General features: G+C 46.4%; 2 protein-coding genes across 3 annotated transcripts; both read right to left on the reverse strand.

Annotated features, from left to right (window-relative positions):
* Window positions 1–11,838: 11,838 nt before the first annotated feature.
* PANX1 (pannexin 1) lies at window positions 11,839–40,545 on the reverse strand. Of its 2 annotated transcripts, none has more exons than XM_073582982.1 (5): window positions 40,229–40,542; window positions 18,212–18,351; window positions 16,226–16,443; window positions 13,996–14,657; window positions 11,839–12,328 (listed from the first exon to the last, which is right to left on the reverse strand). In XM_073582982.1, exons 1-5 carry the CDS (start codon window positions 40,407–40,409, stop codon window positions 12,249–12,251), a joined length of 1,281 nt encoding a protein of 426 aa, XP_073439083.1. In that variant the 5' UTR covers window positions 40,410–40,542; the 3' UTR covers window positions 11,839–12,248. The 2 variants fall into 2 exon arrangements, with proteins under 2 accessions (XP_073439083.1, XP_073439084.1); XM_073582983.1 differs by lacking the exon at window positions 11,839–12,328 and adding an exon at window positions 13,310–13,910 and having other exon boundaries at window positions 40,229–40,545.
* A 22,968-nt stretch (window positions 40,546–63,513) lies between these two features.
* Window positions 63,514–208,079, reverse strand: HEPHL1 (hephaestin like 1). The gene is made up of 20 exons (XM_073582984.1): window positions 207,848–208,079; window positions 164,560–164,804; window positions 163,548–163,760; window positions 160,173–160,349; window positions 156,747–157,001; window positions 136,481–136,646; window positions 135,955–136,094; window positions 134,582–134,713; window positions 133,630–133,844; window positions 126,544–126,694; window positions 120,561–120,773; window positions 117,986–118,202; window positions 116,636–116,775; window positions 96,379–96,519; window positions 94,700–94,806; window positions 94,100–94,322; window positions 92,121–92,260; window positions 73,932–74,094; window positions 71,252–71,281; window positions 63,514–71,170 (listed from the first exon to the last, which is right to left on the reverse strand). The coding sequence occupies exons 1-20, from the start codon at window positions 208,015–208,017 to the stop codon at window positions 70,968–70,970; spliced, it is 3,441 nt and encodes a 1,146-aa protein (XP_073439085.1). The 5' UTR covers window positions 208,018–208,079; the 3' UTR covers window positions 63,514–70,967.
* Between the last annotated feature and the right edge of the window lie 70,642 nt (window positions 208,080–278,721).

Consider the following 278,721-nt stretch of genomic DNA (forward strand, 5'->3'; position numbering starts at 1 on the left):
GAGAGAAACATGACCATATAAACAGTTCAGGGGAATGGATCGTTCTGAAAATTACCTTTAAGAGGGGAGTATAGAGATCAATAAAACAAATTACATAAATATGAAAACTGTAACACTTAATATATGTTCCTGACAATTTTTTTCTTTTTACATTGTAGTCCAATTAGTAAAAAAAATAAGCTAATGTGAGTCCTAGGACGCATCAGTTTTATGTCCTTCCATACTCCTCTCTGGCTGGGAGGTAATTTGCAGGAACGGTAATCCTCCCCACTTACTCTGTCTGAAATGAGCGCCCGAAAAATAAACATTTCGCTCAGCCATGCCCTCTTAGATTGTAATTACTGAATGAGATGGAGAAAAGGAAGATCAGAGGTGATGCTGACGTAGAAGGCACAAGAGGATGAGCCCAGTGATTGGCTGCAGCGGTCACATGCGTCGTTGTTGCGACATCCCGACTGCAGCCTGTAAACATTGGGAGCAGCAATAGAGAGCAGGCTCTGCAGTAGAGTAAGGCGAGTAAAGCTAATTTTACATTGGCCAAGACATGAGGGACGCCCTGTTATACAGGTATCATTTTTAGCATCCAGTCCCATCTGAATGACATGGAGTTTTCATGGCAGATGGGCTCACACACGGAGGGAGTTTTCATGGCAGATGGGCTCACACACGGAGGGAGTTTACATGGCAGATAGGCTCACACACGGAGGGAGTTTACATGGCAGATGGGCTCACACACGGAGGGAGTTTTCATGGCAGATGGGCTCACACACGGAGGGAGTTTACATGGCAGATGGGCTCACACACGGAGGGAGTTTACATGGCAGATGGGCTCACACACGGAAGGAGTTTTCATGGCAGATGGGCTCACACACGGAGGGAGTTTTCATCGCAGATGGGCCCACACACGGAGGGAGTTTTCATGGCAGATGGGCTCACACACGGAGGGAGTTTTCATGGCAGATGGGCTCACACACGGAGGGAGTTTTCATGGCAGATGAGCTCACACAGTGTGATTGAATGTGCAGTAACAAGCTTACATGTAAAGCATAGGAAACATGGCAGGAATGCAATTTAAACATTGGGAGCAGCAATAGAGAGCTGGCTCTGCAGTAGAGTAAGGCGAGTAAAGCTAATTTTACATTGGCCAAGACATGAGGGACGCCCTCTGTTATACAGGTATCATTTTTAGCATCCAGTTCCATCTGAATGACATGGAGTTTTCATGGCAGATGGGCTCACACACGGAGGGAGTTTTCATGGCAGATGGGCTCACACACGGAGGGAGTTTTCATGGCAGATGGGCTCACACACGGAAGGAGTTTTCATGGCAGATGGGCTCACACACGGAGGGAGTTTTCATGGCAGAAGGGCTCACACACGGAGGGAGTTTACATGGCAGATGGGCTCACACACGGAGGGAGTTTACATGACAGATGGGCTCACACACGGAGGGAGTTTTCATGGCAGATGGGCTCACACACGGAGGGAGTTTTCATGGCAGATGGGCTCACACACGGAGGGAGTTTTCATGGCAGATGAGCTCACACAGTGTGATTGAATGTGCAGTAACAAGCTTACATGTAAAGCATAGGAAACATGGCAGGAATGCAATTTAAATGTACTGAAATATGCAAGTTTTGCATAGATATTAGCCCCCTGCAGGGTACAGCTGATGTGGTCTGGGATATCCGGTGTCATCCGCCCCTTCTAAGCCCATCATAGTCTAGGTAATAAGAGAACGGCTCGCCACATTCTTCCTCTGCACACGAGCTGTGCTCAGTCCTAGAAAGTGACGGACTAATATCGCCTACAGACAAGTCCCCGGTTTTACTGATCGGCCCATAAAGTTGGCGCATTACGTATTTATCAGAGAGAGTTATATCTCCAACCTGCCTTCATTATAGAAGCATCGTATAAAGCGGTGCCACACAAACAGCTCGCGAAATAAAAAAACCCGCCAGGGATAAGACACAGCTAAAGGCGTAATATAGGAGATAGAATGAGGGATGAGCATGCATGTTAAAGGGATCGGGACGGACGGCGGCTCGGTCATTGCCTGCCTGGAGCACAGAATATAGAAGTTGTCGTTGTGCGCTGGGTGTCAGGGTCAACGAGCAAAGCGAAGGAGACAGGAATACAAAGTGGGAGATGTGAATATCAAGCATACAGGAAAACTAATTCAAGGGGCATATGGATTGTGTCACGATCCATGTTGGATTGTGACAGATTTAGCGCAGATAACCTTTTTTTTCTTTAAGCCTATGGCTTAAGGTTAGTTTTGCCCCCCGGTGGCCGCTAGCGTTATTACACTGTAGTTGCTTTAGTTCTAGTTTTGCCCCCGGTGGCTGCTAGCATTATTACACTGTAGTTGCTTTAGTTCTAGTTTTGCCCCCGGTGGCCGCTAGCGTTATTACACGTAAATTATTAAGCAGGTGTGATACCCTGGCTCCTACCTATAAAGGAGTGGCAGGTGTTCTCAATCACTGTTGGTGATATTGTTCATTTCCAACCAGTGTTGGTGAAGGAAGTAGCTATAGCAAGGAGTTCCTTGCAGCTCAGTCAGATCTTTGTTGTAACAGCTTCAGGTGGATGTTGCATTCAGGTGCCATACTCTGTTGCTGGGAGCAATAGCAACAGAGCAAAGCTAAGTGGTGTTTTCCCTGTTTTGTTATATTTTTCCTTGTGTGTGTATTAGTACAGCGGTGGGATTAGTCTCTGCACCATCCAGTTCACTAGTCAGGGATAGGTGCAGGGTGAGCTAGGGATTGAGGTATCCAGTTCGGCGACAGGTGAAGAGCCTGTATAGGGAACCTAGTCACATACAAGAATAGGGTAGGGGAAATCATAGGCCTATTTTGCCCCTAGAAGGCCCTTTTCTTCCCCCTGCCTAACAGCGGAGGTTGGCACCCTCTTGAAGCGCAAATGGCGCCCCCGCTCCACGAAGGCTATCCCTATTCACCCTATTAAGTGCTACTCTTCAAGGCAACAACATCAGGGTATAACAATTAAAATACACAAGGATATGGTCGTCAAACAGTCACAGTTTTTTTTACAGAAAATTCCAACAGTCCTAAATCATCAAAGACCAATAAATACTACAAGGCCCAGGGTGAGGGGTATACAGCCAGTAACCAATAAGCAGACTTACTTAAATTTATGGGAAACGGAACTTGGAATTTTGCCTAAATTCCCTATTTACATCATTCCCTGCCTACCAGCGGAGCTTTTTCACTCTACTTTAAATTGGTGCCCCCGCACCACGTCGACTATCCCTCACTGACCCTGTATATCCAATACAATACCAATTAGATCACAGGGACAAGGAGACCAAATGCTAATGGACTGTTTGACCAATCAAATGCATATCATAATACCTGATAAAGGGTCACAACAAAAAATAGGGCTAGAAATGTCTCAATTCAAGAAGACATTCCTTTTTGTGCATAGGGGTTATTAATCTTAAAAGCACCAATAATAAGTCACATAGGGGTTGATAGTTGCAGAGGCATCAAAAAGCACCAAAAATCAAAAATAATAATAAATTCACCACCACTCCCCTATAGTCTTAAAGGCACCAATAATGAGTACACATAGGAGTTATTAGTTGTAGAGGCACCAAAAATAAAAAATAAGTTCACCATCACTCCCCTATAACCATACACATACTCAATTGGTGCTATTACTAGTATAGTAGTAGTTTTGATGCTCATGCAGAGCATAAGATATGGCATCAAAACTACTATATGCCTCCTGAGGAACTCCCTGGATGGGAGAGAAACGCATCGAGTCGGGGCGAGATGAAATAGAAATCAGCAATAAGCTAAGTGTATCTGATGAATATACAGTGGCATTTAAAAGTTTGGGCACCCCTGGTCAAAATTACTGTTATTGTGACCAGTTAAGCAAGTTGAAGATGGGATGATCTCTAAAAGGGCTAAAGTTAAAGATGACACATTTTCTCTCTATTTTAGGCCAAAAAAATTATATAGTCATTTTTTCATTTTAAAAATTACAATAAGGAAAATAGGCCAATGCAAAAGTTTGGGCACCCTGCATAGTTAGTACCTAGTAGCACTCCCTTTTAAAATATCACAGCTTGTAAACGCTTTTAGTAGCCAGCCAAGAGTCTTTCAATTCTTGTTTGATGGATTTTCATCCATTCTTCCTTGGAAAATTCTTCCATTTCTGTGAGATTCCTGGGTCGTCTTGCATGCACTGCTATTTTGAGGGCTAGCCACAGATTTTCAATGCTGATGGAATCGGGGGACTGTGAGGGCCATTGAAAAACCTCTAGCTATCGCCTTTTGAGGTAGTCTATTGTGGATTTTGATGTGTGTGATCATTATCCATTTGTAGAAGCCATCCTGTTTTCAAATTCAGCTTTTTTACACATGGTGTTATGTTTGCATCAAGAATTTGTTGAAATTTCATTGACTCCATTCTGCCCTCTACCTGTGAAATGTTCCCTGTGCCATTGTCTGCAACACAACTCCAAAGCATGATTGATCCATCCCCATGCTTAATGGTTGGAGAGATGTTCTTTTCCTGAAATTCTATGCAATTTTTTCTCTGCACATACCTTTGATCATTGCGACCAAAGAGTTTTATTTTAACTTCAACGATTCACAGGACTTGTTTCTAAAATGCATTGGGCTTGTTTAGATGTTCTTTTGCATACCTCTGATGCTAAATTTTATGGTGAGAGTGCAGGAGAGGTTTTCTTCTGATGACTCTTCCATGAAGGCCATATTTGATAAGGTGTCTCTGAACAGTAGAACAATTACCACAACTCCAGAATCTGCTAAATCTTTCTGAAGGTCTTTTGCAGTCAAGGGGGGGGGTTCTGATATGCCTTTCTAGCAATCCTACAAGCAGCTCTCTCTGAAATTTTTCTTGGCCTTCCAGACCTTATCTTGACCTCCACTGTTCCTGTAAACTGCTATTTCTGAATTACATATTGAACTGAGGAAAGGACAACTTGAAAACTCTTTGCTATCTTCTTATAGCCTTCTCCTGCTTTGTGGGCCTCCACCATTTTCATTTTCAGAGTGCTAGGCAGCTGCTTAAAAGAATCCATGGTGGCTGTTTTTTCGCACAAGGTTAGAGGAGGCTATGTGTTTCTAAACCTGTGGAATCTGCATCAGCTGGCCTTTCCTAACATTGAGGGTGAACAAGCCATATCCCTTACAGGCTAATTAAGGTCTGAAACCTTGGTCAAAGTTATCTGAGCACACAAATCTCCAAAGGTGCCCAAACTTTAGCAATGGACCTTTTTTCTTTTTGTAATTTTCAAAATGTGAAAAAATTACAATGTGTATTACTTTTTAGCCTAAAATACAAAACAAATGTGTCATCTTTAACTTTAGGCCTTTTAGAGATCATTTTATTTTCAACTTGCTTAACTGTTCACAATAACAGTAATTTTGACCAGGGGTGCCTACACTTTTGCATGCCACTGTATTGACTGATCTGTAGTTTTTGGGCAGTGTGCAATATGAGGATGTGTGGCAATAATAGCACCAATTGAGTATGTGTATGGTTATAGGGGAGTGATGGTGAATTTTTTATTTTTGGTGCTTTTTGGTGCCTCTACAAATAATAACTCCTATGTGTACTCATTATTGGTGCCTTTAAGATTATAGGGGAGTGGTGGTGAGTTTATTATTTTTGGTGCCTCTACAACTATCAACCCCTATGTGTACTTATTATTGGTGCTTTTAAGATTAATAACCCCTATGCACAAAAAGGAATGTCTTCTTGAATTGAGACATTTCTAGCCCTATTTTTTGTTGTGACCCTTTATCAGGTATTATGATATGCATTTGATTGGTCAAACAGTCCATTAGCATTTGGTCTCCTTGTCCCTGTGATCTAATTGGTATTGTATTGGATATACAGGGTCAGTGAGGGATAGTCGATGTGGTGCGGGGGCACCAATTTAAAGTAGAGTGAAAAAGCTCCGCTGGTAGGCAGGGAATGATGTAAATAGGGAATTTAGGCAAAATTCCAAGTTCCGTTTCCCATAAATTTAAGTAAGTCTGCTTATCGGTTACTGGCTGTATACCCCTCACCCTGGGCCTTGTATTTATTGGTCTTTGATGATTTAGGACTGTTGGAATTATCTGTAAAAAAAAACTGTGACTGTTTGACGACCATATCCTTGTGTATTTTAATTGTTATACCCTGATGTTGTTGCCCTGAAGAGTAGCACTTAATAGGGTGAATAGGGATAGCCTTCGTGGAGCGGGGGCGCCATTTGCGCTTCAAGAGGGTGCCAACCTCCGCTGTTAGGCAGGGGGAAGAAAAGGGCCTTCTAGGGGCAAAATCGGCCTGTGATTTCCCCTATCCTATTCTTGTATGTGACTAGGGTCACAACTTTGATCAGCAATTAAATTTGCGCGGTGTTCATGTATGTCTATGGTTTTAATGTATTTCAATAAAGCAATTGTAATTTTAGAATTAGTTTTTGTTTATGAGCTGGTTTATGACTAATTCACTTTTTGATTCAAGTCTTTTGAGCCTGTATAGGGAACGTTAGGAGTGCAGGGACATTGCCTCAGGGGAGTGCAGGAGGTCTCCACGTCCCCGTTTCCTAGTGCAGGGCCCACCGTTGTAACTGTTTTCCCCGGTGTTGCCCTTGTTTGTCCTAGTGTTAGTGCCGTCCTGTGGGTCGCGGCATAGAGGACAGGTCACACCGTGACAGATTGATCATTTACCCCTATAATTAAAAATATGGGGGTCCTGCAAGGGATGCACTAAGAGTCTGGGACTCACTTGCTCCTGGATAAGGGAAGCGTCCACATATTGAGTTTGATGAGTGATCGCCACCTAGTGGTAACTCAAATTGAACTGCAGCGTTCATTTCGCGCATGTGCTAGGAAAGCGCTGTACGTCAGCAGCGTTATCTGCCGCACACATTCGTACAGAGGCATCCCGTTTTATTAACATGGAAGCCTACAGGACACATATGCCAGTACAACAGAAAAGGAGGCATTCGTTGGAGTTATACCTATATGTTAGGAAATCCTACTAATGAATACTGTAGTGCAACCAGATCAAAACCAGGACATTTCTGTTTTACTTACATTTTTGGCTTAAAGTAATTTTTGACATTGAGTTTCATTAAAAAAAAAAAATTGCACCTCTTATCTCCTATAGCCTCTGAATTGCATAGTCTATTGCTAGCTGCAGGATGAGTTATCAGAGAATCAGTTAGTGAGCTTGTGCTGACATGAGATTTTGTAACCCTTTCGTGTCTTTTTCTGAGCTTTTCTCTTAACTAAATCAGGACCATGTGAAAGTTCAGTTCCACTTTAATGTGGTCTGTGATAATCCATCAACTGAAAGGAGCCTGTAAAAGGTAGATTGAGTGGCAAATTCTTCCATCAGAATTAGCTCACCGACAGGATTTCAGTTAACTCATGCTGCAGCCAGCAGTAAACAAAAGTTATACCAGGCAAACAGGGCATCCAATGAAAAAAAAAAGTTCCTAAAAGGTGTCCATATCCTATAAATATTAACCTATGACCACTCCAGAATCATCTTAAACCACAGCTGACTGGAGATAATCCCCTAAACTTCACTTAATAAGTTAAACACATACTACAATATCTAACCACTAGATAAACTAAGTAGAAAAGTACAATGGAGTACAAGTAAAAAGTGCTATGGCCTCACCTACTGAAGTGAATTCTCTAAGCTTCAGGTCAGGTAGCAGCACAGATCAGAGGCAATGATGCAGCTGCGCCAGATGTGACAGACAGCTCATACATCAGCAAGGACCGGTAAAGCACGGCAACAAATGGAAGCATTACATGAAGTCGATCCAGATGTGAGGATAGAACAGGAATAGAAGAGATGAGTAGGTAACTGGTATCTTGCTGTGGGAGTGCAGTTCTACACAAGAAATCCAGATATATAAGCAAACTGGAAACTTGCTTGCAGAGATGAGGTTATTTACAGGTACAGCAAAGATGTATAGGAAAACTGGTTAATTGCTTGCAGAGATGAGCAAGTGTCCTATCAGAATAGCAGAAATGAGCTTGTTAACATAACTTGACACAGCGGGGCTCAGAGTACACCAAGAAGCTGGACTGAATTTGAAAGTAGAAGCTGTGGTTGCTGTACAGAAGCTGTGGAGATAATTAGGTACTTGGCTGCAATAAAGTTAAAAGGAAAATGAGGATAACTCCAGGAAAATCACGTGGTAGCAGTGTGCTATACTTCCTAAATAGTCAGCCTTAAAAAGGCCTATGATGACAACAACAGTGGTGCTCATCCAGCTTGGACAAGCAAAGCCATAGTGAAAGGAAGCAAAATCCAGTACTGGTGCAGGAACAGGCACGTAACAGAAAGTAGGCACAGTAATCAAGATTTTCAGGATGTCACCCTGTCAAGAAAATTGGCAATCCCCATTTCAAAACCCAGACTGTGCCCTCTCCTGTGTCCCTGCTGTACACATGTAGTGAGCCACCGAAAGGAGAGAAGCGTTCACTGTTCTAGACAATGATGCAATGTCTCTACACCTGTCGCCAACTCTCCTGCCCTTCTGACTGTGTATAATAGCAGATCTGCTCTCTAGCAAGTTATAAAACACCCCCCACACTTCTCAAGCCAAGGTGGAGGCCAATCCTTTAACCATAGTAAGGCCGAGATCACACATGCGAGAAACTTGTACGAGTCTCGCATGTTAATACCCTGCACTGCCACCGGCACTCGGATCGGAGCGTGTGGCCGCATAGCAATACATGGAGCTGCACGCTCCGCTCCCGAGTGGCGGTTCAGTTGTAAAATTCTTTAATGGCCTCTATGCAGAGTCCACCTTTATTTTGTGCTTCAGAATGCCAGGCAATCGTGGGGTTTCCTGTCTGGGTGACCATTATTACATTACATATCACTAGAGGTATTTATTGGAAAGTTCTACATACTATAGAAGAGACTGCCTGTTGATGCTGCACAGGCTTGTTTTACATCATTCTCATTCAGACCACAATAAGTTCAAGATGGAAAAATATGGTAAGCCATTTACCTGTAAGATATGAAGAACCAAAAAAAGAAAAACACAGGAAAGCTCAAGAAGTGCAGTGTACGAGGAAAAGGCTCAGAGGAGACAGCTTTCCTGTAAGACTCCTCGTCAAGTGCACATGGCATTTGCCACTTATACCTCGTATTGCTCAAAGCAAAGCCTCTACATTGAAATTGGGGTATCAAGAATGGTATATGTACATGGCTTTTTATTTTCTTTTTAGATTTAGCAAAGTAGTTTGTCATTTGGCATAATGGAATTGTTCTGAAAATGATGTATTTCTCCCGGAAAATTATTGCAATTACACGTTTTCTTATACATGTTTTATTCCCTTTGTATGTATTAGAACACCACAAGAAAAAAAACAGAACTAAAAAGGCAAATAAAATAAAATTTTACACAAAACCACAAAAATGGGCAAGACAAAATTGTTGTTACCTTGCCAAAATTGTGGGTAAACAAGCATGTGATGCTTGTTCAAACTCACCTGTGGCAAGTAACAGGTGTGGGCAATATGAAAATCACACCTGAAACCAGATAAAAAGGGGAGAAGTTGGCTCAATCTTTGCATTGTGTGTCTGTGTATGCCACACTAAGCATGGAGAACAGAAAGAGGAGAGAACTGTCTGAGGACTTGAGAACCAAAATTGTTGAACAATATCAACAATTTCAAGGTTACAAGTCCATCTCCAGAGATCTTGATGTTCCTTTGTCTATGGTGTGCAACATAATTAAGAAGTTTACAACCCATGGCACTGCAGCTAATCTCCCTGGATGTGGACACTCATCAGCAGCCCCACTCAAGTTCCAAACAAATTCAAGCTGTCCTGCAGGCTCAGGGTGCATCAGGGTCAGCAAGAATCATCTGTTGACATTTGAATGAAATGAAGTACTATGGTGGGAGGCCCAGGAGGACCCCACTGCTGACAAACATAAAAAAGCTAGACTGCAGTTTACCAAAATGTACACGAGTAAGCCAAAATCCTTCTGGTAAAGCGTCTTGTAGACAAAAGACCAAGCTAGAGCTTTTTGATAAAGCACATCATTCTAATGTTTACTGAAAATGAAATGAGGCCTACGAAGAAAATAACAGTACCTACAGTCAAATATGGTGGAGGTTCAAAGATGTTTTGGGGTTGTTTGGCTGCCTCTTGCACTGGGTGCCTTGACAGTGTGCAAGGCTTCATGAAATCTGAAGATTACCAAAGTATTTTGGGTTGCAATATAGTGCCCAGTGTCAGCAAGCAGGGTTTGCCTCCTGGGTCATGGGACTTTCAGCAGACCAATGACCGTAAACACACTTCAAGAAACACCCATAAATGGATGGAAACAAAGCGCTGGAGCATTCTGAAGTGGCCATCGAGCCCAAATGTAAATCCCATTGAACACCTGTGGAGAGATCTTAAAACTGTTGTTGGGAGAAGACACCCTTTATCTATGAGTGACCTGGATCAGTCTGCTGCAGAAAATGGGTCCAAAATTCAAGTTGAAAAGTGCAAGAAGCTTGTTGATGGTTATAGGAAGCGATTGATTGCAGTTACTTATTCCCAACAGGCATGCAACCAAATATTAAGTTAAGAGCGCCAACAATTTTGTCCAGTTCCTTTTTTGGGGTTTTGTGTAAAATGATGACCAGTTTGTCTTCTGTTTGCTTGTTTTTTTGTGTGTTCCAATACACACAAAGGAAGTAAACATGTGTATAACAAAGCATGTGTGACTGCAATCATTTTCTGGAACAATGTCAAGGTTGTCAACACTTTCAGCCATACTGTATCTATGTTATGTATGGCTTTACATAGGACTGCAGGCAATCGCCCTGCACAAAAGATGCTGCTGCCCACTGGAGAGGGTTAGCAGGTTTTCTAAAAAAAAATTTGACCAGAGTAAAAGGTGACAAGCTAGGTAAGAAAAAAAATATAATTCTATACATACACATAATGTGTGTATGTATATCTATGTATATATAGTTTTAAGGAAAAAGATGATGTATACACGGACAGAATAGGCAGGCGGCACGCAGCGTTTTTGAAAGATACTTGTATATATACCGTATATACTGTATATATACATATGAGCAAGTAATGGCTTAGGTGCATGTGTGTATGTATATATCACACATTTTATCATTAAGAGGTACACTCGCCTCGCTCTTAAATCCCTCATCAATCGCTTACTCCCTGCAGTGATCGCGCGCTGTACATCAATCACGTGACCACTGCAGCCAATCAGCGGCCTCAGCAGTGACGATACTTGCTGCAGGAAGTAAGCAGAGATTGGAGGTGATCACCAGAGAGTCAGGGATTGAGTAGAGACGTGGATTTTTTTTTTTTTTTTTTTTTAAGTTTAACCCATTCCCTGCTCTTTGTTTCATTTTTTTTTATACATTCTAAAAACCCCAAATGACAAATTCGACTCTGTGTTATCCATTCTAGTGCAACAAAAATGGTCTCGTATTATGGAAGTGCCAGGGCTCTTTCAGCCTAATGCCCAGTGTCGGGAAGGGGCCTAGACAGGCAGACAAGACCCCTATGGTTTAAATACCTGACATTCATTAAATGGAGAAAAAACACACATGAGTGAGGGGCATTTATATGTGCCCCCATAACATCCAAGTAGGAGACATTCATCTTCCTTGTGGTGATCCAGCTACAAGGGATTCTTCATAGCAAAGACACCTGGGGAAAAGTCTGTAAAAGGAAGCCGTGTACACAGCGCCACCTAGAGGCAGCACACGTCATCTCGCACCGCAAACCATAGCACCATACTTGCATATACAACAAGCCAAAAGAAAAATCCCATTTCAACAGGACAGGTCAGTGCATTTTTTTTTTTTTAAAAAACAAGTCAATAAACGTAAGCTTAATAAAATCCTAAAAACACTTATTATACAGTTTTACCAGTTTTTGCCCAGTTTTGTGACATCCAGTGTCGACAGTACCATTTTTTTTTCTTTTTTTTACACTATGAGGCATTATATACCTAAAGGCAGAACTGGTCAGTCTGTGATCGCTTGATTGACAGCTCATATTATTATTGCATACAGTCGTCAGACATAAGGGTCGCGTCCTTGATGACTTCTTAAAGGTACAGCTTCACATTAAGCCTTTAGTAAGTGCTGAGTAGTGATCGCTCGGCGGCGGCGGCGTCACTCCGGCTGTCTGCTCGTGCAGTGAATATTCGCAGCGGTCGCTGTAAACAATGGCGGGAAGGATGCGGATATTGATCAGCATGATGAATCGAGAAGTCTCTGTCTGACTTTCTTATCATCCGTAGACGTCTTTACACCGTCATTCGTTTTCAGATCTGGGGACACAATGTGGTGCGGATCAGAAATTCTAGCTTCATAATAGAAATGTCCTCCCTGCCCCGAGAAGCAGGGGGAAAGTATTACTGTGTCAGGAAATCATAATCACAGCGATCACCTTTATCATCCTGTGGAGGATCATTTCTGAATATATCCACATAGCAGCTACAATAGGAAGACAAATCCCAGCCAGTCCTTGTCATTTCTCCCCCTGTACAGCCTACAGATACAGCAACTTTTTCTCATGTTATCACCCCCATTACCAATCATTCATGTACAGTCTCCAGTAAGCCCAAAGGATTTAGAAACTTTTCCTCATGTTACCACCCTTCTTACCAATCACTCCCATACAGCCTCCAGTGATTCCAAGTGATATAGGAACTTTTCCTCATGTTGTCACCCCTCTTACCAATAACTCCAGTAAAGCAGCCTCCAGTGATCCCAAAGGATATGATATAGGAACTTTTGTTATCATCCCTTTTACCTGCTATAATAATTTCACCCTCATCTTTTCTACAGTCCCCAGGGACCCCATGGCAGAAAATGAAGGAAATGTTCTTTATGTTATCACCCCTCTTACCAGTTTCTGGTATGGTCATCACTACGTTCTGTGCAAGCTTCAGTAATCTCTATGTTATACAGGATCTTTGCTTTATACCATCAGCCCTCTTACCGATCATTATCCATGGTCATGTCCTCTCTGAGTCCTCGAGTGACACAAGAGGAGTCCGCATACAAGAACTTTTCTTTATGTTATCAGACCACTTACTAATCCATGGTACTGTTATCTCTTTCCCATCAGCTATCTCTATGGAACCCGGGGATGGGCAGGGGAACATAGGAACTTTACCACGTTATCACTCTTTCTACCAATCAGTCTCTGGTACAGTCTTCTGTCCACGGGAGGGGGTGTGCATGAAATTTCCTACGTTATCACCACGCTTACCAATCACTACCTTTACAGCTTCGAGTGATTGCAGAAGTATATAGGAACTTTTCTTCATGTGACCAGCCCTCTTACGAAGCACTAGCTATTGTAATGTCATTTTTTTCCCCTGTGCAGCCTCCATGATAAAGGAACTTTTTCTCACATTATCATCCCAATAACTGCCTGCAGTACAGTCATATCTCCTGTTCAGCCTCCAGTGACCCCAGGAGGATACAGGATCTTTTCCTCATATTATGACCCGTCTTAGCATCTCTGGTAACTTCGCCCAATACAGGAACTTTTCTTTATGTCATCAGTCCTCTTACAAATCAATTGAGATATTGTGATCTCTGTTCCCTGGGAATCCTCAAATGAAACGACAGGGGCGGGATATGAAAAACTTTTTATCATGTTATCACTCCTCTACCTAATCAGCACCTCTGGTACCATCATCTGTCTCCTGGGGTTGGGAGGTGGGATACAGAAACCTTTTCTCATGTTATCACCCCTGCTGGCATAGTCATCTATCCTGTATAGCCTTCAGTGCTGTAGGAGGATATAAGAACTTTTCTTCAAGTTGCCAGCCCTTTCACAAGTCAGTCAGTCACTCACTCATCTCACACCTATCCTCCTCTGTGCAGTCTCCAGGGGCACTAGAGAAAAGGGAGAGAGTAATTTTCCCCCATGTCAACCAAAAAAATATTATAAAAATGAAAAAAAAAAAAACTATACATTTACCCTTAAGCTCAGTTGAATTTTGCCCTGGAGGTGGCAGAGCTGCGCTCTTAAATGCCGTCTGCTTTCCATCGACTGCGTCCGTCTTCACGGTTCCCAACGTTCGCAGAAGCTGCATGGGGTCAAAATCTTCTCCAGTGTCCTTCAAGTTCTCCAGCACTTTCAGGAATTTATAAGATTTTAGCTCGCTTACGTTTTCTTCCAAGAACAGAAGAAAGATGCTGAGGTCGTCGTAGCTCTTGGAGTAACACTGCTGGATGCTGAAGTTCGGCAGGACACTTTCGTACGCTTTCAGAACGTCGGACCGTTTCCTGCATGGTACCAGCATTGTGTAGATGACGACAGGCATGACAAAACAGTAGACAATCAGGTTAATATAACTGAGCAGCTGGAAGACCCCAACCGCGATCAGCTTACACTGGATCAAGGCCGGGAGCGTAGTGTCGTTCTTCAGGATGCCAGTGCGGATGTTACAGCTGAACTCGTCCGTCAGGGAGAAAAGGCTGATGTAGCAGCCGAGGTAGATACAGGCCAAGAGCATAATCGCCAGCGTCCAGGATCGGCAGATGAGGTACTTGATGATTAGGTTGTGAGAGATCTTCTTGGTCTTCAGATACTGCTCCACAAATGGATACTTGAAGGTTCCTTCTGATATCTCCAACAAGCTGCAGAAGAACGGACATAAGAAAAGTAACTAAACCAATGAGTAGTCAATGGCTTCAGTTATCACGTGCATGACAGATGTAACCCTTCAAGGACAGTCCAAGTAGGGTCCCTTAGAGGTGTGAGATCCCAGGAAACAGCTAAGGAGCCCCCCGGATTTTAGAGATGAGCAATGTGATGGATGTGTGCTGTCCTGGTCAGGAGTCCCATCTGGTCCTCCATAGCAACTGGTCTTTTCTTCTTCTCACGGTGTCCTCAACCTGGCCTGTCGGGAGCCTCCCAATATCATGGGGCATAATGAGCATGAGTGGTGTACAGGATGGTGGAAGTGCAGTCTACCATGGAGGATCAAACCGGACGCCTGACCGGGGCAGCACATATAGAATTGCTCATCACTAGTAGACATTACAAGATGGAGGTCCTCTATTTGAGACCCAACTATTGGGCAAAACTAAAATCCCCCAAATATGGATACCTAGTACAAAGCTGGAGATATGATGTCAGTGCTATAGTTATATTATATTACAAAACATCGTTTTTACCTTTTTACTTTATCTTTTTGGAAAGGGGGCTTTTATTAATTAAATAGTAATGATCAGAATTCAAAAAGTTGTCCAGGAGTAAAAACAAAAAAAACAAAAAAAAAAAAACATTGCTCTGAAATCAGCGCCTCATCTATCCACCGCATGGGGCGGTATTGCAGATTAGCAGCCAGACTTCTAGTGTTATCCAATACCTTTAATGTATACGGACATTATTGGGGACAATTTTATTGTTATGTAAATGCATGGATTTTGGGTTAAACAACAAAAAAAAAAAAAAAATACATACATATTTTTTGCAATTGGGCCTCGTTATATTTGTTTTTAACAGGATATTTGTTGACCCCTGCACCTTGCTGGCTGCAGAATAAGTTACCCAAGAATACGTCCGGAGATGGAAACTCTTCTCTGCACTTCTGTGATCTGACTTATGATCATATTAAAAAAAAGTTCAAATCTCCCTTGATGAGGTCAGCGGTCATAAATCAGCTGAAAGCTCAGAAAAAAGACAAACTCCATCCAGAACGAGCTCACTGATGGATTATCGGTTTACTCATTCTACAGCCAGCAATACAGTCAATAAGGTCACGTTCACACGCTCAGTAGTTTATATCAGTATCTGTAAGCCAAAACCAGGAGTAGTAGAACAGAGGAAAAGTATAATAGAAGCACGTCACCACTTCTCGATTTATCACCGCTCCTGGTTTTCTCTTACAAATACTTAGGTAAAATACTGAGCGTGTGAACACCACCCTAGTATACCATAAAAACGCATCAATGTGAGGAGCCGATGGGCTGACTGAGTGACGGATGGTTCCTTTCCTTTTTCTAACTCTTTACATGCCTGGTCACAGTTGACGATGGCATGTAAGGAAGTAAACTGCCGGGATGAGAGCCAACTCTGATCCTGGCCATGGCGGCGAGATATCGGTTGTCTATTACAGTTGATGCAACCACTAATGAAAAGGATGGAAGTTACAAGCCCCATGGTTAGTTGTTAGGGCTGACAGCCTCCATGGCGGCGTTACCTCTGTGATACGCTGTCAGTCGCCGTCGGTGAACTGGCGCCTTCTTTCTTGCTGCTCGCTTTGCCGTCTACAGCTTTGATGGCTCTGTTGTAGGACTTGTCCAGCTCCTCCATGATGAATTTCAGGTCGGAGCAGAGATGAGGGGCTGCAGTAAACCTCCAGAACAAGGACGGCAGGTAGAGCAGGACGGCCCCCAGGAGCAGGATGTACGGGAAGAACTGTAAGCAAGGAACCAGGATTACAGCCGACACTATGACTCTGATGTGCTGTGTCCCAGAGACCAGCAGAACCGCATCGCTGGGGGGCCCCAATTTTCAGGACCGCAGCACCGTACATACAGTACTGAAGCCCCATTAGGTCACTTGGCCTTTCGTTCTGTTGATCTCTCTGACACTTGGTGCCTTTCAATCATCAGGCCATGTCCACATAATAGTTTTTGAAAAACTCTTCCTATTCGTTTCTAAGTGCACTCCACTTTGCTGTACATAGGAGGACATTTTTGGAGGTTTTTCTCTGTAAAGGTTTGAAAAATGACAGTCTCTGAAGCGACACAAGCCCCCCCCCCCCCTCCAAAAACGAGCGTTGTTTCCTAAAGTTGTCTCTTCTTGAAAACAACATTTTGGACCTCAAAAAGCTCCGTCCGCGCATACCCGGGCACCGTTACAGGGAACCTGTCAGCAGGATTGTGCACGGTAACCTACAGACAGGGTCAGGTCGGCACCGTTATACTGATTACAATGATACCTGGGGATGAAATCCGTCTTGTGGTTGTTGTGTAATCTTATATTTGCTAGAGGAAAAAATAAATAAATTGTCTCCAAGATGGCGCTGGCGGCATGTGTGCAGTAGCCTCTCTCAGATTGCCGATAGATGCTACTGCGCAGGCACGGCCGGCGCCATTTTGAGAGAGAATTCTTTTTTTCTCTGAATTTACATCACCAAATAAAGTAATTAAATGGACAATATAGATCGTATCGTGCTACAGCGCAGGCGTCTGCGTGATGAGGAATGTGAATTTTTTTTCTCCAAAACATTATATGCAGTATGTAAAATAGGGGGCAGTGACCTGTCAGAAGCCATGCACATGAATAGGTAAGCAGAGCACCACATGAAGACCCCCACAGACTCCCCACGGGCTGCCCCGGAGCACCACCATATCATTAACTCAGAACTGAGAATAAAGATTAAATAACAACCACAAGACAGATTTCATCCCCAGGTATCATTGTAATCAGTATAACGGCACCAACCGGACACTGTTTGTAGGTCACTGTGCACAATCCTGCTGACAGCTGCACCTTAAAGGGTCGACATTAACTTGTAGGATCGCTTCCTTTAGGTGGCACTAGAGATCTAGTCCCCTTCCTCTCTGACGAGACAATTTGCACCGATCCTGGAAAACTCCTAAGCAAGTCATCATCGATGTGCTGCCACCTAGTGTCATAACCAGAGAATTACATCCAACACCTACATAACTTCTGCACTCGGACTCTCCGATAACAAATGTACAATGTCTAACCCCATTAAGATGCAGTCATTTTTATAGTTATTTTTTCACCTTGGATTTAATTTTCTCTCCTTTGTCTTCTAAGAGATATAGCTATTATATTTCTCCAATCACGTGGCCGTTGAAAAGCAAGATGAGATGTAGTGTTCTAAAAAGGTCATTTAATTCACAATTCAGTGTATTGAAGAATGGGAAAATAAAGTTAGGAGAAGTGGAATTGATAATATATAAAAATTCTGAACTTTGTAAAAAAAAAAAAAAAAAAAAAAAATTATAAAGATAAAGATATATATAATTTTTTTTTTTTTTTTCCACAAAGTTCAGAATTTTTGAAGGTATTGACATAAAAAGCTTTAATCCTCACATGGACAAAAAATAAAAAAAAGTTATGGCTCTTGGAAGAAGAGAGGAGGAAAAAATAAAAGCACAAAATTGAAAATTGGCTGGGATGGTAAGGGGGATAGGTGTTTAGGTCTCACCTTGTGAAGCCACAGAGGGATGTTCCCGGAGTCGCTGTGCGACAGGTGCTTCTGCTGGACGGCTGCCCAACAGAAAGAGTCCACGTAGGCGGCCTGTCTCCAGGAGAAGCTGCTGGGGGCAAAGCAGGAGATCTGGGCACCTGTCACCGAAATACAGAGCAAAGCAGTCATTAACGGCAGGCGGAGAGGGAGGGGAGCAAAGCAGGACCGTACACAAGTGCCATTACAGGGACTCAATGTGGAGGTAATCATCTTACAAACACTGCACATGTGAAATGATGGTAGAAGACTAGGAAAGTGCTACAGGGGGTGTAGCGAAACGTGACCCAACACTTTACTGCATTTCCTGCAGCTGCCACTAGGAGGAGCTCACTGCACAATAGAAGAGATAACAGCATGAAAACATGAGCTCCCCCTAGTGGTGTCAATGCGCTGTACAATGTATGAAAACTGGAGGCTCCACTTGCAGACTTTTTTTTTTACTTTCATACAGGAGTAAAAATACTTTTTTTTCCAAGTGATAGTCATTACAAATGTTGCACCGTTTGCCTTCTATAGCCTGTGTATTGCACTGCCCAATGCTGGATGTAGAATGAGTTTACTGAGAAACAGTCAGTGAGCTCATTCTCATGGTCTGACGGGAGAGCCTGTAACTCAGCTGACTTTCTCTGAGCTCACATCAGCGGATTTATGACCACATCAAAGTTAACTATGCAATAAAAAAAAAAAAAAAAAAAAAAAAAGAGAACCTGTGTACGCAAAATGGTGCAACATGTTTTGGTGGACAACCCACATTACTTTGTAGGAGATATTGGAGGAGGATGAGGGTACATTTACGCTTTACTGGTGTGTGTAGGCTCATTTGGGGCTGCAATATGGGAGCTGAAAGGCCATGTCCATTTTTGATATCAAATATAATAACAGTAGTGGGCTTCTGTGCCCCTCCTAGGCTTTATGATGACTCCAGCCCATACAGAGCACATGTAAAGTTAGAAGCCAGCGACAACCACATGCAGCCGCTGCCACATTCTCCTACATCCGCGTTCCCTTATACAACAGCGCCATCTAGTGCTCACTTCTTATTACTACAGTACTAATATGCTCTGCAAAGTCCTAGTGTGCTTTCTGGTATAGAGGTTACGATTGCAGCTGCCCTCGCGGGGTAACGGTCAGCATAAAGAAAGCTTTCATCTTGGAAATCTACCCGGTAGATGCCACAATCTGCAATGATTACAGCACTTACAGGAAAGACAATGGAGATGGGATCATAGGGAGACCTATTCGATGTGGTGTGATGTAGAAGACATTATACAATAACAAGGATCTTACAGAAAGGACTCCAGGGCTTCAAATATCCATAACATTCTTAAGAAAAAAAACCATAAAACACAAGTAGCATCCCCCACAGTCAGTGTCATAGATATTCAAGTAAGTATGTTAATAAAAGGAGAAATAGCCAAATAGTACACTGCAATGTCCCGCTATCCTAACGTTATCTGTGTGTCAAGCTGCAAGCACGATATACACAGCTTCTCGTGTCCCCACAATAAAACTGCCTATCCATACTCTGGAATAATTAGTGGGACATGGCATCTTTTAACATACATTACTGATCCCGAGTTACATCCCATATTATACTCCAGAGCTGCACTCACTATTCTGCTGGTGCAGTCACTGTGTACATACATTACATTACTGATCCTGAGTTACATCCTGTATTATACTCCAGAGCTGCACTCACTATTCTGCTGGTGCAGTCATTGTGTACATACATTACATTACTGATCCTGAATTACATCCTGTATTATACCCCAGAGCTGCACTCACTATTCTGCTGGTGCAGTCACTGTGTACATATATTACATTACTGATCCTGAGTTACATCCTGTATTATACTCCAGAGCTGCACTCACTATTCTGCTGGTGCAGTCACTGTGTACATATATTACATATCCTGTACTGACCCCGAATACATTCTTTTTTTAAATTTTTCAAAACAAATGACACGTCCGTCTTGTGCCTGTTCCGCTTGATCACATCTTTGGAGCAATGAGATTAGTGCACTGTGACCAGCAGCCGAGAATAATAATTATTACTGATGAGGGCTGCGGACAGCACGGCTTTGTATTCTACACACTGGTACCAGGCGGCGGACATGCACACATTGGGCAGTCCACACAAAGGAGGATTGTTCAGATCATATGATTGGGGCATAAATCATGGATTACCACATTATACGGACAGCCTCCACGTGCGGATCAACATCCCATCAATAAGTCCTGAGCAGGAGACCCACAGCTAACAATCCGGCTATGAGAGGTCTCCAATGATTCTGGGGATCTGGTATCACAGGCAATCAACTTCAGCAAATAGAGTTTTATGTAAATCAGATATTCCAAAGTCAGAGACCAGGTTGGACCCGCCAGACCCGGAGGCGAGCGGCCGCTCCGCCGGGGGCTAGAGCGCTGGACTTTTGGTGATCATTTGAAGTTTCGTGCAGCCAGACTTGGGGCTACCAGCTGGACCCAGCCAAAAACGGATTTACAAAACCCTAGAAATTTGTGGTAAAGAGTGCGTCCGGCCATTAATATGCCGGGCTATGCTCTCTATTTATATGGGCAGTTACTTAACTAGTAATCGCTCAAAACTCTCTGTAACGGGGTCTACCCAAGCTGGGGTACCTCTTTCAGTACCACCCCATGTTTTCGGAGGTCCGCTCTGCGTTGCTGGAGTCTGAATGAATGACGCTGGCTGGAATTCCTTGGTTACATGGGCGCATATAAAAGATCACTGCTTCTCCATGTATTTCCAGTCTGACAACACTTTATTCACAGGACACAAAATATATCACACAGATACAGAGGGCCGGCCAATAGACAAGCGTCAGGCCAGACATACATTACAAAAGCCGCAGGTGGCCGGAGCCTGCCGATGTTTACTGTGGGAATTACAAAGGTGGGGGGAGGGTGGACAAAAGGAGAATATCGTGTCCCCTCTGCCCAGGGGCGCAGCCTGTGGGCTGATGCATTAGGGACATGCATCTCACATGGAACCTATTATACATACATATATCTGCACAACATATTCTGGGTGCTGAGTGGTTCTGTAACAAGTAACACTCTCCTCGTGTGATGAGGCTTTGACAAAGTCCTGGATACCAGATTCCTGCTCGCAGGCTCTTCCCCTAGGGGGGGGGAATTCAATTATAATGCAAAAACACGATCCTGAGGGACAAATTCTGTGGCGATTTACCCTCCCTGTCAAGTATGAGCCGCCTGATAATGGTTTGGGTCAGAGCCCTGCGCTTGGTGCGGACATTGCAGTCTGGACTCGGAACCTTAAACCTTCCTAGGGGAGAATATTTCCTGACATAAAGGCAAGATGGAGCCTGTGTGAATAATGGACGCATGGGACAGGGGTGGTCACGACGAGATTACCACCTTCATGGGAGAATTCGGTCAAAACAATGACCTTATAATGTCAAACGCAGATGAGGCGAACTCTGATTTTGGATCACAGATTTCTAGAACGATAAAGACTCTATAGAGATTAATCCCCTTTTTGTCGCTGCTCAAAGGCTTCTGTAACTTTAGCCTCCATAGGCCTCAATTACCAAAATGGTCTTTGATGTCCGTAGCGACCAATCAGAGCCCAGCTTTCATCTCTAAACCTGCTGTGGAGCGATGAAAGCTGTACTCTGATTGGTTGCTATGGACAACATGGACAGGCTTTTCTCTCAGTTTTCATAAACTAGGCCCAATGTGTGCGGGACGCTGAGCTGTAGGGCCAGACATTAAAGTCTACACTATTATATAATCTTCTGGGCGATCACCAGCCCAAGCGAATTTCCTCAGACTTACATCTATAAATATTCCATGAGGTTATGAGTCAGAGACGACGATCAAATATTCCTGACAGATGGCCATCCTTGCCTTGTGGAACACAATGTGACCAACGTCCCGGCACGACATCTTCTTTATGAATATCCATTCTGTTCGCTGCTTTCACAATTACATTTATATTTAATAATGCTGCCGCCAATCACGAGTAATGAATTAGCTTAATGCACAGCGTGGAACATTTGATTTTCTAATATGGAGCAGATCGTTTCTAACGAGGAGCGTCCTGTCCGAGGCACAAAGAGACAGTCTGATGCCGGGATGAAGCAATTACGTCCAATACAGCGAAACGCATCCATAAATGAGACGCCGAGAGAGATGTGATGTACAGTCTGGTAGAGATGGTCCACGAGCTGCCGCCATCCTTAAAAGGAGACCTGCTGCCATAACGATCATATCTAATCCGTGACCGTACCAAAGCCGGGAATGAATGGCTTCAGCTCCACTGCTACCGGCTATTTTATGCAGGGATACATTTAAAGTTAATGAAGCTGGAACCAAATCGTGACCCAATCCAAGTCTAGAAGCAGCTCGTAATAATAATAAATTATTTCTATAGCGCCAACATACTCCGCAACACTTTACATTATAGAGGGGACTTCTACAGACAATAGACATTACAGCATAACAATAAACACATAGATCAAAACAGATACCAAGAGGAATGAGGGCCCTGCTCGCAAGCTTACAATCTATAAGAAAAAAGGGGAGACACGAAAGGTGGATGGTAACAATTGCTTTTATTGTTTGGACCAGCCATAGTGTAAGAATCGGGTGTTCCTGTAACGCTGCATGAACCAGTTAACAGCCAAAGTATGTAACAGTACAGACACAGAGGGCTATTAAATGCATAAAGCATTGAGAACATTATGTGAGGAACCTTGTTATGGTAAAATTTTGACTGTGCCACACAGGGATATTTAGGTTAATGCGTTGAGGCGGTAGGCCAGTCTGAACAAATGCGTTTTTAGGGCGCGCTTAAAACTGTGAGGATTAATCGTATTAACCTGGGTAGTGCATTCCAAAGAATTGGCGCAGCACGTGAAACGTCTTGGAGACGGGAGCGGGAGGTTCTGATTATTGAGGATGTTAACCTCAGGTCATTAGCAGAACGGAGGGCACGGGTAGGGTGGTAGGCTGAAACGAGGGAGGAGATGTAGGGTGGTGCTGAGCCATGGAGTGCTTTCTGGGTGAGGGTAATAAGTTTATACTGAATTCTGGAGTGGATGGGTAACCAGTGTAATGACTGTCACAAGGTAGAGGCACCGGTGTAACGACTGGCAAAAAATATGATCCTGGATGCAGCATTCAGGACAGATTTGAGAGGGGAGATTTTGGTAAGAGGGAGACTGATTAGAAGAGAGTTACAATAGTCCAAACGAGAATGAATAAAAGAAACAGTAAGAGTTTTTGCAGAGTCGAAAGTAAGAAAAGGTCCAATTCTAGAAATGTTTTTGAGGTGCAGATAACAAGAGTGAGCCAGTGATCGGATGAGGGTGGTGAATGAAAGCTCGGAATCAAGTATGACCCCAAGACAGCGGGCATGTTGCTGGGGAGCAATGGTGGAACCACACACGGAAATGGCAATGTCGGGTATAGGTAGGTTAGTAGAGGGAGGAAACACAAGGAGTTCAGTTTTTGACAGGTTCAGTTCAGATAGCGGGAGGACATGATGTTAGAGACAGCGGTATGACAATCACTGGTGTTTGCCAAAAAGGCAGGCATGATATCAGGAGAAGTGTATAATTGGGTGTCATCAGCATAGAGATGGTACTGGAACCCAAATCTACTAATTGCTTGACCAATAGGGGTAATATACAAAGAAGATGAGGGGGCCTAGGATTGATCCTTGAGGAACCCCAACAGTAAGGGGAAGATGAGAGGAGGAGGAGCCAGCAAAAGATACAGTAAAGAAGCGGTCAGAGAGATATTAGGAGAACCAGGAGAAAATGGTGTCCTTGAGGCCGATGGCGCATAGTGAGGAGGAGCTGATGATCCACAGTGTCGAATGCTGCGGAGAGATCCAAGAGAATTAGCATGGAGTAATGACCATTAGATTTAGCTTTTAGTAGATCATTAGAGACTTTAGTGAGGGCAGTTTCAGTAGAGTGCAAAGAGCGGAAACCGGATTGTAGAGGGTCAAGAAGAGAGTTATCAGAGAGATGGCAGATAAGTCGGACGTGGACCAGGCGTTCCAGGAGTTGAAGGGAAGATTAGAGACAGGACTATAGTTAGCGACACAGTTTTGGTCGTGGGATGGTTTTTTAAGTATTGACTGTATGATGGCATGCTTAAATGAGGAAGGAAAGATACCGGAAGAGAGAGGTTAAATATTTTTGTTAGGCGAGTGGTGACAGCAGGGGAAAGGGACTGGAGGAGATGTGATGGAATGGGGTCACTGGTGCAAGTAGTAGGGTGAGAAGATGCAAGGAGTCTGATTACTTCTCCTGTTACTGGTTCAAAATCAGAGAGTGAGCTAGATGCAGTGGGGGAGGGAGGACAGTGCACGGTATGAGGCGATTGGGAGATAATTTTCTGTCAGATATGGTCAATTTTTTCTTTGAAATAATTGGCCTGATAGTCAGATTGGAGATCCATGGTTGGGGCGTGTAGTCTTGGGTTGAGTAGGGAATAAAAAGTGTCAAAGAGACGTTTCGGGTTATTGGATAGCGAGGTGATGAGGGTGCTGAAATAGATTTGCACTGAGAGGTGAAGGGCAGTGTTGTATGTTTTAAGCACAAACTTATAATGGATGAAATCTTCGGGTAGATTGGATTTTCTCCACAGACATTCGATGCACCTGGAGCACCGCTGTAGGAAGCGTGTTTGCAGCGTGTGCCAGGGTGGTCGCAGTCTGTGCCTAGTTGTTCTATGTATAGGAGGTGCAAATTCATCCAGGGCACTTTGAAGTGTTTCATTGTAATGCTTCAGTGCAGAATCAGGACATGAGAGGGAGGAGATATGGAGAACTAGCAGTCATCATTTTCCCCTAAGTGTCTGGGTGTTAATGGCCTGTATGTTTCTAAAAGCGTGCAAAGTGGGGATGACCTGGGCAGGATGGCAGTTTTTGATAGAGAATGATAGAAGGTTGTGGTCAGACAGCAGGAGAGGAGAGTTTGTGAAATCATCCACTGAGCAAAGCCGGGAGAAGACCAAGTCGAGGGAGTTTCCGTCTTCATGCGTGTGGGAGTTAGTAAGCTGCGAGAGGCCGAAAGAGGATAAATGCTTCCCAGACCAAGTCTGATTATATAGGAGGCAAGTACTAAGATATTACATTTTTTTCCCCTCTCATTAGCAATCAAACTAAGTTAAGGCAACAGGACACAATAAATGTAGTGTGCAGATAAACAAGTGTCCAGGCCTACATGGATCATAAACCACTTTGAAAAGCTATTTGACCCCATAGCATAAGGGGACAAGCAGAGTAAGCTGAAATAACTATATACCATTATATATGCTGCTAAGAGGAATAATATTGGTAGGACACATGCAGGATTCAGTGCAGTAGCTTGAATTAGTTAAATACCATTATATATGCTGCACGTACCAACAGGAGGACCCCCAAACATTAATGCTGTGTGCATAGATCTCGTACTGCGCCACTTATAGGCACATAGCGCTGTACAGTGCTGCACTGAATAACTGATCTCATGTACAGCACCATGGAATCAATGGTGCTATATAAATAAATAATAATATACCCCAGGCAATGTAATTTGCCGTATAAGGAAAAAAAAAAAAATACCACCATAAAATGCAAAAATTATACTGCAACATCATGCCATGTAATACCGGTACAAAATGTTAACAGTGTCAGCACTGCCATAAAATACAGTCATTGTTCATCTTGCCATACAACGCATAAATAAGTCATAAAATTATACCGCCATAAAAGGGCTAAATACCACAAAATGCCAGATACCGCCATAAAAAGTCAAATAGAACCGTAGAATGTCTATCGAAAAAGTATACGGTATATTTGCACACAAAATACTGCCATATCGTGCCACAATATTACCCCGACATACAATCCACATGATACCGCCATACACTTCCCAAATAAGCAGCATCTGAATAATGAAATAAGCCCATGTAATACCACCACATAGAGCACACAGAATAAGGTAACTGAATTCACAAATAATGAAGACCTACACCACAAAAAAAAAAAAAAAAAAAAAAAGCTCTCCTCAGGGTGTGATGTCCAATTTTTGAGCACCTTCTTGTATCAGCGACACAGAAAGAGCCGGACAGACATTTAGGCTGTGTTCACACACAGCGTTTTTTTAGCGGTTTTTACAGCGGTTTTCACTATAAAACCGCTAAAAATAAGCTTCCCAGTCACTTTTTGTGCACATTGATACGTTTTTTACCGTGAAAAAAACGCATCGCGGTAAAAACCGCAGCATGCTAATTAATTTTGGTTTTGGCTTCTTCCATGCGGTTTGAAACCACTGCGGAAAAAAACGCATCAAAACCGCGCAAAAATCACAAACTGGGGGAGATACCAAGCACAACAGGGTATTATCTGTTGTGGAGACATATCTCTCGCCTCGACTAATAGGAATTGCTCACTTTTTGGGATTGTTCAACCCACAACTGAGGAATCAAGGTGTGATCTCTGCGGCAGCACCCTCAGGTCAGGAGACCCCGCCGTGTATAACAAGTGGCAGGAGGATGGGAGTAGTAGTCTGCGCTGCTGTGCTAGAGTCAAGAAAACCGGAGGACGTGGTGAGGGATCAGATCAGGCGGTTTAATCTCAACGCATTTTGAAGTTGAACCAACTTCTTCATCAGGAGACCACAAGTCTACTGTTCTGTCTCCATGCCTCCACCAGGGCTTGTTTTTTGAAAGACGGGTTGTATATCTGACTTACACTATGTTACCATATAAAAAAAATATGATTTTTCTATATAAAAAAAAAAACATTGGTCCGTATCACCATTTTCGGAGACCCACAACTTTCTTATTTTACAGTCGATGGAGCCGTGCTTTCATTGGTACATGTGACGTTTTGGTCACTTCTTCCTCCATTCTTCGTGGGAAGTACGGTTACTGAGACAGAGCAACGATAAAATACACTGCAATACTGACGTACTTCAGCTAATTACGACATTGACAATCTTCTATAAAAAGAATGGGAGTCTTCTCTAAATATCGATGGCACAAGGTCCAAGTAAATGTGCGGCAACCGTCGCCAAGTGGTTAAGGTCCATATAGCGATGGCAAACTGCCCCAGTTCTCGGATGGCTGCAGTTGCCAAGGGGTCAAAGTCCAAAAATTTGTGCTGATTAATTTACTAATTAAGAAAAAAAAAAAAAAAAAAAACACATTCGTAAGGCAAAGCTAAAAATCCCCGCCGCATAGACATACATTTAGAACACACTTTTCTGACATACCACTAGAGGGCGCTCACATGTAGGACACTATCAATGTAATAGTATGCAGTGAGCTCCCTCTAGTGGTGGCAGAAGGCGGACAATATTTTATGTTAAACGAGTTGTCCACTACTAGCCTTCTTGAACTAAATGTTAGGTCCTCATAAAATAATAAAGCCTAACCACCTCCCGTGCCGTTCCCGCAATCAGTTGCAGCCCTGGATTCAAATTCAAGTTCAGTTTGCCCGAAGGCGGGGACAGGGACGCCGGCGCCGATTGGGCACCAGCATCACAAGACCTCATCACAGCCCCGGGGAGAGCGAGTGCAGATAACACGGGAACCTCGCTGGCATGGGAGGCAAGTATATAGGTTTTATTATTAGTTCAATTAAATCCATGCCTATACTGAGGATTTGTAGCGGTGTCAGAAATAAGCCTCTATCAATATAAGTTGCAAACTATATAGGCCAGTTTTTTGTTTTTTTAACCTTAGTTTTTTCATCTTGGAGAAAACCCATTAAAAAAAAAAACATAAAAAACACAAGTATGGAAAAAGCTACTTGAGAAATCGGGGCAGACAATCCTCAGATGTCTTGCCAGATTATAGAGAACAGAAACTCAAACCTCAAAGTATGGTCTATTGGCACAATCACCCTGCGGTGGCCGCGTCACAAACCAGCGTCTCTCGCCTCTCTGAAACTGCGCATCTACAGTGGGATAAAAAGGAGTCGTCAGTCAATTTTGGAACTTTTTGGGGCTCATGCACGACACTGTATTATGGATCCATAATATAGGGCACACAGATTGCTATGGATCGATACCGTACATCAAGTCTGATGGGTAGCGCTGTCTTGGTCCGGTCCCTCCCTTCTTCTTTCGACGCCATCCTATGTCATCCACACAGTCTCCCCTGCACCGCGCTCCTAGGCAGGCGTACATCTCTACCTTGTTGAGGGCAGAGCAAAGTACAGCAGCGCACAGGCGCTGAGAAAGGTCAGAGAGCGCCATGCACAGGCGTACAGCAGCACTTTACCCTGCACTCAGAGAAGTACGACTGTGCAGGAGCGCGATGCAGAGGAACACTGTGGGTGACGTAGGGCACGTCATCCATATGAAGCACAGAAGGAGGACGGCATTGAAAGAAGAACGGAGGCACCGGACCAAGAAACCGATGCCCATAGGACCCAACCCCGAATGTAGGGGCATATAAGGCGTTTTCTTTTGTTACTAGGCGGGTTCGGTCATCAGAACACAAACGTCATTCATTTGAATGAGGGGTCCAAACATCCAATGCTTGCTACGCTGTCAAGTGCACGACAGTGGAGAAAACAACAGCGTGAGTCCGCAGCTGTGATCAGAGGTAAAAAAAAGTTTACCTCCGGTCACTGGTACCGCACTGTGGGATTACGCTGTCATTTTACAGCGTGAGAACTGTGGCTGTCTGACTGACGGTAATGTTTTACAGCGCTGTCATGAACATGACAGAGCGACAAACACCCGGTGTTCAGGGAGCCGAAACCGAACAGTAACACGGACTTCCTGGTGAAGACTGGTGTCCATGCACAAACAGTAGGTGTTCGGTACGGACGCCTAACTTTACTGCTTGGGTTTGCCCAGCTGTATTTGTTACAGGCCGGATCGGAGGCAGATATACAGCATATCAGAAAGCTGTATATCAGAGATGAAACGTGGTGATCTTATCTCATATGGGACGACAAATATGACAGGTTCCCTTTAAATCCCATCTCAGCAGCGGCACCGCAATGCGTTACGAAGCAACGCAGAGGCAAAAATGCAACTAAAACTAAGGGGAGGGCAGATATTACACACAGGAGCCGGAATGGCCACCTGGCTGTCAGGATCAGTGACTGCAGGGAATGTACTGATCACCCACAAGGGGCGCGGCTGCAAACCTACACCCACCGTGACAGAAGCAGCGACACGTGGCCTCGGGAAATAACGCCAGGCACAACAGATTCTACTCGGAAATCTGAGACGTGCTGATCTAGTTGTGGTTCCAACTTGCCCATTCAGGAGGACAGGTCCACGAAAAGCAACATACTGCAGAAAGAGGACGTCCGGGGCCTGTTTTTCGCTGACTAATGTTAGTAGAAGCTGTGGAAAGCTCTTCGGGGGGTTTTTTTTTTCTTCCATATGAGAAAAACAGATTACACACGGATGATAAAAACAGACGGTCCAAAAACAGAAGGAAATTGGACCCTGAGAACTGAGAGGACATTTTTTCTTATTTCATATACAACAAACAGAAAACAGACGTGTAAGGCTATGTGCCCACGTAGCGTTTTATTCCGGACACTAAAAACTGGACTCCTCCCCAGAAATCGCACGGTTTTTTCCCCGCGATTCTGGTCGTGATTTTGCCGCGATTTTCTCAAGCACTTTCCAAGCAATTTGAAGCATCGCTTGGAAAGTGATTGACAGGTTGGTCACACTCGTCAAACATAGTGTTTGACAAGTGTGAGCAGCTTTTTACTATTGAGGCCGCCTATGTGGCATCAATAGTAAAAGATAAAATGTTAAAAATGATTAAAAAAAAATTTACAAAAAAAAATCCCGGGCCTCAGCGTTCCCAGCGATACCTTGCGAGACCTGTGATGACGTTGGTCTCGCGTTGCTATAGCGATCTCGCGAGACCGCTAGAGTCACGCGAGACTACGTCATCACAGGACCTTGCCGCAAGGCATTACTGGGAACGCTGAGGCCCGGGAATGCAGCGCGGGACGTCGGAAGGTAAATATACCCTTATTTTTTTTTTTTTTTTTACATGGGTATGGTACCCAGGGCCTGGAGGACAGTCTCCTCTCCTCCACACCGTGGGTACCAACCGCACGAGACGCTTAACTTCCCGCATGGTGGGCATAGCCACATGCAGGAAGTAAGCGATTCTCATGCATTCCTATGGGTGCGGAATCACGACAATTCTTTGCGATTCCGCACAAAAGAATGACCATGCTGCGATTTTTTCCGCGATGCGATTCCGCCGCGGAAAAAAGCGCAGCATTAGCACAACATGTGCGGAATACCATAGGAATGCATGGGGGGCGTTCTGTACACGATTTTTAAACGTTTTCGCAGCGTTTTCACGCCGAAAAGCGCGGCAAAAACACTTAAAAATCGCTACGTGGGCACACAGCCTAAAGTTACGGCTGATGGATGGAGGTCCCGACACGGAGACACTTTATGATGGCCTTTTGAAAAGTAGAGATATTGTCCAATAAGAACCCCTCTTAGGACACTGAAGATGACCCCTTGAAAAGGTGGGGGGGGTGGTTTGCTGCATTTTTGGAGCTGAAACTCTAATCAAAACTCGGGGCCTTTGGAAATTTTTGGCTCCTAAAACTCAAAAAAAAAAAAAACCCCATGTTAACACACCGTAAAAGATCCAGCGTCTCCTGCTCTGGAGAACAACCATAGACAGATTGAAGGCAACGCCGACTCTCCCGGCATTGTCAGCTAATTGTGGGAGATCCAACATCGGTACTATTGTTTAGCGTCTTCTAATGATGCCACCAGTAAGGTGCTGTCGACATCGGGCATGTTATACACTCACCCGGGGTCAGCTGATTATAGGTTTGGCTCTTGCAGGAGTCAAGACTTTCCATAGACATCAATAGAATAAAACATATCTCGATGTGTCTTCTGCTTACAGTAAAGATTAATACAGACAAGTCACGTGGCCACGTGCCAACAATCGCGTAAACATCTGTAGGCCCAACAGCGGGTCTCGCAGCCTAAACGCTCAGCATCATACACTATATGGTCCCTCTGCAGATAGAACAGCTTCCACTCTTCTGAAAAGGTTTTCTACAAAATTTTGGAGGTGTCAGTGGGAATTTTGGCCACTTCATCCAGAAGAGCATGTGTGAGGCCAGACCCTGATGTTGGGGAGAGGCCGAGGGTCACAATTCTCTGGTCTGCCACCAAACTCTTCTAGCTGCACTTTTATGGACCTTGTGCATTGGGCACAGCCATGGGTCAGTGTTTGTGCTGATGTTGATACCACAGGAGGTCTGGACTCTGCAGTTATGGGGTCAGCAGAGCGGTGGTGACTTTTCTTCCCTCTGGTCCTCAGCACTCGTTGACCCCACTCTGTACTATTACGGGGTCTCCACTTCGTGGCTGAGTTGCTACGTTTCCTTCTACTTCTCAATAATATTACTCACAGGTGATGGGTGAAGATTTAGGAGGAAGAAGTGTCATGACCTGCCTTGCTACACTGGAGGCTCCTACTATACAGGACAGCACCGGTATTAAGCTCTGCACCAGCGACCATTCTGTCAGGAGGGGCCGCATGTTACACACCTGTGGGCCAACGGAGCTGGGGGGGAACCTGAATTCAATGACTATGTGTGTCCCAATACATTTGACCATACTCTACGATTGGGCCAGGAATGTAGAAATATAAATACAGCCACATCATGAAGACCTAGGACTGGTCCACAATGTAACCACATCACCCGGACCCCCTGTGGTTCTACTACATCAAAGCTCAGCCCCTATATGACAACACAGTGGTCTCAGTCTGGATCTGCAGAACCCACACCAGGTCCGAGTGAGGGAGCTGTAACCTAAATGTAAAAATGTTGACACTTTGCACCCTGAATCAGCACAAAATAGGTAATTGGTGCTGCAAGAAAACAAACCTCTTCCACGTGATGTCTCAGTGGACGCCCCAGTCATTCTATGCCAGGACATTATTATGTTAGATGCACACACCTGAGTAACCCATTTATTGCCTCCATTATTACAGCTGCCACAAGCTGCAGACACATCCTAGGTGCGGATGTGTATAATTATATACCACATGTCACAATGTGGCGGATTAACTCCCTCGATGTCTAATTTTAGAAGTGGGTGAGAAATTGATTAGCGATTCCACCCTCTGGTTATGTGGGTACTAATTATACAAGAACATACCACATCCGATTAGGTAACCACAGAACAAAACCAAAACAAGATGCAGGAATCCAGGAACGGCGGCGAGGTGACTCGTGAGTGGAGAATTAGAATGCAACGTTCCGTAACTTTCTAATACGCGTTTTACTTCTCCACTATTTAAAGATCTGTTTGCTGTCAATGACCAGAAACCGTCCTCTACTCCCAGAAGCGGAAAAGCATTATAGACCCAATACTTTTCACAGCTGACACTTTGCTACAATTGCATGCAGCCTGGAGTATAGGACCTGATGATCGCAGCGCTTTCGATAGAGCCACCAGTGTTTCCAGGGTTCCTCCAGGCTGTCAGATTTCTAGATTTAACTTTCACTTTCCTTTTTTTTTGCCTCTGTGTATAAATGGGAAATATACATAAAGGGATATTCCCAACACTGCACGTTACAGCTTTGGAAGGTGCCGATTAGTGGGAGCCTCATTCATCAGTCGCACCCCCGCCACTCGCAGCACGTTCTGTCCTGTGGATGGCGGATAACATGCAGTGTTGGGAGTGTTGCTGAGTTGCTGACTGTTGGGGGGTTCTCCTTTGGTGCCATCAGCAAGTTATCACCTAACTTGCAAGAAGTAGACCACCGCACACATTAGATAAAGGTCGGGTGTACCCCCCAATCCCGGTGGGAACAGCTGACCGCTAAATGTGTATGGAGACCTCCTGACTGTGCACAGACTAATTGTGTCACAACCAACCAGTCCTTTCCTTCAGTCTGGAGATCAGGCGCTGCCGGGGGAGTCTGAAGGAGGAAAGGAGGGAGCCAAGGGGGTTGAGACTGAGGGAGCCAAGGGGGGAGGGTGGGAGAGGACACAATGGGAGCCAAGGGGAGCCTAGGAGGGGGACAAGGGCACGCAGATTATGGTGGGTGTCACAGTCTCCTTACCTTCAAAAATCGGTGGGAGATGGACATAGCCTATCGGGGGGGCTACTCCCTGGTGCTCTATGCACGCTGTAGTGAGATCACCCTGAAGACTTTATGTGAGGACCCCCTTGACACATCGCAGATTGGGGACAGAGGCTTCCATTACAGGGGGGCTCTGGTTATCACTTATACACATGATAGATGATAACTTATTGATCTTTGGGGGTCAGACTGCTGGGATCCGCCAGAAGAATCAGAGAATGACTGTGGCAGCGGTCGGGTCTCAGACCTGCAAGTCTTTCTTGTAAAAGGGATAAAAGATCGATGCGGGTGATGACTTGTAGTAGTATGCAACATCATCTACGGAAAGCGTGAGCTCACCAGAAATCCACAGATCAGGCTGCTGGTCTGTATTTTCCCTCACGCTTTACACTGCAGCTCTGCTTGCTAGCATTTAATGCAGATTTAGTCAGCAGATTTATTAACAATAAGCAACTAAGACACCGCTGAGGATATTCTGGAAATGTGACTAATCCGGCAGCAGAGGACGGTGATCGGAGCCTCCATCTATTATCACAGAGACTGGTGGCTGGACCTGTGCTGCCTGACAACTGCATATAAAAGGCTGGAGTTGTCAGACAGGGAATCTGTAGGAATCAGGAAGGTAAAGATGTCACAGAGTAGCGAGAACAGACGGCAGCAGTGACCGCAGGGACGGGGCGGACAAGGCAACGACAGAGCTCTGCAGCTACATGACATAAGCAGATTGCTTCAGAAGCCTGAAAAGAAGCCCCAGCAGCCCCCCCCCCCCCCCCGAGAACAGAGACCACCGAGCTGTCAGAGAAGAGCTTACACCGCCATATACCCATACATAACACAGGAACAAAACTCCAGAGCAACAGAGCGGTGCACAGCCGGGGACGATTCTCATCAAAGATAAGCGCCATACAAGAAGAGCGCCCCCCGCCACACAAGAGCGCCATACAAGAGCGCCCCCCGCCACACAAGAGCGCCATACAAGAGCGCCCCCCGCCACACAAGAGCGCCATACAAGAGCGCCCCCCGCCACACAAGAGCGCCATACAAGAGCGCCCCCCGCCACACAAGAGCGCCATACAAGAGCGCCCCCCGCCACACAAGAGCGCCATACAAGAGCGCCCCCCGCCACACAAGAGCGCCATACAAGAGCGCCCCCCGCCACACAAGAGCGCCATACAAGAGCGCCCCCCGCCACACAAGAGCGCCATACAAGAGCGCCCCCCGCCACACAAGAGCGCCATACAAGAGCGCCCCCCGCCACACAAGAGCGCCATACAAGAGCGCCCCCCGCCACACAAGAGCGCCATACAAGAGCGCCCCCCGCCACACAAGAGCGCCATACAAGAGCGCCCCCCGCCACACAAGAGCGCCATACAAGAGCGCCCCCCGCCACACAAGAGCGCCATACAAGAGCGCCCCCCGCCACACAAGAGCGCCATACAAGAGCGCCCCCCGCCACACAAGAGCGCCATACAAGAGCGCCCCCCGCCACACAAGAGCGCCATACAAGAGCGCCCCCCAGCCACACAAGAGCGCCCCCCGCCACACAGCGCCACACAAGATCGCGCCCCGCCACACAAGATCGCGCCCCACCACACAGCGCCATACAAGACTGCCCCCCGCCACACAGCGCCATACAAGACTGCCCCCCCGCCACACAAGACTGCCCCCCGCCACACAGCGCCATACAAGAGCGCCCCGCCACACAAGAAAGACCCCCCACCACACAAGAGCGCCATACAAGAGCACCATACAAGAGCGCCCCCCGCCACACAAGATCGCCCCCCCACCCCACAAGAAGAGCGCCATACAAGAGCGCCCCCCCGCCCCACAAGAAGAGCGCGCCATACAAGAGCGCCCCCCCGCCCCACAAGAAGAGCGCCATACAAGAGCGCCCCCCCGCCCCACAAGAAGAGCGCCATACAAGAGCGCCCCCCGCCACACAAGATCGCCCCCCGGCCCCACAAGAAGAGCGCCATACAAGAGCTCCCCCCGCCACACAAGATCGCCCCCCGCTACACAGCGCCACACAAGAGCGCCATACAAGATCGTGCCCCGCCACACAACATCACACAGCGCCATGCAAGACTGCCCCCCGCCACACAAGAGCGCCCCCGCCACACAGCACCATAAGAGAAAAACACCCCGCCACACAGCGCCATACAAGAGCAGCGCCCCCCTGCCACACAACGCCATACAAGTGCCCCCTGCCACACAAGATCGTGCCCCCTGCCACACAAGAAGAGCGCCCCCCCGCCACACAAGAAGAGCACCCCCCGCCACACAAGAGCACCACACAAGAAGAGCGCCCCCGCCACACAGCGCCATAAGAGAAAAGCACCCCCCCGCCACACAGCGCCATACAAGTGCCCCCCGCCACACAAGATCGGGCCCCGCCACACAAGAGCACCCCCCCGTCACACAGCGCCATAAGAGAAAAGCACCCCCCGCCACACAGCGCCATACAAGAGCAGCGCCCCCCCGCCACACAACGCCATACAAGCGCCCCCCGCCACACAAGAGCGCCCCCTGCCACACAAGATCATGTCCCGCCTCACAGCGCCCCACAAGAGCGCCATACAACAGCACCCCCCGCCACACAAGAGCGCCCCCCCCACAAGAGCGCCCCCCCGCCACACAAGAGCGCCCCCGCGCCCCACAAGAGCGCCCCCCCACAAGAGCGCCATACAAGAGCGCCCCCCGCCACACAAGATCGCGCCCCGCCACAGCGCGCCATACAAGACTGCCCCCCGCCACACAAGAGCGCCCCCGCCACACAGCGCCATACAAGAGCGGCCCCTGCCACACAAGAAAAGCGCCCCCCGCCCCACAAGAGCGCCCCCCGCCACACAGCGCCACACGAGAAGAGCGCCCCCCCGCCACACAAGAAGAGCGCCCCCCGCCACACAAGAAGAGCGCCCCCCGCCACACAGCGCCATAAGAGAAAAGCACCCCCCGCCACACAAGAGCAGCGCCCCCCGCCACACAACGCCATACAAGAAAAGTGCCCCCTGCCACACAAGATTGTGCCCCGCCACACAAGAGCGCCCCCCGTCACACAAGAAGAGCACCCCCCGTCACACAAGAAGAGCACACCCCGTCACACAGCGCCATAAGAGAAAAGCACCCCCCGCCACACAACGCCATACAAGAAAAGTGCCCCCCGCCACACAAGATCGTGCCCCGCCACACAGCGCCACACAAAAGCGCGCCCCCCCGCCACACAAGAGCACCCCCCATCACACAGCGCCATAAGAGAAAAGCACCCCCGGCCACACAGCGCCATACAAGAGCAGCGCCCCCACCACCACACAAGTGCCCCCCGCCACACAAGATCGTGCCCCGCCACACAGCGCCACACAAGAAGAGCGCCCCGCCACACAAGAGCACCCCCCGTCACACAGCGCCATAAGAGAAAAGCACCCCCTGCCACACAGCGCCATACAAGAGCAGCGCCCCCGCCACACAATGCCATACAAGAAAAGTGCCCCTGCCACACAAGATCGTGCCCCGCCACACAGCGCCACACAAGAAGAGCGCCCCCCGCCACACAAGAAGAGCGCCCCCCCCACACAAGACCATGTCCCGCCACACAGCGCCCCACAAGAAGAGGGCCCCCCGCCACACAGCGCCATTCAAGAAGGGTGTGTACACACTTTGCGGATTCTGCTGCGGAATTTTCAGCGTGGATTTTGCAAAATCTGCAGGTCAAAAGACCTGTGGTTTATCTGCGGATTAGCCTGCGGTTTGACACCTCTACAATGGAGCAGGTGTGAAACCGCTGCGGATTCTGCACAAAGAAGTGACATGCTGCGGATTTGAAACCGCGGAAAAATCCACAGCGTGTGCACTGTAGTTTTTGTTTTCCATTGAAAATAAAGGTACTGTACACCGCAGCAAAAACTGCTTCGGATCCGCAGGGCCAAATCCGCTGTGGATCCGCAGCAGAATCCGCAACGTTTGCACACACCCGAAGAGAGCCACCCAGCGCCATACAAGAAGAGCGCCACCCACCTCAGCGCAGTACAAGACCCCCTGTGACTGTATAACACTGGCTTTCACTATACAAACACCCATCACTGTACAGTATCCACTGTAAAAAAAAAAAAAAAAAAAAAATCCAACAACATTCCGTGGTCAGTGTATTTTTCTATCACTGCACAGCACTGAAACCCCATCATTGTGTATCCCCCTGTCAGCAAACCCCCCTCACGGTCACCGCGCATCCCCCTGCCACCGCAAAGCACCCCGCCGTCACCGCGCATCCCCCTGCCACCGCAAAGCACCCCGCCGTCACCGCACATCCCCCTGCCACCGCAAAGCACCCCGCCGTCACCGCGCATCCCCCTGACACCGCAAAGCACCCCGCCGTCACCGCAAAGCACCCCGCCGTCACCGCGCATCCCCCTGCCACCGCGCAGCACCCCGCCGTCACCACGCATCCCGCTGCCACCGCACAGCACCCCGCCGTCACCGCGCATCCCCCTGCCACCGCACAGCACCCCGCATCCCCCTGCCACCACACAGCACCCCGCCGTCACCGCGCATCCCCCTGCCACCGCACAGCACCCCGCCGTCACCGCGCATCCCCCTGCCACCGCACAGCACCCCGCCGTCACCGCGCATCCCCCTGCCACCGCACAGCACCCCGCCGTCACCGCGCATCCCCCTGCCACCGCACAGCACCCCGCCGTCACCGCGCATCCCCCTGCCACCGCACAGCACCCCGCCGTCACCGCGCATCCCCCTGCCACCGCACAGCACCCCGCCGTCACCATGTATCCTCCCGTCACCGCACCCCGCTGTCACCGTGTATCCTCCCGTCACCGCACAGCACCCCGCTGTCACCGTGCATCCTCCCGTCACCACACAGCACCCCGCTGTCACCGTGCATCCTCCCGTCACCACACAGCACCCCACTGTCACCGTGTATCCTCCCGTCACCGCACAGCACCCCACTGTCACCGTGCATCCTCCCGTCACCGCACAGCATCCCACTGTCACCATGTATCCTGTCACCGCACAGCACCCCGCTGTCACCGTGTACCCTCCTGTCACCCGACAGCACCCCGCTGTCACCGTGTACCCTCCTGTCACCCGACAGCACCCCGCTGTCACCGTGTATCCTCCCGTCACCGCACAGCACCCCACTGTCACCGTGCATCCTCCCGTCACCGCACAGCATCCCACTGTCACCATGTATCCTGTCACCGCACAGCACCCCGCTGTCACCGTGTACCCTCCTGTCACCCGACAGCACCCCGCTGTCACCGTGTACCCTCCTGTCACCCGACAGCACCCCGCTGTCACCGTGTACCCTCCTGTCACCCGACAGCACCCCGCTGTCACCGTGTACCCTCCTGTCACCCGACAGCACCCCGCTGTCACCGTGTACCCTCCTGTCACCCGACAGCACCCCGCTGTCACCGTGTACCCTCCTGTCACCGCACAGCACCCCGCTGTCACCGTGTACCCTCCTGTCACCGCACAGCACCCCGCTGTCACCGTGTACCCTCCTGTCACCGCACAGCACCCCGCTGTCACCGTGTACCCTCCTGTCACCGCACAGCACCCCGCTGTCACCGTGTACCCTCCTGTCACCGCACAGCACCCCGCTGTCACCGTGTACCCTCCTGTCACCGCACAGCACCCCGCTGTCACCGTGTACCCTCCTGTCACCGTCTACTCTCCTGTCACCGCACAGCACCCCGCTGTCACCGCACAGCACCCCACAGCACCCCCACTGTCACCGTGCATCCTCCCGTCACCGCACAGCACCCCACTGTCACCATGTATCCTGTCACCGCACAGCACCCCACTGTCACCGTGTACCCTCCTGTCACCGCACAGCACCCCGCTGTCACCGTGTACCCTCCTGTCACCCGACAGCACCCCGCTGTCACCGTGTACCCTCCTGTCACCCGACAGCACCCCGCTGTCACCGTGTACCCTCCTGTCACCGCACAGCACCCCGCTGTCACCGTGCATCCTCCTGTCACCGCACAGCACCCCACTGTCACCGTGCATCCTCCTGTCACCGCACAGCACCCCGCTGTCACCGCACAGCACCCCGCTGTCACCGTGCATCCTCCTGTCACCGCACAGCACCCCACTGTCACCGTGCATCCTCCTGTCACCGCACAGCACCCCACTGTCACCGTGCATCCTCCCGTCACCACACAGCACCCCACTGTCACCGCACACCCCACTGTCACCGTGTATCCTCCCGTCACCGCACAGCACCCCGCTGTCACCGTGCATCCTCCCGTCACCGCACAGCACCCCACTGTCACCGTGTATCCTGTCACCACACAGCACCCCACTGTCACCGTGTACCCTCCTGTCACCGCACAGCACCCCGCTGTCACCGTGTACCCTCCTGTCACCGCACAGCACCCCGCTGTCACCGTGTACCCTCCTGTCACCCGACAGCACCCCGCTGTCACCGTGTACCCTCCTGTCACCGCACAGCACCCCGCTGTCACCGTGCATCCTCCTGTCACCGCACAGCACCCCACTGTCACCGTGCATCCTCCTGTCACCGCACAGCACCCCACTGTCACCGCACAGCACCCCGCTGTCACCGCACAGCACCCCGCTGTCACCGCACAGCACCCCGCTGTCACCGCACAGCACCCCACTGTCACCGTGCATCCTCCTGTCACCGCACAGCACCCCACTGTCACCGCACAGCACCCCGCTGTCACCGCACAGCACCCCACTGTCACCGTGTATCCTCCTGTCACCGCACAGCACGTGCCCGCTGACTCCATACACAATGCCGGTGCTCGCAGTGCTGGGCGCCCGGTTCCCCGGCAGAGGGGCGGGTCTCCACCTGTCTTTGTGTCTGGCTCTGCCGGTAGCAGCACTCACCCATGGTGATCTCCTGGGCGAAGGCCAGAGAGATGAGCAGCAGCGGCAGCCCCACGGCGATGCACGCCACGATCTTATCCGCCGCCAGCTCCAGCCGCAGCCCCTTGTACTTGGACTCGGGCGCATCCTTCAGCAGGAAGTCCGAGAACACGTACTCGGTGGCGATGTGCGCGATGGCCATGTCTGCTGCGGGCAGGAGGGCGCCGGGTCACCTGCAATCACACCCGGCTCACCCGCATAACACTGCGCCCTCGTGTGGGGCGGGGCCGGGGCGGAGCATGCAGGGGCGGGGAGAGGGCGTGATGTCAAGGGGCGGGGCCTGCGGCTGTGCTCACCACGTGACTCACCGTCGCTGTCACACAAGGCTCGGCATTCTTAAAGGGGCTTTCCACCTGTCAGTGCGCAGACGCCCAGCACTGCACAGACATGCCTCTGCCCTGTCTGCCGCCATGTGTCACCTCCTGGATCTCCTCCTATACGGTCATCTGCTTCTGGATTATATTTGTATGCTTAGCTCCAATTTTTACAGAATTTATGTCTACATTTCCCAGGTTGTTGTATCCATTGGCTCTCAGGCCATTGGCTGCAGATGAAAGAAAAAAACCCTAAAAATCCCCGGTTTAACCCCTTCATGCCCCCTGCCTCAGGGTCAATCTCTGAACGTGGCATTAAACAGCATGATGGGCGCCCACCGCCCTCCTCACGATGCGATCGCAGGGGACCAATGGGCTACTATGGCAGTCAGAGACCTGCTGAAGGCCCCCGTCACCGCCATCTTGGTGCTCCTCCCAAACTCTAATCACTGCTTCCATAACTCCGGTCTATGAAGTATGAAATGATCCAAAGAATACATGGAATACTGAAAAAAAAGCAAGCAGCATATTTGCACGTTTTCTTTTCATTCACCACAGCTCCCTGAAGGCTATGTGCACACATTGCATATTCTGCTGCGTTGTACAGTACCATATTCATCAATGGAAACTGAAAACCGCAGTGCACATGGATCACCCCCAGGGCTGTGGGATACTCGGTACCGGGCTGGTGTCTCAAAGGGATGTGTCACGGTGGCGGTGGCCCGGTCCGTGGCCCTGGGTGTCCAATGTAAAATGGGTTGAATGTAGCTGAATAAAGTTTATAGGCAGATGATTCATGACGCCACCTGTGGTGCTCGGCAATGAAGGTGTTAAGCCGACGCTGCGGTGCAGATCCTCTGGGACAGATGGTGGGGCGCAGCAAAGATGTAATAGCTCTCCACAGGTAGAGCTGTGGTCGCAGGGTAGCGGTGATAGGTGTTGTTGAGGTAGATGGTGTAGTGTTAGGCACAGAGATGTAGTAGTGCTGAGTGGGTTGGCGTAGGAGAAAGGCAATGACACAGCTGAGTGCAGTTCCAATTCTTTTACTCACATTTCTGGCACAGACAGGTGCCCGCTTCAGTGCCGCAGCCTCCAGGTCAGAGACTCAGCCAACTCCCAGGCAGATGGAGTACACCCTTCCAGTACACTCCCTTCCGTGTGCCTGTTCTGAACGTCTCCTTTCTAGCGCTAATCTGAAGTAATTGCAGTTCTGAATTACACTCAAGTGCCTCCTTCTTGATGTTACTTATACCTCCACTCGTATGACAGGTGTATAAAACAAAACCATATAGAACAAAAACGTATAGACCCCAAAAAAAGTCATACGCTTAGTAGTTCTGACTTGAAAGGGATCTTGAGTGGACACTCCTGTCCTAATTGAGCACCTGCAAACGGGGTATTTAACCATGGCCCACCATACAGCGCATCACTGCACCTTGAAAAAGAGGCGAAACGCGCGTCGCTGGCGGTGCTGCACTTGTCCTGAACTGGCTTGCGACCTCCTCTATTTACTGCGTCCCCAACATTGGCCCATCGTTATAAAAGCACTTAGCACTTTATAGATTGTTTTCTCAGGACAATAGCAGCAGCTATAATTACCTGATCCCTCTTATATGTATTTTATATGTAATTGTTATGTCAGTACTATTTTGTATCAACTATGTGGTAAATAAAATGACACATTTATTTATAATATTGGATGTGTACTCCTTTTTTCTCGTATGACAGGTGGCTGTCGCCTGCTTCGGGGACTCCATCAATCATGTCCCGGCTCACACATAGGTTGCCTCTGTGTCTTCGAGTCTTTGGTGGGAATAGAGCGATCACAACTTCTATTCCTCCGGTTTCTGCTGTAGGATCATTAGTATCACACACAGCCTCGGATACTGGCGCCCGGCCTTGGCGCAGTGAACTTAGGGAATGGCTCTACACTAGCCCTGATCCCCAGTCTCTCTCCTCCTCATGTTCTGTGCTTTTCTATCTTCCTTCTGAACAACTGATTCTTTTTTCTCTTCCCTTGCTAACAGCTCCAACTCCCAGGAGTCTGCTGCATCTACGTCCTCCTCTCAGTCCACCCTCCGGGGATTATCACAGTGGAGAGTTCTCCTCTCCGCTCCCCCTTACGGGGAACTTCTGCCTTCCTCCCCACTTGGGGATTCTGTTCCCAACTTCCTATCAACTTTCCCTTCTTAGTGTCTCTAAGCTCCACCCACCACCCAGCACCCTTCATGAACCAAAGCAGCTGCCATAAAGGGTGCTCTGCTGTTCTAAGGTGTCTGTGCTGGATGTAGGTGTTGGCGTCTGGTCAGGTGTTACCATCTTACCTGGGGAGTGGGATACTACACCTCAGGAGGAGGTGCAGTACCTCTGTGGCCACTGAACCCTCAGGGGCGCCACACACACGGTGCAGAATTTTCCTTGCGGATTTGCTGCGGTTTCAAAACCGCAGCATGTCAATTTTTTGTGCGGATTCCGCAGCCGTTTAGAACCTGATCAATGACAGGCGTCAAACTGCAGGGGAAAACCACAGGCTAAACCGCAGAAAATCTGCAGATAAACCGCAGGTATTTTGACCTGTGGATTTTCCCAAATCCGCAGCACCTAAAACTACGTGTGCACATAGCCTAACAGGTGCAAAAAAAAGCAATTAATATTTCGCCTGTGCCCCAAAATATTATACTTGAAAACGATAGCTCGACATGAAAAATAAAGAAGCCGTCACACATCTCCATCTGCTGAAAATTGAAAAGAAGTTGCATGTATTTTCTGGGCAAGAAAAATGAAAATGGCATCTACAGAATGGGAGGAATAGAACTAAGCAACAGCACATGTATAAAAGACGGGTATACTAATAGATCCCAGGCTGCACGGAGTCAACAGTGTGATGCAGCAGTAAAAAAAAGGGGCAAACACAGTTTTAGGATGTATTAACCCCTTCACAACATGCGCCGTACTAATACAGCGCGTGTCGTGCCTCCCCCTTTTTACGTGGGCTCCGGTGCTGACTCCACATCTTTTCCGGCACATGTCAGCTGTTTTGAACAGCTGACATGTGCACAGAACAACCGGGGGTGGAATCGCGATCCACCTGCGGCTATTAACCGGTTAAATGCCGCTGTCAAACTCTGACAGCGGCATTTAACATGTGCATCCAGCAATCGCGCCAGATATCCCACCCATCATCACTTGATTGCGGGCCACTGATGGGTCGGCATAGCCACCAGAGGTCTCCTGCAGTCCTCTGTCATTGTCACTGCCGGCTTGCTGTGAGCGCCGCCCAGTGGTTGGCGCTCATAGCGAGTGAGGTATTCTGCTACAGTCAGGTGATCTGATCATCGCCTGTATGTAGCAGAGACGATCGAGCTATGACAGCTTCTACTCTCCCATGGAGGCTATTGAAGCATGCCAAAAGTAAAAAAAATGTTTTTAAAAATATAAAAAAATAAATAAAATATAAAGTGTAAATCACCCCCCTTTTCGCCCCATGCAAATAAAACAATAAAAAAAGTCAAACAGACATATTTGCTATCGTTGCGTTCAGAATCGCCCGATCTATCAATATAAAATTTTTTTTACCTGATCGCTAAACTGCGTAACGAGAAAAAAAGTTAAAATTATTTTTTGGTCGCCGCAACATTGCATTAAAATGCAATAACAGGCGATCAACAGATTGTATCTGCAGTAAAATGGTATAAAAACGTCAGCTCGGCTGACAAAAAATAAGCCCCCACCTAACCCGAGATCACGGAAAATGGAGATGCTACGGGTCTCAGAAAATGGCACCATTTATTTTTTTTAACAAACTTTGGAATTTTTTTCACCACTTAGATAAAAAGAACTTAGACATGTTTGGTGTCTATGAATTCGTAATGACCTGGAGAATCATAATGGCGGGTCAGTTTTAGCATTTAGTGAACATAGTAAAAAAACAATTTTAAAAAAACATTGTGGGATTGCACTTTTTTTGCAATTTCACCGCACTTGGAATTATTTCCCCATTTTTGAGTACACGCTATGGTAAAATGAATGGTGTTGTTCAAAAAAATAAATAAGTTATGGCTCTTGGAAGAAGGGGAGCGAAAAACAAAAATGAAAAAGGGCTCCATCTCAAAGGGTTAATACAGGGATGTGCTCCATACAGTATAATGGCCCCACATAGTGCTCCATATAGTATAATGGCTCCACATAGTGCTCCATGCAGTATAATGGCCCCACATAGTGCTCTATACAGTATAATGGCTCCACGTAGTGCTCCATACAGTGTAATGGCCCCACATAGTGCTCTATACAGTATAATGGCCCCATAGAGTGCTCCATACAGTATAATGGCCCACATAGTGCTCTATACAGTATAATGGCCCCACATAGTGCTCCATGCAGTATAATGGCCCCACATAGTGCTCTATACAGTATAATGGCCCCACATAGTGCCCCATACAGTATAATGGCCCCACATAGTGCGTCATACAGTATAATGGGCCCATACAGTGAGTAGTCCTACTCATATGAGTCCAGTGGGTGGTCCTATTCATATGAGTCCAGTGGGTGGGCCTATTCATATGAGTCCAGTGGGTGGTCCTATTCATATGAGTCCAGTGGGTGGTCTTATTCATATGAGTCCAGTGGGTGGGCCTATTCATATGAGTCCAGTGGGTGGGCCTATTCATATGAGTCCAGTGGGTTGTCCTATTCATATTGTGGTTGTAGCCTTAGGATGAAGTTGGTTAACATTGAAACGCATAGATATTAAAAAAACAAATATTCTCTCATCCTGCGTGTCTTGGTTCATCCGTGGAACTTCAACATCAGTGCAGATAACCACCTTTTAATCCCAATTGAATATTATCCTGGTTTTATCCCGTGGCTTGCAGCAGCTGCTTTTATTGCTCAGAAAGGGTTGTGTGATCGCTACCTTACCAGGTGAGCCAGGTTTCTATACCCTTTCTGTGTGCACCACCACCAGTGCATCGGATTGACCACTATTGCACTCTTTTGTTCCCCAGTTTTCTCCTGAAGGAGTAGTTTTCACAAAACCAAAACTTTTAATAAGAAAATCCAGTTATCCCGGGAGGCGATCCCCTGCCCCTGTGCTACGTGATGCGGCCGTCAGATACGTCTTACTGCACCGATTTATTTTTAATCGCTCGATCGATGGAGGTCAAGCGACAGGGAAATGGTAACGCAGCTGCTTCCACGTTATCCGCGCCTGGCGGCTTTTATCCACATGCTCGGAAGCAGATTATGTCGCACGATGCAAGCAGTAAACAAGACGTGGCAAATGTTTTGAAGACCCCAAGGCGGCATTCACACGTTGCGGCAATGGTGTGGGTTTTTTTTTGCTTTTTTGCTTAGTAATTCTGAAACATGAAAAAAAAAACGTAAGCCTCTTGGAATATGACTGCCAAAGAAAAGGATTTTTTTTCGAAGTCATTTATTTTTGTTAATATGTACAATTATACAAAATGGGTATTATCGTAGTTGTATCAACCCCCAGAATAAAGTCAGTGATACTGCAAGACGAACAATAAAAATTATGGAAATAAAATTATGGAGTAAAGAAAAAATGATCAAAAAGTCATAAGTATCCAAATGATTAAATCTGAAAACTACAGCTTGTTCCACAAAATAACAAGACCTCATAGAGGTCATTGTACGAAAAAAAAAAATTGAGGGTCTTAGAATATGGCAACACTGCACCCTCCCCCCCCAAAAAAAAAAATTTAAGGGCAAAATAGCAGAACATAAAAAAAACTATAAATTTGCGCCTCCCGTTTTGGCAGAGCTGGCCGTGACTGTCGTGAAAACGCCAAAGGTGGCAAAATGATTGCGCAACTTCACGTTGCCCCAAAAGAAAAGTGTGAGACTTTTCAAAGTGTTTTTGCACATGACGAAGACGCTTTTGACAAATCGGCCCTGATGTGTCAATTACATCGAATAGTGAACGGGATTTGAAAAAAAAAAGTTTATATCATCAAGAATTTCTGTTTTCCATTGTTCATTCCACCTCCCAAAAAAAAAGTGTAATAAAATATTCGTAAATAGCACCAAATGAGTCCAATTTAAAAAACACATCTTGTCGCCCTGCAAAAGAATCCTTCACTTGAGACCGAAAAACGTAAAACTTATTACATCTGACTGCACAGTGCTACGTTAAAAATGAAAAATACAAAACTTATGGATCTTGGAATGCAATGATGGAAAAAAAATAAAAAGTTTTGGCTTGAAAGCCTAAAATAGGCCGGTCCTGATGGAGTTTATCTAATACATATCACATATCAGACCCCTAAATAAATGTAGACCACGTACCAGAGACACAACCTAGAGAATATAGAGCTTTGACTTCTTAGAATTTACAAAACCACAGCAGAACCCATGAGAACTCAAAATATATACAGTATAGAGGGGATGGAGTGGAACAAAAAACAGTGACAGTCCTATTTGAGGCTGGATTACCATAGCGTTCAGCTGTAGTTTGATGGCCTCTATCTGAACTCCTAAAAACAGGATTTGATGTGCTCCTGCCCCTGAGTGCAAATGGACTCCGTTTGTTCTGCTTTGCGGTGGTGTCTGTCTTTTCAGATGGGCACAGGAACGTACAAACTGCGCTCTTGTTGTGTGTTTATTGTGCTAGTCTTGCTTATTATGTTAGTTTTCTAAGGGGGCTTTCCAGTCCTGAAAATAGTGAATTTGGATAATGATGTACAACTTTGTCAATATTTCTAAGTATCAGATTGTGTTACTAACTGTTTCATTAACTCCTTTTGTCCTTTTTTTTTTTCATTTTTGCTGTCCTGCATTTCATTAGACCTGAGTCATTTTGTTGGTGATTCATTAAGGTGTTCACTTGCTAGCCCAATTTCCCATTACCTCCAAAAATACCCAGTCAAACTTCCGAATAAAAACAACTGCTCATAACGGATGGCAAAAATCAAAGCAATTGATAACCTTCCAGCGAATGGGGAGACTGACCCAATCATCCCTAGTCCCTCTCCTGTCCTTCGCCAGTCACAGAATTTGTCCAAACTGAATAGCGCATCCCCATTGTTATGTATTGTCTGACTTGTCCCCAACCATTATCGAACCTCCTCTTTCCTTAGCAATCAACCATTTACCTCTACCCACCTTTGGTTTGATTTTTGCAATGTATCCTTCTAACTTTAGATCATAATCAATACTCAATATTAATCCCACACAGTTTCCGCCTCCATATTATTATACTGCTGGTATCGCTGGATAAAGATTGAACGCGCAAGTGGAGACTTTGTACTCAGCATGCAGATGCACACTAATGTACCGGTATCCAAACACAAAGCATTAATCAATTGATTGCTGCCCCGTCCCCACCAGGAGTGTGATGTACTCATCCTGTTTTGTCCATTTCCCAAGCCGGGAAGAGGCACGGATCAGACAAATGTGCATCTGCGCTGATAGAAGAAGTGCAGGTAATGAAGTTTGCTATAAAGTTGTGTGATCACAAGAGATAGGACAAATGAAGTATGGTTATAAAGTAGTGGAAAATTCCTTTAAATATTTCCGGACTGCTTTCCAAACCCTGAAATATATATTGACCTTAACTATCAATGCACCTGCATCAAATCTTCTGTTTTCCAAAATGTCTGATAAAGTACCTCTACCATGTCTCTCCCTATGGCATCCTTAACAGATTTAGAATCGTTCCCCATTAGAATTGTTCTATACTCACCTAGCTCTTTTTTTGGACCACAGGCCACATAGGTAAAGAAACCAATTCCACTAGTGGGCAAACATGAAGTTGCACTTCGATTTATCATGATTCCACCACTCACAGAGTCAAGGACGCTGTGAGTGACAACTCAGCCACCCTTGTTATGAATGGGTCACCGAGGAGGATGGCAGGAACAGGCTAAGCCTCCAGGAAACCAGAGAGGTTGGCAATTCAGCGGATTGCAGACCCCTGATGCTAACAGCACAACTAGCAGTAGCCGTGGAGCATTTCTACGATGCCCTAGATGCCTCAGCACAGCCGGAAAATTAACTAAGCCTAAAGCCAGAAAGGTGAAATCTAAACTGCCCCGGAGCAGATCCCCAAAGGAATAGACAGCCCCCAAACATATATTGTCGGTGAGACAAGAGGAGACACAAACACAGGCAGAAAATAGACTGAGCAAATGATTGGGCACAAACTGTCTAGATAGAACAGGACAGAAAAGCTACTGTCTGCAATCACGCAAAAACCCTAAAAAATCCAACACTTCTGATATACAAAAAACCTGAGGCCACACAACCTCACCCCCCACTAGATCAGCACTCTGGTGTGAACTGGAAGCAAAGCAAAAGATACTAATATAACAGGGGACTGAACTAACTGACACAAGCTGTAACATATGGAGCGGGGCCCAGCGCTGCCCCCAGCAGGGAGTACGCTGAACCCTCGCAACAAAGCAGAAAGCAAAAAAAAGGCACAACAAGATTAGATGCAAAGGATTAGCAAAAGAATCACTTAACTGAACCATGCAGATCAGGCAGGAGACTGAAGAGCTCAAAATGCACAAGGAGGAAATCACCAACAACCACTAAGGGAAGCCTGCTCACTTATATGCTCCCAGCCAGTAATCCCAGATTCCCAATCATCGTCGTCAGGTGGTAAACTTCCATCACACTGGCCAGCTCCACTACTCCCAGTAACCACCAGAGGGAGCTCCAGCTCAGAAGTCCGAGCAAGGGAATTCACAACACGCCCTATACGATTAAGGGCATGCTGGCTCGTCAGTATTGTGAGTGACAGCCCAGTCATCCAATCTGAGGCAGGGCATGCTGGGCTGACAGTATTGTGATTGACAGACAGCTCAGCTGTCCAATCTAGCCGGCCTGTGGGGTTTCCTCCAGGTGTCACCCGTTCAGGGTGATTACCTGGCTATTTAGCTGGATGGCAATGATCAGAACATTTCCAGCTGTAGTCTTGGTCTGTGATGTGTTTGCTCTGTGTTCTGATTTTCCGATCTTTGTTGGCAGACCTTGCATTTTCCTTTTGACTATTCGTTTGTATTACCCCGTTTGCCTTTAATGCACTCTGACCTTAGTTACCTGACCCCAGACTTCTCCTTTGTCTATCCATCTGTCTTATCCCTTTGCCTTTGATGTACCTTCCAGGCTTTTGAACTCTGACTCCTTGACTTCCCTGCCTCATAGCTTGTTCGTGAGAAGTGACTTAGCGTCACACCATCCTTCCTAATTTAGCCTCTAATACTTCTGGAAACTCCTTTGTTGATTTCAAGTTCTTAAAATTCCTTGTCCTCAGCACCTACCTTTCCACTGGCAATGTGAAATCCTATAGAAAATAATTATCCCCCAAAAATAATTGTCCTCTTATCTATTTATACTGGCTTGGTACTCCACCTTTTGTAACAACACGAAAAAAAAATTCTCAAGTTTTTCCCCTCCATATTCCACTTCTGTGACTTACCCCACACTTCAGACATGTGTCTTCAAATTTACAAGTAAAGTCCCAATTATAAGTCCTCGCCTTACGCGTCCAACACACCATCTTGTTGTTTACCATACATTATCCTGAACTTTCTTCCTCTCAGTCTCAACCACAGGTCCAAATCACAAGTCAAAAGCTCAGAACTCTTCTAGTCATCGTCTACTTCCTGATATCATATTCCTACCACTTTATACCCCCATATAACGCCTGGGCATTTATCACCAAATTAATGTAGTTCACTAGCGGTCGATGGTGTGCATGGTGCAGCTAGAGGGCCGGATGGATTTGGCCTGAGGGCTGCAGTTTGCCCACCCCTTATCCATTCCACACTTGTTCTTCTTAGATTTCTTTCTGGCTGATTCTAACCATTTTTCTTTGCTTCCACAATCTGCCTGGACAAGTCAATCTTACCCAGAAACTAGTCCACACAGATCTTTTTCCACTTTTTCAAAAATCTTTTTCGACTGTTGGGCATACATTGATGACATTAAACATGCATTTGTGACCCAACACCTGATCTCAAGAATCTTCTCCACCAACTCGCTGTTCTGCGTTCTTCCTCCCACCGGTAATCAATCTGTAGCCGTCCCCTTAACCTTAATTAACTCCAAGGATTTTTTTAACATATGAAACATTCTCCCCTCCTTTGTAGGTTTATATCTACCTTTGACCCAGAATCTCCATCCAATGAGGATGAATCGGACTCATACTCACCTAAGTGTTGTTATGATCGCTGGATCTCTTTCCCACATCTGCTCAGTACTGGGGTGCTGATCGATGGTCCTGCTGTCTTTGGGATCTGGTTACTCTGTATTATGCCACCCCACACCGTAATTCCGGGAGTAGGACCATTGTGATGTTCCCTCATGAAGGCCTTTTCATGGCGTTGCCTAATTGTGCTTTTTTGGGTATCAGTAGAAGGTTGTATGTGAAATTATTAAAATATTTGAGTTATTAAATATATTACCGTACAAATTTTCAGAAAGCTTGATCCATCTAGCAAAACTCCATTTGCAGAAACTAAATTGCCTGAAGGAATTCTATTACGGTACTACGAGTGTTCCCCTTTGCACACCGCATGTCCACAATAATCATCATTTCCATTTTTCTGCTGGAAATACGAATGAGATTGGATTTTCATGCTCTTTGACATTAACATGGGTCCAATCAAATGACTCTGAAAAGAGAATACTTGAAAGCAATACATTTTTGCTTGTTTCCGGGTTGGATTTTTCCAAAACAAAATATTCAAATATCTCTTTTGGATTCATGTCATTATAGTTGTCATTAGAGTTGAGCAAAACTGGTCGAAAAATTTAAAAAGTCGCCGACTTTTGGCAAAGTCGGGTTTCATGAAACGAAACCCGACCCTAGGATGGGGTCGGCCACGAGGTCGGCGACTTACGCGCCAAAGTCGCGTTTCAAAAGTTTGTTTAGCGCTCTTTTTCAGCCAATCAGGATCCACGGACACTGTGGGCAACGTGATGACATAGGCAGGGGTCACCACCATCTTTCAGAAGGGCATGCAAGTGATTGGCTTGCTTTGGTGGGCGTCACAGGGGTTATAAAAGGGCGTGCACGCCGACCGCCATCTTACTTCTGCCGATCTTAGCATAGGGAGAGGTTGCTGCTGCTGATTCTGTAGGGAGAGCGTTAGGCAGGGAAGAAGAAAAAAAAACTGCTTCTGCTGCTAGCGATTTTGCCTGTACAACACACCAGTCACTGTGTGTGCAGTGCAAGGGGAGGCTATATTGTGGTGTATCAGTGGTGTTGGTTGTTAGGCTGCCTTCTAAGGCTTCCTGACAGGCTGGCATTGCTGTTTACCCACTGCTCCGCAAACTGCTTTTTTAAAAGCAATCCCAATTTTTTTTTTTGTCCTGCTGAGGTACTGAGCGTGCATTTTTTCATACCATACAGCGGTGTACGCTCCTCACACAGTACCGTGTAACGGCTGTTATCACAGCCACAGTGAAGCTATCTGTGTGTCACTCTGTGAGAATAAGTCGAGGACATGTTCCGTTCTTACAGACCTACACCTTCTAGTTTTGTCTAGCTTTCAAACAGTTAAATATATTTGCTGTTTGATCACATTCAAAACTATAGAGAGACAGCGTGTGTCAGTCCGTATACTTAAAAAACACGGAGCTTGACAATTTTACGTACACCGGACAGCCGTGTACATGCACGCTCCTCTCAGTACCGTGTAACGGCTGTTATCACGGCCACAGTGAAGCTATCTGTGTGTCACTGTGGAAGGATAAGTGGAGGACTTGTTCCGTTCTTACAGACCTACACTCTAGGGAGATTCCTATTCTGCCCAATTCTACATACACCTTGTAGTTTGTGATACACTAGCCAATTTCTGCCTGTGACATAGCGCTCTGATATTCAGTGGGCCTCACTCAATCCAAAAGTGTCCAGTGTCCACTAGTGTGTGCAGAAATTCAAAATCTCCCTTATCCTGTAGTCACTTTTTTCACACCTGTACCATCGAGCCTGTGACATAGCGCTGTGATATTCAGTGGGCCTCACACAATCCATAAGTGTCCAGTGTCCACAAGTGTGTGCAGAAATTCAAAATCTCTGTGATCCTGTAGTCACTTTTTTCACACCTGTGCCATCGAGCCTGTGACATAGCGCTCTGATATTCAGTGGGCCTCACAGAATCCAAAAGTGTCCAGTGTCCACTAGTGTGTGCAGAAATTCAAAATCTCCCTTATCCTGTAGTCACTTTTTTCACACCTGTGCCATCGAGCCTGTGACATAGCGCTGTGATATTCAGTGGGCCTCACACAGTCCAAAAGTGTCCAGTGTCCACTAGTGTGTGCAGAAATTCAAAATCTCCCTTATCCTGTAGTCACTTTTTTCACACCTGTGCCATCGAGCCTGTGACATAGCGCTGTGATATTCAGTGGGCCTCACACAATCCATAAGTGTCCAGTGTCCACAAGTGTGTGCAGAAATTCAAAATCTCCCCTGTCCTATAGACACCTTGTACCTTGTTTTACATTACTATATAGTTTGTTGGATTTTGTCTACATTTCTACAAAAAATGAGGAAGGCTGGTGGAAGAGGCCGTGGAATTGGGCGGGGGTTGGCAGCTGGTAATGATGGTGTTGGTGGTGGATCTGATGGTAGTGGCAAGAGCAAAATAGGACCGAATGCAGGAGGTGTTGAGCCTGCGTCATCGTCTGGCTCCATAAGGCTTCGAAGGCTTAGTTTTCTAGGAGTTGGCAAACTGCTTTTAAAGCCAGAGCATCAGGAAAAAGTTTTGTCTTACATTGCTGACTCAGCCTCCAGCTCTATCGCCTCCTCTTCTGAAGTTGTAAAAAGTAAAAGCACTGAGTCGTCATTGGAGGCTCATGTTCATGAACCACACCTTTCCTTGTGTCCTTCACCCCAACCAAGATTGAAGGATGACGCAGGCCATACTACTGATTACTCCATGGAACTGTTTTCACATACCATGCCTGGATTATCAAGTGAAATGGTGAATTACCCAGGCCAAGATGAATCTGACATGGAGTGCACTGATGCACAGCCGCTGATGGATGATTCTGCTGGTACATTCACTCAGAGCACTACATTGTCCTCGCAGTGTACAGAGCCAGATTCTGACCCTGATGAGACTCAGGTACCCCTTCCCGCACACTATACCACCATACACGGTGACACAGGGGAAGGTGCACATGACATTGAAGAGGAGGTGATGGATGACCCAGTTGTTGACCCAGATTGGCATCCATTGGGGGAAGAGGGTGCTGCTTCCAATAGCTCAGATGAGGAGCATCCACAGCAGACATCGACATCGCAACAGCTGTTATCTGGCAGGCCCGGAGCACTCCAAAGACAGGTTCCAAAAATCAAAAGAGTTGCTGGACAGCTTCTCCAGAGGGTCAAAAGATCACAGCGTGCTAGGCTGCAAAATGTCTGCCAAAGTAGGAAGAGTGCAGTGTGGCACTTTTTTGAACAAAATCCTCATGATCAGGCCAAAGTTATCTGTAAGAAGTGCGCAAAGACCTTTAGCCGAGGGAAAAATCTGAAAAATTTGAATACCAGTTGCATGCTTAGACATTTAACCACCATGCACTTGCAAGCGTGGACACAACACCAAACCTCAAGTGCCACATGTGCAACTGATCACAAAGAAGGTAGTCAGCAACGCTACATTGTTTCCCCCACTGTAAGCCCACCGGTTAGCACAGCAGCAAATGTTGAGGTGTCGTTGCAAGGCCACAGCAGTCAGGGAATCCCACTGTTATATCAACGAAATACTGAATCTAGGCCATCAGAAAGAACACCAACTCCATCACCATCATCAACCCTCTCTCAGTCCGCCCTGTCCACCGCTACTTCCACCATATGCAGCTCTCAAGTCCAGCTCACCCTCCCAGACACTATGAGTAGGTCAAGAAAGTACTCAGTCTCTCATCCGCGTACACTGGGTTTGAACGCCCACATTGCCAAACTAATCTCGTTTGAGATGATGCCCTATCGGTTGGTGGAAAGCGCAGCTTTCCGCGAACTCATGGCCTATGCAGTACCACGCTATGACCTACCCAGTCGCCACTTCTTCTCTCGCAAAGCCATCCCAGCCCTCCACCATCATGTAAAAGACCGCATTGTCCATGCACTCAAGCAGTCAGTGAGTGGAAAGGTGCACCTCACAACTGACGCATGGTCCAGTTGGCATGGCCAGGGCCGTTACGTGTCCATCACTGCGCACTGGGTTAATGTGGTGGATGCAGAGTCCACAGGGGACAGCGGTGGTGGGACAGTGCTGCCTAGCCCACGGTATAGGAAACAGTTGGCTGTAGGCGTTCGACCCTCCTCCTCCTGCTCCTCCTCCAGAAGCGGAAGCTCGTCCACAGAGCGCAGTCGTACGAGCACTCCATCTGCAGCTGCCACTGTTGCACACGAGGTGTCCCCCTATCGAGTAGCTAGTGGAAAGCATCAGCAGGCTGTGTTGCAGATGATATGTTTGGGCGACAGACACACCGCCGAGGTGCTGGCCGAGTACTTGAAGCGACAAACTGAGTCATGGCTGGGCAGTGTACATCTTGAGGCAGGCAAGGTAGTTAGTGATAACGGCCGTAATTTTGTGGCAGCCATAGCCCTTTCAAAACTCAGCCACATACCTTGCTTGGCTCACACCTTGAACCTGGTGGTGTAGTGCTTCCTCAAAAATTATCCGGAGTTAACAGCCCTGCTCCAGAAGGTGCGAAGACTGTGCGCGCACATCCGCCGGTCGCCTGTACACTCCGTTCGTATGCAGAAGCTGCAGCGATTGCTCCACCTTCCCAACCACCGCCTCATTATCGACATTGCAACAAGGTGGAACTCCACCCTGCACATGGTGGAGCGGCTGTGCGAGCAGAGGCAGGCCATAATGCATTTGTGGGAGGATACACGGCCAGGCACTTTGAGAGCAGACATGGAGTTGACAGGTGTGCAGTGGTCGAAGCTGAAAGACCTCTGTAAAGTCCTTCAGTGTTTTGAGGAATGCACACGGCTGGTAAGCGCAGACGACGCCATCCTAAGCATGAGCATCCCACTTATGCGTCTGCTCATGCAAACTTTGACGCACCTTAAGGAGCAGGCGTCTGCAGCCAATGTTGATGAGGAGGAAGAGGAGGAGGGAATCCTTGATGACATTCAGCCATTGTCTGCTCAGGGACCTCTCCTGGACGAGGTGGAGGAAGAAGAGGAGGAGGAGGATGATGATGGGGATGATTACTTAGGGGAGGAGGATGCATCTCGTGGGGCAAGTGAAAATGTTGGCGTGGCAAGGTCTGGTACAGGGTTTGTGCATGACTGGAGGGATGTGGATTTGCCAGAAAGTGCTCCTCCAACCAGCACTCGCAGTGCATCATTGACACCGGGAACATTGGCCCACATGTCAGATTATGCCTTTCAGATCCTAAAAAGGGACCCCCACATTGCCAAAATGATGAACAATGACGACTACTGGTTGGCCAGCATCCTGGATCCACGCCATAAAGGCAAATTACAAAACAACATGCCACAGGAGAACCTTGACCTAATATTGGCTAATAAACAAGCAACTCTGGTAAATCGGTTGCTTGAGGCATTCCCAGCACACAGCAGCGTTGATGGTTCTCACACGTGCCGTAAGGGCCAGGGGCAGCTTGGCAGAGGTGTTCATGGTGCACACAGCAGAAGTGGCGTTGGAGACAGGGGTTTCATGACAATGTTGTGGACTGATTTTTCAAGTACCGCTCACACAACTGGTAATACTGCATCGATAGAAAGTGACAGGAGACAGCAGTTGTCAACTATGGTTACAAACTACTTTTCCTCCCATATCGATGTTCTCCCACACAGGTCATTCCCCTTTGACTATTGGGCCGCTAAACTGGACACCTGGCCTGAATTGGCACAATATGCCTTACAGGAGCTCGCTTGCCCAGCTGCAAGTGTGCTATCGGAAAGAGTCTTCAGTGCAGCTGGATCAATCCTGACAGAAAAAAGGACCCGTCTGTCAACCCAAAATGTGGATGATCTAACCTTCATTAAAATGAACCACGCATGGGTTTCCAAGGATTTTGTCCCACCTTCCCCTGATGACACATAGGGTGACAGAAAAATGGCTTGCTTTGGTCCACCTCTTCCTGGGACTTGACCTATTTCGCCTTTTGCATCAGCTGAATGTCCAACATCAACATATGCCACTTTCTAAAACTCCCTAACTGTGCTGCCTCCCCCCCCCCATGGCCGGGGTCACCACCTAGCGCACGACACCGTGCGAGTGCCGTTGCCCTGGACAGGTGGGTAGGCTGACTCTTGGGCGCGGGCACTGGCACAGGGTCCCTCATAGTGCAATCAAGTGTCTCTGACGGTGGTGGTGCACACCCGCCGTCAGACACACCGCCGTACTATGAGGGGCCCAGTGCCAGTAGCGACGCCCATGAGTGGGCCCCCCTTGCTTGGGCAGGGCCCCAGCATTTGCAATCTTTACCTCTCCCTGCTCCTCCGCTGTGTAGTCTGGGCCGTCAAATCCATACTGTGCCTGACACCGTCTGAGCCTGCCTCCTGATGTATAGACATATATTTTGAATGTGTACGCTATCCATACATGTTATCCGGGGATACGGTACCCTTTCTCACCTTTGTGCAATCACGTGCAATCCATACTGGGCCTAACACCGTCTGAGCCTGCCTCCTGATGTATAGACATATATTTTGAATGTGTACGCTATCCATACATGTTATCCTGGGATACGGTACCCTATCTCACCTTTGTGCAATCACGTGCAAGCCATACTGGGCCTAACACCGTCTGAGCCTGCCTCCTGATGTATAGACATATATTTTGAATGTGTACGCTATCCATACATGTTATCCGTGGATACGGTACCCTTTCTCACCTTTGTACAATCACGTGCAAGCCATACTGGGCCTAACACCGTCTGAGCCTGCCTCCTGATGTATAGACATATCTTTTGAATGTGTACGCTATCCATACATGTTATCCTGGGATACGGTACCCTTTCTCGGTACGGTACCCTTTAAGAGGAGACTTAATAGCTGTCTACAAATATCTAAAGGGCTGTCACATTGTAGAAGGATCAACTTTATTCTCATTAGCACAAGGAAAGACTAGAAGCAATGGGATGAAAATGAATGGGAGGAGACACAGATTAGATATTAGAAAAAACTTTTTGACAGTTAGAGTGATCAATGAGTGGAACAAGCTGCCACGAGAAGTGGTGAGTTCTCCTTCAATGGAAGTCTTCAAACAGAGGCTGGACAGACATCTGACTGGGATGATTTAGCGAATCCTGCTTTGAGCAGGGGGTTGGACCAGATGGCCCAGGAGGTCACCTTCCAACTCTACGATTCTATGATTCTATGATTCTATGATTCTCACCTTTGTGCAATCACGTGCAAGCCATACTGGGCCTAACACCGTCTGAGCCTGCCTCCTGATGTATAGACATATATTTTGAATGTGTACGCTATCCATACATGTTATCCGGGGATACGGTACCCTTTCTCACCTTTGTGCAATCACGTGCAAGCCATACTGGGCCTAACACCGTCTGAGCCTGCCTCCTGATGTATAGACATATATTTTGAATGTGTACGATATCCATACATGTTATCCGGGGGATACGGTACCCTTTCTCACCTTTGTGCAATCATGTGCAAGCCATACTGGGCCTAACACCGTCTGAGCCTGCCTCCTGATGTATAGACATATCTTTTGAATGTGTACGCTATCCATACATGTTATCCGGGGATACGAAACCCTTTCTCACCTTTGTGCAATCACGTGTAATCCATACTGGGCGTGAGAACGGCTGGCGAGCTGTTAAGCAAGCTACAGCACCTGTGGTTTGCACATGTAAGTTTTTCATTTTTTCAGGAATGACGGTTAGGCCTAATTCTGGAACTGCGGTTGACCTGCACTTACTGGGAAATCATCGTTCGCGGGTAATAATTGTAATCAGTGATCCCCATCACTAACGTTGTTCAGCGGGTTATCTGCACCTGTAAGCGACAAACGCTGGCCTTTTCAGTGTAGCGCACATACAGCCACGGACATGTAAGGTCATGACACACCAGTTATTGGCCAATCTCATGTGCCAGAGCCTCACGTGTCCCTCTAGTAAGCCGGACTCGGACCGCGGGGCATGACGGAGTCTCGTTCGTTAACGGAATTAAGCTTGCAATGTGTGCATCTTTTCTGTAGCTGGCATGGTTGAGGTTTCCCAGGTGGAGTCGAATTTAACCGTAGGCTCCACTCCTGGTGGTGCCCTTCTGGACATTCCTTTAAGGTTCAGCTTTGCAACCATACTGCCCACGTAAAACAAACACTTTGCCTTCATGAACGCTGTTTGGAGGGTCATGACTCGTGGGAATAACGCCGCCCAATCAGTTAACCTGCTAGAGAGATCCTTCGTTGCTCCCAAGCATGACATCACACTCCCTAGGAGGAAGGTAATGCCACTGTGGCGACCGTACTCCGGGGGGCGACACAAGTGCACTGATGCCCAGCCACTGCTCGATGAATCTGCTGGTACATTGACCCAGACCACTACATTCCCCTCGCACGCTACACAGCCTGAATCTGACCCTGATGAAACTCGGGTTACCCTTCCCATATACAGTTCCATCTTACACGGTGACAAAGAGGAAGCTGCAGATGAAAGTGCAGGGTCAGCCCACCCGCCATCAGACACACCACCGTACTATCAGGGGCCCTGTGCCAGTGCCGTCGCCAACGAGTGGGCCCCCCCTGCTTGCTCAGGATCACAGCACTTGCAAGGTTGAAATACTGTGCAGTGAGATGGAAGATGGGGACGACGAGGAGTCCAGACTAGTACAGGGATTCCCTAGCGAGGAGACTTATTTCATTGTTTTCAATGTTGGGACAGCAATTTTTGGGGAGCATTATACTCTGGAGAATGATAGATGGGGCCCACCATACACTGGAACATTCCAAAGGTGGACATCAGACACTGGAGCAGCATTTACAGGGCCCATTATACACTAGAGCATTAGAAATGGGGCCCATTATGTTTGGAGCAATATTTGGGCCCATAAGACAGTAGAGCTTCATCCATGGGGACCAACATATACTGTAGCATTATGTGGAGCTCATCATATACTGTTTCAAACATTATATGGGACCAATGATTCTGTATGGAGAAATAGATGGGCCTCGTCATGAGATGTAAAAAGTGAAGTATTTTTCATTGTACTATACCGCTATTTCTCTGCCGTATCGGAGCATGATGAGTTGTGGTATGTGATAAAGGGGCACTCTTTCGCCCAGGGCACATGAAAACCTGGAGCCAGCCCTACCCCCCCCACAACTTTAGCCAAATAACCCCTGTTGTGAGTTCATTTTCCCCTCCGTCACTGAGGCCTGGTGAACTCCCTATTCTAGTGAAGGAAGGTAGTGAGCCTGATTATCAGGCACCTGGGACTAATGAAGACGATTGGCTGAGTGGAGTCACTGACTGGATTTAAGGCAGCCTACGCCCTTTCTGCCCTGCGGGTGATTTCTCTGTGGACTCTTGGACACCAGTCTGATTCCTGCTCTCCTAAAGCTAAGTTTTCTGTTTTGCCTTTTTGCATCTAAGATTTGTTTTTGTTTTTCTTGCTTTTTGGATTCTGCCACTCCCTGCTGGAGTGTGCAGTGTTCCTTGAGCTCTGTCTTCTGAAAGTACCCGAGTGCTGATTTAGTTTTTGAAGCTTAGTTGCTTCAGGGCCATTTTTATATCAGGTTGTTGGCTTTTGTCTCTGATAGGGTTTTGGCAGATTGCAGACAGCAGCCTTCCTATCCGTTCCTATCTAGGTAGTTTTTGGGCCCCGTCTTTGTTCAGCCTGTCTTTCTGTGTAAGTGTTTTCATCTTGCTTCACCGTCATTATATGTGGGGGGCTGCCTATTGCTTTGGGGTCTGCTCTGGGGCAGTTAGATTTCCCCTTTCCTTCTTTAGGCCTATGTATCTCTCCGGCTGTGATCGAGGGGTCTAGGTCATCGTAGGAACCCCCCACGGCTACTGCTAGTTGTGTTGATAGGTTCAGGGGTCTGCAATCTGATAGTTGCCAACTTCTCTGGTTTTCAGGATTTAGCTAGCATTTCTGTTTTTGCCTCCTACGGTGACTCAATCATAACAAACCCCCATTTTTCAGTGCGTAACTTGTATTATGAAGTTAATTAAGGTTGACCAGCTTAAGTAAGAAGAATTGATGCTTTTGGCATTCAAATGGGCACTGTAGATGTGTTTCCTGTCCTCCTCTCACTGCCGACTTTTATTCCCCATTGACTTACATTGGGTTTCATGTTTCGGGACGACCCCGACTTTTCCCTATAATCGGCCGATCTTGCTCGACCCGACTTTTGGAAAAGTCGGGTTTCACGAAACGAAACTCGACCCTAAAAAAACAAAAGTCGCTCATCTCTAGTTGTCATCACTTTCAATATAGAAAGAATCATCTTCTTCCTCTTCAGATTGACTTTTGGCCCAATAAATCATCCTCACTTTCTGAAAAGACACTGTAGTCATCATTATACAAACTCGAAATCTGAAATAAGTCTTCAGAGATTTTGGGAGATTCCATTTTTGATATTTGAAAATAGGAACGTAAACTCTTAACCCTTCCATATCTTTCTATTGGCAAATCCAATTCTAATTTATTTAGAATTTTGGAAAACAACTGAAGAAATTCATAACGTAATTGGTTTTCTGCTCATTATAATCATTTAGATTTATTATCTCATTCAAACATGACTCCGTTGTAGTCTGTACAATGATTTTGCTTTTAATTTTTTTTCCTGTACATGAATATTTTTTCCTAAATTTTCCTTAACACTTTTTTGTTCTTTTGATTTTCATTTTGCTTGAACCAAGGTTTTCGCGGCCGTTTACTGGTCTGTGCTGTTGCTTTCTTTAAAGTTCGATATGGTTCGGTTGCCTTGGCTCTCGATTGTTATGTTGGAAAAAAATCTGTGTAAGTAATTTACATTTTTCTTTCAACTTGTTTTCCTTTTTTTTTCATTGATAAGTGTAAAAAAAAGTTATTTCCTTTGATAGGATTTGTGAGGTAGTAGTCGTGAACTTTATTATAATTCTTTCTTGGTAAAAAAAAAAAAAGATGAAGATGTCATCTTCCATACCATTGGAGCAGCACCTGATCATGCTACTGATGTCACTCCTGTGTCGCAGAGGAGGTGGACGGCAAAAATGTAAAGCGTTCCAATGGAGCTAAAGAAATAGAAGAGTTTTATTGGGAGGGATGAGTGTGAGGTGACAGTATGGGTGGAAAGTGTGAGGTGACCGTATAGTAGATTAAAGTGTGAGGGGACAGTATGGGGTCACAGTATTTGGAGGAAAGTGTGAAGTGACAATATTTGGGGGAAGGTGTGAGAAGACAGTTTGAGGAGAAAAAGTGTGAGCGGACAGTATAGTTGACAAAAGTGTGAGGGGACAGGATGGGGTGACAGTATTATTATTTATTATTATAGCGCCATTTATTCCATGGCGCTTTACACGTGAGGAGTATACATCATAAATACAAGTACAGTAATATTAAACAATGAAAGTCACGACTGGTACAGGATGAGAGAGGACCCTGCCCGCGAGGGCTCACAATCTACAAGGGATGGGTGAGGATACAGTAGGTGACGGTAGAGCTGGTCGTGCAGCGGTCTGGTGGATCGGTAGTTACTGCAGGTTGTAGGCTTGTTGGAAGAGGTAGGTCTTCCGGTTCTTTTTGAAGGTTTCCATGGTAGGCGAGAGTCTGATATGTTGTGGTAGAGAGTTCCAGAGTAGGGGGGATGCGTGGGAGAAATCTTGTATGCTATTGTGGGAAGAGGAGATAAGAGGGGAGTAGAGAAGGAGATCTTGTGAGAATCGGAGGTTGCGTGCAGGTAAGTACTGGGAGACGGGTTACGGGAAAGTGTAAAGTAACAGTATGGGGAAAGTGTGAAGTGACAGTATTTGGGGGAAGGTGTGAGAAGACAATATTGGGGGCAAAAGTGTGAGTGTCACGAGCGCTTCGGAGGTGACAGGCTATCATCCTGCGTCAGGTCTCTGAAGGTCTGAACTCCTGTCCATACAGCCTGCTCCCTGAACCATCTGCCTCTTCGACCCAGTGTCGACCTCCTCCTGCCCTGAGAAGTTTGGATCTATTTAGTTAGTGGCTCAGCTGTGACCCAGTGCGGGTAATAGCTTCATTTCCACTTCTGCTTGCTAGAGTGTTGGACCTTCTCAGAGTGCTCCAGTTTGGTGTCTGGAATCCCTCTTCTGGTATCCGTATCTGGCGATTCAGCTAAGTGTTCCCCTTTTTGTCTCACCTTACCATCTTTAGTTTAGCGGAGACTGCCTAGCACGCATCTCCCTCCCGTTCCCTCTTCAGGACTAGGCCCTAGGGAGATTCAGGGCCTCAGGTCCGGCTCGGTGATTGGTGAGGAACCAATATAGGGACTCGGTAGGAGTTCTAAGGAGAGATTAGATCTAGCCTAGGGGTCTCCAAATCCCTTCCTTAGTGTCTGGGCCCCCTTCCCCATTTCCCTTTATGCCACACTTGGTTTTCCCTCACTGTGCGTGACAGTGAGGGGACAGTATGAGGGTGGGAAGTCTGAGGGGACAATATATGGAGGGAAAGTATGAGGCAACAGTATTTGGGGGAAAGTCTGAGGGGACAGTATGCAGGACAGAGTGAGGGGACAGTATGGGGGTGAAGAGTGTTAGGGGACAATATGGAGGGCAAAAGTGTGAGGGGACAGATTTATACTGTATATAGTTATGTAATAACTTGCTCATTTTGAGTTTGAGTCCAGCGGACGGTCCTATTCAGTGATTGACATTAATCTCTGCAAAGAGACTCATACAGAAAAGGCTGTCCATCATTGAATAACTCCTCCCACTGGACTCATAACACCACAGTGAGTTGGGATTGCTTTTTCCAATATTTAAATATCAATCTGCTTATCAGTTTGTAGGATTTATTATAAAACTTTACCCCATTCATTATAACCCACTTACAGTATAATACATTTTCTTCATAATAACACATTTGCTACCCAATTTAATGCATGAAAACATTTTGTATCATCACACTTTTTTATTATCAGTCAACTGTAATACATAATATATGATATATACATGGTGCACAATATAAAAACATCCTATGTGTGCAAAAATGATAGCACATCATACAAATATCATGACATTCACCCCAATATATAATTGAAATTTCACATTTCCTTAGCGTACCAACATAACATGCAGCACTGGGAATATAGTTCACTTAGCAATTTACAAGTTGTGGCATACTGTACATAATGCAGAGAGAACCCCAGAGATTGCTATGCTGCTAATGGAGGTAGAGGGTCCCGAAGATGCAACCATACCAGGTGAGCAGGGCTGCCCCTCTTCATGGGTTTTGCTATTTACGGTAAGTAAACATTCAATAAAAGGGGGACTGGCTCAGGACGAGAAAGAAGTCATACCGTATGCAGCATCTTACAGTAGCTAAGGTCTGTGCTTTTACCATAGGGTATCCTTCCACCAGACTCCACCCTAGTCCTGCCTCATGCAGAATCCCTACACCTAAATCTACCCTAGTCCTGCCTCATGCACCATCCCACAACCCAATTTCACCCTAGTCCTTCCTCAATCAGCATCCCACCACATGACTCCACCTTTGTCCCTCCTCATGCAGCAGTGCTTCACCTGACTCTACACTAGTTCTTCCTCATACATCATCCCACCAGACTCCACCCTAATTCTGCCTCATGCACCATTCCCCCACGTTACCCCACACTAATCCTGCCTCATGCAGGTTTCCTCCACCTGACACCACCCTAATCCTGCATCATGCAGAATCCCTCCACTTCACTCTACTCTAGTCCTCCCCCTGACTCTACCGTAATCCTTGCACATTCAGCATCCCTTCATCTAACTCTACCCTAGTCCTTCCTCATGCAGTAGCCCTCCACCTCACTCCATCATAGTCTTGCTTCATGTAGCATCCCTCCACCTCATACTACCTAAGTCCTCCTCCATGCAGCAGCCCTCCTCCTGACTTTTCCCTAGTCCTTCCTCATGCAGCGTCCTTCCACCTGATACTACCTTGGTCATGCCTCATGCAGTGTCCATCCACCTGACATTACTTTGGTCCTGCCTCGTGCAGCGTCCCTCCTCCTGACACTACCCTGGTCCGGCCTCATGCAGTATCCCTCCATCTGAAACTACCTTGGTCCTGCCTCATGCAGCGTCCCTCCACCTGACACTGCCCTGGTCCTGCCTCATGCAGCGTCCCTCCACCTGACCCTTCCTTGGTCGTGCCTCATGAAGCGTCCCTCTGCCTGACACTTGGTCCTGCCTCATGCAGCGTCCCTCCATCTGACACTACCTTGGTCATGAAAAAGAGAATGGACAGGGCCTCCAAAAACCATACATTTATCTAATGCCGCTAGGCAAAGTTATATATAACTGAACATGAGGTTCTTCTGAAGCCCACTACCACGTCACAGCAAACCTCTTAGTGGTTCCCTGTCGCCCTAACAGAGCGGAGTTGTGTATTGACCACCACCACAGTGACAATGCATCAACAAGGCGGACGTCCTGGTGCTCCACAGTGCCCATGCTGCAAGACTGAGTCCCCATGACTCCAGACCGCACTGCCCCTCCAGCACAGAACCACAGCAACAATGGCCATCACACAGCACCAACTCCAAAAGAAAGGAGCATTGAAACTCACCTTCCTCAAGCTTGCCAGTGAGCAAAAATGGCTATAATAGAATGGACTAGGTTTGCCGTGACGTGTCAGTGGGCTTCATACAATCTGATCAGAATGTTAAACTAAGAACCTCATGTTCAGTAATATACAATATATTTTTTTCTAGCGGCATTAGATCATTGTATGTTTTTTGGGGGTGCTGTCCATTCTCTTTTTCAGCATATTGCACTACCTTGGTCCTGACTCATGCAGCGTTCCTTCTCTGGACACTACTCTGGTCCTGCGTCATGCAATGTCCCTCCACCAGATACTACCATGGACCTGCCTCATGCAGCGTCCCACCTCCTGACACTACCCTGGTCCTCCCTCATGCAGCGTCCCTCAACCTTACACTACCTTGGTCCTGACCCATGCAGTGTCCCTCCTCCTGACACTACCTTGGTCCTGCCAGATGCAGCTTCCCTCCACCTGACACCACCTTAGTCCTGACCCATGCAGCATCCCTCGTCCGGACACTACCTTGGTCCTGCCACATGCAGCGTCCCTCCACCTGACACTACCTTGGTCCTGCCTCATGCAGCATCCCTCCACCTGACACTACCTTGGTCCTGACCCATGCAGCGTCCCTTGTCCTGACACTACCTTGGTCCTGCCACATGCAGCTTCCTTCCTCCTGACACTACATTGTTCCTGCCTCATGTAGCATCCCTCCACCTGACACTACCTTGGTCCTGCCTCATTCAGCGTCCCTCCACCTGACACTACCTTGGTCCTGACCCATGCAGCGTCCCTCGTCCTGACACTACCTTGATCCTGCCACATGCAGCTTCCCTCCACCTGACACCACCTTGGTCCTGACCCATGCAGCATCCCTCGTCCTGACACTACCTTGGTCCTGCCAGATGCAGCATCCCAGCACCTGACACTACCTTGGTCCTGCCACATGCAGCTTCCCTCCTCCTGACACTACATTGGTCCTGCCTCATGTAGCATCCCTCCACCTGACACTACCCTGGTCCTGCCTCATGCAGCGTCCCTCAACCTGACACTACCTTGGTCCTGACCCATGGAGCTTCCTTCGTCCTAACACTACCTTGGTCCAGCCTCTTGCAGCTTCCCTCCTCCTGACACTACCCTGGTCCTGCCTCATGCAGCGTACCTCAACCTGACACTACCTTGGTCCTGCCTCATGCAGCGTCCCTCCACCTGACACTACCTTGGCCCTGACCCATGCAGCATCCCTCCACCTGACACTACCTTGGTCTTGCCTCATGCAGCGTCCCTCAAACTGACACTACCTTGGCCCTGCCTCATGCAGCATCCCTCAACCTGACACTACCTTGGTCCTGCTTCATGTAGCATCCCTCCACCTGACACTACTTTGGTCCTGACCCATGCAGCGTCCCTTGTACTGACACTACCTTGGACCTGCCACATGCAGCCTCCCTCCTCCTGACACTACATTGGTCCTGCCTCATGTAGCGTCCCTCCACCTGACGCTACCTTGGTCCTGCCTCATGCAGTGTCCCTCCACCAGACACTACCTTGCTCCTAACCCATGCAGCATCCCTCGTCCTGACACTACCTTGGTCCTGCTACATGCAGCTTCCCTCCTCCTGACTCATGCAGCATTCCTTTTCCGGACAGTACCCAGGTCCTGCGTCATGCAATATTCCTCCACTTGATACTACCATGGTCCTGGCTCATGCAGCGTCCCTCCTCCTGACACTACCCTGGTCCTGCCTTTTGCAGCATCGCTAACCCTGACACTACCTTGGTCCTGCCTCATACAGTTTCCCTCCACCTGACACTACATTGGTCCTGACCCATGGAGCTTCCTTCGTCCTGACACTACCTTGGTCCAGCCTCATGCAGCATCCCTCCTCCTGACACTACCCTGGTCCTGCCTCATGCAGCGTACCTCAACCTGACACTACCTTGGTCCTGCCTCAAGCAATGTCCCTCCACCTGACACTACCTTGGTCCTGACCCATGCAGCGTCCCTCCACCTGACACTACCTTGGTCTTGCCTCATGCAGCATCCCTCCTCCTGACACTACCTTGGTCCAGCCTCATGCAGCATCCCTCCTCCTGACAATACCCTGGTCCTGCCTCATGCAGTATCCCTAAACCTGACACTACCTTGGTCCTGCCTCATACAACTTCCCTCCACCTGACACTACATTGGTCCTGACCCCTGGAGCTTCCTTCGTCCTGACACTACCTTGGTCCAGCCTCATGCAGCTTCCCTCCTCCTGACACTACCCTGGTCCTGCCTCATGCAGCGTCCCTCAACCTGACACTACCTTGGTCCTGCCTCATACAGCTTCCCTCTACCTGACACTACCTTGGTCCTGACCCATGGAGCTTCCTTCATCGTGACACTACCTTGATCCAGCCTCATGCAGCATCCCTCCTGACACTACCCTGGTCCTGCCTTATGCAGCGTCCCTCCTCCTGACACTACCTTGGTCCTGCCTCATGCAGCGTCCCTACACCTGACACTACCTTGGTCCAGCCTCATCTGCATTCTGTCATCTGACTCCGCTATTGTCCTGTCCCTTGTGGCATCCTGTGATCCTGCCAATAAGGTCCTGCCATTTACCTCTACTTTAGCCATGCCATATCCAGCACCTTGGCTTTTTTCCCCCTTTCCATCACTAAATCTTATAGTTTATAGCAAGTAATTAATGATCCCCTAGCTATATAAAACATGTACAGTATATACTTAAAAATCTATGTTCATCTATTTGTGCGTCACTGCAAGCTGGTCGGTCAGAATCATAATTAATAAACTATAGAAACTAAACAATTCTGTTAGATTTCTGTGAGAATATATGTTTATTCAGTCATAGGAGTAGTATGCTCATGGTGATAAAATGGTATGAACACAATATTGCTGGTAAAGCTTGACTAAAATTAGAAAACCACAGCTGCCTTCTTCCAAAAACAGCGCCACCCCTGTCTACAAGTTGTGTGTGGTATGGCAGTTCTTCACCATTCACTTCAATGGACCTGAACTGCAATACCAGTCACAACCTGTATAGAGTGGTGGCGCAGTTTTTACAATTTGTTCTTCTAATCCTGAACAACCCCTTTAAATATTACGCACTGTTTATTGCTAGTAACATACCAAACTATAGGCATTATCTTATATTTAGTAGGTTATGTTCATTGCTGTATTGCAGGCTTCGTTGCAGATCTGTGCTATTTATGGTGAGGTTCAGTTGGTGCAACTAGTGTCCACTTTACAATTCCATTGTTTTTGTATATCTGCTCCTATAATGAATCAGAACAGAGCCTAAAATAATCTGATATAAATGTAAATGGGAGTAGTATACTCTTTATAATAGATGAGTAGGGCGTTGTTTGAGTATATGAACCTGGGTTCTGGTTTAAGATTCTGTTTAAAAGTAGACCTGTCACTTGCCATAAATATATAATTTTTTACCCTATGTAAATGCCGCTGTTCTCCTGAATCCGGCGTTGTCTTTCTTTAGTTCCAGCTCCTCTCCATTCCTGAGATATGGCCCCTTCTTCCCTGTATATAACCCTATAATTTTTACCAAGTAGGCGTAGCCCCAACTGGTCTTTGTGGGCGTAATCCTGAGGACCACACCTAGTTGACTAAGACTATAACATAAAGAAAGAAGGGGCCATATCTCTGGAAGGGAGAAGTGCAGGAACAAAGGAAAAACAACACCGGATTCAGGAGAAAAATGGCATTACCTCAGGTAAAAAATAAATTGCATATTTATGGCAAGTGACAAAAAAAAGTAAGGCAGTGTTTGATATTTAAGAGAAAATTCAAGAAAAAATGAGAAGCACAGGAGAAGTTTTGCAGGCAACAGTGATGAAAAGCAAGAAGAGAGAAGCATATAGAAGTACGTAGTGACGCTATTGCATAGGGTTTGTGATTCCTAGTTAGTTGAGAATTAATAGAAGGGTGGAAAATGGAGAGAAAGATTGTTTTATATAAATGGGACCCTGGATAGGAAGACAAAAAAAAGGTCCCACCACTTAGCCAGTTTTTATGGTCCTTTTAACCCACATAACACAGGTAAAAAAAAGTCGATATTGACTTTTAGAATTGCTACTTCCAATCGAAGATGCTAGAGTTCAAGTCTTCTTCCTCTCTGAAGAGGCAATTTGAATAGCTACAAATGAGTTTTAAAACCATAAGAATTAATCGCTCCCCAAGACCACAAGTGGAGACAGAGACAAGTAGAGGTCCAGAGATACTGATCTAGTGAGGTGCATGTGCACCTACAAAGAGTAGACAAGAGATGGAGATGGTACAAGAAGGACAAACTAAACGTTCAGCTACACAGATACAATAACTGTGAGGACCAGGGGAAAAGAAAGTCTGTAAAGTAGGTGGTCTACATGGCCCAGTGCTGAGGACACATTTGATAAGAGAAGTATAGAGCAGTGTGAGATCATCAATGGCTCTGGTGAGGGAAGCTTCAGAAGAGTGGTGGGGCCAAAAGCCAGGCTATAAGTGGTCAGAATGGAAATTAGAAAAAAAATCCTTAGTTCAAGGTTGTTTAGGAGACAATTAGAGAAGAAAGTTGATGCGTAAATTGAAGAGAGCCATAGATGGTTTCTTGGGTTTAGTGGTATGGTGACATATTGGAATGAAAAGGGGACTGTCCAATATCCACTTTCCATATCTCCTCTGTTTCTCTAATCCTGTAGAACCCCTTTCAGGGGGTCCTCCTTAGAGGACACGTATTGTCTATTTTAGAGAAGGAAGGATGGGCATAACATGGAGTGTAATTAAGTGTGTCAATGGTGAAGTGAACCTTAAATGATTTTTACAACTATAATTTTTGTTAACTAAGATTTGACAAAAAGGGGTCTATAAGATTTAAGGAGAAAGTACAACTCAAAAACGGCTACATATACAAATTTGAGTCTCATAACCATGCTCCAAGGCGCTGCTAGGTTTTACATTGACTCAGGGTATCTACCTACAGTATATGGCGCATTTGAGATGGTTTTTGCATATAACGTTTAAGTAATGTTTCACACGTTCAAGTAAGAACCACAATGTCCAGACTAGCCTCGGGTCTTCTGACCTAAACCCAACAGTCTCATAGGTATATATGGGACTGTTGTTTGACTCTGTAGACCGACGTTTGAGGCTGTTGAGTTCAGGTCATGGTACCTGTTGCCACTTCGGACATTGCAATCCGCACTCGGACCATGAATGTCCGATATGGGATAACGGCATTAGTTACAGGCTAATAGTTCTTTAGAATGAGCTACACAAATGCGAGTGCTGGTTGCAGATGAAAGTTCTTAACGAGAGGCTAAAAACAACAGAGCCACCTGCAGGTGCCGTACAAACATACATCATCGTCGTAAGAAATCAGTTTTCAGACTAGTGCAGTTACATTCAAATACTTGTAAAATCAAGATGTCCCTTTTACATGTGTCATCCCTTAAAGCTCAGATGCTAATGGTAAAATACAGTATGTTGAAGCTCTTAGTCCTTCTTGTATTTGTCAAGCAGTGACCCCCCATCAAGGCTCTCCCCATTTCTTCTCATCCTCAGCAACGTCCTTAATCCAAGGGGGTCCGAACCTCTCCAGTGTAAAAGATGTTGTGCTTGTAAACAAATAACCATAAAGTGCAAATGCAAACTCTATCCCAAGGCACTTCCTGAGGTCCTAGAGATGCCGTGTCCCCAGTCACCTTCTCATATACTGTTCATTGGGATGGAACCATTGTTGATTGTGCTATAATACATTTTGTTCTGTCGGCAGCTGAGGATGATCAGGACGACCACAAGGACTAAGAGAAGAACCACGCCAATGGCCAACAGTGAGAGAAGGGCAGTTTGGGCCTGGCCGACTGTGAGGACTCTTCCTAGGAACGGTACTCCTCCCTGCTCATCAGAACCTACAATAAAGATAGGTCATCAACAAAACTATGAAGAATGGAGGAAAAAATATATATTTTTTTGTCTTGAAGGACTCATACCTGGTGTAAATGGGCCACTTTCTTCTTGGACTGAAAATAAAAAAAATAACATATAACATAAGAAGAGCTATGGAACCAACTCAAACCTTCTCTATATAAAAGGGGTAACGAGATACAAGGGATGAGCCATATTGGAGTTTGTTTGTTTTTTTTTAACCTTTTTTACTCGCCATAGTAAATTTGAAAACTTTGAGGCTTCGATTGCTTGTATTATATGCTGCATATACAACAATATTGCAGTATAGTTTATAGCGTACACACGTGGTCAAAATTGTTGGTACCCCTCATTTAATGACAGAAAAACCCACAATGGTCACAGAAATAACTTGAATCTCATAAAAGTAATAATAAATCAAAAATCTATGAAAATGAACAAATGAGAGTCAGACACTGCTTTTCAACCATGTTTCCACAGAATTTTAAAAGAAAATAAAACTCATGAATAGTCCTGGACAGAAATGATAGTACTCCTGAAAATAATGTGACAAAAGGGACATGTTAAATAGTGGTGTGTCAACTAATTAGCATCACAGGTGTCTACAATCTTGGAATCAGTGAGAGGCCATTATAGAAGGCTACAGATACTCACTGTGCTGTTTGGTGACATGGTGCGTATCACACTCAACATGGACCAGAGGAAGCAAAGGAAGGAGTTGTCTCGGGAGATGAGAGAGAAAATTATAGACAAACATGTTAAAGGTAAAAGTTATAAGACCATCTCCAAGCAGCTTGATGTTCCTATGACTACAGTTGCACATATTAATCAGAAATTTAAGTTCCATGGGACTGTAGCCAACCTCCCTGGATGTGGCCGCAGGAGGAAAATTGATGACAAATCAAAGAGACGGATAATACGAATGGTAACAAAAGAGTCCAGAAAAACTTCTAAACAGATTAAAGGTGAACTTCAAGCTCAAGGAACATCAGTGTCAGATCGAACCATCCGTCGTTGTATGAGCCAAAGTGGACTTCATGGAAGACGACCAAGGAGGACAGCATTGTTGAAAAAAAATCATAAAAATGCCAGACTGGAATTTGCCAAACTACATGTTGACAAGCCACAAAGCTTCTGGGAGAATGTCTTATAGACAGATGAGACTAAAATTGGACTTTTTGGCAAGGCACATCAGCTCTATGTTCACAGATGGAAAAATGGAGCATATCAAGAAAAGAACACTGTCCCTATTGTGAAACATGGAGGAGGCTCTGTTATGTTCTGGGGCTGCTTTGCTCATCTGGCAGAGGGTGTCTAGAATCTGTGCAGAGTACAATGAAATCTCAAGACTATCAAGGGATTCTAGAGAGAAATGTGCTGCCCAGAGTCAGAAAACTTGGTCTCAGTCACAGGTAATGGGTCTTTCAACAGGATAGAGACAAAACACACAGCTAAAATACCCAAGAATGGCTAAGAGGAAAACATTGGACTATTCCGAAGTGGTCTTCTATAAGCCCGGACCTAAATCCTATGGAGCATCTTTGGAAAAAGCTGAAACATGCTGTCTGGAAAAGGCAACCTTCAAACATGAGACAACTGGAGCAGTTTGCTCTTGAAGAGTGAGACAAAATACCTGTCGAGAGGAGCAGAAGTCTCATTGACAGTTACAGGAATCGTTTGATTGCAGTAATTGCCTCAAAAGGTTGTGCAACAAAATACTAAGTTCAGGGTACCATCATTTCTGTCCAGGCCTATTTCATGAGTTTCATTTTTTTTTTTTTTTTTTTTTAATTCTGTGGAAGCATGGTTGAAAAGCAATGTCTGACGTTCATTTGTTCATTTTCATAGATTTATTATTTATTATTACTTTTGTCAGATTCAAGTTATTTCTGTGACCATTGTGGGTTTTTCTGTCATTAAACGAGGGGCACCAACAATTTTGACCATGTGTGTAAATGCCTGGAGTACCAAGATGGCAGTTATGGGGCCTTCAGCAGGCCTCGGCCGGCATGGTATCTCACTGGTATCCTGCGATCACACAGCGGGAGGAGCGATGGTAGCCAGTGTGTGCGTGTGTACCAGCAAGTAAATCATTTAAATGCCTGTCAGTGATTGTCAGCGGCATTTGAGTGGTTAAACAGCAACGATCGGATCAAGCTCTGATGTCTAAAGTCACAAGCAGAGGCTGCTGTTAGTGACTGCATCACAGCCACTTCGTTATATGCGGAACCAGGCGTTGATGTATAGTGACATCCACAAGCGCCCAGGGATTGAAAAAAAATAAAATTCAAACACTCTAACACAAAACTCTGAATCCTTCTTTAAGTTCCTCATTCACTATGATACCAGAGCAAAAAACAGCTATAAAGAGCGCCTCTCACTCTGGAGGACCCAGAATGCCTGTGCAGTACAGAGACAGCACATTGATTTCAATAAAAAGCATGTAATACCTTATTTCTCCTGCGGAGGTGCTGCAGAATAATTGAACTTAAGCTGTCAGTGTTCCCACAGATTACAGCTGAATACTACCAGCACCTTATGTGCTGTAACTAAAATATTGCACATCAGTGGGGTAAACTTAAGGGCTGCAGAGGTTGGTACCTTTACCATCATCAAACTATAGGCCATGGTACCAGAGAGGTCTGAAAGACCCTTCTATCATATATTAAGAATCTCTTCAGTCTGGTCTGTGTAGATTTTATACAGGATCATGGGTCTCTACAAATATATTTATATAGATCTTGCCTGATTTCTTCTTCACAGTGAAAGTGGTTTCCATTCCAGCATGGATGTGATCTGTGACGTGGCAGTGAAGTAGCCAGGTCCCAGGGTTACCAGCCACCAACTCTAAAGTCTGAAAAGTCCCAGGAAAGAGGTCAAACACGTCCGCCCGGTGGGTCTTGTCTTTCTAAAAGTCAAAGTCAAAACATATAATTAATTTACCATTCCATACAAAGAAAATATTCAAGTATAGGAGTTACAGTCTGTAATACTCCAAAGCTGCATTCACAGTTCTGTAGCCTCAGAGCTGAAATCCCCCAGCATTCCTTAGTTTCCCTACAGCTTTGGGCAAGAGCTGTCCTACCAACGCCGATCACAGCTGAGACAGTTCTGCCCATGTTCTTATGGACGGAGGAGCTTTACGACAGGTGATAGTCCTAAGGCCTCTTTCACACATCAGGTTTTCGCCGTCAGGCGTGATCCGGCGCTTTTGACAGAAACCGGATCCGGCGAAATGCAATGCCGGATCTGGTTTCCCCCCCATTGAATTGCATTTGCGCCGGATCGCGCCGGATGGCCATGCGTTTCATCCGGTTTTCGCCGGATCCGGCAATGTGTTGCGATCCGGCGTCTGGAAAAAACGGCTACTGTAACGTTTTTTGTCTCCGGCGAAAAAGCCGGACACGCCGGATCCGGCGCGTCCGGCTTTTTCACACAATGAAAGCCTATGAGCGCCGCAATGCGCCTGATCCGGCGAAAGCCGGATCCGGTGGCCGGATCCGGTTTTTTTGGTCTGAGCATGCTCAGTAGCTCTGCCCACAAGACATATATAAAAGCAAGACAGTGGGACCCACAGCCACACCCAACATGCCACCCAAGAAAGCAACCAAGCGCAGCAGGAGAAGGCAGGAGACCACTGCAGCACCATCAGCACCACCACCACCCCAAATGGAGCAGCAAATGGAACATGCTGAGGAGGGGAGGCCAGCAGCAGATGAGAGACGGTAATTATCAAATCCCCCATTCCTCCAAACTAGGGCCATGGAATATCAAGATATTCATTGGCCCTTTGTTTCTCTTTATTCAACAGCCGCCCAAGAGATGCAGCAGCAGCAGCAGAAATGGCATCACTGGCAGCAGCAACAGCAGCAGCAATACCCACAGCCATGGAGTCTGGCCATCAACAGGACAGCACATCTTCTTCTGGGAGCCCTCCCTCGCATCGTCAGCGTTTGACGGTAAGTTTTTATTTCCAAAATCCATCATCTCTGTAATATATGTCTATTCATTGCCTTTTATTTCAAAACAGGAATCACAAGATGAAGAGGAGCTCCCAGAAGAAGAAGGAAGGGGTGGACAGACACCTGGAGTGGGCTCACAATTGGTAAGTTTTTTGCATCAAACGCAGAAACACAACATCACACTACACACAACACATAGAAAACAATGTTCTGCAGACCACACACAGCAAACAAATGCCTACATCCAAAGACATAACATTTTTTGTTTTCTTCTCTAGTCTTCCCAATCTGGTGCTCGGCCAAGAGGTCCTCGCAGTGCCTCCCAGGGTCGTCGGCGACAGCAACGCGGCGGTCACCAGCGTGTAAGTATAAATATTTTTGCTTTGTTTTTTTGCACTTTTTATTTCATTTCTTTTGTGGAGGCTAATTATGTTATTTTTGTCTTTTTCTTTAACAGCCTTCACAGCGTGCTCCCGACTCTGACGGTGAGGATGGAGGACTCGATGTGGACCACCTCATCGATCTCGTCAGAGAAAGGGAGCCGCTCTGGAATATGGCTGACCGCCGCCACGCTGACCTTATCGTTACCCGACGACTCTGGGAGGAAATCTGTTCGCTCCTTGTGGGCCGCTGGGAGGACCTCGATGTTCGGGCCCAGATTAAAGAGCGTAAGTATATACAGTACCGGTTGCTTGATGTAAACCAGTGTTTCCCGAACTCCAGTCCTCGTGGTCCCCACGGATCATGTGTTCAGGATTTCTATTTACTATGGAAATCCTGAAAACATGACCCCTGGGGACCATGAGGACTGGAGTTTGTGAAACACTGATGTTGTATACTAACCACTCCTTTCTCGTTTCAGGGAACAGAATTGTGAATCGGTGGCGGTCTGTGAGGGATCGTTTCAAGAAGGAGTTCAATAAAGAGATGCGGGCCCCGAGTGGATCTGGAGGACGCAGGAGCAAGTACAAGTACGCACAAGCCCTGTCGTTCCTCCGGGAAACAATGCTCACCAGAAGGTAAATATTACACACATGTGAAAAAAAATGTTAGATGTAACTTTTTTTTTTCAGCCAGGGCCATACCATGTCAGTATTTTAATTGTTTTTTTTTCTCTTTATTCCACAGCACGGTGAGCAGCACTCGGGAGCCTGCACGATTGGACCCTTCTGAGGCGATCCCTGAGGAGACCGGCACCGAGGGACACTTCGACCGCCCCGGTACATCTGCACCTTCCCAGCCTTCCCACACATTCGACCCATCTGTCCCATCCACCAGCACAGGAGCATCGTGGCCGCCTACATTACATGAAGCTGCTGGTGAGGAGATCGATTTCCCTTTACCCCACCCTTCTGCCCCTGCCACCTCTAGTACACCTGCGGGTACTGGGCGGCAGCGGCAGAGGGGTCAGGAAAAGAGTTATGCGCAAGAGTTCTTGCATCTGAATGCATCTTTCCAGAACTGTCTAAAAGTCTTGTCAGAGCAAATCTCCGCAGGCTTTCAGCAGATCAACTCCAGCATTCTGGAGGTGAAGACACTTCTGCAAACCATGCATTCAGAAGCAAGATCTTCGCCAAACCACACCTTTTTCAGGTCTGTTGTGGAGCGCATGGCAACACTATCTCCTACCCAGCAGATGCATGTAATGCATTCGTGCCACGGTGCTCTACAGCAGGTTACCTCCAAACCTCCACCTCCCACCACTGTAGTTCCTCCACCTGCACCCCCTCCAGCCACTTTCCATCCTCCCCCTCCTATTACATCTGCACCCCCTCCAGCCACTTTCCATCCTCCCCCTCCTATTACATCTGCACCCCCTCCAGCCACTTTCCATCCTCCCCCTCCTATTACATACCAGCAACCTCACCAGTACCAGCAACCTCCCCAGTACCAGACATCTCCCCAGTTCCAGCAACCTGCCCCGTACCAAACTCCTTCCCCGTACCAAACTCCTTCCCCATACAACTTTCCATCAACATCATCTGCTCCTACAGTCCCTGCCCAACCCTCCACTCCACCGCCCACCACCTCTTCTGCCTCCCACATGTCCACCCATTCTGTATCTTTTTCCACACCTTCACCTCTAACTGTTCCTTCCCCACCACGATCCCAGTCCTCTCTCCACACTCCCAGTGTCGAAGTGTCCCGCAGCCCCTCCAGCAGTATTTCCACCCCACACTACACAGATTTGTAATGTGTGTTTTTTAATAAAAATGCCCATTGGGTTTAAAACCTTTATTAAAAAAGTTTTTTTCACTTTAAAAACATTTTACAAAAAAAAAAAATTTAAATAAAAGTTAAATTATCGTTTCACAATGGTTGTCTGTCATTTCTTTCTGCGGCGAACTATGTTTTAAAAAAAGGTTAAATACAGGGTATTTAAAAGGTAAAAAGGTATTCAAAACCAGGTATATAACTGTGGGTAAATTTTAGCTTTTTGCCACAGTTGTGTTCCTGGTTGTGTTTGAAGCAAAGTATTTCACCTAAAAAGTTGTGTTTATTGTTGGTGATTTCCTACCAATGTACACAACTTTTGTTACAAGGTGAAATACTTTGCATAAAACACAACCAGGTACACACCTGTGGCCTAAAGCTAAAAATAGTAAGACCATGACAAGATAGCCAACTTTGGTTGGCAAAGGTATATACTGTTGGTCCAGAAGGTACACAAGTTTGGTTAGGGCACAAATCTTTCACACTCTGTCATCCTGCCAGTGTACTCTGCCTTGAGGTGACATAAAGTATAGTGCAAAATTGTCCCTGAAACCGTCACAGAACTTCTAGTGGTAATATTTCCAATGACAACATCCATCTTCGCCAGTAACTTGCTCTTCTCTCCAACCTGCACTTTCTTCTCTACAACCTGTCAAAGAAGGGCTGTAGGAACATGCTATATATAGTTTTCCAGTAGCCAATCCCGTTCGGAAGGCCACAAGGGTCAATTTTAAAAACCGGATCCGGCGTAATCCGTCGAAAAACGGATAGAAAAACGGATGAACCGGATGAGACGGATCCGGTTTTGTCTGTCAAGAACAAGACGGATCCGGCAGAAAACCGGATCCGGCACATCAGGTTTTACAAAACATTTGCCGGATCCGGCATTCCGGCACGACGCCGGATCGCGCCTGACGCCGAAAACCTGATGTGTGAAAGTAGCCTAAGAGTCACAGCAGTAGATCAGCACTATCATATTGTGGCGTTTAGAAAGGATTTCAACTAATGTTGCCCCCAATTCCTTTCCTAATTTAAATATCCCTATGCCAGGTATGAACCACAAAATAACCTGGAGGACCCGGTGTCAGATCCTCCTCACTGCAATTCACCCCCAGAGGCTACAAAATCTTCGAGGTGTCAGACATTCCTCGCATGTCAGTACAAACAATGCACAAACTGGTGGAACAGGTTAAAACGAGAAAGATGCAACCTTGGCTTACTCATAAATATAAACCAAGGAGGATAAAACACTGTATATATGCAAAAAAAATAATAGATAGATATTAGATAAATAGATAATACATTAAATAGATATTAGATTAATAGATAGATTAATAGATATATATGAGATAGGTAGATGGATAGATATTAGATATATAGATCTGTCACCACGTGAGAATTGGACAGTTTTTGCTCTTATTTTATTCCCACCGCCCCCTGGATTTTGTTTTCTTGTCTGCTATATTTTTTATTTTTAATCTGCCATACAGTTCCAGAGATATGGGTTTTTTTATTTAGTGCTAATTTTTATGGTCTTTACAAAAGGGCAGTGCTCACAAGGTAATTATGCAGGGCAGCCTAAAGACACGCCCAAGAGGATCCTTTGAACCACGCCTACTTGAAAACAGAACACAAATCACTAAACAAAAAAAAAGCCCACATCTCTGGAACCAAATGGCGGTCAGTATCACACAGGATAGGATTAGATACATGGCTCAGCAGTCAGTATCACACAGGATAGGATTAGATACATGGCTCAGCAGTCAGTATCACACAGGAGAGGATTAGATACACGGCACAGCAGTCAGTATCACACAGGATAGGATTACAGTAGATACATGGCTCAGCAGTCAGTAACACATGATAGGATTAGGTACACAGCTCAGCAGACATTATCACACAGGATAGGATTAGATACACAGCTCAGAAACAGGATGTGCCAAAGGAGAGGACATTTTCATTCCAAGAATTCCACTCATTCCATCTGATTTGTTTTTTGATTTTAAACGCCTCCAGTTTCCAGTTCAACTGCTATTTGCAATGTCCATTAACAATGCTCAGGGACAGTCCTTGAAAGTAGTAGGGATCGATTTGCAATCTCCATGCTTTTCTCATGGTCAACTTTACGTGATCTGTTCAAGAGTTGGAACTGCCAAAATTCTGTTCATCTTTGCACCGAAAGGAAAAACCAAAAATGTTGTTTATCAAAAGGCTGTTGAATGAGTTGAAAATAAAATACTATCAATACTTGTGTAATCGTTTAGGTAATTTGTGTTGCAAATCTGTAGTGTTGAATATATGATGTGAAATGTTTATGTGCAATATAATCATTATAATTTGTTATAACTAACCACAGTTGGTTACTATGCCCAGGCAACGCCGGGCTCTTCAGCTTGTAAAGAAATAAATCAGTAGTCGGGGAAGCAGTAGGAATAAAAAAATAGTAAAAATGGCCACTTATGACCTGGTGACAGGTTCTCTTTAATAAATATGTTTGTCCTGTACAATAAGTGATTTTCATCAGCTCATTAGTACGGAGCGTGGAGTTATCAGATGTCCGCACTATCCACACGCGATTCTTGCTCCGTTCCCACCACATCTGAGTCTTCCGTCAACCTTAGGTGTATTCCCTGCTCTATACTTTTTATGGAAGGCTCAACAATATGCTAATGTATAAGCGTACATCGCCCATAGGCTTATTATTGAAAAAAGGTATCCTGCACGTTGTGCATCTTGGCGGGATGTCTCTGCATAGGAAAATGCAGTCATCTACACTTTTCTATACAGGCAAAAAAAAAAGGGATGCCAAGATAAACCGATCCGTTGGAGGACAAAAATATATAGGTTTGGTTTATACGTCAGCAGAGCTCCGGAAAATGCTAAATTGTAGAGCAGGATATTTCCCAACTCCTGGCAAATTATGAAAGAGGAGAAATAGGGCACATAGGTCTCTAGAAACACCACTTTGAGGACCACCAAAATGTGTAGATAGTGTCCACCAGGACTGCATGTGTGGCACCCCAGAGTCTGGTTGCCATGATGACATTGCCTCCCTCTTAGGCGTGATGTCATGCCTGGAGGCAGGGGGGTCTCTATGCCAGGTAATACACAGTATGCATCGCAATTCCTGCTCCAGGACAGAGGGGGGAGCTCTAAACCTGACTTCAGGGGAGCTGTTCTCTCTGGTCGGGAGGAGGAGTCAGTTAAGTCGAGTTGGCAGTTGGTCAGTGGAGAGGGAAGGGACAGGAGCAGAGTCAAGGGCTCAGGGGAAATTAAGTTGCGTGGAGCTGACCTAGGAGCGGAGAGCTAACAAAAGGATGCCAGAGTCCTTGGCTGGGTGGGTGCTATACACTCTGACAGCCGAATCTGGAGGGCAGGGTACTGCAAGCTCCTTGGCCACACCGAGCACCCGGAGGCACCGCAGCAGACCAAGAGCCCGGCGCTGACAGTGAAAAGGCAGTGCCAATGATAGGCTCATGCTGTCTGCCATACAGGTTAAAACCAACACACAGGAGAGGGCCGCAGCTTAGCTACAGGCAGCAGGGACGCGAAAAGAGCGCAGCAGGAAGATCCCCAACCCCACCTGGCAGGGTGGACCCCCTGAATGCCTCCAGGCTAGCTGGACTCCTTCTGTCATCTGTAACTGGTGCCCCGGATTGCATTTTCATCTATCAAGAAGTAAAAGGTAAAGAAAACTGCACTTCTCTGTGTCCCTTACTTATTCTCTGCACCCCAACGTTCACCACCACCCGAACAGCCAACAATATTTGCCCTGGGGTCCCGCTCTACCCGTGAGGAGCTGTACCATCTCTGCTGCATCACCATCGGCCCCAGTGGACCTGAACCGCAGCGTCGGCCACCTATTACCAAACACCACAGGTGACTCAGTACCATATAACTATCCCCCATTTTATGACACGGCCAGGGCCACGGAAACGCATCCCCAAAGAACTGTCCGCCCCGATTCCGACTACCCCCCGGCCCTGGAGGGTGTGTCAAATTGGCGTCACGAACAGGATTTCGCAGCCCGGAACCACCGGGTCCTGTGTGCTATAAACTTTATTGAATTGTTTAGTATCCGTCATTATCACACCGCGCGGTCTGCGGAAAGCAGGAGGCCCCGACCCGGAACCCCTGTGCGCTCGATTCATCCCGCCTACAGAGCATCAGACTGATAAGCCAGCAGAAACACAGAACCCAGCTAAGGTTCACTAGGGGGGAAAAAAATGTCCATCCCAGGTGGAGATCCAGCGGCGGCCGCAGCCCCCATAGTACCGCTAACGATGCCGTATATATATGAAGCGGCCTGGTTACCGCAATACTTGATTTCAAGGAGAGACTATGTAGTTTGTTTGAAGTTTACCCCCTGTCTGAGAGTCAAAAAGTCAGCATCCTCACTGGTCAGTTAAAGGGAATCTGTCACCCTTTTTTTGACTATCAGATGCCAGCATTGACATCAGGGGCTTATCTACAGCATTCTGTAATGATGTAGATAAGCCCCCGATGTAACCTGAAAGATAAGAAAAACACATTAGACTGTACTCACTGGAGGGGGCGGTCCGGTCCGATGGGTGTCACGGTCCGGTCCGGAGCCTCCCATATTCATACAATGCCGTCCTCTTCTTCCCTTCCTGTAGTGGCTCCGGCGCAGGCGCACTGCTCTGTTCTGTTGAGGGCAGAGCAGAGTCCTGCAGTGCGCAGGCGTCGGGAGAGGTCTGGCGCCTGTGCACTGCAGTATTCTGCTCTGCCCTCAAAAGGGCAGGGCAGTGCAACTGCGCTGGAGCCACTTCAGGAAGAGAAGAAGAGGATGGCATCGTATGAAGATGGGAGGCATCAGACAGGACCGCGACACCCATCGGACTGGACCGCCCCCTCCAGTGAGTATAATCTAACGTGTTTTTCTTATCTTTCAGGTTACATCGGGGGCTTATCTACAGCATTACAAAATGCTGTAGCTAAGCCCCAGATGTCAATTGCTGGCAGCTGATAGTCAAAAAAAAGGGTGACAGATTCCCTTTAACTGGTGCAGCCCAGAGGGAGGTAAAGTCCTGGCCGGACACTGATAAAAAGAACTGTCAAGCAAATCTTGGCCAGGCTGAAGGACACCTTTGACACACGAAATGCAGTAGAGATAAAAATGAGATTCTTTGGGTGCAAACAAAGGGTGCAGGACAGTATACGGGACTATGCCCTAAATCTTCAGGAGGTACTGTTGGCCATAAAGAAGGCTGACCCCGACAGCGTGCAAGACAAGGATAGATTGCTAACCGAACAGTTTATTGAGGGGCTCCTGTCCAATACCCAAAGGACACAGCTGCACATCTTGGCCCTACAAAACCCTGACCTGGACTTTGCACACTTTAAAGATAGGGCCATCCGGGTGCTGTGTGAACCAGCGGGCCGGAGTTTCCCCACCCCTGCTCTAGACTTTGGGCAGGTAAAAGGGGTCCAACACCATAACCCCACCAGAGATCATCCGCCCATTAAAGAGAGGTACCGGCCTGTACCTCCAGCACACTATCAATATGCCAAGGGTATGTTACGGGAGATGAAGGAGGCTGAGTTGATCAGAGACAGATGTAGCCTCTGGGCAGCTGCATTAGTTCTCGTTAAGAAAAAATATGGCACCATAAGGATGTGTGTTGATTACAGGCAGATAAACCACATAACACATAAAGTTGCTTACCCTTTACCATGAATTGACGAGTCATTAGCTGCCCTGAAATCTGCTAACTATTTCTCCACCTTGGATCTCACCAGCGGGTACTGGCAGATTCCCGTGGCAGAGGTGGATAGAGCGAAGACCGCCTTTATGACACCCATAGACTTATGCGAGTTCAATTGCATGCCTTTCGGGCTTTGCAATGCATCGGGAACGTTCCAGAGGTTGATGGAGTGTTGCCTCTTGCAGAACAACTTCGAGACGGTTCTGTTGTACCTGGATGAAGTCATCGTCTTATCCAAAACCTATAAAGACCACTTGAAGCACCTGGCCGAGGTGTTCGAAGCCCTGTCCAACTTTGGCCTGAAAGTGAAGCCAAATGCACCTTTTGAAGCCCAAGGTGAAGTACCTAGGCCATGTAGTAAGCGCAAAAGGCGTGGCACCAGACCCTGACAAAGTCACAGTTATCAGGGACTGGCAAAGACCCAACACCATTCATGAAGTACGGCAGTTTCTTGGGTTGGTAGGCTACTACCGGAGATTCATCAAGGGTTTCACCAAGATAGCCGCACCCCAGCAATAGCTCCTAGTGGGCCAACCCAAGAAGGCCAAGTACAAGAGTCCTCCTTTCAAGTGGAACAACAGGATAGAAGAATCCTTCACCCGATTGAAGTTGGCTCTCATGAGAGATGAAGTCCTGACCTACCCTAACTATGACAAACCATTTATAATTTACACTGACGCCAGCAACGTGGGATTGGGAGCAGTGCTGTCACAAGTGCAGAAAGGCAGAGAGAGAGATTGCCTATGCCAGCAGGAAGCTTTGTCCCACTGAAAGGAACCCTGACAACTATAGTTCCTTCAAGTTGGAGTTTCTCACCATAGTATGGGCTGTGACTGTGCGATTCAAACACTACCTGGCTTCAGGGAAGTTTACCGTCTTCAGGGACAATAATCACTTGGAAACCGCAAAGCTAGGTGCATTGGAACAGCGATGGATGGCCCGGCTGTCTAACTACGAGTTTACAAACAAGTACCGAGCGAGGCATAAGAACGCTAATGCTGATGTGCTGTCCAGGATGCCCAATTTACCAGACGGGAGTAAGACCCGGAAGAGCTAGAAGAAATCGATTTACCAGCCTTCCACTGCCACGAGATGGCCCAGTGCTCCCATTGCGTGAGGAACAAGCGTTATGTCGTGCAAGAGGCCAGGTTTAATCCATTGCCCCACCATGAGTGGGCAGAGACGCAGGATAGCGACCCGGCAGTCCGTCTAGTAAAGGAGTTACTGATACAAGCTGACTCACACCCTGGTCCAGATGCTCCACAGGAAACAGCAGTTGTGGAAGGAGAAGGGCAGGCTGTTCATCTATGAGGGTAAGCTGTATTGGAGGAACATCAACTTGCGCACACACAAACTGGTCTGGCAGGTGGTAGTCCCAAAGCGGGATTCGCCAATGGTCTTAGAGGCGTACCACGATGGAGCAGGACACTTCGGGTGGAAGAAGTTGGTGATCCTACTTCGTGAGAGATTTTACTGGGTTGGCATGAGGAAATCCATTAAGAAGTGGTGCCGAGAATGTGGCCCATGCAACCTGCGCAGGAAAGACCATAAAAGCCAGCGAGCCCCATTACAGCCATTCATCACAAAGCAGCCGCTTGAACTGGTTGCTTTGGATCACGTGAAGTTGACTCCGAGTAGGACTGGCTACATCTACGCTCTGACCATCGTTGACCATCACTCAAGGATCCTGGTAGTCTAGCCTGTCAAAGACCATACCGTGAAGACAGCAGCCAAAGCGTTTCAAGAACACTTTAGTTGACCGAACGTTTACCCTGAACAAGTGCTCACCGACCAAGGCCCAGCCTTTGAGGCAGAAGTGTTCCAGGAGTTCTGTAACCTGTACGGCTGCAAGAAAATCAGAACGACGCCGTACCACCCGCAGACAAATGGCATGTGCGAGAAAATGAACCAGGTGGTAATTGACCTGTTGAAGACCTTGCACTGGAAGAGCGAAACCTGTGGCCAGAGAAGTTGTCGGATCTGGTAGATCTATACAACCATATCCCGGTAAACTCCACCAACTGCACCCCAGCCTACCTGATGAGGGCGAGACCTGGCAAGTTACCCGTTGACTTACACATGGGAATCATAACACCTGAGATGACACCACCTGATGCCGACTGGGATACAGAGGGGCAGCAGCAATACCGCAAAGTGCAAGAATGCGTGGAACGAAGTTTGTCCCATGCCAGGCAGAGACAGGAAAAGAGCTACAACCAACAAGCTCCGGCTACTCCTTTAGTACCGGGACAACAGGTCCTCAAAAGAAAGAGGAGGATGTACAAACTGGACGATCAGTAGGAGGCTGAACCTTACACCATCATGCCTTCAAACTTTGATAATACCAAGGTATGCCTCATCAGTAAGGATGGAGGAGAAACCTCAGCAGCAGTGTCGAGGGTTCATCTGAAAGTATGCCCTGACCAATTGAGAAACAAAAATGAAGACAAAAATGTCCCTCAACCCATAGAAGAGGTGGAAGAGAAGATCCATACCATTCTTGGAGACTTTCCCCGGTCTTGGACGCAGGTGAATCAAGCCATCGTAGTACCTGTCTTGATGTTTCCCCAGCCTACTGCACCTCAAGCAGCAGAGACTCTAGGCCCGTCAGCTCCAGTAACAGATGCCACATGTGCAGTGGAATGCGAAAATCTGTCCCCTGCTAGCGGTGAATCTGTCAAACCTATGGTGAGTCTAAGAAGTTGCAGACAGCTGCCCAGTTTACTAGTAATATGCAGGCCTACCAGCAGCACAGATACTAGTAGGTCCACAACATCAACAACAAACACATTAGGCCAGTCTAGGTCATTAGAGATACCAGTACTGCGTAGATCCACTCGTAGTACCAAAGGTCAGCTCCCAGCCTGGTATAGTGTCACGTGGACCCGTCCTGTGTGACGCGACCAGCAGGCCGGTAACTAAAACAACAAGACAAGGGGTAGGGAAACAGTTACAACGGTGGGCCCTGCGATAGGGACAGAGGACGTGGAGACCTCCTGCACTCCCCTGAGTCAGTGTCCCTAACGCTCCTAACGTTCCCTATGCCGGTTCTGCACTGGGCGCCGCTCAGGATACCTGTCGCCCTAGCACACCCTACACCTATCCCTTGCTAGGGAGCTGGGTGGCGCAGGCACTGGCCCCACCTCTGTACTAATACACACAAAGGAAAAACACAAACGGGAAAAGACCACTTAGCTTTACTCTGTTGCACTTGCTCCTGGCAACAGAGACCACCACCAGAATGCAGCTCTCCTCCTGAATCGCTGCCACCAAGCTCTGTCAAAGCTACAAGGAAATCCCCTATGACTCCTTCCACACCAGGGCTAAGATAGTGCTGCAAGGAACGCTCTCCAGCTCCTTCCTCCACCAAGGATGGTTGAAATGAACACTATCACCAACGCTGATTGCAACACCTGTGACTCTTTTATAGCAGAGCCAGCAATCACTCCTGTATTCTAATCATGTGCACTAAACTAAAGAAAGAGTGCAATGACGCTCACTACCACCGGGGCAAACTTAGAACAAACAACACCACAGTGCAATAATCCTAATGCCACCGGGGGCAAAAAACCAACCCTAAGCACAGCTTAGAAAAAAAAAGGTTACCTGTGCTTTTTATCTGTCATGATCCAGCATGGATCATGACATAGAGGGACTAAAATGTAAATACTGTAATGATCACGTGTGACTGGACACAGCGCCTCCAGCAGGGCGAATTTATGACACGTGATCCTGGATACAGCGCCTCCAGCAGGGAGAATTTAAACAATAATGGGACGTGCAGCCGGATACACCGCCTCCAGCTGGCGAATTTAAGAAATACACGTAGAACTGGATACCTCGCCTCCAGCTGGCGAATTTAAAGAATAAGGGTAAACACAGGGAACAATTACAGTGGTGGGCCCTGCGATAGGGAATGGGGGGCGTGGAGACCTCCTCAGCTCCCCTGAGCCAGAGTCCCTACACTCCTAACATTCCCTATACAGGCTCCTCACCTGTCGCCGCACGCGTGCCTAAATACCCTAGCTCGCCCTAAACCTAAACCGTCACTAGGGAATAGGTCGGTGCGGAGACTAATCCCACCACTGCACTAGAACACACATAAGGAAAGTCACAAACAGGGGAAACAGAAAACTTAGCTCTCTCTGTGCTAAAGCTCCAGCACAGAGTCCAGCGACAGACTGCAGCCTTCCTCCTGAATAGCTGCCAAGAACTCCCTTCTGTGACTCCTTCCACACCAGGACTCAGATTGAGCTGAGCACTCTCTTCAGCTCCTTCCACCACCAAGGTTGGTTGCAAATGAACAATTATCACCAACGATGATTGCATACCCTGAGCACACCTTTATAGGGTGTCACACCTGATCCATAATTAAGTGAACATTAACCTAAACCTAAGGTGCGATACCATTCCCCACCACCGGGCAACTTAGAATGAACGACACCACGTGTGATAATTCTAATGGCCACCGGGGGCTATCACGACACACTTTGGAACCAAAGGAAAAAAAGTTCACTTAATGCATTTAACACCGCCAGATCCAACACTGGATCATGACAGTACCCCTTCCTTAATGAGGGGCCTCTGGATCCTCAAGACCACCCCTCATTAGGGAAACCCCTACAGCGGGGACGCCCAGACCCTGAGTTCACCCCACCCTCACCTGAATTCAAATTTATGACAAACACGCAGCTGGTAATGGCAATAAAGTTAATTTTGGAGGGACCACTCATCTCCACAGCGCCGACCTGGGGAACGAGTTTATGTATGTGTATGTTTGTTTGTTATGAGCTGATCAGGCTCCACAACACACTTCCACCAGATGTTTTTTGGTGGCACCATACACGCTCGTTCACACACAGGTCCGGACCTGAACGTTTATTGCACACATTCGTTTGTCATAAAACTTGGTGAACTCATTCTGGACCTGATAACAGAGGCGTCCCACTGTGTCACCACACTCACACCCCCGCATTACACCATAGGGTACACCACCCTCCAACCCTTTCCACCACGAGGTCTGCCCCTCACAGGGTTTGCTAGTGGCGAGGGCTGGAACTTGCCCCTACTCCCCCGCCGCACAATCGCTGCTCTCACTGGAGAGGAAGGGGTCCCCTGAAGAGAGACGGCAGAGACAGTAGTCTCAAGGCAGCAGCCCCCACACGACTGCCCCCAGCTGACTACTTCCCTAGCTCGCCAATCTATCCCCGGGTTGTGTTTTTTCAGCCAAGGGAAGCCTAAAACGATAGGTACTGGCATTCCCTCCAAGACGTAGCATGATAAGGACTCCTCATGATGTCCTATACGCAGATGGATGTTTTCTACGACTTGGGTAAGGCTCCCCTGACTCAGTGGAACAGAGTTAATGGCCTGGACGCTTATAGGTTGGGCCAGCGTCCAACACTTCAGGCCATGAGTCTGGACAAAACGAGCATCCACCAGACTGACTCCTGCTCCGCTGTCCACAAGCACCGGTACCACCTCCGGTACCCCGCCAGCTAACACTTCTGCTGACATAATACCTTGGGAGGGCAAAATGGAGGAAATGTACACTCCCTGGTTGCCTCCCTCCAAACGACCAGGGGTCTGCGGCTTCTGAGATGACACAGATATTTTGGCACGTAATGGGCACGCCTTAAGGAAATGACCAGTCTGCCCACAGGAAAAACATGCCAACCCCACTCCCTGAACCGTAGGCAGGCCTGAACACAACCCAACACCTCCTACTTGCACAGGTTCATCCGGAGACTTGGCACGCCCTGGGCAGGCTCCCATGAAATGGCCCGGCTTCCCACAGGAAAAGCATACCCCCCCACCACGGCGAACCCCAGGCAACCCCCTATTTGTACCAACAACACCGGGCTGCCTGGGTACCACCAACCGTACTGGGGGGTCCTCACCCCCGGAGAGGACTACAGGGGGCACATTTTGTGTATGTCTTTCCCTAAGGCGTCTATCCACCCGGATGGCGAGGGACATGGCGGCCTCCAGCGACCTGGGGGCGGCGTACTGCACCAGAGTGTCCTGCAACTTAGGAGACAGACCCTGCACAAATTGACTCCTAAGTGCAGGGTCATTCCACTGAGTGTTAGTGGCCCATCTCCTAAACTCAGAGCAGTACTCCTCAGCAATCCGGGCTCCCTGTTTACACCTACGGAGTCGGGATTCCGCCAGAGAGACACTATCAGGATCCCCATACACAAGTGCCAAAGCCGCAAAAAACTCGTCCACGGACTCTAAAGATGGTGAATCGTCCGGCAGGGAGAAGGCCCAGGATTGGGGATCCCCCTTCAAAAGGGACATAATGATTCCCACCCGTTGCTCTTCGCTCCCTGAAGAACGAGGGCGCAGCCTGAAGTATAAATTACAGGCCTGCTGAAAAACCAAGAATTGATCTCTCCCTCCAGAAAACCGGTCTGGGAGAGATATCTTGGGTTCTGGCTGAGCCTGTGCCTGAATCACACCTCCAAAACCCACCAACAGCTGCAGTTGCTGCACCATCTCACCGCGCAGCCCCCTTATCTCTTCAGTAAGGGTCTGCAGTACCTGGGTAAAGGTTTGCATTAGGTCCAAAGCTCAGCAGAAAAGAAAAAATGTTATGGTTGGTGATAATGTAATGATCACGTGTGACTGGATACAGCGCCTCCAGCAGGGCGAATTTATGACACACGTGATCCTGGATACAGCGCCTCCAGCAGGGCGAATTTAAACAATAATGGGACGTGCAGCCGGATACACCGCCTCCAGCTGGCGAATTTAAGAATTACACGTAGAACTGGATACCCCGCCTCCAGCTGGCGAATTTAAAGAATAAGGGTAAACACAGGGAACAATTACAGTGGTGGGCCCTGCGATAGGGAATGGGGGGCGTGGAGACCTCCTCAGCTCCCCTGAGCCAGAGTCCCTACACTCCTAACATTCCCTATACAGGCTCCTCACCTGTCGCCGCACGCGTGCCTAAATACCCTGGCTCGCCCTAAACATAAACCCTCACTAGGGAATAGGTCGGTGCGGAGACTAATCCCACCACTGCACTAGAACACACATAAGGAAAGTCACAAACAGGGGAAACAGAAAACTTAGCTCTCTCTGTGCTAAAGCTCCAGCACAGAGTCCAGCGACAGACTGCAGACTTCCTCCTGAATAGCTGCCAAGAACTCCCTTCTGTGACTCCTTCCACACCAGGACTCAGATTGAGCTGAGCACTCTCTTCAGCTCCTTCCACCACCAAGGTTGATTGCAAATGAACAACTATCACCAACGATGATTGCATACCCTGAGCACACCTTTATAGGGTGTCACACCTGATCCATAATTAAGTGAACATTAACCTAAACCTAAGGTGCGATACCATTCCCCACCACCGGGCAACTTAGAATGAACGACACCACGTGTGATAATTCTAATGGCCACCGGGGGCTATCACGACACACTTTGGAACCAAAGGAAAAAAAGTTCACTTAATGCATTTAACACCGCCAGATCCAACACTGGATCATGACAAATACGTTAATAATGTGTATAATTGCAACCGTTAAGCATGAGAGCCTACAGAGACTTACCGTATGAACTTTTAAATATTTCTAATAACCTGTTGAAGGACAATTGGGTCACAGGACTATGTGTGGCCAGGAGCTTACTTGTAAATAGTTACCCCGACTTGGCCTTGAAAATAAGCCGCCGGTGTGGCCGAAAACCAAGCCCACCTACAAAGTACCCTGTAGCCACGCCCAGGGTTGACACACAAAGTGGGCTAAAGTGGTTCACACCAACCAAACACCAGGTACGCAGACAAAGGCAATTCTTGGATGGCAGCGTAAGGACTAGGCGCTGCAGTAATTATGCTATTGTTTTTCTTTCTGGGATTTGGTAATTTTTACATTTTTAAGACTTTGTAGATTTTCATTTATTGTCGTTATTATCTGTTCTTGTTATGTTTTCTCTGTCCGGGAGGTACTGAAGTTAACTAGGGGGGAAACTTGCACCCCAGAGTCCAGTTGCCACGGTGACATTGCCTCCATCTTAGGGGTGATGTCATGCCTGAAGGTGGGGGGTCTCCATGCCAGGTAATACATAGCATGCACCGCAATTCCTGCTCCGGGCCAGAGGGGGGAGCTCTAGACCTGATTTCAGGGGATCTGTTCTCTCTGATCGGGAGGAGTCAGTTAAGTCTGTTGGGCAGTTGGTCAGTGGAGAGGGAAGGGAAAGGAGCAGAGTCAAGGGCTCTGGGAAATGAAGCTGCGTGGAGCTGACCTAGGAGCAGAGTGCTAATAAAAAGGATGTTAGAGTCCTTGGCTGGGTGGGTGCTATACACCCTGACAGCCGAATCTGGAGGGCAGGGTACTGCAAGTTCCCTGGCCACACCAAACACCCGGAGGCACCGCGGCACCGCAGCAGACCAAGAGCCCGGCGCTGACAGTGAAAAGGCAGTGCCAATGATAGGCTCATGCTGTCTGCCATACAGATTAAAACCAACACACAGGAGAGGGCCGCAGCTTAGCTACAGGCAGCAGGGACCTGAAAAGAGCGCAGCAGGAAGATCCCCAACCCCACTTGGCAGGGTGGACCCCCTGAATGCCTCCAGGCTAGCTGGACTCCTTCTGTCATCTGTAACTAGTACCCCAGATTGCATTTTCATCTATCAAGAAGTAAAAGGTAAAGAAAACTGCACTTCTCTGTGTCCCTTACTTATTCTCTGCACCCCAATGTTCACCACCACCTGAACAGCCAACAATATTTGCTCTGGGATCCTGCTCTACCCGTGAGGAGCTGTACCATCTTTGCTGCGTCACCATCGGCCCCAGTGGACCTGAACCACAGCATCGGCCACCCATTGCCGAACACCACGGGTGGCGTCACGATTCAATACCATATCCCACATTTTATGACACGGTTAGGGCCACGGAAACGGATCACGGCCCCGTGACCTCCCCCATAGAACTGTCCGGCCCGATTTCGAGTAGCCCCCAGCTCTGGGGGGCGTGTCACATGCACCGTATCACTGCACGAGATGAGATGTGACAGGCACTCACCTTATACAGAAAGCTCTGAGCGTGGAAGTGCACGGTGTGCATGTCAACTTCATTCCCCATCCCCAGAAGATACCAATTGGTCTTCTCACCTTCAGTCATAGTGAGGCCATGGAGATTTCCATAAATCTTTCCATTAATAGCTGTAATATAACAAATAAGTCAGTAGTGAAAAAATCCTTATATGCTCTGTCCAAACACTAAACCAGCAGGAAATTCAAGCTCTAAAGCCTGGAGAATAGTGAGTGCAGCTCTGGAGTATAATACAGGATGTAACTCAGGATCAGTAATGCAATGTATGTACACAGTGACTGCACCAGCAGAATAGTGAGTGCAGCTCTGGGGTATAATACAGGAGGTAACTCAGGATCAGTAATGTAATGTATATACACAGTGACTGCACCAGCAGAATAGTGAGTGCAGCTCTGGAGTATAAAAAGGAGGTAACTCAGGATCAGTAATGTAATGTATGTACACAGTGACTGCACCAGCAGAATAGTGAGTGCAGCTCTGGGGTATAATACAGGATGTAACTCAGGATCAGTAATGTAATGTATGTACACAGTGACTGCACCAGCAGAATAGTGAGTTGCAGCTCTGGGGTATAATACAGGATGTAACTCAGGATCAGTAATGTAATGTATGTACACAGTGACTGCACCAGCAGAATAGTGAGTGCAGCTCTGGGGTATAATACAGGATGTAACTCAGGATCAGTAATGTAATGTATGTACACAGTGACTGCACCAGCAGAATAGTGAGTTGCAGCTCTGGGGTATAATACAGGATGTAACTCAGGATCAGTAATGTAATGTATGTACACAGGGACTGCACCAGCAGAATAGTGAGTGCAGCTCTGGGGTATAATACAGGATGTAACTCAGGATCAGTAATGTACTGTATGTACACAGTGACTGCACCAGCAGAATAGTGAGTGCAGCTCTGGGGTATAATACAGGAGGTAACTCAGGATCAGTAATGTAATGTATGTACACAGTGACTGCACCAGCAGTACAGTGAATGCGGCTCTGGGGTATTGTGAAGGATGTACCTCAGGATCAGTAATGTAATGTATGTACACAGTGACTGCACCAGCAGAATAGTGAGTGCAGCTCTGGAGTATAATACAGGATGTAACTCAGGATCAGTAATGTAATGTATGTACACAGTGACTGCACCAGCAGTACAGTGAATGCGGCTCTGGGGTATTGTGAAGGATGTACCTCAGGATTAGAATAGTCTAAGTAATGTTGTGTTTTTACAAATTATTGAACTTTTGATGTAGATCTATTTGTGATATAGATTAGGTCTATACACAGGCCCTTATATCACAAATGCCCATATATCACGGGCTGCACTTACTTCACATGAAATCTAACCATTTATTTTTTTGTAGGTACTAAATAAGGGAGGGAAACAAAACAAAAAAATAATTTGAAGTGACAAACAAGATTCAATCAAAATAAATAAATTTATTAGTGCATAGTTAAAAAATACTTACAATCCTTATCGCCAAGATTATAAATAAGGTGCCGCTGTCAGAGGACTCCCGGCTTCCTTGCCCTGACGCGCACGTTTCGCCCAGCTTCCACACCCCCCACGCACTTTTACTGTTCCATGGGATATATTCAAGAGCAATTATAGCACAATAGCACTTTATTAGTATATTTTTAGAATTTATAAGCAAATTTTTATCAATAATCCTTTTTGTGATCCCACTTTAAGATAAACTTTAAAAATATAAATTGGACAAATATGTCACTCAAATAGTCATCTGTGCACTTTCAATAGCTTCTATTTTTCCAGAACCTTTTCCTGCAATTTCTTTAAGTATTTTTTAACTATGTACTAATAAATTTATTTGTTTTAATTTAATCTATTTTGTCACTTCAAATTATTTTTGGTTTCCCAGAAAAAAAAATAAATGGTTAGATTGTTATATAGACTGTAGTGTAATTATTCTAAGATGGAGGACTACTCACCATGGATTTTGTTGCTTTCTTCAAATTCCTCTGTCACATTGATTGCTGCGGGGTCTTTATGAACGTAAGTCTCAATGTTGTCAGCCAAGTACCATGAGAGATTTTCATCAAACACCAAGAACAACAATGCGAATTCCCGAGCCACATCCCTCCTCCGGCCTTTGCTGTCCAGTACACCCTTCCTACAAGTCAGCAGTGGTCCTATCAGGCCACTGTACATGTCCTACACAAGAGAAGGTAGAAAAATCACCCTAAATAAAGACAGTCTATAGAGAAAAAATAAATAATAGAATATTTCAAATCGACATCAAGCAGAATTGAGATTACAACTAAAGATACATGGGACCTGGTTCAAGGGCAAGACCTACCTTATGGATATCAGAGAGCCTTACCTCGGGGGGGGCGCTCTGCAAGAGGCGGCAAGGTTAAATTCTGCCAGGTTTTTACTCCACTACCTGCTCACTTGCCAAAAGTACCCAGAGGTTTTGGCCCCTTGGATCACAGTGTTTTATGGGCTAAAAGTCCTGGATCAGAGTTTTCTCCAGTAAGTGTCAATAAGCAGCAGCAAAAGCCGTAACATTTTTATAGTGTACATCATACCTTCATATAGTCTTCCTTGGAATAGTAGGCCCAGGTTAAGCAGTCCGGATCATTAGTCCCTGGTCCTGATCGTTCAGGAACGTTCCAATGATAGATACTTGTACCTCCTGAAAAAAAGTAATGGCCAAAAATGATAAAGAAGTCACAGGATCCTGCAAAAGTCACCCTCAATATAGATCCTAGTTAATAATTATTACTTTATAGGACATATTGATATTTGCTAAGTTTCAGCCTTGATATGTTGCTTAAAGGGGAAATTCGGTCAAAGTGTTTGTAACAAGGAGTTTATGCAGCATATCTAGTGTCGTGGATGAAAGGCTCTGTAGAAAACAAAGGGTAGTCCCAGCAAGAAGGTTCATGGTTACAAACTTTTCATTATTAGAAAATTTCAGAATCAGGAAAGCGAATAGCCACCATGAAAAATGCACAAAACGATCACATGAAAAAAACAAAACGGAGAACACTCTATTCAACCCGTTTTGGATGACAATTCTAAATTCCCAATTTTAGGGAATTTTCGAATTAAAAAAAAAAAGTTTTTAACCAAAAACCTTGGAGCTTCATTTTCTTCACCAAGTGTTTGATTGATGCCAACCACTGGCAGATATCTTAAAAAAAACCTCTCTACCTCGTTGTATTTTTTCATTCCTTGAGGGAGGCTGTAGTTGAAAAGTCAAAAAGTCATTCATGTTGAATTAGAGATTTGGTCCCTTAAGGAGAAATCCAGAACGAACCAGAGATCAGAGATCTTTTCACCTTATGGCCATTTTCATCCAACAGAACAAACTTCACAGACCAACAATGAATGACAAGTCCCTCAGAATAAGAGTCAGTGATAAGCGGTCATAGAGGAGCGCTTAGGAAGCAACCCAGGGGCAGACAAAGATGTCAGGTCTCTACCGCAGCTCCTGCCGAAAACCTCCAATGGAGGATAGGAGCAAAGGGAAAAAGGAAACGATCTTAGGCGCGCAGGAAGGAGACTCAGACAAGAGATGGGTTTAAACCACAACGCGTTTCGACGGAGGAGCCGTCTTCATCAGGTGGAAGTTTATTAATGACATAGGGGATGGGGTATTTAAATTTTTAATTATAATATATGATGTCATCTTGTCGTAACATGTGACTGTTGTGATTGGCTGATTCCCATTTAAATACCCCTTTTATTATAATATATGATGTCATCTTGTCGTAACATGTGACTGTTGTGATTGGCTGATTCCCATTTAAATACCCCATCCCCTATGTCATTAATAAACTTCCACCTGATGAAGACGGATCCTCCGTCGAAACGCGCTGTGGTTTAAACCCATCTCTTGTCTGAGTCTCTTTCCTGCGCTCCTAAGACCGTTTCCTTTTTCTCACAAGTCCCTCAGAAGACATTTTTCTAAACCCCCTCATGTATGACCATTTTTGGGATACTGTGTCATTTCCAGGAGCAGATGGTTCTCACTCCCCATCAAGCATAGACGAGTACTGTACTAGTAAATAGTCCATTAGAGTCAAGTTCTTACACAATAAGCCAAAATTTCCATCAGAATCTAACCCCATTTGGGGGTATTTTTGGAGTCAATCGCTTGATCTTTGACACTTTCCTTTAGTTATAATGCTATAATATCTGGGTTATTTATTTTTATTGAACATTTTGAGATGATAGAAGGGGGGGTTCACCTTTAACTCACCCGGTTGAGTATTTTGGATCTCACTTCCGCCATCAAGATCTGCCACCTGAACACCATGTGCGTAGATGGAGTATGGTCGCGAGGCTTTGTTTTTAAACACGATAAGTATACTCTCTCCAACCTCTGCCCTTATGAATGGGCCTATGAAAAAAAATGAAACTATTTAAATTAGGTTTTATTTACAGAAAAAAATTAAATTATGTGATTATCGAGAAATACATTTTTGAAGTGTTCCACAGAGCCAACTAGAGCACACAAATCAGCCGGCAGTTAGCGTTTTCTGTAGCTCTTTTTTGTTGACTTTGCATTGTAGACTGTGACAGAATTAGCAGAGTCATCTCATTGTCCTTACAGGGCAGGTGATATAATGACAGGTCCACTAGTTAGAAGCGTACGTAATGTATGCGCGCATTTTCAGTATTTGCAGCAGAAAAATCTTATGGTGCATTGGGCAGGAAAAAACGCTGCTTAAAATACAAGCTTTTTTTCACGTGTTTTTTAGGCATAAAGCAAAAAAGCTGAAAAAATTGACATGCTGCAAATTTGAAACTGCTTCAAATCTGTATTACTCTATGAACACTTTTCTATCCATCCACTGCAGCTGCCATAAATCATACACATCTTGCTGCGCCGACAATACGAAAAATAAAAGCAAAAAAAAAGTCTGTGATTTGGCCACTCTTAAGGCCGGTTTCACATTCGCGATTTGAGCGCAGCGACGGCCTGCGCACGGCCGCCGCTGAGCCCCGCCCCCTGCCCCGCCTCCACCAGTATCTCCGCCTCCGGGCGCATGACATTGCATGCGTCATGCGTCCCCTATCTTCATCACAGAGGGCGCAGGCCGTGCGCTGTCTGCGCACAGTCTGCGTTTGGCGGCGCATGCGTCCTTTTGACGGTGCGGCGAGCACAACCAAAATGCAACAGGTTGCGTTTGGCGCTGCTCGGCGCACCGTCAAAAGGACGCATGCGCCGCCAAATGCAGACTGTGCGCAGACTGCGCACGGCCTGCGCCCTCTGTGATGAAGATAGGGGACGCATGACGCATGCAACGTCATGCGCCCAGAGGCGGAGATACTGGTGGAGGCGGGGAAGGGGGCGGGGCTTAGCGGCGGCCGTGCGCAGGCCGTCGCTGCGCTCAAAAGTGCGAATGTGAAACCGGCCTAAGTACTCCAATAGCTTTTAGAAAAAATAATAAACACATAAATAAAAAAAATGAGTACATGAGGCTAAGAAAAACGTTTTAAAGCCTTTGCTATCGATCTGTTGTTCTTTTCTCTTTAATAGATGGGAAACCATATTGGAAATGTTTCCTTATCTAACATTATCAGGTTTCATATCTCTTGCTTTATACCTTCATGTCAGTTGGATAACAGGTAGAAACTATTAATGTCATTAGTGACAGCGGTGATGGAACAAAAGGGAAGATCTGATGATGGATGTCATCACTGATGAGCTGGAAGACATTGCATGTGAATATCATTCATTATCACGCCATTAAGAAACAAAAGGGAACCCCACAGGAATCAGTAGGATCCACTTTGGTCTCCATCTAGGAATTTCTTCTACAAAATGTCCCGCTAGTGTATACACAATTTAATATATCCTCTGGAAAATCATAGGTACCATATATACTCGAGTATAAGCCGACCCGAGTATAAGCCGCCCCCCTAATTTTGCCACAAAAACTGGGAAAACTTATTGACTCGCGTATAAGCCTAGGGTGGAAAATGCAGCAGCTACTGGTAAATTTCAAAAATAAAAATAGATATCAAAAAAAGTAAAATTAATTGAGACATCTGTAGGTTAAATTTTTTGACCATCCATATTGAATCAGGAGCCCCATATAATGCTCCATACAGTTCATGATTGCCCCAAAAGATGCTCCATACAAAATACACCCCATATAATGCTGCACAAAGGTTAATAATGGCCCCATAAGATGCTCCATACAAAATACGTCACATATAATGCTGAACAAAGGTTAATAATGGCCCCATAAGATGCTCCATAGAATATGCCCCATATGCTGCCCCATAAGATGTTCCATAGATTATGCCCAATATGCTGCCCCATAAGATGCTCCATAGATTATTCCCCCATATGCTCCCCCCATAAGATGCTCCATAGATTATGCCCCCATAACATGCTCCATAGATTATGCTCCCATATGCTGCCCCCATAAGATGCTCCATAGATTTTACCCCATATTCTGCTGCTGCAAATTAAAAAAAGACATACTCACCTCTTGTCGCTGGGGGCCAGGTGTCGCCGCTGACTCCGGACCCAGCACCTGAGATTTTCTCCTGTCCCGGGTCCATCACTGCTCACCGCTGTCTGCCGCGTCATCTGTCAGTGACGTTCAGGCAGCAGAGGGCGCCGCGCGCACTAACCACGTCACCGCGCCCTCTGCTGGCTGAATGTCACTGACAGAGGACGTGGCAGACAGCGGCGAGCAGCGATGGACCGGGGACAGGTGAATATTGCATATACTTACCCCCTCCCGGCACGGTCTCTGCAGCCCCGTTCTCCCACGGTCTCCTGTTGTGAGTTCATTCTCCCCTTCGTCACTGAGGTCTGGTGAACTCCCTATTCTGGTAAAGGAAGGTAATGAGCCTGATTATCAGGCACCTGAGCCTAACGAGGATGACTGGCTGAGTGGAGTCACGGACTGGATATAAGGCTGCCGACGCCCTTCTGCCCTGCGGGTGATTTCTCTGTGGACTTCTAGGACACCAGTCTGATTCCTGCTCCTCTAAAGCTAAGTTTTCTGCGTTGCCTGTTAGCATTTGTGTTTTGTTTTTGTTTTCCTTGCTTTCCTGGATTCTGCCATTCCCTGCTGGGGTGAGCTGAATCTCCTTTTGTCGGTTGCTCTGTCTTCAGAATATTCCTGAGTACTGACATAGCTTTTTTGAAGCCTAGCGTCTTCAGGGCCTTTTTCACTGTCAGTCTGTTGGCTCTTATTTTCATAGGGTTTTTCACGGATTGCAGACAGCAGCCTTCCTGTCCTTTCCTATCTAGTTAGCCTGGCCCCGTCTTTGCTCAGTCTATCTTTCTGTCTGTGTTTGTGTTTTCATCTTGCTTCACCGTCATTATATGTTGGGGGCTGCCTATTGCTTTGGGGTCTGCTCTGGGGCAGTTTAGATTTCCCCTTTCTTTCTTTAGGCCTATTTAATTCTCCGGCTGTGATCGAGGGGTCTAGGGCATCGTAGGAACCCCCCACGGCTACTGCTAGTTGTGTTGATAGGTTCAGGGGTCTGCAATCCGATAGCTGCCAACCTCTCTGGTTTTCTGGACTTAGCTAGCATTTCTGTTTTTGCCTCCTACGGTGACTCAATCATAACAGAATCACCCGCCATACCGCAGATCCTAGGGTACTCAATAGCAGGAAAGAATTGTGTTTAAAAAAAAAAAAAAGGTGTGTATATTCTTTCCTCTATATCTCTGAGGCCGTAGGGGGAATTTTTTTTTTTCACTCAATGGAGATAAAGCAATTGTCTGATCGTGTGGAGCAGCTCGCTGCGGAAGTGCGGGGAATTTCCGCCTACCTTGCTCGTTCGCATGCTGTTGAACCAAAGATCCCTACACCTGATGTATTTTTTGGGGATCGATCTAAATTTTTGAGTTTCAAAAATAATTGTAAATTATTTTTTGCCTTGAAGCCTAACTCGTCAGGGAGCTCCGCGCAGCAGGTTAAAATTGTCATCTCTTTGCTGCGTGGCGATCCCCAGGATTGGGCGTTTCCTTTGAAACCAGATGATCCTATTCTGACTAATGTGAACACATTCTTTCAAGCTTTGGGGTTGTTGTATGACAAACCTAATGCTATTGATCAGGCTGAAAAGACCTTGTTGGCATTGAACCAGGGTCGAGATTCTGCAGAGTTGTACTGTCAAAAGTTCCGAAAGTGGGCGGTCCTTACTACCTGGAATGATAATGCCTTGGCTGCTCTCTTTCGGAAGGGTTTGTCAGAAGCCGTAAAAGATACTATGGTGGGATTTCCTGTTCCCTCTGGTCTTGACGATTCTATGTCATTAGCCATTCAGGTTGATCGGCGTTTACGTGAACGCAGGATTGCACGAGAGGTGTTGCCACCGGTTGAACAGACGTCTGAACCTATGCAATGTGATAGAGTTTTGTCTAAGGCGCAACGTCAGGAGTTCAGAAGGCGTAATAAGCTGTGTTTTTTCTGTGGAGATGCCTCGCATATTATTTCTGTTTGTCCTAAACAAGAGAAACGCTTTGCACACACGTTTTCTGTTGGTGGTGTTCAACCTAGGTTTCTTCTGGCAATTACTCTGATCTGCTCCCTGTCCACATTTTCCGCCAAGGCTTTTGTGGATTCGGGAGCAGCGCTAAACCTAATGGACTTGGATTTTGCTAAACGTTGTGGATTTCCTATGACACCTCTGCAGATGCCTATCCCTTTGAGGGGGATTGATGCTACTCCTTTGGCTAAAAATAAACCTCAGTTTTGGACCCAGGTGGTCATGCGGGTCGCCCCAGACCATCAAGAAAATTGCAGATTTTTGGTGTTGCATGGTCTGCATGATGCCGTTGTTCTGGGGTTTCCCTGGTTGCAAATTCATAATCCATTTTTGGATTGGAAATCTGTGTCTGTGGTGAGTTGGGGTTGTCGGTGTGCCTTTGGTGAGGCTCCGTTTTTTTCCACCTCTCCTCAGTCGCATGATGTTCCTGACTATTTGGCGGACTTTTATGATGTATTTAGTGAGAATGAGTCTGCGTCCTTGCCTCCTCATAGGAGTTATGACTGTGCAATTGAACTAAGCCCGGGGTGTAAATTTCCCAAGGGTCGGCTCTTCAATTTATCTGTACCCGAGCACGAGGCTATGCGGTCCTATATTAAGGAGGCGTTGGAGAAGGGTCATATTAGACCATCCTCTTCACCCTTAGGTGCCGGTTTTTTTTTTGTGGCCAAAAAGGATGGTTCTTTAAGGCCTTGTATTGATTATCGTGCCCTCAATAAAATTACTATTAAATATCAGTACCCGTTACCCCTGATTTCGGATCTATTCTCTAGAGTTAGAGGTGCTTGCTGGTTTACCAAGATTGACCTCAGGGGGGCGTATAATCTTATCCGCATTAAGCAGGGGGATAAATGGAAGACGGCGTTTAATACTCCGGAGGGACATTTTGAGTACCTGGTGATGCCTTTTGGGCTCATTAATGCCCCTTCTGTCTTCCAGTGCTTCATGAACGATATTTTCCGAGACTTTGTCGATAAATTTTTGATTATCTATCTGGATGATATTTTGATCTTCTCCAAGGATTGGGATTCTCATGTGGAACATATTCGGACTGTGTTCTGGATCTTGAGGGAGAATTCCCTGTATGTCAAAGGATCGAAATGCCTTTTTGGAGTACAGAGGATTTCATTTTTGGAATTTATTTTGTCTCCGTCAACTATTGAAATGGACCCGGACAAGGTACAGGCCATTTATGATTGGGTTCAGCCCACTTCTTTGAAGGCCCTCCAGAAGTTTTTGGGTTTTGCTAATTTTTATCGGAAATTTATAGCAAAATTTTCTAGTATTGCCAAGCCATTGACTGATCTGACTAAGAAGGGTGCTGATGTGTTGAATTGGTCTCCGGAGGCTGTTGCTTCCTTTCAGGAGCTGAAGCGAAGATTTACCTCCGCCCCGGTTTTGCGGCAACCTGATGTCTCACTCTCGTTCCAGGTAGAGGTGGATGCTTCTGAGATTGGTGCAGGAGCTGTTTTGTCCCAAAAGGATCCTGTAACATCTAAAATGAATCCCTGTGCTTACTTTTCCCGAAAGTTCTCTCCATCTGAACGTAACTATGATGTGGGGAATCGGGAACTGTTGGCCATGAAATGGGCATTTGAGGAGTGGAGACATTGGTTGGAGGGAGCTAAACATCAAGTTGTGGTCCTCACTGACCACAAGAATTTGATTTACCTAGAGTCGGCTAAACGCTTGAACCCTAGACAGGCTAGGTGGGCCTTGTTTTTTACACGTTTTGATTTTGTGGTCTCTTTTCTTCCTGGAACTAAGAATGTCAAGGCAGACGCCCTCTCTAGGAGTTTCTTTGCTGATTCTCCTGTGGTGACCAAGCCTGCTACCATCTTAGGCGAAGGGGTAGTTCTTTCTGCCATCTCGCCTGATTTGAGACTTGCTCTGCAAGAGTTCCAGGAGGACAAACCTGAGCGTTGTCCCAGTGGAAAGTTGTATGTTCTTGACCAGTGGAAGAAGAGAGTGATGTCTGAAGTTCATTGCTCTGCATTGGCTGGTCATCCAGGTATTTTTGGTACTAGAGATCTGGTGAGTCGCTCTTTTTGGTGGCCCACCTTGTCTCATGATGTCAGGAATTTTGTGCAGTCCTGTGGGACTTGCTCCCGGTCTAAATCTTGTTCTCGCTCTAGTGGGTTGTTGATGCCTTTGCCGGTCCCCAGGAGGCCATGGACCCATATTTCAATGGATTTCATCTCTGATATGCCGGTCTCTCAAAGAATGACTGTTATTTGGGTGATTTGTGATAGGTTCTCTAAGATGGTTCATCTTGTACCACTCCCTAAGTTGCCATCTTCCTCTGAGTTGGTGCCCCTGTTTTTGCAACAGGTGGTTCACTTACACGGGATTCCTGAGAACATTGTATCTGACAGAGGAGTTCAGTTTGTGTCTAGATTTTGGAGGACTTTCTGTTCCAAGCTGGGAATTCAGTTGTCCTTCTCCTCTGCTTTTCACCCTCAGACCAATGGGCAGACAGAGAGAACAAACCAGACCTTGCAGTCGTATTTGAGATGTTTTATTTCCGCTGATCAGGATGATTGGGTTTCATTTTTGCCCTTGGCCGAATTTGCTTTAAATAATAGAGCTAGTTCTGCCACTTTGATGTCACCTTTTTTTGTAACTTTGGGTTTCATCCTCGATTTTCTTCAGGGCAGGTGGAGCCTTCTGCCTGCCCAGGTGTTGACACTGTGGTGGAGAGAATGCACCAGATCTGGGACCAAGTGGTGGATAAGTTATCTCTCTCCCAGGAAAAGGCCCAGCGGTTTTCCAATTGACATAGGACCATTGGTCCCCAGTTTAAGATTGGTGATATGGTGTGGTTATCATCAAAAAATATTGCTATGAAGGTGGCTTCTCCTAAGTTTAAGCGTAGATTTATTGGACCTTACAAGATTTTGGAGATTATTAATCCGGTCTCTTTTCGTTTGGCTCTTCCTGTCACATTTAAAATCCATAATGTGTTCCATAAGTCCTTGTTGAAGAGGTTTGTTGAACCAGTTGTTCCTGGGGTGGCACCTCCAGACCCTGTATTGGTTGAAGGTAACATGGAATATGAGGTAGAGAAAATACTGGATTCCCGTCTGGCTAGACGGAGACTCCAGTATTTGGTTAAGTGGAAGGGTTATGGTCAGGAGGATAATTCCTGGGTCTCTGCCTCTGATATTCATGCCAAAAGATTGGTGCGTGCCTTTCATCGGGCTCACCCTGATCGCCCTGGTGGCGTGGTTGAGGGTTCGGTGACCCCTCCTCAAGGGGGAGGTACTGTTGTGAGTTCATTCTCCCCTTCGTCACTGAGGTCTGGTGAACTCCCTATTCTGGTAAAGGAAGGTAATGAGCCTGATTATCAGGCACCTGAGCCTAATGAGGATGACTGGCTGAGTGGAGTCACGGACTGGATATAAGGCTGCCGACGCCCTTCTGCCCTGCGGGTGATTTCTCTGTGGACTTCTAGGACACCAGTCTGATTCCTGCTCCTCTAAAGCTAAGTTTTCTGCGTTGCCTGTTAGCATTTGTGTTTTGTTTTTGTTTTCCTTGCTTTCCTGGATTCTGCCATTCCCTGCTGGGGTGAGCTGAATCTCCTTTTGTCGGTTACTCTGTCTTCAGAATATTCCTGAGCACTGACATAGCTTTTTTGAAGCCTAGCGTCTTCAGGGCCTTTTTCACTGTCAGTCTGTTGGCTCTTATTTTCATAGGGTTTTTCACGGATTGCAGACAGCAGCCTTCCTGTCCTTTCCTATCTAGTTAGCCTGGCCCCGTCTTTGCTCAGTCTATCTTTCTGTCTGTGTTTGTGTTTTCATCTTGCTTCACCGTCATTATATGTTGGGGGCTGCCTATTGCTTTGGGGTCTGCTCTGGGGCAGTTTAGATTTCCCCTTTCCTTCTTTAGGCCTATTTAATTCTCCGGCTGTGGGTCTAGGGCATCGTAGGAACCCCCCATGGCTACTGCTAGTTGTGTTGATAGGTTCAGGGGTCTGCAATCCGATAGCTGCCAACCTCTCTGGTTTTCTGGACTTAGCTAGCATTTCTGTTTTTGCCTCCTACGGTGACTCAATCATAACAGTCTCCCTTCCTTCAGTGGTCACGTGGTACCACTCATTAAACTCATGAATATGCGCATATTCATGAGATAATGAGCGGTATCACGTGACCGCTGAAGGAAGGGAGACCGTGGGACAAGCAGGGGGGCTGCAGAAATGCGTCAGGGGGGGTCAGTATGATCTGACACCCCCGCTCCCCCTCCCCCGCCGACCCCCTGCCTTATATGACTCGTGTATAAGCCGAGAGGGGGACTTTCAGCCCAAAAAATGGGCTGAAAATCTCGGCTTATACGCGAGTATATACGGTAATTATATTCTTCTATTAGGAAGCTGGATAACAAAAATGTTGGCATCATTGCCGATCAAACAGGTAAAGGAAAAACACATTTCCATAAAGAGCATCCGTCAGTAGGATCAACCTTCTTAAGCCATCTATATGGACATGTAGGTCATAGGAAGTTAAATAAAATGATACATTGATATCTGCGATCCAATGTCTTATTCCAGAGAAATCCACAATTTTTTAATATGTACTGTCACGCTCGCACCTTGGCTGACTGGCGCGAGCTGGGGGGTTGTGGCCCCACTGTGCCACAAACCAGACTACCCTAGAAGGGGCGTGACTATGACAGCAACCTCGGTCTTCACTGGAGCCTCTGATGGTGAGGTCAGGCTTGTGTGGCAGATAGCTGTCGGATGCCACTCCAGGGTGGTGTCTGGCTGTGGCTGCTGATCCCATTCGGGGACAAGTCACTTGGAAAGAAGCTACAGACAAGCAGGCAGGTAGGCATGGCAGGCACGGCTGAGACACAGGGCAAGCCGGCATGGCTTGGAGACACTGGGCAAGCGGGCACGGCTTGGAGACACTGGGCAGGCGGGCACGGCTTGAGACACAGGGCAGGCGGGCACGGCTTGAGACACAGGGCAGGCGGGCACGGCTTGAGACACAGGTCAGGCGGGCACGGCTTGAGACACAGGGCAGGCGGGCACGGCTTGAGACACAGGGCAGGCGGGCACGGCTTGAGACACAGGACAGGCGGGCATGGCTTGAGACACAGGACAGGCGGGCATGGCTTGAGACACAGGACAGGCGGGCACGGCTTGAGACACAGGACAGGCGGGCACGGCTTGAGACACAGGACAGGCTGGCGTGGTATGAGAAGGAACAGGTAGGGGCCTGTTCACACATCAGGTGCAGGTACCGGTGTAGGCAGGAAGGAGTGGAGTATGTTGGAACAGGTAGGAGCGGAGTCGCAGGAGTGCAGAGTAGGCGGAGCCGCAGGAGTCCGGAGTAGGCGGAGCCACAGGAGTGAGGAGAGATACTGCAGAAAGAGGTTCTGCAGTGACAGCAGGAGTGCAGCAAAGCTGAACCACAAGGCCTGTGGAGAGAAGCTGCAGTAAGAGGTTCTGCAGCAGCAGAGCAAAGCTGAACCACAAGGTCTGTGGAGAGAAGCTGCAGTAAGAGGTTCTGCAGCAGCAGAGCAAAGCTGAACCACAAGGCCTGTGGAGAGAAGCTGCAGTAAGAGGTTCTGCAGCAGCAGAGCAAAGCTGAACCACAAGGTCTGTGGAGAGAAGCTGCAGCAAGAGGTTCTGCAGCAGCAGAGCAAAGCAGAACGGGTGCAGAGCAGAGACAGAGCTTTTAAAGGTGCAGAGTAGAGTTGAGCAACTTTTGGTTTTTTAGGGTCGCGTTTCGTTTCGTGAAACCCGACTTTTCCAAAAGTCGGGTCGAGCAAGATCGTCCGATTATAGGGAAAAGTCGGGGTCGTCCCGAAACACGAAACCCAATGTAAGTCAATGGGGAATAAAAGTCGGCAGTGAGAGGAGGACAGGAAACACACCTACAGTGCCCATTTGAATGCCAAAAGCATCAATTCTTCTTTCTTAAGCTTGTCAACCTTAATTAACTTCATAATACAAGTTACGCACTGAAAAATGGGGGTTATTTGGCTACAAACTGTGGGGGGGGAAGGCTGGCTCCAGGTTTTCATGTGCCCTGGGCGAAAGAGCGCCCCTTTAACACATACCACAACTCATCATGCTCCGATACGGCAGAGAAATAGCGGTATAGTACAATGAAAAATACCTCACTTTTTACATCTCATGACGAGGCCCATCTATTTCTCCATACAGAATCATTGGTCCCATATAATGTTTGAAACAGTATATGATGAGCTCCACATAATGCTACAGTATATGTTGGTCCCCATGGATGAAGCTCCACTGTCTTATGGGCCCAAATAATGCTCCAAACATAATGGGCCCCATTTCTAATGCTCTAGTGTATAATGGGCCCTGTAAATGCTGCTCCAGTGTCTGATGTCCACCTTTGGAATGTTCCAGTGTATGGTGGGCCTCATCTATCATTCTCCAGAGTATAGCGCTCCCCAAAAATTGCTGTCCCAACATTGAAAACAATCAAATAAGTCTCCTCGCTAGGGAATCCCTGTACTTGTCTGGACAGGTGCTGTAGCTTGCTTAACAGCTCGCCAGCCGTTCTCACGCCCAGTATGGATTACACGTGATTGCACAAAGGTGAGAAAGGGTACCGTATCCCCAGATAACATGTATGGATAGCGTACACATTCAAAATATATGTCTATACAGCATGAGGCAGGCTCAGACGGTGTTAGGCCCAGTATGGATTGCACGTGATTGCACAAAGGTTAGAAAGGGTACCGTATCCCTGGATAACATGTATGGATAGCGTACACATTCAAAATATATGTCTCAGGAGGCAGGCTCAGACGGTGTTAGGCCCAGTATGGATTGCACGTGATTGCACAAAGGTTAGAAAGGGTACCGTATCCCTGGATAACATGTATGGATAGCGTACACATTCAAAATATATGTCTCAGGAGGCAGGCTCAGACGGTGTTAGGCCCAGTATGGATTGCACGTGATTGCACAAAGGTTAGAAAGGGTACCGTATCCCTGGATAACATGTATGGATAGCGTACACATTCAAAATATATGTCTCAGGAGGCAGGCTCAGACGGTGTTAGGCCCAGTATGGATTGCACGTGATTGCACAAAGGTTAGAAAGGGTACCGTATCCCCGGATAACATGTATGGATAGCGTACACATTCAAAATATATGTCTATACAGCATGAGGCAGGCTCAGACGGTGTTAGGCCCAGTATGGATTGCACGTGATTGCACAAAGGTTAGAAAGGGTACCGTATCCCTGGATAACATGTATGGATAGCGTACACATTCAAAATATATGTCTATACAGCATGAGGCAGGCTCAGACGGTGTTAGGCCCAGTATGGATTGCACGTGATTGCACAAAGGTTAGAAAGGGTACCGTATCCCTGGATAACATGTATGGATAGCGTACACATTCAAAATATATGTCTCAGGAGGCAGGCTCAGACGGTGTTAGGCCCAGTATGGATTGCACGTGATTGCACAAAGGTTAGAAAGGGTACCGTATCCCCGGATAACATGTATGGATAGCGTACACATTCAAAATATATGTCTATACAGCATGAGGCAGGCTCAGACGGTGTTAGGCCCAGTATGGATTGCACGTGATTGCACAAAGGTTAGAAAGGGTACCGTATCCCTGGATAACATGTATGGATAGCGTACACATTCAAAATATATGTCTATACAGCATGAGGCAGGCTCAGACGGTGTTAGGCCCAGTATGGATTGCACGTGATTGCACAAAGGTTAGAAAGGGTACCGTATCCCTGGATAACATGTATGGATAGCGTACACATTCAAAATATATGTCTATACAGCATGAGGCAGGCTCAGACGGTGTTAGGCCCAGTATGGATTGCACGTGATTGCACAAAGGTTAGAAAGGGTACCATATCCCTGGATAACATGTATGGATAGCGTACACATTCAAAATATATGTCTCAGGAGGCAGGCTCAGACGGTGTTAGGCCCAGTATGGATTGCACGTGATTGCACAAAGGTTAGAAAGGGTACCGTATCCCCGGATAACATGTATGGATAGCGTACACATTCAAAATATATGTCTATACAGCATGAGGCAGGCTCAGACGGTGTTAGGCCCAGTATGGATTGCACGTGATTGCACAAAGGTTAGAAAGGGTACGGTATCCCTGGATAACATGTATGGATAGCGTACACATTCAAAATATATGTCTCAGGAGGCAGGCTCAGACGGTGTTAGGCCCAGTATGGATTGCACGTGATTGCACAAAGGTTAGAAAGGGTACCGTATCCCCGGATAACATGTATGGATAGCATACACATTCAAAATATATGTCTCAGGAGGCAGGCTCAGACGGTGTTAGGCCCAGTATGGATTGCACGTGATTGCACAAAGGTTAGAAAGGGTACCGTATCCCCGGATAACATGTATGGATAGCGTACACATTCAAAATATATGTCTATACAGCATGAGGCAGGCTCAGATGGTGTTAGGCCCAGTATGGATTGCACGTGATTGCACAAAGGTTAGAAAGGGTACCGTATCCCCGGATAACATGTATGGATAGCGTGCACATTCAAAATATATGTCTCAGGAGGCAGGCTCAGACGGTGTCAGGCACAGTATGGATTTGACGGCCCAGATTACACAGCGGAGGAGCAGGGAGAGGTAAAGATTGCAAATGCTGTGGCCCTGCCCAAGCAAGGGGGGCCCACTCGTGGGCGTCGGTACTGGCACTGGGCCCCTCATAGTACAGCGGTGTGTCTGACGGCGGGTGTGCACCACCACCGTCGGAGACACTTGATTGCACTATGAGGGACCCTGTGCCAGTGCCCGCGCCCAAGAGTCGGCCTACCCACCTGTCCAGGGCAACGGCACTCGCACGATGTCGTGCGGTAGGTGGTGACCCCGGCCATGGGGGGGGAGGCAGCACAGTTAGGGAGTTTTAGAAAGTGGCATATGTTGATGTTGGACATTCAGCTGATGCAAAAGGCGAAATAGGTGAAGTACCAGGAAGAGGTGGACCAAAGCAAGCCATTTTTCTGTCACCCTATGTGTCATCAGGGGAAGGTGGGACAAAATCCTTGGAAACCCATGCGTGGTTCATTTTAATGAAGGTTAGATCATCCACATTTTGGGTTGACAGACGGGTCCTTTTTTCTGTCAGGATTGATCCAGCTGCACTGAAGACTCTTTCCGATAGCACACTTGCAGCTGGGCAAGCGAGCTCCTGTAAGGCATATTGGGCCAATTCAGGCCAGGTGTCCAGTTTAGCGGCCCAATAGTCAAAGGGGAATGACCTGTGTGGGAGAACATCAATATGGGAGGAAAAGTAGTTTGTTACCATAGTTGACAACTGCTGTCTCCTGTCACTTTCCATCGATGCAGTATTACCAGTTGTGTGAGCGGTATTTGAAAAATCAGTCCACAACATTGTCATGAAACCCCTGTCTCCAACGCCACTTCTGCTGTGTGCACCACGAACACCTCTGCCAAGCTGCCCCCGGCCCGTACGGCTCGTGTGAGAACCATCACCGCTGCTGTGTGCTGGGAATGCCTCAAGCAACCGATTTACCAGAGTTGCTTGTTTATTAGCCAATATTAGGTCAAGGTTCTCCTGTGGCATGATGTTTTGTAATTTGCCTTTATAGCGTGGATCCAGGATGCTGGCCAACCAGTAGTCGTCATCGTTCATCATTTTGGCAATGCGGGGGTCCCTTTTTAGGATCCGCAAGGCATAATCTGACATGTGGGCCAATGTTCCCGGTGTCAATGATGCACTGCGAGTGCTGGGTGGAGGAGCACTTTCTGGCAAATCCACATCCCTCCAGTCACGCACAAACCCTGTACCAGACCTTGCCACGCCAACATTTTCACTTGCCCCACGAGATGCATCCTCCTCCCCTAAGTAATCATCCCCATCATCCTCCTCCTCCTCCTCTTCTTCCTCCACCTCGTCCAGGAGAGGTCCCTGAGCAGACAATGGCTGAATGTCATCAAGGATTCCCTCCTCCTCTTCCTCCTCATCAACATTGGCTGCAGACGCCTGCTCCTTAAGGTGCATCAAAGTTTGCATGAGCAGACGCATAAGTGGGATGCTCATGCTTAGGATGGAGTCGTCTGCGCTTACCAGCCGTGTGCATTCCTCAAAACACTGAAGGACTTTACAAAGGTCTTTCAGCTTCGACCACTGCACACCTGTCAACTCCATGTCTGCTCTCAAAGTGCCTGGCCGTGTATCCTCCCACAAATGCATTATGGCCTGCCTCTGCTCGCACAGCCGCTCCACCATGTGCAGGGTGGAGTTCCACCTTGTTGCAATGTCGATAATGAGGCGGTGGTTGGGAAGGTGGAGCAATCGCTGCAGCTTCTGCATACGAACGGAGTGTATAGGCGACCGGCGGATGTGCGCGCACAGTCTTCGCACCTTCTGGAGCAGGGCTGTTAACTCCGGATAATTTTTGAGGAAGCACTGCACCACCAGGTTCAAGGTGTGAGCCAAGCAAGGTATGTGGCTGAGTTTTGAAAGGGCTATGGCTGCCACAAAATTACGGCCGTTATCACTAACTACCTTGCCTGCCTCAAGATGTACACTGCCCAGCCATGACTCAGTTTGTCGCTTCAAGTACTCGGCCAGCACCTCGGCGGTGTGTCTGTCGCCCAAACACATCATCTGCAACACAGCCTGCTGACGCTTTCCACTAGCTGCTCGATAGGGGGACACATCGTGTGCAACAGTGGCAGCTGCAGATGGAGTGCTCGTACGACTGCGCTCTGTGGACGAGCTTTCGCTTCTGGAGGAGGTGGAGGAGGAGGAGGGTCGAACGCCTACAGCCAACTGTTTCCTATACCGTGGGCTAGGCAGCACTGTCCCACCACTGTCCCCTGTGGACCCTGCATCCACCACATTAACCCAGTGCGCAGTGATGGACACGTAACGGCCCTGGCCATGCCGACTGGACCATGCATCAGTTGTGAGGTGCACCTTTCCGCTCACTGACTGCTTGAGCGCATGGACAATGCGGTCTTTCACATGATGGTGGAGGGCTGGGATGGCTTTGCGAGAGAAGAAGTGGCGACTGGGTAGGTCATAGCGTGGTACTGCATAGGCCATGAGTTCGCGGAAAGCTGTGCTTTCCACCAACCGAAAGGGCATCATCTCAAACGAGATTAGTTTGGCAATGTGGGCGTTCAAACCCAGTGTACGCGGATGAGAGACTGAGTACTTTCTTGACCTACTCATAGTGTCTGGGAGGGTGAGCTGGACTTGAGAGCTGCATATGGTGGAAGTAGCGGTGGACAGGGCAGACTGAGAGAGGGTTGATGATGGTGATGGAGTTGTTGTTCTTTCTGATGGCCTAGAATCAGTCTTTCGTTGATATAACAGTGGGATTCCCTGACTGCTGTGGCCTTGCAACGACACCTCAACATTTGCTGCTGTGCTAACCGGTGGGCTTACAGTGGGGGAAACAATGTAGCGTTGCTGACTACCTTCGTTGTGATCAGTTGCACATGTGGCACTTGAGGTTTGGTGTTGTGTCCACGCTTGAAAGTGCATGCTGGTTAAATGTCTAAGCATGCAACTGGTATTCAAATTTTTCAGATTTTTCCCTCGGCTAAAGGTCTTTGCGCACTTCTTACAGATAACCTTGGCCTGATCATGAGGATTTTGTTCAAAAAAGTGCCACACTGCACTCTTCCTACTTTGGCAGACATTTTGCGGTCTAGCACGCTGTGATCTTTTGACCCTCTGGACAAGCTGTCCAGCAACTCTTTTGATGTTTGGAACCTGTCTTTGGAGTGCTCCGGGCCTGCCAGATAACAGCTGTTGCGATGTCGATGTCTGCTGTGGATGCTCCTCATCTGAGCTATTGGAAGCAGCACCCTCTTCCCCCAATGGATGCCAATCTGGGTCAACAACTGGGTCATCCATCACCTCCTCTTCTATGTCATGTGCACCTTCCTCTGTGTCACCGTGTATGGTGGTATAGTGTGCGGGAAGGGGCACCTGAGTCTCATCAGGGTCAGAATCTGGCTCTGTACACTGCGAGGACAATGTAGTGCTCTGAGTGAATGTACCAGCAGAATCATCCATCAGCGGCTGTGCATCAGTGCACTCCATGTCAGATTCATCTTGGCCTGGGTAATTCACCATTTCACTTGATAATCCAGGCATGGTATGTGAAAACAGCTCCATGGAGTAATCAGTAGTATGGCCTGCGTCATCCTTCAATCTTGGTTGGGGTGAAGGACACAAGGAAAGGTGTGGTTCATGAACATGAGCCTCCAATGACGACTCAGTGCTTTTACTTTTTACAACTGAAGAAGAGGAGGCGATAGAGCTGGAGGCTGAGTCAGCAATGTAAGACAAAACTTTTTCCTGATGCTCTGGCTTTAAAAGCGGTTTGCCAACTCCTAGAAAACTAAGCGTTCGAGGCCTTATGTAGCCAGACGATGACGCAGGGTCAGCACCTCCTGCATTCGGTCCTATTTTGCTCTTGCCACTACCATCAGATCCACCACCAACACCATCATTACCAGCTGCCAACCCCCGCCCAATTCCACGGCCTCTTCCACCAGCCTTCCTCATTTTTGGTAGAAATGTAGACAAAATCCAACAATCTATATAGTAATGTAAAACAAGGTACAAGGTGTCTATAGGACAGGGGAGATTTTGAATTTCTGCACACACTTGTGGACAGTGGACACTTTTGGATTGTGTGAGGCCCACTGATATCTGAGCGCTATGTGACAGGCTCGATGGCACTGCTGTGACAAAAGTGACTAGAGGATAAGGGAGATTTTGAATCTCTGCACACACTTTTGGACACTGGACACTTTTGGATTGTGTGAGGCCCACTGATATCTGAGCGCTATGTGACAGGCTCGATGGCACTGCTGTGACAAAAGTGACTAGAGGATAAGGGAGATTTTGAATATCTGCACACACTTTTGGACACTGGACACTTTTGGATTGTGTGAGGCCCACTGATATCTGAGCGCTATGTGACAGGCTTGATGGCACTGCTGTGACAAAAGTGACTAGAGGATAAGGGAGATTTTGAATTTCTGCACACACTTGTGGACATTGGACACTTTTGGATTGTGTGAGGCCCACTGATATCTGAGCGCTATGTGACAGGCTCGATGGCACAGCTGTGACAAAAGTGACTAGAGGATAAGGGAGATTTTGAATCTCTGCACACACTTTTGGACACTGGACACTTTTGGATTGTGTGAGGCCCAATGAATATCTGAGCGCTATGTGACAGGCTCGATGGCACAGCTGTGACAAAAGTGACTAGAGGATAAGGGAGATTGGATTGCTTTTAAAAAAGCAGTTTGCGGAGCAGTGGGTAAACAGCAATGCCAGCCTGTCAGGAAGCCTTAGAAGGCAGCCCAACAACCAACACCACTGATACACCACTATATAGCCTCCCCTTGCACTGCACACACAGTGACTGGTGTGTTGTGTAGGCCAAATTGCTAGCAGCAGAAGCAGTTTTTTTTTCTTCTCAGCAGGACAAAAAAAAAAAATTGGGATTGCTTTTAAAAAAGCAGTTTGCGGAGCAGTGGGTAAACAGCAATGCCAGCCTGTCAGGAAGCCTTAAAAGGCAGCCCAACAACCAACACCACTGATACACCACTATATAGCCTCCCCTTGCACTGCACACACAGTGACTGGTGTGTTGTGCAGGCCAAATTGCTAGCAGCAGAAGCAGTTTTTTTGTCTTCTTCCCTGCCTAACGCTCTCCCTACAGAATCAGCAGCAACCTCTCCCTATACTAAGATCGGCAGAAGTAAGATGGCGGTCGGCGTGCACGCCCTTTTATACCCCCTGTGACGCCCACCAAAGCAAGCCAATCACTTGCATGCCCTTCTGAAAGATGGTGGTGACCCGTGCCTATGTCATCACGTTGCCCACAGTGTCCGTGGATCCTGATTGGCTGAAAAAGAGCGCAAAACAAACTTTTGAAACGCGACTTTGGCGCGTAAGTCGCCGACCTCGTGGCCGACCTCATCCTAGGGTCGGGTTTCGTTTCATGAAACCCGACTTTGCCAAAAGTCGGCGACTTTTGAATTTTTTCGACCCGTTTCGCTCAACTCTAGTGCAGAGCACAGACAGGGAGGACACAAGGAAAGACACAGCAGGGAAGGAAGCCACAGACAAGGAGACAGTACAAGACAAGGTACAGGGAACAGGAAATACAGCCTCCTGGAGGGCAATTGGACAAGTAAACACAAAGCTAGGACCGAGACACAGAGATCAGGATATGCAGCCTCCTGGAGGGCAGACAAAGAATACAAAGCAAGGCTAGGAGTATTCCTCCAGATAAGGAGATACACAGAACAGGGCCTGGCTTCCTCAGCAGCAAGGAGCTAACTGAGATGAGACATTGCACAGGCAATGTTCCAGTGGGTGTGGCAGACCTAAATAGTCCAGGACTCTAGGTCATTGGTCAGGGACAGATTAGACAGGTGCTTCCTAACTGCATAAGAACCAGAAAGTTGTAGCGCCGCCCCCCCTATACACACATAGCCAGGAAGCCTGCAGGAGAGCAGAGGCACAGAGCACAGAGCATAGGACTGGCAGCAAACGGAATTCACAGCATGACCCGGAGCAGTGAGTAAGTTGGTGTGCGGGGATGGGAGGCCATGCAGTGAAGCCAGCAGGGTTGTTACATGTACAGTGCTGTGCAAATTAATTGGGACAAAGCATTTTTTTAAGTAAAATCGTAAGTTGGTTACCAGTCAGTGATTCAAACCAGTTTTAACTGCTTTGAACAGGTGTGAGTGCCTGTGAGTGTGTAAACCTATGAAAAACAAAAAATGCTGTGCACATGCTGCGGAAAATTCCACGCAGAAATGCAACGGTTTATTTTCCGCAGCATGTCAATTCTTTGTGCGGAATCCGCAACATTTTTACACCTATTCCACTATAGGAATCCGCAGGTGTAAAAACACAGGCGAATCCGCAGAAAACCCGCAGGGAATCCGCAGGTAAAACGTAGGTCAATTTACCTGCGGATTCTGCAGAATCCGCGTGGAAAAATCCACAATGGAATCTGCAACGTGTGCACATACCCTAACACTCACACGGAGATGAAGAAACCAGTGGGAGATGTTAGACCTGCACACCACTGGTTAATATAACAGACTAGGCAAACCCCTAACCTGACCCTGATTTGTACTTGCCTGACCGTTGAAGTTGGCACCCAAAAATTACACAATGGTGCCCCATATCAACATCGGCTGACCCTTAGTGTTCTTAACTACACTTTCGACTATACTCAGAGTGTAAGCCTAAATCATCACAACAGAACAGAGTGCACAAAGACAGAGGCTGAGACTCCAGGCTAAAGACGTGTTTACACAGTCATATATGAAAGCCAGAAGGAAAAGAAAGGAACCCAAAAAGACCTTTGGTATATGTGAAAACCCCCAGACCCTCAATATAACAAAATGGAAAAAGTGCTTAGAAGGGTAGCACAATAAACCACAGAAGAAGCAGTAGAGAAAACCTCAGTAACATAATCCTTCACTGAGGAGCTGGGACTCCAAACATCCATCTAACTTGGAATATAGCCAGCAAAGACTGCATGTATCAGGAGAGTATAAGTAATCCCTCCAAAGATGTGATAGGACAAACCAATAAGGAAGGGAAGACACCTACACAGAAGCCACACAGCAAAGCAAAGACAAGAGCATTATCAGCAGTTGGACAGAGACAACACAGGCTATGATCCAACAGAGAGGAAAACCAACCCACAGCCAGACGTCACTGGATCAAGCCCCGGAGTCCAGCCATGAAAACATTTGTGATTTGCTAATTAAATGTATGTAGAAGTTATTTATAATGATATTCCTTTAGTTATTTTTTTTTCTATTCTCGGAGAATACCCTTAAGTTTGGAATGACAACTTGTTTGTTATATTTTATACAAAGCGATAGTGGAATCCCCCCATCAATAAACACTGATGGCAAATCCTAAGAATAGGCACCTCTAAAAAAAACAAACGATTTTTTTTAAATTTTACCCATGATTTCTAAATGCTCCTCCTCTGCAGATCTCTTCTTTGGTTCTGTGAAGTGTCCATCCGTGTATTCCCTATAAACCACTTTCTTGTATTTGGAACCTATGCGGTCTTCACCTGTACTAACAAATATGTGGCCCGGGCTAGAAGAAAAGAAGACATATCATAATGAAAAATAATATACTACCTTGAATATATCTAAAACAATAATTAAACTAATACATTTAGAAAACAATCTAAAAAATAAAGCTACATATTCATAAGAGTACAAATAGATAGATAAAGGAGACCAACAACAAGATGGATGGATGGATGGATGGATGGAGAGAGGTGGACGATCAGCAACAAGATGAATGGAGAAATAGGACTGACAAGCAACAAGATGGATAGAGAGGTGGACGGCCAGTAACAAGATAAACAGAGTAAGATTAACCACCGAAAAGATAAATGAAGAGCAGAGAATGACTAAAAAGATGATGGGTAGATAAAGGAAGATGTCCAACAACAAAATGGGTGTGGAGAGATGGACGACCTGCAACAGGATGAATAGTGAGAAGAGGATGGCCAACAAGGTGGCTGGAGAAAAGAGGATGACCTATATCAAGATAGGTAGAGTGAGAAGACCAACAAGAAGATTGTTGGAATTGGGGAGTGGTTGACACCCACCAACAAGATGGATAGAGAAAATATAATAACAAAATGGTGGCCAAAAATGGACAGTCATCACAAGATGGAAGAAGAAAAGAGAACAACCACCAATAGATGTGAGAAGATAACCAACAATTGGATGGACAGAAAGATGGTCAACAAAAAGATATAGAAAAGGGCAATCACCACATGACTAACAAAAGGAGGATGAGTAAAAACAAAATAGATTAAAAAAAGGGAGGACAACCAGCTACAAAATGTAACAAAAAGGAGGACGACCAGCTACAACATGTAACAAAAAGGGAGGACGACCAGCTACAACATGTAACAAAAAGGGAGGACGACCAGCTACAACATGTAACCACATGACAGAAAAGAGAATGACCAACACGAGACAAATGGAGAGAGAAAAAGGTGATCAAAAAAGATGGATGATGAGGTGAAGATTGACAACAAAATGGAAAGGAGAATAAACATCACAAGATGGAAATAGAGAATAAGACACCCAACAACATAGTGCTTAGTGAGAAGAGAACGACCAATGACAAGATGGATGGTGAAAAATAAACCCAAGATTAGTGAAGAAAATAAATGAAAAGAATAGAAGTATAAAGATCCAAATGGAAGGCTGAATTTTCTGAACATACACTGTCCTTTATTACCAGCACGTTGACTTCATAGCGCCAGGCTGTACACAGTACATACCTCTCATGGACATGTTCAGTAATGTTGTGTTTTTCGAGTTCCCAGGATCTATCGGGGGAGTAATCCCACTCCACTTCCTCTGCAGCAATAAAGTAAGTTCTCATAGCGCCATACTGGTGCCCATCAGCAATGGAGTTGTCACATGACTGCACCGTATATGTATGTTTCATCCCACTGATATAGTGATCCATTGTATGACAGCCAAGTTCAAATATCCCTGAAGAATAAGGGCAGGGGGAGTTTTTAATTTGTTTTAAAATGAATAAAAATGGCTACAGAATCAATCAATTTCATGAATTTAGCCTGAAATTCTTAAAGAGTTTTCCTGTGAACAAAAGTTTTTTGTAATCAATAGATCTTGGAATAATAATAAAAATTTCCACATTTGGATGTGTTTAAATAAAATGTTCCTGTGCCGAGATAATCTTATAAATGTGTCCCGTGTTATGGCTGTGTCTGACCCTAAAGTAACATTTATAAGATTATCTCAGCACAGGAACATTTTATTTAATCACATCCAATTGTGGAAGTTATTATTAAGGGCTCGCAGGCTCTCTCTCAACAAGTGGGTGTGGAAGGAGGACTCACAGGCTTTGTCTATGAATAAATTCACATGAGAGTATGAAGAAATTGTCCAATTTTCATCTAGAAGAAAAAAGTACACTTTTTGATATTGTCCCCAAATTAGCATCTGTATGTAATGAGTATGGGATCAGTCTGGCATTTGTTTTTATTCATCAGCAGTGAATAAAATTTACAAGACCAAAAACAGTTTCCCATGTTTCCCTAAAAATCGCCTGCTATACACCTGATCCATACGGAATCCAATTCTTTTGTTTGCGCACCCTTAGACTTTAAATTGCGAATCTCCTCCAAAATACAATTTTTTTGATACGAATATGCTTTTCATGTAAAAAAGGTCATCTGAACAGTCCAAAGGAAAAACATTGGTCCTAGTGTAATATTTTATTTTTTTGTTATATCACATTTTGTCCCCTAGAAAATTAAAAGGGGAACCTAATGATGACAGTTATTATTAGTGGTAATATAATATACCAGTTTTCCTCTAAGGCAAAGTTCACATGTGGATTTTCTAGATTTTTGGTGTGTAATCCCCAGTATAGTACCAAAACAAATGAATGGGATTTCAAATAATCAACTCCCATGCAAAATATTTTCACACTACAAGGAGATGTTGCGGATTTGGACACTTGCAATTGTGGCACCCCAGAGTCCGGTTGCCACTGTGACATTGCCTCCCTCTAAGGGTGATGTCATGCCTGGAGGCGGGGGGGGGTCCCCATGCCAGGTAACACAGTGTACATGTCAATTCCTGCTCCAGGCCAGAAAGGGGAGCTACCTTATAAATTCTGGCCAGCAGGTGGGGTTAGTGAGTCAGAAAGAAGTCAGCTGAGAGAGTAAACAGTAGAGTTGTCATGGAAACGGGAGCCAGTTGGAGCTCGTGACAGGACAGTGAGAGAGGAGAGTTGGCAGTTGGTCTGTGGAGAGGGAAGGGACAGGAGCAGAGACAAGCGCTCTGGGAAATAAAATTGCGTATAGCTGACCCCAGAGTGGAGCGCTGATAAAAAGGGACGCCAGAGTCCTTGGCTGGGCGGGTGCTGTTCTCCGTGACAGCCCAATCTGAAGCTCCCTGGCCGCACCGAACACCTGAAGGCACGGCAGCAGACCAAGAGCCCGGGGCTGACAGTGAAAAGGACAGTGCCCGTGCTCACGCTATCTGCCAAACAGGTTTGAAACCATCATGAAGGAGAGGGCCGCAACTTAGCTACAAGCAGCAGGGACCCGAAAAGAGAGCGCAGAAGGAAGGTCCCCAACCCCACCTGGCAGGGTGGACCCCTTGTATGCCTCCAGGAAAGCCGTACTCAATCCGTCATCTATAATTGGTACCCCAGATTGCAACTCCTTTCAAGTAAAAGGTAAAGAAAACTGCACCTCTCTGTGTCCTTCACTTATTCTCTGCTCCCCAACATTCACCACCATCTGAAAAATCAAATATATTTTCTCTGGGGCCCCGCTCTACCCGTGGGGAGCTGAATCATCTTTGCTGAACCATCTTTGCTGCGTCACCATCAGCCGCAGTGGTTCTAAACCGCGGCGTCGGCCACCCTTTGCCGAACACCACAGGTGGCATCACGATTAAACACCACATAACTATTCTCTATTTTATGACACGGCCAGGGCCACAGAAACGGATGACAGCCCCGTGACCTCCCTCATAGAACTGTCTGGTCCAATTCCGGGTACCTCACGGCCCTGGTGGGCGCGTCACAATGTATGAGACTTTTTGTACGTATACATGCTATTATGCCCTGAAAAGTTTTTTTTTTAGGGATTTTTACATTCTAACTATAGGCCATCATTTGTGATCACCCCCAAGATGACCCCATAAAATCATCAAAATAAAGTGGTAGAAGAGTTTATGACAAAGTGGCATCCATATACGTTCTGCTAATTGGTGGAATCGTGTTTGGACCCCCACTTGGCATATTCTTGGGATTAATGAAAGATCCTGCAAATCCTCCATAATTTCCTGTACCCTGATGGCGTCACATACCTGCCTGATCTGGCTGCATGTACGCAGTCACCGACGTGTGCGGGAAAAGGCTGATGCTGTCTCTGGTCATTCCCCCGAGGTTCAGAGTATTCCCTTGAAAGTAAATCCCATGGATGTCAATCTCTGTGCCCAGGCCTAGTAGATGCCAGGACACGTTATCCCCCAGGCACATCTGAAGACCCGGTAGGTCGCCAAACATTAATCCATTAATAGCTGTGGAACAAAAGGTAAATGCATGGTCATATGAATGTACAACCCCCGAGCATCTCACCCGCTGCGAACATTAATTCTCACTCCGATTTATCGTCTTAATTTTTTACACTTGAAATGTAGCATGTATTTAAGATCTTCACTTGTTGTAAGTGAACAAAAACATCCCCCAAGGGATGGAAATCCTTCCAGATGGTAATATATTATCTTATGGAAATTTGTTTGTGGACACAATGTAGTAAAAATAAATTGTGAGCCTCATGTGGGCATGGACTGATGCAAGAGTATAGTCTGTACAGTACTGTGGCACTTTACGAGTCACATAACCACTGGGTGGCAGAAAAATGGAAAAAAAAAAAGTAGTGTAAGGCTATGTGCACACGTAGCGGTTTTTTTGCGGCGTTTTTTAACTCGCGATTTTGCCGCGAAAACGCAAAAAAAAAAGCATCTCATGCAATCCTATGGGATTCCGCAATTGCTGTGCTAATGCTGCGGATTTTTCCGCTGGGGAATTACCTAGTGCAAAAATCCGCAGCATGCTCATTTTGTGGAATCGCGGCGATTCTGCACCCATAGTATTGCATAGAAATGCTCATTTCACACATGTGGCTATGCCCACCATGCGTAAAGTGAGCGCTTCATGTGCGGATGGTACCCACGGTCTGGAGGAGGGGAGACTCTGCATGCCCTGGGTACCATAATCCTGTAAAAAATAGAATTAAAATAAAAAATATTGTTATTCTCGCCTCTCTCCACACTCCCGGCATCTTCCGGTCTCAGTAATGCTTTGCGCGAATGACCGCGATGACGTCGTGGTCTCGCGAGACCGCAACGTCTCGTGGTCATTCGCACAAAGCATTACTGGGACCGGAAGATGCCGGGAGCGTGGAGAGAGGCGGGAAGAAGATCGCTGGCCGTCGGAAGGTGAGAATAACAATATTTTTTATTTTTTTTATTATTTTTTACATCCTATCTTTTACTACTGATGCCGCATAGGCGGCCTCAATAGTAAAAAGTTGGTCACACTTGTCAAACACTATGTTTGACGAGTGTGACCAACCTGTCAATCACATTTCCAAGAGATGCTTGAAATCACTGGGAAGGCGCTTGTTTTTAGCGGGAAAACGCATGCGATTTCGCATGCGTTTTACCCGCGGCAGGAATTCCGGAAATGCGGATATTTCCGCAGCATTTCTGCAACGTGGGCACATAGCCTAAGTGTTTTGCAGTACTGATTACTTACAGCAGGAGACTATAAAGTCCACTTTTGGGAAAGAGGGTACTTATGTAGTAGAAACTAGAGATGAGCAAAAAAATTCACTCCGCTGTGATCCAGCGGTCACCTTGGTAGTCTATGGTCACCAGAACGGAGCTTTCAATGCTTCCTCCTGTCCCCCGGCATCTCTTTATATGACATCATGCCTACAGCCGGTATCAGACTGGGTTGGCAAGACCCACCAATAACATTGACTCTTGGGGTACACTGTTCAGTCACATGCAAAAATTACCCGAACCTAGTACACAAAGTTACTCTTGCTTCTATGTAATATTAATTTGGCTTTCTTGTTTAATGAATGATTAGATGATACCTTTTTCTACAAATTGTGAATCAAGTGTAATAGCACTACTCATCAGCACACCTTCACAGCGGCCTACCAGAGGATTCTCCTGTTCGCCCATGGGCCAGTCCAAGCCATATTGGGGTGAACCTCAACATTGACGTTTCGTCGGCCCAATCAAAGGAGGAGTCGTTGATGCCAGCAAGTAGGAGGTGGATTGCAGGGCTCTAGTCCGAAAACCACTGCCTACAGACATGTCCGTTGGACTACCCTCTTACTAATCTTTTAGCTCAACTCTAGTAGAAACCAATGATCACAACTAACCGTATCTATTATTAACTCTTTGTTGGCACAGATAGTTTTTGCCTTTACACCAGAAATTTTATCCTTTTTTTTCTCTTTTCTGCTGTCACCTTCCAGATGCCAAAACTTTTTTGGGAGGAGAGGAAGAGTTGTTTTTGCCAGCGGAGTCATTTTGGGATACATAGAACTTATTAACCAACTTTTATAAACTCTTTATGAGAAAAATAAAGAAAACAGCCATTCTACCACAGTTGTTTTTGCCTTTTCAGTTTCACGGAATTCACAGTGTCAAACAAGTAAAATGCTAGCTTTATTCTGTGAGTCAGTAGGAAAACGGCAAGACCAAATTTATATAGTTTTACTACTTTTCTACAATAAATACAGGCTGTGAAACAAAAAAATCATTTGTTTTCGGTCACCGTATTTTGAGAGTCATAAGTTTCATAATTTTCTGTATGATGGCTTATTTTTTTGAGTGACCAACTTTAGTTTTCACCTGTGATAGTTTTTGGTACACGTGACCTTTTTGATCACTTGCTATTAACTCTTTGAGAGACAAAAGGAACAAAAAAAACAGCAATTCTATATTTCGTTTATTCCTTTTTTTTCCCAAACACCAATCACCGTTCTCAGTATAATTGTCATTATATATTTATTACTTTTGCAAAATAAATTACTTTAAAAAGATTAAAAAAAATTTTTGGGGCTCATCATATTCTGATATGAAAAACATTTTTTATTTTTTCATAGATTAAGCCGTTCCCACGCAGCAATGGCATAAAGTGAGACTAGGGACTTTTTTTTTTTTTAAGTGGCGGAGGAATACAGTGCGGAAGGATACCTACCTTCCGTCATTGGATTCCTGCAGCCCGTAGAGAACGGCAGCAACAGCTGATGCTGCAGTTCTCTACCCAAGATCGTCGTGGGACACACTCGTGGACTGCTTCGGATCGTGGGTGAGTATTTTTGTGGTTTGTTATGTTAATATTTATTCCGTAAAAGACAATGGCTTCGGGGAGCAATGTGACAAGTATTGGTAAGTATGTTACTCTATGTTATATGTACTGTATGTCTATGTATGTATTGTATGAATGTATTGTATGTAGTATGTATGTAGTATATATGTGGTATGTATGTAGCATGTAGTATGTATGTAGCATGCATGTAGCATGCAGTATGTATGTAGCATGCAGTATGTATGTAGCATGCATGTAGTATATATGTAGTATGTATGTAGCATGTAGTATGTATGTAGTATGTATGTGGTATGTATGTAGCATGTAGTATGTATGTAGCATGCATGTAGTATGTATGTAGTATATATGTAGTATGTATGTAGCATGTAGTATGTATGTAGCATGCATGTAGTATATATGTAGTATGTATGTAGCATGTAGTATGTATGTAGTATGTATGTGGTATGTATGTAGCATGTAGTATGTATGTAGCATGCATGTAGTATGTATGTAGTATGTATGTAGTATATATGTAGTATGTATGTAGCATGTAGTATGTATGTAGCATGCATGTAGTATATATGTAGTATGTATGTAGCATGTAGTATGTATGTAGCATGCATGTAGTATATATGTAGTATGTATGTAGCATGTAGTATGTATGTAGCATGCATGTAGTATATATGTAGTATGTATGTAGCATGTAGTATGTATGTAGCATGCATGTAGTATATATGTAGTATGTATGTAGCATGTAGTATGTATGTAGTATGTATGTGGTATGTATGTAGCATGTAGTATGTATGTAGCATGCATGTAGTATGTATGTAGTATGTATGTAGTATATATGTAGTATGTATGTAGCATGTAGTATGTATGTAGCATGCATGTAGTATATATGTAGTATGTATGTAGCATGTAGTATGTATGTAGCATGCATGTAGTATATATGTAGTATGTATGTAGCATGTAGTATGTATGTAGTATGTATGTGGTATGTATGTAGCATGTAGTATGTATGTAGCATGCATGTAGTATGTATGTAGTATGTATGTAGTATATATGTAGTATGTATGTAGCATGTAGTATGTATGTAGCATGCATGTAGTATATATGTAGTATGTATGTAGCATGTAGTATGTATGTAGCATGCATGTAGTATATATGTAGTATGTATTATGTATGTAGCATGCATGTAGTATATATGTAGTATGTATGTATGTAGTATATATGTAGCATGTAGTATGTATGTAGCATGCATGTAGTATATATGTGTTATGTATGTAGTATGTATGTAGTATGTATGTAGTATATATGTGGTATGTATGTAGTATGTATGTAGTATGTATGTAGCATGTAGTATGTATGTAGCATGCATGTAGTATGTATGTAGTATTTTTTTTTTTTTTTTTAACATTTAACACATTAGCCGGATGATGGGACTACTACTGTCCCATCATTGGCTAATGTGTCAATCACTGTCATGGTAGCAGGCATCGCCAGATGGGACTTGTAGTCCCATCGGACGATGCTTGCACAGACCCCCGGACATCAGCACAGCCCCCCGGCAGGCCGGCACAGCCCCCCGGCAGGCCGGTACAGACCCCCCCAGGGTGCACAGACCACCGGCAGGCCGGCACAGCCCCCCGGCAGGCCGGTACAGACCCCCACAGGGTGCACAGACCACCGGCAGGCCGGCACAGCCCCCCGGCAGGCCGGTACAGACCCCGGGCAGTCCACACAGCCCCCCGGCAGGCCGGCAGAGACCCCCGGAAGGCCCGAAATGACGGCGCATCATGATGCGCACACACCGCGCATCATGATGACGTCAGGCTGTCAATCAACTTTGAACTTCCGATTCCGATGCCGACTTCCGATATTGAAAAAATATCGGAAGTCGGTATCGGAATTCTGATACAGCAAGTATCGGCCGATACCCGATACTTGCGGTATCGGAATGCTCAACACTAGTTGTTGTCAATGTGGTGATGCCAAATATGTGACTTTTTGCTGAAGGTTGTTTTTGTAAGCAGCAGGTGAGATGGTAATTGTTGGAATCACTTAAGACCCCGTCACACACAGAGAGATCGCCAGCGAGATCGCTGTGTGTGAGACGCATCAGCGACCGGCCCCCCTGCCAGGTATCGCTGATCGTGCACGAGTGTCCTGGGCCATTTTTGATCGTTGGTCTCCCGCTGGCCAGCGTGCATCGCTGCGTGTGACAGCGAGAGACCAACGATCAGCGATGCTGGGAGCTGATTTCCAAGGTAAACAGCGGGTTTCTAAGAGCCGCGCAGCACTTAGTTACCTTGGATACCAGCTTGCTCGCTGGTCCTGATCACTGGTGAGTCTATGTGACAGCTCACCAGTGATCAGCTAACTATGTCCCAGCGATCCCATCCACGTCGGATCGTTGGTGGGATCGCTGGGACATTGAAGCGTGTAATGGGGCCCTTACAAAATAACATTACACGTCACCAGCGCACTCAGCCAATGAGACAATCAGTAGAATCCTGCATTGATGATCTGTAATGTTTCATGAAAAAATAATAGCAAAGTAACGTGATACAAGTTTTATGGGTACGTTCACACAGTGCTTTATTACAGCATTTTTTTTTTCCGCACGAGAAGCGCAGGAAAAATGCCATTTATATTACGCGCACTATTTTTTTTAAACATTACTGATGTGTTTTTATGTATTTAATGGGTAAAAAAAACGCAAGAAAATCACTAAAAGAATTGACACGCTGTGGCTAAAAAAAAAATGCACCACGGCTTAAAAATTTCACAATGTGAGTGAGATTTTAAAAAACGCATTTATTTTGTTGCTACTGAAAAATGCTGCGGGGTTTTTTTCCGCGTGAAAAAAATAAACAAGAAAAACGTAGCAAAAATGCCTTAAGACTGTACAGATTTTCTATAGTTTGTCAATGTCTCCTGCATACAGGACGTTACCATGCATTTTGTTGGATTCCTGAAAATCTTCATCTTCGACGTCCACAGCGGATGGATCAGGAGAAATGTCTCCGATAGTTTCCTCCAAATACCAGCTCAAATTTTCATCAAAGACGGTAAACAGCAGGAAGAACTCATGCTCTATCTGCATCTGGAAAATTATAAAATGAAGATCAAAGAACAAAGTTTAGCAGCTGGTGTGCGCTCCAATATATATATATATATCTCATCATGTCCGAAAGTGTTGGGACCCTTGAAATTGTACCAGAAAATGAAGTCTTTCTCCCAGGAAATTATTGCAATTACGCATGTTTTGTTATACACATGTTTATTTCCTTTATGTCAATTGGAACAACACAAAAAATACAAGGAAAAAAAGCAAATTGGACATTGTCTCACACAAAACACCCAAAATGGGCCAGACAAAATTGGAAGCACCCTCAACTTAATATTTGGTTGAACACCCTTAAATAACTGCAATCAGTCGCTTCCTATAACCATCAACATGCTTCTTACACCTCTCAGCTGGAATTTTGGACCATTCTTCTTTTGCAAACTGCTCCAGGTCTCTCATATTTGAAGGCGCCTTCTCCCATCAGCAATTTTAAGATCTCTCCAGAGGTGTTCAATGGGATTTAGATCCGGATACGTTTTTGGCCACTTTCTGACACTGGGCACTAAATTGCGACCAAAAATTTTTTGGGAACCTTCAGATTTCATGATGTCTTGCGCACAGTCAAGGCACCCAGTGCCAGAGGCAGCAAAACAACCTCAAAAAATCTTTGAACCTCCACCATATTTGACTGTAGGTACTGTGTTCTTTTCTTTATAGGCTTCATTACGTTTTCGGTAAACAGTAGAATGACATACTTTACCAGAAAGTTCTATCTGGGTCTCTTCTCTCCACAAGACGCTTCCCCAGGAGTATTTTGGCTTACTCAATTACATTTTGGCAAACTACAGTATAGCTTTTTTATGTCACTATGTAAGTAGTGGGATTCTCCTGAGTCTCCTGCCAGAGCGATTCATTTCATTCAAGTATAGACAGATAGTTCGCACTGACAATGATGCACCCTGAGCCTGCAAGACAGTTTAAATTTCATTGGAACTTGATTGGGGCTGTTTATCCACTATCCCGACTATACTGCCTTGCGACCTTTCATCAATTTTTTGCTACTGTCCATGTCCAGGGAGATTAGCTACAGTGCCAGGGGTTGTAAACTTCTTGAATCTGTTGTGCACAATGGACAAAGAAACATCAAAATCTCTGGAGATGGACTTGTAACCTTGAGATTGTTGATATTGTTCAACAATTGTGGTTCTCAAGTCCTCAGACAGTTCTCTTCTCCTCTTCCTGTTCTAAATGCTTAGTGTGGCAGATGCAGACAATGCAAAAATTGAGTCATCTTCTCCTTTTTTATCTGGTTTTATGTGTGATTTTCATGTTGCTCACACCTGTTACTTGCCCCTGGTGAGTTTGAACGAGCATCACATGCTTGAAACAAAGTTGTTTACCCACAATTTTGGAAAGGTGCCAACAATTTTGTGCGACCCATTTTGGGTGTTTTATGTGAAATTATGTCCAGTTTGCCTTTTTTCTGTTTTCTTTTTGTGTTCCGATACACACAAAGGAAATAAACATGTGTATCACAAAACATGTGCAATTGCAATATTTTTCAGTGAAAAATAGTTCATTTTCTGGAATATTTATGCAAACACTGAATATATCAAATATAAACTGCATTACTACTATATAGACTAGACTTACAAAATTTAATTACTTGGCGCACAATTTGGCTACCAGCCACAGCAAGGTGACGTTACTTTTAGGGGCGCTCACCTTTTCTATCAGACATGTTCTTTTAGGCTAAACGATTACAAATCTAAAGAGCAAAAGGTTGGCCTCAATGTTAATTAAACCTTCTTAGGCTTCCTTCGCACATCTTTTACGCATGTTGTTGTGGAACCATTGTGCCGCGGTCCAGATAGAGCCTGGAGGGGTGTAACTAAGTGAACACTTCTTCACTAGAGCTCCTGATGGTGTGGTTAGACTTAAAGGGAACCTGTCAGCAGGACTGTGCAAAGTAGGTTACTATGCACAATCCTACTGACAGGTTCCCTTTAAACCCAGGTGGACGTCAGGTGCTACTCCAGGAATGACTCCGGAGCCGTGGCAGCTGACCCCCAAAAGGGCAGGGAAGGAGGACCAGCCAGGAACTGGATTAGCAGGAGGGATACGGCTGCTAGACAGATGCGGAATCAGTCACAGGCAGAACAGGTACAGGAACATGAGACGGCCACAGGTACAGGATCACAGGTGCAGGTACACAGGTGCTGGTTCAGACGGATCAGAAACAGGACTAGGCACATGCAGAATGATTTTGAGTGTAGGTACGGCAGGACAGGCAGGATCAGGTGCAGACAGGGTCAGGTAAACAGGACGAACTGGATCAGAATCAGAGTCCACAGGTATGGGGACCTTACAACTAGGTAACAGGATGTACACTGATTACTGAAGGTACTAAGGAACCTTGAATGCCTACTGTCTCCCAGAGATTGGCTGGGGGCATTTTCAGAAGCGCGAGCGGTCCCTTTAACAGGCAGGGAGCGTTCGCACCCTAAGCACTCTCCCAGGAGACCTGCGTGCCATGCACAGGTCCTTGTAGGAGAGAGACGCCGGAGGAGAGTGGACAGGTATGTGAACACTTTGGTCCCCCTGCAGGGAGAGGAAGGGGACACGTGCAAGGGCCTTGGTGCTGTTGTAACAATGTCACTGTCTCCAGTACGTCTTGTGACAGTTTTCATATAGTGGAGACACACACGTAGACCCATTTAAATTTATGGGGCGGCATACACGTTCGTGTGTTCACACGGACCGTGTGTCCATGTGACCCACATGTGGATATGATCATTTTTTTCCCACAGCACGAACATCAATATGTGACACAGACGTGCACATGGATGACATACAGTGCTGGTAATTACTTTTGAATATGCATCACTCCCTGTGAAATGTTTGTTTGTCCTGTGCTTGGGGGAAGCCTTTATGTCTTTAGTGAAAGCTCACTCACATGTACTTGCACTTTATAATCTTTGTTATGTGAGCACTGGCACTTTCCCTGACATATGGACAAAATTACAGATGTTCTAATAGATTTATACGTGTGTGTGTATGTATATATATATATATACACTGCTCAAAAAAATAAAGGGAACACTAAAATACCACATCATAGATATCACTGAATGAAATATTCCAGTTTCAAATGTGTATTCATTACATAGAGGAATGTGTTGAGAACAGTAAAACATAACAATTATAAATGTAAATCAGAATGAATATCCCGTGGAGGTCTGGATTTGGAATGATACTCAAAATCAAAGTGGAAAATCAAATTACAGGCTGATCCAACTTCAGTGGAAATGTCTTAAGATAAGGAAATGATGCTCAGTAGTGTGTGTGTGGCCTCCACGTGCCTGTATGATCTTCCTACAATGCCTGCGCATGCTCCTGATGAGGCGGCAGATGGTCTCCTGAGGGATTTCCTCCCAGACCTGGACTAAAGCATCCGCCAACTCCTGGACAGTCTGTGGTGCAACGTAACGTTGGTGGATGGAGCAAGATATGATGTCCCAGATGTGCTCAATCGGATTCAGGTCTGGGGAACGGGCGGGCCAGTTCATAGCTTCAATGCCTTCATCTTGCAGGAACTGCTGACACACTCCAGCCACATGAAGTCTGGCATTGTCCTGCATTAGGAGGAACCCAGAGCCATCCGCACCAGCATATGGTCTCACAAGGGGTCTGAGGATCTCATCTTGGTACCTAATGGCAGTCAGGCTACCTCTGGCAAGCACATGGACGGCTGTGCGGCCCTCCAAAGAAATGCCACCCCACACCATTACTGACCCACTGCCAAACTGGTCATGCTGAAGGATGTTGAAGGCAGCAGATCACTCTCCACGGCATCTCCAGACTCTGTCACGTCTGTCACATGTGCTCAGTGTCAACCTGCTTTCATCTGTGTAGGGCACAGGGCGCCAGTGGCGAATTTGCCAATCCTGGTGTTCTGTGGCAAATGCCAAGTGTTCTGCACGGTGTTCGGCTGTGAGCACAACCCCCATCTGTGGACATCGAACACTCAGACCATCCTCATGGAGTCAGTTTCTAACCATTTGTGCAAACACATGCACACTTGTGGCCTGCTGGAGGTCATTTTGCAGGGCTCTGGCAGTGTTCCTCCTTGCACAAAGGCGGAGATAGCTGTCCTGCTGCTGGGTTGTTGCCCTCCTATGGCCCCCTCCACGTCTCCTGGTGTACTGGCCTGTCTCCTGGTAGCGCCTCCAGCCTCTGGACACTACGCTGACAGACACAGGAAACCTTCTTGCCACAGCTCGCGTTGATGTGCCATCCTGCATGAGCTGCACTACCTGAGCCACTTGTGTGGGTTGTAGAGTCCGTCTCATGCTACCACAAGTGTGAAAGCACAACCAACATTCAAAAGTGACCAAAACATCAGCCAGAAAGCATTGGTACTGAGATGTGGTCTGTGGTCCTCACCTGCGGAACCACTCCTTGATTGAGGGTGTCTTGATAATTGCCAATAATTTCCATCTGATGTCTATTCCATTTGCACAACAGCATGTGAAATTGATTGTCAATCAGTGTTGCTTCCAGAAGTTTCATTTACTTGGAGTTATATTCTGTTGTTTAATTGTTCCCTTTATTTTTTTGAGCAGTGTATATATATATATATATATATATATATATATATATATATATATATATCCTCTTCCTGGCAGTGAGGACTAATACCTTCTACTACCACTGGGTGGAGATATTGTACTACCTAACCATTTTCTATAGACGGTAAATGGAGCATGTGTGTATGTATGTGTCCTCTCTCCAAATTGATCAATGTAACGGTCTTATAATGTATTGAACATTTTGTGAAGATACATGTATTCTGCTTATGTTCCAGCCATCATATTCTGCAGTTTATCTCCCTTTTCATTGTTATTCAGTCTTATTTTTCATACATTTGTTGAAATAAAGATTTACTGATGTAAATCTAAAATGCGTTCTATGGGAGTCATGTTCATGGCTTTAAAGGGTTTGAATATAATCTGCATTTGGCAAACTTTCTAATACTGTATACTTGACGTTGGTATTGTCAAGTATTTACCTCGTAAGGGGATATCAAGCGTCTTCACTTACCCCAAAACCCCCCACCGTGACCACAAAATGACCACCCCCAACTCGGCGCCAACTAATACACAGACACCGGTATTTCTTTTGGAATTTTATGGCCACAGCAGCCTTTTATTATAACAATAAACAAACAATAAACACTGTATCATAAACAATACAATGAATTTAACCCTGGAAGGAGAAGTCCTTGAAGCCACAAGATCGTGGTGAAATAGTACAAATATCGTGGACAACCCCAGACCATTTGCTCCCAGCCGTTACCCCACAGGCTCGGGAGCACCAGCACACCAATAGATGTTGTCCACAAACTCCTTGGGGATCCGCCCTCTTCCGACGGAAAACTCCCCATCCACCTTTCACCAGATCACGACCAGCATACCTTTAAACGAAGGAGACCCTACCCAGAGAGTCTCCCAAACCAATTTCCACCGACTTCAAGGACTCCCCCTCCCCCAAAACCGCCATGACCCAAAATAGAATCACGTACTACCAACCCAAGAGAAAAAAGGGGGGGAGGGTGGGACTGCTCAGGAGCTGGGACAACAGGAACAGAGGGCAGGCGCCCCCAGACCCTGCATTAAATACCCCCTAGCTCCCCCTCCCCTTTAACCCTTCCCCTTCCCTCATTATCTTCCAACCCCCCGTCATGTTGGCCTCCGCCCACGCCTCCTCTAGGGGGTTGGGAGGCTCACTCCGGCCATTTCTTTGTGCTTCAGTTGGTTCTCACGATCTGTTTGCTGTCATTTGATATGGACATTCCTGTGTACATCCTATGGGTAACATCCCATACTGAACCAGCATTTCTCACAGATGAGTTTTTGCTACAGTTGCATCCGTTCTGTAAGTTAAACAGACTGAGCACTGGGCTCATACATTTTACTGGCACCGACATAAAATCTCAGGTCAGAAAATTGGCTAAAATTTTTTAAAAAAATGTAATAGGTTGTCCATATGCAGTAATGAGAACTCCTGTAGAAAGTGTTTATTTTCCCTGCAGTGCCCCCATAGGGTGAATGAGGTATTGCAGTAACCCCCTTGAAATCAATATATATTCATACATATAACGTGAAAACATGCAGAGACCTCGATAGCGAGAGACTTTCTTTTAATCCTTTCTGACTGAGAAATGAGGGTCTCATTTAGGGTGGATCCCTCTTCAGATGTCTTCAATGTTTCCCAAAGTTTCTCGTACCAGCTAACGCCTACTCAAAAAGATTATATCAACATTTCCCCAAAGCCATGGTCATATACTGTGCTGCACATTATACTGTAAGTACATCACTCAAAGTGTACAAATACCCCAGAGGTCAACATCCTGCGGCACTCCAGCTCTACAACTACCAGTATGCCCTGACAATCTGCAGTTACCACATGTAGAAGAAGAGGTGTCAGATCCTTTTTAATCAGTCCATGGCAAGATAAGAAGCAGATTATGGCTGGAGATCATAAGGAAAAACCACACATGGAATGTACTTATAGAGTAAATAACCTTTTATTTTATTTTATTTTTTTTAACAACGCTCATTTGGAGTACAGATGATGGCAGTGAAATGGTCGGCACCTGTCTCACCATCTCTGGGGATAAGCTACTGCAGGCGATTGTTCTGATAAGTACAACACTCACAGGAGGAGAAATGTGCGGAGACGACCCTGTCACTGCCATCATCTGTACTCCAAATTAGTATGTTCTGACAGCAATACAGCTTTGCTGGGCAAAATTTAAAAAAAAAATAAAATAATGGCACTTACTGGACATGCGGTTTTTTTTACGGGTGTCAAGACAGATTCCCTAATAAAGTGATTTGTAAAATTTCATAACTTACCATGCTGGCTAAAAAAGAAGAAAAGAAACATGAAAGCTCAAGTAACTATACCTGTGTGTTATCAGGTGTTAGTGATCCTTTTTTGCAGACCACCAGTGGACCAACCAGTCCAGAATTTGTGTCTTTCACTGGATCAGATGCCGAGTAGTACATGTAGGTCAAGCACCGGGGATCAGCGGAGGTAGGCCCATCCTTCTCCAGGACGTTCCAGGTGTATGTGAATGTCTCTCCAGGTGCAACGTGAACTCCGGCTTTGACTTTTCCGCCTACCACAAAAGCACAATCATGATGATTAAGTAAGCTGATGTATAGATTTCAGATAAAAATAGAGGGTCTCCATCATAGATTTTCTCATTTATTAAAATTAGGCCTAAAGGGTTTTTCCTGAACTCGTAAATGTATATTGTAGCCAGAGAATATCAGACTGGTCTGTGTCCCACTACCGGCACCTCAACTGATGAGGTTCAGAAAGTGCTTCACCCTAGTGATAGGTGCCAATCGATTCACTGGGTCCGATTGATTAGCCGGCCCGAATGTCACGTGCGCGTCATAACGCTATGATGACACCGTACCGGAAGAGGAGCTGGGGATGTCAGGTTGGAGGAGGTTCTCAAGGCTCCTATCTGGTATGGCGCATGCGCAGTCCGATAGTCCGGCTCTCGGAACGTACTCGAGATCTCACTGCACATGTGCCTCAGGAATGATGGTGCCTTCGTGAGGTCTCGGGTGTGGGAGAAGGTCAAGAGTGACCTGTCAGTCAGCGATAGGAACCTGGCGGTGGGTGGGCAAAGAAGGGAGAGGCCGGAGAGCTGTAAATGCCGGGCCAGGCCCCCTGAAATTTCAGCCCATTGACATAAAAATTGGACACGGATTTCTCTGAAATGGAAACACGGATTGCCTAAATGGAGACATGGGTTCATTCAACATTACAGGAACTTGACAAAGATGATACTAGTGGTGGTCTCCCGATAGAGGTATACAACTTTAAATGGAGCAAGCATACCATCTGCATATGGTGCACCCTCTGATTCTTTCCCAAAGGAGAGTCCGTGAGGCATCATACTGTAGTTCCTGTCAGCCTTATTAGAAAACACCACCACAATGGTATCTCCAGCTTCAGCTTTGATGACTGGACCTAAAAAAAAAAGGCAAACATCAAAACACATACAGTAGGTATCTATAAACAAAAAAGTTCAAAAACTTAGAATACGTAAAGGGTTCATCACTCCCTTTCAGAATACATCATAGGGGCGATCAGCAATGTCCCCCGGAAAGTCACGGATAGTCAGGAGAAATGTAGTAATAAGTGGTGGCCCTCAAAATAAATGGCGGCTCCTGTGACACAATGGCTATTGAGTCTTCAAGATGTCAATCAGACCTCGCGGGTGCAAATAAAAGCTGAGTGTTCTGGGATAAAGCCCCGCCCACTTGACTGGAAGCAAGAAATTTACATATGGCACATACAGTTCTGCTTTAGGTAGGTGTGTGATAAAAAATGTTTTCAAAAATAGAAATCAGGGTTTTTTTGTTAATCAATTAATGAAATGGAAGGTGCGTGAAGAAAAGAGAAATGTAAATCAAATCAATATTTGGAATCTGTCACCAGGATTTCACACCCCAACTATTTATACGTGCATGTAGTGTTTTCAAACTCAAGTTCAGTCATATATTTACATGGCTGGCCTGTTCCTCTGTTTCTGAGAAATCAGCCTTTGAATTTTTATGTAAATGAGGCTTAAGAACTATTTGTAGATCTGAAGTCTCCGTCACTCCAGCTCTGTTCATCACGCAGTGCTGTCTCCTCCTCTTTGACTGATGACTGCTTTGTCTGAAGTCACACAGCATAGCAGTCAGTCAAGCAGGGGGAGTCGGTGCTGGGTGGAGAATAGAGCTGGAGTGACGGAGGCTTCAAATCTACCATAGTCCTTCAGCATCATTTGCTTATTAATTCAAATGCTGATTTCTCAGTAACAGAGGAGTCAGCTGGCCATTTAAAGGTATTGCAAACTGATTTAGTATTAATCAGCTCCCCCTAGTGGTGCCTGCAGGCAGACAGAATGTTGGAGCCCTGTATGAAACCACACGGTGGCTCAGTGGTTAGCACTGTTGCTTTGCAGTGCTGGGGTCCTGGGTTAAAATCCCACCAAGGACAACAAAGAGTTTGTATGTTCTCCCCATGTTTGCGTGGGCTTACTCCGGGTTCTCCGGTTTCCTCCATACTCCAGAGACATACTGATAGGGAATTTAGATTGTGAGTCCCCATGGGGACAGTGATGATAATGTCTGTAAAGCGCTGCGGAATTAATGGCGCTATCTAAGTGAGGGCTAATATTAACGTAAAGGATCTAGAAATAAAAATAATTCTACTGTTCATACCCAGAATTCCAAGATGTTCCTCAGCTTTAGATTGGGTCTTCTTAATACTAAATGATTCGTCTGTGTATTCCGTGTAATGCACCTTCCAATAAGAACCTCCAATCCGGTCATTGCTCTTTGTAAAAAAAGTTGCAGAATGGCTGTAAAATAAGAAAAAAGTGTATTTATAAATGTAACAAGCATGCACAAAAAATGCTGATTCTCAAATAACTAATTTTTTTTCTACCAGCAGATGGCGCTTTAGTAAATTGAGCTCTTTATTTATAAACTAAGGTGCCTTAGACTCATGGAATTATGAATGGGATGATTTAGCGAATCCTGCTTTGAGCAGGGGGTTGGACCAGATGGCCCAGGAGGTCCCTTCCAACTCTACGATTCTATGATTCTATGATTCTATTAGAATGGCACACCATGTGGCCAAGTGAGGTATTACAAGTGAACTAATAGCTAAATATTATCATTTTATTATTATGATATCATGTTATTACAGTACATTAACCATTTAAAACAGAACATACAGCCTTACCTGTCCGGATCATTTAAAGCTTTGTGTGTAAATCTGTCGTAATTGTTTGGTGCATAATTCCACATGACTTTCTCGGCAGCGATAAAGTACTTTTTCACATCACCGGGTGTCAAAGCTGCGGGAGAGTGTCCACAGGTTCCCACATTGTACAGCCCCATCATTCCAGCTGTAAAAAATATTAAGGAATTAATTAACACAAAATTTAATATCTAGGAAAAAAAAGAGAGTATTTCATTTTAACCCCTTAACGACCCGTGATGAATATCGCAATCTTTTAGCACGTCAGGGACTTTGGAGCGGGCTCAGAAGCAGAGCCCGCTCCACACAGGGTACATGCCGGCTATCTTACATAGCGGACATCTTTCTGTAGCAATCACTGCTGTTTACTATATTGTCAGGAGAGGAAAGGGTATTTGTAGTCACAGTCACATGCAATGACGTTCCATTCCAGTCACCTGACTGGTGTAGCCAATCATGGACCTCAGTGGTCAGGTGACTGAAGAACAGGGGATGTCATGGCTTCCACTATTTCAAGAGATCTCCAGAGTTACCTGCGCTGCACTAGAGCCAAATGGAGTAAAATGGGTTAATATATCATTGTATGACTTTTTTGTACAGATCTCTGCCTCCTGTAAACTTTTTTTTTTTAATTTGAACAATCCCTTTAAGTTTATGTTTGCATGGGGAATTCTGAAGTTACCACTACACGTAAAAAGTGAGCAAGTGGTTCTGAGAAGTTTTACCTTTCACATAGTTACAGATTCCCGTAATCAAGTAGTTCTAGGAAATTGTATAGAAAAATAGAACGGGGGGGAACAGAAGTGAAACGCGACGTGATGCAATAAATAAAAGGCTATTCTAATCCATTATGAGATGCAGATTTCGTAAGATGCCATTTAGAAGAATGTACCATCTGGTCACAAAGTTAAAGGAACAACAGAAAGAACACGAGGATAAGTCAGCATCCTGAATAACTGCAGAAAAATATCTGTGAAATAACTTCAATTAAGGGACCTGTCATCGGGTCAAAGGTGGGCAGTTTTTGCTTTTAGTTTATCCCCGCTGTTCACCTGTGGCGCCCCCAGGGGTATGGTCGCCACACTGGCTTTGCCTTCCTCCAGGGGAGGGTAATGCCAGGCTTGGAAGCAGTGATGGGTCTCTCCAGCAGTTAACCTAATGCATGCAACACAGTTCCACTCCGGGCCAGCAGGGGGAGCTCTGAACCAGGATTCTGGAGAGGAGTGTCCTCTGAGGGCCAGGAGGAAGAAGGATCAGATAGTCTGTGGAGGGTGAGTGTGCGGACGGGAGGTGCGAAGCTGAGAGGTTGAGCTGCAGAAGGCGAGCTCCCTCAGCTTGAGAGCGCACAGAACTGGAGCCTGGTCTCCACGGTGGTACGGATACTGACGGTCCTACCACAGATACCAGAGAAGTAGGAGGCTGTAAATGCCCTGCTCCCAGCAAAGACTTGGGACACAACAGCAATTGACTAGTGAGCCAGGACTCAGGAGAGGAGTCCCCGAGAGAGGCTACCGCTGTCTGTCATACAAGTATAGTTCTAGGAACATCTGAAGAGAGGCATTTCAGAGTAACTAAGTACTGGAGTGCTTCACACTACAAAGCGCTAGGAAGGAGACTGCACAGCCCTTCTGCTGAGAGAGAATCCTGATCTGCTTCCAGGCTAACCTGCCCGAATACCATCTGTAATCAGGACTCTGGACTGCATATACTCAGTAAAGGTACAGAAACTACAACCGCTGTGTCTTGTCTGTTCCCTACGCTTTCGGCACTGCTACATCCCCGTGCCAGCTACATCTACACTGCCCTGGGACTACAGCTCCACCTGTGGGGAGCTTTACCATCTAAGCTGCACCTACCATCAGTCCCAGCAGATCTGTATGCAGCGTTGGCCTAACACCATATTTGCCAAACACCACGGGTGGCGTCACAAACTATCCCACCATTAACTACATATCCCCATTGCTTGGGCGCCCAGGGCCACGGACCGGGTCAGCGCTGCTGTGACACATCCCCCTGACACTGGCCCGGTACCGAGTAACCCACAGCCCCGGGAGGGCGGCCCAATTTTGGCGTCACGAACAGGATTAGGAAGCCTGGTATCCCCGGGTCCTGTGTGCCATAGACTGTTTGTGAACTGTGTGAATTTGGCGCCATTTGCCGCCATTGCCGCGCTGCTTGGCGCGTGCGGGAAGAAAGAGGGGTGGCCTTCGTGGGTGGAGCCTGCCGCAGAGCGCGAAGAAGAGAAGTGCCTCGTGGGAAGAGAGGACAGCGCGCGAGAGGAGGAGGAGCTGAGGCCTACAGCCCGGAGCGTCGGGCCTGTGAAGCGGCTGCCGGTGAGCTCCCGCAACCCCCCGTCCCTGGCTAACGTTAACTAGGGGGGGAGAGAATGTCTGCGCCACAAGCCAATGCAGCGGCGGATGCCGCTGCCAACCCCGCAGTACTGCCAGGAGGAGCACCCGCCGCAGAGGTCCCCATAATGCCGCTATCCATGCCCTACATACCGGGAGCGGCCTGGCTACCGCAGTACTCGGGTGAGTCACATACCCTGAGTGAATTTAAAGAGAGACTGTGCAGCTTGTTTAAAGTTTACCCCCTGTCTGAAAGCCAGAAAGTGAATATCCTGATTGGACAGCTAACGGGTGCAGCACTGAGGGAGGTGAAAGCCTGGCAGGACACTGATAAAGAGACTGTTGCAAAGGTCCTGGCCAAGCTGAAGAGCACTTTTGACACCCGCACTGCAGCTGAAATCAAGATGAGGTTCTTTGGCTGTAAACAGAGGGCACAGGACAGTATCAGAGACTATGCTCTCAACCTCCAGGAGGCGCTGCGAACAGTTAAACAAGTTGACTCTGACAGTGTAAAGGAAGATCAACTGTTAAAGGAGCAAATCATTGAAGGGCTCCTGTACAGTACCCACCGAGGGCAGTTACGTATTTTAACCCTGCAAGACCCTGATCTGGACTTTGCTAATTTCAAGGACAGGGCTATCCGGGTACTACAGGAATCCTCTGACAGCCGTCCGGCGCTCCCTAGGCGCCCAGCGATCACCTACCATCAGGAAGCTACATCCTTTCCTTCCATCCCTGTGGAGGCTGATGCCCAGACCCTGGATAAAGATCCAACTGAGGAGCTGCGTCTTCAAGTCCAGGAGCTGACCAAAGGGATGGCTGCACTTACGAAAACCATGCAGTCCCTACAAGTGTCCTCCAAAGAAAAGATCCAGCTTGCTTCCAGTCCAGAGGATGTCCCGTGGCTCCGGAGGAAGAGAGCCCCGTCACTTCGAGGAAGGAACAACGATCACTACGACCAGAACGGACGTCCCATCTGTCGCATCTGTCTCCGCTGTTACAAGGCAGATCATCTTGCAAGGTACTGTCCTTTAAACGAGCAACCCCTGGGGCAGAGGGCCAACCCCCAGAAGTAGGATCACCAGGCCCAATGAACTGGAGAGCCAAGTATGTGGGAGGGAGAACGATCTTTCCTGTGGTGATTGACGGCATCCCCATGAACGCTTTGCTGGACACTGGCTCCCAGGTGACCACTATGCCGTATATTTTGTACAAGCGGTATTGGGCTGATTCTGAACTCACCCGTGGCCCAACTGATGAACTAACAGTAGTTGCTAGTAATGGGCATACCTTGCCAGAGATTGGATGCAAGGAAATTACTGTTAAAGTGGGCAGGGTGGAGCTAAAATCACAAGGTCTGATAATTGTTGATATTGATCGACATGAATGTAATCCCATGATGACTCTTGGTACAAATGTAATTGAAAACTGTCTGTCCGAGGTTATTGTCTTGTTGCAACAGGTGGCTGAGACTGCTGGTCCCGGAGAACAACGAATCCTGCAGAAGGAGATCCGAGCCCTGATGCAAAGACAACAGGTAGAATTCTCTGGCGGAGAGATTGGCAGCGTCACAGTGAGTGATGCTTTTCCCATTGTAATACCCCCCAGATGTGAAATGTTGGTTTGGTGTCGGGCAGCCATAGGGCTCAGAGGGCAGGATCGCCAGGCATTGGTAGAGACAGAATATTCAGATAGCAGCCCCACTGTCCGGACAACCAGAGGGGTGGTTGATGTACGAAAGGGGAGACTACCTGTACGCCTTCTGAATTGTGGGGAGGAGGAAGCCACAATACCGCGGTACGCCACAGTTGCTAAACTGCTCACTGTTAATAACAACTCATTGTAGGCAGCAGAGCCTTTGGTCTCATCCGAACCGGTGGAGGACAATGGCCCTGTGAAGCAGCTAGAAGAGTGGTGCCAGCAACTGCATGTGGGAACTGACTCTACACCTTCATACCAGAGAAATGGGGTTTACAGAGTGACACAAGAGGAGTATGAGCGGGTATTCAGCAAACACCCACTAGATTTTGGGCAGGCAAAAGGGGTCCAACTTCATATCCCCACCGGAGACCATCTACCCATAAAGGAGAGGTACAGACCTATACCCCCAACACAGCACCAATGTGCTAAGAGTATGTTGAAAGAGATGAAGGAAGCTGGGGTCATTAGGGACAGTTGTAGCCCATGGTGTTATGAATGAGTCACCGTAGGAGGCAAAAGAAGAAATACAAGCTAAGTCCAGAAAACCAGAGAAGTTGGCAACTATCAGACTGCAGACCCCTGAACTTATCAACACAACTAGCAGTAGCCGTGGGGGGTTCCTACGATGCCCTAGACCCCTCGATCACAGCCGGAGAAATACATAGGCCTAAAGAAAGAAAGGGGAAATCTAAACTGCCCCAGAGCAGACCCCAAAGCAATAGGCAGCCCCCAACATATAATGACGGTGAAGCAAGATGAAAATACTAACACAGACAGAAAGATAGACTGAGCAAAGACGGGGCCCCAAAACTACCTAGATAGGAAAGGACAGGAAGGCTGCAGTCTGCAATCTGCCAAAACCCTATCAAAGACATAAGCCAACCAGCTGATATGAAAAAGGCCCTGAAGCAGCTAGGCTTCAAAAACTGAATCAGCACTCAGGTATTTTCAGAAGACAGAGCTAAATGAATTCAGCACACCCCAGCAGGGAATGGCAGAAATCCAGAAAAACAAAGCAAAAACAAAGTCAAAGCACAAAAGCAAAAGGTGGAGCAGCAAACTTAGCTTTGGAGGAGCAGGAATTCAGACTGGTCTCCAAGGATCCCACAGAGAAATCACCCACAGGGCAGAAGGGCGTCGGCAGCATTATATCCAGTCCGTAACTCCACACAGCCAGTCACAATGATCAGCCTCAGGTGTTTGACAATCAGGCTCACTACCTTTCTTTACCAGAAGAGGGAGTTCCTCGGGCCTCAGTAATGAAGGGGAAAATGAACTCACAACAGTACCTCCCCCTTGAGGAGGGGTCACCAAACCCTCAACTACACCACCAGGGCGATCAGGGTGAGCCCGATGAAAGGCACGCACCAATCGTTTGGCATGAATATCAGAGGCGGAGACCCAGGAATTATCCTCCTGACCATAACCCTTCCACTTAACCAAATACTGGAGTCTCCGTCTAGCCAGACGGGAATCCAGTGCTTTCTCTACCTCATACTCCATGTTACCTTCAACCAATACAGGGTCTGGAGGTGCCACCCCCGGAACAACAGGTTCAACAAACCTCTTCAACAAAGATTTATGGAACACATTATGGATTTTAAATGTGACAGGAAGAGCCAAACGAAAAGAGACCGGATTAATAATCTCCACAATCTTGTAAGGTCCAATAAATCTAGGCTTAAATTTAGGAGAAGCCACCTTCATAGCAATATTTTTTGATGATAACCACACCATATTACCAACCTTAAACTGGGGACCAATGGTCCTATGTCGGTTGGAAAACCGCTGGGCCTTCTCCTGGGAGAGAGATAACTTATCCACCACTTGGTCCCAGATCTGGTGCATTCTCTCCACCACAGTGTCAACACCTGGGCAGGCAGAGGGCTCCACCTGCCCTGAAGAAAATCGAGGATGAAACCCAAAGTTACAAAAAAAAAGGTGACATCAAAGTGGCAGAACTAGCTCTATTATTCAAAGCAAATTCGGCCAAGGGCAAAAATGAAACCCAATCATCCTGATCAGCAGAAATAAAACATCTCAAATATGACTCCAAGGTCTGGTTTGTTCTCTCTGTCTGCCCATTGGTCTGAGGGTGAAAAGCAGAGGAGAAGGACAACTGAATTCCCAGCCTGGAACAGAAAGTTCTCCAAAATATAGACACAAACTGCACTCCTCTGTCAGATACAATGTTCTCAGGAATCCCGTGCAAACGAACCACCTGTTGTAAAAACAAGGGCACCAACTCAGAGGAAGACGGCAACTTAGGGAGTGGTACAAGATGAACCATCTTAGAGAACCGATCTCAAATCACCCAAATAACAGTCATCCTCTGAGAGACAGGCATATCAGAGATGAAATCCATTGAAATATGGGTCCATGGCCTCTTGGGGACAGGCAAAGGCATCAACAACCCACTAGAGCGAGAACACGATTTAGACCGGGAGCACGTCCCACAGGACTGCACAAAATTCCTGACATCACGAGACAAGGAGGGCCACCAAAAAAACCGACTCACCAGATCTCTAGTATCAAAAATACCTGGATGACCAGCCAAAGCAGAGCAATGAACTTCAGACATCACTCTCTTCTTCCACTGGTCAGGAACATACAACTTTCCACTGGGACAACGCTCAGGTTTGTCCTCCTGGAACTCTTCCAGAGCAAGTCTCAAATCGGGCGAGATGGCAGAAAGAACTACCCCTTCGCCTAAGATGGTAGCAGGCTTGGTCACCACAGGAGAATCAGCCAGGAAGCTCCTAGAGAGGGCGTCTGCCTTGACATTCTTTGTTCCAGGAAGAAAAGAAACCACAAAATCAAAACGTGTAAAAAACAAGGCCCACCTAGCCTGTCTAGGGTTCAAGCGCTTAGCCGACTCTAGGTAAATCAAATTCTTGTGGTCAGTGAGGACCACGACTTGATGCTTAGCTCCCTCCAACCAATGTCTCCACTCCTCAAATGCCCATTTCATGGCCAACAGTTCCCTATTCCCCACATCATAGTTACGTTCAGATGGACAGAACTTTCGGGAAAAGAAAGCACAGGGATTCATTTTAGATGTTACAGGATCCTTTTGGGACAAAACAGCTCCTGCACCAATCTCAGAAGCATCCACCTCTACCTGGAATGGAAGTGAGACATCAGGTTGCCGCAAAACCGGGGCGGAGGTGAATCTTCGCTTCAACTCCTGAAAGGAAGAAACAGCCTCCGGAGACCAATTTAGCACATCAGCACCCTTTTTAGTCAAATCGGTCAATGGCTTGGCAATACTAGGAAATTTTGCTATAAATTTCCGATAAAAATTAGCAAAACCCAAAAACTTCTGGAGGGCCTTCAAAGAAGTGGGCTGAACCCAATCGTGAATGGCCTGTACCTTGGCCGGGTCCATTTCAATAGTTGACGGGGAAAAAATAAATCCCAAAAAAGAAATCCTCTGTACTCCAAAAAGGCATTTAGATCCCTTGACATACAGGGAATTCTCCCTCAAGATCCGGAACACAGTCCGAATATGTTCCACATGAGAATCCCAATCCTTGGAGAAGATCAAAATATCATCCAGATAGATAATTAAAAATTTATCGACAAAATCTCGGAAAATATCGTTCATGAAGCACTGGAAGACAGAAGGGGCATTAGTGAGCCCAAAAGGCATCACCAGGTACTCAAAATGTCCCTCCGGAGTATTAAACGCCGTCTTCCATTCATCCCCATGCTTAATGCGAATAAGATTATACGCCCCCCTGAGGTCAAGCTTGGTAAACCAGCAAGCACCTTTAACTCTGGAGAATAGATCAGAAATCAGGGGTAACAGATACTGATATTTAACAGTAATTTTGTTGAGGGCACGATAATCAATACAAGGTCTTAATGATCCATCCTTTTTGGCTACAAAAAAAAAACCGGCACCCAAGGGTGACGAGGATGGTCTAATATGACCCTTCTCCAACGCCTCCTTAATATAGGATCGCATAGCCTCGTGCTCGGGTACAGATAAATTGAAGAGCCGACCCTTGGGAAATTTACACCCCGGGCTCAGTTCAATTGCACAGTCATAACTCGTATGAGGAGGCAGAGACGCAGACTCATTCTCACTAAATACATCATAAAAGTCCGCCAAATAATCAGGAACATCATGCGACTGAGGAGAGGTGGAAAACACCGGAGCCTCACTAAAGGCACACCGACAACCCCAACTCACCACAGACACAGATTTCCAATCCAAAACTGGATTATGAATCTGTAACCAGGGAAACCCCAGAACAACAGTATCATGCAGATTATGCAACACCAGAAATCTGCAATTTTCTTGATGGTCTGGGGCGACCCGCATTACCACCTGGGTCCAAAACTGGGGTTTATTTTTAGCCAAAGGAGTAGCATCAATTCCCCTCAAAGGGATAGGCGTCTGCAGAGGTGTCATCGGAAATCCACAACGTTTAGCAAAATCCAAGTCCATTAGGTTTAGGGCTGCTCCCGAATCCACAAACGCCTTGGCGGAAAATGTGGACAGGGAGCAGATCAGAGTAATAGCCAGAAGAAACTTAGGTTGAACACCCCCAACAGAAAACGTGTGTGCAAAGCGTTTCTCTCGTTTGGGACAGACAGAAATAATATGCGAGGCATCTCCACAGAAAAAACACAACTTATTACGCCTTCTGAACTCCTTTACGCTGCTCTCTGGAAAAAACTCTATCACATTGCATAGGTTCAGACATTTGTTCAACAGGTGGCAACACCTCTCGTGCAGCTTTGCGTTCGCGCAAACGCCGATCAACCTGAATGGCTAATGACATAGAATCGTCAAGACCAGAGGGAACAGGAAATCCCACCATAGTATCTTTTACGGCTTCTGACAACCCCTTCCGAAAGAGAGCAGCCAAGGCATTATCATTCCAGGTAGTAAGTACTGCCCACTTTTGGAATTTTTGACAGTACAATTCTACAGAATCACGACCCTGGCTCAATGCCAGCAGGGTCTTTTCAGCCTGATCAATGGCATTAGGTTCGTCATACAACAACCCCAAAGCTTGAAAGAATGCGTTCACATTAGTCAGAATAGGATCATCTGGTTTCAAAGAAAACGCCCAATCCTGGGGATCGCCACGCAGCAAAGAGATGACAATTTTAACCTGCTGCGCGGAACTCCCTGATGAGTTAGGCTTCAAGGCAAAAAATAATTTACAATTATTTTTTAAATTAAAAAATTTAGACCGATCCCCAAAAAATACATCAGGTGTAGGAATCTTTGGTTCAGCAGCATGTGAATGAGCAAGGTAGGCGGAAATTCCACGCACTTCCGCAGCGAGCTGCTCCACACGATCAGACAATTGCTTTATCTCCATTCAGAGAAAAAAAAAAAAATTCCCCCTACGGCCTCAGAGATATGGAGGAAAAAATATACACACCTTTTTTTTTTTTTTTTTACAATTCTTTCCTGCTATTGAGTACCCTAGAATCTGCGGTATGGTGGGTGATTCTGTTATGAATGAGTCACCGTAGGAGGCAAAAGCAGAAATACAAGCTAAGTCCAGAAAACCAGAGAAGTTGGCAACTATCAGATTGCAGACCCCTGAACCTATCAACACAACTAGCAGTAGCCGTGGGGGGTTCCTACGATGCCGTAGACCCCTCGATCACAGCCGGAGAAATACATAGGCCTAAAGAAAGAAAGGGGAAATCTAAACTGCCCCAGAGCAGACCCCAAAGCAATAGGCAGCCCCCAACATATAATGACGGTGAAGCAAGATGAAAATACTAACACAGACAGAAAGATAGACTGAGCAAAGACGGGGCCCCAAAACTACCTAGATAGGAAAGGACAGGAAGGCTGCTGTCTGCAATCTGCCAAAACCCTATCAAAGACATAAGCCAACCAGCTGATATGAAAAAGGCCCTGAAGCAGCTAGGCTTCAAAAACTGAATCAGCACTCAGGTATTTTCAGAAGACAGAGCTAAATGAATTCCGCACACCCCAGCAGGAAATGGCAGAAATCCAGAAAAACAAAGCAAAAACAAAGTCAAAGCACAAAAGCAAAAGGTGGAGCAGCAAACTTAGCTTTGGAGGAGCAGGAATTCAGACTGGTCTCCAAGGATCCCACAGAGAAATCACCCGCAGGGCAGAAGGGCGTCGGCAGCATTATATCCAGTCCGTAACTTCACTCAGCCAGTCACAATCATCAGCCTCAGGTGTTTGACAATCAGGCTCACTACCTTTCTTTACCAGAAGAGGGAGTTCCTCGGGCCTCAGTAATGAAGGGGAAAATGAACTCACAACACCATGGGTAGCTCCAATAGTGTTTGTAAAGAAAAAGGAAGGTATCATGAGAATGTGTGTTGATTACAGGAAAATTAACAGTATCACACATAAAGATGCCTACCCATTGCCTAGAATTGAAGAGTCATTGGCTGCACTTAAAACTGCTAACTACTTTTCCACCTTGGATCTCACCAGTGGGTATTGGCAGGTTCCCGTGGCAGAGGCAGACAAGGAGAAAACCGCATTTACCACTCCAATGGGTCTCTGTTCAATTATATGCCATTTGGGCTCTGCACTGCTCCAGGAACCTTTCAACGGCTGATGGAGTGTTGCCTGGGACACATGAACTTTGAAACAGTCCTGTTGTACCTGGATGATGTCATTGTTTTCTCCAAGACCTATGAAGAGCATCTGAACACCTGGCCGAAGTGCTTGAAGCTTTGTCCAATTTTGGCCTGAAAGTGAAGGTTTCAAAATGCCACCTCCTGAAGCCTAAGGTACAGTACCTCGGTCATGTGGTCAGTGCAGAAGGTGTGGCACCAGATCCTGACAATGTCACGGTCATCCGGGACTGGACGAAGCCCAGCAACCTCCATGAGGTACGCCCAATTCCTTGGACTGGTAGGCTACTACCGGAGATTCATCAAAGGCTTTACTGAAATAGCCACCCCGATGCAAAACCTTCTGGTGGGGCAGTCCAAGAAAGGCAAGCAGAAGAATTCCACATTTGAATGGACTGAAGAGTTGGAGAGGTCTTTCACCAGATTGAAGATGGCTCTCACAGGTGACGAAGTTCTGGCCTACCCAGATTATGACAAACCCTTTGTGCTGTACACGGATGCCAGCAACGTGGGATTAGAAGCAGTACTGTCGCAGGTACAGAATGGAAAAGAGAGAGTGATCTTCTACGCCAGTAGGAAGCTGCATCCCACTGAGAGGAACCCTGATAATTACAGTTCTTTCAAGCTGGAGTTCCTTGCCATAGTCTGGGCTGTCACCGAAAGGTTCAGGCATTACCTAGCTTCGGCCAAATTTACAATCTTCACGGAAAACAACCCGTTGACCCATTTGGACACTGCCAAGCTAGGAGCACTGGAGCAGCGATGGATGGCTCGGTTATCCAATTATGAGTTTACCATCAAGTACAGGGCAGGGCACAAGAATGCCAATGCTGATGCGCTATCCAGGATGCCTAATCTGCCAGATGCAGGAGAAGACCCTGAGGCCCTGGAAGAGGTAGAATTGCCTCCCTTCCACCGGCCACTGGCAGCCCAAAGTGCTCAAGGAGTGAGAAACAGGCTGCCTGGCTTGAAGGAAGTCACTTTGAATCTGTTGCCCCATCATGATTGGGCATAAGCGCAAGATAATGACCCTGCAGTCAGCCTGGTGAAAGAGCTGCTGACACAAGGTGACTCACGCCCAGAGTTGAATGCTCCTGAAGAAACTCATCAGTTGAGGAAGGAAAGAGGTCGGCTGATCATTTATGAAGGGAAGCTGTGTCGGAGGAGTATCAATGCCCGCACACATGAGCTGGTCTGGCAGGTGGTGGTCCCAAAGAAAGATGCATTAATGGTCCCAGGAGCATACCACAATGGAGCTGGACACTTTGGATGGAAGAAGTTGGAAACATTGCTCCGAGAGAGGTTCTACTGGACGGGCATGAGAAAAGCCATTGAGAGGTGGTGCTGGGAGTGTGGACAATGTAACCTGCGCAGAAAGGATCGAGACAGCCAGAGAGCTCTCCTACAGCCAATCATCACCAAACAGCCACTGGAGTTGGTAGCCCTAGACCATGTGAAGTTGGTTCCAAGCCGGTCAGGCTACCTCTATGCCCTTACCATAGTGGACCACTATTCAAGATTCCTGGTGGTTGTGCCGGAGCGTTCCAGCAGCACTTCTGCAGACCACATGGTTATCCTGAAAGAGTACTCACAGATCAAGGTCCAGATTTCGAGGCAGAAGTGTTCCATGAGTTCTGCAACTTGTATGGTTATAAGAAGATCTGGACAACACCTTATCACCCACAGACCAATGGCATGTGCGAGAAGATGAACCAGGTAGTGATTGATTTACTGAAGACATTGCCCTTGGAGGAGAGAAATCTGTGGCCAGAAAAGTTACCCGATCTGGTACATCTCTACAACCATATCCCAGTGAACTCTACCAACTGTACTCCAGCGTACCTGATGAGAGCAAGGCCTGGTAAGCTGGCTATTGACTTGGACATGGGAGTCCTGACGCCTGAAGTAACGTCACCAGATGCTGACTGGGACAAGGAGAGGCAGCAGCAGTACAGAAGGGTACAGGAGTGTGTGGAGAAGAGTCTGGCTCAGGCAAGGCAGAAGCAGGAGAGACTTTATAACCAAAATGCACCTGCTGTTCCTTTTTCGCCGGGAGAACAAGTTCTCAAGAGAAAAAGAAGACTGCATAAGCTGGATATCAATGGGAAGAGGAGCCCTATACAATTCTGCCCTCGAACTTTGATAATGCCAAAGTATGCCTTGTTAGCCAAGATGGAGGAGAGACCTCAGCAGCGGTATCCAGGGATCACTTGAAGTTATGCCCTGACCAGTTGAAAGAAAAAGCGGGAGGAGCAGATAACATCCCACCTACAGAGGAAGAAAAGACAGTCAGTACCGTGCTGGGAGAGTTCCCTGCGAATTGGACTAGAGTTAATGATGCAATCGTGGTGCCGGTGTTGTTATTTCCCCAAGTAGAAGCACAGGAGAATAGGACTCAAGAAGACCTTGAAGATCGAGAAAATCAGGCAACAGAGGCCACACCAGCAGTGGAGCCAGAGATCCCTCGCCCTGCCAGTGGTGAACCTGTTGCACCCATGGTGAGTCTAAGAGTCCATAGGAGAATGCTACCTAGTTTGCCTACACTAGGGTTACGCAGATCTACCCGCACCACACAAGGCATACTACCAGTTAGATATCGCATATAGCAAAATAGATGTAAATGTTGAAATTATGTAAATATGTAACTGTTTTTCAAGCTTTTGTGCCTACAGGTAACCTGTAAGAGTTTCCTTTGGAGTTTGTTTTATGGACACTGAACCACAGGACTTGTGTGTGGTCAAAAACTTTTACCATTTGCCCAGGAATGGACCATGGACATTGATGCTGGACTTATCATCATAGGACCATTTTTGAGCTCTTGGTTTTTGTACATTTTTCTCTTTTTCAAATCTTGTACAATTATCGTTGTTTAAATGTTTATATGTTGTTTTTCATGTTTTTGTTCAGCCCAGGAGTGCTGACTTTCACTAGGGGGGAATGTTGCGCCCCCAGGGGTATGGTCGCCACACTGGCTTTGCCTTCCTCCAGGGGAGGGTAATGCCAGGCTTGGAAGCAGTGATGGGTCTCTCCAGCAGTTAACCTAATGCATGCAACACAGTTCCACTCCGGGCCAGCAGGGGGAACTCTGAACCATGATTCTGGAGAGGAGTGTCCTCTGAGGGCCAGGAGAAAGAAGAATCAGATAGTCTGCGGAGGGTGAAGTGTGCGGACGGGAGGTACGAAGCTGAGAGGTTGAGCTGCAGAAGGCGAGCTCCCTCAGCTTGAGAGCGCACAGAACTGGAGACTGGTCTCCACGGTGGTATGGATACTGACGGTCCTACCACAGATACCAGAGGAGTAGGAGGCTGTAAATGCCCTGCTCCCAGCAAAGACTTGGGACACAACAGCAATTGACTAGTGAGCCAGGACTCAGGAGAGGAGTCCCCGAGAGAGGCTACAGCTGTCTGTCATACAAGTAAAGACTAGGAACACCTAAAGAGAGGCATTTCAGAGTAACTAAGTACTGGAGTGCTTCACACTACAAAGCGCTAGGAAGGAGACTGCACAGCCCTTCTGCTGAGAGAGAATCCTGATCTGCTTCCAGGCTAACCTGCTCTAATACCATCTGTAATCAGGACTCTGGACTACATATACTCAGTAAAGGTACAGAAACTACAACCGCTGTGTCTTGTCTGTTCCCTATGCTTTCGGCACTGCTACATCCCCGTGCCAGCTACATCTACACTGCCCTGGGACTACAGCTCCACCTGTGGGGAGCTTTACCATCTAAGCTGCACCTACCATCAGTCCCAGCGGATCTGTGTGCAGCGTTGGCCTAACACCATATTTGCCAAACACCACGGATGGCGTCACGAACTATCCCACCATTAACTACATCTCCCTATTGCCTGGGTGCCCAGGGCCACGGACTGGGTCATCGCTGCTGTGACACATCCCCCTGACACCGGCCCGGTACCGAGTACCCCACAGCCCTGGGACGACGACCCACACCTGTTTTGTGTAAATCCACCATATGATTCCAGAGACCTGGGCTTTTTTATTTAGTGCAAATTTTTACTGTTTCGATGCGCACAGGATCCTTGGGGGCGTGTCTTCAGGCTGCTCTGCATAATTATCCTGTGATCCACACCCCCTCGGTAAATACCATAAAAATTACCACTAAATAAAAAGGACCATATCTCTGGAACTGTCATGTCCCATGATTTAGAACCATACAGACAGTACTGCATTTCATTATATTGTTGTTTTTCATTGCTGTGTATAGATCTGTCCCTTTTAGGGGTTGTCTCCTCCCCCTCGCATGTGACTCTCATTTCTGTAACCCCTCCCTTCTTCTCCATCTTTGAGTCTATCTCCATCTTGGAGACACACGTTTATACAGCTCTGTACAAGGAAAGTCTCTTTTTACCTACTGTAACTGTGCATTATGCAAGGATTCAGCTGAAAATAAACCTTCTACTGGACCCTTCAAACGTGCTCCTTTCCATTCGAGTGAATGGATGGCAGTCTAAGCGCCCAACACTTGCAGTTTAGCCATGGAGGCAGAATAGGAACCGTATGGTGGATTTAAAAAAAATCAAAAATGGAGAACTCAGAGGAGCAGCGAGAATAAAATGAATGCAAAAACTGGCCACTTTTGACCCGATGACTGGTCCCCTTTAGGAAGTGTTCTCATGTTGTTTGTTTAGGAGTGCATTCCTGAAAAATAACAGGTCGGACCAGCAGAATGGTCGCGCCGCTGGTCCAAACTGAAGACTCTCCCAGGTTAACTAGCAAAAGACAGCTTTGTCTCTGCAGCACGGGAGAAGCGCAGGGGATCCAGCCAGCTTCAGAGTAGCACTTGCAGGCTCTAAAGCAGAGAACCTGCTAGCAGCACTTGCTTCTTACCATAGGTAACCAGCCACTCAGACCGCAGAGGTGGGTGGTAACCTAGGCAATGAGCAGTAAACTATAACATTAAAAGGCTTGCTTTTACAACTATTTGAAATTTTAACCATTTAAGATCTTGAGATAACTCCCTTAAAGGGTTTGTACCAAGATTTCTAGTTATCCTCTATCTGAATTCCTGATCACTAGTGGTCCATCTCCTAGGACCTCCACCAATTCTAAGAATGGGACCTGGAAGAGCCCTGTCTCACTGGAGTGGAGGTTGAACATGCGAAGCTCCACTCCATTAATTATCAAATAGACCGCAGGAGATGGTTGAGCGTAATCTCATTGAGAATGAATGGAGTGGAGATGCACATGATCGACTTCTGCTCCATTCAGACGGACAGACCCTAATTCTCAGGATTGGTGAGGGTCCCAGTGATCAGGTGCCCAGCGATCAGGGAGTTTACTCCTGACCTAAAGGTGAAGATAGCTTCAAATTTTAGCACTAACCTTTTAAGGAGATGCACTTAAGAAAAGTATTTGTGGAGCAGATAGGTTAAATTGATCATCCTAAGGCTACTCGACCGTTTCCTCTCATCTGTGAAAATTGGTCCAATTAAAAATGAACATGCGCTTATCAGACTTTTGCACAAGAGTAGGATCCGATTTTCTAGGTGGTGGAAAGAAAGAAAACAAATTCTCCGCTTTCTCTATTATGTTAGTCCGCAAAAATCAAACTGCACTCGGGTGTCATCCAAGTAGGGTCTGATTTTTTTCATGGATCCATAAGCCTGAATTTGAGAGTACCATCCAATTGTTGGAGGAAAATGGTGCATGCTGCAATATTTTTCCACTTGTTCCGAGGAAAAAAAATCGGATATGAGCATGGCCCCATAGAATAACATGGATACGAGTGCTGTCTGTCAAAACCACAGATAGCATTTGTCCCATTTATACAGTCGTGTGCATGAGTCCTAAATAATATTTCCAACAAAACCTATGATTAGTCTCATTCTGTTGTCAGGTTCTGCTCCACAACATGCTCTTCTTGATAACCTCCAGACAGTAGAAGAGCGCTGCTCCTGGGTCCATAATGCTACTTTCCTAGAAGATTTTCCCTGCCGCTCTGCAGCTTCACTATATCACTAGCACACAGCTCTTTGCTCTGATCCAAGTGTTCTACTCCTATCAGCGCACAAACTAGTGTAACCCTGATAGTGATGCCGAAAAGCGGCAGGGGAAAATCTTCTAAAAAAGAGCTACGCACTTCCATTCTGCACATTAAAGCATGCATGGTGCAGAGGGATCGGGGAGAAGCCGTGCCTTCCAGAAGATGGCAGCGCGCTTCCATTGATAAATCGTACATACAATGTTTTTTATATTTTTTGCAGCAGTTGACCTAGGAGCTGCCTGAAGACCTATAGGGTGGTACCAGAGTCAATATCAGGACACAAAGGTCAGGCCTGTGCATTCCCTCAACTGATATGTTTAGTCAAACTTTGTCCCCTGTTTGGAACTAAGAACTTTTTTTCAGGTGACTCTTCAGCATAAGCTGTCGTGTGTAAATGACGAATAACACTGTTGACCGGTAATTATGTTATATGACTTGTAACCTGCATTTTTCACCAGTTTTCCGCTCTGTAGTCTCTCTCTAATTTTCAGTTGCTGGGTGCAGACTATGTGTTAACGATGTCTATAAACAGACATGAGGGATTCCTACTCTCCTGTGTCTACTCAGCACATGTCCAAAAGCAGCAGCAGCATGGAGGACATTATACAGCGGAACTGAGCAGTGTAGCTGTGAATCCAGCTCTGGACTGAAATAAAGCTTATTAGAAAACAGCAACATCTGCGTGTGTCTCTCTTCCTCTGTTTCTCATTGCTCTTCCCTCCTCCTCATAGGAACAGCTGTGATCTGATACCTCAGTGAGCTCCAAGTTCGTCTTGTCTTGAGCAAGACAGATTTTAGCAGTTTATCGGAGTGAATGAAGAGTTCGGAAGACAAGGGGAGGATAAGAATTGGCTCATAATTGGGGACAGAATTACACTAGCATTCAAAAGTTTAGGGTCAGTTAGAAATTTCCTTATTTTTTAAAGAAAAGCACAGTTTTTTCCAATGAAGCTAACATTATATGATTCAGAAATACACTCTATACATTGTTAATGTGGTAAATGACCATTCTAGCTGCAAATGTCTGGTTTGTAATGCAGTATCTTCATAGGTGTATAGAGGCCCATTTCTAACAACCATCACTCCAGTGTTCTTATGGAATTTTGTGATTGCTAACTGTGTAAGAAGGCTAATGTGTTGTGAGTTCATTTTCCCCTTCACTACTGAGGCCCGATGAACTCCCTCTTCTGGTAAAGAAAGGTAGTGAGCCTGATTATCAAACACCTGAGCCTAATGATGATGATTGGCTGAGTGGAGTTACTGACTGGATATAAGGCCGCCGACGCCCTTCTGCCCTGCGGGTGATTTCTCTGTGGGATCCTTGGAGACCAGTCTGAATTCCTGCTCTTCTAAAGCTAAGTTTTCTGCTCGGCTTTTTGCATTTGTGCTTTGACTTTGTTTTGCTTTGTTTTTCTGGATTTCTGCCATTCCCTGCTGGGGTGAGCTAAATTCTTTTAGCTCTGTCTTCTGAAAATACCTGAGTGCTGATTTAGTTTTTGAAGCCTAGCTGCTTCAGGGTCTTTTTCCATATCAGCTTGTTGGCTTATGTTTTTGATAGGGTTTTGGCAGATTGCAGACAGCAACCTTCCTTTCCTGTTCTGTTTAGTTAGCTTGGGCCCCATCGTTTGCTCAGCCTATCTTTCTATCTGTGAGTGTTTTTTCATCTTGCTTCACCGTCATTATATGTTGGGGGCTGTCTTTTACTTTGGGGTCTGCTCTGGGGCAGTTTAGATTTCCTTTTCTGTCTTTAGGCTATTTAGCTCTCCGGCTGTGATCGAGGGGTCTAGGGCACCGTAGGAACCCCCCACTGCTACTGCTAGTTGTGTTGATAGGTTCAGGGGTCTGCAATCTGATAGTTGCCAACTTCTCTGGTTTTCTGGACGTAGCTTCTATTTTTGTGTCTGCCTCCTACGGTGACTCAATCATAACACTAATGGATGGTTTGAATGCCCTTGAAAATGCTTGTGCAAATAATTGGCTGATTATAGAAGCTATAAACCTGACCTTCCTTTGAGCTAGTTGAGAATCTGGAGCATTACATTTGTTAGTTCTATTAAACTTTCAAAATGGCCAGAAAAAAAGAACTTTCATGTGAAACTCGACAGTCTATTCTTGTTCTTAGAAATGAAGGCTGTTCCATGCGAGAAATTGACAAGAAACTGAAGCTTTCCTACCACGGTGTGTACTACTCCTTTCAGAGGAGAGCACAAACAGGCTCTAGCCAGAGTAGAAAGAGAAGTGGGAGGCCGCACAGCACAACTGAGCAACCAGACAAGTACATTAGAGTCTGTATTAACATTAACATAGTATTAACATAGTTTTGAAGGCTGAAGGAAGACCTTATGTCCATCTAGTTCAGCCTATTTTTAGTGCAGCTGTTCTGAGAAATCGACGCCTCACAGGTCCTCAACTGGAAGCTTCATTAAATAGTATACGCAAAACGCCAGTGTCAACGTCTACAGTGAAGAGGCGACTCCGGGATGATGGCCTTAAGGGCAGAGTGGCAAAGAAAAAGCTATATCTGAGACTGGCTAATAAAAGGAAAATATTAATATGGGCAAAAGAACACAGACATTGGACAGAGGAAGATTGGAAAAAAAGTGTTATGGACAGACACATCCAAGTTTGAGGTGTTTGGATCACACAGAAGAACATTTGTGAGATGCAGAACAATTGAAAAGATGCTGGAAGAGCGCCTGATGCCATCTGTCAAGCATGGTGGAGGTAATGTGATGGTCTGGGGTAGCTTTGGTGCTGGTAAAGTGGGAGATTTGTACAAGGTAAAAGGGATTTTGAATAAGGAAGGCTATCACTCCATTTTGCAACGCCATGCCATACCCTGCGGACAGCGCTTGATTGGAGCCATTTTCATCCTACAACAGTAGAATGACCCAAAGCACACCTCCAAATTATGCAAGAACTATTTAGGGAAGAAGCAGGCAGCTGGTATTCTATCTGTAATGGAGTGGCCAGCACAGTCACCAGATCTCAACCCCATTGAGCTGTTGTGGAAGCAGCTTGACCGTATGGTGCGCAAAAAGTGCCCATCAAGCCAAACCAACTTGTGGGAGGGGCTTCTGGAAGCATGGGGTGAAATTTCTCCAGATTACCTCAGCAAATTAACTACTAGTCTGTAATGCTGGAATTGCTGCAAAGGAAGCATTCTGTGATGAAAGCAAAGTTTGAAGGAGAAAATCATTATTTCAAATAAAAATATTTTTTTTCTAACCTTGTCAATGTCTGGACTAGATTTAAAATTCATTTGGCAACTCACTTGATTACTAAAAGTATGAGTTTTCTTGAAAAATACCAAATTGTCTGGGTGACCCCAAACTTTCGAACGGTAGTGTATATATCTCTGATAAGATATATTAGAAAGTTTCTTATATTTGCTTGTACAATTAATTCATGCAACGCTTATGCAAAACACCAACGAACATTTAACCAGTCAGGAAAAGGGCACTGACATCTGTACAAGCATGTAAACACTTGTGGCCCCCCTTATGGGTTTAACTCCCTATAAAACAATCTTACGCCAGTTCTGTACTAATTTTAGAGGTATTACAGAGTTTTCCTGTATAACAAGTCCAATGCTTACCTTGAATGTGGTCATTTACTTGACAGCTTAACATCCATGATCCCGGGATTGATGGGGTCATTTCTACTGTGACAAATGTGGCAGGGAACAGGTTGATCACGTCTGTCCGGTGTCCTTGGTTGGTGACTGTGTGACCATAGAAGTATGCAGAGTGGATATCCACTTCATTGCCCATTCCAAATAAGTGCCAGGACACCGAGTCTCCGAGACACATGTCCATGGCCGGAAGGTTCCCGAATAGATAACCACTGAGAGCTGAAAAATATTGAGATGTATCATAACATCAGAAATCTTAGATCATAGGAGTTTGTATGTTTATCCTGTGTGTGTGGTGGTTTCCTCTGGGCAACCCACACTCCAAAAATGTACTGAAAATTGTGAGCCCTTATAGGGACACTGTAAAGCGCTGCTGAATATGCTGACGCCATATAAGTGAGCACAAGGAATAATAATTTTGTTCATGATTTGACTCCTTTTTCACCCAGATCATTACCTCAGCCTTGTACTTGTACACAGCCTCTGTCATGGCCCTTGAATAGCCCATCTGGTACTTGTTTTTTTCCGACTCGGATCCTTGGCTACATTCCTGGCTATGATGCATAGTGTTTCAGTGCTACTGGCACCAATGCATGACTATCCTGGGAATTACTATCCAGGAATCTTCCTACAGCAAAGTCCACACCCGCTTGTCATTGTTAAGGGTGAAAATTAAGGAAACATTACCCTCACAACACCTGGTGGTATTGGTCATAGTTACTGCCTGTCCACAACTAGACTATAGACAACCACAGAATATTACTGACCATTAGGTAAGAGATGCCGACTGTACTATGGACAACCAATAAAGAGATGCCGACTGTACTACTGACAACCAAGAAAGATGCTGATTGTACTATGGACAACCAATAAAGAGATGCCGACTGTACTACCGACAACCAAGAAAGAGATGCCGACTGTACTACCGACAACCAAGAAAGAGATGCCGACTGTACTACCGACAACCAAGAAAGAGATGCCGACTGTACTACCGACAACCAAGAAAGAGATGCCAACTGTACTACTGACAACCAAGAAAGATGCCGACTGTACTACTGACAACCAAGAAAGATGCCGACTGTACTACTGACAACCAAGAAAGAGATGCTGACTGTATTACTGACAACCAAGAAAGAGATGCCGACTGTACTACTGACAACCAAGAAAGAGATGCTGACTGTACTACTGACAACCAAGAAAGAGATGCCGACTGTACTACCGACAACCAAGAAAGAGATGCCGACTGTACTACCGACAACCAAGAAAGAGATGCCGACTGTACTACCGACAACCAAGAAAGAGATGCCGACTGTACTACCGACAACAAAGAAAGAGATGCCGACTGTACTACCGACAACCAAGAAAGAGATGCCAACTGTACTACTGACAACCAAGAAAGATGCCGACTGTACTACTGACAACCAAGAAAGATGCCGACTGTACTACTGACAACCAAGAAAGAGATGCTGACTGTATTACTGACAACCAAGAAAGAGATGCCGACTGTACTACTGACAACCAAGAAAGAGATGCTGACTGTACTACTGACAACCAAGAAAGAGATGAAGACTGTACTACTGACAACCAAGAAAGATATGCTGACTGTGCTACTGACAACCAAGAGATGCTGACTGTACTACTGACAACCAAGAAAGAGATGCCGACTGTACTACCGACAACGAAGAAAGAGATGCCGACTGTACTACCGACAACCAAGAAAGAGATGCCGACTGTACTACCGACAACCAAGAAAGAGATGCCGACTGTACTACGGACAACCAAGAAAGAGATGCCGACTGTACTACCGACAACCAAGAAAGAGATGCCGACTGTACTACCGACAACAAAGAAAGAGATGCCGACTGTACTACCGACAACCAAGAAAGAGATGCCAACTGTACTACCGACAACCAAGAAAGATGCCGACTGTACGACTGACAACCAAGAAAGAGATGCTGACTGTATTACTGACAACCAAGAAAGAGATGCCGACTGTACTACTGACAACCAAGAAAGAGATGCTGACTGTACTACTGACAACCAAGAAAGAGATGAAGACTGTACTACTGACAACCAAGAAAGATATGCTGACTGTGCTACTGACAACCAAGTAAGAGATGCTGACTGTACTACTGACAACCAAGAAAGAGATGCCGACTGTATTACCGACAACGAAGAAAGAGATGCCGACTGTACTACCGACAACCAAGAAAGAGATGCCGACTGTACTACCGACAACCAAGAAAGAGATGCCGACTGTACTACTGACAACCAAGAAAGATGCTGACTGTACTACTGACAACCAAGATGCTGACTGTATTACTGACAACCAAGAGATGTCGACTGTATTACTGACAACAAGAAAGATGCCGACTGTACTACTGACAATCAAGTAAGAGATGCCTACTGTACTACTGACAACCAAGTAAGAGATGCCGACTGTACTACTGACAACCAAGAAAGAGATGCTGATTGTACTACTGACAACCAAGGAAGAGATGCTGACTGTACTACGGACATCCAAGAAAGAGATGCTGATTGTACTATGGACAACCAATAAAGAGATGCCGACTGTACTACCGACAACCAAGAAAGAGATGCCGACTGTACTACTGACAACCAAGAAAGAGATGCCAACTGTACTACTGACAACCAAGAAAGATGCCGACTGTACTACTGACAACCAAGAAAGAGATGCTGACTGTATTACTGACAACCAAGAAAGAGATGCCGACTGTTCTACTGACAACCATGAAAGAGATGCCGAATGTACTACTGACAACCAAGGAAGTGATGCCGACTGTACTACGGACAACCAAGAAAGATGCCGACTGTGCTACTGACAACCAAGAGATGCCGACTGTACTACTGACAACCAAGGAAGTGATGCCGACTGTACTACGGACAACCAAGAAAGATGCCGACTGTACTACTGACAACCAAGAAAGAGATGCCGACTGTACCATTAACCATCACTGGAAAGAAGTGATCATAGGACTGACCAACCAGCACCAGTTTACTGACCACTAACCACCATCCAATGTATGAATGATATATAATGTAATAATGTTTCATACTCAAGTAGAGTAGTACTTCTCCCAAAACAATTCCATAAGCTTTTTAATCATGGCCGTAACCACACATAATTGTGTGCCCCACGGCTTACACCCCGCCTGCCGCATTTCCTGAATCTCGGCTCCTGCTCCACACAGGTCCTCCTTGACATGAAGGATCTTACGATTTATGTTATTGCTCTACTAGATTTCTGCCTACCTGCCGCAGAAAACCTGTGACCCACAGTCATACATGGTAATTAATGGACATGTAGAAGGGGTAAAAACCTAATATTACAACATTACAGTCTCGCGATGACATTTCGGGGTCACTCACCGTGCATCTTGTTGCTTTCCTGGAAGTCTTCATTATCTACCTCTACAATGTCCGGCTCGGAGCAGAACGTCTGGATATTCTCCTCCAGGTACCAGCTAATATTCTCATCAATCACATAGAACATCAGCACAAAGTCTTTATCAACATCCAGCCGGTTCAAAGAACTGTCCAGCGTCCCTGAAAAATGTCAAAAACCAACATACAATGAGGTTTATTGATTTGTGAAGGAAGCCGGATCACTCAGCACTTGATGGACATAGATCAGTTTTTGGATGGTGGTCACTTAACGTCTATGAAGGCAGCATTGGACGTATCAGGCGGATCCTCATCTCGCTTATCACCATAGATTTCACTCCTTGACACCTGAACTCTTGTTTTTTCATCCCTGCCTTCCAAAAGGAAAAACTCTTTTATAAACTTTTCTAATTTCAGTTCTGAAGGCCTTAACAACCCATCAGCACCTCCATGATTGCATCATGGTGGTGGCTAACAGCTTAGAGGCTGCATCATCTAACTTATGGAGTTATCTCCAATCCAAGCCATTGCAGCAGAGTGATCCCTGCAGCATACTGTATGTCATGAGCTTAGCTTCATGTAGTCCCTGCACAATTGTTCCCTGGCTATCACCCTTAAATATAAGCTTCATGTTCTCATACTGGGTCCACCAGCGATCAGTTGTGATCTAAAGATAATTCTTAGACAGTAGTCGATTCATGCGCACAAAAATCTGGGGCCTCCAAGACAAAAAAATTCTGCTGCTTTTCATTTTTTGTCTTCTTTTATATCCATTGGAACCATTAGTCGCCTATTTCTTTTAATGGTGCCTTACAAGTCTTAGGGCTCGCTCACACAAGCATAGATTCTCTCATGGTAGAGAATCGGATAAATTATGGAAATGACACTCGGATCGTACTCATAGTCACAGTGTCAGCATAGTGTGATATGATTCTCTCAGATGAGGGGAAGATGGAGAACAAAATTTCACAATCTCCTCCATTCTTTAAGTCTGTAGGAATCAGATTGCACTTGGATGCCATCTGAGTGCAGTCCAATGTTTTCCACGCACCCATAGACTTGTATGGGTACGTGTGATCCGATCTGCGCTGCAACTCGCAGCATGATGTGATTTTTTTTTTTTCTCATGCCGAATCGGCATGAGAAATAAAACGCTGATCAGCACTGCCCCATAGAATAACCTTGGCCCCTGTGCTATCCGATAAAAACAGATACCACTCGTCCGATTTGAGGGTTGAATATAGAACATGTAATGGGATATGAAATGATTGTCTGTCCTCCAGTCCCCCTGATCTACATCTTCTTTCTTAGGGTGAATAGCAGTTCATATACAACACTGTTCCCCAGGCATCCGCACTGGGCTATGTGCCTAATATTGAGTCATATAGGGGGGGTCATACATTTTTGGAAAAAACTGCACTAAAAAATTGTGACTTTATTCCTTTGTACGTTTTTGAGGACATTTTGAACATTTGTACTCTAATAGATATCAATCATATAGGCAAATTACCTAAAACTCCTAAATGCCAATACAAATTCTGTAGTAAAGACTGACCACCTACTATGTGCCATTCATGGTTGCCTGTCTAAGGCTGGTTTCACATTTGCGTTTTTTAGCGCTGGAAAAAAACGCACACCTGCGCATGCGTTTTTTCCCCTATATTTAACATGGGTGCGCATACCTGCGCACTGGTCAGCGCATGTATGCGATTTTCATGCGCTGCGTTTTTTTGGGGTGTGCGTTGGGATTTTCCAGACGCAGCATGTTGCATTTTTTGGCCCTGCAAAAAAGCGCATGCGCACATATGCGCACGTTTTGCGCTAAAAATGGCCATTATAGCCTATGGATGCGCATATGTGCGCACTGGCATGCTCATGTATGCTTTTTTTGCATATGCGTTTTTTTTTTTAAACCATGGAATTTAGGGGTTTGGGTTAGAGTTAGGGTTAGTTAAGGGGGTTTAGGGTTAGGGTTATGGTCAGGGTTAGGGTTAGGGTCAGGGTTAGGGTTAAGTATGGTTTTGTTAAGGATTAGGGTCATGGTTAGGGTCAGGATTAGGGTTAAGTATGGTTTTGTTAAGGGTTAGGGTCAGGGTTAGGGTTAGGGTTAGGGTCAGGGTTAGGGTTAGGGTTAGGGTTAGGGTCAGGGTTAGGGTCAGGATTAGGGTTAAGTATGGTTTTGTTAAGGATTAGGGTCAGGGTTAGGGTCAGGATTAGGGTTAAGTATGGTTTTGTTAAGGGTTAGGGTCAGGGTTAGGGTTAGGGTTAGGGTTAGGGTCAGGGTTAGGGTTAGGGTTAGGGTTAGGGTCAGGATTAGGGTTAAGTATGGTTTTGTTAAGGATTAGGGTCAGGGTTAGGGTCAGGATTAGGGTTAAGTATGGTTTTGTTAAGGGTTAGGGTCAGGGTTAGGGTTAGGGTTAGGGTTAGGGTCAGGGTTAGGGTCAGGATTAGGGTTAAGTATGGTTTGGTTAAGGGTTAGGGTCAGGGTTAGGGTTAGGGTTAGGGTCAGGGTTAGGGTTAAGTATGGTTTTGTTAAGGGTTAGGGTCAGGGTTAGGGTTAGGGTTAGGGTCAGGGTTAGGGTCAGGGTTAGGGTTAGGGTTAGGGTTAGGGTCAGGGTTAGGGTTAGGGTTAGGGTCAGGGTTAGGGTTAGGGTTAGGGTTAGTTAGGGTTTAGGGTTTGGGTTAGGGTTAAGTATGATTTGGTTAAGGGTTAGGGTCAGGGTTAGGGTTAGGGTTAGGGTCAGGGTTAGGGTTAGGGTTAGGGTCAGGGTTAGGGTTAGTAAAGTCATGGTTTGGGTAGTGTGAGGGGCCACCTAAAAATGTTGGAAAAAAACGCAAACGCGGTAAAAACGCGCTAAAAACGCATACAAACGCATAAAAACGCTGCGTTTTTTTCATGCATGCTCATAAAAATGCTTGAAAAAAACGCAGCAGTTGTATGCTTATGTATGCGTTTTTTCAATGCGTTTTTTTGCGGGAAAAACGCGCTGCAAAAAAAAGCAAGTGTGAAACTAGCCTAAGCCCCGGTGCCCGGGCGTATCTGCTATCTCTGCACCCGGTGCAGTACGCTATCATGGTTGCTTTTAATGCATTTTCCACAGCCGTGTTGGTTACCCTGCTCTTGGTTTTACATGCTTGGAATGATATTATTCTTCTGAGCCTGTTCCTAAATCTAGCACCAGGCCCAAATATAGATGCTCAGGAATAAAAAAAAAATTCAGTTTTATGTACCAGGGTTTATGCCTCCTTCACTCAATGACCATCATTTTCAGTTGGTTATTTAAAGATTTTGAGGCATAGTGGTTATGTATTTGTTGAAAGTAACCTTTCCCCCACTTATATGGGTGACATGATATTTACCTTTCTTACAAGTCAGCAAGGCTCCAATCAATCCACTTGCTATGTCTTTAGGGGCATCGATATGGGAGTGATAGATCCAAGTCAAACAATTGGGATCTTCAGAGGTTGGTGCATATTCCTGTTTAACAATCCACTTGTAGGTATGACGTCCCCCAGGAGGAACTGCATCATCGCGTTTATCTGATTTGCTGGTCCCATCTGGATAAAAAGCTCCTATAATATGCAATATGTAGACAAAAAATTTCTTGGTTATATGGAAAGTAAAACACAGCTACATAACTCGAAAAACACACAACTCAAAGTGATACAATGCTTTATCAAGGGATTTTTGAAATCTTGAAGAAGGGGCAAATTTGCTACAAAGGGGTGAAAATTTCCTTCTTTACTTGATGTGATGATCACACTTTAACAAGACTTAACTACTCCACTACCATTTCCTAAAACTAAATGCAGCAGAATCCTTCTTTAAAGCAATGGATCACCTTTTGGCAAACTTTTTTAGTATAATAGGGGAACCGCCATGGGGAAAACATATGCCCCAAGTCAAATTTTTCACATCTATTCCGTGAATGCAACAGCCTACTTACTTTGTTAGCACAAGCACTAAATTTTTCATCTATATTTTGCTGAGAGCCAGGCCATTAAAGACATATGCACACCCCATGGCGGTCCTCAGCTATTACCTAACTCATTCCTGGTTAAAATAAACACTAATTTGGATGAGAACGGTATATCATTGAGCATATGTTAAATCAACAGAAAATTATATCCTATAGTGTACCATACACAGATAGGTAGGTATCTTACTGACATGGACCATCTTTGATCCATCTCTTTTGGAGCCATAAGTCCATAGGGGAAAATAAAGTCAGCAAACATTTTAAAACAATCTACAATATGTTTCCAATTATATTAAAAATACATAATCCCAGTTGTTGCCCTGATCTCTGGCGACGTCAATTAGAATGACTCACCAATCTCCAAAGCTACAGTGAAAATTAAACACATTTACCTTCTGAATCCTTTTCGTAGAAGACTCCGTGTGGATGAAGCGTATAGGATCGAGAAGCAAAATTCTTCAGGTGTACAATAATAGTGTCTTCAACTTCTGCCTTGATAATTGGGCCAAGGAGTCCTAGCCAGGCAGGCTTAGTGACCTCCTGAACATACTTCTCATCCTTAAATTGTTTGTATATGGCCTTTTTATAAACACGTCCTATTCTGTCTTTGCCATTTTCCAGAAATACTGATGCATGTCTGGTGAAATAAAAAATAATATACAAAAATAATAAGGTGAAATTGTGATTTAGCGTAAAATAAAAAGCATTTTGTACACAAATTAACTTCTTAGACAATGTTATAATACATGCAACACATACATGGAAGAAATTGACCAGACCACTTGTCAAAAGGGGTAGTGCACTCATGGAGGAAGTCCATTTTGGAAAATGTAATAGAAACCTACTCTGATGATAAGATGATCGTCAAGGGATCTGGTGCAGGAACAACAAATGATCAGCTGTAATCTGTGTGAAAATTTGGCAGTAAGTGTTCATTTGTTCTGCATCAGTTTACATGGTTAGGACAAATTTGCATTTATATTTTCCTAAAAGTCATGAAGAATATCTCCAGAATTGTTGTCCATGCAACATCTAAAATGGCTTCTCTCAACTCCTCACACCTAATTACTATCTAGATTTCTGCAGTGAGTTTCACTTTAGAAAGACACTTGTGGCTAAACAAAATTGGAATTTCCTGTCTTTCTGTGTTTTTTATTTCTGCATTTATTAAGCAGTTCCCGGAATAGGGCTGGATACAATAGGGAATACAATACTACCAGTGTCAGAAACACCGCACTACACTCACTCACTGAGCCAGTGCGTGTGTCTTGAGTACAGAAATAGTGCTAAAAGATACCTGTGGAGCAGGGCAGCAGAGTTGACAATGCGTGCTTCAAGCTATCGGTGTCAGGAACCTGTCAGCGCCGGAAAGTAAAGATGCACAGGACCTGAGGACGCTGAAGTTAGCAAGCTGGCACAGGACCTAGGTCATGTGACTGCAAGGGGGCGGGGCTTAGCATCCTGCTTTCAGAGATGACAGGACACCATACAACAACTCAGAGTCAGGCAAAACGGAAGTCACACACAGTCCGGGCAAACGAGGCACAGGAGGGACAAACAGACGGGTGGTCAGACAAAGCCAAAGGTCATACACAAGAGGGCAACGTGGTACCAAGGGGACAAGCAGAGAGAAGTTGGGTCACAAGCAGAGAGTCATACATGAGAGGTAGCGCAGTACAAGAGGGACAGGCAGAACTCGAAACAGAGACAGAACCGGATCAAAAACCAAACAAGCAAGCAAGATATCAGGCACAAGGCACACGTATGCACAAGGTCAACTAACTCAGCCGAGGGCAGGAGTATAACTGACACTGGACCTAGGTCCAGTGAGCATTAAATAGCCGCCCTCTGCCAGAGAGAGGCGGAACAATTAACCCCCAGTCTGATCAGGACGGGTCAAAGCGAAACCCAGTCCTGGATCATGACAGTACCCTCCTCTCAATGGGGGGCCACCGGACCCCCAGGTCTCTCAGGGTACCTGGCGTGAAAGGCCCGGACCAACCGATCCGCATGGACCGATCGAGCAGGAACCCACGACCGTTCTTCAGGACCGTAGCCTTTCCAATGTACCAGAAACTGAAAGGCACGACGGACCAACCTGGAGTCGACAATTCGTTCCACCTCGAGGTCGATGGTTCCCATCTCCAAGGTTTCCAATGTAGGACAGCCTCCCCTTCTTTGGGAGAATAACGGAGTCTCAGTTTGCATCACTCCCCTCGCCCGTAGCCTGAGATCCATTCGGACGACCTGTGTCATAGCCTCCTCCAAGGAATCAGGCGGAGGGTGGAGAGCCAAGGCGTCTTTCACATGTTCAGACAGGCCTCTACGGAACAAACCCCGGAGGGTGGCATCATTCCAGCAGACCTCAGCAGCCCAGCGCCTGAATTCTGAACAAAACCACTCAGCTGAGTGCTTCCCCTGGCACACACTCATCACCATGTCCTCAGCCATATGCATCTGATCAGGCTCATCATAAATATGCCCCAGGGCCTCAAAAAATGCATCCACATTCATACGCTCAGGGGCCGTGGCCGAAAGGGAGAAAGCCCAAGCTTGGGGGGCTCCCCTTAACAGAGACATAATGACCCCCACTCTCAGACCTTCATCCCCAGAAGAGTGTGGTCTCAATGAAAAAAAAAGCTTACAGCCCTCTTTGAAAACTCTGAACTTCCTTTTATCTCCAGAAAAGGTATCCGGTAACTTAACCGGAGACTCAGGGAAAACTAATGTAACATCCCGAGCCCCTGATGAGAATACCCCCTGCACAGTGTCAGCGATCAGCTGCTGAGGCTGAGACTGAGCCAGGACTCGTTGTTCTCCAAGGAGTCTCTGAGACATCTGAGTCAGCAGCTTTACCTGCTCAGAAAGAGCGTGCATAGGATCCATCACATACACAGGAGAAGGGGAGCAGAAAAAAAAATGGTATGGGTCAGTTATAATGTCAGAGACACCGCACTACACTCGCTCACTGAGCCAGTGCGCGTGTCCTGAGTACAGAAATAGTGCTAAAAGATACCTGTGGAGCAGGGCAGCAGAGGTGACAATGCGTGCTTCAAGCTATGGGTGTCAGGAACCTGTCAGCGCCGGAAAGTAAAGATGCACAGGACCTGAGGACGCTGAAGTTATCAAGCTGCCACAGGACCTAGGTCATGTGACTGCAGGGGGCGGGGCTTAGCATCCTGCTTTCAGAGATGACAGGACACCATACAACAACTCAGAGTCAGGCAAAACGGAAGTCACACACAGTCCGGGCAAGCGAGGCACAGCAGGGACAAACAGACTGGTAGTCAGACAAAGCCAAAGGTCATACACAAGAGGGCGACGTGGTACCAAGGGGACGAGCAGAGAGAAGTCGGGTCACAAGCAGAGAGTCATACACGAGAGGTAGCGCAGTACAAGAGGGGCAGGCAGAACTCGTAACAGGGACAGAACCGGATCAAAAACCAAACAAGCAAGCAAGATATCAGGCACAAGGCACACGTACGCACAAGGTCAACTAACTCAGCCGAGGGCAGGAGTATAACTGACACCGGACCTAGGTCCATTGAGCATTAAATAGCCGCCCTCTGCCAGAGAGAGGCAGAACAATTAACCCCCAGTCTGATCAGGACGGGCCAAAGCGAAACCCCGTCCTGGATCATGACACCAGTGTTTGAGAGTAATTTTATTCTAAGGCTTCATACTAGCAGGAATAAAATACAAAGAGGGGAGAAAAATGTGTTTTTTCATCTTAAATGGGCAGTACTTGGCAACAGTTGTAATAGACTAGTGACTCGGCAATTCCATATTCAAGAAGGAGGGAATCGTGACAACAATCAATCACATTCTTTACTAGGAATCTTTCCAACAGCGACTGACTGTATCAGCAGAAAACAGTAGAAGAAAAGAATATTTTCTGTTCTTCCAGTGTCATCAATAGCAAACGCAGGATCGTTCTTAAAGGCGTTGGTTTCCAAAAACACCTGAAACTTAATTTTATATATTGTCAACTTTTTACATAAACATAAACATTAGGAAAAATGTAGAAAAAAAAACTCCAAAAAAAAAATCAACTTATTAAGTCACCTAGGTTTCCTTGACTTTTGGAACTAAAAAATCAATATCAGTGGATGCTCGGAAAATAAGGTAAGTCCCAGGCGATAACAGAAGGCTAACAGAGTTTTTATCCAGCAATCTCAAAAAAGGTTAAAAAAAAAAAATACTTCATAATTTAAAAAAAAAGTTTAAAATCCAAGATTATCATTTGAGAAAAAAAAATAGGAGAGAGACAGTATTAAAAACACATGTACATGTGACGCATTTCGATCCATGTGGGTTTTTATTCATATGATTAACCCACGTGATTTGAAATGCATCAGCTGTACATGTGTGTTTAATACTATCCCTGCTTCTCTATTTTTCCCTCAGATAGCAACCATGGATTTTATCCTATTTTGAAATAAAGGTTTTATTTTGTGTGACTGATTTAGGAATACAGTCATATGTAAAAGTTTGGGCACCCCTATTAATGTTAACCTTTTTTCTTTATAACAATTTTGGTTTTTGCAACAGCTATTTCAGTTTCATATATCTAATAACTGATGGACTCAGTTATATTTCTGGATTCAAATGAGGTTTATTGTACTAACAGAAAATGTGCAATCTGCATTTAAACAAAATTTGACCGGTGCAAAAGTATGGGCACCCTTATCGTTTTCTTGATTTGAACACTCCTAACTACTTTTTACTGACTTCCTGAAGCACTAAATTGGTTTTGTAACCTCATTGAGCTTTGAACTTCATAGCCAGGTGTATCAAATCATGAGAAAAGGTATTTAAAGTGGCCACTTGCAAGTAGTTCTCCTATTTGATTCTCCTATGAAGAGTGGCATCATGGGCTCCTCAAAACAACTCTCAAATGATCTGAAAACAAAGATTATTCAACATAGCTTTTCAGGGGAAAGATACAAAAAGTTGTCTCAGAGATTTAACCTGTCAGTTTCCACTGTGAGGAACATAGTAAGGAAATGGAAGAACACAGGTACAGTTCTTGTTAAGCCCAGAAGTGGCAGGCCAAGAAAAATATCAGAAAGGCAGAGAAGAAGAATGGTGAGAACAGTCAAGGACAATCCACAGACCACCTCCAAAGACCTGCAGCATCATCTTGCTGCAGATGGTGTCACTGTGCATCGGTCAACAATACAGCGCATGCATAATGCCTTTTTGTATGACCAAACAACTCAATCTTTGTTGCATCAGTCCACAGGACCTTCTTCCAAAATGTAACTGGCTTGTCCAAATGTGCTTTTGCATACCTCAGGCGACTCTGTTTGTGGCGTGCTTGCAGAAACGGCTTCTTTCGCATCACTCTCCCATACAGCTTCTCCTTGTGCAAAGTGCGCTGTATTGTTGACTGATGCACAGTGACACCATCTGCAGCAAGATGATGCTGCAGGTCTTTGGAGGTGGTCTGTGGATTGTCCTTGACTGTTCTCACCATTCTTCTTCTCTGCCTTTCTGATATTTTTCTTGGCCTGCCACTTCTGGGCTTAACAAGAACTGTACCTGTGTTCTTCCATTTCCTTACTATGTTCCTCACAGTGGAAACTGACAGGTTAAATCTCTGAGACAACTTTTTGTATCCTTCCCCTGAAAAGCTATGTTGAATAATCTTGGTTTTCGGATCATTTGAGAGTTGTTTTGAGGAGCCCATGATGCCACTCTTCATAGGAGAATCAAATAGGAGAACTACTTGCAAGTGGCCACTTTAAATAACTTTTCTCATGATTTGATACACCTGGCTATGAAGTTCAAAGCTCAATGAGGTTACAAAACCAATTTAGTGCTTCAGGAAGTCAGTAAAAAGTAGTTAGGAGTGTTCAAATCAAGAAAACGATAAGGGTGCCCATACTTTTGCATCGGTCAAATTTTGTTTAAATGCAGATTGCACATTTTCTGTTAGTACAATAAACCTCATTTGAATCCAGAAATATAACTGAGTCCATCAGTTATTAGATATATGAAACTGAAATACCTGTTGCAAAAACCAAAATTGTTATAAAGAAAAAAGTTTAACATTAATAGGGGTGCCCAAACTTTTACATATGACTGTATATTGTCTTTGTCTTTCAGATCAGTATATACACAAAGAATACTGCCACAGTTTGGACAATCAGGTGATAGCCGGGTGGTGATTTGCTGTATGAGTTGCTGTATACATAACAGGGGTTTATATTCTTTTAAGGCTAATATGTGAGCACTAGCATCATGGGAAACCAGCAATAAAAAGAAGAAAGGAAGGAGGGAAGGAAGGAAGGAGGGAAGAATGCAAGGAAGGAGGGAGCAAAGGAGGGACGGAAGGAAGGAAGGAAGTGAGGGAGTGGTGTAGGGAAGGAAGGAGGGAATGAAGAAGGGTAGGAGGAATGTAAGTAAGGAAGAAAAGAGGTGAGGAGGGACTGAAGGACGGAGGGAACAAAGGAGAGAAGGAAGGAAGGAAGGAAGGAGCAAAGAAGGGATTGAAGGAGGGAAGAACGAATGGAAGGAACGAAGGAGACAGGGAAGGAAGGAAGAAAGGACGTAAGGAAGGAAGGAGGGATGGAAGGAGGGAGTGAAGGAAAGACGTAAGGAAGGAAAAATGGTATGAAGGAGGAAGGAGGGAACGAAGGTGGGAGGAAAGGCGGTAAGGAAGAAAGCAGGGAGCGAAGGCGGGATGGAAAGAGGGAAGGAAGGACGTAAGGAGGAAGACCACCTTGCAGACACATGCGCAGAACCCTCTCGAGTCTCAAAGCTGGAAGTCCTGGCCCAGAGTGAGAGGCTCAGGGATTGCAGGGTGAGTGGCGGTGACCTAAAGATGCAACAAGAACCAGACGGATGACAGTGTGGAGTAGAGGGGCCAAAAGAGGTGAGCAGTGAGGGGAGTATAAGGATTTTTTTAATTTTTAACATTTACATTCATTATGCTCTGGGGTCTAAGGAGACCTCAGAGCATAATAAGGTACATTAAGTACGAGCTGAGCAACTTCTCCGTGTATTGAATTTCCCAGTAAAATTTGCAAATTCTAATTTTGCCTGATCCACTCATCTCTAATCTGACCTCCACCCAAACACACACGGGATTCCCTCCAACACAGAACAAGTCACTTGGCCACTCAGCAACTCCTGCTTGATTGACAGCTCGGACAAGCCGCATCACTGCACCACTAGCCCATGCTGTGCACTCTATGATGCTGCTATATGAGGCGGTTTTCCATCCGCAGCATCAGAGGATTGCAGTTGCACTGCAGTTTGCCAGAACGTGAGCTAACATTGCGCTCCAGTGATCCTGACAGCTTCAGAGCAGTGCTTACAAGCTATGTAGGAAAAAGATTGTAAGCACTGCACATGTTCGCCCACCGCTGTGGGTGGCCGGTAACCTAGACAACGAGCAGTAAGCAGTTAAATTAAAAATCCTTCCATCTTTGAGAACAGAAGGGATTTTAGTAACAAGCAGATTGCAAAGTTACTTATTTCTACAAGCACTTGAAATTTTAATCACTAAAGAACATGAAAATAACTCTGTACCTCAGACAAAAAATTTCAGAAACAATGTTTTAGTACAGTGCATCCTACATTCATAAACATCACTCTGAAATATAAGCACAAGCTTGCGCTGCCGGCGCAAACCGGCGCTCTTCGCCAGTGTGCAGCTCCGCATGGGTGTATGTCTGCAGCATATCACCAGCACAGCTGCTGATTGGTTGGCTGAGCTAGTGACATCTAAATCTGCTTCCTACAGGAAGCGTCCACTGCGGAAAATCCAAGTCTTTGTTTAGGGTTCTGGATTGGGGTCTGTATTTTGTGTTCATCTTTTGATCTAGGGTCTGTACTTGTTTAGAGGTCTGGTACTGTATCTGTATTTATTTAAAGGATTGGTACTGAATCTGTTCTTTTTTTAGAGGTTCTACAAGACCCAGGACATCTAACCTGGGGTCTGCATTTATATAGAGCAGGAGTGGGGAACCTTTTTTCAGTCAGGGGCCATTTGGATATTTAGACCATCACTGAGGGGCCATCCAAAATTATCAACTTGAAATGTATTCTACTGTATTTTATCAAACATTTAATTAACTCATCCCTAGTGTGATGACTGGAGCTTCTTCTCTTTGTGTGCGGCTTTGATGTTAGATGGTATCGATGATATTACTACTTACAACTGGGTCTGACCGGGGATCTTTATTTATTTATTGGGTTTTTGCATGAGTAAATATTCATGGCGTTTGCACTTGTTTAGAAGGTTTAGGGTTTAAGGTCTAAATTATTTTCTAGGTTCTGTTTTTGCATCGGTTTCTGGTGATAGGTCTATTTTTAGATATCTGGTCTAGATTATCTATTTGGGGTCTGGTATAGCATCTGTTAGGGGTCTGGCCTAGGGTCTGCATCCATTTGGGGTCGGGTCTAGCCTCTGTATCTATTTGGGTCTGGTCTGGGGTCTGTATCTATTTGGGGTCTGGTCTGGGGTCTGTATCTGTGGCGCCCCTGAGGGTTCAGTCGCCACAGAGGTACTGCACCTCCTCCTGACGTGTGGTACCCCACCATCCAGGTAAGGTGGAGACACCTGACCACACTCCAACACCTGCACCCCACACCACAAAGTAGTGTAGCAAAGCACCTTCGGCGACTCCCTGCTTGGAGTGTAGCATAGCACCCATTGGTGGCTCCCTGCTTGGAACACGAAACGTGCTGGGAGGTGGGTGGAGTTTAGTTTACATAAAAGATTGGGAAGAGTTGAGTGAGTCAGTCGTTCAGTCATTCATTCAGTCAGTGAGTGAAGATGTAGAAGGACAGAGTGTGAGACAGAGAAGATCCCCAGGAGAGGGATGGAAGAAGGAAGTGCTGCAGCAGGCCACAGTGATCTGGGTCTGCTGGCACAGGAAAGAGACAGAGAAAGGAAGCTTGATTCTCCATTGGGAAGAAGGATTAGCACGGAACGTGAGGAGAATAAGAGAACAAGGACTAGGGTTAGAGGAGAACCCTTCTCAAGTTCTAAGCGCAAGGCCGGGGCCCGGTCCCCGAGGTTGTACGGATACTAATGGTCCTGCAGCAGACACCGGAGGAATAGAAGTAGTGACCACTTTATTCCCACACAAGACTTGGGGGCACAACAGCAACATAAGAGTGAGCCGGGACTTAGTAGCAAGGAGTCCCCGAAGCAGGCTACAGCTGTCTGCCGTACAAGTAGAGTTCATAGGAACATCTGACAGGAGGAACTCCAGTGTGACTCAGTACTAGGAGTACTTCATTCAAAGGCGCTATAAGAGGAGACGTTCAGAAAAGACACATATGTTGGCGGAGTGTTGGAAAGGAGTACTTCATCTTGCCTGGAAGTTGGCTGAGCTCCTGACCCGGAGGACATGGCACGGATGTGGGCACCTGTACCTGCAACAGACAGTGAGTAAAGCTTCGGAACTACATGCCCTGGTGTCCCCCACTTATTCCTGCGCCAACCCGCCCAGCAATGCTACATCCCTTGCGCCTGACACTGCACTTCACCTACACTGCCCTGGGCTCCAGCCCTGCCTGTGTAGGGCTATAACATCATTGCTGCACCACACCATCTGTCCCAGAGGATCTGTCTGCAGCGTCGGCTTATATCTTCATTGCCGAACACCACAGGTGGCGTCACAAATCACTTATAAACTTTCACCACCATAAGCACACTGCAACAACCCCTTTTACAATGGGCGCCCAGGGCCATGGGCCGGGTCCCAGCTGCCGTGACATCTCCCATTGAAGCTCATCGGGCCCGGTACCGAGTACCCCACGGCCCTGGGAGGGCGACCCATATCTATTTGGGGTCTGGTCTAGGGTTTGTATCTATTTGGGGCATGTTCTTTGGTCTGTATCTATTTTGGGTCTGGTCTGGGGTCTGCATCTATTTGAGGTATGGTCTAGGGCCTGTATTTATTTAGAGAGTCTGATCTCAGGTCTGTACTTGCTTAAGAGACTAGTCTAGGATGTATTCTTAGTGGATCTGATCACAGAGTTTCCATTATTGAGGAGGTCTGACCTGGGGTCTGTATTTACATATCTAGGGTTTTGACCTGGATTGTACATTTTTTAAGGATATGGAAAGAGTATTTGCTCTGGTCTGTATGTATCTAGAGTCTGCTTTAATTAGGGTCCGAATATTGTTTTCAGATTTTGGTCTGGGCTCTTGTATTATTAGGGAGTCTGATCTAGGAGACTCCCCTGGGGTATGAATTTACAGTATTTAGAGTATTTGACAATAGTATTTCTTTTGAGGGGTCTGTAGTTGTGTGTGTACAGATTCTGTTTTACCGTCTTATGTTGTTTTCAGAAATTGGTCAAGGGTCTATATTTACTTTGGATGTCTGAGCTGGAGCTTTGTATGTATTTAGGGCTTAGGCATCTCTTTATGGTTAGTGGCGCCATATTAGTATGAGGGAAACTGGTCTGGGGTCTGTACTTTGTTTTCAGGAATTAGTCTTGCGGTCTATATTTATTTAGGGGGCTGGTCTGTGGTTTGTATAAGAAATAGTGCAACATTGCAATCATCCTTATGTCACAAAGGCCTTGTGCAATATTACATTTCATCCTCTAATACCCACATAGGCATTTTATCCAGGGACCTCCACACATCAAGATCGGACTGAGGAAACATGAATTTTGAATCACTTGTGGGAAATTCCCATTACCTTGCAGCTTACACGAACATGATTACCATTGCCAGTACATGTGGGTGTCCAGCAGTCTGGAAATAACGTGTCTGCAGGAGCTGTGGGAAAAACAAAGTCCGCTCCATCTGCAGTCACGACTGACAAGTGACAGATTCCATCACAAGGGTGAGAGGGTAAACAGGTTTAGAATAATAATCAGGGACTGCTGGTCACAACAGGGAAGAATGGGAAGAAGGCCGAATTATCGGCAGCACTGATGCCGGTGTGAATATGGACAACCACAAGAAGGAAAAGCTGTGGAATTCAGAAAATCACAGGATGGGTAGGCATATAAGTAAACTGCAAATAATGAAAAACAAAAATTCTCAAAACATCTGGACTTACTTAGGATGGAGTATGATTGCCAGGCGAAGAACACTGACAGCCTTGTCTGCTATAAATGTCGTCATGAATGGTCATCTGAGAAATGTTCTGCCGCTCTGAATGAACTTGGGAAAGTCATCAAAATCCACTGCTGGCAGCTCCCGATGACGTCCTAGATGTGCTCAATGGGAATCAAGTCCGGAGTTGCTGCAGGCCACAACCAAATCAATGTAACGCTGAGCTGTTGCTGTATTTGAAATGAATACTAGAGGGGTACATTATGCCACCCCTCACAATAATCCTGAGTGTAGGACTGGTGTGACGTTCCCCTGTGAAGGTCTCTTCATGGCATGGCCCACATGGTCTCCAGATGAAAACAAGAGGCTGGAATGGAGGTCTATCCACTTAAACCACGTGACCAGTTTGTGTCTTGAACACAATGACAGCTGGATATTTTTTGGATATCTCATGGGTAACATCATGAAGAGGACTTCACAGGGGAACCTTACACCAGACCCACTCCTGAAATTATGGTGAGGGGTGGCATAAGTGTACAGTAGCCGTACACCTCTAGTCTTCATTTCAGGTACACTAAAAGATCAGAGCTATAGTGATTTGGTGGGTGGAACCAGTGGTTTGGCCATTTCTCCAAAGTGTCATGTTCTTCAACACAACAACGCAAGGTCGCATGTTGATCGTGATTCTGTGAACAGCCTGGGTGGCCTAAATATGCCACAATGCCCTGCAGCCTTTTCAGACTTGACTCCCATTGAGCATATCTGGGACATCATTGGTCCGAAATTGCAAAGGAAGCTGCCAGCAACAGATCTTGATGATTTCCAAAGTGTATTCAGCACAGCAGAACATTCATCAAACGACGATTAATAACCTCAGTGATAGCATCCAAGGCTGTAAGTGCGGGGATTTCTGCACGTGATGCTCATACTCCCTACTGAAAAAAATCAAGATGTTTTGAAAATTTGGTTTCCATTTCTACATCATTTGCAGATCAGTAACACTTCTGTCTTTTGTAAGAGTTCCAGAATTCCATAATTTTTTTCTTTCTTTGTTTTCAATGTTGATGTGGGTATAATTAAAAAAAATTACAACCCTTAGGGTTAAGTGTTATGTAGTCTCGACCCCCTGGGGCTTTGTAGAGCCCAAAACATGTGTATTACTTAACCTCACACTCCTGAGAAAAGCTCCAGATGATGGCAAGACAAAGGCGAAATACATCTAAATGGTAGGAAGTGAATGTTAACAAGAAGCAGATGTAATGGGATTGTTTCACTTATATTATATAACCCATGTGCGGGTTACTGTAGCTCTATAATAGATTCCAAGTGATTGGATCATAAAATAGTTTTTGTTATATGACATATGATGAAGTGTTGTCTTATATCAAAAGAGCTGTGAGAACTGATTTATGCAGAGATTATAATAGCAGATATCTGGTGAGAGAATCATGTGGGAATAGTGGATGAGGGCAGGTATATCTCGCCCAGATTCCTTTCCTATGTGGCCTAGTCTGGTCAGTATCGCACCTGGTTACTAATGGATAATAGGAGGTGGATATAAAAGGATGCCAGGTTGTTGTGTGAGTGTCTCAGCCTGGGAACACAGAGAGCCTGTCTGTGTGAGAGACACACGTGAGTAAAAGCAGTGCCCACTGCAACTGTGGTTTGGCTGGACAGGAGAAGCCCGCCAGTTGGTAGTTAGGTTGTCCTTTGTTTAGTTAGTGCCGGACAGGCAAGGATTTGTTTTATGTTTTTTTTCTTTATGCATTGCTTTCATCGTTAATAAACCTGACCCAGTGTCAGTTATACCCAGACCCCGGCTGTGAGCCTGTGTTTCATGCTGAACACACGTGACCTTTGACCCCAGCAAAGGCGATCCCGGAGTGTTTTATCACATTGTGGTGGAGAACGCGGGCATCACGTTGGAAGCATGAGCATGGAGGATGTGGTGAAAGCGCTGGTACAGTCCACCGCCGTCCAGCAAGAAGCTAATCGGGTGATGATGGCCCAGCTGAAGGAGTTGGTGGACATGACAGCTACCAATCGTTCGCTTCTCTAGCAGGTGGCGCAGCGCCTGGCAAGCTTACCTGACGTTAACCTGGAAGCAGAGTCGAGAGTGATTCACGTGAGTCGGTACTGGCAGAAGATGACGACCGAAGATGACGTCGAGGCATACCTGACCAAGTTTGAATGGACGGCGGTGCGAGAAAAATGGCCGAAGGCACGATGGGCCGGCCTGATTGCCCCGTTTCTTTCCGGTGAGGCCCAAAAGGCGTATTATGACTTAGAACCTGAAGCTGCGCAGGACTTTGACAAATTAAAAGCCGAGATCTTGGCCCGGCTGGGAGTGACAACCGCTGTCCGTGCACAGAGAGTGCATCAATGGACTTATCAGCCGGATAAACCACTGCGGTCACAGATGTTCAACGTGATCCACGTGACGAAGAAGTGGCTACAACCCGAGGTGTTGACAGCGCCAGAGATAATCCAGAGAGTCGTCATGGACAAATACCTGAGAGCCCTACCGCCAGCCCTGAGGAAGTGGGTAAGCCATGGAAATCCTACGACGGCAGATCAACTGGTGGATCTGGTTGAACGTTACTCCGTGGCGGAAGGACTCCGAGACGACGCTACCCCGCCTCGTTCTTCATCATCTCCACGTGGAACCGGTAAGACTGTTCCAGGGAGTAGGGGAGAAGGAAAAATCCCTAAGACAGTGGGGGAGGAAACCAGGACTGCCCGCAATGCGAGGCCGAGAGTAACGAACTATGGTCTAAGCAAGGGGCCCGATAGGTGTTTCCGCTGCCAAGAGATGGGCCACATTGCTGCGAACTGTCCGGTCACTACTGAACCCATGCAGTGCGATGTCACAGACTTTAAAAACCGCATGTCTATGGTTGCACGGGTAGTGAGTGTGAATGCCGGTCAAAAGGATGTGGAAAAACACTTGTGTGATTTAACTGTTGATGGCAAAAATGTGGTGGCATTGTTAGACTCGGGAAGTGTGGTGACTCTGGTGAAGGCCAGTCTGGTGTCAGCCCCGACTGGACCATCAGACAAATTTTCTGTAACGTGTGTGCATGGAGACACCTGTTCGTACCTCACCACGGTCATATGCATTACTACTTCCTATGGGTCTGTGCAAAGTGGGACTCGTCCCTGCGTTATTGATGTTATCTTGGGCCGGGATTTTCCCCACTTCTGGCAATTGTGGGAGAATCAGTTGATGCCCTCGGGTAATAGTGTACATGATTCTTCTCCCAGGGCGCGTGTGGGTCCCGAACCCCTGGAAGAGGTCTCCCCGGAAGACTCGGGGGAAGAGTCTACTGGAAATGACCTGCATTTCCCGTTTTCAGTCATGGCAGGTGATACGGAGGAGACCAGGGAAGAGGAGGAGGCCGACAGCCGTCCACCTCCCCGTTTGCCGGATTTAGAAGTTCAGAAAGATGACTTCCAAAGCGAGCAAATAAAGGATCCTACCCTTTCTCAGGCTAGGACAAATGTAAAAGTGATAAATGGGGTGCCCGTAGAACCTGGCTCTAGGCTGGCATATCCTTACATGGTCCTGGAGAATGATTTACTCTATCAGATAGAGAAAAAGGGGGAAGACACGGTGCAACTATTAGTCGTGCCAAAACCCTACCGGCGGCAGGTGCTGGACCTGGCCCACGGACATGTGATGGGAAGTCACCTGGGAGTCCAGAAAACCACCGAAAGGATATTACACTGTTTTGTTTGGCCAGGCATGCATCACGATATTCGTGTATATTGTGAGTCTTGTCCTGACTGCCAAGCCTCTGCACCTAAGCCCCGGTTCTGTAGCCCTTTGGTACCCCTACCTATTATTGAAGTCCCGTTTGAAAGGATTGGGATGGATTTAGTTGGGCCCCTTACACGGTCTGCACGTGGACACCAACATATCCTGGTCATCTTGGATTATGCCACTCGTTACCCGGAGGCCATCCCTTTGCATAACACGGCCACCAAGACGATTGCCAAGGAACTGGTGCATGTCTTTAGTCGGGTCGGTATACCAAAACAGATGCTCACGACCAGGGGACCCCCTTTATGTCCTGGGTAATGAAGGAACTCTGCCGATTGTTACAAATCGAACCGTTACGCACATCCGTGTATCACCCTCAAACAGACGGGTTGGTCGAACGGTTCAATAAAACTCTGAAGCAGATGCTGAGAAAGGCGATAGACAAGGATGGGAAGAACTCGGACTATTTACTTCCGTATTTGCTTTTTGCCATCAGGGAAGTACCCCAGTCTTCCACGGGATTCTCGCCTTTCGAGTTATTGTACGCCCGACGTCCTCGCGGACTGTTAGACGTTGCAAAAGAAACCTGGGAGGGTCAGGTCACTCCGTTTAAAACGGTGATAGATCACGTCACACAAATGCAGGACCGTATTATGGTTGTTATGCCTATCGTCAAAGAACACATGATGCAGGCTCAAGGAGCCCAAAAAAGAATCTATGATAGGGGCGCCAAGATCCGTACGTTTGCACCCGGAGATAGGGTGTTGATCCTGGTCCCCACGGTGGACAGTAAGTTCCTGGCAAAGTGGCAGGGCCCCTTTGAGATTAAGGAAAGAGTTGGTGAAGTAAATTACAAAGTATACCAGGCAGGTAAACGGAAACCTGAACAGATTTATCATGTAAATCTGATAAAACCCTGGAAAGATCGGTCTGCCTTATCAGTGGAGCTGGCCCGTCCCGTCTGCTCGCATACCGTACCGGAGGTACGGGTTGTAGAGACTCTCTCGGAGCGGCAAAAGACTGAGGTCAGGCAGTTTCTACTTCACAACCAAAAGTTTTTCTCAGAAAAACCCGGGCAGACTACGCTAATGAAACATGACATCGTAACGGAACCTGGTGTCACAGTTCACGTAAAACCCTACCGAATCCCGGAAGCGCGCCGTGAAGCCGTTTCCCGAGAAGTGAAGGCAATGTTAGAGTTAGGAGTCATTGAGGAATCGCAAAGTGCTTGGTCCAGCCCGATTGTGCTAATTCCTAAACCGGACAGCACCATCTGGTTCTGCAATGACTTCAGGAAACTGAATGCAGTCTCAAAATTTGATGCCTACCCTATGCCCCGGGTCGACGAGTTAATAGATCGGTTAGGAAAAGCCCGGTATATTACGACCCTAGACCTAACAAAGGGGTATTGGCAGATCCCTCTGGCGGAGGCTGCCAGAGAAAAGACTGCATTTGCTACGCCGGAAGGTTTATTTCAGTATGTGTATATGCCGTTTGGACTGCACGGGGCACCGGCGACCTTCCAGAGACTGATGGATCAAGTCCTGAGGCCACATAGGCAGTACGCTTCGGCCTATTTGGATGACATTGTCATTTACAGCTTGGACTGGGAGACTCATCTCCAGAAAGTACAAGCTGTGATTGACGACCTGTGGGAGGCAGGTCTAACCGCGAACCCCAAGAAATGTCACATCGGGCTTAAGAAGCCCGGTATTTGGGGTATGTAATTGGGAGGGGTATTGTTAAACCCCAGCTCGATAAGATTCAGGCGGTTCAGGACTGGCCACAACCTGTCAACAAGAAGCAGGTGCAAGCCTTTCTGGGGATCGCCGGATATTATCGCCGGTTCATACCCAATTTTGCAGCCATCGCTACCCCCCTGACGGATCTTACAAAAGGGAAAGACTCCGTCATGATTAAATAGAGTTTAGCGGCTGAAGAAGCCTTCCATAGCCTAAAACGGGCACTTTGCTCTCAACCAGCACTGGTGACTCCGGACTTCTGCAGCGAGTTTGTGGTACAAATGGATGCCTCTGATACCGGTATCGGGGCCGTACGGTCACAAGTGAGGGACGGAGTGGAACACCCAGTCCTCTATCTCAGCAGGAAGCTGAACAAACATGAGCAAAAGTATGCAGTCATAGAAAAAGAGTGCCTAGCCATTAAGTGGGCTCTAGAGGCCCTCAAATATTACCTGGTGGGCAGAAAGTTCAGGCTGATCACTGACCATGCCCCTCTCAAGTGGATGCACTTGAACAAGGAATGGAATAGCCGGGTGACCCGGTGGTTCCTTGCCCTGCAGGCCTACACTTTTACGGTGGAGCACCGCCCAGGGGTACAGATGGGGAATGCAGATGCCCTGTCCCGAGTGCACTGTTTGGCGGGTGTCATTGCTCGACCGGAGTGGTCTGAGCAGAGGGGGGGGATATGTGAGAATCATGTGGGAATAGTGGATGAGGGCAGGTATATCTCGCCCAGATACCTTTCCTATGTGGCCTAGTCTGGTCAGTATCGCACCTGGTTACTAATGAATAATGGGAGGCGTATATAAAAGGATGCCAGGTGGTTGTGTGAGTGTCTCAGCCTGAGAACACAGAGAGCCTGTCTGTGTGAGAGACACACGTGAGTGAAAGCAGTGCCCACTGCAACTGTGGTTTGGCTGGACGGGAGAAGCCCGCCAGTTGGTAGTTAGGGTGTCCTTTGTTTAGTTAGTGCCGGACAGGCAAGGATTTGTTTTATGTTTTTTTTCTTTATGCATTGCTTTCACCGTTAATAAACCTGACCCAGTGTCAGTTATACCCGGACCCCGGCTGTGCGCCTGAGTTTCATGCTGAACGCACGTGACCTTTGACCCCAGCAAAGGCGATCCCGGAGTGTTTTATCACACTGGGTACTTCCTGGCCAGGACCTTCCTCCTCAATAGCATCATCTCAGATCTTCTTGCATTCTTTAATCTGCCGATTGATTGATCAGTGAATACACAATAGGTGGTCAAAAAGTCCCACTGAAATCGGCAGGGTTTGGCCAACTTTGGCCTAATGTGTATTGCCACCGGAAATGTGTCTCTTTATGTGAGTGCTTTGATGGGAGCGCACTCACACTAACTGAGAGGGACATGAAGGAAAGGAATTTCAAAAGGAGAAGTCTAACAAACCATAAACATCAAGGGAGGTCACGTAATTTGACGTCAAATACCATATTCCATGATAATAGTTTGGATAAGACTACTCATGGTTAAGTCTGTGCCGTTAATCTCACCACTTTATGGGAGCCTGGGATCTGGCTCTTGACTTCTAATTAAACAAAAAAAATCAGTTTACTAGTCTTTTTTTTTAAGCTATGTTATATCCTTATTTTTAGCCCAAAAATGGAGTTGGATCCTTGGAGCAGGCTTCAGGGCACACGAACTAAAAGTCCATAAGCTGCCATCATCCCCGGCTAGACTAAGATCTCAAGGTAGCCCACCACAGGATTTCTTCCATAGATCTCTCTAGCCTGCCGCTTTTACATAGATCAACACCTGATCCGAATAATATGTTACAGGACTCCCTTCATGTTTGTATGTAGAGCAAAAGACTCTGAATTTAAAGCCTTAACTAGTAGGTATTAACCACCTACTTTAACCTTGACTATCATCAAACGATATTGTGACTCCTTCATCTACAGAAACCCCGAGGCATAATCCCAATTTTACACTGGACCTCCAGGAATAAAAGAAATGTATTGTGTATACAACCCCAGACCAGATATTAAACTATATTACTATTACTCTAGACCACCAAATAATAAATGAGGGTTCTTCTTTTTTACCTTAGACCATTAGGGAATAAATAAGAAACCTTCTTTCCACTTTATCACCAGGGAAAAATAAGAGACCTTCTTTCTTACCTTAGACCACCAGGGGCTAAATAATCTTCTTTCTTACTCTAGACCACCTGGGAGTAAATAAGAGATCTTCTTTCTTACACTAGAGCATCAGGGAATAAATAAGGGAACTTCTTTCTTACAGTAGACCACCAGAGAATAAGCGATCTTCTGTCTCACCTTACAGTAGACCACCAGGGAATAAATAAAGGACCTTCTTTCTGCCATTAGACTACCAGGGAATAAATAAAGGACCTTCTTTCTGCCATTAGACTACCAGGGAATAAATAAGAGATCATCTTTCTTATTCTATATCATCTTGGAATAAATAAAGGACCTCAATTTTTGCAATAGACCACCAAGAAATAAATTTGTTACCTTCTTTCTTCCACTATACCACCAAGGAATAAATAAGGCACCTTCTTTCTTATTGTACACCACAATGAAATAAACAAGGGAACTTAATTTTTTTAAATTAAACCACCAGTTAATAAATATGGGACTTTCTTCCATTAGACTGCCAGGGAATTAATAAGGGACCTTCTTTCTTCCATTAGACCACCAAGGAGGAATTAAGGGACCTTCTTTCAAACTGTACACCACCATGGAATAAAAAATAGACCTTATGTCCTAAACTAGATCACCAGGGAATAATTGTGGGACCTTCTATTTTTCCATTAGACTACCAGAGAATAATTATGGGACCTTCTTTCCCAGACCTTTCCTAGACCATCAAACGTCATGACTAGAGTTGAGCGATACCAGCCGATACTTGAAAATATCGGATCGGAATGGATCGGCCGATCTTAAAAAAAAGTATCGGTATCGCCGATTCCGATACCGGGAACCAATGCAAGTCAATGGGGCCAAAATATCGGAATTAAAAAAAAACCTTTCTTTCCTTGTAGGTTAATTCTACATGAAGAAAAACAACTAAGAATAATGTAGAATGTATTGTGGGAGGTGGAGGAGACATTAAAGCCATAGAGGTTTAGCCCAATCAAATGGAATAGCAGGAATTAAACTTTTTTTTTTAAAGATGTTAGGAGTTACAAAGATATTGACTATGTTAGCCTCATTTATATTTTGCCAGACATGTATGTCTTCTTCTTCTACTTCCTTTTTTTACATTCTTCTTCTTCTTCTTCTACTTCCTTTTTTTACATTCTTCTTCTTCTTCTTCTACTTCCTTTTTTTACATTCTTCTTCTTATTCCTTTTTTTACATTCTTCTTCTTCTTCTTCTACTTCCTTTTTTTACATTCTTCTTCTTCTTCTTCTTCTTCTTCTTCTTCCTTTTCTTACATTCTTCATATTCTTCTTATTCAACAATTATTATTCTACATATTCAGCTTCTTCATCTTCTTCCTATTCTTCTTCATCATATTCTTGTTTGTGTCAGGCATTCCTGTAGTTGTTATCTAGAAAAGTTAGAAGTTTACACCTTCCGTTCTGCCTGTCACAAAAGATTTACAACAGGATTTGTCCGCGTTCAGTTTGGCCTGCAGAAGCAGGCCTTTTCCAGGGGCACCACGAGGAGGAACGGACTCACCCCCATACACTGCTTAGTCTTCTTCTGCTTATAAATAAGATAATATCATTTGCTCAGAGTATTAGTCTTATGCTTAATGTTCTTCTGCTTTGTTTTTTTTATGCTTCTTTGTCTTCTCTCTCTTGTTGTTCTGCATCTTGGTGGTTGTCTTCCTGTTCTTTGTCCTCTTGAACCAGCTGACGGTACTGGCACCCGGAGGGGCAGCAGAAGGAACAAGAGCCAATGGCACTACCGAGGACCAGCTGACGGTGCTGGAACCCGGTTACTAAGCAGGAGGTACCTGTGCTACAAAGCACTACCAAGGACCAGCAGACGTTGCCGGAACTCGGATACCGAGATGGAGGCACCTAGGCCAAACGCTCTGACGAGAACCAGCTGACGGTGCTGGAACCCGGAGGGGTAGCATAAGCTGCAAGAGCAAATGGAAATAGCGAGGACCAGCTGACAGTGCTGGCACCCGGAGGGGCAGCAGAAGGAATAAGAGCCAATGGCACAACCGAGGACCAGCTGACGGTGCTGGAACCCGGTTACTAAGCAGGAGGTACCTGTGCTACAAAGCACTACCAAGGACCAGCAGACGTTGCCGGAACTCGGATACCGAGATGGAGGCACCTAGGCCAAAGGCTCTGACGAGAACCAGCTGACGGTGCTGGAACCCGGAGGGGTAGCATAAGCTGCAAGAGCAAATGGAAATAGCGAGGACCAGCTGACAGTGCTGGCACCCGGAGGGGCAGCAGAAGGAATAAGAGCCAATGGCACAACCGAGGACCAGCTGACGGTGCTGGAACCCGGTTACTAAGCAGGAGGTACCTGTGCTACAAAGCACTACCAAGGACCAGCAGACGTTGCTGGAACTCGGATACCGAGATGGAGGCACCTAGGCCAAAGGCTCTGATGAGAACCAGCTGACGGTGCTGGAACCCGGAGGGGTATCAGAAGTTACCCCTGAAAAGCAAAGTTGGCATGCCGCAAGCTGGCCGCAGTTACCGAATCACACAGTCCTACAGGGGGTGCTTGTCCTACTGGCACTATGGAACAAACCTTTCTTACCAGAACCCGCAGTCCACATAGGAAGCACCTAAACTGCTGGCACCCTAGCCTCGGCTAACCCAACCGCAACACGACATGGCAACTTGGGGTGGCAAACTGACATTGACACTTCCCGGAAACAGCAGGCAGGGCTGGAACCAAGCTGGGCAGGAGGGAGTACCCGTGCCAAAGTCAGTTATGAGCAGCAACTGGCGATGTTGGAGCCCAGGACAAGCACTTAGCAGGCTGAGGCCTGATGTGCTGTCAATTGGGAGGCAGCAGGACAGATTGCCATCAAAACAGCAGGGGAACAGCTGACGTTACTGAACCCCACAAACACAGGAGCTAGTGTTTTACTCTGTGAAGACGGCACTTCCGAGCAACAACTGGCTGTGTTGAAGCCCAGGGACAAGCACGGAGCAGGCTTAGGCTGCATTGAAGAAATTTTAAGATCGGTTGTAGACTACTAATTTGAACCAAGCTCCACTTAGGCCTGTGGATTCACTGATTTTCGTATTTCCCCTGTCCTCCAACCCCGCCAGTTACAGCTCCGAAGTGGCGTCTGCACAATCCACACTTGTTCCTGTGTTACAGGTGTTCAGTCCGGTCAGTTAATCCCCTGATGTGTGTCCGGCAATGTCGCCTGCTCTGTCCACATTCCGATAATGGGAATGTGGACAGAGCAGGCGACATTGCCGGACACACATCAGGGGATTAACTGATCGGACTGAACACCTGTAACACAGGAACAAGTGTGGATTGTGCAGACGCCACTTCGGAGCTGTAACTGGCAGGGTTGGAGGACAGGGGAAATACGAGAGACAGTGGAGCCACAGGCCTAATTGGAGCACGGTTAAAAATCAGTAGTGGTACGACTGTGTAGGCAGCAGGAGACTTTGCCATCCACACAGCAGGGGATCAGCTGACATTACTGAACCCCACTGAGACACGGGAGCAAGTATCTCTTTCCGTGTGGACGGCACTTCCGAACTACAACTGGCTGTGATGAAGCCCAGGAAATAGGAGGGTGTAGGCAGAGGCCTACTGTATTTTGAATGAGTTTACAGCAGGAGAGACTGCCATCCACAAAGCAGGGGATCAGCTGACGTTACTGAACCCCACTGAGACACGGGAGCAAGTATCTCTTTCCGTGTGGACGGCACTTCCGAACTACAACTGGCTGTGTTGAAGCCCAGGAAATAGGAGGGTGTAGGCAGAGGCCTACTGTATTTTGAATGAGTTTACAGCAGGAGAGACTGCCATCCACACAGCAGGGGATCAGCTGACGTTACTGAACCCCACTGAGACACGGGAGCAAGTATCTCTTTCCGTGTGGACGGCACTTCCGAACTACAACTGGCTGTGTTGAAGCCCAGGAAATAGGAGGGTGTAGGCAGAGGCCTACTGAATTTTGAATGAGGTGACAGCAGGAGAGACTGCCATCCACACAGCAGGGGATCAGCTGACGTTACTGAACCCCACTGAGACACGGGAGCAAGTGTCTCTTTCCGTGTGGACGGCACTTCCGAACTACAACTGGCTGTGTTGAAGCCCAGGAAATAGGAGGGTGTAGGCAGAGGCCTACTGTATTTTGAATGAGTTTACAGCAGGAGAGACTGCCATCCACACAGCAGGGGATCAGCTGACGTTACTGAACCCCACTGAGACACGGGAGCAAGTATCTCTTTCCGTGTGGACGGCACTTCCGAACTACAACTGGCTGTGTTGAAGCCCAGGAAATAGGAGGGTGTAGGCAGAGGCCTACTGAATTTTGAATGAGGTGACAGCAGGAGAGACTGCCATCCACACAGCAGGGGATCAGCTGACGTTACTGAACCCCACTGAGACACGGGAGCAAGTATCTCTTTCCGTGTGGACGGCACTTCCGAACTACAACTGGCTGTGTTGAAGCCCAGGAAATAGGAGGGTGTAGGCAGAGGCCTACTGTATTTTGAATGAGTTTACAGCAGGAGAGACTGCCATCCACACAGCAGGGGATCAGCTGACGTTACTGAACCCCACTGAGACACGGGAGCAAGTGTCTCTTTCCGTGTGGACGGCACTTCCGAACTACAACTGGCTGTGTTGAAGCCCAGGAAATAGGAGGGTGTAGGCAGAGGCCTACTGTATTTTGAATGAGTTTACAGCAGGAGAGACTGCCATCCACACAGCAGGGGATCAGCTGACGTTACTGAACCCCACTGAGACACGGGAGCAAGTATCTCTTTCCGTGTGGACGGCACTTCCGAACTACAACTGGCTGTGTTGAAGCCCAGGAAATAGGAGGGTGTAGGCAGAGGCCTACTGTATTTTGAATGAGTTTACAGCAGGAGAGACTGCCATCCACACAGCAGGGGATCAGCTGACGTTACTGAACCCCACTGAGACACGGGAGCAAGTATCTCTTTCCGTGTGGACGGCACTTCCGAACTACAACTGGCTGTGTTGAAGCCCAGGAAATAGGAGGGTGTAGGCAGAGGCCTACTGTCTTTGTAATGCGGAGACAGCAGGAGAGACTGCCATCTCCACAGCAGGGGAACAGCTGGCAGTGCTGAACCCCACTAACACTTGAACGAATGTGTTTGGCTCTGTGGAGACGACACTTCTGAACACCAACTGACGCTGTTGGAGCCCAGGATTAGGCGAGGAGCAGGCTGGGGCCTACTGGATTTTGGCAGGTGAAGGCAGCAGGAGACTTGCCATCTCCACAGCAGGGGAACAGCTGGCAGTGCTGAACCCCACTAACACTTGAACGAATGTGTTTGGTTCTGTGGAGACGACACTTCTGAACACCAACTGACGCTGTTGGAGCCCAGGATTAGGCGAGGAGCAGGCTGGGGCCTACTGGATTTTGGCAGGTGAATGCAGCAGGAGACTTGCCATCTCCACAGCAGGGGAACAGCTGGCAGTGCTGAACCCCACTAACACTTGAACGAACGTGTTTGGCTCTGTGGAGACGACACTTCTGAACACCAACTGACGCTGTTGGAGCCCAGGATTAGGCGAGGAGCAGGCTGGGGCCTACTGGATTTTGGCAGGTGAAGGCAGCAGGAGACTTGCCATCTCCACAGCAGGGGAACAGCTGGCAGTGCTGAACCCCACTAACACTTGAACGAATGTGTTTGGCTCTGTGGAGACGACACTTCTGAACACCAACTGACGCTGTTGGAGCCCAGGATTAGGCGAGGAGCAGGCTGGGGCCTACTGGATTTTGGCAGGTGAAGGCAGCAGGAGACTTGCCATCTCCACAGCAGGGGAACAGCTGGCAGTGCTGAACCCCACTAACACTTGAACGAATGTGTTTGGCTCTGTGGAGACGACACTTCTGAACACCAACTGACGCTGTTGGAGCCCAGGATTAGGCGAGGAGCAGGCTGGGGCCTACTGGATTTTGGCAGGTGAAGGCAGCAGGAGACTTGCCATCTCCACAGCAGGGGAACAGCTGGCAGTGCTGAACCCCACTAACACTTGAACGAATGTGTTTGGCTCTGTGGAGACGACACTTCTGAACACCAACTGACGCTGTTGGAGCCCAGGATTAGGCGAGGAGCAGGCTGGGGCCTACTGGATTTTGGCAGGTGAAGGCAGCAGGAGACTTGCCATCTCCACAGCAGGGGAACAGCTGGCAGTGCTGAACCCCACTAACACTTGAACGAATGTGTTTGGCTCTGTGGAGACGACACTTCTGAACACCAACTGACGCTGTTGGAGCCCAGGATTAGGCGAGGAGCAGGCTGGGGCCTACTGGATTTTGGCAGGTGAAGGCAGCAGGAGACTTGCCATCTCCACAGCAGGGGAACAGCTGGCAGTGCTGAACCCCACTAACACTTGAACGAATGTGTTTGGTTCTGTGGAGACGACACTTCTGAACACCAACTGACGCTGTTGGAGCCCAGGATTAGGCGAGGAGCAGGCTGGGGCCTACTGGATTTTGGCAGGTGAATGCAGCAGGAGACTTGCCATCTCCACAGCAGGGGAACAGCTGGCAGTGCTGAACCCCACTAACACTTGAACGAATGTGTTTGGCTCTGTGGAGACGACACTTCTGAACACCAACTGACGCTGTTGGAGCCCAGGATTAGGCGAGGAGCAGGCTGGGGCCTACTGGATTTGGGCAGGTGAAGGCAGCAGGAGACTTGCCATCTCCACAGCAGGGGAACAGCTGGCAGTGCTGAACCCCACTAACACTTGAACGAATGTGTTTGGCTCTGTGGAGACGACACTTCTGAACACCAACTGACGCTGTTGGTGCCCAGGATTACGCATGCCGCATGCAGAGGCCAATGGGCAGCGGTTTTTATGGAGGTTGTGGACTACTACTGATTCTAACCATGCTCCACTTAGGCCTCTGGCTCCACTGTCTCTACTATTTACCCTGGCCTCCAACCCCGCCAGCTACATCTCTGAAGTGGCGTCAGCACAATCTACACTTGTTCCTGTGTTACTGGTGCTCAGTCCCATCAGTTGATCCCCTGATGTTTGTCCGGCAAGTTCGCCAGCTCTGTCCTCATTCCCACTACTGGTTATGGGAATGTGGACAGAGCAGGAGACCTTGCCGGACACACATCAGGGGATAAACTGATGGGACTGAGCCACAGGAACACAGGAACAAGTGTAGATTGTGCTGACGCCACTTCAGAGATGTAGATGGCGGGGTTGGAGGTCAGGGGAAATAGTAGAGACAGTGGAGCCAGAGACCTAAGTTGGGCACGGTTAAAAATCAGTAGTGGTTTGAATGTTGATGGAGCTGGTGACTCTGCCGTCCACACAGCAGGGGATCAGCTGGCATTACTGAACCCCAGTAACACAGGAGCTAGTGTGTTTCTCTGTGCAGACGACACATCTGAGCGACAACTGGCTGTGTTGAAGCACAGGGATTATAGTTCAGGTGGTAGAAAAATGAACACACCAGCAGACCTGGATACAGTTGCCAACCACTAATTTAGTCTGTAAGAGGAATGGCAAAGTCTTTGGAGATCCAGGCCTTGTTCATTTTCAGAAAAGTCAGCCGGTCAACATTATCGGAAGATAGTCGCGTGCGACGGTCTGTTAGTACACCACCTGCGGCACTAAAGACACGTTCCGATAATACACTGGCAGCAGGGCAAGCCAGCACCTCCAATGCATACTGGCTAAGCTCTGGCCATGTATCCAGCTTAGAGACCCAAAACTTGAAGGGGGAAGAGCCATCTGGGAGTACAGCGACAGGGCAAGACATGTAGTCTGACACCATCTGACGGAAGCGTTGCCTCCTGCTGACTCGAGGCGTCGCTGATGGTGTAGACAATTGTGGTGGACACACAAAACTTTGCCACATTTGGGCCATAGTGGTCTTGCCTTGTGCTGCGGCACTGCCTCTGCTCCCTCTTTGTGCAGAGTTTCCTCCACTGCCTCGACGCACAGAGCTGCTTTGTAAAGCACTTGCAACAATGCTGTCGGGTGGAATGGAAAACATTATGGACTGCACCAGTGACTCTTCGTACTCCCGCATTTTACGCTCCCGGTTCAACGTTGGTATGAGCCTTTGTACGCTGTCCCGGTAGCGAGGATCTAGGAGGGTGTACACCCAATAATCAGCCGAGACGAGAATGTGGGCGATGCGGCGGTCGTTTCTCAGGCACTGCAGCATGAAATCAACCATGTGCTGCAGACTCCCAACTGCCAAAGAACCGCTGTCCCCTGTTTGAGGCGTGACCTCGACCTGCTCTGCATCACCCCACCCTCGCTGTACATACTGAGTAGAGGTTTGTGTACCTCCCTCCTCTGGAGAGATGTCTTCCTCCTCCATCGACTCCTCCTCATCCTCCTCACAAAGTGTCCCCTGCCTAGGCCTTTGTGAGGAAACACGTAGCGCAGACTGTCCAGAAGCAGATGGCATTTGGGACTCCTCATCCTCCACCTCTTCTGAAACCTCATCCCTTAGTGCTTGCAGTGTTTGTTGAAGCAGGCAGATAAGGGGGACAGTCATGCTGACTAGTGCATCATCTGCACTCGCCATCCGCGTGGATTCATCGAAGGCACGCAAAACGAGGCAGATGTCCTTCATAGAGGCCCACTCAATGGTGCTGAAGTGTGAACGGCGCACAGTGCGACTTGTTTGCGCCTGATGCAGCTGGTACTCCATGACTGCTGCCTGCTGCTCACACAACCGCTCCAACATATGTAACGTTGAATTCCACCGGGTGGGTAGGTCACATATGATGCGATGTTCTGGAAGGCCAAATCGTCGCTGCAGAGCAGCGAGGCGCGATCTTGCCGTGCTGGAACGTCGCAAGTGAGCGCACTCTATGCGGACCTTGTGCAACAGTGCATCAAGATCCGGATAGTCCCTCAGAAAGCTCTGCACGACCAAGTTAAGAACATGTGCCAGACATGGGATGTGTGTGAGGTTGCCTAGGCCAAGAGCTGCCACCAGATTTCGGCCATTGTCACACACTACCAAGCCCGGCTGGAGATTCGCTGGCCCAAACCACACATCGCTCTCCAGCTTGATAGCATTCCAGAGCTCCTGCGCTGTGTGGCTTCGATTCCCCAAAGAAATTAATTTGAGTACAGCCTGTTGACGTTTGGCCACGGCTGTGCTCATATCGGTCGTAACAGGCTCCTGCTCTGCTGTTTCTGAGGAACTTGAGTAGGAGGAGGAGTCTATGTGTACAGACTGGAGTCCTGCAATCCGTGGCGTTGGAAGAACACGTACAGCGCCACTCTCCAGATCCGTACCCGGCTCCACAACATTGACCCAGTGGGCAGTGAGGGAAAGGTATCGTCCCTGTCCATGGTTACTGGTCCACGCATCGGTGGTCAGGTGGACCTTGCTACTAACGGCGTTTAGTAGCGCATGTTTTATTTTGCCCTCAACATGTTTCTGCAGGGCAGGGACGGCTCGCCTGCTGAAATAAAAGCGGCTGGGCACGTTGTATTGGGGGACTGCCAATGCCATTAAGTCCCGGAAGGTGTCAGTGTCCACCAGCCTGAATGACAGCATTTCAACTGCCAGAAGTTTGGCAATGCCAGCATTCAGAGACTGTGCTCGGGGATGGTTTGCCGAGTAAGGGCGCCTTTTATCCCATGCCTGTGCTACCGATGGCTGTGATGGATGGGAACGTGCTGTTATGGGTGGAATCTGACAGGGTCTCCGGACAACAGTGGCAGAGGTTCTTCCTTGGCGATCCTGTGAGGAAGCCGAACCAGCAGTGTGTGAGCTGGAGGAAGAGGGCCCAACACGAACTGAAGAGGTGGTAGGTGGTGCTGTACGTTGGCCTACGTCTTGAGGGTGTCTATGCAACTCCAACTCGTGCTTGGTGCGCACATGTTTCCACATATTTGTGGTATTGAGGTTGCTGACATTTCTCCCTCTTTTGACTCTCTGATGACACAGCTTGCATTTGACAAAGCAAATGTCATCTGCAACTGTGTCAAAAAAGGACCACGCACTGCAACTCTTGTGAGCGCCCGGTTTGCCTTTGGAAGGAGGAATGCTCCTAACGGGTGCCGAAGTGGAGGGTACAGGCAACCAAGTCTTCCCCCTCCCTCTGCCTCCTGTTTTGGCCGGTAGGGGAATCTCTTCCTCCGAGCTGCTCCCACCACCTTCCTGTTGCTCACGCCATGATGGGTCAAGGACCTCATCATCTTCCCTCCCCTCTTCAAACAGCTGCTTCTCCGGGGTTGTCTCGCCAGCACCGTACGCACCAGAAAGTGGCAACTGAGTCTCGTCATCATCTGATGCGTACTGAGGTGTGCTGACCATAGGCACTGGCCCACTCGCCTCTTCAGATTCAGAGGGACAAAGAAGTTGCGCATCACTGCATACTCCCTCTTCTTCACATTCAGGAATGCTGCTTGGCTGGCCCCCTCTTTCCAAGCCAACAGATTCCGAGAACAGAAGTAGAGATTGTGATGGCTCCTGTCCATGTCTCTCTGACTGCCTGGGCACTTTGGCAGGTGGTGAAGAGACAGATGGTTGCTCTTCGGTGCTCTGACCCTGAGAGGATGCGGAAGTAATTGAAGTCGATGCGTTAGCTGCCATCCATCCGACAACGGCTTCAATTTGTTCCTCCCGCAGCAGTGGGGTACGTTGAGGTCCTACAAAGCTGCGCATAAAGGACTGTTGCCTGCTAAAACTGGGGGATGCTGATCCACTGGTGCCCGCAGCAGGCCCAGAATCCCCACGTCCTCTACCTGTAGAATCCCCACGTCCTCTCCCTGCAGAATCCCCACGTCCTCTCCCTGCTGAAACTCCACGCCCACGCCCACGCCCCCGCGCCTTACTCCCTGCCTTCTTCATCTTGCAAGACTGCTTAAGATAGGCAAAAAAGGACAAAGGGGGGCCTTAGTGGGCTTATTCCTGAACAGCTGGTTACAGGTACAAGAAACACTAATTTTATGAAGTGTGTGTGTGTGGACTAGACTTTAATAGGAGCTGATGTGGCCTACACAAGTTCAAAATGTAGTGTTTGGTGAACTTTTTATGTGGTTTCTTTGTTTGAAACAAACTCAAAGTATGAGAACAAAGAATTGAAACTGATAGTATCACCAACTTTTTGGAGCTATTACAATGCAGGCAGGTAACCTACAATGCAAAAGATGAGGCTCCAAAAAAATTGGGTAATACTAATCTGGCTGCGCCGGCAGGGCACAAGCCAGAAAAAAAGGCTCCTCTATCTACTCCTATATAGTGTTTGCAACCAACCAATGTTGATGGATACGGATGGATGCACACTAATAGGAGAAGAAAAAATGAGCTGCACTCAGAGACAAATATGTGTGAGGCAGTGACGCACGTTGAGCGTCCTACAACCAGACGTAGCTGCAGGACACTCTACTCAGCGTGAGCTGCACTCACACACAGTCAGAGACCTCTCAGACAGCCGTCAACAGTGCAGCTAAGTGGGCACTGGCACTGACAGGCTGCAGAAAGGCTCCGCTGTGTACTCCTATATAGTGTTTGCAACCACCGTAGATGGAGACGGATGGATGCACACTAATAGAAGAAAAAATGAGCTGCACTCAAATAAAAATATGTGTGAGGCAGTGACGCACGCTGAGCGTCCTACAGCCAGACGTAGCTGCAGGACACACTACTCAGCATGAGCTGCACTCACACACAGTCAGAGACCTCTCAGACAGCCGTGAACAGTGCAGCAAAGTGGACACTAGCACTGAAAGGCTGCAGAAAGGCTCCGCTGTCTACTACTAGTGTTTGCAACCAACGTATATGGATACGGATGGAAGCACACTAGATTGAAATTATTTAAAAAATGCAGCTCAAAAAATAAAAGATGTATGAGGCAGCAGTGATCACACTGGGTGGCCTACAGCCTGACGTGGCTGCAGGACCCACTCCACAGCGTGAGCTGCACTCACACAGCCCTTGCAGACAGCTGTGAAAACAGCGCTGCTAGGGAAAAGCAAGCTACAGTGGTGGTTTATGTAGCCTGGATAAAGCACAATATTGTTTTTAGAATCGCTATTTCTAACTGTCCCTCACAGTCTTCTACAGCAGCCTGTCCCTAACTGAATTCACAGCAGAGTGACCAGAAATGGCGGCTGCGGTGGCTTTTATAGTGCATCATGACATCATTTCGGCAGCCAATCACAGCCATGCCAATAGTTAACATGCCTACATGCCTAACAGGATGTGCCCACACTTCGGAGGATTCCCATTGGCTTAATCAAAGCAAGCAGGCTCATAGCATGATGGGAACTTCCTATTCCGATTCCGATCCCGGAATCCGATATGAAAAAAGTATCGGAATTAAGTATCGGAATTCCGATACCGCTGATATCGGCCGATACCCGATACTTGCGGTATCGGAATGCTCAACACTAGTCATGACATGCAGTGGGTACGGACTCCTTTAAATTTTTTTACTTTGCTTCGTTGCAGCCATTTGGTAAATTCAAAAAAGTTCATTTTTTTCTCAATAGTGTACACTCTGCACCCCATCTTGACTGAAAAAGACCAGAAATGTAGAAATTTTTGCCAATGTATTAAAAAAGAAAAACTGACATATCACATGGTCATAAGTATTGAGACCCTTTGCTCAGTATTGATTAGAAACCCCCTTTTGAGCTCGTACAGCCATGAGTCTTCTTCGGAATGATGCAACAAGTTTTGCACACCTGGATTTGGGGATCCTCTGTCATTCTTGCTTGCAGATCCTCTCCAGTTCTGTCAGGTTGGATGGTGAACGTTGGTGGACAGCCATTTTCAGGTCTCTCCAGAGATGCTCAATTGGGTTTAGGTCAGGGCTTTGGCTGGGCCAGTCAAGAATGGTCACAGAGTTGTTCTGAAGCCACTCCTTTGTTATTTTAGCTGTGTGCTTAGGGTCATTTTCTTGTTGGAAGGTGAACCTTCGGCCAAGTCTGAGGTCCAGAGCACTCTGAAGAGGTTTTCTTCCAGGATATCTCTGCACTTGGCCGCATTCGTGTTTCCTTCATCTGTAAGCAGTCATCCTGTCACTGCAGCTGAAAAACACCCCATAGCATGATGCTGCTACCACCGTGTGTCACTATTGGGCAGGTGATGAGCTGTGCCTGGTTTTCTCCACACTACTGCTTAGAATTATCAATAAAAAGTTATTTGTATGTCTTATCAGACTAGAGGATCTTATTTCTCATAGTCTGGGAATCCTTCATGTGTATTTTATCAAACTCTATTTGGGATTTCTTATGTCTTGCACTGAGGAGAGGCTTCCGTCGGGCCACTCTGCCATAAAGGCCCAACTGGTGGTGGGCTGCAGTGATAGTTGACTGTGGAACTTTCTCCCACCTGCCTTCTGCAACTGTGGAGCTCAACCACAGTGATCTTGGGGTTCTTCTTTACCTCTCTCACCAAGGCTCTTCTCCCACGATTGCTCAGTTTGGCTGGACGGCAAGGTCTAGGAAGACTTCTGGTGGTCCCAAACTTCTTCCACTTAAGGATTATGCAGGCCACTGTGCTCTTAGGAATATTGAGTACTGCAGAAATTCTTTTGTAACCTTGGCCAGATCTGTGCCTTGCCACAATTCTGTCTCTGAGCTCCTTGGCCAGTTCCTTTGACCTCATGATTCTCATTTGGTCTGACATGCACTGTGAGCTGTGAGGTCTTATATAGACAGGTGTGTGTGGAGCGCCCCGGCCAGGGCTATCGGGGTACTCAGCACCGGGCCCGTTGATCTCAATGGGAGTTGTCACGGGAGCTGTGACCCGGTCCGTGGCCCTGGGGCTCCATTGCAAAAAGGGGTGAAAGAAAAATGAAATATAATTGATGAATAATTTGTGACGCCACCTGTGGTGTTCGGCAAGGGAGATGTTAAGCCGACGCTGCATGCAGATCCTCTGGGACTGGTGGTGTTTTGCAGCCAAGATGGTGAAGCTCACCACATGTGGAGCTGTAGTCCCAGGGCAGTGTAGATGTGGGGGGTAGCTGAGGGGCGCAGGCAGTGTAGTAGCTGGTACTCGGATGTAGCAGTGCTGGGTGTGTGGGCGCAAGAATCAATGGAGGACACCAGGCCTTGTAGTTCCAAAGCTTTACTCACAGTCTGTAATACACACAGGTGCATGCCTCCGTACCGTGTCCTCTGGATCAGAGACTCAATCAACCTCCAGGCCAGATGGAATGCTCCCTTCCAATGCTCCGCCAACATGTGCCTTTCTGAACGTCTCCTCTTATAGCGCCTTTAAGTGTGAAGTACTCCCAGTACTGAGTTACACTGGAGTTCCTCCTAACAGATGTTCCCAAGAACTCTACTTGTACGGCAGACAGCTGTAGCATGCTTCGGGGACTCCTTACTCCTGAGTCCCGGCTCAATATCCAAGTTGCTGATGTGCCCCCAAGTCTTAGATGGGAGTAGTGCATTTACAGCCCACTACTCCACCGGTGTCTGCTGCAGAACCATTAGTGTCCATACAACCTCGGGGACCGGGCCCCGGCCTTGCGCTTAGAACTTCTAGGCAGGGTTCTTCCTCTAACCCACGTCCTCTGTTCCCTTGTACTCCTACGTTCCGTACTAATCTCTCCTTCTCATGGAAGATCAGGTTTCAGTTCAATGTCTTTCTCCTTCTTTCCTTTCCTGTGCCAGCTGGCTCAGATCACTGAGGCAGCTGCAGCACTCCTTCCTCCATCCCTTTCTCCGGGATCATATTTCCTCACTCCTCTCTGAGTGACTCCCTCTCACTCACTGTCTGACCTGAAATCCTACACCTTCCCGCTCTTTTATGTATTCTAAACTCCACCCGCCTCCCAGCACGTTTAGTGTTCCAAGCAGGGAGCCACCAAAGGTGCTCTGCTACACTCCAAGCAGGGAGCCGCAATGTGGCTTTGCTGAACTACTGTGTGGGATGTGAGTGTTGGAGCGTGGTCAGGAGCCTCCAACTTACCTGGATGGTGGGGCACCACACCTCAGGAGGAGGTGCAATACCTCTGTGGCGACAGAGCCTCAGGGGCGCCACGTGTGCCTTTACAAATCAAGTTCTATCAGTTTAATTAAACACAGCTGGACTCCAATGAAGGTGTAGAATCATCTCAAGGAGAATCACAAGGAAATAGACAGCATGTGACGTAAATATGAGTGTCTGACCAAAGGGTCTGAATACTTATGACCATGTGATATTTCAATTTTTCTTTTTTTTTTATAAATTTGCAAAAATTTCTACATTACCCTTTTTTTTTCTTCAGTCAAGATGGGAGTGTACATTAATGAGAAAAAAATGAATTTTTTTTTAGAATTTACAAAATGGATGCAATGAAACAAAGTAAAAAATTTAAATGGGTCTGAATACTTTCCGTACCCACTGTAAATGTCTTAATGAACTTAGACCACTGTAGAAGTTTTAATTACCATTACCGTAAATATTTTTTTCGTATTTTCTGGGTCCAATACACCCTAAATCCAAAAATACAGGTCATTTTCTTGATTTTATACTTTCTAAAAAGAAATGTTCTTTGAGTGATAGAGATCTATACAGTGACAATACATGGAATTACAATCTATAAGCCTCCTACTGTGATAATATGCTCAACAGGCTCTCACCGTTCTCCACTAGAGAATAACATCATCTTAAACCAAGTTGATAATTGTAATCCTCTAATGACTAAGTAACCTGACTAATCCAACTCTTTGTTCCTCCAAATATAACTGCCAATAAGGGAAATTAGTTTCAACACATGTCAACATGACCTGGATAAGAAGTACTGTATTTTGGCCTAGCTCAAAGTACCTACATGAGTGCCAGATATGTTGTCACCGTTGTGGGTGGAATGCCACCTTCACCAAGTTAAACAGTAAACAGTCTAAACCGTTTCCTAGAATTTCTCAATAATACTTAAGAAGTTAAAGCTTAAAGAGAAATTTCAGTTTCATCACATACTAGCTGAAGAGCCTGGCGCTGCCCGGGCATAGTAACAAACTACGGTTAGTTAGAGCAAATTATAATCTAATATATAAAGCTCAAGTGTGTGTGTATGTGTGTATGTGTGTGTGTATGTGTGTATGTCCGGGATAGGCATCGGCACCGTCGCAGCTACAGCCACAAAATTTGGCACAGTCACACGTCTGGACCCCGAGAGCGTCCTAGGCTATGTTGTGAGGCGAAATTCTAACCCCGCGTGTTCCAATTCACCAAACAATTTTGCCCCTATCTACATAATGGGGAAAAAGTGTGTGTGTGTCAAGCCCCGCCCCTCATTATGATGTCATAATGGTTGCCATGGTGATGCTGATGTCATCATAGGTTGCAAGCCCCGCTGCTCATTATGATGTCATAATGGTTGACTATGGGATGGAGAATGTGTGATGGGTATATGGGCACTCGACTATGGGATGGAGGATATGTATGATGGGTATATGTGCACGGGACTATGGGATGGCGGATATGTATGATGGGAATATGGGCATGGGACTATGGGATGGAGGATGTATGATGGGTATATGGGCACTCGACTATGGGATGGAGGATGTGTGATGGGTATATGGGCATGGGACTATGGGATGGAGGATATGTATGATGGGTATATGGGCACTGGACTATGGGATGGAGGATATGTATGATGGGTATATGGGCATGGGACTATGGGATGGAGGATATGTATGATGGGTATATGGGCACTGGACTATGGGATGGAGGATATGTATGACGGGTATATGGGCACGGGACTATGGGATGGCGGATATGTATGATGGGAATATGGGCATGGGACTATGGGATGGAGGATGTATGATGGGTATAAGGGCACGGGACTATGGGATGGAGGATATGTATGATGGGTATATGGGCACTCGACTATGGGATGGCGAATATGTATGATGGGTATATGGGCACGGGACTATGGGATGGAGGATGTGTATGATGGGTATATGGACACTGGACTATGGGATGGAGGATGTGTATGATGGGTATATGTGCACTGGACTATGGGATGGAGGATGTGTATGATGGGTATATGGACACTGGACTATGGGATGGAGGATGTGTATGATGGGTATATGGGCACGGGACTATGGGATGGAGGATGTGTATGATGGGTATATGGACACTGGACTATGGGATGGAGGATATGTATGATGGGTATATGTGCACTGGACTATGGGATGGAGGATATGTATGATGGGAATATGGGCATGGGACTATGGGATGGAGGATGTATGATGGGTATATGGGCACGGGACTATGGGATGGAGGATATGTGTGATGGGTATATGGGCATGGGACTATGAGATGAAGGATGTGTGATGGGTATATGGGCACGGGACTATGGGATGGTGGATATGTATGATGAGTATATGGGCACGGGACTATGGGATGGTGAATATGTATGATGGGTATATGGGCACGGGACTATGGGATGGCGAATATGTATGACGGGTATATGGGCACGGGACTATGGGATGGAGGATGTGTGATGGGTATATGGGCACGGGACTATGGGATGGTGGATATGTATGATGAGTATATGGGCACGGGACTATGGGATGAAGGATGTGTATGATGGGTATATGGGCATGGGACTATGGGATGGAGGATAATAATAATTTGCTATAACTAACCACAGTTAGTTACTATGCCCGGGCAGCGCCGGGCTCTTCAGCTAGTTTAATATATAAAGCTCAAAGTGGGTGTGTGTGTATGTATGTCCGGGAATGGCATCCGCACCGTCGCAGCTACAGCCACAAAATGTGGCACAGTCACACGTCTGGACCCCGAGAGTGTCATAGGCTATGTTGTAAGGCGAAATTTTAACCCCGCGGGTTCCAATTCACCAAACAATTTTGCCCCTATCTACATAATGGGGAAAAAGTGTATGGATTGGCATCTGCACCGTCGTAGCTACAGCCAAAAATTTGGCACAGTCACACGTCTGGACCCCGAGAGCGTCATAGGCTATGTTGTGAGGTGAAATTTTAACCCCGCGTGTTCCAATTTACCAAACAATTTTGCCCCTATCTACATAATGGGGAAAAAGTGAAAGGAAAAGTGTTGGAGGCAAATTGACAGCTGCCAGATGTGAAGATGTGAACAAGGGGGACTTAAAGAATGAGAGAGATGGCGCCAGACAGTATATACCGTACAGTTGCTAAGGTGGGGCCCTGACATGGGATACTCACCACACACGGGGATATGAACACACAAAATGCGCCACACACTACCACGTGCTTCAACACATATACCACCCTCAGCACACATTTCACCACACATACACCAACCTCGCCACATAAAAGTCCAAACACAAAAGTCGCCACTCAAAACTCGCCACGCTGTCCCAGAGCTGTTTAAAAGATGAAAGTTGAGCTGTGATTAGTTGCTATCAGCAACAGTTTTCTTTGTAGACAGTTGTGGTAACTGAGGCCTATTATTCTTATCATTTCTATGGTGTTATCGTCTATTAGATACACGGCTCAGCAGACAGTATCACACAGAATAGGATTAGATACACGGCTCAGCAGTCAGTATCACACAATAGGATTAGATACACGGCTCAGCAGTCAGTATCACACAGGATAGGATTAGATACACGGCTCAGCAGGCAGTATCACACAGGATAGGATTAGATACACAGCTCAGCAGTCAGTATCACACAGGATTGGATTAGATACACGGCTCAGCAGTCAGTATCACACAGGAGAGGATTAGATACACTGCTCAGCAGTCAGTATCACACAGGACAGGATTAGATACACAGCTCAGCAGTCAGTATCACACAGGATAGGATTAGATACACGGCTCAGCAGTCAGTATCACACAGGATAGGATTAGATACACGGCTCAGCAGTAAGTATCACAGAGAGGATTAGATACACTGCTCAGCAGTCAGTATCACACAGGACAGGATTAGATACACAGCTCAGCAGTCAGTATCACACAGGATAGGATTAGATACACAGCTCAGCAGTCAGTATCATACAGGATAGGATTAGATACACAGCTCAGCAGTCAGTATCACACAGGATAGGATTAGATACACAGCTCAGCAGTCAGTATCACACAGGATAGGATTAGATACACGGCTCAGCAGTCAGTATCATACAGGATAGGATTAGATACATGGCTCAGCAGACAGTATCACACAGGATAGGATTAGATATACGGCTCAGCAGTCAGTATCACACAGGATAGGATTAGATACACGGCTCAGCAGTCAGTATCACACAGGATAGGATTAGATACAAGGCTGAGCAGTCAGTATCATACAGGATACGATTAGATACACGGATCAGCAGTCAGTATCACACAGGATAGGATTAGATACACGGCTCAGCAGACGGTATCACACAGGATAGGATTAGGTACACGGCTCAGCAGACGGTATCACACAGGATAGAATTACATACACTGTAGTGTTGAATATATGATGTGAAATGTTTTTATGTGCAATATAATCATTATACTTTGTTATAACTAACCACAGTTGGTTACTATGCCCAGGCAACGCCGGGCTCTTCAGCTAGTGTATATATATAAAGCTGAGTGTATAGCCCCACCCACTCCACAAAGCCACACTCACTCTAATATTCCACATCATCCCGTCAGCCAGGGCCACCGGACTACTACCACTAATATCCCACATCATCCCGTCAGCCAGAGCCACCGGACTACTACCCCTAATATCCCACATCATCCCGTCAGCCAGAGCCACCGGACTACTACCCCTAATATCCCACATCATCCCGTCAGCCAGAGCCACCGGACTACTACCCCTAATATCCCACATCATCCCGTCAGCCAGAGCCACCGGACTACTACCCCTAATATCCCACATCATCCCGTCAGCCAGAGCCACCGGACTACTACCACTAATATCCCACATCATGCCGACAGCCTTGGGTCAGAACCAGAGCGCTGAGTGGAACGGTCTTAACTTCCATACCAATGATCCCTTTAATAGAAGCCTGGTGTCAGAATCAGAGCGCTGAGGGATTTGCCCTAACTTCCATGCTGGAAATCTCTTTAAGAGAGGCCTGTGGTCAGTACCAAAGCTTAGAGTGGATTTGCCGTCACTTCCATACCGAGGATCCCTTTAAGAAGGGCCTGGGGTCAGAACCAGAGCGCAGCGTGGATTTGCCCTAACTTTCATATTGGGGATCCCTTTAAGAGGGGGCTTGGGGTCAGAAACAGAGCGCTGACTGGAATTGCCCTAACTTCCATACCATTGATCCCTTAAAGAGAGCCTGGGGTCAGAACCAGATCGCTGAGCAGAACGGTCCTAGCTTCCATACCAGGGATCCCTTTAAGAGAGGCCTGTGGTCAGAGCCAGAGTGCAGAGTAGAATTGGGTATATGGACAGTAAGGGGGTATTTATTTCTGTCATGTGCTCTCTGCTCCTTTCTGGGGGGCAGACAATGGCTGGGAGCTTATGTTCCCGGGGATGATAGATTTCTCCCACCCGGTCAGTGTCTGCTGAGGTGTTGTGGAGTAGGAAAACTGTTGCTCATAGCAACCAATCACAGCTCAGCTTCTTTTAAATAGCTCTGGTGAAATGATAGATGCTTAGTGACTGGGTGGGGCTATGTGGAGTGGGCGTGGCTGATACACACATATATTCATTTTTACATATATATATATATATATATATATATATATATATACATACATGGATGCAATAAGAAAGAAAGGCCCCAAAACACTATGATTTTTTTTAGTAATATTGACCCGAATCTTGTCACTTGCAATGAGTATTTAACTTTCGTTACCTGGTGGAAATACCTCTGTTCTCCTGAATCCAGCGTTGTCATTCTTTTAGACCTGCTCCTCTCCCTTCCTGAGATATGGCCTCCTCTTACCTGTCCAGTCATTTTAACCATGGGATTTGGCCATCAAACCTACTTTGAAGGCATCATTTTCAAAAACAGGCCCATGTAATGGGTGTACAGGGATCGTGTGATACTCCATTTCCCTCCTTGAAGTAGCTATTGCCTTGTATGATATATACATGTATACATACACAGTATATTTATCTGTTGTACTAGTGTATAGGAATATATGTTGTATAATGTACATATGGTGTTAAATAGGGAAAGCGTAGTACCTTAATCGGCCTACTACATGGGGTACGTAGTGTATATAGTTAATTAGGAGGAGCCAACTGTGTATAAGATAGAGGGTTTTCCCTTTTTAGAGTCGTCCAGGGCCCAACGGGCCAAAAGTTCAGCAGAGGCAGCAGTGGTGACAACAGTAGTGGAGCAGAAGCTAAAGCAGAGGTCACAACAGTACAGGGACGCTCTACAATGTGACAACTCACTGCATGGGCAGATGCCCTCATGTCCAGGGCGAAACGGACGAGGGAACTAATAAGCGTAGTGAGTCTGAACAGGGAGGACGCGACGGTACGACCCGGGCACATACTGGAGGACATAGAAAAGAGAACAGGGAAAGTGAAGAATGTGAACTGTATGGAACCCTATGGTGATGTTGTATCTGACAAGGATGTGCTGCAAAAAGAAAAAAGTAAAGTTCTACATTTTAAGTTGCAACTGGACTGTGTCTCTGTTTGTGCGCAATCGTATGGAAGGGGTCTTCAGCAACCCAGAGGAGACCCTGAAGGTGCAGAGAACAGAGAGGCAAGTACACTAACCAAAGGACATTGTTTGCATGTGACGGGAGGCCAGGGCGCCCAGGAGCAGTTATCAGCCATGACTGCAGCCCTGGAGTTCCCTCACACCCACTTGGCTAATAAGACTAGATTTTTATACAAGGAAGAAAGAGCCATGTCTCAGAAACAGAGGTGCAGGAAGAAAAGAAAAACAACGCCGGATTCAGGAGAACAGTGGGATTTACAACGGATAACAAAAAAATTATGGCAAGTGACAAGTCCTCTTTAAAGTACATCTCTTAGAGAAGATAAATACAATTTTTAGTTCCTTCTTGCTATACATTTCCCAGAAAGTGATTGATTCTATTCTTAGGATATGCCATCAATCTTTGATAGATTGGGATCTGACCTCCAGAACTTGTTTGAACTTTCAGATTCAATGTTGGGAAATCATGCCTCAGGCAGATTTTATAAGGATTTCTATGGCTGTGTAGGGCATGAGATCAAATTGTACCTATTCTGCCAAACTGGTATTAATTTAACTATGCCATTCATCGTGGTGTCAGCAGACCCCAGAAGGTTGGCCCACAAATATTCATGGTCAATCATGTTGATATGTAGGAAGAAAAAGATTATGCTGGGTCATGAACTGTAGGAATTGTGCCATACAGTGGATTATTTTTGCATATCATAGAATCATAGAATGGTAGAGTTGGAAGGGACCTCCTGGGCCATCTGGTCCAACCCCCTGCTCAAAGCTGGATTCGCTAAATCATCCCAGTCAGATGTCTGTCCAGCCTCTGTTTGAAGACTTCCATTGAAGGAGAACTCACCACTTCACTGTGACATCTACTCTGTATGCCCAGCCCTAGTCTGCCCATGCAATGAAAAAAGGACTGCTAGCCCACAGCAAAATCAAGTTTCACACATGGAGCCCGGTACCACGTCAGCATAACTTGATTTATCCTAAGGAAATGTAGGAAAAGTGGTCCAGCTCAGCAGGGGCGTAAAATTCTTCAATGCTTTATTGGAAAAATAAAAATAGGCACATATCTACAGAAATCTGTGACACCAATGTGATTCTGGCTCTGTGTGGTCCCTTACTGATGGTGTCCCAGAGTCTGCACATATGCACCTAAAGGTCCATATCCGAGACCGATGGGAAAAAAAATATGAAGACTACTACACAAAAGGAGAAGAGCCCGAATAAAAGTTTCCCTGTCCCTCTAGTCCAGAAAGCCACAGAAGGGGCAGAAGGAGAGAGATTGTGGTGCATCGCCCGGAGCTGCAACCTCAGTAGAACTGAAGCTCAGTCTAGTGTGGCTCCCTCCCAGATGGCCAAAGGGTTGCTGGAGGTAGCAGAGCCTGATGGCCACATGATCCCCCATCCCTCAAGATCATTCAGAAGGGAATAAATAAGGGTAGAGAACTCTGGAATGTTCTTGAGATTATGACACACAGTGACAAATTAAAATAGTGACTCTACTAGTGTACAATGAGAGACATAACCTCTTAGCCCCAAGTCAGAGGTCACTCATAGCGCCAAATCACATCTCTTGCTTTGCACTGATGAGGGGCAATACCCTGAAACACGTGTCTGCAAACTGACAATCTGGTTTGGCTTTTATCTGAAATCATACGACAACGATCATTAAAGGGCCAGTATTGATTTTTAGTATTGCCATTTCCAATAGGTGGCAATAGGAGGTAAGTCATGGCAATTTGCAAAAAAAAAATTAAAGAATTAATTGCCCTCAATCAAAAGAGATCCTACACTCTGCGAGTTCAGGGTCGCCACAACTGGGAAACGTCTGCACCTCGGGCTCTGAAAATACCGGACTAATGACTAGGGCTAGAGAATAATGAACAGGGCTAGAGATAACCCTTCACCACTGATGTAAATATCATCTATAAAGAAGGTAATAAAATATGTCATAGATCGTGTTACAATAAACTCATTACTAATGTTTTCCAGGTCACCATGACCTTATGCAGCATGCTGAATGTGCAATTAGCAGGTAGGATCATTATTCATCAGAATTTCCACTTGGCCATGTGTCACCACTGCAGAGATTGCTAACACCTTTCTGTAAAACTCAATAATCTTCCTGGCACTCGCCATCTCCTGACGCCAATTTCACATAGACGATGCCACAAAAAGAAAGGCTATGCCACTTGCCTTAAATATCTGTTTTTTTTTACCTGCTGTAAATCTCGCTGTTCTCCTGGATCTGGTGTTTTCTTTTGTCCATGCTCTTCTCCATGCCTGAGATATGGCCTCCCCTTTACTGCATTTTAGCCAAGTGAGTGTAATCCTTAACTCTCATTATGGGAGTCTTCTTGAGGATCATGCCCACTTGGGTTAACTTAAAATGACTTGATTTACATCTAGTCGTAGGGAGGCCATATCTCAGGAATGGAGAAGAGCAAAAACAGCATCAGATCTTTTTAGTCAAGGGGTGAAGTCCTCAACTCTTGTCTCTGGACGTCGTCATGAGGATCACGCCCACTTGGTTAAAAAGACTAGATTTACATACAGAGAAGAGGAGGCCATATCTCCGGAACGGAGAGGCGCAGGAACAAAATAAAAATAGTGGCGGATTAAGGAGAACGGCAGCATTTACACCAGCTAAAAGATTAAATATGTAGAGCAAGTGCTGGATCCCTCATTAAAGGGGTTTTCATAAAATAGGCCAGAGGGGCTACAGTGTTGGGACCCCACAATCACTAGAATGAATGCAGCGGTCGTTGATAATGTGGATTGATGTTTCATTCAAAGACTGATGGAAAAAGGAGGCATGCTTAACTATTGTTCCATTCTAGGTCTATCATTGAGGAGGAAGAGGGTCTCAGGACCACTAAAGCCCCCATACACATTGGACTGACATTGGATGAACAGGCCAATATTATCGGGCTCGGCCGCCAGTCTAATGTGTATGGGGGGCTTCAGGATTCTCTTTTGGTAGATGTTGGAGGAGACAGGGATCCGGATTATTTAATTTCGGCCTTCTGATCCTTTTGTTGTTGGTGAGGTAAGTCACCGCCAGTGGAGTCTGGCAGCAGCTTTCTCCTGGGGAACACAGGGGTGCTCAACAGATCTATGGAGGAATCAAAAGAGATAGCTGCCTGCTGAACAATGAGCCGAACTATCGTTTAGCTATTTATTGTGTTCGGGGGGGTCTTATTATGGTGGTCAGTGGGGGGTCATAGTTTATCCTAGATGATAAATGTCTCTTGTGGGAAATCCCTTTAATGACGATCTGCAAAGCCGACGGTTGCGTCGGCACTGCAGACGTCCCATTCATCAGGACACGGGTCGAATTTGGCCGTGAGCTGCGTCACGCGATTCAATTCTATACGTATTCAATGCAAATGACAATACAGCTGCAAATTCACGAAATAAGACAAAGGACCAGACACATCGCACTTACTCGTCATCGGATATATTGAGTCCAGAGATGAGATTTTGGCCGCTCGGTGCATAGTCCCAGGACTCCTCCACAATGCCGATATAATAGGTTCTTGTAAGCGAATGCCCCAGTCCAGACAAAGAGCTGAGAAGCAGCAGAGTTACAATGGTCCCACAGTGTACAGAAGGCATTTGTGTCTCTGTCAGCAGCCAGACAGAATGAAAGGCTCCCAAGCTTTGCCTGTAAGCTCGAAATAACCCAAGACACTCCTCTTGGCTGCCAGAGGCCGGCTCTGGACACAGGAGAAATTGGGCAGAAGTGCCACTCATGGGTTACTATAGTCACAGGGCTCACCTTCCGAAAAATGAGCCTCAGCAATGTAGAGGATGAGGGCACACACAATGCGGCACAAGCTTCCTGCAAAAACAAAAAACAGCAGCACAGATGCGATCACTTACGGAATCGATGAATCGATGAATCGATAAAGTAGCTTTTCCGATTTCGCCGTATAACAAAAAGTTCTCCAACTTTCTAATACACTTCGGTCTCTACTCTTTTGTGCTCTTTTTTTTTTTAAGTCCATTTTTTCTTTCTATTGTGTTCCTGCTCTGCTGGCAGATTTTTCACCCAAATTCATCAAAACGAGTGCCCGATATTCGCTAAAATTAATGATGCTTATCTTTGGACTCTTGCTTTTTGCCACTTTTACAGAAAGGTTGCTCTGCCTTTTTTTTATAAGTTTTAATTAAAATGTATCCAAATGCTCAATATAAAAAAATGTTAGATTGATTTTGATTTTCTTTCAAAATTTTGAAAAGTCACGAATGATTAGTAAGGCTAAAACCGTGTCCCTAATGCTGAACCTGAAACAATAACAGAAAAGCAAGTAAAGTTAAATAATGATTAATGCACCAAAATATAATTAACTAATATTATTTCTCTCCAGAACAAAGCCCCAAACCAATGCTAAATCGGCTGATTGGCTTTTAAGAACTCTACTTGAAATAAATTGGGATTATTCCAATTCGCTACCAATGGCTAAAAATGTGAAAAATTAGCTTTTTCTCATAATTGAGAGTTTGCTACGATTGTGTCTGGTCCACACAATCCTCTGTGAGCTAAATATATGAGTAATACAAATTTGAAATAGTGTATCAGTGAGGGTAAATTGAAGGATGACCTAGGGTGGATGGGACTGGAGAAAGCTCTCATCTGTCAGCAGAGGTGTAGTTTGAATCTTTTGAGTGAGCTCCACCTATGGGGTGCCCCTTATAATATTGGTGTCTTCATCTGTGGGAGAGGGTCCTGATGTACTTGGAATTGGGTGTGACTGCTACCTCTGCACATCCTACAGCGATGATCTTGGCTGAAAGGTCAACATATGCATTAGATGAAAGTCAGCTGCATCTGCCGATTTCAACTGGACCAGTTGACCATCTCATGTTCATGGGGAATGTCACGATTCCATCACTCACTGTGTCCTGGACACAGTGAGTGACAGATCAGCCCTGTAATCCAGGACAGGGGCGCACTGAGCTGTCAGTATTGTGAGTGAGAGCTCAGCCATGCAATCTGAGGTAGGAGCATGCTGAGGTGTCTGTATTGTGAGCGACAGTCCAGCTGCCAATCATGGCAGGCATGCAAGGTTTCTTCCAAGTGTCTCCTGTTCTGGGTGATTACCTGGCTATTTAGGTGGCTGTTGCTGATTATTGCCAGTCGTATCTTTAGCTCAGTGGTGTGTTTGTGCCTTGTTTCCCAGTGCTCTGTTTTTGATCTTTTGCTGCCTAACCTTGAACTTTGCATTTGACTATCCATTTGCCTAACCCCTTTGTCTTGATCCGTTACCTTCGTGGAATTCTGACCTCAGACTGTGACCTGACTATGCCTTTGTCTTACCCTTATTTTTATGGCAAGCTCTCTTGTGATATACCTTTTCACTACTCTGTCTCACAGCTTGTCCATTAGTAGTGACTCAGTTTCACATTTTGAATCCACGTCACATTATTACTGGCTGTATACTTTATTTTTCTCACTGTTATGGATCCAATTCGTACACTTTGCAATCAGGTGGCAAATTTGATCCAGTTGATTCAGGACTTGGCCAAGGAGCACCAGAATCTAGAATCATCTCAGTTCCAGCTACAGTGTCTGTTTTCTAGAGTGATGATTGTTTCCCAGAGATGTCCTCTGCCAGCAGTAGCTAAGATGTATAGACCTTCTGAAGTGCAGTTGGTCTCTTCTGAAAAAGTAGATGATCTTTCAACAATTTTTTTTGGTGAAGAACCAGTTTAGGATGTTCAGAGAGCTGTAGGTTATTTTTTACCTTGTGACCCTGGTCTTCAGGGGAAGTGTCCCAGTGGGTGGGAATAATCATGTGCCTACTGAGAGGGGGACTCAGACCTGTTGACGCCTTTTTTTATGCCTTAGGGTTGATCTATGATAATCCATACAGGATCCAGACTGCAGAGGCAGAGATCGTGAACCAGAAACAGGTGGGCCGCACTGCTGAGGACTATAGTACAGTATGCTCCAGTGAAGTTCTGTGGAATGGTGCAGTACTCAGGAGCCAGTTCGGTAGATGCCTTTCTGAAACACTTACTGTAAGGATTCTCTGTCTCTGCATACTTACTCTACCTCATTCCTTAGGGTAGGCCATGACCTAGACCTTTCTGTTCTATCGCAGAATTCAGGAGAGGTAGGAGCAGCAGGGTGTTTTGGTCAATTCCCACAAATTTGTCTACTTACCTGAGATGGAACCGATGGAAGATGAAACTGCCAGTTCTAAGGCAGTTGAGAGGAAATGGCGTAATCTCGAACTCTACCTCTACTGTAGTCAAGTTGTGCATTTTCTCAAAGACTGCTCTATACAGTCTCAAGCAAGCAAGACAGAACCCCCGCTTGACTGCAAAACACCTTTAGAAAGATTTTGCAGACTCTGGAGTTGTGGTACATTGCTCTACTGTTCAGAGACGTCTGCACAAATATGGCCTTCATGGAAGAGTCAGACGAAAACCTCTCCTGCATCCACACCATAAAATTAATCAGAAATATGCAAAAAAAAAAAATAAAAATTATATATATATATATATATATATATATATATATATATAAAGAAGCCTGATACATTTTGGAAACAAGTCCTGTGGACCGATGAGGTTAAAATAAAACTCCTTGGCCACAATGATCAAAAGGTATGTGTGGAGAAAAAAGGGCACAGAATTCCAGAAAAAGAACACACAAACCATTAAGCATGAGGGTGGTTCAATCATGCTTTGGAGTTGTGTTGCAGCCAATGGCACAGGAAACATTTCACGGGTAGAGGGAAGAATGGATTCAATTAAATTTCAACAATTGTTGATGCAAACATAACACTGTCTGTAAAAAACCTGAAGTTGAAAAGAGGATGGTTTCTGCAAATGGACAATGATCCTAAACACACGACAAGCTCAAAAAGAGCAAACTGAAGGTTTTACAATGGCCCTCACAATCATCTGATCTGAACGTCATTGAAGATCCGTGGCTAGACCTCAAAATACTAGAGCATGCAAGACGACCCAGGAATCTCACAGACCTGGAAGAATTTTCCATGGAAGAATGGATGAAAATCCCTCAAACAAGAAATGAAAGATTATTGTCTGACTTCAAAAAAAGCTTTACAAACTGTGATACCTTTATAAGGGGGTGCTGCTAGGTAACAACCATATATACCCATAGAGTCTGTGAACCCGTTGACAGAACAGACAAAGAAGAGATCTATGCCATAAAATCTTCAAAGTTTATTGAAAAAATTCATATAAAATGCTTTAAAACCATATGTCATAGAACTAGAACCAGGAGTACCTCAAGGGACATAGTAGACCTGAACATATATAAGACCTAAAAATCTGTAAGACTGGTTTAGTAGGATCACATATAGGTATGGGAATTAGATAATTCTCTTATGAAATATGATTACCAGAAGTGCATGTTTTCGCTTTCAAATAAATTTTAAATAGTTTTACCTCACATGTGTAAAGGTAGAGCTGATGACAGGTCAGGTATGGAGTGTCTCGCATAGTCCAACTCGTGTTTTGATATGTTTGCTTCTTCCTGGGGGACCCAGGAAGTGATGGCTAATCATAAGACTGTATTATAAGCAATTTATTGGTGTAGTAAAGTGGGTAGATATACTGTACATATATTGCTTTTTTTTTCATATGTACGGCACTAATTCCCATACCTATTGAAAAATAAGTATACGTGACCCTACTAAACCAGTCTTACAAATTTTAAGGTCTTATAGATATTCAGGTCTACTATGTCCCTTGAGTTATTCCTTGTTCTATGACATATGTTTTTAAAGTATTTTATATGAATTTTTTCAATAAAAAATTGAAACCGGCGAAATAAGATTAAAATAGATAAATCTCCGGGTCCGGATGGCATACACCCACGAGTACTAAGAGAACTAAGTAATGTAATAGACAAACCATTATTTCTTATATTAGGGACTCTATAGCGACGGGGTCTGTTCCACAGGACTGGCGCATAGCAAATGTGGTACCAATATTCAAAAAGGGCTCGAAAAGTGAACCTGGAAATCAGTGGCGGATCTTAATAGGGGCGGATGGGGCGGTCGCCCCGGGCCCAAGGTTTTTTGGGGGCCCAGAGGCAGGGGCGGGCTGGGCCGGGTGTCAGAGAGGCAAATGCCCCCCGGGCCGCTCCCCCAGCACCTGTACAGTGCCGGCCGTGCCCTGTGCTGTGACGCCGCCGGCAGCAGACAGCCGCCCGCGTCACATTCTATGAGGCCGGGGCCGGGAGCTGTGCACGGCCGTCACCTTGACGGCTGCTCAGCTCCGGCTCCCTCCGGCTGTACTTCCGGGTCAGATGTCGGGCCTGCGCGATGACGTCATCGTGCACGCGCCGACATGTCCCGGAGGATGCTGAAAGCAGAGACGCTGCTGGGGAGCGAGCCGGCTGTGAGGTAAGTATGGGGAACTTTATTTATTTTTATTTATTTATAAAATGAATTAAATGGGGGAGGGGGTGAGTGGGGGCTGTACACAATGAAGGGGGGGTGACTGGGGGCTGTATATGATGAAGGGGGGTGAGTGGGGCTACACAGGATGAAGGGGGTTGAGTGGGGTTGTACAGGATGAAGGGGGGTGACTGGGGTTGTACAGGATGAAGGGGGGTGACTGGGGTTGTACAGGATGAAGGGGGGATGAGTGGGGGCTTCACAGGATGAAGGAGGGATGAGTGGGGGCTTCACATGATGAAGGGGGGTGAGTGGGGCTACACAGGATGAAGGGGGTTGAGTGGGGTTGTACAGGATGAAGGGGGGTGACTGGGGTTGTACAGGATGAAGGGGGGTGACTGGGGTTGTACAGGATGAAGGGGGGATGAGTGGGGGCTTCACAGGATGAAGGGGGGATGAGTGGGGGCTTCACATGATGAAGGGCGGTGAGTGGGGCTGCACATGATGAAGGGGGTGAGTGGGGCTGCATATGATGAAGGGGGGGTGAGTGGGGCTGAACATGATGAAGTGGGGGATAAGGGGGACTGCACATGATGAATTAAGGGGTAAGTGGGACTGCACATGATGAATTAAGGGGTAAGTGGGACTGCACATGATGAATTGGGGGTAAGGGGGACTGCACATGATGAATTGGGGGTAAGGGGGACTACACATGATGAATTGGGGGTAAGGGGGACTGCACATGATGAATTGGGGGTAAGGGGAACTGCACATGATGAATTGGGGTAAGGGGCACTGCACATGATGTGGGGGTAAGGGGGACTGCACATGATGTGGGGGTAAAATTAACTGCACATGATGATGGGGGAGTGGGGCTGCACATGAAGTTGGGGGAAGGGGACTGCACATGATGAAATGAAAGGGGGATAAGGGGCTGCAAATGATGAAGCGGCACTGCAGATGAAGTGAGTGGGTGATAGGGGACTGCAATGGATGAAGTAAGGGGACTTCAAATTAAAGTGGGGACATTAAAGTGGATCCCCTATGGCCAGGATCACGTTGGGCGATTTTGTGCGTATTGGCCGTAGGCCTACAGCTTATGTGCAACGTCTTTTTAGGCCATGTCCACACGTGGTGGAATGGTGGCGAGTTTTCCGTATGGACCTGCAGCAAACCAAGTGCTGCGGTCCGTACGGCTGTCAATTCCCGCACGGGGACCGCAGCGCTCAGGTGGGAAGGGGGGTACAGGGGCCCAGGTTTTATGAACAGCCCCGGGCCCATAGTCCACTTAATCCGCCACTGCTGGAAATTATAAGCCGGTAAGTCTAACTTCTATTGTTGGTAAAATATTTGAAGGGTTTCTGAGGGATGTTATTCTGGATTACCTCAATGAGAATACAGTAACTGTTTAACGCCATATCAGCGTGGGTTTATGAGGAATCGCTCCTGACAAACCAATCTAATCAGTTTTTCTAAACAGGTAAGCTATAGACTGGACCAAGGAGTGTCACTGGACGTGGTATATCTTGATTTTTCCAAAGCGTTTGATACAAGAAGTTGGTATACAAAATGAGAATGCTGGGTCTGGGGGAAAATATGTGTAAATGGGTAAGTAACTTGCTTAGTGATACAAAGCAGAGGGTGATTATAAATGGTATATTCTCTAATGGAGTCAATGTGACCAGTGGAGTACCGCAGGGGTCGGTGTTGGGATCTTTTCTCTTCACCATATTTATCAACGATCTGGTAGAAGGTTTACACAGTAAAATAATGATATTTGCAGAGGATACAAAACTATGTAAAGAGGTCAATACAAGAGAAGATAGTATTCTGCTACAGATGGATCTGGATAAGTTGGAAACTTGTGCCGAAAGATGGCAGATGCGGTTTAACATTGATTAATATAAGGTTATACTCATGGGAAGAAGGTGTCACGTGCCCCGTCCTGAGTGACACGGCCAGTAGGCCGGTAACTGATACAACAGGACGCGGCACGTGTGATTGTCCTATGTGACGCGGCCCGCAGGCCGGTAACTAATACAATAACACAAAGGGAATAGGGAAAACCTGGGTAAACTGGGTAACAATAACAATGGTGGCTCTGCGATAGGGAATGGGGACGTGGAGACCTCCTGCACTCCCGAGTCAGTGTCTCTACACCCCTAACGTTCTCTAGGCCGGTTCCGCACCGGGCGCCGATCAGGAACCTCAAAATCCTGACTCACCCTGCACCTAAACCCTCACTAGGGAATTGGTCGGTGCGGAAACTAATCCCACCACTGCACTAAACACATATAAGGAAAAGTGACAAAACAGGGGAAACACCACTTAGCTTTACTCTGTTGCTTACGCTCCACGCAACAGAGCCCGCCACCTGCGTGCATCTCTTCCTCCACCGTGTCTGACATCTGGGTGCACTGTCCAGAAACGGACCTTCTCAGCATCATAGTGCAGCCTTGGAGCAACAGAGTCCACACCTGCGTGCAGCTGTCCAGAAATAGAGTCCCGCAAATGAGTCCAGCTTTTCTGCCAAAAAGTCCAGCATGCTTGAGTCCAGTTCTCAGCAACCAAGTCCAGCACCGTGAGTGCAGTTCTACACCGCAACTGCCACTCCACCAAGCCATGCAGGCACTCGTTGCTGACACCATCGCTGCGACTCCACCATGCCATGCCAGCACTCCTTGCAGACACCATCGCTGACTCCACCAATCCACTCTAGGACTCTCTCTGAGCTGCCCGTGACTCTCCTTTAGCTCCATCCTTCACCCAGGCTTGCTTGCAAATGAAGACCTATCACCAACAGTGATTAACACACCTGATACTCTTTTATAGAACCTCACACCTGTTGCATAATCACGTGCACAAACTAAGGTAACCAGAGTGTAATGACCCTAATGGCCACCGGGGGAAAACTACAACTGAAATCACCACAGTGCAATGACCCTAATGGCCACCGGGGGCAAAACCACCTTTGGCACACAGCCAAGGGAAAAAAAAAAGGTTACTTTGTGCATTTACTCTGTCAGATCCAACCTGGATCATGACAGAAGGAATCAATATCACCATTACACACTGAACAGGAAACCACTGGGTAAATCTGACATGGAGAAGGACTTGGGGATCCTAGTTAATGATAAACTTAACTGGAGCAGCCACTGCCAGGCAGAGGCTGCCAAGGCCAACAGGATCATGGGGTGCATTAAAAGAGGTCTGGATTCACATGATGAGAGCATTATACTGCCTCTGTACAAATCCCTGGTTAGACCACACATGGAGTACTGTGTACAGTTTTGGGCAACGGTGCTCAGGAAGGATATAATGGAACTAGAGTGAGTACAAAGGATGGCAACAAAATTAGAGATTAACATAATTAGGATTATTTAGTCTAAAGTAGAAAAAAGACGACTGAGGGGGTATATAAGAGGACAATACAAATATCTCTCCGAGGATCTGTTTTTACCAAGGAAGGTGACGGTCACAAGGGGGCATTCTCTGCATCTGGAGGAGAGAAGGTTTTTCCACCAACTTAGAAGAGGATTCTTTACTGTTAGGGCAGTGAGAATCTGGAATTCCTTGCCTGAGGAGGTGGTGATGGCGAACTTAGTCGAAGGGTTCAAGAGAGGCCTGAATGTCTTCCTGGAGCGTAACAATATTGTATCTTACAGTTATTAGGTTCTTTAGAAGGCTGTAGATCTGGGGATTTATTCTGACGGAATATAGGCTGAACTGGATAGACTAATGTCTTTTTCAGCCTTGCTAACTATGCTATAACGATAAGCTTTTGAAATTTGTATGGCATAGATCTCTTTTGTCTGTGCTGTCAAGGGGTTCACAAACTATGGGCATATATATACAATTTGAACTTCTATGATTTTTTCGATTTGGGGATACACTGATTATAGGTACGAATCATGCAGTGTGTCGAAACTTTTGCATCAGCCCATTTTCCTTTTTGTAATTTTTAAAGTGGAAACAGGTGCAAATTTTTTTTTACCCTAAAAGACAAAAGAAATGTGTCATCTTTAACTTCAGACCTTTTAGAAATCATTTCATCTTCAACTTAATTCACTGTTCACAATAACAGCAATTTTGGTCAGGGGTGACCAAACTTTTACATGCTTCTGTAATCCCAGACAGACTGGATGATGGTGAGATCAGGGCTCTGTGGAGGCTGGATCATCACTTCCAGGACTCCTTGTTCTTCTTTACTCTGAAGATAGGTCTTAATTAATTACATGGATGGGCTGAATGTATGGAGTCATTATTCCACTATAATCTGTTTTCCACCCAATTTTGGTCCATGAGTCCAGTTTTACCAGTCCATTTTTTACAATAAAAAAACAAACAATATGATCTGCCACATAGGATATAATTGGTATATTTTCTATTTATGAAAAACTCTAGTATGAGGAAAATAAAGGATAAGGGTTCTCAAGCTTCTAAGCTTTAGAGCTCAATCACACATCCGATTTTTGCGTACGAGTCCTTTCCGTGATTTTTCGTGAGATCCACGGATAATCGCAGAGACATATCTGATGTTGATCAAAATTGCCACTGCAAGTCTATGGTTCTGTGAAAAAAATTGGACCACTCTTGGTTGTAATTTTCATGGACTATCAAAATGGAGAAGGTGGAGAACTTTTTTAATTGCTCCACGAACGTGAAAACAGATGACACTCATAGCACACTCTGATCAAAGTTGGATCAGAATATCTTCTACATGGAAAAATCCAACTTGCGAATGAGTCCTTATTCAGTGCTGTCTGTTTTTTTTCACAGACCTATTTACTTCATCCCTAAATGAACAGAGACCCAAACAATTTCGTCCCCAGACCAGTCCCCCCAAATGCATAAAGAACCTAGATTAGACCCATCCTAGCAGTGATGGAGGAGGGAACATCAGCTGACACACCCTCTCCCATCTTTCCCCCTTTGCGTTTGATGTCTCAGAGCAGCGAGCGCAATGATCAATGATGTCATTACAATGTACCTGCTGTACCGAGATGTGCAGAAGATGTGAAGACAACATGAAGAAACCGGAGCAGCGGGGAACGGGTAGAGGTGATTTATTTATTTTAATGTGGGGCCTAATATATTGTATGGAGCACTATGTGGGCACATTATACTGTATGGAGGACTATGTGGGGCCATTATACTGTATGGAGCACTATGTGGGGCCATTATACTGTATGGAGCATTGTGTGGTGCCCATTATTCTGTAAGAAGCACTATGTGATGGACATTATACTGTATGGAGAACTATGTGGGGCCACTATACTGCATAGAGCACTAAGTGGGGCAATTATACTGTATGACGCACTATGTGGGGTCATTATACTGTATGGAGCACTCTTTGGGACCCTTATACTGTATGGAGTATTATGTGGAGGAATATTGTTGTGTGGAGTATAGAGGACTGTGTGGGGCCCATTATACTGTATGGAGCACTATGTGGGGCCATTATACTGTATGGAGCATTGTGTGGTGCCCATTATTCTGTAAGAAGCACTATGTGATGGACATTATACTGTATGGAGCACTATGTGGGGCCATTATACTGTATGGAGCACTATGTGGGGCCACTATACTGCATAGAGCACTAACTGGGGCAATTATACTGTATGACGCACTATGTGGGGCCATTATACTGTATGGAGCACTCTTTGGGACCATTATACTGTATGGAGTATTATGTGGAGGAATATTGTTGTGTGGAGTATAGAGGACTGTGTGGGGCCCATTATACTGTATGGAGCACTATGTGGGGCCATTATACTGTATGGAGCACTATGTGGGGGCCATTATACTGTATGGAGCACTATGTGGGGCCACTATACTGCATAGAGCACTAACTGGGGCAATTTTACTGTATGACGCACTATGTGGGGCCATTATACTGTATGGAGCACTCTTTGGGACCATTATACTGTATGGAGTATTATGTGGAGGAATATTGTTGTGTGGAGTATAGAGGACTGTGTGGGGCCCATTATACTGTATGGAGTACTTATGGAGGCCTGTGTAGGGATTCCAGTTGGAGAATTATTGTGTGACGGGGTCACCATTCTTTGTAGTAGATATTGAGGAAGGAGGGTACAGCACTGTGCATGTGGAAGGTACTGTGGAGGAACTCACTGTGGGGGTATCTTACTGTTTGGGGACACTTGTTTGCATCATATATTATTATCTATATTATTTGATTTTTTTATACTTTTTTTATTTCATATTTAAATTTAGACCATTGGGTCATAGGCTTTTTATTGCTCTTACATAACAAATTAGATTATTCCAATATTTCATTCGCAGATCTAATAATTAAAATGTACTTTGTTCGATGGACAACGCCTTTAACCTTGTTTCCAAATGAAAAAGTTCATTATATCTGGTAAGCAAAAACATCCTCAAATGTACACATTTTCTTAATAAATATCAAGACTGTTCCGCGACTTTGTCAAAACTCTTAATTTTTACCCTCTGTGTTTTTGAGTTTGACATACCTGCCCTAAACAAATCAGACCCTGTAATGAAGTATTGGCCTAGACTCTCTTAAATATCCACTATGTAATGGGTGTCTGTGTACTGGGTGTATATATATTGAGTGTGTATACCGGGTATTTGGTGTCTATGTGTGGTGTATCTAAAGTGGGTATTTACATACCGGGTATCTATGCCTGGGGTATCAATAGTGAGTATTTACACATGGGATGTCTATGTATGGGGTATATATGTCTAGTATCTACATATTTGGTCTTTCTGTATGGTGGGCTAAGTATGTGGGATCTATAATGGGTATTTACATATTGGCTGTCTATGTATGGGGTGTGTATATTTGACATTTACATATGGGATATCTGTATTGGGTATTTACAAATCACTTGTCTATTTATAACCGGTGTATCCCGGGTATCTACATATTTGGTGTCTATGTATGGTGGGGTCTATGTATAGAATGTCTATGTCAGGTGTCTATATAGAGTATTTACATATTGGCTTTCTATGTATCAGGTGTCTATGTATTGGGTTTATATGTATGGGATGTATATATCAGGTACCCTACATATTTGGTGTCTATGTATGGGGGGGGTACGTATGGTGTATCTATAGTGAGCGTTCACATATTGGGTGTATATGTTGGGTATGGACATATTTGTTGTCTATGTTTATGTATAGGATGTAACTTTCCGGTCGGCGGGACCTGTCTCCAGGATACTGGGAGATCGGGCCCCGTCTGGCCGCAGACATTCCCCTGTTCCCCGCAATCTTACTTACTCTGCCCGTGCTCCCGCGATGTTCCCTCGGGCTGCGGCATCTTCCCGACGTGTCTCCTCCACCTCCTCACTTCCAGGGGAGAGAGCATAGGGCGCGCACGCACCGCTGTCAAATGATTTAAAGGCCCAGTGCAGCATTTTCCTGTGATCACCTCTCAGCCAGTCGCTGAGAGGCCTGTGTATATTTAAGGCCTTCACTTCCTTTGGGAGGTGCCTGGGCAACTTTGTGCATTGCTCTAAGTTGTCGTTCTCAGGTCTCAAGTCCCAGACCAACGCCTGCTTGTCCAGCCTTGTCTTGCCGTGTACTACTGTGGGGAGGAGGACCGTCCATCAGGGTTCCTGAAGGAACAACACTGGGGGGACAACAAAGGGAGACACACGACTGAAGGTGTCAGGGCAACAGGGGGCGGGGTGAGGACAAAGGGAGGAGGGGGCACGCTCAGGTGGCAGTTGGCAGAGAGTGTGACAGGAGGAGAGAAGCCGAGTGACTTAGGGAGAGACGGGGTGACGAGTAGTGTGTAAGGGACACCGTCAGGAGTCTGTGAGGAGAAAGCTACGCACTCACCGACAAGAGAAATGTGAGAGACTTTTCCCGGAGGCCGCTCCCCGCCCACGGTCGCACACAGCCACGCCCGCGGTCCCCCGCCCTTTTGAGACAGGTCCGTTACCTCAAGTCGCCGCTGCGATGACACGTAAAATGGCTGCAGCGGCCTGGACACTGCAGCCATTGTCTTCTTCCACAGCTGCGGCCCTGCCATCACCGGCCTCAGTGGACGCCACCTCGCCATAGGCGGCAACAGAGGTCCACGTCCCGTCTACAAGGGGACCCTGAGCAGAGGCCGGCCGAATGTCATTTGGGGAACTGCGTCATCACTGCACTGTGAGACGAGAGCCGGTAAAAGACGTCCTGAAAGCCCCACCAGCACAGATTCTTCAGGGCCTGTTGTGCCCCACCAGCACAGAGTCTTCAGGGCCTGTTGTGCCCCACCAGCACAGAGTCTTCAGGGCCTGTTGTGCCCCACCAGCACAGAGTCTTCAGGGCCTGTTGTGCCCCACCAGCACAGAGTCTTCAGGGCCTGTTGTGCCCCACCAGCACAGAGTCTTCAGGGCCTGTTGTGCCCCACCAGCACAGAGTCTTCAGGGCCTGTTGTGCCCCACCAGCACAGAGTCTTCAGGGACCTGTTGTGCCCCACCAGCACAGAGTCTTCAGGGCCTGTTGTGCCCCACCAGCACAGAGTCTTCAGGGCCTGTTGTGCCCCACCAGCACAGAGTCTTCAGGGCCTGTTGTACCCCTACACTACTACCCAGTGCTTTCCTCTAGTGCCGGTGTCCAGCCTATCTACCATCTACCTGTAGGGAAGTTGGATTGACACAGACCTGCCTGTAGTGAGAGGCAGAGTGGTAACGCAGTGTAGGCGTGAAAGCGCTGAGATAAAGAGAAAGGGTGCCGTATTATAGTTTGACCATTAGAGGGCAGTGGAAAGTGTAAGAGTGGGACTGAATAACTGCCATTGGTCAGAGAAACTGTCAGGTGATAGTGGGCGGAGCTACCAGGACTGGGAATATAAAAGGCTGAGGGAAGGTTCTGGAAAAGTCAGTCAGTGAGGGGAGCACACTAGAGAGGAAGTTCTGCTGTGGAGATAGAGACAGTAGAAAGGTTCCAGAAAGGACTGACTGTTGAGGCGGTCATGGGGGGTGACCCAGAGGAAGGTAGACGAAGACGATCTGTGGGTATTGAACGGATGTTGTACTCAGATTGGTGAAGCGCTGTGGTGGATGGGCCTAGGGCAGCCACAGTGAAAACAGCCACCGAGGACGCCACGATTATAGTAACAAAGGAAGTGAAGGTACCCGGGCCTATACACAGAGAAGTGTGAAGCTGCTGTGGTGAATTGCTGTGGTCGTCAGAAAGACGGCCAATAAAAACGGACCTGTTGAATACAAATTCTGTCTCAGTCTCATGTTTGTCTGCGGCAAGAAGCCGGTCACTCCCCCCCCCCTGTCGGTTACCCTACCTACATACCTGCGGACTCTGACGGTACCCTCTGGACTTTCTGGTTCACCTTCTCCGGTTCCCTGGACCTTACGCCCTCCTCCACTCAGTTCCACTGTTCTTCACGGGTCTGACCCTCTGGTCTTGGAGCTGTTGCACTTGAGCCTCCTTGGCTGCACCGGGACAATGCCAGTAAAGGGTTTCCCTCGCTGGAGCTCCCTCGGGGGAATTAGGTGTTTCGGCCCAGGAGGTTCTTCCTTGCGGGTCCTCCTGTTTAAGTGTATAAATAAAGCCTTGCTATTCATCTGACGTTCTTGTCCGGCTGGTTCCTAGGGTTCAGCTTCCACAGAGTCCTCTGTGGTCAAGTGGATTCACTAACCTCGCTCTGCCTGCCTTGGCGTGACATAGGATGTCTATGTATCGGGCGTCTATTTTGGGTATATAAGTATTGGAAGTCTATGTATGGGGTGTTTATATTGGCTATGTACATATGGGCTGTCTGTTTGGGGCATTTACACATCGGGTGTCTGTATAGAGTGTGTGAATCTCGAGTATCTACATATTTGGTGTTTTTGTATGAGGGTCTCTATATGGGTGTCTATGTATCGGGTGTCTGTGTATTGTCAGTGTTTCTATATTCTGCTTATATTTGCTCTTTCTCAATCAGGAGGTATCAGTGCTCTATATTCCACATTAGCTCAGCATGAATCACACAATACAAGGGTCATGAACCTGCTGCGGTTTCACACCTCCCATTCTCAGGACAGCTACACATGATGGGAGCCAACGAGCTCAAAATATAATGGAGGCATTAAAGGGGATTTATGACCTAGTGAGTAGATGAGGCGGCGGCTGCGCCTACAGCCTGTCATCTGACTTCATGATAGAGGGTCCCAGGCACCTAGAATACCCCTCCAGCGCTGCTGTTACCTTACAGCCACATTTGCCATTCAGAAGCCAGAAAAAGATGTATACCAGTGCTGGTTATCACCCATGTCTCTCAGCTGAAGAGATAATTGTATATTTAAATTTATAATCAACCAGCGGATTACTGAGGTTTTTTTCTCAGCATTTTTTGGGAGGGGAGAGGGTGTTTAATCGTTAGAATAATACACAGGTTTGTATAATTTTTAAAAATGTCTTATCTAGCACCAACATATCGTGAATTGCTGTACTGATATCGTCACCGCTCACATCAGAAACTGTTCCCATTGAAGCTCCCAATCTAGATCCCCAATCAGAGGGGCTGCCCAGGATTAGATGAAGACTGCTTTTTTTTATCCAAGTGCAGTAAACTTGTCTACAAGGTGACGGCAATGATGCAGAACTGCAATACCGCGGACATCCTGCATACAGGAGTGGCACTGTGTTCACTGTTTTTAGAAGAATGGAGCGCATTTTTCTAACTTTCTAGCAAACTCTCGGTCAACAGATCATCGGGATGAAAATAAGCTTGTTCATATTCACTGAAATCTTTTACAATGGTGAGGAATGTAAAGGAAATCTGTTTGCAGGATTTGTTATGTAATCTGAAAGCACCACGATGTAGGGGCTGAGACCCCGATTCCAGTGATGTGTCACTTTCTAGTCTGTGTGGTTGTTTCAATACAATCAGTGTTTTATCAACAGGAGATTATCACTACAGGACTAGGTGTCTCGTGCCTCCTGGTCCACCCCCGCCCCCAGCGCTGATTAGCAGCTCTGTGTCAATATTCATTGTACACAGAAAGCATCCAATCAGGGGTGTGGGCGGGGTTATACACAGCTCAGCATTTGAGCTCTGCTAGATCTGCAGCAGAGAAAACTGTGATTATATTACAACTGCTGCACCCAGTAAACTAAGTGATGTATCACTGGAATCAGGGTCTATGTCCCTAACTCATGCTACTGTCAGATTACATAGTAATAACTTGCATGACAGATTCCCGTTAAACACCAGGGCCTATTGATTTTTTTGCATTTGCACCTTTTCTTGTCTTCTTTTTGGTGTGTTTCATTTGCATTCTTCTTTTAATTTGGCCTTTTTTATTTGATATGTGTTCACCTGTTTTTGTTTTGTTTTTATGCTCCTCATTCTTCCTACAGTTTGTGGTTTCCAGATGTTTTCATTCAATTATGACTTTTTAAGAAGTCACCAAATAATTTTGTACTCCCCCTCACCCCAGAGTGACTTTATGTATGTCTGCAAATTTTGCGACATTTTAGTGGAACATGGAGTTTTTTATTCTAAAAAGTCACAAAAAGTATAAAGGCAAAAGCCTCGATTCATTGTTGTTGTTTCTCCACTTCTCTGGAGTAATTTGCTCTTTTTAAGTGACTTTATTATTTTCGCCTTATTCTTTATACATTTTGTGTCGGCTTCTTTTTAAGTCTTTTTATTTATTTCTTCTCAACAAATTCGCTTATCCAGATGTTTTAGAAAGATTTGAGAAAGGCAACTTTTAGCAAAATGTTTGTTTTTTTTGTCCCATCACCCTCCAGCCCCAGCCTGGAGTAAGGCTATGTGCACACACTGTGGATTGGCCTGCGGTTTTCCCCTGCGGTTTGACACCTGGACAATGGAATAGGTGGCAAACCGCAGCGGAATCCGTAGAAAGAATTCACATGTCAATTCTTTCTGCGGATTCAAAACCGCAGCTTTTCCGCAGTGAAAAAACCGCAGCATGTGCACAGCGGATTGTAAATCCTATAGACTTACATGCTACTGTACACTGCGGAACTGCTGCGGATCCACAGAGGCCAAATCTGCAGCGGATCCGTAGCGTGTGCACATACCCTAAGGCTTCTGGTGTAATTATTTTGGCACTCGCCACCTTTAAAAGTATTTACCACTTTAAATAGTTTCTTAAAAAGGGTTAAATGTAAAACAGGAGCTTTTTTTTTAATTTTGCACCAAGAACCCCGCACGCCATTTTTAAACATTTGGCACGTAAAAAAAGCGCTAGAAAATACTACAAGAAAAGTAACTTTTATAAAACCCGCAAAAACAAAACAAAACAAAAAAAATCGCAAATAATGACTCAGGATCGGTGACTTGAATAAATTTGCAAATGATGAACTGAGGCATAGTTTTGCTATTTAGCACAAAAATTTGTGAACCGTGTGGGCTATTTCAAAGAATGTAGTGCAAAAAAAACCAAAAACCTCACATCACCAAAATACCACAAGATAAAAAAAAGCAAATGATGATTCGGGCTCCAGAGTTGAGGAATTGTTCATTATAGGATGATTAAAGGGGTATTCCCATCTCCAAGATCCTATCCCAATATGTAGCAGGCGTAATAATAATAATAATAATAATAATAATAATAATATTAGAAAATACCTCCACTTAGAAATGTAGTATAGTTCTTCTGATTCACTGTGTTGCTTACCCCGTGTGCAGGGCATTGCAGCAGCTTAGATGTATATGGTTCAGACCACTAACAACTAACTATCACTATATGAGTGGTCGTAAATTTCCCTGCATATGGGGTAAGTGACATAGCGAATCAGAAGAACTATACTACATTTCTAATTGGAGGTATTTGCAATTACAACTATCATTGCAACTCCTACATATTGGGATAGGAAGGATCTTAGAGATGGGAATACCCCTTCAAGCTTCCTTTATTAACAGTAGAGGTAAAACCCCTTTTAATTCACTTTACACATCTGGGCAAGACTCCAGCTCCAGGATTAATGACTTGTCGCTCTTACATAATGTATGTATAGACCTTCACATAGACGGAGACCTGTCTGTGGAAATCTGGGGAACATGTGGGAATTTCCAGAAGGAACGGCTCTGGATACATTACCGTAATGAGCTCATGTTTCTTTCCCCGCTAGCCGAGCGTCCGGCAAAAGTCCAGAAATGAAGAATATGGACGTCGTCCAGGCTGTGGTCACAGCTTGGCTTTCCTTTTCCCAGGGCAAGGATTTTGTATGCTGCTGTGGCACTGGGTATGGTTACCCCGAGCCGGGGTGTAGCTGTATGGGGGGCGCAGAGGAGACAGTCGTCCCAGGGCTGAAATATCCTGGGAAATATTCTTATTTTAGCTATAAATGGTTTAAACCCATTTTCGTTTCTTTGATTTTTTGCCTTCTCCTTCCCTCGTATGATGAGGTTTTTTGTGTTTTATTTGTTTGTTTTTTTTGCAGGAGGATCTATTGTTTTGAATGACACTATGGCATCTTACAGAATAGTGAATGGAAACTCTAAAAAAGTTTTTAGTGGTGTGAAATGGTGAAAAAAGAAAAAAAAAACCCACCACAATTCAGGCGTTATGTTTTATGCCTTGTTCATTGTATTAAGAATAACCCAGTAACTTCATTCTGTCGGTCAGTACGATTACAAGTTATTGTTGGTGTTTGTTTTTTCATTGACTGAGGCTATGTACACACGTTGCGGATTGGACTGCGGATTTTTCCGCACGGATTTGGCAAAATCTGCAGGTAAATCCGCAGGTCAAAAGACCTGCGGTTTATCTGCAGATTAGCCTGCGGATTAGCCTGCGGTTCCACACCTCTACAATGTTGAAGGTCTGAAACCGCTGCGGATTCCGCACAAACAATTGACATGCTGCGAATTGTAATCCACAGCAAATCCGCGCGGATAAATCCGCAGCGTGTGCACAGTGTTTTTTGTTTTCCATAGATAATAATGGTACTGTACAACGCAGCTAATTCTGCAGCGGATCCGCAGCAGAATCCGCAATGTGTGCACAGACCCTTATTGTTTTACTGTTTTTAGTTTTTAATCTAGATCTTTTTATTTTCACCCCAAAAATGTAGGTTTTGAGACCTACAATTTTTTTTATGGAGCTGTATGAGGGTTTTTTTTTGTGGGGCGAGATGTGATTTTTTTTCTCTGTTGCTGAATCGGGGCACTTATCATTTTTCAATCATTTTCTATTCCGTTGTTTTGGGAGGTAGGACAATTGAAAATTAACAATGTTTTTTTAAATGGCGTTTACTATATGGGTTTAATAATCTTAAAGAGGTTGTCCACCTTTGGAGGATTTTTTTTCTCCTTAAATACGGTGTTACGTGTTGCAGAACCACTCAGCACCCAGAATATGTTGTGCAGTTATATGTATGTATAATAGGCTCTATGTGAGATGCATGTCCCTAATGCATCAGCATCCACCCTCCCCCCACCTGTGTAATTCCCACAGTAAACATCGCCAGGCTCTGGCCACCTGTGGCTTTTGTAATGCATGTCTGGCCTGCCGCTTTTCTATTGGCCTGCCCTCTGTATCTGTGTGATATATTCTGTGTCCTGTGAGTAAAATGTTGTCAGACTGGAACTACATGGAGAAGCAGTGATCTTTTATATGCGCCCATGTAACCAAGGAATTCCAGCCAGCGTCATTCATTCAGACTCCAGCCAACGCAGAGCGGACCTCCGAAAACACGGGGTGGTACTGTAAGAGGTACTCCAGATTGGTAGACCCCATTACACTGGTGGCAGACAGCGGGATATGATACCCCTTCTACAGGAGGAAAGGAATGAATGGAAAATAACTACCAGAAGTTAAAGAGGACTACATTAAAAGATCTGGTGGAAGCCCGAGGGTTGATTGCCAGCAACAAAACAAAAGCGGATTTGATAGCAGCCATCATGGAACACGACAGTGCAGCCCCCCAATGTGAATGTGGAGGAGACCGAATTCCAGAGGGAGGTAAACAACAGACTGGCGTTCTATGGCCTAAACCCTGCAGTAGAGATCATACGAAAGGTGATGGTTGATGTGCGTACTGATCTGAAGGAAAAGATGGCCGAGTGGACCAGGATAGAGCTAGCCAAGATGGAGATGGCAGAGCGGACCAAAGTGGAGCTGGCCAAGATGGAGATGGCAGAGCGGAGAGAGGAGAGCCAGCGAGCAGGGGGGAGCTCTGGCCTTCGACCAGGTACCTTCAACAGTAAGCCACAAAAAGATCCAGTATAATGCCTTCTGACAGTTGGGGGAGGCAGAGGAAGACATTGATGGTTTTCTGCAGGACTTTGAGCGGCAGTGTGCCCTTCATCAAGTGAAGCCGGAGGAACGGGTTCAGATTCTGGCCAGCAAGCTGACAGGCCGGGCAGTGGCCGCCCATCGCACGGTACCTGATGAGGACTGTATGGACTATGACCGGATCAAAGAAGTGATCTTGGCCCGGTATGCGCTGACACCAGAGGCCTACCGCCAAAAGTTCCGCGGACTTATAAAACGTGTAACCGATACCCACGCTGAATGGGCCTGTAAATTACGGCGGTCACTGCTACAGTGGGTACAAGGGAGCCAAGCAACCACTAAGGAGGACGTCCTCCAGCTCTTCCTGTTAGAACGATTCTTTAATGGACTAAACCCCGAGACACAGGAATGGCTTCGGGACAGGCGGCCAACGACTCTTGAGGAAGCCACTCGTCTGGCCGATGAACATCATGATGCCAGGAGGCCGCAGTTGTCCGGATCAAAGGTGGTCACTAGGGGCCCGCCCATGGACCTGGAGGGCCCCAAACCACCGAAGATTGTAGGGGGACCAGCTAGAAACCCGGCCTACCACAGTCCCCCTGGGGCACCATGCCACACCTGTCGTCAGCTGGGCCACCTGCAAAGACAATGTCCCAACCGGACTCAGCATACCCAGTGGCCAAAGGCGGGAACAGCTACCTTCAGCCGAGCTGCTGTACACTGCTACCAAGGCGACGCTGACCCAGCATTGGGGGCTACGACTAACCAAGGGGTGGAAGAGATGGAGGAAGAGCTGCATGAAGTAGACCCCGTGCAGACAGCCCGGGCAGATAATCGACAACAGCATCGACAGGTCGTGTGGGTTAATGGGAAACGTATGCAGGGACTAAGAGATTCTGGGGCAACTTTGACCCTTGTGAAGCCTCATCTCGTCCGGGACCAAGAGAAGACGGACCGGACAGTGGCAGTCCGTGTAGCAGGGGGAGCTATACATCGACTACCCACTGCCAGGATTCACCTGAACTGGGGAGTCGGGGATGGCCTTGTTGAGGTCGGCTTGATGGAGGATTTGCCTGCAGACGACTTGCTGGGAAATGACTTGGGGCCCATGTTGTCTGCATTCTCGGTGGCCCCTCTGGCTGAGACCTATCCTGTGACCACCCGGAGACAAGCTCGAGCTGCGGAGGCGGAATCACACACAGAGGAGGCTCAGGTAAGACATCCCAGCCCTACACGTATTCCCATAGCCAGACACATTTCTTGGGCCACCCCAGATGAATTTAAGAGGGAGTTACTTGAGGATCCTTCATTAGAGGGATATCGTGGGAAGGCACAGGAGAGGAGAGGAGTACTGGAAGGGGAACAGTTTGTATGGAAGCAGGGACTCCTCTACCGGATCACAGAGCAGCACCACACAGGGACGAGTCCCATTATAAAACAACAGCTGGTAGTTCCCAAGAAGTATAGGCAGGAGTTACTGCGAATCTCTCATGATATACCCTTGGCCGGGCACTTCGGTGTTAGTCGCACCAGGCATCGTCTGACACAAAACTTCTTTTGGCCGGGGGTGACCTATGATGTTCGTCAGTACTGCCAGACCTGTGACAGTTGTCAGCGCATTGGCAAGAGGGGGGATCGATGCAAGGCCAAATTACGTCCCCTCCCCATTGTGGAGGAACCATTTAGCCGAGTAGCGGTCGATCTGATAGGGCAGTTAGCCAAACCCAGCCCGTCAGGGAAAAAGTATATATTGACAGTGGTAGATTATGCCACACGGTATCCAGAGGCGGTTGCGTTACCTAACATACTGGCAGAGACGATGGCAGCCACCCTGCTCCAGGTTTTCTCACGGGTTGGATTTCCCCGGGAGATTATCTCGGACCAGGGTACCCAGTTTACAGCAGAGGTGACCAACCAACTGTGGAAGCTGTGCAGCGTAAAGTCCATTAGAAGCGCCCCGTACCACCCGCAAACCAATGGGTTGTGTGAACGCTTTAACGGGACATTAAACAGCTCATTGGGACTTTTACCAGGACCTACAGGGACTGGGAGAAATTCTTGCCACACCTCCTGTTTGCCTATCGGGAGGCGCCCCAAGAATCCACGAGGTTCTCCCCGTTCGAGCTGGTATACGGGAGACGGGTAAGGGGACCCCTAGACTTAGTGCTGGAACACTGGGAGGGGGAGGGCCTCATAGAAGGGGTACCTATTGTACCCTATGTGCTGGAATTCTGGGACCGCCCACAGGAGCTGACCCAGGTTGTACGTGAGAAACTGCAGGCGACCCAGCGGCGCCAGCGCGTATGGTACGATCGGAGGGCCAGAGAGTGCACTTTGGAAATAGGACAGAAGGTCCTGGAGTTAGAGCCCACTAAGCAGAATAAGTTTCAAGCTGCGTGGCAGGGGCCCTACCAGGTAGTGGGGAAAATAGCCGACACAACCTATAATGTCGCCGATTGTGACGACCCCAGGGTTATCCGCATGTTCCACGTGAATATGCTGAAGCCCTACTGGGAGCGCCCTGAAGAGGTAGTGGCCATCTGTGCACCTGAAGCAGAGGATTTAGCTGGACTTCCCTTGCCGGATGTCTTAGGGGAAAGGACTCAGTTTAAAACATGGAACCAGGTACACTTGGGTGAAGACCTAGGCCCCCCGGGAGAGACAGCAGGCGGAGGAGTTGTTGAGGCAGCGACAGAGGATGTTTTCAGAGAGACCCGGGGTACACTCGCCTGGCACAACACAAGGTTGAGACCCAGGATCAGACCCCCCTACGACAAAACCCCTTCCGCGTCCCTGAGTCTGTACGAGAGGGGATGCGACAAGAGATACAAGAGATGCTGCGTTTAGGGGTCATTGAAGAGTCAGATAGTCCCTGGGCATCCCCCGTAGTGTTAGTGCCCAAGAAGGATGGGACTACACGGTTTTGTGTAGACTATTGTAAGCTCAATGAGAAAACAGTGACGGATGCTTACCCCATGCCGCGTGTGGATGAGTTGTTAGACCGGCTGGCGGGGGCAAAGTATTTGGCCACCATCGATCTATGCAAAGGCTACTGGCAGATTCCCCTTAGTCCTGACGCTATTCCCAAGTCGGTATTTGTCACCCCGTTCGGCTTATTCCAGTTTCGAGTTATGCCATTCGGGATGAAGAATGCCCCGGCGACCTTCCAAAGGCTGGCTGACCGGCTTCTGGATGGTCTCCAGGACTATGCTTGTGCCTACCTGGACGACATCGCCATCTACATTGCGACATGGGAAGAGCATCTAAATCACCTAGAGACAGTATTAGACAGGATCCACCAGGCCGGAATCACCCTGAACCCAAACAAGTGTCACGTGGGCAAAGCAGAGGTTCAGTATTTAGGGCATTGGGTGGGAAGTGGGAAACAGCGACCAGAACCAGCCAAGATTGAGGCCATAGCCAAATGGCCCATCTCACGCACTAAAACCCAGGTCATGGCGTTTCTAGGGACAGCGGGGTATTACAGGAAATTCGTTCCCAATTACAGCAGCGTAGCCAAGCCCCTCACTGATCTGACCCGTAAGAACCAACCCCGCCAGGTAATCTGGACCTCAGAGTGTGAGGAAGCCTTCCGCCAACTAAAGGACGCCCTCACCAATACCCCTGTATTGGCCACACCCAATCCAACTAAACGTTTCCTGGTTCACACAGACACGTCTATGTTTGTATTGGGGCAGTACTGAGCCAAGTCGGGCCGGACGGCCAAGAACACCCGGTAGCTTACCTGAGTCGGAAACTACTGCCCCGTGAAGTAAGCTATGCGGCCATCGAGAAGGAGTGCCTGGCGGTAGTATGGGCACTCAAGAAGTTGCAACCATATTTGTATGGACGACAGTTTTCCCTCCTAACGGACCATAATCCCCTAGTATGGCTTAATCGGGTCTCCGGAGACAACACCAGATTGCTGCGGTGGAGTTTAGCCCTACAACCTCTGGACTTCACCATCCACCACAGACCCGGCAAACAAAACGGTAACGCCGATGGACTAAGTCGACAAACGGAACTTGTACCAACCCCATAAACTTCGGTTATCCCCAAACCGATCCGTTGAGGATCAGACTGTGCATGCCGATCGCGTCGCTGAAAAGGGGAGCCGTGTTACAGAACCACTCAGCACCCAGAATATCTTGTGCAGTTATATGTATGTATAATAGGTTCTATGTGAGATGCATGTCACTAATGCATCAGCGTCCGCCTTCCCCCCACCTGTGTAATTCCCACAGTAAACATCACCAGGCTCTGGCCACCTGCGGCTTTTGTAATGCATGTCTGGCCTGTCGCTTTTCTATTGGCCTGCCCTCTGTATCTGTGTGATATATTCTGTGTCCTGTGAGTAAAGTGTTGTCAGACTGGAAATATGTGGAGAAGCAGTGATCTTTTATATTCGCCCATGTAACCAAGGAATTCCAGCCAGCGTCATTCATTCAGACTCCAGCCAACGCAGAGAGGACCTCCAAAAACACTGGGTGGTACTGAAAGAGGTACTCCAGCTTGGTAGAACCCATTACATACGGTACATGTAATTAGGGCTAAAAAATTTTTACAATTGTGAAAAATTTGTAATGAAACCCAGTTTGGATTTTCCAGGCTCTTTGTTTCTGTGGCGCCCCTGAGGCTCAGTCGCCACAGAGGTACTGCACTTCCTCCTGAGGTGTGGTATCCCACCATCCAGGTAAGGCCTCATACCCATTGGCGATTAAAAAAAACGGTCCGATTTCTGGACTGGAAAAAAGGGTTGAGTGTTATGCCAGTGTCATGCGATTTCTATGCGATTTTTTAGTTTTCCATCCGTTTTTCATCCGTTTTTTTTTCCCAGCCACTCTTTTTCTACAGTCATTTACAGGACCATTTACAGTGTTCTATACCACAGAATGGTGATGTATCCGTTAAAAACGAATGGAAAACAGATGGTCCGTTTTTGATCCTTTTTTTAATCACACCCATTGACTTCTATTGGCGAAAATCGCTGCAAATCGCAGCATGCTGCGATTTTTTTCTCAGACCGATTTTGGCTGAGAAAAAAATCGTAAGTGAGAAGTCACCCATTCACTAACATGGGTCAGAGTGCAATCCGATTAAAAATCGGATTGCAATTGTCCGATTTTATCGCCAGTGAGTATGAAGCCTAAGGTGGAGACTCCAGACCACGCTCTAACACCTGCACCCCACACCACAAAGTAGTGTAGCAAAGCACCTTTGGCAGCTCCCTGCTTGGAGTATATCAAAGCACCCCTGGGTAGCTCCCTGCTTGGAACACTAAACGTGCTGGGAGGTGGGTGGAGTTAGATTACATGTCAAGGAGCGGGAAGAGTTTAAGTTAGTCAGTCAGTAGTTGGTTGGAGAGAGAAGAAGATCCCTAGAGAGTGGGATAGATGGATGGAAGTGCTGCAGCAGATCCCAGTGACCTGGGTCTGCTGGCACGGGAAAGGGAGAAAGAGACAAACATAGACTGAAAGCCTGATTCTCCATAGAGAGGAAGATCAGTACGGAACGTGAGGAGTAAAAGAGAACAGAGGACGTGGATGAGAAGAGAACCCTTCCTAGAAGTTCTAAGCGCAAGGCCGGGGCCCAGTCCCTGAGGTTGTATGGATACTAATGGTCCTGCAGCAGACACCGGAGGAATAGAAGTAGTGACCACTTTATTACCATACAAGACTTGGGGGCACAACAGCAACTGGATAGTGAGCCGAGACTCAGTAGCAAGGAGTCCCCGAAGCAGGCTACAGCTGTCTGCCGTAAAAGTAGAGTTCATACGAACATCAGACGAGAGGAACTCCAGTGTTACTCAGTACTAGGAGTACTTCATCTAAAGGAGCTATAAGAGGAGACGTTCAGAAAAGCACAAGTTGGCGGAGTGTTGGAAAGGAGTGCTTCATCTTGCCTGGAGGTTGACTGAGTCCCAGACCTGGAGGACACGGCGCAGAAGCAGGCACCTGTTTGTACAACAGACTGTGAGTAAAGCTTTGGAACTACATGCTCTGGTGTCATCCACTTATTCCTGCGTCAACCTGCCCGGCACTGCTACATCCCCTGCGCCTGACACTACACCACCTAAGTGTCACCATACCTACTCTGCCCTGTGGAGGGCTATACCATCACTGCTGCACCACACCATCTGTCCCAGAGGATCTGTCTGCAGTGTCGGCCTAACATCTACATTGCCGAACACCACAGGTGGCGTCACGACTTATTCATTGACACTGAACATTTACAATGGGCGCCCAGGGCCACGGGCAGGGCCACAGCTACTGTGACAACTCCCATTGAGATACACCGGGCCCGGTACCGAGTACCCCACAGCCCTGGGTGTGAGGGCATCCCATTTCCCTGCACATTCTACTTTAATGTAGTCTGTGACCATAAATCAGCTGAGAAAAGGGCAAGATAAAAAAGGATGCTATCCCCTTCTGACAGTCTAAAAGGAAAATGTGTAACCCTTTTTTTTTTATATCTTTTTCTCAGCTGATTTATGGCCACAGATTAAAGTTGAATATGCAGGGAAACAAAGAGCCTGGAAAATACAAGGGGAGCCTAATTTATAATGAAACCCAATTGCAAAAATCAAAGGTGGATGTGGGGACACAAGGGGGGGGTTCAGCGGGTTTTCTAGTCAGCTAGCAAAAACCGCATGGACCACGGCTCATCCCACCGAATGCACACTCTCCTTTTACAGTGGGAGTAATACTACTCAGACAACACAGGGTGAAGGTAAAACAGTGTGGAAATACTTTAATGAACCATAAAACAGGTAAATAACACATAGAACAGTCCCAGCAAAATACCTAAGATGGTGCAAAATTACAGAGTCTCACCCTTCCGCTGACTCACCGGGATAAGAGCAGCTGTGACTTCAGAGCTTCCAGGGCTGACTACCCCACCTGTGGCATGCAGAGAGGAGGCAACGACAAGCTTAGGAAGATGACAGTCCATTGAGGTACAAGGCGAGGTGACCAGAGGGTTACAACCTGGCTTCTCCGAACATCTCCATGGAGCCAGGGGACTGGTAGGTCCCTATCCTGACTTTCCCAAATGTACATATCCATGGACTTAATGATGGTTAATAGAGCTTTCTGTATTCTTTCAGCTGGGGCCATGGTCCCTTAAGTTGGCATCCTGTAGAATGTCAAATCTGTGTCCCTGGAGATGGAGCCATGATGTCTTGGCTGCTGTCCTATAGTGTTTCGGGCTGTGGTTTTGTACAGAATCTCTGGATCTTTGGATCTCTTGGATGTCTTGTTACAGAGACGTATCCCCTTTTTATAGTTCACAACTATATCCCTTCAAGCCATCATCCACAGGTTAAGGGGACGGGGTGATGAGGTTAACCGGCATTGTTTGATTATTTAGTGTATCCTTCAATGTTTGCAAGTCAACAAACTGCATGGCCTGGTATAATGTGTAATCAACATATCAGCAAATATCATTGTTCACTGACCCTGCATCCCCGTTTTGCAAAGATAACAGTACAATAAACTGTAGAAGCCGATATAAAAAGGTAAATAATACTCGATGCTCGCCCTGGACCTGTCGTCACACACTCAACTAGCACCATCAAGCACGTCCTTGTCCTTGTCCCAGTGCAGTGTTCAATTGTCCATACCCCAGTCCTTGGAATGCAAGTGCAAAAACGCAGCCAATGTCCCACAGGCCACACTAGTAAATTCACACATTTCGCGACTGCTTGCGCTCAAAATGTTGCCTTTTAGGCTCGTGGAGACGGAAACTTTTCATAACCTGATGGCCTTGGCCGTCCCTTGATACTCGGTCCCCAGACGCCACTATTTCTCCTGGTGTGCCGTCCCCCGCATTACACAAGCATGTGTCCCACAACATTAGTCGTGCCCTCAACAATGCAGTTACTGGGAATGTCCACCTAACCACGGACACGTGAACAAGCACTTGTGGGCAGGGATGGTACATCTCGCTGACTGCACACTGGGTTAACATAGCGGAAGCCGGGACCCAGTCGGACCTTGGGATGTAACATGTCCTCCCGACGCCAAGGATTGTGGGCCCTACATCAATCAGGATTGCCCCCACAGTCTACAGCTCCTGCACCTTCATCCTCCTCCTCCTCTTCAGCCTCCAGCTCTGAAATGACCACATCAGGCACAAGCTGGAAGCACTGCAGCACTACCTCAGCCAAGCGGCAAAAGGCTGTGCTGAAGCTAATATGCTTAGGTGACAAACCACACAATGCTGAAGAGTTGTGGACAGCTCTGAAAGAGCAGGCAGATCTGTGGCTGACACCATTGAACCTATAGCTAGGCATGGTCGTGTGTGTCATTGGCCGGAACCTGGTGGCGGCTCTGAGGCAAGGCGAGCTCACACATGTATCATACCTGGCCCATGTGCTTAACCTCGTGGTTCAGTGGTTTCTCAAAATCTACCCGAAGCTGCCGTATCTGCTTGTCAAAGTACGCCGCCTGTGTGCCCATTTTAGAAGGTCAGCTACAGCTTCCGCCGCCCTTGCCATGCTTTGGCAGCGTTTGCAGTTTCTGGATCACCGACTGGTAGGTGTTATGTCTACACGCGTTGGAACGGATTTGTGAGCAGAAGAGGACAGCTGTTGACTACCAACATCAACAAGGCCGTCGTTATTCAGTTCAGACTCCACACAAGACCTCAGGAGTGGACATGGATGTCAGACATATGTATCATCCTCCAAAACTTTGAGGAATCCATCTAGATGGTGAGTAGTGACGACGCCATAATTAGCGTCACCATTCCAATTCTCTGTCTTCTGAAACGCTCTCTGCTCACAATCATAGAGGATGCATTGCAGGCGGAGCATGATGAGATGGAGCAAGGAACCATACAGGGTGATTACACACAGCCCAGCCTCATCTCATCCCAACGTGGATTGGGTGACAATGAGGAAGGGGAGGAAGAACAGGAGCTAGTTTCATGTGCAATAGATATACTATCTGCACAAGTGTCATACCGTCTGTTCAGCGTAGATGGCCTGAGGACAAGGAGGAGGAGGAGAGCATGGAAGTTTTGCCTCTTAGCAGTCTGGTACACAAGGCTGAGTTTATGTTATGCTGCCTTGACCGTGACCCTCACATTCTCAAAATTTTGGGTGACAGTCATTAGTGGTTGGTCACACTTCTAAACCCATGCTACAAGGAGAACTTTCTATTGCTTATTCCAGAGGCAGACAGGTCTACTAAAATGGGGCAGTACCAGAAGGCCCTTGTTGCGGAATGATTAAAAAAATTTCCATCTGAAAACGCTGGACAAACAAGGGGTACAAGCAAATGAGAAACTCCCATCCAGCAGAGGCAAGGGAACACTGTCAAAGTTCTGGGAGACTTTTCTCAGACACTCCCATCTCACAGGCCCTGAGGCGTGGGGTACCCTCACAAGGAGTGCAAAGTTTGGGAAGATGCAGAGGGAGTACTTTGCTGACCGTACCAATTTCCTCAGTGTTTCCTCTGTGCCTTATAATTATTGGGTATCCAAGCTGGACACGTGGCATGAACTGGCTCTCTACGCCTTGAGGTCCTGGCTTGCCCTGCCGCTAGCGTTTTGTCAGAGTGGATATTTAGTGCCACTGGTGGAATTATAACTGAAACTGATAAGCGCATCAACTGAAAATGCTGACAGTCTGACTCTTATTAAAATGAACAAGGGCTGGATTGGGCCAGACTTCTATACACCACCAAATGATAGCAGCGTAACAAACTCAAATCCAGTGTCTTTTTTTGGGAGGTCTATTCCCATGCACCTCTTCACACCCACACATGGGTATATGCTTCCTGAATTTGGCTATTTGCTGTTGTCCTCCTCCTTCTCCTCATCCTCCACCACCATATCACCAGGGTGACCATGGTCCGTGATGCAACACCCACATAATTTTTTTAAAGGGTGTTTATGATGCCCGTAACCAAAATATTTATACAGTATGTTCATGTATACCCCCCTGGTGTAAATGTTTGTCAGCCCATACACTTAGTGCATGGGCATTACGAGTATAGGAGACTCGCACCTTTCTAATGGGAACATTTGTTAATGAAGCCCTCCTCCACATCTCTTCCAAGGGGTATTGCAGTGCCTCCAAATTTTTGGCAGCCCTTGCATTCACTGCAAAGGCAAACACTATGGGAGACCTACTCCTTTCTAATGGGAACATTTTTTTTATGAGGCCTTCCTTCATGTCTCTTCCAAGGGGCATTGGCGTGCCTCCAAATTTTTGGCAGCTCTTGCATTCACTGCATAGGCAAACAGTATGGGTGTACCAACTTCCTAATAATGGGAACATTGATTTCAGGAGGCCCTCCTGTACGTTTCTTCAAAGGGATATTGGGGTGCGTCCAAATTTTGGGCAGCCCTGCCACTCACTGCATACACAACAACAATGTAGGAGACCCACTGTTTAATATGGGAACAACAAAGCATAGCCGGCTGATGGCTCTCTAAGAATAGTGAGGGCCGACTGCTGGACCTTTAAGAATAGTAAAGGCCGCCTTATGGCCCTTTAAAAATAGGTTTTATGACTTTCAGAGTCCCATCATGAATGAAACAGGATGTGTCTGATGATGTGTCACACACCTCATGGCCAGATAAAGTTGTAAAATGTTAAAATGACATTTCTCAATGAATGCATTTGTATTGGTTGAAAGCAATGCTAAAGTTGAAAAACACATAAAAAACGCTACGTGTGAACAAAGCCCAAGGTGTGGAGGAACATTTTTGTTTTTGGTTATTTATTTTGCCTTATGAACAAGTCATTACCCTGGAAAGGATGTTCCTTAACATATTTCCCAGGAAAATCCATTTTGATTTTGTTTTTGTATGTTTTATTGTGAGTCTGTAAAAGTGGCACAAGACTCTGACAACATTGTTCACAGCAGTGACCTGGGAGTCAGAGATGCTTCCCCAGGTCTTCACCATGAAGTTGCCATGTCTTTTGAGCACTGTTCCCATCGATTTCTACCATTTTTAGTCCATCCGCAGACCGCCGGGGGAGGGGGGCGCCACGGCAAAAATGCTCGAATTTCCCGTAGAATTACATTGGGATCTCGTTGCTCGGGTTGAGCACCCAAGCATTCCAATGTGCTCGACCCGAGCATTTTAGTGCTCCCTCATCACTAGTAAATAACGATCTTTCATCAATTTACAAATATAAATTCAACCTACAAGAAGAGTTAACATGAAGATAGCAGTCTATGACCTCCTGACTTACTGAAAATAGATGTCTGGATAATTAAGATTAAATGCCGTGTCGTCACAGTGGACAACCTATTTCAATGTTAAGTAGCTAAAACAGCATTTTAATAGGTCCGTTCAAAAATGACCGGAGCAGTATAAGTGTATAGTGGAAACGAACAGAACAGAAGGGTTAAAAGATTGGGTTTTATAGATGCAAAGAAACCAGATAGGGCTTATTGTGTTTATTTTTTTATTGCAAGTTTTGTCTTCAGAATCGAAAAAAAAAAGGGGTGGGTGATTAAACTTTTATTTATTTCTTTGCAATATTTTTAGATTTTTTTTTTTAAACTAAGGCTGGGCTTCATGAAGGTACCAACATGATCCGATATCCTGTAGATCTAATCGGTAAAATGCCATAATCGATGACTGAAACAGCAGAAGTCAGAGCTAGGGCCGGTCTCAGCTTTTAGAAACAGGTGCTGGCTGTATAGAGTATGGACTGGTCTCAGCTCCTAAACCTGCTGGAGTCACAGGCGGAGGAGGCGAGTATTCTAGAGCATAACAACTTTTTGCTCCGAGAGTCACATTACATTGACCACTCCCTAGAGCTGCATTAAAGCCTAAAGGGGTATTCCAGTCCTAAGAATGGTGGTCCTTTGCTCAATTGAAACTCCAGAGAAATGGAGTCAAGATGGCGATACAAACACATCTGTCTGTTCATTGTGATACATGGAAAGAGTGATGTTAAAAAAAACAAAACATTTTTTTCTCTAAAAAAATACTAAACATGAGGGTGCCAAAGATGATGGGGCTGGCTGTCCCTGAGCATTGTCTTCTGCTTGTCACACATGGGAAATTACAGGTTCATGAAGAGGTTAGTTGTCGCCTCCTGCTGGTCACTGGCAGTCATTCTAGCCTCCTAGGTCAATGAGTGTGAAATTCCTTAAAAACCTATTATTCTCTGCCTAGGTTTTAGCTCCAACCAAAAAAAAAAAAAGCTTTAAAATTGGTTTATGATCTATGCAATCACCCAACCATTGCTACTTCCCTCCTTTGTGACGACACTTGAATAAATCACTGATACATTGCTCTTTTTTATGGGTCGGCCACAGCTTTTGTTTGTTAATATTTCTCTTAGGCCTGTTTCACACATCCGTTTTCCTGGTCAGTCTAAATCCGCCAAAATAGCGGAAAACGGATCCGCAGGCGGACTGACAGGAACGGGTGTCACCGGATCGGCGGATGTACGGATCCGGCGAAGGTGAAAATTTAAAGGAACCGCGCCTGTGAATAAATAATACCGGTGATTTAGCGTTGTCCGGGAGCGGGCATGCTGAAGTGGGACCTGTCATCGGGATGGCACGGGAGCTCGCAGGAATGGTGGGATCAGCTGTGAGGTCGCGGGAGCAGAGGTGATCTCGCGGGGACGGCGGGGGAGAGAGAGAGAGCTCAGAGGTGCCGGGATATAGGGTTAAATCACCAGAGAAAGTGAACATGCGGATCTGATCAAGAAAAAAACGTTGCAGGGTCTGTTCACTGCTGTCGGCGGACGCCAAAAATTTGGCAGATCCGGACAATATCGGAGCCAACGGATCACCATCCGTCAAGATCCGCCGATAATGAAAGCCTATGGGGAAAAAAACGGATCCGCCAACAAAAATGGCGGATCCGTTTTTTTTTTTCAAATCGGCGGATTGACTGTTGGTGACAAACGGATGTGTGAAACAGGCCTTTGTATAACACAAAACCTTTTTAACCATTAAACTCTGCCACAACATCTGAAACGGAATGCCCCACCGAACTATCGGTGGGCAAGTCTGACTTCAGCTCTATCTAAACATGGGTTTACAAGGGACCGTTCCTGTCAGACTAATCTGATAAGTTTTTATGAAGAGGTAAGTTCAGGACTGGACCAAGGGAATGCAGTGGACGTGGTGTACATGGACTTTTCAAAAGCTTTTGATACGGTGCCACACAAAAGGTTGATACATAAAATGAGAACAATGGGGATAGGGGAAAATATGTGTAGGTGGGTTAAGAGCTGGCTCAGGGATAGGAAACAAAGGGTGGTTATTAATGGAGCACACTCGGACTGGGTCACGGTTAGCAGTTGGGTACCACAGGGTCAGTTTTGGGCCGGCTTCTTTTTAACATATTTATTAATGACCTTGTAGGGGGCATAGAGAGTAGAATTTCAATATTTGCAGATGACACTAAACTCTGCAGGGTAATCAATACAGAGGAGGACAATTTTATATTACAGGAGGATTTATGTAAACTAGAAGCTTGGGCTGATAAATGGCAAATGAGCTTTAATGGGGATAAATGTAAGGTCATGCACTTGGGTGGAACGAACAAGATGAATAATTATGTGCTTAATTGTAAAACACTGGGCAAAACAGTCACTGAAAAAGACCTGGGTGTATGGGTGGATGACAAACTCACATTTAGCGGCCAGTGTCAGGCAGCAGCTGCAAAGGCAAATAACGTAATGGGATGCATTAAAAGAGGCATAGATGCTCATGAGGAGAACATAATTTTACCTCTATATAAGTCACTAGTGCGACCGCACTTAGAATACTGTGTACAGTTCTGGTCTCCGGTGTATAAGAAAGACACAGCTGAACTGGAGCGGGTGCAGAGAAGAGCGACCAAGGTTATTAGGGAACTAGGGGGTCTGCAATACCATGACAGGTTATTACACTTGGGGTTATTTAGTTTGGAGAATCGAAGGCTTAGGGGTGATCTTATTACAATGTATAAATATATGCGGGGACAATACCAAGACCTTTCTAATGATCTTTTTACTCTTAGACCTGTAACGGGGACAAGGGGGCATCATCTACGTCTGGAGGAAAGAAGGTTTAAGCATACTCACAGACGCGGATTCTTTACTGTAAGAGCAACGAGACTATGGAACTCTCTGCCATGTGATGTTGTAATGAGTGATTCCCTACTAAAATTTAAGAAGGGACTGGATGCCTTTCTTGAAAAGTATAATATTACAGGGTATATACACTAGTTTCCTTAATATTGCATTGATGCAGGGAGCTAGTCTGATTGCCGTATGTGGAGTCGGGAAGGAATTTTTTTCCCCAGTGTGAAGCTTACTGTTTGTCACACGGGGTTTTTTTGCCTTCCTCTGGATCAACATGTTAGGGCAAGTTAGGATAGGATATGGGTTGAACTAGATGGACTTAAAGTCTCCCTTCAACCTTAATAACTATGTTACTATGTTACTATGTTACTATGTTATTCCATTTATTGATATTTCACCGCCACACAGGGCTTCGTGTATACCTACACTGAGTACCGACCCCCACCCGAAAGAAAAGGCCTGCTCGACCCCATCCTGCAGACCTGATAAGAACATGTCTAAACCCACGTAATGTAAATGCACTCCATCTTGACCCGTTATCACCTTCTAATTGTCTGTGCCGAATAACACCAGGCTTTGAACGGAAAAAAAAAACAAAAAAACACGAGAATTATTGCAGTTGTCTTGTCTGCTGGCTTTTTGTACTATCACAGCATCCCTGGGCCCCTGTCATGTCACCTGTGGAATTATTTCCGACCATACTAAAATCATCTCTCTGAAGAAACCAGAAATTCTATCTAGATCAACGCGCATTTAAGTCATGCGCTCCGCCATCTTCAAAAAACATAGATCATTGCCTCCTGCATGTATTACCAGGGTGATTGGCATTTCTGCTTCTTTCCATAGCTTCAGAAAAGCACATGGGACTATTTAAGACCACAAATCCCTTTTCAGACTGCTTTGATGTCACAAAAACCTAGAGCCTTCCCTCCAGGTAGGAAGAAGGCACTGGTATGCGACCTTACGCAACTTAGACTGCAGAACAGGAAGGTTGCTCAGGCACCTCCCCAGTGGGGAGGACGCAATACATACATAATGCCTCTCAGCCATTGGCTGGAAAGGAAATAGCAAGTGCACGCATTGGCATTAAGATTTCCCTTCACTGGTACTGAAGGGCAAAGGACAACCACTGAGAAACAAGCCCATTATTATCCCTCCTCCTCCAATCTACACAATGCAGTCAGGAAGGTAACATTCTCCTGGCACTCATCAAACCCAGACTCAGCCATCATATTCCAGAAAAGTTAGATCTGTCACTGCACAGAACACGTTCCCACTGCTCCGGAGTCCAGTGGTGGTGACTTTACACCACTCCATCCGGCGCTCGGCATTGTGCTTGGGGATGTAAGGCTGCATGCAATCTGAATTTAATTATTAAGACATGTGTCCCAATACTTTTGTTCATGAAGTGTATGTGCCTTTTTAGCAACAACTACTAACAAACTGTGTGTAGTGTTTATCATGGCCCCCTCTTCTACTGTGGATAGATTTGCAAGAAGCATGGGGTAACTATGGTAGAGTAATATATAAATCTTGGATCAGTTATTTCATTACCATTTTATTACATTGGATAGTTGCAAAAGATTTCCTGAAACGAGTTCTATAAAAGTAATTGCACTAAACATGGACATTTAAGGTTCCATATCTGACGCTAGTCACAATCCACGGCTAGGCCATGAATAAGCGCAGTCAGATGTATCGGGGGTCAATACTAAAAGATCTCAAAGTAAACCAAGGGAAAATACAAAGTCACAAGCCAGGTCACATGCCAGGGTCAGAATTCCAGAGAAACAGCGGATAAGCAGAGGGGCAATAACAAACGGGTGGTCTGAACACGGTCCAAAGGTTAGCAGCAGAATATCAGATGCAAACGGGTAGTCTGAACAAGGTCCAAAGGTTAGCAGCAGAAGAAGATCAGAACTTACAGCACAGGGTACAGGCAAACGCACCAGCTTTTTGACTGGCAATGATCTGGGCCAGACAGCTCACCTAAATAGCAGGACAATTACCAAGAATATGGAGCACCTGTGGAAGTCTCTGCACCTTCCAGTCAGATAGGTCAACCAAGCTGTCAAAGCACCGACAGCTCAGCATGGCCCAGCACAGGATAGGATGCCAGAGCTCTCCATCACAGACTCCCAGACACTCTGAGCAGAGGAATCATGACAGTTTCCCCTCTTCGAGGGGGGGCACTGGACCCCCAGGTTTCCAAGGAATCCTACAGTGAAAAACTCTGACCAAACGATCAGCCTTCACCGAATGAGCCGGAACCCAGGATCTCTCCTCGGATCCGTATCCCTTCCAGTGAAGCAGATATTGGAGGAAATTTCGGACCCTCCAAGAATCCACAATTCACTGCACCTCATACTCCAAACCTTCATCAATAGAGACAGGAGGAGGAGGGGAAGAGACAGACAATACAGACGGAACAAACTTCTTTAAGAGGGATTTGTGAAAACCATTGGGGACATGAAGGTAATCTAGAAGCCTTAATCTAAAGGCAACAGGATTTACTACCTCCAAAATCTCATACGGGCCAATGAATTTCGGGCCCAACTTTGCCGAAGGTACTTTTAACCTTATATTCTTGGACGATAACCAAACTTTATCCCCAACTTTGAAAGTGTAACCCACTGAACCTTTCTTATCGGCCTTACGTTTTTGCCGAAACTGAGCCACCCCAATATTCCTCTGAACCTCTCTCCAAACATCCTCAAGTTTCTGAATGGTCACCTCCACTCCAGGGCATCCAGAACTCACCCTAGAGAATTCAACAAAATGAGGATGAAAACCATAGTTACAAAAAAAAAAAAAAAAAAAAAAAAAGGACAGGTTCCAGTGGACTGACTGTTAAAGGCGAACTCAGCAAGAGGCAAAAATGAGGACCAGTCCTCCTGCTGAGCAGCCACAAAACAGCTTAAAATTTGTTCTAGCGATTGATTCGTCCTCTCTGTCTAACCGTTTGTCTCAGGGTGATAAGCAGAGGAAAACGACAAATCAATCCCCAACTTCCTACAAAATGCCCTCCAGCATTTAGGAACAAATTGCACCCCTCTATCAGATACAATGTTTAAAGGAATGCCATGCAATCTCACCACATGATTGATAAATAACCTGGACAGTGTTTCAGCATTAGGTAACCCTGATAATCGAACAAAGTGAGCTTGTTTACTGAATCGGTCAACCACCACCCAAATAACCGTTTTTCCACCAGATAAAGGCAAATCCGTACTGAAGTGCATGGACAAATAAGTCCATGGTCTTTCTGGAATAGGTAATGGAGCCAATTCCCCGGCCAGCCGGTTATGACAGACTGTGCGCAAATCTCACAAGCGGATACAAATTCCTTAACATCGTTAAGCATGGATGGTCACCAAAAAAGTCTAGCAACAGCTTTCTGTGTAGCAGTGACTCCCGGGTGACCACTTAAGATGTAATCATGAAAATGCTGCAATAGACCTAATCTAAGATACACAGGCACAAATAATTTAAATTCAGAAATAGCGGATGGGGCCAAAGACCAGACCTCACGAACTTCAGCTTCCAATTGTTAGGTGCCAGAATTCTCCCACTGCACAGGGTGGATTCCAAGCTGTGTCATTGTCTGTGGTCTCCCGTTCAGATTCAGCTGCAGTGGATGCTGCTCAGCAAAGACGTCGGTCTCTGCATTTTGCTCAGACTCGTGCTGTTAGCTTGGTTGACGCTGCCTCTCCAGCCAAAGCTATAGTATCCAGCAATAGGCAGCGGTGAACAGACGTTCCTGAGCCGAAGTACAGAAATCACTCTGCTGAGCATGCTCATGAGGCGACCTGTCATTGGTGGTCGGTCGTCAGCTGCGGTGACGTGGCAGTTTCGAATTGGTCCACGAGCAAGGTCCTGTCAGACTGGATTTGAACAGGAACATATAAAAGGTCCTCTGGACCGTGTGTCGGCGCGCTATGTTTGTTGGTGGAAGCGTTACCACCCTGTGTGAACGTGTGCTGCTACTAGCTTTTGGAGTGAATGTCTAGACAGACAGTGTAAGGTGGGAACTCCCGCTTGAGCTTAGCATCTGCATCGGGCGGTGGCGTCGCATGTGCACGTTACACAAACCGTGTGTCAGAGCAGGCTCAACCACCAGCTTAGTCTTCCTTGGGGGGTTAAGTTATAGGGACCCCAACTACTGTAATTTCCACTATGCTCCTGTGATGCATAATTTAGAGTGCTCTCAGTTTCTGTGCTGCTCGGTGGAGTAACAGAGTCAGGCACTTTGCACTCTGTTCACACCAAGTGACGTTTAACTTGGTGTGCTTTCGGTGCTTGCTCGCAGCTTCGCTCCGCCATTGTTTCCTAGCTGCGGTTCCTCCATTACCACACGGTAGACTCCGGGTTGCGATCGCACCTTCTCATAATTTATATTTGGTGCGATCCGCAAATCCTAACACCAATTCCGAGGATACCATAGAAATCACAATTCCTAGAGGAAGAATGGAGGATTGAGGTTCTGGAGGAGAAACAGAATCAAGGCTGCGTGACAAAGTGTCAGCCCTAACATTCTTAGACCCCGGTCTGAATGTGATGGAAAAATTGAATCTAGAGAAAAATAAGGACCATCTCGCCTGTCTAGGGGTTAAACGTTTAGGAGATTCAATATAGGCTAAATTTTTATGATCTGTCACCACAGTAAGGCTGGTTTCACATTTGCGTCTGTGTGCACAGCGTTTGATCCGCATAGATCCGCATGGGTCATGCGCACATATATTTAAAATGGTGTACGCAGGGATATGCCATGCATCGTTTCGCAGTGTGCAGCAGTGCGTGGCGAACACATCATGTTGCATTTTTTGAGGTGTCAAAAATCCGTCAAATAGGCGCAGGCATGAGCATGCTGATGAGTGCGTCAAAAAAAACACATTACTGTCTATGGGAACGCATTAGTACGCAAAGACATGCATACGCATGCGTTCTTCAAAACGTAAATAGGAATCCCATGAGGCACGCCCATTTTTGTCTGGTGTCATATCGAACACATGCGCATAAACAACGCAGACGCATGCACAGGCAGCTGTTTTCCCCGTCATGCATAAATGCGCACAAAAAACGCTGCGTAAACATGTGTTTTGCATGCGTTTTTGCATGCGTTTGCGCATGCGGATGATACGCTGCCCAAAGAATCGTTGCAATGTCTTCAGATCACAAGGTTGAACCCAATCAATTATTACCTGCACCATCTCAGGGTCCATTTTAAACCCTTCAGCAGACACAATGAACGCCAGAAACAATATTTCCTGAACAGAAAAAGTACATTTCTCCAATTTAGCAAACAAAGAATTTTCCCTTAGTTTCTGTAAAGCAAATCAAACGTGCTCATAGTGAGAATTCAGATCAGGCGAAAAAAATAGAGTGTCATTCAGGTATACCACAATAAACCTTCCAATATCAGAGAAAATGTCATTCATAAAGTTCTGAAAGACTGCAGGTGCATTGGTTAACCCAAAAGGCACGACAAGATTTTCAAATAAACCCTCCGACGTTAAAAATGCCATTTTCCACTCATCACTTTCTCAGATACGTATCAGATTATATGCCCCTCTAAGGTCAAGCTTAGAAAACCATTTAGCCCCAGTAAGCTGATATAGGTCGGGGATAAGTGGAAGCAGGTACGTATTCTTAACTGTAATATTGTTCAGTTCACGGAAATCGAGGCAAGGACGGAGGCCACCATCATTCTTCTTCGCAATAAAGAACCTTGCAGCTACAGGTGAGGAGGAAGGACTGATATGACCCTTCCGTAAACTTTCATTCACATATTCTTTCATAGCGTCTTGTTCAGGTCCCGACAAATTATACAGCCGAGCTTTAGGCAATTTGGCATTAGGAATAAGATTTTTGGCATAATCATAAGGACAATGGGGCGGTAATATCTCAGCCTCTTTCTCCAAGAACACATCTCCGAAGTCTTTCAGGTAAGCCTGCAGACCCTCCAGACTAGTGGAGAAAATTTGTACAGAGGTAAGACATTTCTTATGACAGTAGGAACTCCATTTAACAATATCCTTCCGCCACCAGTCAGTAACAGGATTACGGATTTACAGCCATGCAAATCCGAACACCAACCCAGCAGGTAAATTATCCAACGCATAGCAGGAGATGGACACAGAGTGAAGAGTTCCCACTCTAAGTGTGAATTCCACTGTTAGCAGCTGGACTAAGTTCTGAAGTAACAGTGTCCTGTCAATGGCAACAATTTGAATAGGTCTTTCCAATCTAACTTTCCCTAATAATAATTTAGCAACCAGTCCAGAATTAATTAAATTGGCAGCAGAGCCATAGTCAATGAAAGCAAGAGCAGATAACCACAGGTTTAGAAAACAAAGTTCCTTGTTCAGCAATACTTTATCTGAGGAGTAAAAGGGTACCTGTAAGTCTGGGTGACCTCCTCGAATATCACCCAGATTTAGACGTTTCCCGACGGCTTGCTGGCTTGAGCATGAATGGAGCAGTCTTTGAGGAAGTGTCCAGCATGACCACAATAAAGGCAACGTCCAAGATCACGCCGACATCTCCTCTCCATGACCCGAGAGCAGGCTGTTCCAGCCTCCATTGGTTTCATCTCAGGCAAGAGAACAGACTTGGAAAGGACGACTGAAGCCCCCTGTCGTTCACCACGTCTCACAAATTCAGCGATCCATTCAAATGCCCTGGATCATGGCTTCCCCCAGGGAACAGAGTGGAATATGCAAAGCCAGAGCATCCTTTAGAATATCAGAAAGGCCACAGTGAAACTGACACCTTACAGCTGCATCATTCCACAAAACCTCAGAGGACTGTGGCGCCCCTGAGGGTTCAGTCGCCACAGAGGTGCTGCACTTCCTCCTGAGGTGTGGTACCCCAACATTCAGGTAAGGTGGAGACACCTGACCACACTCCAACACCTGCATCCCACACAACACAGTAGTGTAGCAAAGCACCCTTTGGTGGCTCCCTGCTTGGAACACGAAGCGTGCTGGGAGGCGGGTGTTTAGTTAGCACCAAAAGAGCGGGAAGAGTTTAGGATTTAGTCAGTCTGACAGAGTCAGTGGAGGAGTGGAGATCCCCTGAGTGGGATGGATGAAGGAAGTGCTGCAGCCGACCTCAGTGACCTCGGTCCGCTGGCACAGGAAAGAGACTTTTGAAGGAAAGCCTGACTCTCTCCATAAGAAAGAAGGATTAGTACGGAATGTAAGGAGAGGAGGACTAAGGATTAGGGTTAGAGCAGAACCCTTCCCAAGTTCACAGCACAAGGCCGGGGTCCGGTCCCCGAGGTTGTATGGATACTAATGGTCCTGCAGCAGACACCGGAGGAATAGAAGTTGTCACCACTTTATTTCCACACAAGACTTGGGGGCACAACAGCAATGAGAGTGAGCCAGGACTTAGTAGCAAGGAGTCCCAGAAGCAGGCTACAGCTGTCTGCCGTACAAGTAGAGTTCATAGGAACATCTGACAGGAGGAACTCCAGTGTAACTCAGTACTGAGAGTACTTCACTATAGTCGCAAAAGGGAGACATTCAGAAAAGGCACATATGTTGGCAGAGTGTTGGAAGGGAGTACTTCATCTTGCCTGGAAGTTGGCTGAGCCCCTGACCTGGAGGACACGGTACCGAGACGGGCACCTGTATGCTCAGCAGACTATGAGTAAAGCTTTGGAACTACATGCCCTGGTGTCATCCGCTTATTACTGCGCCACCCACTCAGCACTGCTACATCTCGGTGCCGGACACTACACTCTCTCCCTTAACACCTATCTTCTTCATCTACTCTGCCCTGGGACTACAGCCCTGCCTGTGGAGGGCTACACCATCATTGCTGCACCACACCATCTGTCCCAGAGGATCTGTCTGCAGCGTCGGCTTAACATCTTCATTGCCAAACACCACAGGTGGCGTCACGAATCATTCACTCAAACTTTATTCCATCACCCTTAACCCCCTTTTTACAAAGGATGCCCAGGGCCACGGACCGGGTCACAGCTACCGTGACATCTCCCATTGAAATCCACCAGGCCCGGCTCCGAGTACCCCACGGCCCTGGCAAGGGGCGATCCATTACTTGGCGTCACGAACAGGATGACGAAGCCCAGTGCCACCGGGTTCTGTGTGCCTGAATTTTATTCGACTTAAACATTGCTGAGAATGTGCAGAATAACCAAATTGATAGACTGTAAAATGGTTTCTCAAAATAGCCGCCGGCGCTGTGAAGAAGGGTGTGACAACATGGGTGGTCCTAAGAAAAGACCGCGGACTGTCCTGGGCCTCCCCTGCCTTAACTTCTATGCTACAGCAACATGGCCCAGCCCCAGAGGGGTTCCTATACTGGCTTGGTATGGAGGAGTAGGAAGAAGACGCCGCCCCCAGAAGGCGACTTTATTCTATCACCCTTAGCCCCCTTTTTACAATGGACGCCCAGGGCCACGGACTGGGTCACAACCACCGTGACATCTCCCATTGAAATCCACTGGGCCCGGCTCCGAGTACCCCACGGCCCTGGCACGGGGCGATCCAGGACCATTGCCAGAACTCAGAGCTATAGTCTTCTGCGGTGCGGCCCCCTGTGTCAGGTTCATGATCTTAGCTTCTGCAACCTGGGTCCTAACAGGTTCGTCATAGATCATCCCTAGGGTGTCAAAAAAGGCATCTATGGAAGAGCATTCTGGGGCTAGTGGAGAAAAAGAGAATGCCCAAGTCTGAGGACTCCCTCGCAATAGGGACATGATTATTCCCACCCGCTGGGACTCATCCCCTGAAGACCGGGGTCGCAAGGTAAAAAATAAGTTTCAGCTCTCCCTAGACACCCTAAATTGATCCTTCTCCGAGAATTTGTCAGGAACTGCAACTACAGATTCAGGAGATACCAACTGCACATCAGAATGTAAAGGAATCATTACAACAGTCGATGGTTAGGAGCTTTGGGAAGCATCCATAGTTCTAGAAACCTGACCCTGCAGCTGGGACTGTGTAGATTCTAGTTTCAGGTGTTCCCTTACAAGATCCTGAACCATCTGGGTCAAATTCACCACCTGACCACAGAGTGCACAAATAGGAACCATTGGTGAAGTGGGAAAAAAAAAAAAAAAGTACTTTTAACGCCAGTCAAAATGTGACGCTAGTCATAATCCACGGCTAGGCCGTGAATAAGCACAGCCAGACGTTCCGGGTCAATACCAAAAGAACACGTTGTAAACCAAGGGAAAATACAAAGTCACAAGCCAGGTCACAGGCCAGGGTCAGAATACCAGAGAAACAGCGGATAAGCAAAGGGACAATAACAGACGGGTAGTCTGAACACGGTACAAAGGTCAGTAAGGCCTCTTTCACACTTCAGTTTTTTGCATCAGTTCAAATCCGCCAAAAAGTCAGACAAGCGGATCCGTTCTCAACTGATGTGAACGGATGGCACAGGATCCGTTTTCAGATGGATCCTGAAAATGAGGAAATTTAAAGGAACCGCTGGCCGGGAAGGAGAGAGAGAGAGAGAGAGAGAAAGAAGGAGAGAGAAGGAGAGAGAGAAAAGGAGAGAGAAGGAGAGAGAGAAAAGGAGAGAGAGAAGGAGAGAGAGAAAAGGAGAGAGAGAAGGAGAGAGAGAGAGAGAGAGAGAGAATGAATTTTTTTTTGTCCGGCACCCAGGAAGAATTTCGGGTTAAATGAGTGTCTGGAGGATCTGCCACAGAAAAAAACGTTGCAAGCTCCGTTTTGAAATCTTTGAGGATGGTGACGGACAGCAACTTTTGGCGGATCCTCAAAAAAAACGGATGCAACGTACAGCAATCCGTCACAATCCGCCATTAATGGAAGTCAATGGGGAAAGAAAACGGATCCTCAAAAGAAAATTGAGGATCCGTTTTTTCAAAACCTGGCGGATTGTGACTGATTGTAAAAAACTGAAGTGTGAAAGAGGCCTAACGGAATATCAGATGCAAAGGGGCAATGACAAACGGGTCGTCTGAACACAGTCCAAAGGTCAGCAGCAGAAGAAGATCAGAACTTACAGCACAGGGTACAGGCAAACGCACCAGCGAGCACCAGCTTAGAATAAGCTTTTGACTGGCAATAATCTGGGCCAGACAACCCAACTAAATAACAGAGTAATTACCAAGGATATGGAGCACCAAGGATATGGAGCACCTGTGGAAGTCTCTGCACTTCCAGTCAGATAGGTCAACCAAGCTGTCAATCAAACCACCAGCATCTCCGCACGCCCCAGCACAGGATAGGCTGCCAGAGCTGTCCATTACAGAGTCCCAGACACTCTGAGTGGAGGAATCATGACACCGTGTAGAAGATCCTCTTTTTCTATGCATGATCTTGAGTATTCAGTTATGGTGAATCGCTCTGTGGGGTGCAGACGGAAATCCTCAAGATCAGCTCGTATTATTTCAGATTATAATTTTTTATTTGTAGTATTCATTAGCAGCAGTTGACTTAACAAGCAGCCAGAGTCAATACACAGAAGAGCAGCGGCCTGTGAGTCCCATCAACTGTGTTTAGCCAAACTTTGTTCCCTTAGTTGGAACTAAGAAGGTTATTTTTCAGTATATTATTTTAAAGCATACATTTCAAGAGACTCTTCAGAATTAGCTGTAATGAAATATGAGAAACAACACTATTTCTGGCCATTATCTGATGTGCAGGGAGGGAACAGGGGGTTGACCCGTTAGGCACCTGTCTATGGCGCTACTTCCTGTTGCCCTACGGCGACACATTTCGGAGAACAAAAAAAATTGACACTGCTGAATGCCTGGGAACACAGGGTAGCAGTTTCAGTGCCCCGGCTGTCACTTCTTCCCCACTCTCAATTGTATTCACATCTGTAAGCGATGGGAGAGGAGCAGTAGAGCTGTAATCAACTCCCCGCTTTGCCAAGAATTCTGGCGCCATCCAGCGCCCACTTCTGCACCAGATGGAAGAGGAGACAGAGTTCCTCTGGATAGAGAGACTGGATTAGAGGAGTATAAGCTTTTTTATTTTTATTCTATCATTTTCCTAATCAATGGGAGCTATTATACTGTACCTAGGGCATGGGGGGACATAACAGAAGGGGCTGACTATAGGGACATAAGGAGTTGACTATGGGAACATTACAATAGTGGCTGACTATGTGGACATAAGGGGCTTGTTATGGGGGCATTGTAGGAGGGGCTGGATATGAGGACATAAAGGGCTGGCTTTGTGGACATAAGGAGCTGGCTATAGTTACATTACAACAGTGGCTGACTATGGGAACATAAGAGGGGCTGTGAGGACATCCCAAGAGGGGCTGGCTATGAGGAAAAAAAGATGCTGCTATGTGGACATAAGGAGCTGCCTATGGGGACATTACAAGAGGGGCTGGCTTTGTGGACATAAGATAAGATAAGATAAGATAATCCTTTAATCGTCCCACCATGGGGAAATTCGGAGCTGACTATGGGGACAATACAAGAAGGGCTGGCTCTGGGGACATAACGGGCTGGCTAAGAGTACGTAATAAGCTGGTTATGGGAACATCACAAGAGGGGCTGGCTATGGGGACATTACAAGACGGGCTATGGGGGCGTAAGGAGGTGATCATACTGTACTGGGTGCTGTTGGGACCTTATATTGGAGCTGTGATGACCATACTGTATAGGGTTCTGTGGGGGACATCAGAATGTATATTGGAGCGCTGTGGTTGATATCATACTGTGTGGAGTGCTGTGGGGGGACATTATACTGTATCACTGACTGGGAGGGCCATAATACTGTATGGGGCGCTGTGTGGACCATCATACTATATAAAGGGGGCTGTAGTGATATCATACTGCATGAGGGGCTGTGATGGACATCATAATGTATTTTGGTGGCTGTTGTGGATACTAAACTGTATAGGCGGCTGTGGTCGCCACCATACTGTGTAGGAGGACAATTTGAGGAGAGGGTACAGTTGGAGAGGACAACCTGGTGGGCAGGATGAGGGCATAGTATGAAACGGGACACAGTGTGAATATGGATAAGGGGCAGAATGAAATTGGGGACACAGTATGGAGAGAAGCTAGCATGGTGGGGGGACATTGTGGAGTTATAGAGAGTGTAATGGAAGAAAGTGATAGGGGACAGCCATGGTATATGCCATGTTTTATAGGGACAGACAATGTGGCAGTTGTAGTTGATAATGGCACACAGTGGGGCGGCTATATCTCGTTAAGGAAGACATTGTGTTGGGTGTAGCTTACAAGATCAAAAAGTGTGGAGGCCATCTAATATATAGTTACCTTGTAATGTCTTCACATCCTGTTCTGTCCAGATGTGTGCGGATCCCAAAATTCCAAGCGGTGGAAGTTCACCGACCACCATATTGGGACACCCAAGTAATGGGTGTCTTAATATGGAAACTGCTGGTGGTATATGCTGTATGCACCACACACACACTGTATACGCCGTACATACCACACACACACATGCACTGTATACGCCGTATGCACCACACACACTGTATATGCCATACATACACACACTGTATATGCCGTACGCAACACACACACTCTGTATATGCCATACGCACCACACACACACACACTCACTGTATATGCCGTACACAGCCTTTGCGCTGTACCACCAGTGGAACACCGTCACGAACACGCCGCCGGGATCAGCCAAATGATTCACTGACCGCCACCATCTTTGTACAGGTGGAGCGCATGCGCAGTTTTAATGTGACCGCCGCTATCTGTCTGCACAAAGATGGAGGCTGTCTGATTTACTTTGCCTGCGCAAATTCCACGCAAGCGCAGTGAATCATTCGGCTGATCCCAGCGGCAGATGCACGACGTTTCTACAGGCGGAGGAAGCCGGTCACATTAAAGGGGCTTTCCCACAAACGAAAGTTCATTTAAAAAATTGTCTGTGTCTGACCGTCTACGGAGCATACTACATCTCCTGGGCAGGGGAGGAAGCAAAAGACAATATCACAGAGGATTCATTTTGTGAGGTAAAATATATCACTGACTGTTTTTAAACAATATTTTACCTCACAAAATGTATCCTCTGTGATCTCCTGCTGCAATGTCAGTATTTACATTTGCAGCTCAAACAAGAGAACACAAGAGGGAAGAAGACAGCACAGTGGTGGAGAGAGAGCAGATAAGGGGGAGAGCACATGGGGTACACAGGTCAAAGAAGAGATGACATGAGAGAAGAAGACAGCAGAAGGGGGAGTGTCACGATCCATTTTTGGATCTGTGGCAGATTGGATTCTCACATTAAAACTTTTTTCCTTTCAGGCCATCGGGGTTAATATCAGTTTTCCCCCGGTGGCTTCTGGTGTAATTATATTGCTGCTTAATTTGCTGACGCAGGTGGTGACCACTCCCACCTCCCTTTAAAAGGTCACCTGATGTATCAGCTGATTGTTGGTCCTTTTGGATACTAACCGTGCTGAAGACAGGAGGTTGCTGGTGCAGTAGTGCTTCAGCTGAATGCTGTTATCTGGTGCCTTACTCTGCTGTGTGGTGCATTGCAGCAGAGAAAGCTAAGTGTGGTTTTTGTTCCTTTTTTGCTGTCTGTCTATCCTTACCTTGTGTTGTTTTATTGCAGCGGTGGGACCAGTGTCTTCAATTGCCAATTCCATACTTAGGGATAGGTGCAGGGCAAGTGAGGGCTAATGTATCCTGTTCGGCGACAGGTTGAAAGAACCTGTATAGGGATGCTAGTAAGAGCAAGGCACATCCTCAGGAGAGTGCAGGAGGTGTCCATTTCCCCGTTTCCTATCGCAGGGCCCACTGTTGTAATTGTGCCCCCGGTGGTCCCTTGTTTGTTTTACCGTTTAGTGACTGACTGTTTAGAAAGCGCACAAAGATGAGAGAGACAGAGCACAGGGGGGAGACAGCTCAAAAGGGACAACACATGAGGGAGAACACAGCACAGGAAGGAGAGAGACAGCAGACAAGGGGGATAGCACATGGGGTAGACAGGTCAAAGAAGAGAGTACAGACGGGAGAAGTCAGCACATGGGTCAAAAGAGAGTGGATAGGTGGGTGAGCACATGGGTGGGAGATTCTCAACGCTGCAAAGCCTGCCCCCATCGTGACATTACCGCCCTCCCGATGCGATAGCATCGGGCCTCCATCTAGTATACCATATGAGGCTTATGTATGTCATAATGAGGACAGATATTTTATGCTGAGGGCATTTTAATAACACTCTTATTTTTAGGAGCACCATTTCGGAATGTGCTGCAGAAGATCGAAGAAGAGGGAAGTCTGCAGAGGAGAGCTGTGGATGTGAAAAGTCACCATGGCATATGGACAAGATGGAGACGAAAAGAAAGAAACTACTCAATCAAAGAAGATGTCACCTATAAGGTATCTGGTTGTAAATGTGTACTTGTTGATACTGTCAATGTCTCATCAGTACTGTGGTTCCTGTATGATCCAATCTGATAATGACTGATAACAACTCCCAGCAATTCCTTAGAACATACTGGGAGTTGTAGGTTCATGAGATGCAAATGTACAGTATATGGGCTTGACTTACTTGACATTCCAATTGATTGCTGTACTAAGCTTGGTGATGTATTCATGTACTGATTGTGATTCTGGTGATTTATTCATGTACTGCTGTTGGTTCTGATGATGTATTAATTTACTGATGATGGTTCTTTGTGCAGTTTATATGTACTGTTGATGGCTCTGGTCATGTATTTATGCACTGAAGATGATTTTGGCTTCATATTCATATACTGATGATGGTTGTGGTGATGAATGCACCAGAACTATCACCACAAGTGAATACATCACCAGAGCCATCAATAGTGCATGAAAACAGCACCAGAACAACCATCACTACATGAAGATGTCACCACAACTACCATCAGTACAGGAATACAAGACCAGAACCACTATAAGTATATGAATACGTCACAAGAACCTCTATCCATACAGGAATATGGCACCAGAACTGCCACCACTTTTGTTGCAAACTAAATTTGTTTTAAGACGGATATAAAAACCATTATACATATCCCTTTATAATGGTGTCTGTGTTGCTTCCATTTGGGTATCCGACAAAAGCTGCACACCTTAAATGAAACCAAATGGTCCCCATTATAGTTAAACAATATTAGTTTCCATGACTGTCCTTGAGTTTGATATTTAATGTTAGGGATAATTATCACTATTTTTCCCCCGTAATGTGTAACTGGTCTGCGAGCAATGAATGAGTCTATATCCAACTATGAATACACATTCCCTGTTGAGCCTCACCTCTAAAGTTCACCACTTTACTTTTGCTGTTTTTTTTGTGAAACAGGTAACAATTCTAGTGGAAGTGGTCGTCAAAGCTTGTTACCTGACCCCTTAGGGGTTCTTTAACCTTAGTCTCTGATCCATTCCTTTACATGGGGGCTGAGGGTTCATGTTGGGGGGGTGCCATCAGCTCTATCTGCCTAGGGCACAAGAATACCTTGTCCTGGCCCTGCATTTCTCGCTAGTTTACCCTTTCGCAGACTCGATCTCTAACCTTCACTTGTCTCTGAGCTGGTGGGTGGAGACAAGCTGCCATGATGTCTCCTATACACAGCACACTCAGACATGTGGGCTTCCTTCTCTCCTGTCTCTATGCAGCACATGTGCAGTAGCAGGACAGAGCAGTGTAGTTGTGAATCCAGCACAGTTTTAGGTAAAACACTTGAAAGCAGAAACACCATCTGTTTCTCTGACTTTTTCTTCTCACTCTGCTCCTTCCCCATTACCTCTACATAGTCTTCACTATGAGAAAACAAAAAACAAATATCCTGAAATAAAAAAAAAGTTAAAAATAAATTGCAAGATAAGATAAGATAGTAATAAGATAGTAATAATAATAAGGGTATTTAGTAAACATAATTTTGATCAAAATAATGTACAAGCCATCCCGCCATATCACGGCAACCATTGTGGGACAGTCCTAACTCTTGTTTTTTTAAAAAAGAAGTGGCTTGTGAAAGGAGAAAGAAGTAGTATTATTTATTTATTTATATACAGTCATATGTTAAAGTTTGGGCACCCCTATTAATGTTAACCTTTTTTCTTTATAACAATTTTGGTTTTTGCAACAGCTATTTCAGTTTCATATATCTAATAACTGATGGACTCAGTTATATTTCTGGATTCAAATGAGGTTTATTCTACTAACAGAAAATGTGCAATCTGCATTTAAACAAAATTTGACCGGTGCAAAAGTATGGGCACCCTTTTAGTTTTCTTGATTTGAACACTCCTAACTACTTTTTACTGACTTCCTGAAGCACTAAATTGGTTTTGTAACCTCATTGAGCTTTGAACTTCATAGCCAGGTGTATTAAATCATGAGAAAAGGTATTTAAGGTGGCCACTTGCAAGTAGTTCTCCTATTTGATTATCCTATGAAGAGTGGCATCATGGGCTCCTCAAAACAACTCTCAAATGATCTGAAAGCAAAGATTATTCAACATAGCTTTTCAGGGGAAGGATACAAAAAGTTGTCTCAGAGATTTAACCTGTCAGTTTCCACTGTGAGGAACATAGTAAGGAAATGGAAGAACACAGGTACAGTTCTTGTTAAGCCCAGAAGTGGCAGGCCAAGAAAAATATCAGAAAGGCAGAGAAGAAGAATGGTGAGAACAGTCAAGGACAATCCACAGACCACCTCCAAAGACCTGCAGCATCATTTTGCTGCAGATGGTGTCACTGTGCATCGGTCAACAATACAGCGCACTTTGCACAAGAAGAAGCTGTATGGGAGAGTGATGCGAAAGAAGCCGTTTCTGCAAGCACGCCACAAACAGAGTCGCCTGAGGTATGCAAAAGCACATTTGGACAAGCCAGTTACATTTTGGAAGAAGGTCCTGTGGACTGATGAAACAAAGATTGAGTTGTTTGGTCATACAAAAAGGCGTTATGCATGGAGGCTAAAAAACACAGCATTCCAAGAAAAACACTTGCTACCCACAGTAAAATTTGGTGGAGGTTCCATCATGCTTTGGGGCTGTGTGGCCAATGCCGGCACCGGGAATCTTGTTAAAGTTGAGGGTCGCATGGATTCAACTCAGTATCAGCAGATTCTTGACAATAATGTGCAAGAATCAGTGACGAAGTTGAAGTTACGCAGGGGATGGATATTTCAGCAAGACAATGATCCAAAACACCGCTCCAAATCTACTCAGGCATTCATGCAGAGGAACAATTGCAATGTTCTGGAATGGCCATCCCAGTCCCCAGACCTGAATATCATTGAACATCTGTGGGATGATTTGAAGTGGGCTGTCCATGCTCGGCGACCATCAAACTTAACTGAACTGGAATTGTTTTGTAAACAGGAATGGTCACAAATACCTTCATCCAGGATCCAGTAACTCATTAATAGCTACAGGAAGCGACTAGAGGCTGTTATTTTTGCAAAAGGAGGATCTACGAAATATTAATGTCACTTTTATGTTGAGGTGCCCATACTTTTGCAGCGGTCAAATTTTGTTTAAATGCAGATTGCACATTTTCTGTTAGTGTGCTGTTCCATGCATGTTTCTAGTTAAAGAAATGTATTTATGTTTTTTCGCTTGTCTCTGCTGCCATCTACTGGCCAGACCATTTAGTTCCTCGGTCTTTCCTTGTTCAGCCTATGGGGAGGGGCTTCTCTTCAGCCTCTTCTCTTCCTGTTTGCTCAGTCATCGGCAGACATCTTACCTGAGAGAACTGTTCTCCCTCATGAGCTGAGGAAGCAAAGTCTTTTGACCCGCAAGTAGCGACTCCAGAGACAAGCTCCATGCAAGAGACTCAGTGTAATGTTTGAATCGTTATCTACGGAATAAACCAACATTGTTCTTCATCACAACGCGTGTATGCTTATCTGAGAAGCTGCTAAGGGTCATGTCTGCCTCGCTTATTGGATACACAAAGGTAGGAACTTCTCTCACTTACATGTCTGCATACCTTTAGTCGCCATTAAGTGGGGACAGAACAGTCAAAAGACTAGCTTGTCGGCCCATACAGTCAAAAGACTAGCTTGCCGGCCCATACAAGTCAGAAGACTACTTTTAAAGCTCATAAGCAGCTAGAAAACCTCCTTATAGCCCAGGACCCCAGCTACAGATCTCCATCTGCCCCGTCTCCCTATGTGTAATCTGCCCAGCAACAAGCCTCGCACACCAGTCTGCCTGCAGCAGTGCACGTCTGGACAAGCCTAGAAGTAGCTCCACCACCTGCCACATCTTGCAATAACTCTGCTTGTACTGTTAATGAGGACTGTCTATGCACCTGCTGTTTCCTTCTGGCCACATCGCTCCTAAAGGCCTGCAGTACTCCATACCTCATTCGATCCGCGAACCCCCAAGTTTCGCCAAAGCCACTCTGGGAATCTCATCCGGGACCTCCCGCAGAGCCGCACAGCGATTTTCGGACCCCGATTCAAAAGTTGAATTTTTTAAAGAGACAGTACACCTTTATTCAAAATGGCCGAAAAAGACCTCGGACAGGTCCCTACTGATGAAACAGTGCAAATACAACCTGATACCGTCCACGATGAAGCCCAGGAGGCAGACCCCACATCTCAAGCAGACCAAGTCACCCGACCAAAACGTTTTGCCAAACCAACTATAAAGGTGCTTGAAAACTATCACAATATGAAAGATGAGCTATGTGATCACCTGGAAGAACAGTGGGAATGCGTCACCCCTTATATGTCAAGACTCGAATCCTCATCAGGCAACGCCGCAAGCTTGCAATCCGTCATGGAGCGGCTGAACACCGCCCGTGAAAGGTACAAGAGACTATCAGCAAAGTACATCGCTCTTCTAAAAGATTTTAATTCTGATGAAGCTCTTCCAGACCTCAGTGAGGCGCTAGAGACGGACAAGGAGAGAGACGCCAAGGTCCAACATGCCATAAACAAGGCTGAACACCGTATCTCTCACCTGCAAGAAACCAGGTCACACCGATCGACCTCATCTAAACGTTCCTCTCGGTCATCCAGGGCATCGTCCTCAAGAAGTTCAACCATGAACGACAGGATACTAGAGGCCCGCATAAAGGCAGAGGAATCCAGAGTGAAATGTTCTTTCACTGAGAGAGAAGCTAAGGCAGAGGCAAAAAGGGCAGAAGCAGACATGGAAGCAAAAAGGGCAGAAGTGGAAGCAAAAAGGGCAGAAGTGGAAGCAAAAAGGGCAGAAGTGGAAGCCAAGAGAGCAGAAGCAGAAGCGGAGGCTCAGCTGAAGATTCTTCGGTCACAGATGGAAGAGGAGGTCGCACTAGCTAAAGTGAGACTACTTGAGCAGGCGTTGATCCAAGGTCCTGATGCAGCTAACTTGCCACCACTGGAATCAGACGATCCAGTCAATCGCACGAAAGACTATGTACTAAACCAGCTACCTGTAGCAACCCCGGTCTACAGTACCGTCCAAGTCGACGACACCAAAACCTCCAACGTACTCCCAGAGATACCTTCTCAAACACAGTCACCACAAGATGGTAACCAAGTGTTTCCTGACCCACCTTTACAGCTCAAGCGGTATTCGTCAGATTCTTCAAGGGCTAAACCACAGCTCAACCCTGCAGCAACATCATTCTATCCGGGAACAGCTCATCCATTCACACCAGGCGGCCCATACGCCCCAGGGGCATCACGAGTCGTCGTGGCAACGAGTGGTGAGAAGTCGGATATGTCCGAGTTCGCCAGGTTCATGGTGAGCAGAGAGCTAATCAACACCAGTCTTACGAAGTTTGATGATCGTGCAGAGAGCTACAGGGCCTGGAAAGCAACCTTTAAGGCAGCCATCGCCAATCTCAAACTAACTGAAGAACAGGAACTTGACCTCCTGATAAAGTGGTTAGGTCCAAGCTCTTCAACCCGCGTCAGGAGCCTCAGAGCGGTCCACGTGGGACAAGCAGAAGCAGGTCTCGCTGCCGCATGGCAAAGGCTGGAACGCACCTTTGGCAGCGCAGAGGCAATAGAGAAAGCCCTATTCAAGAGACTGCAGGATTTCCAAAAGATCAACCTTAAAGACGTCCACAAGCTGCAAGACCTAAGTGACCTGCTAATGGAGCTGGAGCTCGCCAAAAGAGACCCTCGTCTGTCTGGGCTGTGCTATCTGGATTCAGCCCATGGAGTAAACCCGATCGTGGTGAAGCTGCCATACAGCCTGCAGGAAAAGTGGGCAATGTCAGTATCAAGATACAAAGGAGTGAACGACGTTACCTTCCCTCCATTCATCCACTTCTGCAGGTTCATCGATGAACAGGCCCAGATGAGGAATGACCCCAGCCTCGACTTCCTAGAGTCCAACGCTTCGACAGCCGCACCAACTCCTGTGCCAAGGTATGAAAACACCACATACAAACGCAGAGACACTAAGAGAGCTGTGAGCGTTAGGAAGACCGAGCTACCGTCACCTGCAACGCCCACAGACGAACAGAACATCGTCTCAACACGAGATAAATCCTTTAATCGTGAATGTCCCATCCACAAGAAGCCACACTCGTTGACCAAGTGCAAAGGGTTTAGATCCAAAACCCTACAGGAGCGCAAGAAGATCCTCACAGAGCTCGGGGTTTGCTTCAAATGCTGCGCATCACTTGAGCACATGGCCAAGGACTGCAAATCCACAGTCAAGTGTGGGGAGTGCCACAGCGAAAAGCATGTTTCAGCCATGCACTCAACCCGAATAGCTAGAGACACACCGGCTGCAGTCACCACTGCTCCCGCTCCAAGTCATGGCGGGGAGCCACAGAATCAGACCGACACCGCCACAACTGTCTCCTGCTCATGCTCAGAAGTATGTGGAGAGGGCCGCATGGAGAAATGTTGCGCCCGAATATGCCTCATCAAGGTTTACCCCGAAGGACATCCAGAAAAGGCAATGAAGGTGTATGCCATCATAGACGACCAAAGCAACCGGTCCCTGGCAGGAGCCAAATTCTTTGAAGCCTTCGGAATTAGTGGACCATCAGAGCCCTACACCTTGAACACCTGCTCAGGCCGCATAGAGACTAGCGGCAGAAGAGCCCAGGGATTCATCGCTTCTCCTATCAACGGGAAGACTGAAATACCTCTGCCAACGCTAGTTGAATGTGACCAAATACCCAGCCATAGGAGTGAAATTCCTACCCCAGAAGCTGTACTTCATCAGCCGCACCTGAAGCACCTCGCAAGCGTCATCCCACCTATGGACAACAACGCGGAGATTCTACTCCTGCTCGGCAGAGACAACCTGAGGGTACACAAGGTGCGACAACAGTGCAACGGACCTGACTACGCACCATACGCCCAGAGACTGGACCTCGGATGGGTAGTCATAGGAAACGTGTGCGTTGATCGATCAGAAATCGACTCCTTCAGGACCTACGTCCATGGAGACGGACGCACAACCTGCCTAAGGCCATGTCCTCATCACTATGAAGTGAAAGAGAAGCCCCCAGACTCAATACAGCTGCCTGACATCGCTTCTTCTCTGCGTACCGACAACTTGGGAAGATCAGTCTTTCACATCACCAAGGACGACGATAAAGTAGCCTTGTCAGTGGAGGACAGAGAATTCATCGACATAATGGACCGTGAGTTCTCTAAGGACAAAACCGACCACTGGGTCTCTCCATTACCCTTCCGATCCACCAGGGTAAGACTGCCAAACAACCGAGACCAAGCTCAGAACAGATTCAACTCTCTTCAACGTTCAATGAACCACAAACCTGAAATGAGGGAGCACATTGTCGCCTTTATGGACAGAATATTTCGCAACAACCACGCGGAACCCGCTCCTCCCGTCAAGAAGAACGAAGAGTGCTGGTATCTGCCTTCATTTGGTGTCTACCACCCACGGAAACCGAACCAAATCAGGGTTGTCTTTGACTCCAGCGCCAAACATGGAGGCGTATCACTCAACGATGTCCTCCTCACAGGTCCCAACCTGACGAACAACTTAGTAGGAGTGTTGCTGAGGTTCAGGAAAGAACTCGTCGCCATCACTGCCGATATCGAACAGATGTTCCACTGTTTCCTAGTCAGGGAGGACCACCGGAACTTCCTCAGATTCCTGTGGTTCAAGGACAACGACACCAACAAAGAGATGGTGGAATACCGTATGAGAGTCCATGTCTTCGGGAACAGCCCTTCACCCGCAGTAGCAACCTACGGTCTCCGAAGGACCGCATCAGAGGGAGAGTCTGAGTATGGCACAGACGCAAGAGACTTCGTTGAAAGAGACTTCTATGTAGACGACGGGCTCAAATCACTGCCCACTGAAGAAGCAGCCATTGATTTGCTCAAGAGGACCCAAGGTATGCTGGCCCAGGCAAGGCTCAGGCTTCATAAAATCGCTTCAAACAGCCCGACCGTAATGAGAGCCTTTGATTCGGGTGATCACGCCCCTGGATTCAAGGACATTGACTTGGGGCTAGACAGCCCACCCGTGCAGAGGAGCCTAGGCATCAGATGGGATCTCGCAGCCGACTCCTTCGGGTTTCAAGTGAATTGCTCGGACAAACCGTTCACAAAACGTGGTGTCCTCTCCATAGTGAACAGCTTATTTGACCCGCTGGGGTTCGTGGCGCCCATCACCATACAAGGCAAATCCTTGTTGAGACAACTATCTGAAACTGTCAAGGATTGGGATACCCCGCTCCCCTCCGACAAAGAGAAAAAATGGGAAACTTGGAAACAGTCGTTGTGCGGATTGAACAATATTCACATCCCGAGATGCTACACCAAAATCTCCCTTGCCTCTAGCGGAAGGAAAGAACTCCACGTCTTTTCAGACGCCTCCACAGAAGCCATAGCGGCGGTTGCATACCTGAAGGTGATGGACGCCAGCGGGCAAAGCTACGTCGGATTGGTGTTCGGCAAGGCGAAGCTAGCCCCGAAGCCCGACCACACCATCCCCAGACTCGAACTCTGTGGAGCCGTCTTGGCAGTGGAAATTGCTGACTTCATACTACAAGAACTGTGTATCGAAATAGATGAGGTCCAATTCTACACCGACAGCAAGGTCGTTTTGGGTTACATCTACAATACATCGAGACGATTCTACGTGTATGTCAGTAACCGCATCGAAAGGATCAGGAGATCCTCCAAACCGGAACAATGGCGTTACGAACCATCGGAGCTGAATCCAGCAGATCTTGCAACCAGACCCATGTCTATATCTTCTTTCGTTAACTCTTCTTGGCTTACAGGTCCAGAGTTCCTGCTGAGACGGTCAGAAGAAGGTGTCCAGGAAGACTTCAGCATCCTAGATCCAGACAACGATCCAGATGTCCGAACTGAGGTCCATACCCTGACCACCAATGCTGAGAAAACATCCTACCTCGGCTGCCAACGTTTTGAACGTTTCTCCAGCTGGTTAAGACTCGTCAGGACTGTTGCCAGGTTAGTGCACATCGCCAGATGTTATCGTGCAGACTTTAAAGACAAGGACTGTCATCGCTGGCATGTATGCCACAGACCTCTTTCTGCTGAGGACATCTCCCGTAGTGAGTCCCTCATTATACGCCACCTCCAACAGAGCGAATTCGCCACCGAATGGAAGTGCTTAAATAACAAACAGCAGATTCCATTAAGAAGCCCCCTCGCCAATTTAAACCCAGTAATGGACAGCTTCGGCTTACTGAGGGTTGGCGGTCGTTTAAGCCAGGCTCGTTTCGGTGTCGCAGAGCAAAATCCTCTCATCATTCCCAACAAACACCACGTTACAGTCTTACTGATCCGTCATCATCATGAAAGGGCTGAACACCAAGGCAGGCAAATTACAGAGGGCACTCTACGGTCTGCAGGCCTCTGGATTGTCGGGATGAAGAGACGTGTAGCACAAATACTTCACGATTGTGTGCACTGTCGCAAAGTGAGAGGAAAGCAACTGTGCCAACAAATGGCCGACCTACCTACAGATAGACTTTCCATGGAACCACCTTTCACCTATGTGGGCCTAGACGTTTTCGGACCATGGATGGTATCCACACGCAGAACTCGTAGCAGCCGTGCGGACAGTAAGCGGTGGGCTGTGCTATTCACCTGCTTGAGCATCCGAGCCGTTCACATCGAGGTGTTAGAGTCCATGGATACCTCCTGCCTGATTAACGCCTTGAGAAGATTCCTCGCCATCAGAGGACCAGTAAAGCAGCTGAGGTCCGACCGCGGCAGCAACTTCGTCGGTGCATGTAGAGAGCTGAACATCGACACCAAGCCAATCCAAGACCAGCTGGCAGACAAGGGTTGCACCTGGATCTTCAATTCTCCTCACAGTTCTCACATGGGAGGCTCCTGGGAGAGGATGATCGGAATCTCACGCAACATCCTGAACTCCATGCTAAAGGACGTCAACTCCTCGAGACTCACGCACGAGACTCTAGTGACTCTTTTAGCCGAAGTCTCAGCCATCATCAACTCGAGATCCCTTGTGCCGGTGTCAATGGATCCAGAGGTACCAACCATGTTGACTCCCAACATCCTTCTTACTCAGAAGATCGACAACGCGGTAATTCCCAGCGGAGATTTCACTCATGCCAACACCTACCAAAGACACTGGAAACGAGTCCAATATTTGGCCGACTACTTCTGGAACCGATGGAGGAAGGAATACCTTACCATTCTTCAAGGGAGAAGGAAGTGGCGACATCCCAAGCCGAATATCAAGGAAGGAGATCTGGTCCTCATGAAAGACCAGACCACTGAAAGGACTGACTGGCCTCTGGGACTTGTTACCAGGACACTGCCTAGCCAGGACGGCAACGTGCGGAAGGTGGAGCTGAGGGTCTTTAGGAAGGGTGAGACGAAGATCTTTGTGAGGCCAATCCATGAACTCGTCCTCTTACTGCCTATCGAGAGCGCCACTACGGGATGAGCGTTCTGCACCCGAAGTTTGGCCGTTTTTCTGATTTTTTGAACTTTAATTGTTGCATTTAACATGCCCTTTCTTTTAGGTTTATTATTATTATGGACAATAGTGGAATCCCCATAGTGAATTCCAGACGGGGAGTGTGCTGTTCCATGCATGTTTCTAGTTAAAGAAATGTATTTATGTTTTTTCGCTTGTCTCTGCTGCCATCTACTGGCCAGACCATTTAGTTCCTCGGTCTTTCCTTGTTCAGCCTATGGGGAGGGGCTTCTCTTCAGCCTCTTCTCTTCCTGTTTGCTCAGTCATCAGCAGACATCTTACCTGAGAGAACTGTTCTCCCTCATGAGCTGAGGAAGCAAAGTCTTTTGACCCGCAAGTAGCGACTCCAGAGACAAGCTCCATGCAAGAGACTCAGTGTAATGTTTGAATCGTTATCTACGGAATAAACCAACATTGTTCTTCATCACAACGCGTGTATGCTTATCTGAGAAGCTGCTAAGGGTCATGTCTGCCTCGCTTATTGGATACACAAAGGTAGGAACTTCTCTCACTTACATGTCTGCATACCTTTAGTCGCCATTAAGTGGGGACAGAACAGTTAGTACAATAAACCTCATTTGAATCCAGAAATATAACTGAGTCCATCAGTTATTAGATATATGAAACTGAAATAGCTGTTGCAAAAACCAAAATTGTTATAAAGAAAAAAGGTTAACATTAATAGGAGTGCCCAAACTTTAACATATGACTGCAGCACCATTAATTCCATGGTGCTGTACATGAGAAGGAGTTACAAGTATATTTGTCATATAAGATATATTATAAAGTTTTCTATATTTGCTTCTTGTATTGATTTTTGCAAAGTTTGTTGAAATCATAGCCACCATTTAAGCAACTTAAAGTTTGATATAATTGCTTTTTCTGTTTTTGTAGAAATGTTCCAAAGTACGATGGCGACTTAGCGGCAGGCAGAATGAATTTAAGATGCTTAGCACAAGTAATGTAAAATGCCAAACTTTCAGGTGTTTTACACTAAATGATCATTGGACAAGAACTGTGCCTATAGAAGAAAATCAACAAATGAATGATTTTTTTTACGTATCTGTAATGAAACCTTTAGACCCACAGATAATCTATCTTTATGTTGACTCTTCATGTAGGTTGAATTGATATTTGTTAATCGATATATGGTTGTTATTTACCCCTTATATCAGCTTATACAGTATATAGTACTGTTATCTTTGCAAAACAAGGATGCAGGGGTCACTGAACAATGATGTTTGCTGATATGTTAATTAATAATAATAATCTTTATTTTTCTATAGTGCTAACATATTCCGCAGCGCTTTACAGTTTGCACACATTATCATCACTGTCCCCGATGAGGCTCACAATCTAAATTCCCTATCAGTATATGTCTTTGAAATGTGGGAGGAAACCGGAGTACCTGGAAGAAACCCACGCAAACGCGGGAAGAACATACATATGTGGCGCCCCTGAGGCTCAGTCGCCACAGAGGTACTGCACCTTCTCCTAAGGTGTAGTGCCCCACCATCCTGGTAAGTTGGGAGCTCCTTTCCACACTCCAAAACCTGCATCCCACACACAGGATAGTTCAGCACTGATCACATTGCAGCTCATGCTTAGAGGGTAGCAGAGCACCTCTGGTGATTCCTTGCTTCCTAACACGAGATGTGCTGGGAGGTGGGTGGAGTTGAGATTCATATAAAAGAGTGGGAAAGTTTTGAATTACAGGCTAGTCTGACAGAATTTGGGCGGAGTAGGAAGCCACTCAGTGAGGAGTGGGGGATCCCTGGAAGAAGGGATGGAGGAAGGAGTGCTGCAGCTGCCTCAGTGACCTGAACCAGCTGGCACGGGAAAGTAAGAAAGGTGGAGATACATAGGACTGCAACCTAAGCTTCCATAAGAGAGAGAAGGAATAGCGTGGAACGAAGGAGTAGGAGAACAGAGAGGAGTTGTGGGTTGGATAGGAACCCTGCCTATAGGTTCTCAGCGCAAGACCGGGGCCCGGTCCCCGAGGTTGTATGGACACTTATGGTTCTGCAGCAGACACCGGTGGAGTAGTTGGCTATAAATGCACTACTCCCATCAAAGACTTGGGACACAACAGCAACCGAATAGAGAGCCAGAATTCAGGAGAAGGGAGTCCCCGAAGCAGGCTACAGCTGTCTGTCATAAGGGTAGAGTTATTAGAAACATCTGACAGGAGGAACTTCAGGGAACCACGGTACTGGAGTTCTTCACACTAATAGGCGCAATAGAGGAGTCGTTCAGGAAAGGCACATGTTGGCGGAGTGTTGGAGAGGAGAGCCCTGACTTGCCCGGGAGGTTGATTGAGTCTCTACCCCAGAGGACACGGCACGGAGGCAGGCACCAGTGTGCACCACGAACTGTGAGTAAAGCTTTGAAACTGCAAGCTCTGGTGTCCTCCATTCATTCGTCACTAACACCTCCAGCACCACTACATCTGGGTACCAGCACCCACGCCGTCCTGCACCTATCCTCATCCATAGCGCCTACACTGCCCTGGGACTACAGCTCCACCTGTGGGGAGCTATACCATCTTTGCTGCATCACACCATCAGTCCCAGTGGATCTGCAAGCATCGTTGGCTTAACATCTTACTTGCCAAACACCACGGGTGGCGTCACAAACTTACCATATAAACTACATTACAAACGTCATCCGCCATTGATATTGGGCGCCCAGGGCCATGGACCGGGTCACCGCTGCTGTGACACATCTCCCCCTGACACCGGCCCGGTACCGAGTACCCCACAGCCCTGGGTGAAACCTGGGACGGGGCACCCCACAAACACCTTGCAGATGTTGTACTTGGTGGGATTCCAACCCAGGACTCCAGCGCTGCAAGGCTGCTGTGCTATCCACTGAGCTACCGTGCTGCCCATTATAATTACACATTATACCAGGCCATGCAGTGCGTTACATGCAAACATTGAAGGATAAACTATGAATAATCAAACAATGCAGGTTAATCTCATCACCCCTTCCCCTTGACCTGTGGATGATGGTTTGAAGGACAACAGTCGTGAATTATAAAAAGCGGATATTCCTCTGTAACAGGTTATCCAAGATATCCAGAGACAAAAAAACAGAGACTCTTTACAAAACTACAGCCAGGAACACTCTACAGGATAGCTGCCAGATTATGGTTCCATCATGAGGGACACAGATTTGACATTCTACAGGTTGCCAGCTTAAGGAATACAGATCTGCTCCATTGATCATCACTGAACCCATGGTAGTCAGGATTACCCTTGTGGTAGTCAGGATTTTGACCCACTGGTCATCTGAACCCCATGGATAAGTTTGGGAAAGCCTAGATTGGGACCCACTGGTCACCTGGCTTCATGGAGATGCTTAGAGAAGCTAGGTTGTGACTCTGTACTTTTGCACCATCTTGGGTATTTTACTGGGATTGTTCTATGTGTTATTTACCTGTTATGTGGTTGAATAAAGTATTGCCACATTGTTTTACACTCATCCTGTGTTGCCTGAGTACTATTACGCCCACAGTTAAAGGAGAGAAGGCGATTGGTGGGATGAGCCCCGGTCCAAGTGGTTTTGGGCTAGCGGACTATAGCACCCGCTGACTCCGCGTGTTAGTGTAATTAAAGTCTGTTAGTGTAATTAAACCTGAAACAACATCTTAACATATCGGAATATTGTGAGGTATGAACACAAACGGGAGGAAGTTCAAGAATCTTTCAAACACTGACCATCTATTTTGGATCAATGGCCTCAATTAAGGATTTTTCTTTGCAGACATTTGGAAAGCAAGGTATTTATGAATAGCACATCTCTTTGATAGGCAGCAGCTATTTACGCCATTCAAAGGAGATCAAAAATAATTTAATGTTTCACAGCAGAGTTGAATGGAAGGAAAGTCAACCTTCTGTTCCTGAACCATCTGTAGGGCATAAATGGTGATTACTGATGCAGTCATATAGATGCTGAGGTGAAAGCTCTCTTAGACTATTTCCTCCAGAAGACATCTCCACGTTCAGAATGCTATGAGGTTGGTCTGTGAGTGACTTGGAGTGTAGTGCTGGAAATTATGAGACCGAAGGTTTAACAGCTTGTAAACAAATCTAAAAAATGATGGAAAATAACTGGGAAGAATAATCTAGAAAATCAGCAGATATATGACACCACAGATAGCTCAATGTACAGAAGAAATGTAGAGTGGAAAACACGAGGTTCAGCTACAATCTGGCTGGTGACCAAACGGTGCTCTTAAACTAGATATATTATTCTTGGATTTGAGGAGATGGAATCAGTGAAGTCTCCTTGCTTAGTCTAAGTAGCAGAATTTCTTGACTTGAAAAATCAAATGTAAATAAAGTGTCATTTTCTGCAGTGTGTATCCTAGAAGTGTGTATCTTAAAAGTGTGAGATGATATGAATATATGAATTAATCCAGAATGATGCATACAGACTGTGCCCTCTCATCTGCCACCATCGCACGCTAACCAGCATGTCTATCTACTCTCCCTACAGGTACGTCACCCAGCTTTCCATATAGACGTCTTACCTCTGCTCATAGTATTCACTCGGTACGTCACCCAGCTTTCCATACAGACTTCATACCTCTGCTCACAGTATTCACTCAGTACGTCACCCAGCTTTCCATACAGACTCCTTACCTCTGCTCATAGTATTCACTCGGTATGTCTCTCAACTAACCCCCTGCTTTACCCCAGTGTTATTTATGACTTTGTTTGCTTTGGCTTGATCATATGCATCTGGTCCAGTCTTAATTGTCTGACCAAGATGAGCACAGACCACTCCTCTCAGCTTCACACCTGAATGCACTTTGTAGCACATATAATGCAAAGCACAAGTCTGCCAAGACTTTAGTCTGCAGTGTGTATCCAAGAAGTGTGTATCTTAAAAGTGTGAGATGATATGAATATATGAAATAATCCAGAATTGAACCAGAAGGGAACAGAAGGTAACTGGAAAGAATCACTGTAAACAATGTTTCTGTTTTTTTCCACTCTGACCCTTATAATCCTTCACTTTCTAATTTCTAATAACCCGACTAATCCCTACACCAAGCAAGGAACTGTTCATCTCTTCTTCAATCCTTCCAATCCATCTTGCCTCTTCCTCAGATCTGTTTCTCAACATACAATCCTCTGTCTCCAAACACAGACAGCCCCCTCATGCCCTCTCCTGCTACCACCTGCTAACTCTCTCTCTGCTCCTCCTCACTGCCGGCGATATCTCTCTAAATCCTTGTCCTCCTCACCACATTCCCACAGTCATTTCTACCTCCCATCCATGCCCAATCACAACTTTCCGTAACAACTCCAACCTTATACACATTCGCCCGGCCCCAGCTTCCCCGGTCCCACTAACAGGAGCTCTGTGGAATGCTCGCTCTGTCTGCAACAAACTTTCCTACATCCATGATCTTTTTATTACTAACAAACTTTCCTTCCTCGCCATCACCGAAACCTGGCTCGCCCCTTCTGACACAGCCTCTCCTGCTGCACTCTTGTATGGTGGATTCCACCTTTCCCACACCCCCCACCCCAGCAGCAAGCATGGTGGAGGAGTTGGTCTCCTCCTGTCAGATAACTGCTCCTTCACCCCAATCCCACTGCCACCCTCTGTTACCCTCCCTTCCTTTAAGGTGCACTCTGTGCGCATCTACTCCCCCTCCAACTTCCAACTAGCTGTCATATACCGCCCTCCAGGGCCAGCCATCACCTTCTTTGACCACTTCACCTCCTGGCTACTTCATTTTCTTTTCCACTGATATCCCCACTATCATCTTGGGCGACTTCAACATCCCCATTGACACTTCCATCTCAGCGGCCACTAAACTTCTATCTCTCACTTTCTCCTTCGGCCTCACTCAATGGTCTTCTGCAGCCACTCACAAAGAAAGCCACACAATAGACCTCATCTTCACCCGCCTCTGCTCCCTATCTAGCTTCTCTAACTCACCTCTTCCTCTCTCTGACCACAACCTACCACTATCCCCACCTCAAAAACTTGCACACCCTCGCAGAAATCTTCAACACCTCGATCTACACTCATTGTCTGAATCCCTCCTCCCTCTTACAGATATAAGTTCCCTACACAATGTGGATGCCGCTGCCGCTCTATATAACACCACAATAGCTGTAGCTTTGGAATCAGTTGCCCCCTCAAACATACCAAAGCTCACAAAATCAACACAGCCCTGGCACACCAGTCTGACCAAAGAACTGAGGTGGGCTTCCAGGGCTGCTGAGCGGAGATGGAAAAGATCCCATTCCAATGAGGACTTCATTGCATTCAAACAGTCCCTCACTACTTTCAAGGACACACTTGCTGCAGCAAAACAAACCTACTTCTCATCTCTCATATCCTCCCTGTCTCACAACCCTAAAAAGTTATTCAACACCTTCAATTCTCTCCTCTGCCCCCCAGGACCTCCTCCCTCCCCACTCATCTCAGTTGAAGACTTTGCCTCATTTTTCAAGGAGAAGATTGATAACATCAGAGACAGTTTTGGTCAACAACCCTCAGTGCCCTTCCTCCTAACTGCCCTGCCCTCCTCCTCCAAAACCAACTTCTCCACCATTACAGAAGATCGACTCTCAACTCTACTCACAAGATCACATCTCACCACCTGTGCACTTGACCCGATCCCATCCCACTTCATCCCAAACCTCACCACTGTCTTCATCCCAACCCTAACCCACCTCTTCAACCTATCACTAACAACTGGTGTTTTCCCCTCAAGCTTTAAACATGCCCCAATCACACCTATCCTCAAAAAGCCCTCTCTTGACCTATCCTCTGTATCTAGCTATCGCCCTATATCACTTCTCCCCTATGCCTCAAAACTACTGGAACAACATGTCCATCTTGAACTGTCCTCCCACCTCCCTTCTTGCTCCCTCCTTAACCAATTACAATCTGGCTTCCGGCCACACCACTCCACTGAAACGGCCCTAACTAAAGTCACCAATGACCTACTAGCCGCCAAGGCCAAGCGACACTATTCTGTCCTCCTCCTCCTGGACCTGTCCTCTGCCTTTGACACAGTGGACCATTCCCTATTACTACAGACCCTCTCATCTCTTGGTATCACAGACTTGGCCCTATCTTGGATTGTGTCATACCTAACAGACCGGACATTCAGCGTCTCCCACTCGCACACCACCTCCTCACCACGCCCCCTATCTGTCGGAGTCACGCAAGGTTCAGTCCTAGGGCCCCTGCTCTCCATTTACACCTCTGGACCAGATATCACCTTCCTACTAAACCAGAGTCCCACAATGTCTGTCCGCTATTTCATCCTTCTTCTCCCCTAGATTTCTAAAACTTAATATGGACAAAACAGAATTCATCATCTTTCCCCCATCTCACGTGACCCCCCCATTGGACCTATCCATTAAAGTAAACGGCTGCCTACTCTCTCCAGTCCCACAAGCTCGCTGCCTCGGGGTTATCCTTGACACTGATCTCTCTTTCTTTTCAAACATTTTTATTGAATTTTAGTAATAATATAGGGTTGAAAGGGAGGGGAGAGGAAGGGAATTAACACTAAGGGAAAGGGATGGGAAAGGAAAGAGAAGGGAATAAAAACTAGAGAACTCAAGTCCATGTTAAAATACCTTACAAATACACAGCTTATCAATTAAATAGAACAACAAGACTCTCTTTCAAACCACGTATCCAAGCCCTTTCGACTTCCTGCTGACTTCAACTCAAAAATATTTCACGGATCCGTACATTCCTCAACCAAGAATCTGCAAAAACCCTAGTCCATGCCCTCATCATCTCCCGCCTTGACTACTGCAGCCTCCTGCTCTGTGGCCTCCCCTCTAACACTCTTGCACCCCTCCAATCTATTCTAAACTCTGCTGCCTGACTAATCCACCTGTCCTCCCACTATTCCCCGGCCTCTCCCCTCTGTCAATCCCTGCACTGGCTCCCCATTACCCAAAGACTCCAGTTCAAAACCCTAACAATGACATACAAAGCTATCCACAAACTGAGTCCTCCATACATCTGTGACCTCGTCTCCTGGTACTTACCTGCATGAAACCTTCGATCCTCACAAAATCTCCTTCTGTACTCCCCTCTTATCTCCTCTTCCCACAATCGCATACAAGACTTCTCCCGCGCATCCCTCCTACTCTGGAACTCTCTATCACAACACATCAGACTCTCGCCTACCATGGAAACCTTCAAAAAGAACCTGAAGATCTACCTCTTCCGACAAGCCTACAACCTGCAGTAACCACCGATCCACCAAACTGCCAGCTCTACCCTCGCCTACTGTATCCTCACCCATCCCTTTTAGATTGTGAGCCCTCTCGGGCAGGGTCCTCTCTCATCCTGTACCAGTCGTGACTTGTATTGTTTAAGATTACTGTACTTGTCTTGTATGTATTATGTATACCCCTCCTCACATGTAAAGCGCCATGGAATAAATGGCGCTATAATAATAAATAAATAATAATAATAATTTTCCATCACGGTAAAGGCACAGGTTTTCCAGACATTAATGAGTCCTCGGATTCTGCAGTTTCAGATGTTTTTCCTGCATTGATCGGATTTAGCATGGCATACTACAGTGGTCTATGAAATTAAGGTAATATACTAAAAATGTGTAAGATGTATACTTAACCTCTCTTAGAGGTGAATGTCACTTCAGGTGGAAAGTAGAGATACTCAAATGGAATTCATGTTGATTGCCAGAAAATTCGTTGGCCCTGTCAAATTTTAGAGATATGAGATATCTCATATGTCACATGTTTAACGCGACAGAGGGGAGCCTGAAGACGGCACCGTCTGATTTCTCCTACTCATGCACTGATTAGAAGCACTTCACCTTCATATTAATCGGTGCAGGTTTCTTTTAGCAGTGCAGGGGTTAATCCACTCAGTTGAGAGCTCTTGGAGGCTTTCCTGCATCAAGGCTCTCAGCTGTTCACTGTTAGTCATTCCCATCTTGTATATAATCTAGGCTCTGGCAATCACTCATTGCCAGTGCTAGCTCATGCTACATGGTTTATAGATGGTGGTTGGAGGTTGTTGTTTGAGAAGGTGTTTGATGGGATTTCCTGACACTGTTGCTAGATTTTGGGTGCATGCTAATTCCCCTCCTTCTCCTACTTTGGTTTGACCCCATTCTACTCTCCTCGTTGAATGCCTCTGCTGTTTGTGTGAGTATATTTGTATGATTGGTATTTTCCTTTATCCCTGCTCGTATTACCACGCTGGTCTGGTTGGTCTATTATGGTACACTACTACTCCCTTCTTCCCTGGGTGGAGGAGGGGTACAGATTGAGGGCAGATTCAGGAGCTAAGGCAAGATACGTGGCCCCGGCGTCCTCACTATTAGAAGTAATTCGGGGAATAAGGCAAGCTAGGGTGCCACTGGCGTCAGGGACAGGGAACAAGCCCCTAGTCCCGGGATATCCGACAACAGAATCGAGACACCTAATGGCTTTCAGATATCATATCACATGTTATAGCGCAGCCAAAAAGAAAGGACTATAGTAGTCTGTATAAAAGCAGATTAAGGGAATGCAGCAGTCGCTTTGTGTTGAATCTGGATAGTGAGAGGATGTTACAGCTCAGTCATAAAGACAGGGAGAGATAGCTTCAATACGCTGAATAAATATTACAGATAAATTGTGTGACAACAACAATGAAAAACAGCTACCATCCATTTACTCATATATGATGAGACCACTTTATTTATTATACTCACTTATATAGTGTCATTAATTCCACATCGCTATACAGGATATATCTTTGTACATCGCTATAAAGGCATTATTTTCACTGTCCCCATTGAGGCTCACAATCTAAATTTTCCATCAATATGTTTTTGGAGTGTGAGCAAAAATTGGAGTATATCCACGCAAGCAAAGGGAGAACTTTCAAGCTCATTACAGATTGTGAACCCAATACTCCAGCGCTGCAAAACTTCAGTGTTAACCACTGAGTGCCCATGCTGCCCACTTTAACATTTCTAAGGCCATGTTTGTACTAAGATTTGAAAAGTGTTTGGTACAGTCCTAGGAGATCTCAGAGTGGTGTTTTCAGGGAAATTGGATGCATTGCCGTACTAGCATTTTGCGGTGAAATGATCTGCTGCAAATCAAATTACTGAGAATATTCGACAATGCTGGCAAATTCTAAAATATTCTCTCATCTACATTGGACAGCAAATTCATCCAGTGCAGACCTGCAGCTTTCTTTCACAAAGTCAGATAGAAAATTGCAAAAGAAAAGTCATTATTGGAGTCCTGTTCGGAAGCCATAATATATAAATGTATGGCATATTTCCTACAGGTAAGATTCTGAGGTGCTGGCGGGAACAGAGCAGGGACTGTTATCACTGCATCCCTTATAGGTTTGCTCCTAGCTTCCTACATCTCCAACCATTCCATTGCTGTCTGAAAAAACTATATGGGAAAGGAGACACAGATGCACTTCTCCAGGTTTACGGCGACATGGGCATGATGATCTGGCATTCCTCTGCATCATTCTATGTAGGACTGAAGACTTTCCTCCTGTCCTCTGGATGAACGAGATATCTCATGTGAAAAACGCGTCGAGGTGGTAACATCTATTCTATTATTTCTAAACACTGTTTTTCGGTGATTCCTTTGTATCCCCGTTCATACTGCACCCACACACACAAATGATACACCATTTGAACGGTAAACTTACCCCCTTCAGCAAGAAAATAACCAAACAAACCACACATCCATGATTTGATCACAAAATACAGTTTAAACATTAATTTTCATAAACCTGCTGTAAAGAAAAATGAACTGCAGGTGGCACCACAGTACCCCAAAACACACTATCAACACATTTGTAAACATGCACTGCCTTTTCGCTGATTCCTTCGCCCCACACACATACACGATACATGATTTGAAAGGCAAACTTGCTCCCTTCAGCAAGAAAACTGCCAAACAAACCACACATCCACGATTTTATCACTAAATACAGTTTAAACATTCATTTTTATAAACCTGTAGAAAGACACAATGGCCTGCAGGTGGCACCTCAACCGGAAAACATTTTTTAGCGTCTACTTATCAAACCAATTTATTGTATTACCAATCTACATATATATACATACCTGAGAAAACAAAAAGCAAAAAACACAAATATCCTGAACTAAAAAGTAAAAAATAAACTGCAAATAAACATAAAGGTAATAATAATAAGGGTATTTAGTAAACATAATTTTGATCAAATAATGTACAAGCCATCCCGCCACGTCACGGCAACCCTTGTGGGACAGTCCCTACTCTAGTATTTAAAACCTTTTCACTTGCCAAGTGACGTAAATGTGAACGAGGATCAAGCGGCTGAACCACTAGTAAAAGCTTAGGCCAGACAGGATGGTTTTCCCAGTTCAGAAAGAGGGCGGTCACACCCATATATGCACTGAATGCACAATTAAATGAATAAAATACGAATCTGAACTGAGAAAAGTAAGTTAATGTGTATGCACGATGTAAGTGCATATTAACACATGACCATTAACCAGAGAAAGCAGAAAGCAAAAAACACAAATATCCTGAACTAAAAAGTAAAAAAATAAACTGCAAATAATGCATAAAGGTAATAATAATAATAATAATAATAATAAGGGTATTTAGTAAACATAATTTTGATCAAAATAATGTACGAGCCATCCCGCCACGTCACGGCAACCCTTGTGGGACAGTCCCTACTCTAGTATTTAAAACCTTTTCACTTGCCAAGTGACATGAATGTGAACAAGGATCAAGCGGCTGAACCACTAGTAAAAGCTTAGGCCAGACAGTTTATTTTTTACTTTTTAGTTCAGGATATT

This window comes from Dendrobates tinctorius, unplaced genomic scaffold, assembly GCF_039654945.1.
Source record: "Dendrobates tinctorius isolate UK_male_01 unplaced genomic scaffold, ASM3965494v1 ptg000075l, whole genome shotgun sequence".
Classification (NCBI taxonomy): Eukaryota; Metazoa; Chordata; class Amphibia; order Anura; family Dendrobatidae; genus Dendrobates; species Dendrobates tinctorius.

Excerpts from the sequence above, each read along its gene's own strand:
- PANX1 (XM_073582982.1), bottom strand. The coding sequence starts at position 40,409 with ATGGCCATCGCGCACATCGCCACCGAGTACGTGTTCTCGGACTTCCTG. Across the intron at positions 18,352-40,228 it reads CGCCCAGGAGATCACCATGG|GTGCCCAGATCTCCTGCTTT; the intron begins GTGAGTGCTGCT and ends TTTCGGTGACAG. Across the intron at positions 14,658-16,225 it reads ACTGACAGCGTATCACAGAG|CTTGTTGGAGATATCAGAAG; the intron begins GTAACGCCGCCA and ends GTTCTTCTGCAG.
- HEPHL1 (XM_073582984.1), bottom strand. The coding sequence starts at position 208,017 with ATGCCTTCTGTACACTGTGGGACCATTGTAACTCTGCTGCTTCTCAGC. Across the intron at positions 120,774-126,543 it reads GGAATCCAACAAAATGCATG|CTATTAATGGATTAATGTTT; the intron begins GTAACGTCCTGT and ends TTTGTTCCACAG. Across the intron at positions 94,323-94,699 it reads CCAAGGAAGACTATATGAAG|GACATGTACAGTGGCCTGAT; the intron begins GTATGATGTACA and ends TCTCTTGTGTAG.